This window comes from Chlorocebus sabaeus, chromosome 12 (assembly GCF_047675955.1).
Source record: "Chlorocebus sabaeus isolate Y175 chromosome 12, mChlSab1.0.hap1, whole genome shotgun sequence".
NCBI classification, from domain to species: domain Eukaryota; kingdom Metazoa; phylum Chordata; class Mammalia; order Primates; family Cercopithecidae; genus Chlorocebus; species Chlorocebus sabaeus.
In genome coordinates this window covers 101,704,797-101,993,154 of record NC_132915.1, presented here as the reverse complement: position 1 = coordinate 101,993,154, position 288,358 = coordinate 101,704,797, and the positions used below count along the sequence as shown (strand labels likewise).

Below are 288,358 nucleotides of genomic sequence, written 5' to 3'. Positions count from 1 at the left end.
GTTTGGAAGTTCCTGCCTCACTCTTCTCTCTCCTGCCGCCTTGTGGTGAAGGTGCCTACCTCCCCTTCGCCTTCCACCATGATTGTGTTTCCTGAGGCCTCCTCAAGTCATAAGAAACTGTGAGTCAGTTAAACTTCTTTTGTTTATAAATGATCAAGTCTCAGGTATTTCTTTATAGCAGTGTGAAAACAGACTAATACACTCTATTGTTCCCAACCTACAAATGGGGAAATTGAGGCTCAGGCAGGTAAAAGGCACCACCAGCCACACAAGTACTGATGGGTAGATCTGGAATTTGAACCCATGTTTCTCAGAGACCAGGCTCTTGTTTGTTTGTTTGTTTGTTATTTTTGAGACGGAGTCTTGCTCTGTCACCTAGGCTGGAGTACAGTAGTGTGATCTTGGCTCACTACAACCTTTGCCTCCCAGGTTCAAGCGATTCTCCTGCCTCATCCTCCCGTGTAGCTGGGATTACAGGTGCCCACCACCATGCCTGGATAATTTTGTATTTTTAGTAGAGACGGGGTTTTACCATGTTGGCCAGGCTGATCATGAACTCCTGACGTCAGGTGATCCGTCCGCCTCAGCCTCCCAAAGTGCTAGGATTACAGGCATGAACCACTGTGCCCAGCCTATTTATTTATTTATGTTTATAGACATGGAGTCTTGCTATGTTGCCCAGGCTGGCCTTGAATTCCTGGGCTCAAGTGATCCTCTCGCCTAAGCCTCCCAAGTAGCAAGCTCTTAATCATCACATGACTCTGCCTTTATCTATATGATTTATGCCTGCCGTGAGTGCCCTAGCACCACACGTGCCCCAGAGAGAAGCCTGCCCAGGTAGCTGGGTTTGCAGTGCTCCTACCTTGAACCTGCCAAGTCAGCTGCAGTGCTGGGGCCCAGACCCAGCCTTGTTCCCTCTGCCCCATGGTTGCTGGTCCTTCCTGGGATGCAGGCTGATCCAATGAAGGCACATCGCATGTGACTCCTCCTCACCCCTTCTCAGGCAGCTTGGAACTAACTCACCAACACACTTGGAAGGAAGGAAAGAATACTGGGAAGAAAGCTGCCACTCACTCTGGCCACATGTTACACACAGTGGTGACAACATAAAAACATCCGAGACACAAGAGATCCTGGTTGCCTCTGGCTTTGTTTTGGAAAAGGAGCTTTCCAAAATGTTTACTTCTGGTAAGCTTTTTTTTTTTTCTTTTTTTAAATCATGGAATATTTCAAACATATCTAACACTAGAATAATGCACTGGTTACTCAGCCTCAGAGTGACAACTCATGCCCAGTCTTGTTTCCTCTACTTCCCACCCCGATACCCTTATCTCATTGGGTTATTTTAAAGCAAATCCTAGGCACCATAACGTTTCAACCATGACTATTTTGGTATATATTTCTAAAAGATAAGGGAGTCTTTAAGAGGTAATAATAGCCATAATGCCATTATCACTCCTAGAGAAATTATCATCGAATTGATCTAGTCAGCATCTACAATTTCCCTGATTGTCTCATACATGTTGCATGTTTTAAGTCTCTAATCTATAGTTTCTAGATACCCAGAAACTAATTCTAGATTAGTTTAAGTCTCTAATCTGTAGTTTCTCCCTCCCCACGTCTCTGTCTCTCTCTCCACCTCTCCACCCTTGCCATTTATTAATATTTGTGGAAGAAACCCATTGTTTGTCCAGCAGCATTTCTCCCAATCTGGATTCTGCTGCTTGTATTCCTGTGGGGTCCTTTAACATGTTTCTCTGTCTTCGGAATTTCCTGTAATTAGATCTAGAGGCTTGATCAGATTCAGGTTTGATTTTTGGCAGCAATTCTTCATAGGAGGTATTGTGCTGTGTCCTTTTGTCCAGGAGACCCTTAATGTCTCGTGATCTCTGTTTTTGGGTGAAGTTTGTAGTTGTGGATGTTCACTGCCTAGATTCATTATTTCATTAAGGATTGCAAAATGATGATGCTTTTTTTTTTTTTTTTTTTTTTTTGGAGACAGGATTTTGTTCTGTCACCTTGGCTGGAATGCAGTGGTGCGATCTTGGCTTACTGCAACCTTAATCTCCTGGGCTCAAGTGATCCTCTCACCTCAGCCTCCCAAGTAGCTGGGACTACAGGCATGTGCCACCACACCCAGCTAATTTGATGTTCTAATCCTGTCTTCCTTCTTCATTTATTAGCTGGAATACTTGAAAAAGGGCGTCTCCTCGTTAACTCTTTAGTTACCCCAAGGCACAGTATGCTCTCTTCCAGTATATACACTGTAGACAATGAAAGACTTAGTTCTTTAATGGTTGTCAAATAATGAGTTTGTTTCCTAGCATCCTAAGAGGTTTTTTTAAAAATTGATTTTTAAAAAAATATCATTATGGGGCCGAGCTTGGTGACTTATACCTGTAATCCCAGCACTTTGGGAGGTTGAGTCGGGAGGACCACTTAAGCCCAGGAGTTCGGGACCAGCCTGGACAACATGGCAAGACCCTGTCTCTACAGAAAATACAAAAATTAGCCATGGAGTGCATGCCTGTAGTCCCAGCTACTTTGGGAGCTGAGGTAGGAGGATTACTTGAGCACAGAGGTCGAGCCTGGGCAACAGAATAAGACCCACGCCTAACTCTCTCAAAAAAAGAGTGTCATTATGAATATAGGGACTTAATGTTATTTGATGTGTTTCAGCCCCCTGTGATTCTTATTCTTATTGGTGTTCAAATGATCCTATTCAGCCAGAGAGAACCTCTTTGGATTGGTTCTTGATGTCTTTGACCCCAGCTGGCTTTGATGGCTTCCTTGTTTTCTGGAACAGCAAGTTCCGCCAGACTCATCTTGTACATTTTCTACCCCAAACCTGGAATGAGCCATCTCTCTAAGGAGTCCTGGTTCCTTTCAGTGAGGAACATTATTTAGAAAGCACAATCTTGTTTTATGCAATGCTTATTGCTATTGGGTTGGTCATTGTTTCTGGGCATTTTGAGTGAATAGAGCTCAGAAATACATTTTTTAAAAGGTAAAATGCATCATAAATTATGCTTACCCAAACTTGGAAGCAGCCAAGATGTCCTTCAACAGGTGACTGGGTAAACAAACTGTGGTACAGCCAGACCATGGAATATTATGCAGCACTAAAAAGGAAGAGTTACCAAGCCATGAAAAGACACAGGAGAACCTTAAATGTTAGGTGGAAGAAGCCAGTCTGTAAAGGCTACAAAGATGATTCCAACTATACGAAAAGCCAACACTATCAAGACAGTGAAATATCCATGGGGCCAGGCACGGTGGCTCACGCCTGTAATCCCAGCACTGTGGGAGGCTGAGGCGGGCAGATCACGAGGTCAGTAGATCAAGACCATCCTGGCTAACATGGTGAAACCCCATCTCTCCTAAAAAAAATACAAAAAATTTAGCCGGGTGTGGTGGCTGGTGCCTGTAGTCCCAGCTACTCAGGAGGCTGAGGCAGGAGAATGGCGTGAACCTGGGAGGCGGGGCTTGCAGTGAGCTGAGATCACACCACTGCACTCCAGCCTGGGCAACAAAGCGAGACTCCGTCTCAAAAAAAAAAAAAAATCCATGAATTCCCCATGTTTGGGGGAGGGAGGGCTGGAGAGGGGGAACACAGGGGATTTCTTTAGAGTAGTGAAACTACTCTGTATGATATTATAATAGTAGATATATGTCATTATACATTTGTTCAAACCCACAGAATGTAAATCAAGAGTGAACTTCAATGTAAACTATGGACTTTAGTCAACGTCTCATTATTGATGTATCAGTTGTAACAAATGTATGCCATTATGCAATGTCACTGGTCTGATTTTTAAAAAAGAGCACACCATTACTGACAGATGTTCACAATAGGGGAAACTGGGAGAGGGTGGGGGAGATGAAGGGATATACGGGAACTCTCTATTTTCTGCTGAATTTTTCTGTAAACCTAAAACTGCTAAAAAATAAAGTCTACTAATGTACTTAAAAAATCACGAGTTCATATTGACACTTCTAATTTAAATTCAGGTTTACCATGTTTTTACTTAGCCTCGTCTGTTCTTTCTCCCATGAGAAATGCCCTTTCTTTTCAGTTCCCAGTGAAAGATAAACTCATCTGTTGAGTCTCATTTGAACTTCACCCTCTCAGATAAGAATGCCAGTACTATCATGTCTTAGTCCATCTGGGTTGCTGTAACAAAATACCTTAGACTGGATAATTTATAAACAACAAAAACTTATTGCTCACAGTTCTGGATGCTGGAAGTTCAAGATCAAGGCCCAGCAGGTTTGGTATCTGGTGAGGGTTTGCTCTCTGCTTCAAAGATGGCACCTTCAGCTGGGCACCTTGGCTCATTCCTGTAATCCCAGCGCTTTGGGAGGCTGAAGCAGGTGGATCACTTGAGGTCAGGAATTTGAGACCAGCCTGGGCAACATGGTGAAACCCCATCTCTAGTTAAAAAAAAAAAAAAAAAAAAAATTAGCCCAGCATGGTGGTGCACACCTGCAATCCCAGCTACTCAGGAGTCTGAGGCACGAGAATTGCTTGAGCCCGGGAGGTGGAGGTTCTAGTGAACTGACATTGCACCACTGCACTCCAGCCTGGGCAAAAGAGTGAGGTCTTGTCTCAAAAAAACAAAAACAAAAGCGAAAAACAAAGATAGCGCCTTCTAGCTGTGTCCTCACATGGTGTAAAGGCAAAGGCACGAACAAGCTCCCCCCAGAAGGGCACTAATCTGATTCATGAGGGCAGAGAACTTATGACCTCATCACCTCCTAAAGGCCCCACCTCTTAATAGGTTTCAACATAGAAATTTTAGGGTGACACATTCAGACCACAGCACCCCAACAGTATGATTATTATTTTTTTTCTTTTGTAGTTTATGTCTTTATTTTTGCTTTTTCTTTAGGGAATGTCTTATTAGGGAGGGACAGTCAAAATGACTTCGTTTTAGTGACCTGGGGTAATTCTCTGTGTGGTGATGTCACCAACTTGCCATAAGTTAGCTTTTTGGGTTTGTTTTGCTTTTGATATTTGAAGTTTCTTTTCCAAGTATTTCACATTATTTAATGATTATATTAAATATTTGCCTGGTTTCCAGGTCAAGTCTACAAAGCAAGAAATATTATGAAGGGTCTGTCTCCCCTTCCACCCTGTTTCCTTCCTCTCCCTTTAGAGAAATGTTGCTGCTTCAAGTTTTTGTTTTGTCCTTCCATTTTCAAATTTAATGCCTCTACTTTTCTTAAATAAATGGCAGTATAAGCTACATACTCTTCTCCCAAATTATAAACCACATTTTTTCAAGTCAAGCTCCCGATGCTTGCAGAGGAAGACCTGACCTCAGACGTTGCACATCATCATCAGCTACCCAATTTGAAACAAGTTATTTCTACTTTTTGTCAAGGGTCTATTCCTATTTCTAGGCATTGCTTTTGTTTTGTTTTGTTCTGTTCTGTTCTGTTTGGAGACAAGAGTTTCTCTCTGTTGCCCAGGCTGCAGCGCAGTGGCACAGTCTCAGCTCACTGCCACCTCCCCCTCCTGGGCTCAAGCGATTCTTGTGCCTCAGCCTCCCAAGTAGCTGGGATTACAGGAGTGTGCCACCACATCCAGCTAATTTTTGTATTTTTTTGTAGAGACAGGATTCTACCCTGTTGGTCAGGCTGGTATCACACTGCTGACCTCAAGTGATCTGCCTGCCTTGGCCTCCTAAAGTGCTAGGATTTCAGGCGTGAGCCACCGTGCCTGGCCAAGGCATTGTTAATTGAGCTTTCAAACAACCCCAATGGGATAGGTATTATCTCTGGTTTTTGTAGAAGAGGAAACTGGGGCTCAATGAGCTGGGATTTGAACAAGTGTCTCCCTGATTTCACTTACTTGTTCATAAATATTTCTGCAGCACCTGTTTCAGACCCCATCCTAGGTACTGGGATACAGAAATGACCCACAGAGGGTCCTGTCCTCCTGGAGCTCACATCTAGTGGGGTCATCATGTCTGAGCAGACAACTGTGGTATGGGACTACCTATCTGCCCACCTCCTGCAAGGCAGCTCCTCAAAGGAATCTGCATCTGATCCACTCTGGGTGAGAGCCCAGCACAGCTAAAATCCGCAGATGTTTGTTGAATGAATAAGTAAATAAATAAAGTTAAAAAAAAAAAACCCACAAAGCTTGAAGTTGTTAATGGAAGTGTAGTGCCTCTGAAACTAGCAAACCTTTGTAAAAAATTTTAATAGCATTTAAATTATGAATATAATATACTTTATTATAGAAAAATTAGAAAGCATAGAAAAGCACAAATGAGAAAATAAAAATAATCCATAATACCAGCCCTCAGAATTAGTTTTTTTTTTTTTTTTTTGAGTTGGAGTCTCACTCTGTCACCCAGGTTGGAGTGCAATGGCGCCATCTGTGGCTCAATACAACCTCCGCCTCCCGGGTTCAAGCAGTTCTCCTCCCTCAACCTCTCAAGTACCTGGGATTACAGGCGCCCACCACCATGTCCAGCTATTTTTGTGTTTTTAGTAGAGACAGGGTTTCACCATATTGGCCAGGCTGGTCTCAAACTCCTGACCTCGTGATCCGCCTGCCTTGGCCTCCCAAAGTGCTAGGATTACAGTCTTGAGCCACCGTGCCGGGCTTTTATTTTTTAATATTTATTTGAGACAGAGTCTTGCTCTGTCACCCAGGTTGGAGTGCAATGGTGCAATCTCAGCTCACTGCAACCTCTGTCTCCCGGGTTCAAGCGATTCTCCTGCCTCAGCCTCCTGAGTAGCTGGGATTACAGGGAAACACCACCATGCCTGGCAAATTTTTTGTATTTTTAATAGAGATGGGGCTTCACCATGTTGGCCAGGCTGTTCTCAAACTCCTGACCTTAAGTGATCAACCCGCTTCTGCCTCCCAAAGTGCTGGGATTACAGGTGTGAGCCACTGTGCCTGGACTTATTTTGGTCTTTTTTCTGTAGAAACATCCTTTAAGAAAAAAAATTTGGATCATACCATCTACATAGCTCTGTTGTTTGCAATGAGAAAAATCTCTAACAATGCATCATGACCATTTTCCTAAGCGAATATCCCATTAAAGCTAAGCGTCTACTTAGAGATTGGATTTATTTTTTGCCAGTGATGACATCCTTCCCCACATAAAATACCTATGAACTCAAGATTAAGGCTGAAATCACAATGGAAGAATAGCAGGCTTTGAGGCTGCACACTGTGCTTCAGTCTCAATTACACAGTCCTTCCCCAGCAAATGCCAGGGAAATTCGACGAAGACATCAGCCGGGGGGATCAGTCTTCCTTGGCCCCTTTAATATTACGAGTTGTATTATCAGCACCACCGCTTTCTGCAGTTCCAAACTTTGCAGGTACCACTAAAATTTCCTCTTGGCTACAGAGAGGAACTATCATACAGTCATTAGAGCATGTGATTAAGGGCTGGCTCTGGAGTCGGACCTCCACCTAAGTCCTGCTACACCTGAGATGGTCGTGTGACCTTGGCAAGGGACTTCACTGTGCGGACTCCAGATTCCTCATCTGTAACTCAGGGCAGCTACTGTACCCACCTCTTCAGGGAGTCATGAGGAATCAATAGCACGGTGCCTAACACATAAGCCACCCATAAATATCAGCTATTGTTATGACAACTTGTGTGTTTGGAGCTTCTACTCTTATTTTCTGAGCTGCGCTTGCCATTCGCTGGTGTCAGGGCTGCTCTTGGCAGCTTGTCTTGATGGGAAGATAATCCAGGCCTTATGAAGTACCTGGATGACTGCCATCATCTTGCCTGGAGGCACTGGGCATGGGCGTCTCAAGCATGCTCTGACCCCACCTGCACCTTAAGCAGCCACCCACCACAGTTCCACAGACAGAGGCTTATGATTTTATTTTATTTGTTAACAAGTTCATTTATGACATGATTACATTCATTATGATGTGATTACTATATATATAATCAGGGGAGGCAAGATCATGTCATAAACAAGTTTATGGTCTTTGGAGTTAGATAATATGGGTTCAAATCCCAGCCCTCTTACTTAATTTTTTTTTTTTTTGCAACACAGAGTCTCACTGTGTTGCCCAGTTTGGAGTGTAGTGGATCATGGCTCACTGCAGCCTTGACTTCCCAGGCTCAAGCCATCCTCCCATCTCAGCCTCCCGAGTAGCTGGGACCACAGATGGCATGTGCCACCACGCTTGGCTAGTTTTTTTGCATTTTTGGTAGAGACAGGGGCTCGTCATAATGCCCAGGCTGGTCTCGAACTCCAGAGCTGAAGTGATCCACCAACCTCAGCCTCCCAAAGTGCTGGGATTACAGACGTGAGCCACTGCACCAAGCTATTTATTTGACTTTGAACAATTTCCCATCTCTGAGCTTATCAGTTTCCTCATCAGTAAACTGATATTGGAGATCATAATTGTGAATGACTTTATTTTCCCCCATCTAGCATCCATTACCATGATTTTGCTTTTCCTTTGAGAGAACCAGTTCTCTCCCACTGTCACCCATGATTCAATCCTGGGCTCTGAGTGGGGCATGTGACCCAGGCTTAAGCCAATCAGAACACTCCAGCATCTGACCACAGAGATTCGTCTGTGGGTGGTCATGTGACTCAAGCCAGTCCAATAGGAGGAATCTCCAGGCTTTTGCTTGAAACACTTCTTTTCTATGGCCTTGCCGGTCTGATGTTAGAGCAGCTTGTGAAAGCCATCTTGCTCCCAAGTGGGACTGGTTGTCTGAAAATGGAGCTGCAATAGAGGAGCTAGAACCAAGAGAGCCCACAGTATGTGCATAACTTTTGAGCTCCTGCATGAAACTGATCATGATTTTCTATAGATACAAGCTAATTAATTTTCTTTCTTTGCTTAAGCCAATTTGAATTGGGTATTCTGTCACTTTCAGCTGAAACAGTCCTGGCTGATAAAACAATAGTGTGTATTTCCTAGAGTTAAAAGGAGTAGACAAGGAAACATATAAATCTAAAGCCCTCAATACACAACGCCCTTGGCACAAAGTAAGTGCTTAATAAATGGGAGTTGTTTATATCGTTGTTATAAATTTAACTGTAGAAAAACAAGAAAGTACAGGTAAAACAAAAAGACAATCAGGAAAAACATTGCTTTTTTTTTTTTTTTTTTTTTTTTGAGACAGGGTCTTGCTCTGTCATCCAGGCTAGAGTGCGGTGGCTTGAGGCTCACTGCAGCCTTGAACTCCCAGGCTCAAGTAATCTTCCCATCTCAGACTCCCAAGTGGCTGAGACCACAGGCACGCACCATCATGTCTGACTTTTTTTAATTATTATTTTTTGTAGAGACAAGGCCTGACTGTATTGCCCAGGCTGGTCTCAAACAATCTTCATGTCTTGGTCTCCCAAAGTTGTGGGATTACAGGTGTGAGCTACCATGCCTGGCCCAGGCTATTCTTAATCTCACCTTTTAGAGGTAGATAAATATTTTGAAATAATTTTATTCCGGACATTTTCCTATATATGTGTATTTATATAAGTGCCAAAATAGGATTGCTCTGTAATACTGTTCTGTAGCCTGTTTCACTTGGATATAAATCAAGCACATTATAAAGATATATCTGCACAGCACAGCCATTCATAATGGTTGCATAGCATTCCATGTTTTTGTTGGCTCTTCAGATGATCTCTAAATTATTTTTGTACAAATAACTTTGTGATGGCATTCTCATCATCAATCTGTATCTTTGTGGAATATATATATATATATATATATATATATATATATATACTTTTTTTTTTTTTGGAGACACAGTCTCGCTCTGTTGCCCAGGCTGGAGTACAGTGGTGCGATCGTGGCCGACTGCAACTTGAACTCCTGGTCTCAAGCAATCCTCCTGCCTCAGCCTCCTGAGTAGCTAGGACTACTGGTGCATGCCACTACGCTCAGGTAATTTTTAAATTTTTTTCTGTAATTTAAAAATTTTTAATTTTTTAAATTTTTTTGTGGAGATGAGGTCTCACTGTGTTGTCCAGGCTGGTCTCGAACTCCTGAGCTCAAGTGATCCTCCAATCTCAGTCTCCCAGAGTGCTGGGATTACAGATGTGAACCACTGCTTGCCAGATTTTATAATTGTCTAATGATAAGTTTCTAAGGGTAGGAGGGCCGAATCTGGAAGTTTTAAAGATGGAAAAACCTACATTGTAATTTTTATTGAAATGTTTAATATTTGAATAAAGTACATTATTAAGGATTTAAATGTCTTTCCCAGAAAGTGGGGAGCCCCGCCCTGTGGGCTTTAAATCTTGTTCCACTTCAGACACTTTCACAGTTCTGACGTCATGAATACTGTGACCACCCAGCACAGGAGGGACTGTGATTGCCAGAACCCTGACATCAACAGCCTGTGAGGACACCAAGCTGGATGTGGCTTGCTCTGAACATCTGCCTCTCCACTCAGGAGACCTAGCTCCTTGCAGAGCCTCATTCTTCTAGGTGTTTCAGGGCGATCCCAGTGGTAAGACAACATGCACCCATAGATGAGTCCTGGTTGCCACTTGATTTTGAAAGGAAAAAGTAAAATTGCATTTATTTCCAAATGACATGCTTATCTAGGGAGAAAATCCATCGTAACCTACAGAAAAGCAACTAGAACTAATAGGCAGGTTTAGTGAGGTTGCCAGATACAGGATCAATATACAAAAATCAACCATATTTCTATCTTCTGGTGATGAACCATCATTAATTCAGTTTTTTTAAACAGTGTGATTGAGGTTTTCATATAAGTTCTGGTTACATTTTACACCCCCTCTTTCCTCCCTCACCCATGCTGCCGTTGCACTGCCAGACAAAGTTCACCACCACGACCACTGGTCATGCCAGAACTCGCAGCTTCTGGCTGCCTCTGAGCCTCCTTGGCCTCTTAGGGACAAGCGATGCTGCTTCTGTCATGATGGCTGCCACTAATCCACATGGCTCCCCTTGGCCTGCTGTCCACGTGGAGCTGCTCCTCCCTGTGGACTTCCTGTGCTCTGATGACCTTGGAGGAAATGGCAAGGCCACTGGCTCACACTTGGTTAGGGGCCCCACAGCAAGATGGCTTGGGCACACGAAGGGCTAGAGTTTAGAGAAACGGGGCTTCCTTCTGCACAGCCCCTCTTCTCTCCACACTGTCAGGAGACCTGTGTCCACACTGCTGTCAAGACTGCCATCTGCCCCCCAGAGCACCACCTTGTGTCCACACTGCCCTCAGCTCCCCAGCCTGGGCTGAGCCCAACTTGCTGTTGCTGGCTCTGTTCTGGGGTAGATCCTTTCTCAGGGGCTCTCTGCTCCTCCTCAGAACCCTGCCTTGTCACCCAGCTCTCTTGTCCTCCTAGGCTGGCACGTATCTGAGCCCCCTGTTGTGCCTCACGTTTGACCCCAGTAGGCTGCCCAGTCCTTGACCAGATCGTCCATTCCCTGACAGATGCAGAAATGGAGACTCAGGGGGCCCCGACCTGCCCAAGGCCCCAGCAAATAATGACGGAGCTGGAGTTTGAACCCATTGCTCCCTGATATACCAAGTTTCGTGCTGGTTCTGCCATGTCCTCCAGGGCCAGCTCACTTCCTGCCAGCTCCCAAAATCTGGGATCTGTCAGACTTTGCACGGGGAGGCTGGTGGGCAAAGGGGTGTGAGATGGATGAATGCACCCTGTGGTACTTTGTGCAAGGATAACCCCTCTCCACATCCCTGGCCTTTAATCCATGCATCCTCCATCCCTAGTGCCACCCGAGAGCCTGCCAATGCTGCCCCCAGGCCCAGCTTCCTGCCCCCCAGGCTCATGAGCCTGGAACCCTCTACCTGCCTCAGCAGGGCGGTGTTGGTCTGGGGCTGGGTTTTGACAGGCAGCTGAGCTCACCACGCTCCAGGCCCGGCCCCCTCCGTCCCCCACCCCCATCCCAGCTGGTTCCAGAAGGGAAGCGGGGGTGGGGGCAACTTCACAGGGAAACTTTTGTTCTTGCCTAGAACAGACATGGGCTGGGGACTGAGCTTCCCCTTGGCTGCCACGGAGACCGGGGCCACTTGAGTTCATGTTTATTTTCACAGTGTGGATTCCATGGAGATAATCGGCCCGGACAGGGAAGCCCTGGGAAGCGGGCTTGGGCCTCCGTGGAGTGCCTACTACGTGCTAGGCCGAAGACAGACAGAAGCCAGTGGAATCTACAAGACAGTCCTGGGGACTAGATGCTGTGCCGTACTTGCCTGAAAAAGAGGCAGCCAAGGTTCAGAGAAGGGAAGCCACTTGCCCAGGGTCACACAGCAGGTTAGCAGAGAGCTGGAAGGGGAGGCTACCTGCTCTGGGGCTCTTCCTACTTTGTGCCTGAGTTACAAGCAGAGTAATGCACTCTCCCTGAGGCTTCACGGAGAAAGTGCTGCCCAGAGCTCCAAATGGGCCAGGGTCCCTGGAGCAGGATGGACCAAAGCATAGGCGGCTCTTCCAAGACAGGATCTAACCTAAGCTGAGGCCTTGGGCAAACAGTGTAATTCTCTGAGCCACAGACTCCTGCTCTGTGAAACAGGGCTATTAATAGTATTTGTTTCATCACAGGGCTGGCATACAGTAAGAACTGAACGATAACCAGTGCTAATGTTATTATTATTACTGTTGCTAATATTATTATTACTGTTGCTGATGTTATTGTTATTACTGCCACTCTTTTATTTCACCCAGTCCCAAGCCGTTGGGCTCATCGTGGGCCCCAGGAGTCTCCAATAAGATCCATCAGTGCCTTTCCGAGTGGAAGCTTTTTCTGCTGAATCCGTGAGGGATGGGAGAGGAGGGCCGGTCGTGTCTGAATCACTGCTGCTGGCTGCCCCTGAGGAACAGCCCCGGATTTCTCAAAGAATCACCCCCAGCCCTCCTTGGAGGCCTACTGCCCCTCACTCCGAGCCCTGCCCTCCCTGGTCCCAGTCCTCCCCCAAAATCCACCCTCCATGTTATTTGTTGATTTTTCTGGATTTGCTTTTCCCATCAGTTTATTTCATGTCTGAAATACACCTCGAAGCCCCACTGCATGCAACTCACTAAGTTGGACTTGCCAGGTCAGTGATGAACACGCCAGTTAGACCAGTGTCTATGCAGGAGGAGCCAAGGAAACGGCCGAATCAAAACCCAAACATGGAACCAATAAAATCCTTAACCTGACACTACAAACTTCCCACAGACTTCAGAGAAATACCTCAAGAAGGGCACGACCTTTTAGTTTCTCCCCAAGGCTACCTCCTCGTCCAGCGGGGTGTTTTCTAAAATACAGATTTGACCTTGTCACTTCCTGGCTTCAAAAACCCTTCAATAGCCCCTCAGTATTTATTATTCTTATTCACTAACATTTATCGAGGTCCTCTGCTCGCTGGATCCTTCGCTGAATGCCTTTCGTGTGTTTGTTCCCGTGGGGCAGGGACCACTGCCCTCCCAGTGTCAGGGATGAGGGAATGGCGAGGTGGGGACACCGTTCAGGGTCACACAGCTGGCGAGTGGGATGCAAACCCAGGTTGGTCTGGATCTGAAGCTCATCCGCCTTCCACCTATCTGCTGCCTGGCCAAATGCCTCAGCCTGCCCTTGGGGATCCCCCACGACCTGGGACTGATGTCCCCCAGCCTCACTTCACATCGTGCCTCCCTCTGCCTTGTCTAGGTTGACCCTCCCGCTCATCACTTCTGCCCTTCAGTCTCAATGTGGAAGCTCCAGCATCCCCAGTGGCCTTTAGACCTCAACCCGATGTCTTCCACAGGGACCTCCCTGCCTCCAGTAATCTGACTCAGACTTGAACTTCTGAATCACAGCAGCTCTTCACGTCTCCCATTTTGAAATGAAAACCCTCCATGGACCTCAAGCCTCCTGCTAGTTACCGTCTTCCATCTCTCTTTCCATTTCCTGGCAAGCCTTTAAAAGACAGGTGTATGGCCCCCGCACTTGTCCACTTCCTCACCGCCCCCACCTCTCAGCAGCTTGCTACCATCTCTCACCTGAAACGACGGCTGGCTCAGCTGCCCCCACCCTGTGGGTTGTCTGGTCCCTTTGCCAGGCTTTTTGGCTTCATCCTACACCCTTAACGTTCCTCTTCCCTGGCTCACCACCTACCCCCTGGCTCCTCCTTCTCCAGCTACATTTTGGCATTTCTTCTTTTCTGTGTCCCCATACTGGTGTACCCCAGCATTCCAACCCAACCTCCATGGTCAGCTGCCTCCTGGTGTCCTCACTGGGACACTCCCCAGGCCCCGGCGGCCTTCTCTCCATCAGGCCTCCTCATGGGCCCCCATCTCCCTGGGAGGCATCACCGTCAGCCACCAACCAGGTGTGACGCCCAGTCGTGCTGCAGACTTCCTCTTCTTCTCATTCTCCACTCCTCCTTCTGCAAGTCCGGTGCCAAGTCCTGTCCTTTCTACCTGTGTATCTTGGGACACCCCTCGTCGGCACCCCCATTCTGGCTGCCATATTCTCTTACTCCTCTCTGGTCTCCCGTCTCTAACCACCCCCCTTCCAAGTTCTGCTCCCTGCTGGGCACAGAGTGACCTTTCTCAAAAGCGAGTGTGATCTTGGCACGTCCCTTCTGTGGCTCCTTGTCGCTCTCACGAAAAAACCCACCTCAATAAAGCCCATTGTAATCTGGCCCCTGCCACTTCTCAGTCCTATTGTCTTACTGTGGCATCTTAGATTGGTTCATCAACCTCTCTTGCCAGTCTCCGATGCTCCAGAGCAGAATTAGCTACTGGCACTCCAGGCTTTCATGCCTTCTGCTTTTTTTTTTTTTTTTTTTTTTTTTTTTTTTTTTTTTTTTGACAGAGTCTTGCTCTGTTGCTCTGGCTGGAGTACAGTGGTGCAATCTCGGCTCAGTGCAACCTCCACCTCTTGGGTTCAAGTGATTCTCCTGCCTCAGCCTCCTGAGTAGCCAGGTTTACAGGCATGCACCACCATGCCCGCTGATTTTTGCATTTTTAGTAGAGATGGGTTTTAACCATATTGGCCAGGCTGATCTCGAACTCCTGACCTTAAGTGATCCACACCTCGGCTTCCCAAAGTGCTGGGATTACAGGCGTAAGCCACCGCACCTGGCCTTCATGCCTAATGCTTTTATGTGAGCCTCTCCTTCTGTCTCCAGTACCCTTCCTCTCTGGCCCTCCAGGCTGACTGCTGTCCCTCCTCAAGTCTTCATGCAAATGCCACCTGCCCTTGATTCCCCCTGGAAGACTTAGGGCCCCTTCTCCTGCGGTCCTTTCAGAGCTTATACAGGCACCCATTAAAGTGAGTATTTATGATATTGTAACAGTCTTGTCATATCTGTCTGCTGCCCCTTCCCCCCACTGAACTGGAAGTTTCTTGAAGGTAGGACTCAGGGAGGATTTCATTCTGGGTCTTTTTGTGCTCAAATCAGGGGTTGGCATGGAGGAAAGGCTCAAAAAATATTTGTAGAATTGCCTTCAATTCAGAAAAAAAAGTGGGGGGGGCCAGGTGCGGTGGTTCACACCTGTAGTTCCAACACTTTGGGAGCTGGAGGCAGGTGGATCACCTGAGGTCAGAAGTTTGAGACCAGTCTTGCCAACATGGCAAAATCCCGTCTCTACTAAAAATAAAAAAATTCGCCAGGCATGGTGGCACACGCCTGTAGTCCCAGCTACTTGGGAGGCTGAGGCAAAAGAATTGCTTGAACCCGGGAGCAGAGGTTGAGGTGACTGAGAACTGAACTGAAAGTTTGAAGGGCTTCCTGAGTGGGCTGGAAGGACGAATAGCCAAGGGCTGGTCAGTTGAGGCTTCAAACCAGAGACAAACTTGGGATCTCCTGGGCAGTATCACTCAACATCCTCCTCTCCAACACATATCCTGGGGTGCAGAGTTCTGTGAACTCTGGAACTAGAACCCACCTTCCAGTGTCCTGGATGAATTGAGGTCAACCTTGCCTGAGGCTTTTGGAGCCAGACAGGACTGGCTTTAAATCTCTACTCAGGAGGCTGAGGCAGGAGGATCACTTGAGCCCAGGAGTTCAAGGCTGCAGTGAGCTATGATTGCACCACTGCACTCCAGCCTTGGCCATACTGTGAGATCCTGCCTCAGAAAAAATAAAAATAAAAATAAAAAATAAAAAAATCAACTCTTCTTCCCAGCTGTGTGGCGTTGAATAAGTTTCTTCACTTCTCTGAACCTGTTTTTCCTCTTGCAACTTAAGAATGATAATGTACGCCTGCAGAGCTGTGTGGATTCAATGAGGTAGGTTCAGTGGAGTAGCTGACCCACAGGGGGCACCTCGTGGGTGCTCAGGAATTGCTCATTCATACAGTCCCACAGCCTCAGTGCCTCCCTGCACGGCCCACCCCCTGGCCTTTCACCACCCCCAGGGAGATCTGGCTGGCCAGAGGTAATTGCTGATGAGGACACTCGGGTTCAGAGAGATCAGGCTTTTTGCCCAAGGTCACACAGCCGGTGAGTGACACTGGGATTTGAATTGAGCCAATCTCTTAACCATAGGTCTACTCTGTGTGTCCTTCCCAGGCCAGGCTCACCTACGCATTCCCAGTTTAGGTGAACTCGGAGCGTCCTGAACTCGGAGCGGCCTCTCTCACAGCTCTGGGAGCCAGGCAGGCTTCCCCGCTTCCCCGCCTCCCCTCTGCCCACCGCTGGATCTGTTTAAACTAGCCGAGCAGGGTGAGGTGGGGAGGTGGCGGAGAAGGTACGGAGATGTTTGTTTTCCTTGGGGGTTTATATCAACATTGGTCTTGACATTTCGCCTGTTATTATGTGTGGCTCTTTAGAGGGTGAAATAATATTTTCTTTTGCTTGAGAAAAGGACAAAGTTCAGACAGAGCTCTTGGCCCCAAATGGATTTTCCTCCTTCTCTGCTTTCCATGTGCCATAGCTACTTGGAGTTCCGGAGAGCCATTTCTGTGGGGCGGACATCCTCCCCGGGCCACGGGTGCAATCTGGGGCTGCAGACAGCCACCGTGTGCTGTAGACACGACCTGCACTCCACAGGTTCACCCCGTGCTCTAAACACCATCTGCTTCCCAAGGATGAGGTTTGTGGGACACTGGTAGCTTCCATGGGGTCACTCCCAGTGTTCTCTTGATATCTACAGGGTGTGCAGGCTTGCTGTGTGCTGTGTGAGTCCTTCTTTCCTTAGACATACTTGGGGAGCTGTTGTCAGTACACTGGCAGTGTGTGGGTATGCTCTCTGTGCTGCTGGCACCCTGGACATGTCAAGGGGTGGCAGATACAGGTAGTACGGATGGCTTATCATAGGCAAATCCCATAGGCACTAGGGGTACCCGGTGAGCTCCAGAGAATGTCAGTAAACATCAACCAGGTGCCTGGAGATGTAGCCATTCTCCAACATCCGTGGAGAAAGTCTTGAAGTCCAGGTACACCATGGGTGTTAGGGTTCTGTGCAGCATGTGGGAGGGCAAACACCTGCCAGTACTCTCAGGGTACAGAGACCTCTGTGTGCCCTAGAGATGCCCACTGGGTATGCCACAGACCACTGTAATGACAGTCACCTTATGGCTACAGCCCTCGTCATAGTTTGTTAGGACAGCCATGAAAAGTACCACAAACTGGGTGGCTGAAGACAACAGAAATTACTCTCCGTTCCTGGTGGCCAGAAGTCCAAAATAAAAGGGACAGCAGGGTTGGTTGCTTCTAAGGCTCCAAGACAGAATCAGTTCCATGCCTTTCTCTCAGTTGCTGGGAGTTGCTGGCAGCCTTTGGTGTTTCTCGGCTTGTGGCCTTATCACTCCAATCTCCGCCTCTGTGGTCACGTGCTGCGCTCCCTGTGTGTGTGCCTCTGTGTCTGAATCTCCTCCTTTCTCTTATAAAGACATGAGTTTTTGAATTTGGGGCCCACCCTAATCCAGTATGACCTCATTTTAGCTTAACTAATTGCATCTGCCAAAGACCTGTTTCCAAATCAAGTCACATTCTGAGATTCCAGGTGGATGTGAGTTTTGGGGAGATGATGTTCAACCCAGTACATTTCCCATTGCTTGAGCTGTGACTGCAAAGAACCAAGTTAAATCCCTTATACATATGACTTCATTTAATCCTCTAGCACCCTGAAGAGGCAGGCGTCATCGGCCCCATTTTATAGTCAAGCAGTTGAGGCTCAGAGGTGAAATTTCGCTTGTCTGGGATATACAGCCACAGTAAGGGGGTCTAGGATTCATGCTTAGGCCTACTGGGGTCCCTCACCACACTGCCCTGACCACACCCTTGGGGACTGAGGGCACATTTCTTACATACTCTGCACCCTCTAAACCAGGGTTTCTGTTGACATTTGGGACTGATTAATTCTTTCTTGTGAAGGGCTATCCTGTGCATTTATGATTAAGTGTCCCTGGCCCCTACCCATTACATGCCAGTGGCACCCTCCCTCCAGTTGTGACAACCCAAAGTGCCTCCAGACATTGCCAGATGTACCTTGGGAGCTAACGCTGCCCTGGGTTGGTAGCTGCTATTCTAGGCGCACTCTTTCTGGAGCAGATGTGGTCTGTGTAGGAGGACCAGGGCTTGCCTCTTCGGTCTGACAATGAAGGTTCACGGTCACAGATGGCAACAATAATGAAGATGATGGTGATGATAATGTACGTGCTGGGCACTCTACTTGCACTATCTTATTTAATCCCTGCCCTAACCCCAGAGGGACCCACAGTGTGGGGCTGGTGAATGAAATCATGGAAGCTCAGCACCTGCTTGTTGCCTGAGAAGCACTTTGCAAAGGAAAGCATTTTCCATTTTGCAAAGGAAAGCCCACGTCCTCAACACCCCCAGCCTATTCCTGGGGCCTGGGAATCCTTCCTGGGATTGCCCTGTTGATTAAAAAGTTCAAGGCAATCCAAGTTCCTGGGGAGGAAGATCTGCTTCTGGATTGCTCATACTGCTCGGTGACTGGTGGACTTCAATACGTGCTTCTCTGTTCACCTTCACCACCTTTAAGGGCAAGCTTCCACCTGGGTGGATCCCAAACGGTAACATCCTAGTTTTATTATTTATTATTTTTCTTTTTAGATGGAGTCTTGCCCTGTAGCCCAGGCTGTAGTGCAGTGGCACGATCTCGGCTCACTGCAACCTCCATCTCCCGGGTTCAAGTGATTCTCCTGCCTCAGCCTTCTGAGTTGCTGGGATTATAGGCACATGCCACCATGCCTGGATAAGTTTTTTTTTTGTATTTTTAGTAGAGATGTGGCTTCACCATGTTGGCCAGGCTGTCTTGAACTCCTGATCTCAGGTGATCTACCCACTTCGGCCTCCCAAAGTGCTGGGATTACAAGTGTGAGCCACTGCACTTGGCCAATTTAAAAATATTTATTTATTTATTTATTTATTTATTTATTTATTTATTTATTTTGAGATGGGGTCTTGCTCTGTCGCCCAGGCTGGAGTGCAGTGGCACTCTCTTGGTTCACTGCAGCCTCAACTGCCTGGGCTCAAGTGATCCTCCTACTTCAGCCTCCCAAGTAGCTGAGACTACAGGTACGTACCACCATGCCTGGCTAATTTTTTTTTGTATTTTTATTTTTATTTATCTTTTATTTTTTATGTTTTTGAGATGGAGTCTTGCTCTGTCACCCAGACTGCAGTGCAGTGGTGTGATCTCGGCTCACTGCAACCTCCACCTCCTGGGTTCAAGTGATTCTTCTGCCTCAGCCTCCTGAGTAGCTGGGACTACAGACACATGCCACCACACCGGGCTAATTTTTGTATTTTTCGTAGAGACAGGGTTTCACCACGTTGGCTAGGCTGGTCTCGAACTCCTGACCTCAGGCAATCTGCCTGCCTCGGCCTCCCAAAATGCTGGGATTACAGGTGTGAGCCACTGCACCTGGCCAGTTTTTGTATTTTTAGTAGATACATGGTTTCACCATGTTGGCTAGGCTGAGCTTGAACTTCTGACCTCAGGTGATCCACCTGCCTTGACCTCCCAAAGTGCTGGCATTACAAGTGTGAGCCACTGCACTTGGCCAATTGATACATGTATGTATATACATTTTTTTTTTTTTTTTTTTGAGATGAGGTCTTGCTCTGTCACCCAGGCTGTAGTGCAGTGGCACTATCTTGGCTCACTGTAGCCTCAACTACCTGGGCTCAAGTGATCTTCCCACCTCAGTCTCCCAAGAAGCTGAGACTACAGGTATTTTCCACCACCCGTAGGTAATTTTTTAATTTTTTATTTTATGTTGCCCAGGCTGGTCTCGAACTTCTGGGCTCAAGCAATCCTCCTGCCTTGGCTTCCCAAAATGCCGGGATTGTAGGCATGAACCACTGTGCCAGACCATATCCTAGTTTTAGAAAGAGCAGCTTCTCTACCCAGAATACAGACCTGTCACCTTATTAGGTCATTTCTTCTAAATATGTCTGATCCCAGCTGACAAATAGAGAAGCTAGGTTGCTCAGTCTAATGTTCTGAGCGGACCGGGCAGTTTGGTCAGGGCTTTAACAATACTTACTGCACACCAAGTTCACACCAGGCCGGGTTTTAGGCATTGGGGATGGAGCTCTCAAGGAGCCTGCAGTCTAGCTGGGCAGAGAGGAAAACAGAAGCCGATGAACAAATGAACAAGATCCTTAGGCGCATAAAAGACAGCCAAAAAAGTGAGCCAGGCACTGAGATGGGGAAATGAGGGCTAGGGCTGGGAGCAGGCGGCCCAGTAGGGCCTCTGCTTAGCCTGTGCTCCCTGGAAAGCAGGGCCTGAGGCAAAGGTGTGAGTGCAGGCACTTCATGGGGTTTGTGATTCCAGGGAGAGTGTATTGAGAAAGGAGGCGGGCAGATCGCCTGAGGTCAGGAGTTTGAGACCAGCCTAGCCAACATGGTGAAACCCCATCTCTATGTGAAGGTGATGTGGCATCAAGCTGGCCACTGCATCTAGGGACAACTGGCTGCTCAGTCCCACAGGACAAGCTGCGGTGTCATGTGAAGGACATCTCAGGACCATCCAATCTGGGGGAAACACTGGCACCAGCCCCTCATGATCAAAAGTTAACTCTTCTTGGCCGGGCACGGTGGCTCATGCCTGTAATCTTCACACGTTGGGAGGCCAAGGTGGGCGGATTGCCTGAGCTCAAGAGTTTGAGACCAGCCTGGGCAACATGGCAAAAATCTATCTCTACTAAAAATACAAAAAATTAGCTGGGTGTGGTGGCATGCGCCTGGAGTCCCAGCTACTTGGGATCCTGAGGCAGGAGAATTGCCTGGGAGGGGGAAGCTGCAGTGAGCTGAGATCGCACCACGGCACTGCAGCCTCGGCGACAGAGTGAGACTGTCTCAAACAAAACAAAACAAAACAAACAAAACATAAGAAAAAGTTAACTCTTCTAGAATGTCGAGGTTGCATACTTGTGACCTCGGAGTGGGTTCCACTGTGCAGTGTCCCATGGTTAGCTCCAAGGCAGGAGGTGAGAGAAGCATGGGCCCCACTCAACGGAGGCACTGTCTGTGGCCTCTGCATGGAGCTAGCTGGATCCTATGCAGAACCACATGCCACAACAGAGACAAAGACTGGAACAGGTGGAAGATGTTGTTGGCATCCAGAGTGCTCAAGAGTGTCCAAAACAGCTCACTGACAAGGCGCCATTTGGGCTGGGACCCAAGATGAGAGTGAAGGAGCCTTGTGCCTGACCCTCTGAGCCACCTATGAGGAAATCTTCCAGAAAGAACATTGTGGTTATGGCTTTTATCCATCATTTCTTTTAAAACATTTATTTAGTTTTTTGTTTGTTTGTTTGTTTGTTTGTTTGTTTAGAGATGGGGTCTTGCTATATTGCCTAGGGTAGTCTCAAATTCCTGGTCTCAAGCAGTTCTCCTTCCTCAGCCTTCTGAGTAGCTGGGATTACAGGCACGAGCTACCACACCCAGCTATTGGTCTTTTCTTTTTTCTTTTCTTTCTTTCTTTTTCTTTTTTTGAGATGGAGTCTTGCTCTGTTGCCCAGGCTGGAATACAGTGGCATGATCATGGCTCACTGCAGCCTCGACCCTCTGGGCTCAAGCAATCCTCCTGCCTCAGCCTCCTGAGTAGCTGGGACTACAGGTGCATGCTACCACACCCAGCTAATTTTCAATTTTTAGTGAATATGGGGTTTTACCATGTTGCTCAGGCTAGTCTCAAACTCCTGGGCTCAAGCAATTCTCTTCCCTCAGCCTCCCAAAGTGCTAGGATTACAGGCCACCATGTCTGATCAACTGGTCATTTCTCAACCTTTGGGGTGACCTGGGACCAAGCCATGTAACCCTAGCAGGTTTCAGATGCCCACAGAGAACCAACTCTGGATTCTGCAGAGTCAGAGCCAACAGGAGGTAGCTCTTAGGAAATCATACAAAGACCAGGGGTGCATTCTGGTTGGGATCGTAATGATTTGATGATGATTATAGATGCTCGTGGTTACTCTAGAGCAGTGCTGTTCAACAGAAATATAGAAAGTACATGTAATTTTAAATTTCTTGGAGCCGCATTCAGAAATAAACAGGTGAGATTCATTTTAATAAAATATATTATTGGCTGGGTGTGGTAGATCACGCCTGTAATCCCAGCACTTCGGGAGGCTGAGGTAGGTGGATCACCTGAGGTCAGGAGTTTGAGACCAGCTTCGCCAACATGATGAAACCCCATCTCTACTAAAAACACAAAAAAGTAGTTGGACATGGTGGTAGGTGCCTATAATCCCAGCTATTCAGGAGACTGAGGCAGAAGAATCGCTTGAACCCGGGAGGTGGAGGTTGCAGTGAGCCAAGATCGTGTCACTGCATTCCAGCCTGGGCAACAAGAGAGAAACGCCATCTCAAAAAAAAAAAAAAAAAAAAAAAATCCTTGTATATATATATGTATAAATTGGCCAAGTGCAGTGGCTCACACTTGTAATGCCAGCACTTTGGGAGGTCAGAACAACTGGCCCATCCTCCTGGTGAAGTTGCTGAAAATCAAATGCAGAACCTTATCCTGTAATTGGCTGAATTACAGCACAATTGAACTCCCAGCCTTGAAGGGAGTTTACTGTTAAAGCGAGGGCATTGGTTGGGAAAGAATGGGATCTTGTGTTGGGATGGGGACATGTGGGAAGACTCTGGTGAACCTGGGGACATTGAGCCTCTAAAATTCTCAAATCTTCTTTGCCAGTGGAAGAATTCTCCCTATCTCCAGCCAAATTGACCTCCCTACCCCCAGTGAAGCTGGCTTCCCACTCCTAGCAATAGTGACCTCCCCACCTCTAGGGACAGTGGCATCCTCATCCCCAGTAGTATCAACTTCTCTAGCCACATTGGTGTTGGCTGCTCCACCTCTGTCTGAGGGGATTCACCCTGCATTGCTGGAGGAAATGATAATGGCCTCCTCAGGCAGTTGCTCTGCAAGACAGTGCCATCCCCACTGCCCCTCTTTGCTTCTAGACCTGTAACCAGATTCAAGTATGAAGTATGCTACCTTCCAAAAGAACTACTTGAGTTTTCTAATTTAGACAAGTCGAAATCTGGAGAACACGTATGAGGATGGATATCAAGGGTATGGGATAATGATGAAAGGAACATAAAGTTGGATCAGGCAGCATTTGTTGACATGGGCTCACTAAAGCAGAGATTCTGCATTTAATGTGGCAGCTTAGGGAGTCAGAAAGGGCTCTTACAGTTTGTTTGGTTAGTTAACTGAAACGTGGACCAAAAGATGACCCACTGTGAGTGAACTGGAAATGCCTGACCTTCTTTGGCTTAATGTAGAGGATGAAATTCAGAGTCTAGGCCAGGTACGGTGACTCACGCCTGTAATCCCAGCACTTTGGAAGCCCAAGGCAGGAAGATCACCTGAGGCCAGGAGTTTGAGACCAGCCTGGCCAACATGGTGAAACCCCATCTCTACTAAAAAAAAAACAAAAATTAGCTGGGCGTGGTGGCATGTGCTTGTAATCCCAGCTACTCGGGAGGCTGAGGCAGGAGAATCACTTGAACCCGAGAGGCAGAGGTTTCAGTGAGCTGAGACTGTGCCACTGCACTCCAGCCTGGGCAATGGAGCAAGTCTATGTCTCAAAAATGAAACAAAACAACAAAAAAAGAAATTCAGAGTTGTAGGGAGATGAGAATGCTGGAGTGTATTTGTCATTTAAGACCTGCTTATCTATACTGTAAGAATCTAGGATATACCTGTTATGGTTTGAATGTTTATGTCCTCTCCAAAATTTGTATTGAAACTTAATATCCATTATGGTGGTATTAAGAATTGGGGCCTCTTGGGAAGTGATTAAGCCATGAAGGCTCTGTCGTCATGAATGGATTAGTGCCTTATCAAAGGGCTGGGGGAACTAGCTTAGGTTTGTCTTGCCCTTCTCACTTCCACCACGTCAGGACCAGCATTCCTCCCCTCCAACAAGGGGCACCATCTTGAAAGCAGAAAGCAGCCCTCACCAGACACCAATCCTTCCAGCGCCTTGCTCTTGGACTTCCCAGCCTCTAGAGCTATGTGAATTAAGTTTCTATTCTTTACAAACTACTCTACTCTCTAGTATTTGTTATAGTAGCAGAAACAGACAAAGACAATAACTTTCACCAGCCACTGGAGAAATAAATTTGTGAGGGGAGCCCCAGTGTCTTTGAAGGATTCTGCAATCACTCTTCTTTGCAGGCCACACCTTACAGTGGGAACTACAGCCACTCAACTGGAAAACCTAATGCAGTGGGAGCAACTGGATCCTGGGGTGGCAGGGGTTGAGTGGCAGCACTCAACTGCCAAAGGCGAGGTGGGCGTGGCTACTGTGATGGGCAGCAGAGTCAAAGCAACTATCAGAATAGTCTGACTGCACAGTCCTATGACATTGGCTTGTTCATCATGGTGTCCTATAAATGAAATGGATAGGAAACCCACTAAATTCTTACTAGATTCGTATAAGAAGAAAAGTTCTGGGTCAAGTGAACAAAAGTCTTACATCATAAATACAGTGGGTCACGATTCCTTGATCAATTCCCAGATTTATACACTCAGCCAGTTTATATACTCAGCACAACCTGAATAAGGGAGGCTGAGTCCCTTTGGGGAAGGACCCTGGTACACTACCCCGAATTTATACTGTTAACATCTCTCCTAGCCTTTCCCAAAGGGACCTACAGCCTTTTTACCAGAGTAACTGTGCATTGGAACAAAGGAAATAATCAGATTTTCAGGGACTGCTGGATTCTGGCTCTGAACTGACACTGGCACCAGGAGACTTCACATGTCACTGTGGCCCTCCAGTTAGAGCAGAGGCTTATGGAGGTCAGGCAAGCAATAGAGCTTTAGTTCAGTTCTGTCTTACAAGTGGGTCCCCAAATCCACCCTGTGACTATTTTCCCAGTTCCAGATGCATAATTGAAATAGACATACTAGCAGCTGGTAGAATGCCTACAGTGGTTTCCTGACCTGTGAAGTTGAGGGCCATTGTGGTGGGAAAGGTCAAGTGGAAGCCATTGGAACTGCTGTACCTACAAAAATGGTAAATCAAAAGCAATACTGTATTTCTGAAGGGATTGCAGATGTTAGTGCCACCATCAAGGACTTAAAAGATGCAAGGGTGGTAATTCCCACTCATCCCCTTTCAACTCTTTTATTTGGCATGTGCAGAAGACAGATGGATCCTGGAGAATGACAGTGGATTATTGTAAGCTTAACTAAGTGGCAACTCCGATTGCAGCTGCTGTACCAGATGTCGTTTCATTTCTTGAGCAAATTAACACATCCCTTGGCACCTGGTATGTAGCTATTGATCTGGAAAATGTTTTTTTCTCCATCCCTGTCCACAAGGCCCACCAGAAGCAGTTTGTCTTCAGCTGGTGAGGCCAGCAATACACCTTCACTATCCTGTCTCAGGGGTCTACCAACTGTACGGCTCTAGGTTATGATGAGCTCACAGGGATCTCCATCACTTTTCCTTTCCACAAGATACACTGGTCCATACGTTGATGACATTAGGCTGATTGGACCTAGTGAGCAAGAAGTAGTAACTACTCTAGACTTATTGTTAGAGTGTCAAGGCTGGGAAATAAATATTACTAAAATTTGGGGGCCTTCTACCTCAGTGCAATTTCTAGGGGTCCAGTGGTGTGGGACCTGTTGAGATATTTCTTCTTAGGCAAAAAGTTGTTGGAACTGGCCCCTCCTACAACCAAGAAAGAGGCACAATTGCCTAGTGGGCCTTTTGAGATTTTGAAGGCAACATATTCCTCATTTGGATGTTTTGCTCCAGCCCGTTTACTGAGTGTCCCAAAAGCTCTAGTTTGAGTGGGGACCAGAACAGGAGAAGGCTCTGCAACAGGTCCAGGCTGCTGTGCAAGCTGCTCTGCCACTTGGCCCATACAACTCAGCAGATCCAGTGGTGCTCCAGGTGTCAATGAATGGCAGGGATGCTGTTTGGAGCCTTCGGTAGGGCCCCGTGGGTGATTTGCTCCACAGGCCTTTAGGATTTTAGAGTAAGGCCTTGCCATTATCTGCAGACAATGGCTCTTTTTTTGAGAGATAGCTCTTGGCCTGGTACTGGGCCTTAGTAGAAACTAAGTTTTGGGTGGTCCCTAGACATTTGACCAGGGTCCACCAAGTTATGTGACCCCTGAGCTGCCCTTCATGAACTAGGGCACCAAGTCATAAAGTTGGGTATGCACAGCAGTGCCTCATCATCAAATGAAAGTGGTATATACACAGTCAGACCCAGGCAGGCCCTCAAGGCACAAATAAGTTACATGAAGAAGTGGCCCAAATGCCCTTGGTTCCCGCTCCTGCCATTCTGCCTTCTCTCTACCAACCTGCACCTGTGGCTTATGGGGACTTCTTGTGATCAGTTGATAGAGAAGGAGAAGACCCTGGCCTAGTTCATAGCTGGTTCTGCACAACATGCAGGTATCACAGGAAAGTAGGCAGCTGCAACACTACAGCCCCTCTCTGGGACATCCCTAAAGGACAGTGGTCAAGGAAAATCTTCTCAGTGGGCAGAACTTCAGGCAGTGCACCAGTCGTGCACTTTGCTTGGACAGAGAAATGGACAGATGTGCGATCATAAACCAATTCATGGGCTGTAGCCAGTGGTTTGATTGGATCATCAGGGACTCGGAAGAAACACAATTGGGACATTGGTGACAAATTTGGGGAAGAGATATGTGGATAGACCTCTAAATGGGAAAAAAGTGTGACGATATTTGTGTCCCATGTGAACGCTTACCACAGGGTGACCTCAGCAGAGGAGGTCAGGTGGATAGGATGACCTGTTCTGTGGATACCAGTCAGCATCTGTCCCCAGCCATCCCTGTCATCATCCAATGGGCTCATGAACAAAGTGGCCATGGTGGCAGTGATGGAAATTATGCATGGGCTCAGAAACATGGATTTCCACTCACCAAGACCGATCTGGTATGGCCACCTCTTAGTGCCCAATCTGTCAGCAGCAGAGACTAACACTGAGCCCCTGAGATGACACCATTCCCCAGGGTGAACAGCCAGCTACTTGGTGGCAGGTTGATTACGTTGGACAGTTTCTATTGTGGAAGGGACAGTGTTTTGTCTTTACTGAGGCAGACATTTACTCTGGATATAGATTTGCCTTTCCTGCAGGCAATGCTTCTGCCAAAACCACCATCCATGGACTTAACAGAGTGCCTTATCCACTGTCATGGTCTTCCACACAGCATTGCCTCTACCAAGGAACTGGTAGAAGTGCAATGGGCCCCTGCTCATGGAATTCACTGGTCTTACCATGATCCCCAGTGTCCTGAAGCAGTTGGTTTGATGGACAGTGGAATGCCCTTTTGAAGACTCAGTTACAGCACCAGCTAGATGGCAATAGCTTGCAGGGCTGGGGCAAGATTCTCCAGAAGGCTGGATATGTTCTGAACCAGTGCCCAATATATGGTCCTATTCTCCCATAGCTAGCATTTCCAGCTCCAAGAATCAAGGAGTGGAAGTGGGAGTGGCACCATTCCTAGGGACTCATCAGCAAAACTTTGTTTCCTTTTCCCAGGGCTTTATGCTCTGTTGGCCTAAAGGTCTTAATTCCAGAGGGAGGAGCGCTTCCACTGGGAAACACAACTATTCCATTGAACTGGAAGTTAAGACGCCACCCAACTGCTTTGGGTTCCTTATGCTTCTGGGTCAACAGGGAAAGAAGGGAGCTAGCTATGGTGTTGGCTAGGGTGATTGATCCAGATCACCAAGGGGACACTGGGCTGATGCTCCACAATGGAGGTAGAAAAGAGTATGTCTGGAATGCAGGAGACCCCTTAGGACATCTCTTAGTACGACCATGTCCTGTGATTAAGGTCAATGGAAAATGACAATAGCCCAATCTATTGGACTATGAATGGCCCAGACCCTTCAGAAATTAAGGTTTGGGTCACCCCACCAGCTAAAAAACCATGACCAGCTGAGATGCTTTCTGAAGGCAAAGGTTGTACGGAACAGGTAGTAGAAGATGGTAGTTTTCTGAGACGGAATTTCACTCTTGTTGCCCAGGCTGGAGTGCAATGGCACGATCTCGGCTCACCGCAACCTGCACCTCCTGGGTTCAAGCAATTCTCCTGCCTCAGCCTCCCGAGTAACTGGGATTACAGGCATGTGCCACCATGCTTGGGTAATTTTTGTATTTTTAGTAGAGATGGGGTTTTACCACGTTGGTCAGGCTAGTCTTGAACTCCTGACCTCAGGTGATCCGCCCGCCTCGGCCTCCTACAGTGCTGGGATTACAGACATGAGCCACCGTGCCCAGTAGAAGATGGTAGTTATTAATGCCAGTTTAACCACGTGACCAGTTAGAGAATTGAGAACTGTAATTGTCATGAGGATTTCCTCCTTCTTTGGTTATGAATACATTTGTGTTTTTATGCATATATTAAGCAAAAATCCTTGTTTTCTTTCCTCTCTTATTCCCTTATCATGTAACATAAGATTTATTGGCTTTGTATCACTATTTAAGTGTTGTTAATTTCACATCATACTATGGAAGTTACAGGATATCAGGAGAGGAGCAAACACCACTCAAGGACTTTATCTCCTTTTCTGGGGAAGGGATTAGAGCATTTTCGTTGTGCACAGGACAGTTGTATCATGTTCAGTGGAACCATGACCTTATTATTGTCTTTATTTGGAGATTAAGTATGGCTTCAGAAGATGCCTATGGATGCCTTGTTGACAAGGAGTGGACTTAAGATAGTTAATTTTGTGCGTCAGCTTGACTGGGCTAAGGGATGCCCAGGTAGCTGGCAAAACATTATTTCTGGGTGTTTCTGTGAGGGAGTTTCTGAGAAGGAACAGCATTTGAAAGGACGTCACTCTCACCCGTGTGGGAGGGGACCACGCAGTCTGCTGAGGGATTGAATAGAACGAAACAGCAGAGGAAGACAGGATTTGCTCTCTCTTCTGGAGCAGGGACATTCATCTCCTCTTGCCTTTGGACAAGGGTGCTCCTCATGCCTGAGCCTTTGGACTTGGATTGGGGCTTACACCATTAGTCCCTTGGTTCTCGAGTCTTCCAGCTTGGACTGGAACCACACCACCAGCTTTCCTCGTCCTCCAGCTTGCAGATGACAGACGTGGGACTTCTCAGCCTCCAAACTGTGTGAGCCAATCCTTCTTAATGAATCTTTCTGTAAATTTATATATGGAGATCCTATTGGTTTTCTTTCTCTGGAAACACTGACTAATGCAGTCCTTTACCCAGCTTCACTCCAATGGTAACATCTTGCAAACTATGGTACAGTATCACCACCAGAAACTGACTTGATACAAGCCACAGGGTTTATTCAGATTCCCCTATTTTACTTGTACTCATTCGTGCGCATGTGTGTGTGTGCGTGTGTGTGAGAGAGAGAGAGACAGAGAGAAAGAGACAGAGACTGAGAGTTCCGTGTGTCTCATGTGTAGGTTCATGTATCCACCACAGTTAAGATTCAGAACAGTTCCATCACCACAAGGATCCCTCATGTCTTTTTTGTAGCTACACCCACCTCCCTCCTGTATGCCCACCCTGCCACTTCTGACGTCTGGAAACCACCAACCTATTATTTTCTAAATTGTTGTCATTTCTGGCCAGGTGCAGTGGCTCACGCCTGTAATCCCAGCACTTTGGGAGGCTGAGGCAGGTGGATCACTTGAGGTCAGGAGTTTAAGACCAGCCTGGCCAACATGGTGAAACCCCGTCCCCGTCTCTACCAAAAAATAAAAATAAATTAGCTGGGTGTGGTGATGTGTGGCTGTAGTCCCAACCTCAGGAGGCTGAGGTGGGAGAATTGCCTGAAACTGGGAGGCAGAAGTTGCAGTGAGCCAAGATCGCGCCACTGCACTCCAACCTGAGTGACAGAGGGAGACCCTCTCTCAAAATAGATAAAATAAAATAAAATAAAATAAAATAAAATAAAATAAAATAAAATAAAATAAAATGCTGTCATTTCAAAAGTGTGTCATATAAGTGCAATCATATAGCATGTGATATTTTGGGATTGGCTTTCCTGTTGAGTGATATTCCACACCCCATGACTTTCAGTGGGTCCTGGTACCCTCATGGAGGGAGGGGCCACACACATATCCTCAGTGTGCACCTCACGGCCAGGGGTCTGTTTTATGCAGATTAATATTTAAATGACCAAGGGTAAGGTTAAAGTTAGGGTAAGAATGACATAAGATAATGTATGTAAAGTGTTTGGCAGAACGACTGGCAAATAATATGTATCCAATAGACATTAACCAAAATAAAGTGCTCTAATGCACAGAAAGGAGGATTAAGCCCTCCCAGTCCCATATCACGGAACATAGATTTTTATCCTAGAGATGTTTCAGACTGGGTTGTCCCGGTTGCCCGCTGGGAAGTAGAGGGACTAGATTCACGTCCTGGCCCAGCTGCCTCCAGATTCTGGATGCTGATCCATTGGCCCTGATGTCGGAGGCTGCAGGCAGACCACCCATACTGGCCTGATGGGCCCCAAGACTCTTAAAGGACCTCCAGCTGCAGAGCGTGCCCTGCACCCTGACCACTTCCCTTCTACCCTGGTCCGAATTGCTATCACCTTCTGTCTGAAGAGACAGCAATGGCTCATGACTGGCGTCACTGCTTCTGTCTCTTAGAGTTCAAGTCAACACACATCCTACTTCTGCTCAACCAGTGCACTGAGAGTAGAAGTTCCAGCCTCATGACCATTTGCAAAGCCCCGTGTGACCTGACCTGCCCTGGTCTCTGCGCTTGCTCTGCTCTGGTGTCTCCTTCCCTGGATATGCTGGGCAGATGCCATCCTCAGGGCCTTTGAACTTGCTGCGCCCGCTACCTGGAAACCTCCTCCCCCAGATGTCTGTGTGGCGGCACTTCCCTTTGGCCACCCTATTTGTAACCTCTTAGTGATTCCCAGCCCAGCATTCCCTACCCTCCTTTCCTGCTCTGTTTTTCTCTGGAGTACCTAGCACCATCTAACCTACTGCTTATTAATGTTGTGCACTGCCTGTCTCCATCCCCCACTTTACTGGAACATGAGTTCCACGAGGGCAGGGACATTGGTCTGTGTTGCTCACTGCTGTGTTGCTGGAACAGTGCCGGGTGCATGGCAAGGCATGGAAGTGCTCAGTGAACGCCTGCATGCGGCTGCACGTGCAGCTTGGCATCCCTTCTCTTGGGCACGAGTTGTACTTGTTGCAGAAACAAAACTCATGGCTACATTGGATTCCCTGGCGAAGATTTAAGTCTCAACCCATTCCATGCACTGAGCACACTTCCTGCATCATGATCGCCACGGTTACCCAAAGTCCAGAGTGGCCCTGGCTCTGGACCTCGCGCTGGTTGGTGCCCATTTCCCTAAGGACTCAGCCCTGGTCAGCTGCAAATTGGCTCGTGGGGAGAAAGAGAGCTGCTTGGACCCTTGTTTTTCAACTCAGGCCATAGGGCAGAGACCTCCCAGGGTTCCTGATGCCACTGGTCTTACCCCCTAGTTGGGTCCTTCAGACTCCATTATTCCCAGTAGAGCTGTGGAGATGGCGGGGTTGGGGGGTGGGCATATGCCAATCGAATGAGGTCCAACTGTGGGCCATGCCATCTTCCTTCTTAACATCAACCCGTGGGATGCAGGCACCACCATTGACTTGACACTTGAGCCCCTGAGACCCGAACATCTTGTCAAGGCCTCTGCAGTAGGTGGTGGAGCTGGGGGTCTACCCAGCCGCCTGGGGCCAGCATCTGCAGTGCAGGTGGGGGTGGGGGGGCTTGGGCTGATGTCTGCAGGTCAGGGGCCATGGCAGGCTCTGAATGTCCCTGTGTCCCCAGAGCCACCCGCAGGCCATCTATGATGAGGCATGCACAGGAGGCTGGGTGGGCTGGGAGTGATGTCCAGACCTCCAGCTAGAGGGGGCCTCTAAATACTCCTGGGACTCCACTGGGCATGGATTTCTCCGGGGCCACTCCCTTCGAGTTTTATTTGCTGCTGAAATGTGGGGGCTGGAGCGAGCCCCCACACCACAGCCTGCCCAACTAGGTGCGCCTGGACTTCCCCTCCCACTGCACAGGGATGCTGTGCACGGGAACCAGGAGCACTGTCCCTGGGCAAGGGCAGGCTGACCAGTACTGTGGGACACAGACGGGGAGAGGTTGGGATCAGCCAAACAGTGGCCCGGGACCCAGGGGACGGTACTAGGCATTCCCCTAAACAGCGGGCATGAGGTTCAACCAGACAGGGTCAGGGCACAGGGGGTTGTGGCTGGGGACATGGCTGGACAGTGGCTGGTGACAAGATAGCACTACAGATACAGCAGGACAGTGCCTGGGGATACAGCAAGTTGGGCTCTGGGGAGGCCTGACCTGGAGCTGTCCCTGGTCCCTCTCAAAGTCCCTCAGTCCTGCCCTTCCCCCGGCCTGGCTGCTGCTCCCTGCTCTGCAGCTGCCATGCCACTGTCTGACGCCTTTGAAATCTTATCTCTCATCTTGTTCTCTGTTTCCTCCCTGTCCAGGCCTCATCTGTCTCCAGCCTCCCACACCCCCACCTGCTTCCCATCTGTGGCCCTTCCCTACTCTCCCCGCCCTGCTGGCCATCGCCTCCGTCCTGCCCTGTTATCCAGCTCCAGTTCTTCCCTACCCATCCAAGGTAAAAGTTCAGAGCCATGGGTTAGGACCCTGCCTGCTGCCTGTTGCGTGCCCCACACCCTGTACCCTAGACCCATTGGTCCTTCCTTCCCTGCACTGGAGACGTAGGCTATCATCCTAGGAGGGCCCTGTCCCAGCCCTCAGGCTTCCCAGGGTCCCCAGCCAACCCTGGCTGCTCCCTGAGGCTGGGTTCCCAGGTCTCCTCCTCCAGGCAGCCTTCCTGACCCTCCCAGACCTTCCCAGAAAAGGCAATGCCACCTCCTCTGAGCTTGCCCAGCCAAGTGTGTCGCTGGCTTTTGCCTGAGTCACAGCTGCCTGGATTCTGCCTCACTTTAGTCTGTGACCTCCCTGAGGGCAGGGACAATTCCACTTTCATTGCCTTTGTACAGAGAGGGAAACAGGCTTGGGGGCAAGGTACACTATCTGCCTGGAACACCCAGCCAACTCCTCACAAGCCTAGCTCCCTTGCACGCTGCAGGGCTTGGTTTCAGTGTCAGCCTTCAACAAGGCTGTCCTGACCACTCGGCTAACGTGGCTGTCTCTCACCCTGGCCCCCACTCGTCCTCCACCTCTGCACCCTGCTTTCCTTGGGTGCTTCACGTCCTACTTTACAGAGAAAATAGATCGAAATGCCAAGGGGAGCTAAGAGTGGGGCAATTGGGGTGTCCATGGCGCCTCAGGGCACCAAGAGCTCCCCAGCTCCCTGCCTCCCACCAAAGCCAGGAGTCCCAGGGGTCCCAGCTGTCCCCGGGGGCCTCCATTCCATGGAATCGGTCTCCCCATACAGCCCCAGACTGTGTGGTTTCAAGTCCCAACCTTACCATTTAGTAGCTAAGTGATCATGGCGAGCTCCTTCTCTGGGTCTCGGTGTCCACACCTGCATACTGAGGCTGGTAATGGTGGCTGTCTCAGGCTGCGGTGAGAACTAATGAGTTAATGCTCATAAAGAACCTGGCACATTGTAAGTACTCAATAACTCCTCTTGCTCCCAGACATTGCGGGCATAGCAGCAGCAAAAACACAGCGACGATTATGAACTTGAATATGAAGATCACCTTCACAGGGTATTAATGAGAATGACTTAACAATCGTTTTCATTGCCATGAGCCTGGTCGCTCCTGAATGCTTTATAAACAGTATCTCTGGACTCCTTTCAACCCATTGGGAGGTATAGACCTTTTTTTTTTTGACACAGAGTCTCACTCTGTCGCCCAGGCTGGAGTGCAGTGGAGCGATGTCCGCTCACTGCAAGCTCCGCCGCCTCCTGGGTTAACGCCATTCTCCGGCCTCAGCCTCCCTACAAGCTGGGACTACAGGTGCCTGCCACCACGCCCGGCTAATTTTTTTGTATTTTCAGTAGAGACGGGGTTTCACCATGTTCGCTAGGATGGTCTCAATCTCCTGACCTCGTGATCTGCCCGCCTTGGCCTCCCAAAGTGCTGGGATTACAGGCGTGAGCCACCGCGCCCGGCCAGGAGGTATAGACTCTTATTCCCATCTTCCAGATAAGCTGCCAAGATGCATAGGGCAGACAAGCCCAGGTCACACCACAAGTCTGCGGGCAGCAGGGTATAGAGGCCAACAGTGGGGCTCCAAGGCTGTAGGGTCCCTGGTCTGATCTAGCTCAGGTACTTCCCACTGGGTGACCTGGGGCAAGTCATACTCCTTCTCAGCCTTAGCTTACCTATCTGTGAAATGGGTATGAGAAGGCCTTTCCTAACCGAGCCACAGTGATCATTCAGAGCATTCTACAGGGTGCTTACTGAGCATTCAATGGACTGTGGCTGGCAACAGAAGCTTCAGACTGGGCTTTGCCCCAACCTGTCTGGCCCCGAGTGTGAATATTCCTACCCCATGGCCCAGCCTCCCAAGAATGCATGTGGTCCCTTCCTGCTCTGCCAGGGACCCTCAGGCCTCTAAAACTGTGAGCACACCCCCCAGGGGTTCTGGGGACGAGGTCTACAGGCCACTTGGAAGCAAAGGGGGCCTGAGCTCTTGGGCCCAGAGCCCACATTGAACTTATTTGAAGCATTTGCATCTGCAAAGTTGAAACGTAAGCAAAGAAGGGAAGGTCCCTGGCAGATTCTTCTGTTCATTCAGATTGTCTTTCTCTACAGTGCATTGCTGGCTGATACCTCAATGACTAGATAATACAGGGCTGCCCGGGGTGGGGAGTAACCTCCTGGACATGAGCCTGCCACTGCCCTGAACCTTCTGTGGCTCTCACTGTCCACGGGAACCAGCCAGGTGCCTTAGCTAGATGGCAGCTCTGGAGCCCACACACCTGGGCCCATTCTCTGCTGTGGGACCCTGGACAAGGGAAACTCTGAGCCTCAGTTCCTCAAATGAAAAATGGAGAAAATATTATCACTTTACAGGTTTGCCCGGAACTAAGGGATTTCCCAGGATATGGGATTTTCGGTGCTAACACTTGGAAAGTTCCAGGCAAATTGGGACGAGCTGGTCACTTTCAAGGTTGCGAGGGTGAGAAGGAGAAAATGCACGAAAAATGCTTAGCACAGTGCTGGGGACTCGGAGGTGCTCAATCAATGGTAGTGACAACTGGGGCTGTGTGTGCACCACACTTTGCAGTTTACACAACCCTTTCCCGTCTGTTATTTCACAAGCCTCTGGCCATCCTGCCTGTTCTCCCCGCATTAAAGATGGAGTAGGCAGCATGTCTGGGTCACACAGGGGAGGAGACAGGACGCAGGAACTCACCTCACGTCCCGAGGGTGGTTTGGCCTCGGAGAGTCGTGCTCAACAGATGATGCTTCTCTGGTATGGGAGCCCACAGTCTGCTGGACGTGAGGGCAACCCTTCTCTCTATACGAATACAATTTTTTAAACTGTTAGAACTAATAAACAAAGTTGCAGGGTACAAAATCAATGCACAAGAATCAGTAGCATTTCTAGATACTAACCACAAACTATCTGAAAAGAAATCAAGAGTCAATTCCATTTACAATAGAGAGCAAAAAAAGAAACTGCTTAGGAATAAGTTTAACCAAGGAGGTGAAAGACCTGCACACTGAAAACTCTAAGACATCGATGAAAGAAATCAAAGGCTGTTGTTTTAATAAGCCTTTTAATACTACAGTCGGTTGTGAGATAATGCTTGCTTTGAAAACCAGATTTGCTCTGGCACAATTAATTAATTTATTCATTTGGGAAAATTTGAGCATTACTCGAATTTCCCATTTTCTTATGCATGATTTTGTCTGCAAGAAACACTAGGTTGTTTCTAAGTTGTAGGAATATACACAACACATACTCCCCTTCAATTGCTACTATAGCTAACTCCATTCACCATACATGTGAGCCACACCCATTCAGATCCCTTATTAGGAACATCATATTACTCTAAAAGATGAGCAGCAATGAATATGTACACCTGGTGCTCGTTGTCACACTAACATTGGTCATTTCAGGTTTTTTTACATTTGTTGTTAAGTGTTTACAATATTTATTTTCTAGTCATTATGAGTCAAACCAATGTGTGTCACTGATGAAGTATTTGAGTGTCAAGCCCCTAATCTCATTTTTGCCCTGTAATTTTTTTTTTTTTTTTTTTTTTTTTTTTTTTTTTGAGGTAGAGTTTCGCTTTTGTCCAGGCTAAAGTGCAATGGCATGATCTCGGCTCATGGCAACCTCCGCCTCCCAGATTCAAGCGATTCTCCTGCCTCAGCCTCCCGAGTGGCTGGGATTGTAGGCGTGCGCCACCATGCCCGGCTAATTTTGTATTTTCAGTAGAGACGGGGTTTCTCCATGTTGGTCAGGCTTGTCTCGAACTCCCGACCTCAGGTGATCTGCCTGCCTCGGCCTCCCAAAGTGCTGGGATTGCAGGTGTGAGCCACTGCATCCGGCCTTGTGATGTGTGTTTGTTGCTAGTTTTTGTTGTTGTTGCTAGTGTGTATTTTAAAAAATTAATTGACTTAATTTTTTAGAGCAATTTTAGGTTTACAGAAAAATTGAATGGAAAACACAGAGAGTTCCCATATGCTTTGCTTCCCTTTTATTAATTAACATATTGCATTAGTGCTGTATATTTGTTACACTTGATAAGCCCATGTTGATACACTATTAACTAAAGTCCATAGTTTACATTAGAATTCACTCTGTGTTGCAATTCTATGGGTTTTGACAAGTATATAATGACATGTGTCCATCACGATAGTATCATAAAGAATTGTTTCACTACCCTAAAAGCCATGGTGCTCCACCTATTAATCCTTTCCTTTCCTACCCCCATCCCCAATCCTTGGCAACCATTGAGCTTTTACCTATCTCCACAGTTTAATCATTTCTAGAATGACATATAGTTGAAATCCTACAGTATGTAGCCTTTTCATATTGGCTTCTCGCACTTAGCAATATGCATCGAAGATTTCTCCCTGTGTTTTCATGATTTGATAGCTCACTTCTTTTTATTGCAGAATAATATTCCATTGTCTGGGTATACCATATTTTATTTATCTGATCACCTACTGAAGGACATCTTGGTTTCTTCCAACTTTTTTTTTTTTTTTTTTTTTTGAGACAGAGTCTCGCTCTGTCGCCCAGGCTGGAGTGCAGTGGCTGGATCTCAGCTCACTGTAAGCTCCGCCTCCCGGGTTCACGCCATTCTCCTGCCTCAGCCTCCCAAGTAGCTGGGACTACAGGTGCCCGCCACCTCGCCCGGCTAGTTTTTTGTATTTTTTAGTAGAGACGGGGTTTCACCATGTTAACCAGGATGGTCTTGATCTCCTGACCTCATGATCCACCTGTCTCGACCTCCCAAAGTGCTGGGATTACAGGCTTGAGCCACCGCACCTGGCCGGTTGCTTCCAACTTTTAGCAATTACAAATAAAACTGCTATAAATACCCAAGTGCAGGTTTTTGTGTGAACAGGTTTTCAACTCATCTGGGTAGACAACAAGGAGTGTGATTGCTGGATCACGTGGTAAGAGTCTGCTTCGTTTTATAAGAAACTGCCAAACTGTCTTCCAAAGTGACTATAATTTTGTATTCCCACCAGCAATGAATGAGTTTCCAATGCTCTGCATCCTCACCAACATTTGTGTTGCCAGTGTTGTCTATTTTGGCCATTCTGATAGATGTGTAGTGGTGTCTCATTTTAGTTGCTGTTTCCTAATGAGGTAGGTTTGGCCTCTTTTCATATGCTTGTTTGCCATCTCTATATCTTATTTGGTCAGGTGTCTGTTCAGGTCTTTTGCCCATTTTTAAATTGGGCTATTTGTTTTCTCATGTGTTGAGTTTTAAGAGATTTTTGTGTATTTTGTATGCCAGTACTTTTTCAGATATATGTTTTGCAAATATTTTCTCAAAGTCTGGCTTGTCTTTCCATTCACTAAACAATGTCTTTTGCAAAGCAGAAGTTTTAAAATTTAATAAAGTACAATTTATCATTAAACAATACTTTTTTTGTATTTTTTTAGTAGAGATGGGGTTTCATCTTGTTGGCTAGTCTGGTCTCGAACTCCTGACCTCAACTGATTCGACCTTGGCCTCCCAAAGTCCTGGGATTACAAGTGTGAGCCACCGTACTCGGCCATATATTTTTAGTAGAGACAGGTTTCTTTTTTTTTTTTTGCTCTTCACTCATTCGCCCATTTATTTGTCCATTCATCCATGCGTTGTCCTGTCCATGGGTCCATCTCACTCCAGGGTGAAGACTGGAGGGTGGATGGAGGTGACTAGGAGTGGAAAGGTAGGCTGCGATCCTGGAGGAGGGTAAGGCCCTCGGTCCTCATTGCTGCCAGGCTTCTGTCTCCAAGGACAGTGCCCCAAAGGACTCAGTGAGGTAACCCACAGAAGGGCTTAGCAGAGTTTCTGCCCTGGTAAGTGCATAGCAAGCATCAGATAACAACACGAAGTGTATAATTCACGAGCACAATACACTTCACAAAACGTTTCCCACTCCAGGATCCTGTTAAATCCGAACAATAGTACTAATTCGGTAAGTGGTTGTGATTCTCCCTGTGTTCCAGATAAGGAAACTGAGGTCCCGGTCAGCAGAGGGAATTGCCCACAGTTGTCACAGAGATCGTGGCCGTGGTGGTAGCGGGGGTTGGGGGGCAGGCAGCCGGGCTGGTGGGACGGGCTGGATAGCAGAACTCTCCTGTCCCACCTGACCACCATCCAGCCTGTTCTCTCCTGACCCTGCCCCAGAACAAACTTTATCCTACCGTCCACCAGTGCCATTCCCCACTGTCTGAATTTTTTCTTCTTTTCATTTTACTTGTTACTAGCAGAAATCACATGATTGGATTTCTTGCTTATTATCCATGTCTCCCACAGAAATATCAGCTCCAAGAGGACAGGAACTTTGTCTTTTGTGTTTACTGACAAATCCTCAATGCCCAGGCAGGTCGTCAGAAAACACTTGCAGAATTATTTGATCCTCTTCTAACGGGACAAATGAAGCCTGGTGCCAGCTGTGATGTAGTGCCCCATTCCAGCCAGCAGATGGCAGCAGAGAACAAGGCACCTGCCGCGTGGAGCCCAGGTGAAGTGCACAGGTTTGACCTTCAGGGTTGGCAAGAGATGGGGAGCTTCCGGCCGCGTGTGTTGCGGGGGTGGAGGGGTGGTTATGCATCTTCTTCCACCTTCTCCCCCTAACCACTGGCCAGGCCTGAGGATCCCAATCTGATAGAAGGCAGCCTTTTCTAGTAAAATACAAAAACAGTTATCATTGATTAAGCACAAAATCAAGCCAAATACATTGTTTCATTCTCACAACAGCCCCATTATAAGTGTCATTCTGCAGACCGGAAACTGAGGTGCCATAACATGCCCCAGGTTACACAGCCAGTGGAGCACCAGGACTGGAAGGTGACCTGGGACTCATTCCCGTCACCACCACGAGATAGGGCCTCCAAGCTTCTGTTGCTCTGTGGTGGACTTGGGGGCTGCCCAGAAGGAGGTGAGCTCCTCATTGCTGAAGATGTGCAAACTGCCGGATAGGTGCCTGCTGGAGAGGATGTACGGGCACCCAGATGCCCAAAGCCCCTCCTGGCCAGGCAGGACCCAGAGCAAAATGAAGTGTGGGAACGTCTGCTTCAAAGTTACTAAGAATTTCAACACAATGACGGCAGAGTATTAAGCCAGGGGCAGGACCTTTCTGAGTTCCACGGTCTGTGTGACCACACAGGTCCCGGGCCCTCCAAGCCAGATCTTTTGGGACGGAGGAAGAAGTGTGAGGAACGGGTCTCAGGGTCATCTCAAGGTCAGTACCATGCTAGGGGCCTGAAGGGACGGGCCTTGTAAAGTCAGTGGGATGGAGAAGACAAGGAGTGGACCCGAGTCCCCTCCAGTCCGAGTCAGGGAGCCCGCGGAGACGTCAGCAGTCCAGCTCTGCAGGAGTTCAGGGAAACATCGCCTGCGCACATTTCTTCTCGTAAGACAGGGCCTGCATCCCCGCACCTTTTATCTTCCCCTGCTGCCTGTGATTTATCTCTACGTGAAGGGCTGGGGCGGCCTTGGAGGCAAAGGGCCCTTCTGATGGTCCATGAATCTTTCGTTTGCCGAACTTCTGGCCACTCTCTGCGTGGCCGGGCGGGCCCACCACTTCCTCTCCGCCAAGTGAGGATTAGGGAGTCATAAAACAAGGGAGCTAAATCCCCGGCCAACAGAGCGCACACATGGGCCTCAGATGCCGGCGGAGAGATGGAGAGATGGCGGCTGCAGGGGCCTGAGCCTCAGTGGAGGAATCTTTCTTTGGGGGCCGCTATTTCCAGGTCCCTGCTCCATGAGGGGACTTCCCGGCCAAGCCTGGGGTCAGAGCTGGTCAGGACCACTCCTAAGGGGACAGAAGATCCCAGCTGAAGCCAGAAGTGGCCCCGGCCCACGCCAGAGGGGAGAGGAGCTCCAGGCTGAACGGAGTGTGCGGGCGGCCCTCAGAAGAGGGGAGCACCCGCCATGTGCTGGGCACCGAACGCGTGTCATTCTCATTCCCCCCCGGGGCTGCCATCCTGGGGCTCCCGGGGCAAAACTCCTTGCCAAGGCCCAGAGCCAGGGAGTGGTGGGGCTGGGATCTGGACACAGGTGAGGAGACAACAAAGCTTTATACCAAAGAAAAATATTAAAACCATTATATTGAAAAACAGGTTATTTCCTAAATGTCATCTATTTTTAAAATCCTATTATAAAAGGCATCCGGTAAACAATTCAAAAGTGGTATAAAATAAGATAATAAGGCTTTGAAGGGTCTGTCTTCCTCTCTCCCTCCCGTGTTGTCGACATGTCCCTGGCCCCAAGAAACAACCACTGATACCAGAGACTTATAGATTTCCAGAGAGAGTCTACAGATTGAATACCTGCTATTTCTCTTTTTCTCTTCCATATAAATGATACCATTCTGTGCACAATACCTGCACCTTACTTTTTTTTTTTTTTTTGAGACGGAGTCTCTCTCTTGTCACCCAGGCTGGAGTGCAGTGGTGCCATCTTGGCTCACTGCAGCCTCTGTCTCCCGGGTTCAAGTGATTCTCCTGCCTTAGCCTCCCAAGTAGCTGGGATTACAAGAGAGAGCCACCACACCCAGCTAATTTTTGTGTGTTTTTTTTTAGTAGAGACAGGGTTTCACCAAGTTGGCCAGGCTGGTCTCGAACTACTGACCTCAAGTGATCTGCCAGCCTCGGCCTTCCAAAGTGCTGGGATAACAGATGTGAGCCACCATTCCCAGCCTGCACCTTTTTTCTAGTTTCTTCTTTCTTCTTCCTCCTCCTCCTCCTCCTCCTCCTCCTCCTCCTCCTCCTCCTCCTCCTTCTTCTTCTTCTTCTTCCTTTTGAGACAGAGTCTCCCTCTTGTCACCCAGGCTGGAGTGCAATGGTGCGATCTCGGCTCACTGCAACCGCCGCTTCCCGGGTTCAAGTGATTCTCCTGCCTCCGCCTACGGAGTAGCTGGGATTACAGGTGCGCACCAATGTGCCCGGCTAATTTTTTTTGTATTTTTAGTAGAGTTGGGGTTTCACCATGTTGATCAACCTGGTCTTGAACTCCTGACTTTGTGATCTGCCCACCTCAGCCTCCCAAAGTGCTGGGATTACAGGCATGAGCCTCCGTGCCTGGCCAACTTTTTTATCTTAATATATCCTGGGAACTTTTCCATGTCAGAACATAAAAGGCTGCCTCATTCTTTTAAATGTTTTTATTTTTTTTATTTTTGTTTTTTTTAAGAGACAGAGTCTTGCTCTTTTGCCCAGGCTGGAGAGCAGTGGTGCCATCATAGCTCACTGCAGCCTTGACCTCCTGGGCTCAAGCGGTCCTCTCGCCTCAGCCTCCTGATGCCTCATTCTTTTCAATGGCTGTATTGTGTACCACCATAGAGATGGAGTGTATCAGTTAGCTATTGCTGGGTAACAATTCTAAAACTTAGTGGTTTCAAACTAACTATGCATCATATCTTATGTGTCTATGGGTTTGGCTGATCTTGGCTGGGCTCACATAGGCATGTGTGATCAGCTGGCAGGTTGGCTGGGGCCTGGCTGGTTGTGGGCAGCCACAGCCGGGCACCTTGGCTCTCCTCCTTGTGTCCCCCACATCCTCCAGCAGGTTGCCCGGACACAGGCCCATGGTGAGATAGGCACAGCAAGCGACACTAGTGCAGCAGGGGCAAGTGGAGTTGGCTGGCAGTACCCAAACCTCTGTTTGTGTCACATCTGCAAACATCCTGTTGGTCAAAGAAAGCCACATGGTAGGGGAAGGTTCAGGGTGGGAGGGGACCACATGGTTACTGGTCAAGTGTGTGAAGCTATTAAATTCAGGCCAGTAGAGTCACCTGTCTCCCATATAGAGCTTAATTCACCTAGACCCTCGCCACTGAGGATGGGGGCACCAAAGTGCCCAGGCTGCATACTCCCTCCCACCTGGGGGAGTAGCAGGCCTGGCATGGGTGAAGCCAGGCATAAGGGGCTGGTCCAGGGAAGGGCCTCTGCTGTGTAGCCACTCCACCCCTACCTGGAGCAAGTTAGGGTTCAGGACCATGCACGGTGCACCCTGCCACCTCCCAGCTTCAGAGAGTGGCTGTCATACCCCTGGGGGCAGATGCGGGCCAGAGCTAACGACAAGGCCTCACTGCCCATGCCAAGCCAAATGAACCCAGCTGGTTTTATAGCCCTAGAGTATCCCAGGGCACCCCAGGGGAAAAGCTCTTTTTCCCTCATTGCCCACTCTAAGGGGCAGTGCCCTGAGCTGAGCCCTGGAGACCCAGACTAGTGGGAGAGACGCAACCCAGGTATAGTCAAAAGTTTTGGGAGATTGAACGGCTAGGTGCGGTGGTTCATGCCCGTAATACCAGCACTTTGGGAGGCTGAGGCGGGTGGATCACTTGAGGTCAGGAGTTCGAGACCAGCCTGGTCAACATGGGGAAACTCCGCCTCTACTAAAAATACAAAAAAATTAGCTGGATATGGTGGCACATGCCTATCATCTCAGCTACACAGGAGGCTGAGGCAGGATCCCAGGACGTGGCGGTCGTAGTGAGCTAAGATCACGCCACTGCATTCCAGCCTGGGTGACAGGAGTGAAATTCTGTCTCAAAAAAAAAAAAAAAATGTTTTGAGCAATTGAAAAAGAAGAGTGACTAACCCTACCATTCTAGGATGGGCATTTGGGAAGACTTTCTGTGAGGAGGGCGGAGGGGACAAGTGCTCTGGGTTTTAAAGGATGAGTAGGAGTTCATCAGCAGACCCAGGAAGAGAGGGGAGGGTATCCTAGACGGTGGACACAGCCAGTGCTAGGAGTGGAGGTACAGGAAGGGTTCAAGAGGCAGCAAAGTGCAGGTGCCCTGAGGCTGGAACGAGCACTGAGGAGAGACATGGCCAGAAGTTCTAGAAAAATATCTCCAACCTCAGAGGTATAAAGATGTGCAGGCAAAATCAGTGCCTCTCCAGGCTCAGATGCAGTGGCACTTCCCCCAGGAGCCTTCCCTGATCTCAGCTAGCTGGGTCAGTGCTCCGTTGAAGGCCGTTGAGTGAACAGTGTTGCAGCTATACGTGGGGTTCAATATCGCCCATGTGCTCTCCTGTTTAGTATCCATCTCTCCCATCAGCGTCAGGCTCCCGAGGGTCGGGACCACGTCAGTCTTGTCCACCATGGCTTCCCCAGCACCACGTACAGGGCCTGGCACAAGTAGGGGCTTGCTCAGTCTATACTCAGTGAATGAATGAATGAATGAATGAATGGGTGAACAGGGAAAGAACAGAAAGAGATGAGCCTCAATAGATAATAATATTGCATTATGGGTCATTTCCATGTTCTTTTTTTTTTTTTTTTTTTTGAGACAGACTCTTGCTCTGTCGCCCAGGCTGGAGCGCAATGGCGTGATCTCAGCTCACTGCAACCTCCGCCTCCCGGATTCAAGTGATTCTCCTGCCTCAACCTCCCGAGTAGGTGGGATTACAGGTGCCTGCCACCATGCCTGGCTAATTTTTGTATTTTTAGTAGAGACAGGGTTTCACCATGTTGGCCAGGCTGGTCTTGAACTCGTGAGTTCGAACGCTCCTCCTGCCTCGGCCTCCCAAAGTACTGGGATTACAGGTGTGAGTCACCGCGCTGGGGCTTCATGTGCTTTTTATAATCTGTCCATTAATGTGTTTACCCTGATTTTATTTTGTAATTAAGTAAAAACCAAATCCACATTATTATTATTATTATTGTTATTATTGAGACAGAGTTTCGCTCTTGTTGCCCAGGCTGGAGTGCAATGGCATGATCTCTGCTCACCACCTCCGCCTCCTGGGTTCAAGCGATTCTCCTGCCTCAGCCTCCCGAGTTGCTGGGAGTATATGCATGTGCCACCACACCTGGTTAATTTTGTAGTTTTAGTAGAGACAGGGTTTCTTCATATTGGTCAGGCTGGTCTCGAAATCCTGACCTCAGGTGATACGCCTGCCTCGACCCCCCAAAGTGCTGGGATTAAAGGCGTGAGCCACCAAGCCCGGCCTTATTATTATTCTTTTTGAGACAGGGTCTCGCTCTGTCATCCAGGCTGGGGATCACCGCCTACTGCAGCCTCAACCTCCCAGGCTCAAGAAATCCTTCCACCTCAGCCTCCTGAGTAGCTGGGACTACAAGTACACACCACCATGCCCAACTAATTTTTAAATTTTTTGTAGAGATGGAGTTTTGCCATGTTGCCCAGGCTGGTCTCGAACTCCTGGCCTCAAGCAGTCCTCCCACCTTGGCCTCCAAAAGTGCTAGGATTACAGGCATGGCAATTGTGCTAGGCCCAAATCCACATTATTTTGACAAGAGAATGAGAAGTTGTTCTGGTGCCCAGTGGAAAAGAGACAAGCAAAAGATTAGAAAAGGTGGTGGGGAGGCTGTTGGCATGGCCAGGTGTGGGGTGATGTAGGAGGGGGGATTACAGGGGACTATGAGGGCCAGAGCCTCAGTTTCCTTATCTGGAAAATGGGGCTAAGGGCCAATCATGTGCTTAAATTACAACGTTCATATAAAAATTGCAGTCATTTATGGATGCTCACTCCATGCCCTTCACTGCTTTATTTGTTAATAACTCTCTCACCCCCACCCACATTTCCAGGTGAAGATCATTATCTCCATTTCCTAGCTAGGGAAACTGAACCGGTGGTCCATTGAAATCCTAGTTCAGCCATATTCAAGCAGTGTTCCCCGGGCAGTTGTTCCTGAGCCTCAGATAGTTTCCCTGTCTGCAAAATGAAGACGATAACAGTCCCTACTTGGCGGGGCTTTGTGGAGGTCGTCGGATTGCGTACGTGAAGCAGGGTGGGTTGGTGTATGTGAGCTGTGTCTCATCATCAAAGCAGGGAATGCCTGCTTTGAACCAGGAAAACCTGGGAGGGGGGACCAAAGAGCTGAGGTACTGTCCTGGGACCGCAGTGCCAATAAGTGACTGAGCCAGGATCCCACCCAGGTTTCTCTGTCCCCAGAGCTGGGTTCCTGGGGTGGAGGCTCCCCTGCTTAGTGGGAGCTCTGGGTGGCAGGTGTCTCCTGGTGCATAGTGGGGCTGGGCGTGAGGGGCCCTGCCTAGAGCTCCTCGCTGGTGTTGCAGCAGGGGCAGGGGCAGGGGCAGGGGAAGGGTCAGGGATGCTGGCCCCATCGAGGGTTTCAGGGCCCGTGTGTCCAGTGTGGCAAGCGGTTTCCCAGCAGCTGCCACGCCGCTAGTGGACCTCCCTTTGTAGCAATCTGCCGTGATAACAGACAGGTTTAATTAAAAAGAACACACGTCCTCCTCTGCAGGAAGGCTGCAGCCACGATGTGGGGCCTGCGATGAAAACTTAGCTCCCTAAAGCCCGCACACAGGCATGGGTGCCCAGAGCTGCCTAGTTCTTTAAAAGGAGCGCACCCCGCCCCCTGCCATATCCATATTATTTATCGAGTTAATTTTGTCCTCTGGCCGCAGCATGAACCAACTCCGAGCCCCTGAGCCCTGACCCTGACTTGTCTCCAACTCCCAGGCTGTGCCAGGCACAGTCTTGCCTCCTGTGGGGACAAGAGAGGCCGGGAATGCCTGCTTTGAACCAGGAAAACCTGGGAGGGGGGACCTGTCCCTGACTTTGTGATGTTGGACAACTGACTCAGCCCTCTCAGAGCTTCTGTTTCTGCATCCAGGAATGAGGCAGAGGCTGATGCCGCCTCCGGAGGCTAAGTGAGGTCTGAACGAGGCAAGGGGAAAGATCCCTGGCGCCTGATGGGCACTTCGAACGTGTTGGCTGTTGTTATCGTTGGAGTGATGACCACTAGTGGTGGGACTGCTGGATGGAGCCCAGGGGGCCTTGGCGAGAGGGTGGCTGGAATGGTTAGGGAGGCCCAGGCTGGCCCTCAAACTAGTAGACATGGATACTTTAAGAGTGGAATTAAAGCTAGGCATGGTGGCTCATGCCTGTAATCCCAGTACTTTGGGAGGCCAAGAAGGGTGGATCACCTGAGGTCAGTAGTTCAAGACCAGCCTGGCCAACATGGCAAAACCCTGTTTCTACTAAAAATAGAAAAATTAGTCAGGCCTGATGGCGGGCGCCTGTAATCCCAGCTACTCGGGAGGCTGAGGCAGGAGAATCACTAGAACCCGGGAGGTGGAGGTTGCAGTGAGCCGAGATTGCACCACCACGTTCCAGCCTGGGTGACAAGGTGGAGACTCTGTCTCAGAAAAAAAAAAAAAAAAAAAAAAAAAAAAAAAGAGTGGAATTGAGAGTGGAGACTTTGGAATCAGAAAGACTTCCGTTTAAATCCTGGTTCTGCCACTTACTACCTGTGTGGACCTGGCTGAGTGAATTTGTCCCTCTAGGGCTCTGTTTCCTCGTCTGTATAGTGGGGATGGTAGTAGAAGCTTCCCTGTAGGGTTGCAGCCTGAGAAATCCATGAGCCAGGGCACACCTGGCACCACATGAAAGCTCAAAGGGCATGTGCTTGGGTGCTGTGGCTGGTAAGGCTGACTCTTAAAGCTGAGTGAAGAGTTGTGACTTTCTGGCCTGGCCCAGGGCACAGTTTCCCTGGAGTTCTGACGCCAGCACCCAGCAAGGCAGAAGGGACCTCCTACGTGTTGGCTCCCCGGGTACCCACCGCTGTCAGGCTGGGGATGGGGGCAGTCGCCTCGTGGCCAGATTGGTGGCCTGATAGCAGGGACTCTGAGACAAAGCTATCGGAGGCAGTGACAGGATCCTGAATGGGCTTCTCCGTGCAGGCACAGAATTGCGTTCGCTTGGATTTAATTAAAAAGACTCAAATCTTTCTGATAATCCTCCCAGCAACGGCTAGAGCAGGGCCTGAAGCCAGCTCCCTGGCAACGGCGCATCCTGCCGATAAAGAACTCTTGTGGGGCGGGGGCAGTGAGCCCCCTCGGCTGGCCCAACATCCGCTGCTATCAGCCCTGCCCATCGCTCAGCAAGAGAGGGACGGGGAGGCCGGAGAGACAGCTGCTGCCCCCACCCCACCCCGCACTCCCAACCCTTGCTGTGCGCACTGGTGTGCCTCTTTGTTCATGGGTGTGCACCCTCTGCCCGGCACCCACACCTCCCCCAGAGCAGATGCCCACCTCCTGCCGGCCGCTGCCCCCACACCATGCACCTACATGGAGGCTGGGCTGCCAACTCTGGTGCCTGTGGAATGGGCAGGTCTCTGGCTCTGCTCAGAGTCTGAATCCGATGAAAAGGGTGGCAGAGGACATTCCCTCAGCTGTGTCCCTTGTTCATGGATTTTGACTTGTCCTAAGGCCCCGCCCTAAGTGTTCCTGCCACCCACTCCTATTTATATATGAGTTCCCAGCCCGGAGCTACACAGACTGCGGGGATCAAGGGATGTCTGATGACTAACTGACTGAATGAATGGATGGAGACAAGCCAGCCTGACTCGGGACAGGCTGAACCACTCTCATGTCATAGCAATCCAGGAGTCTGGTCCTGGCCCTTTATCTTCGCCCTTCCCTTGATCCCCTGCATGAAGGATCTCAAAGCCTCCCACCCGCTCAGCCTCCTCCTTGCCGCATCTCACTCACAGCAGGTGAGGGCTGAGCCCTGGATGTCCTGGTGACAGGAAGCCCAGAGGAAAGGGTGACATTGACTGGGGAGGGGTGGCTGAAGGGCCCTGGGGTCTGCGTGGCTTGCCCTGGACACTGCTTTGCAAACCCACAGACAGCATGGCTGTCTGTCCCTGGTTTTCCCATCTCTACCAGACACCCCCTACCCCCAGGCTCAGCCACCCTTGTGGGAGGTGGGAGGGTGCCCTGCAGTGGGCATGGCCAGAGAACACTCCAGGGGGACATGGTTGGTCCCCTCGGATGTGACCCTATATCGGCACAGGCGCCCCTGGGGTGGGTTTGGCATCCGATTCCTCCTGAGACTCCAGTGCCCACCCCTGCTGAATGTGGGTGATGGTGAAGGGAAGATTGAGCAAGAGGACTCAGCACATCTGTTCTCCTGGCCTCTGGAGTGTCAATTACCTGAGCCCATCACAGCCTAATAGAGGGAAACAGAAGTTCGGGCTTCAGCTCCCCCGGACCAGACAGTGAGGCCTGGGCTGAGTCTTTCGCCTCCGCCTTCTTCTCCAGCACCCACCTCACCCTAGAATATGTTGCAATAGATTTCAAATTTAATTACTTAAAATATGTAACAGTTCACATGGCTAGAAATTATTTCTAGACAGACCCACACGGCCCCTACCTCTAGACAGGACCCAGGTGCACCTTGGAACTGGGAGGCTGTGAAAGCTTTGGTAGGAGAGGAGAGGGGACAGAGCCCGGGTGGGACAGCAAGCGCCAGGGACGAGGGGAGGGTGGCCAGTGGCAGGCTGCAGGTGGGCCTTGTGATGAGGTGAAGGAGTGGACTTCTGTTTGGGGCCTTAAGATGCCATGGAGATTCTCACCTGAAGAACTTGGCCACCTTGAGGGTAGCAGGCTGGCTCTGGATGGGGAGGGATGAGGGCAGAGGAGGGGCCAAGGGGAGGACAGGAGGGCCCTGGTGAGGTCCCCTCTCTGCATGGCTCAGCTGCAGGGGGCATGGCACAGAGGCAGGCAGCAAGATTCTGCCATGGGGACCAGGGACAGGGAAACCAAGGTACACGGGGCTTAGCAGCTGCTCCACCTGGGCCTAGAACATCCTCCTTTCCATTCGATTCTCTGTCTCCCACCAAACTCCGAGGATCCTTCTTCCATCATCTCCAGGGCTTAGTGCCAGCGGCTGCTCTATTCCAGACGATTCCCACCCTCCCAGCCCAACAGGCTCCCAGGGAAGGCCTCCAGGGCGGGAGCCAAGAGAGAGGACCCCGAGTGGGCTTCAGAGACCGCAAACTACTCCTATAGCTACTGGGTATTACTGCTATAATTATAAAAGATGACCAAGGGAAGGCAGGAGGGGAGGGAGGAGGAAGGGATGGGTGGGAAGGGGCACTCCTGTGCACTGAGCACTCGCCCAGGGCCAGCACGGGTTGGGCGTTTCCATGGACATTCCTGCTTAACTCACACAGCAACCCAGAGACACAGACACCACCTGATATGGTTTGGCTGTGCCCCACCCAAATCTCAAATTCCCGAGTGTCATGGGAGGGACCCAGTGGGAGGTAATTGAATAATGGGAGCAGGTCTTTCCTGTGCTGTTCTTGTGATAGTGAATAAGTCTCACGAGACCTGATGGTTTTGTATGGGGGAGTTTCCCTGCACACGCTTTCTCTTTCTCTGCCTGCTGCCATCCATATAAGACGTGACTTACTCTTCCTTGCCTTCCACCATGATTGTGAGGCCTCCCTAGCCTTGTGGAACTGTAAGTCCATTAAATCTCTTTCTTTTGTAAATTGCCCGGTTTCAGATACGTCTTTATCAGCAGCATGAGAAGAGGCTAATACACCATCCCTTTACCCCCTTCACAGAGGAAGAAACAGGTGCAGAGAGGTTGGGGGTTTGCCTGAGGGCACACGGCTGAGGAGCCAGACTTCAGCAGAGGCCAGACCTTGGATGGGGCCACCTCACTCAGGGCACAGGCTCACCTTGGCACTACTGCATCCCTTTGCCCTCTTCCTCAATATTCCCTTCACTCTCACCCCATGTTCAACAGGGGCAGGAGCTGGAGTCTCAGGAGGAATCGGATGCCAAACTCACCCCAGGGGCGCCTGTGCTGATGGAGGGTCACATCCGAGGGGGACCAACCATGCCCCCCTGGAGTGTTCTCTGGCCGTGCCCACTGCAGGGCACCCTCCCACCTCCCACATGGGTGGCTGAGCCTGGGGGTAGGGGGTGTCTGGTAGAGATGGGAAAACCAGGGACAGACAGCCATGCTCCAGGGAGCTGTGGGTTTAGAGAGGCACGTCCAGGATGAGCCACACAGACCCCAGGGCCCTTCAATCATCCCTCCTCTGGGGAGGGCAATTGTCAAAGGAAATGTCACTCATTCATCTGGCCTTCCTGTCACCAGGACATCCAGGCCTCAGCCCTCACCTGCGGGGAGTGAGGCGTGGTGAGGAGGATGCTAAGAGGTTGTGAGGTTTTGAGACCCTTTGTGCAGGGGATCAGGGGAAGGGCAAGGGAGGAAAGCTCGAGTTTAAGGGCCAGGACCAAGCCAGGATCCCTTCTCCCCAGATTCTAAGATAAGGCTTCTGGCTGAGCTGAGGCTCTGGGCAGATTTGAAAGCCTCCAGCCATGCACTTCTTAGGGGAGCAGGGAGGACTGGCATTATTCTAATGGGTGTGTGATGATTTCTTATTAATGTGTAAAAATCCTTTGAGAGCCAGCAGTTGCAGGGTGTGAGGGTGTGGTCAGGGTAGCACCAGGCTCCCTGGGCATCAGGAACCACATCTGTAAGAGGGGGTGGTTCTAGAGTGTTCCCCTCCAGCATCCTGTCCCCAGAATGGACTTGGAGCACCAGCTGCAGCTTTAGGGCCACAGGAGATGGGCCGAGAATAGAGCTGGGAGGGTGATGGGAGTCCAGGCAGGGTGAGGAGTTGATCCGGAGACCCCAGGATTTGGGGTGCAGGACAGTGGCAGGCTATTTCCAGACCCCCTTGTTTATGGGGTCTCTGAAGACACACCCGGGATAGGTGTCCACGGGTAGGAATGTGTCGGGAGGCAAAGTGGGGAGGGTGTCCCAGACTGGGGAGCTGCCGTGCCAAAGTGTGAGGGGCCAGGCCTGTTCCAGGAAGAGTGAGATGTTTAGTCAGGGGGCACAGGGTTCAAGGGAGACAGGTGAAATATGACTTTGGATCTTTAGACCACAGTGCCCACGGCCACCTCCAGGGAGTCAACCAGCCTGGGCTAGGGCCTGGAAATGAGTGTTTTTCATAAGCTTTCAGGTGAGTCTGCTATTGTTCAGAATGGACAAGAGAGCAGTAGGGAAGGACGTGAGAGGGGGTCTTCAGTGGGGGCATGTTCTGGGAAGATGGTGGCCCCCACCCTCCACAATGTCACCAGATCCTCAATCTCGTAGCCTGTTAACCAGTTCATTAGTCATCCATTTCATAGAGAAATAATGTTTTGTTTTGTTTTGCTTTTTTTTTTTTTATAATGGAAACAGGTAAGTAAGACACATGATATATATTTATTAGGGAAACTTTAGAGAAAAAACAACAAATAGAAGAACATAAAAACCATCCATAATCGTCTCACCTAGGGACCAGCGCCATTTAAGATATGAATGTGTATACTCCAGAAATATGCACTTAAATGTATTCAACAATTATTTATTATGCCCTGACTTTGTGTGCAAGAGTGGAATGGGGCAATGGATAAGCCAGGTACAGGTGAGAAATATACACATACACATAGATATTCATGTTTATATTTATTTCTATTTTATGTATGTATGTATGTATGTATGTATGTATTTTTTGAGACAGAGCCTCGCTCTGTCGCCCAGGCTGGAGTGCAGTGGCGCGATCTCCACTCACTGCAAGCTCTGCCTCCTGGGTTCACGCCATTCTCCTGCCTCAGCCTCCCGAGTAGCTGGGACTACAGACGCCCGCCACCTCGCCCGGCTAGTTTTTCGTATTTTTTAGTAGAGATGGGGTTTCACCATGTGAGTCAGGATGGTCTCGATCTCCTGACCTCGTGATCTGCCCATCTGGGCCTCCCAAAGTGCTGGGATTACAGGCGTGAGCCACCGTGCCCGGCCTATTTTATTTATTTATTTTGAGACGGAGTCTCGCTCTGTCACTGGGCTGGAGTGTGGTGGCATGATCTCTGCTCACTACAACCTCCACCTCCCGGGTTCAAGTGATTCTCCTTCCTCAGATCCCGAGTAGCTGGGATCACAGGTGCCCGCCACCACGCTCGGCTAATTTTTGTATTTTTAGTAGAGATGGGGTTTTACTATGTTGGCCAGGCTGATCTGAAACTCTTGACCTCAGGTGATCTGCCTGCTTGGGCCTCCCAAAGTGCTGGGATTGTAGGCATGAGCCACAGCCACTGGCCTATTTCTTTCTTTCTTTTTTTTTTTTAAAGATGGTATCATATTATTTGCACTATTTAGTTAACTGATTATTTTTGACAAGTCTCCAATGTGAAAATAAATGCATATATATAGCATAACATTTTTGTTTTAATATTTTTAAATAAATAATAATACAAGCACCATATAAAACCTTAAAAAACACAAAAAGCTATATTCTCCACAATCTACTGTTAACGTTTTGGGCATGTTTTCAGAATTTTTATGAACATAAATGTTTTTATGTATATTTCACAGCTTCAAACATACTATACATAGTGTTGGCATTTTCTTTTCTTGCCCGACTATAGTCTGGAGATCGCTCAGGTCAGCACCCAGAGATTCTTTTTAATACTGTTTAGAATGGGTGTGCAACAGTTTAACCATTTCCTTAAATGTTTAGCTTATGTCCAGTTCTTTACCTATTTATAAACAGTGCTTCATTGAATTCTTTTGTGCATGTATCTTATTTATTTCTCCACAATACATTCCAAGAGGTGGAAATGCTAGGTCAGAGGGTCTGAGTATTTTAAGGGCTGTTCATGTATGACGCCTCTCCCAGGAGGCCGCACCAATTTATTCTACTGCTGGCAGTGCGTGAGAGTGCCTCTTTCCCCACAAACTCACTGGCACTGGGTGTTAGCATTGTTTTGAATCTTGATCAGTTTGATAAGCAAAACATACTATCTTTGTGTATTAATTTGCCTTTCTTTGATTCTTTGCGAGGTTGGGCATCTTTTCTTACACATACGGAATTTTTTTTTTTTTTTTTTTTGAAACGGAGTCTTGCTCTGTCACACAGGCTGGAGTGCAGTGGTGCGATCTCAGCTCGCTGCAACATTTGCCTCCTAGGTTCAAGCCATTCTCCTGGCTCAGTCTCCTGAGTAGCTGGGACTACAGGCATACACCACCACACCCAGCTAATTTTTGTATTTTTAGTGGAGATGGGGTTTCACCATGTTGGCCAGGCTGGTCTAGAACTCCTGACCTCAAGTGATCTGCCTGCCTCCACCTCCCAAAGTGCTGAGATTATAGGTATGAGTCACCTCGCCTGGCCAAGTATGGATTATTTTTATTTCCTCTTTTGTGAACTGCTTCTGTCAAATTAGTACTAAATTTTAGATTGGTAAGAGATATCTGTATGTAAATATAGTCACTTTTTTCTGCCATCTATCTAGCAAATACCTTTCCTCTCTCCTCAATTTAGAATTTATCTCTTCTAGTTTGCTCATTGAAATACTTTGATATACCAAATATGTAATATTTGTATGTAAAAATAATAAAAATATTATTTAATATTTATAATGCAATAATGTAAACATAGCAATTAAAACTTTTTTCTTGTTTTTGTTTTTAGAGTCATATTTAGAAACATCCTTCCCACACTCAATATTATATAACTATTCACCAATATTTTCTTCTGGCAATTAAACAAATATCCCCCTAAAAACTTACATCTTTAATCTATCTGGAATTTGTTTTCACATAAGGTAGGGATTTAACTTTATTTTTTCCCAGTGTTTCCCCTGATGTTTCCACATTATTTATTAAGCATTCTATTATTTCCCTATTGAGTTGAAATCTATCCTTTACTATACTCAATTTCCATTGTCTTTTGGTCTTTTTTAAATTTTTTTTAATTTTGAGATGGAGTCTCACTCTGTCGCCCAGGCTAAAGTGTAATGGTGCAATCTCAGCTCACTGCAACCTCCACTTCCCGGGTTCAAGCGATTCTCCTGCCTCAGTCTCCCAAGTAGCTGGGATCACAGGCACCCACCACTGCGCCTGGCTAATTTTTGTATATTTAATAGAGACAGGGTTTCCCCATGTTGGCCAGGCTGGTTTCGAACTCCTGACCTCAGGTGATCCTCCAGCCTTGGTCTCCCAAAATGCTGGAATTACAGGTGTGAGCCACCGTGCCTGAACAGGTCTATCTTATTGACACGTGTGTCTCTTTCTCTATCAGTATCTTCCTGATTTAATTTATATGGTTTTATAATATGTTTTCTTATCTTATAGGCAAATTTATTAATCCCTCTTTTCAAAAAATTCTTGGTAATTCTAATACATTTGTATTTCCAAATGAACTTTAGAATTATTTAAGTTGAAAAATAAAATTCCACTGATATTTTGTTTGTACTGGTGTTAAATTTGTTCATTACTTTGGAGAGGATGGACATTTTTATACTAATCAATCTTCTCATACCAGAAAAATGCTCAGTTTTAGAAAACTTCTCCCCAGTGATTTAAAAGTTTTTCTAGGCTGGGCGCAGTGGCTCATGCCTGCACTTTGGGAGGCTGAGGCAGGCGGATCACTAGGTCAGGAGTTCGAGACCGGCCTGGCCAACATGGTGAAACCCCATCCCTACTAAAAATACAAAAATTAACTGGGCGTGGTGGCGCTTGCCTGTAATCCCAGCAACTCAGGAGGCTGAGGCAGGAGAATCACTTGAACCCAGGAGGCAGAGGCTTCAGTGAGCTGAATCGTACCACTGCACTCCAGCCTGGGTAATAGGGTGAGACTCTGTCTCAAAAAAAAAAAAAAAAAAAAAAAAAAAAAAAAAGTTTTTGTATATCCTCAGTAAAGTTTTTTAGTGTTATTCTTATAGGTCCTGCACATGTCTGGTTATGCATTTAGATCCCTTTTTTTTTCTTTTTTTTGAGACAGGGTTTCGCTCTGTTGCCTAGGCTGGAGTGCAGTGGTATGATCATGGCTCACTGCAGCCTCAATCTCCTGGGCTCAAGAGATCCTCCTACCTCAGCCTCCCAAGTAGCTGAGCCCATAGGTGTGCACCACCTTGTGTGGCTAATTTTTTAGAATTTTTCATAGAGATAGGGTCTCCCTATGTTGCCCAGGCTGGTCTTGAACTCCTGGGCTCAAGCCATCTGCCCACCTCAGCCTCCCAAAGTGCTGGGATTACAGGCATGAGCCACTGTGCCTAGCCCATTTAATACTTTTTAATGGCCTTTTAAAGTGGGATTTCCCCATTATATTTTCAAACTGCTTGTTATTAAAATACAGAAAACTTACTTATTTCTGCTTTTCTAACTACTAGCCGTTTTGCCAAACCCCTTTTTAGTCTTAATAATTTCTGCATGATTATTTTGGATTTTACAGGCAAATGACATCTTCATCTGAAAATAGCGATACTTATTTTTCCAATATTGTACTTCCTTCTAGGTCACTGTCTGTCGTGATTATCTGAGCTGTGGGTTACAGTCTTTGGTCCTGAAACCAGCAAAACCTCCTGTGTGGCTGAGGATCACCCTCTATACCCAGGGGTGGCCATAACCAGAAGAGGACAGCGGCTTCCCCTTAGCCACAGTTTTGCTTTCTGTGGTTTCAGTTACCCATGGTCAACTGTGGTCCAAAAATATTAAATGGAAAATTCCAGAAATAAACCATTCCTAAGTTTTATTTATTTATTTATTTAGTTTGTTTGGTTGTTTGTTTTTTGAGAAGGAGTCTCGCTCTGTCACCCAGGCTGCAGTGCAGTGGTATGATCTTGGCTCACTGCAACCTCTGTCTCCCAGGTTCAAGCGATTCTCCCACCTCAGCCTCCCGAGTAGCTGAATTACAGGTGTGTGCCACCATGCCAGGCTAATTTTTGTATTTTTGGTTGAGACGGGGTTTCACCATGTTGGCCAGGCTGGTCTTGAACTCCTGGCCTCAGGTGATCTGTCTGCCTTGGCCTCCCAAAGTGCTGGGATTATAGATGTGAGCCACCGTGCCCGGACAAATTCCTAAGTTTTAAATTGTGCAATGTTCTCAGTTGCATAATGAAACCTGTGCTCTGTCCCACCTGGGATGGGAATTATCTCTTGGTCCAGCAGATCCACAGAGCCTCCGCTACCTGCCTTCACGACCTGCCCGCTAGTCACTTAGTAGCTATCTCAGTTAAGTCACCCTTATTTTACTTCATAATGGCCCCCAAGTGCAAGTGTACTGTGCTTGATTTGTAATTTAAACGTTATCCTAAGTATGTATGTAAAGGAAAAAAAATAGTTCAACTAGGGGTTGGAACTATCTGAGGTTTCAGGCATCCACTGGGGGGCTTGGACTTTATCCTCCAAGGATAAAGGGGGACTGCCTATGTAAATGTGTTTGTGTCATGAAGACAAAAGGAGGAGGACAGTGGGCCAGCATCCAGCATCCCTGAAGCAATGCTGTGTCACACAGGCGTCCTCGTCAGCAGCCAGGTCTGGTTCATATACCTGCCACGATGTTCACTCTTTTTCTTTTCTTTTTTTTTGAGACAGAGTCTCCCTCTTGTTGCCCAGACTGGAGTGCCGTGGCACCATCTCAGCTCACTGCAGCCTCGACCACCCAGGTTCAAGTGATTCTTCTGCCGAGTACCTGGGATAACAGGTGTGCACCACCATGCCCAGCTAATTTTTGTATTTTTAGTAGAGATGGGGTTTCACCATGTTAACCAGGCTGGTCTCAAACTCCTGATGTCAAGTCATCTGCCTGCCTCGGCCTCCCAAAGTGCTGGGATTACAGGCGTGGCCACCATGCCCAGCCGGTGTTCGCTCTTAAGTACAAAGTCTGCATAATATTTAGATTGAGAATGGGCATTATGCAAGATGGATAATACAGACTTTCCTCATCTGAACCTGTATTCCTAGAATGATGTATTAGATTTTTAATGTTTTTTTTTTTTTTTCTTTTTCTTTTGAGATGGGGTCAGTGGCATGATCACAGCTCACTACATCCTTGACCTCCTGGGCTCAAACGATCCTCCCACCTCAGCCTCCTGAGTAGCTGGGATTACAGGTGCACGCCACCACGCCTGGCTAATTTTTGTATTTTTTGTAGAGACAGGGTTTTGCCATGTAGCCCAGGCTGGTCCCGACCTCCTGGGCTCAAGCGATCCACTCACCTCAGCCTCTCAAAGTGCTGAGATTATAGGCATGAGCCACTGTGCCCAGCCAATATTTTTAATGTTTTGCTACTTTCTCTATGATAGCATTTGATTTTGTGTTTCCTCATCACTCTTTATAGATGAGATTAATCATCTGTGGGGTTTATAAAGCTGTCTTTGTTGGGTTATGGATTAGATTTGTACTAAACTCACAAAATTATAAGTGAAACTTCTCATCTTTTGAAAAGTATAAATTACGTGTACACTATTCTTTGAGAGAACCGATAGAATCATCTGGGCCTGGTGCCATTTTAGGCTTATCTTTTAAAAACATTTGACTATGCCACGTGCTTTCAACAGTTTCTCAGTGATCACAGGATAAATTGCAACTTCTCTCGAATGACATTAAAGGTACAGCATGATTTACTCTGCCTCAGCTCTTACTATTCTTCACCTCTCTTTTGCTACCCTGGCCACCCCTAGCTTCTAGAAGTTCCCCAACCCTAGAGTGGGAGAGTCACAAGAGCAGGGACCATGTTTGTTTTATTTGGGATGGATTTTCTGGCACCCTGTAGAAGCTTACCTTTGACAAGTATTTGTGGAAGGACATTCACTTTGATAATATCACTGTATCTTTTAGCTCATGTCAACACATGTTCACTGAGCATCTTTCTTTTCTTTCTTTCTTTTTTTTTGTTTTTTGTTTTGTTTTTTTTTTTTTGAGATGGAGTCTCACTCTGTCGCCCAGGCTGGAGTGCAGTGCTGTGATCTCAGCTCACTGCAATTTCCACATCCCAGATTCAAGCAATTCTCGTGTCTCAGCCTCCCGAGTAGCTGGGATTACAGGTGCATGCCACCATGCCTGGCTATTTTTTTTTTCTACTTTTAGCAGAGATAGGGTTTCACCAAGTTGGCCAGACTAGTCTTGAACTCCTGACTTCAAGTGATTCACCTGTCTTGGCCTCCCAAAGTGCTGGGATTATAGGCATGAGCCACCGCACCTGGCCTCTCTGAGCATCTCTTCTGTGCCTGATCATGTGCTGGTCCTGGGGACAAAGATTCCCAGCCTCTGTCCTCAAGTTGCTCTCTGGCTATTGGGGAAACAGGTGGGTAAACAGGCCTTTCAGTGCAGCGAGAGGCGTGTGCACGGGCCTATGGGAGCACATAAGAGGCTACCTGATCCAACCTGGGAAGGAGAGATTAGAGGTGGCTTCCTGGAGGAGGTGAGCCTGGATTTAGTCTTACATAATGAGGAGAAGTAGGGGGTCATTCTAGGATGAGGGATACCATGAGCCAAAGACCAGAAAGAAGAATCGTCATCTCTCATTGGAAGATAATTGTAGCCACCTCCTAGCCTGTGTCCCAGGATCTGCCCAGGACTTCCAAATCAGCATGACAGCCAGAGTGAAGCCTTTGAAATGTGTCTGTCACACCACTCCCCTGCTGAAAATCCACTAATGGCTTCTTAGCTCCCTCCAGATAAATTCCAAAGTCCTAAGCATGAACAATCAGACCCTACACAATCGGCCTCTGTGTTTCTCTGAATTTACCTGGTCACTCCATCCCAGCCACTGTTCTTTCTTAGAAAAACAGTCTCAGCTCCGGGCCTTTGCACTGGCTGTTCCTTCTGCCCGGAGATCCACACCTTCCCTTTCTTAAGGTCTCTGCCCAAAGGTCTCCAGTGAATAAGGTTGTCCTTGACTTCCACATAACACAGCAGTTCCCACGGTGACTGTCTTGGTCTTTATCCTGCTTATTTTTCTCCTTGCTATTAGGTTGGTGCAAAAGTAATTGAGCTTTTTGACATTATTTTTAATAGCAAAAAACACATTACTTATTTACCAACCTAATAACAATGCCACCTGATATTAGACACACACAACGCACACACACACACACACACACACACACGCACACTCTGCTTTTTAAATTAAAATTTGTTTTAACCTACTAAAATGAAAACTTCAAGAGAACAAGGATTTTGTCTTGTCCACCCTGTAGCCCCAGTACCCGGAATAGCATCTGGAAGAATGCCGGTCATCAATGTGAGCAGTTTGGCATGGCTGGGGCAGAGTGCACCCAAGGGATGGGCAGGCGATGGCACTGTGTACTTCTAGGCAGTAGCAGGAGGCCAGGCACAGCCTCAGATAATGGCCGATGAGCCCGGACCTTCTGGAGGTGACCAGGACCCAGGGAAGGGTAACAGGGTCAGTTTCACGCTTGGGGATGGTGGCAATGCCCGTCTGGAGGAGGGCGGGCTGGAGGGAGGGAGTGAGATGGGCAACAGTGAGAGGGAACGACCCCAGTGCAGACAAGAAATGGTGAAGGAGGCACAACGGCTGCCTGGGCTGCTGGCCTGGCCGTGGGGGATGAAGATGCCATTCTCTGACCCAGGAGCCCTCATGGAGGAGATTCTGTTTTGGGTGTCTAGGAAGCTGGGCCATGGGGCTCTGGAGCTCAGGATAGAGGTCTGGACTAGTAGGAGTGGTTTAGGGGTGGGGACATGGGGAGCATGACGTCACTGTTATTGTTGTCATCATCACTCAAATAACCTTCAGCAAAACAAACTTTTATTGAGTGCTTAGTGTATACCTGGCACTACGCTCAGAGCTGTGGGCGGAGTTCTTTCTTGGCTTATCTCTATAACCTAGTAACATGCTGCTACACATCTCACAACCTGCTTTCTGGAGGGAAAAAGCCCTGATTTGTGGAGTTTGCCCATGTCTATGGTGTAAATACTCCTACTATGGCTGATTTCAAGCTATGAACGTGATGGAGCACGTGGAGTTAGGCACAGATGTGCCACAGCCGCCATCACGTGGCATTTCCAACACAGATACGGTAGGTGTGAGCTTAAGGGCATAGATGATGGGAAAATGAAGTAAACGTATAGGAATGGATGAGTTTGGAGTGTTTATTACCTTTGATTTGAATATCATTTATTTGAGTGTACACAATTTAAATGTTTAACAAAGGCTGTGTTTAACAACCAGCTTGTAACATTAATTCTTGAAAATGTAACTAGCAGCTCTTGCAAACTGACATGGACCGATGCCCGCACATCACTGCTACAATCTCAATACAGACGCAGTCATCAGGGAGGGGAAGGGAGGTCACTCGGCTGGTAAGTGGTAGAGCCGGTGTCCTTGAGCAAGCAATGTTCTGTCCCTGAGCATCAGTTTCCTCACCTGTGAAATGGGGACAATAAAATATCCCTTCCGGGTGCTGTGGAGGTTTAATAAACCAATGCTTATAAAGCAACTGACATATAGTAAATGCTTCAAAAGTGGGGACCTGACCACTAGCGTATTATTGTTATTTTTATTTTTTCATTTTTGAGACAGAGTCTCACTTTGTCGCCCAGGCTGGAGTACAGTGGCGCAATCTTGGCTCACTGCAACCTCTGCCTCCCGGGTTCAAGCGATTCTCCTGCCTCAGCCTCCTGAGTGGCTGGGATTACAGGAGGCTGCCACCACGCCTGGCTAATTTTTGTATTTTTAGTAGAGATGGGGTTTCACTATGTTGGCTAGGCTGGTCTCGAACTCCTGACCTCAAGTGATCTGCCCGCCTCAGCCTCCCAAAGTGCTGGGATTACAGTGTGAGCCACCGTGCCCGGCTGTGTTATATTTATTTTAATACTAATAACAAACTCATGTCCTGCCCTTAAGGTATTCATGGTCTAGTGGAAGGAGAGGCCAATGATAAGACATACACATATTCATAGGATTCCAATTCAGGCAGAAAAGGAGGGCTTCCTGGAGGAGGATGCATTTGAACTGGGCCTTGCAGGTTTGGGAGAGGGTGGGTCCACGTGATTAGGGGTGAGGCAGTACTGGCTGTTGGCCCACAAGAAAGAGAGGAGGGAGGTGGGGATGCATCTGGAACCAGGACCAGGTGAGAGTGAGAGGAGGCTGGAGCCCACAAGAAGAATGCTGGATGGAGAGATGGAGTCTGCATTTTCGTCTGAGGGCAGCGGGGAGCCATGGCGGGCTGTTCAGCAGGGTATGACAGGGTCGGATTGGTCTCTTGAAACATCACTGTGACTGCAAAGGGGAGGAGAACCAGGAGGGGGCCACAGTGGTGGTGGCAGAGGCTGTCCCCGGGGCGTGGGGATGGCAGCCCACCCATCTGGGCTCCTTCACCGGCCTGAGTGGTGCTGGGGTAGCCCTTGACCCCTCCCTCCTGTACCTACTGGAGGGGGCAAGCAGGACTCCTCCCCCACTGCTCCAGCCCCAGCCCCATAGCTAATCCTGGTGACACCGGGTCCTGAGGCTGGGGCGGGGCAGCCGGGCAGCTGGCCTCAATTAGCTGGGAGCCGGGTCTGGACAGTGTCATTAGGAGAAAACCAGAGCCTGCCCATAAACTCTAATGAATGCATTAATGGAAGGCTTGTGCGCCTCAAAGGGAAAAAAAAAGCAAGTCTAAATAAAGTTATTAACACAGCCCACCTGTGTTCGGCTCTCGGCCTATATTGTTCAAATAGCCCATTAACTCCTGAAGCATCCAATCTTGAAAGTGAGCCCTGCCTCTCTGAAGCAGACGTTTAACTGCATTCATATAATTCAATTAGATTCCGCAGTCGTGGTCCAAAGGCATTCTCCCGGCTTTCATCTCAGTAATGGCCTGCAGGCTGGAGCGGGACACAGGGGGTTAAAAAGTGGGGCTCGGAACCTGCCATTTGGCCTGACTCACTCCATCACCCCGAGGGCCCTCCAAATGAGTTTCCTGGGGCGGTGCCTTCATCACTGGAGCACACTCATGGATGCGTTTCCGGGCCTGGGATTCTCACTCGGAGCCCTCTCGTGCGCTCTGGATCCAGCATCTGGGCCCCCGCGCCCCTTCTCCAGCTCCATCCCCCCTCGTCCAACGAGGCAGCACACCGCGGACCCCGACTCCACACAGCCAGCCCCATTAATAAAGAGTTAAGAAAATTCATTAGGAAGTAGGTCTTTTATAGATTCCGTTAAAGCCTTCTTCCTACTTCTGTCACTGAGAAAGGATAAAAATCCTTTTATCACTCTACAACTTGTTAATGTCCCACCCCGGGAGCACTTCATCTGTAATAAACATCTTCACAAAATATGCATCCCCAGGGAGGAGCCGTTAATTTCCTCAAGGCCTCACACATGTAAGGGATTTTATTGCCTGCAGGTGCTTCATGATATTGTGTGAGCTTCTAATAAACGTCCAGTAAACCGCAGGTAGCGCCTCGGAGAGAGATGGACCCATGCACCTGTCCACAAAGGGCCTCCACGCACCGCGCCTTCACCTTCTGTGGCCCAGCCCTGGCACGGTCAGCTCCTGAGCCCAGCCTGCCCCTGGGGACACCCGCAGGTAAGGTCCGACTCTGAACTCCTTGACCTTCTTATGGAGCCTGGGGGACCCTGAAGGATCCTGGGGGAACCTGGGCCTCACTGCTGTTTGATGCCAGGAAAATCTTATCCTCAAACCTACACACCTTAGCAGGAATCGCAAACACGCCACGACGTTCTCCTTTTTATTTCTTGGTTTTCTCTCCTTGTTCGTTTTGGAGGTGTGACCCCTGTTGCGATCTGCTGGGAAAATGTGATTGTGAACAAATTTAACTCCCTATTTTCTTAATAACTGAGATAGAGGGAAAAGGGAACTTACCTCTCTTACATGAGTGTGTTTTGCGTATCTTAAGGGCAGTTTTTGGGATATTAAAAATAATTGCTAGGAAAATACGTTGTAGCTCAGTCACTAGAAAAAAGATGACTAAAGGAGTAATTAGAAGTTCGCGTTTAATAAAAATCTCTCTGGGTTTCATTTCAATTTTTATCACCAAGTGAATCGTGAGGTGTGTGATAGGTGTCTGTGCAGATGTGCTTTGTGGCAAGGGGGAGTCGTGGATGCCACCAAGGGCCCATTCCTAGCCCTGTGAGTTACAGAGCAAGACTTGGGGTCTGGGGGTTCAGAGAGGCCTGTGGGGAGGAGGATGGGGGATGGCCAAGGTCAGTAGCAGGAGACCAACCAGATGGCCTCTCCAGTTCTTTCCAGAATGAGCCTCTGAGAACCGGGTGTTGGGATGGGGTGATCCCTTCTAAATCAAAAAACAGCTTATGCTATCTTTGGACAAAAGACAACTGGCATTTCTGGGACACCTTCACAGTGGTGGGTCTCTGAGGGACGTGACCTGAGGCCAGGATGGTGGCTGGAGCTTCTGTGAGCTTGGTTTTCATTCAGGTCTGTAAATGCTGAGTGTGGACGGTTCAGCCCACCAGGCCTTACCTGTAGGTGCCCATATCAGCTTGGTGCACACACCCCGCTCACGGGGTGGTGCAAAGGAACCCAAGCTAGGGAGAGAAGGGAGAGGGCCACTGGATTCAGCCCTCCTGTGGCCCTGTGACTGGCAGACACCTCTTTCTGGGGCCTTGGAAGCTTCTGGAAAGAGGAGATCCCCAAATGGATTTTGGAAGTGTTGAGGAGGAAGAGCTAACTTGGCCGTGTTTACAGGCCCCTTCTTCCCTAGGTAGGAGCAGGCTGCAGCGGAATCCAACAGGCTCAGAATCCAGGACTCTAGGGTCGAACAAAGCCGGACAGCTGAGCCCCTGGGCGTGCACATTCCTGGCCTGGGATGACTAATAATAAAACAGCAATAGTGTCACTGAAAATACGAGCGCTGCACAGCTCTCGCTGTGGGTCAGGGCCAGGCTCATTAGGACCTTATCTCTGGAATCTTCCTAACTACCTCTTTACAGGTGAAAAAGCTGAAGTTTGAGAAGTGAGGTCATTTATCCAAGGTTATCCAATGGGGGAAGAGAAGTTCAGGGTGACCTGGAACAGAGGCAGGCGGCTCTACCTGTGCCACCGCATGGCATCCTCTTACCAAACCTTAGAGAAAGGGCATCAGTCCCCATTTTCCAGAAGACAAGCTCAGGCTCACCCTGCAGTAGGAGGAACCTGGCACAGCTGTGACATCTGCCTCCTTCCCCAGACATGGCTGCCCGCATCCCCCACTTCTCTGGACTGGGAGGGGAGAGGGTCATTTGCCCTCTGCCCCTGCCCCGGCTCGCCCGCCTGGCCTGGCCCAACTGAAGCCACAGGAGGGCCAGGGAGCCTGGAGTGGCTTCAGAGGTATGAAGGACATGATGAAAGCCCCGGAGCACGGGACCCAGCCAAAAGGTTAGAGGAAGCAGGATTATTCTGCCCGGGGAGCGGAAGGCCCAGGGGGCAGGGGCCTTGGCTAACGGAGAGCAGCAGATGCTGACCAGCTGTTCCCTGTCTCCCTGGAGGCCTAGCAGGACCAAAAACATTTCTCCGACAGCAGGAGGGAGTTGAGGAGGATAGGAAAAAGAACTGGCTGAAGGAGGGGCTGGGGCTGAGAGAGTAGGAGAATCATCCTCTAAGGAACTGTAAGAAATAGGATGGCAGCCCCTAAATGGGTTTTGGCCAGGAGGGCGATACCAGCACCCGGGGCAGGAATGTGGTTTGTGTGTAGCGGGAATGGGGGCACTCCCTTGAGAAGTGGTATTCTCCTCTGAGAACACGATCTGAATTAATAGACCCCTGTGCCCGCCCAGCCCTGCCGTGTGGAGCAGGGGCTAGGCTACCCCAGTAGGGTCAGCAGTTCGAGGTCTCATAGGAGCCTCTGAGGCCGTTTCCCTAAGCTCAGTGCAGGAGGTGAGAGGTCTGGGAAACCCCACATCTCAGGGGTCTGGACGGAAGCTGGCTGGGGAGAGCCAGGCCCACAAGTCCCGACTTTGAACGGCCAAAGTTCCTAAAAATGTATCCTCTACCCCAGGTCATCAAAACACACAGTAGTAAACTGTAAAGCAAGCATCAAGGAAACCTACAAAGTCCCGATTCTCCCTGCAGTGAACAGTTTGGTGCTTAACAAAAAAATCCAACTGAAATTTCTCAGTGTTTTTGTCTGCGCGCTTGTTGGGTGACCCAGCCAGGCACGTCCTCCCTTGGAGCCTCAGCTTCCTTATCCTAAAGCAGGGACGGGGGCAGTAATCTGAGAGGCTTGCAAAGAGAGGAGTTGGTGAGACACAGAAAGACTCGCTCAGGGCCTGGCAGCTTCCTTCCCTCCTGCAGGTCTCAGATCCTACCCAACCCCCAATTCACAGATGGGAAAACTGGGGTTCAGAGAGGAGATGGGACAAGTCTGTCACACAGCAAGCTGCTGGCCAGGCAAGCATTGTTCCCGGCCCAGCATGAAGCACTTTTTTCTTCATGGACTCAATTTTGCTTTGAGGTGGGAAAACTGGGATGTCCCTGTGCAGCGGGCTGGACCCTGTTTGGAACCCAAGGCTAGGGTTGCCAGATGGCACACACCAGGGCAGGTGAATTTCATAAGAACCAGGAATAAGTGTTTAGTATAAGTATGTCCCAGGCAACCTTTGGGACATACTTATGCTTAAAAAAAAATTATTCCTGGCTGGGCATGGTGGTTCACACCTGTGATCCCAGCATTTTGGGAGGCCGAGGCAGGGGAATTACCTGAGGTCAGGAGTTTGAGATCAGCCCGGTCAAAGTGGTGAAACCCTGTCTCTGCTAAAAATACAAAAATTAGTCAGGAGTGGTAGTGGACGCCTGTAATCCCAGCTATTCGGGAGCCTGAGGCAGGAGAATCGCTTGACCCCAGCAGGTTGCAGTGAGACAAGATTGTGCCACTGCCCTCCAGCCTGGACAACAGAGCGAGATTCCATCTCATTCCATCTCTCTCACTCTCTGTCTATATATATATATATACACACACACACACACACACACACATATATGTATATTCCTGGTTCATAAGAAATTCAAATTTAATAGGATGTCCTGTATTTTTATTTGCTAAATCTGGCAATCCTACCCAGGGTCCCAGTAGGGCTGCCCCATCTCCTCACAGGGAGAACCTTCCAGGCCCCTTCTCTGGCAGCAGAAACCCAGGTTACAGTCACTTGCTCTCAGCTTATGCAGACACCAGAAAGCCGTCACCAGCCCTTTTCTGCTGCAAAGAGTAGAAAATGAGTTTCCTTGTGATTTTTTTTCTTTCAATATATATTTTTGGAGGGAACTTGGAATGGGGAGTGGAATCCCTTAGAATGGAAATTACTTATCGGGGAAATGCGGCATTTCGCGTTTGCTGTTTGTAGAGAGCGTAGCAGTGCCGGGAGGCAACCTCTGTGATCCCCGGTTTCTCTGGAAGGATACGGAAAATAGGAGGTATTATAAGGGAAACTTTTCCTTCTGATATCTCTGGGGCCTCATTGCCTCAATTTAAAACTTGTAAGACACAGGTGAATTTTTAAGGGTTAAAATGGACAGAATAAGACAAAATATCAGAGAAATTTCCTGGAGTAGCCGTGGGAATATGGTTCCCTGGATCAATGGTATTTCATTTTTCGAATTGTTGAGAGCTTTTTCAAAAAATTATTTCCAAGAAAGTCATTGTATTTGCATATAAAGAGATTCAGAAGGCTTTTCTTTCTCTTTCTTCTTTCTTTCTTTCTTTCTTTCTTTCTTTCTTTCTTTCTTTCTTTCTTTCCATCTCTCTTTCTTAAGCTAAGACAAAGATGTTGAAGACAAATTGTTTGAACAAAGCAATCAGGAAAAAATATTTGCAGAGTCAAGAAAGATCAACAGAACATGAAAAAAGGAAACATGAAAAGTAAATAAAATACATACTAGAAAAAGTCTTTATATGAGATTGTCTTTAAAATATTGTAACATTTGACCTTCTACCTCGGTGTGCTATTCTAATCCCATTTAGTTTCAAAATGCCATAACTATCTGTGCAGATGGATGGGCTTTTAAAAAAATGCCATAACTAGAACTTCAAATCTTGACCACTTTTTCTCACTTTTCCCAAATATTTGATCGCTTTTTTTTTTTTTTTTTTTTTAAACATCTTCCCGGACCAGGAGAAGCATTCTTCTGTGGGAAATTCATGTATTCAATATATTTGCTTTCCAGAATAGTCTTCAAAGGCATTCAGGCTTTGCCTTTAAAATGGTAAAATTTTGCAAAGGCCAAATCTGAGGCCCGGTTGACACCAGAATCAGAGCGGGAGGAGTTTCCCAGGGCCCACCAGGTCTGAACCCGTGAGGGGAGTCTCAGTCACTGAGTGCAGAGTGGGGCTGGAACCAAAGGGACGAAAAACCTAAAGCTGCACCCCATTTCTATCTCGCATTCATCCTCTTCCCTCTCTGAACACGGACCCAAGATCGAAATCTCAGCCTGCAGCCTGGAGCCGGGAGGTGCGGCTTGATGTCAATTACTGCCCAATTCCAGAGGTGCCATCAAAGAGTTAACTAGGATGTCCCAGCGCGCAAATGTGGGATAATTGGGAAACAAATTCTACAAACATCTTGAAAGGGGCAAAAGACCTTTGATCTTTCTATAGAAAGGGAGACATTACAATGCCGTCTGCCTTCTGGGGCCTGCACACATCTCATACCAGGTTAGAGGATGGCATCTTTCTGAGAAATCAGCCGACACCTAATTCCATCGTACCTTAATTATCCTAACTGGTTTCGCATGGTCAAAGGCATTTTCTCCAAAGATTAGAGGAGAAAGAGGGACTGACAAAATAATTAAATATGCAATTTGCCAAGCGTGGGCAATATGGCTTTGAAATCACCTTTTCAGGAAGTTTTACCGCTTGTTCATTGACATGTATATTGCAGGCTTCAGACTTTTATTTAAGCTCTTTTGATTGCCTTAATGGATTAATACCCGAGTACCATCAGCGAGGGGCAGAGACCCAAGGCTGTTTCTAATTTCGAAAATATTGCGCCCGCTTCCTCTGGTGTTATGACAAAAACAAGTATGTAGAATTTGCCTTCTCACTTAAAGGAACAGGCCGATCCCCTCCAATAATTGCCTGATGTAAGAATCTGCATCTCACACATGGTGTTGTCCGTTCTAGGAACCTTTCATGGTGCCAGGGGCCAGGGTGCTGGCAGCATGGGCAGGCCCAGGCGGGCCTGCGTTGCGTGCATTTGGGGCGTGGATCGGTTTGGGGTGGCATCCCTGAAATGGGTCCGTGTCTCTGGACAGTAGAACGCCTCTCAACCTAAGGCCCTGGCAGCGTCCGGGGTGTGGAGGAATATGTTACTGCCTTGCTTGTAACTCCTGCCGTGGGTAAGAAACATTCCATAGGGCTGGGGGTCGGGGGAGGCTGCTAGTCGGGATTTGGAGAAGAATCTCCGCTCAGATCCTGCTGCATCCAACAGAGGCATCCGGAAACCGGAGTTTGCTGTGGGGGAATAGTTTGCATTCTGTCCTCATGATGGGGAGAATTAGAGTTCAGAGGAAGGAATCCGTAGAAGTGATTGCACCATTCTCATCTTTTGGCTAAGCTGGGTGTCTGGTGGTGGGGGCAGTGTCTAGGGCCTCCTCTGAGGACAGGAGGACAAAACCTCCTGGGGCAGATTTTGTCTGGTCTGGGACATCCAGACATCTAGGTACCCAGTGGGCAGAAGAGGGATCATCTCAAGCATGCAGAGCGGCTGGGTACTAAGAGGGGTTAAAGGGTAGATGGAAAGGAGAGAGAACAGAAAAAGACAGGGAGAGCCAAAAAGAAATACTGAGAGGAAGAAGAGACACCCACGGAGATACTGTCATACCCTCTCACGTGTGCACACACGCGCAGAGACAGCGAGATTGCCTTTGAAGGCAGAGGGACAAGGCCTAATTGTCCCAGGGATGTGCACGGCGGCCTGGCTTTTCATCATTCCCAGAACTCTCTAATGAGGCTGTGGCCTCTCCTGGTGGGAACTTTGCTCCCTGAAATCAGCTTTGATAAAGCGGACAGACCGTCTGGGATGAGTTACTGGGTTTTCCTCTTTTCCTTTGAACCCTGTGGTGGTTTTGCTCTTTCATGGCAAACAGAGCAGGGACAAACTCGCTGGCCTCTGTCCTCAGGCAATACAGACCAGCCCACCTCCTGCGGGCACCCAGGCGTGTGGGGCAGGGAGATGGCAGGCCCTGGTGGGGGTGTCCCTGGCCCAGGCCTCTTTGCGGGGCTTGATATCCAGACCCACTTGCCCATCACGCAGGTTCTGCTGGTCCCCCAGTAGAAGCAACACCTTAAACGCATCTCAGCAAATCGCAGCAGCCAGGAGGTCCCCCGCATCAGGAGAGCACACAGGCGAACAGCACTGATGACAAGAACGCTGGCTGCTCACGGAGCACTCACTCTGCATCAGGCTCTGAGCCAAGTATTTGACAAATTCTATTCATGGCAGCAGCACCCGTGTACCCCTTTTCCAGAAAAGCCAACAGAGGCTCCGAGAACTGGGGGCGGCTCACTGATCAGAGGCAAAATGGGACCGAATTTGTCATCCCTGGGCCTGCTCTCAACCACTGGTCTTCCTGAAGGTGGGGGAGCCTTAGCTGGCCCCCTGGACTCGGCAGTTTTCTAGGTGCATCATCCCTCTCTCGTTTCTCTTACCCATGACTGGGCTTTCTGTGAGGTCACAGCCGTGAAGTCAGCAAGGCCTCAGTTCTGAGGTCTCTGGACACCGATCCCTACTTCCTTCTCTATGCCCTGGAAGGATGCAGTGTCCAGGGGTCTCCCTGAGCCCCGGCTGTCCTGGGCAGCAGCTCTGGAAGGAATGGGGGGTGTGGAGTTATCCACTCTGGGGCAGGAGGAGAGGGAAGGGCCTGGCTACCCCAGGAGGACCACCAGCCCGGTGGGACTTGTCTTTGATCTCCGATGATTAAAACAAACACTCTCTCAGGTGCTTCCTCCTTGTCCGGGGAGGCCCTCCTTCCTGGCTGGCAGACATTGAACGGCCAGGGAGAGACCACCTGGTCCCTAGTCTCAGGGACTTGGAAGATGTCGTAGGCTCCAGAACGTCCTGGCTCTGGCCTGCTCTCCATCTTCTGACCCCAGTTGCCTTCCTCCTGCCCTGATTCCAGCCTCTGGCTCCTGAGGCTTTTCCGCCAGGCTCCTCAGCCTCCTCCCGGCTACAGCTCACTCATCCCCAGCTGCAGCTGCCCAAGTCAGGCAGCGGGGGTGGCTGGGGTCCCGCTCACTGCAGGCCGTTCACCTCTTGTCTCTGCAGTTGGCAGGCCATGAGGAATGACCTGAAATTTGTTCTAACTTGTGAAAGAGGGAATATTGGCTGTAAGCTTTAATTTACTCTGAGTGCCCACTGTGTGCCAGGCCCTGGGTTGGTGCTGGGGAGACAGCAGGAGTCACAGAGGTATGGTCCTGCTTTCATGAAAAGGTTTCTCGTTTTTATTTTTTATTTTTTAATTTTTTTTTTATTTTTATTTTTTAGAGAGTCTCACTCTGTCACCCAGGCTGGAGTGTAGTGTCGTGGTTTTGGCTCACTGCAACCTTTGCCTCCCGGGTTCAAGTGATTCTCCTGCCTCAGCCTCCTGAGTAGCTGGGACTACAGGCATGTGCCACCACACCTGGCTAATTTTTGCGTGTTTAGTAGAGACGGGGTTTTACCTGACCTCCAGTGATCCACCCACCTCGGCCTCCTAAAGTGCTGGGATTACTGGCAAAGCCACCTCACCCAGCCGCTTTCTGGTTCTGATGAGCAGTGGATTCTCTGCCACACACATCACAGCTGTTTGGAATACCACAGAGCACAGCTAGGCCGTGAGGAGAGAGGGCTGGGGACAGATCTTCTTGTTCAGTGTCTGGGGACAGCCTTCCTGTTTCTAGGTCCCTGGGGATGGCATGTGGTGGGGAAGCCGCTCTGGGGTAGCTTCATGCTCCCGTCCTAAAGAAACTCCTTCAGCAGCTCGGGGCTGAGCCACACGACACCTCTACTGGGAGGTGGGAAGTTGCATATTCCTGCCTGTGTACCCGGCAGAACGTTCTTTCCACGTCCTACCATTGACAAATCCTCTTGGACTTCCTGGTCACTTCATGATGACAACATGCAGAGGGAGGGGGGTAATCAAAGGAGCGGCATGATGAGGGTGAGGGGCTGTTCTGCCCAAATTTGTTTGATGAAAATATCCAAACATACAGAAGAATTGAAGGAAGAACACAAGGAACATTCTCAGAGCCCCTCCTAGAGCCGACACACACAACCATGTCACACGCTTGCTTTATCTGTCTGTGTAGATACATCTCTAGAGCTATGTACTTTTCTGCTGTAAGTTTGAAAGTAAGTTCCAGGCATCATCCCTAAATACTTCCGTGTGCATGTCTAAGAATGAGAACATTCTCTTAACCACAACACCATTATCATCTGAAGAAAATTAGCAGTGATTTGAGAGGGAGGGATTTTGAGAATTAGTCAAGGCGTAAGCGTTGGGACCTGTGTTAGATGAGGAGGTACTGTGTTGTATTACTGTTCGCAAAGCTTCCTTTGAGCTTGGTCCCCCTGCGGGGCAGCTGGAGGAAGACGGAATGACACTCCCATTCCAAAGTTTGAGATCTCTGGGGCAGCACAGCACCGCACTAGTACACAGTAGGTTCTCGAGATGTGCACAGGGAACATGTCCCAGGCCAGAGGCCACCCCTGGGTCCCCTTTCATGCTCCTGGGCATAGAGGGTCCTGTTTTTCTAGCTCTGCCCTGTCCGGAGAAGAGTGGGGTGGGGCTTGGCACGCAGATTGGATCTGGGCTCGAATCTCTGTGAGACCTGGGCTGAATGGAGTTTCTCCCTGACCAAGTCCTCAGCTCCCCTCGGGGTCACGGAAGCTAAGCTTAGGTGGGGAGATGTGGGGCCATCCCAGGTGCTGAGCAACCCTTTTCTTTACCCCGTGGAGGGGACCTGGAGACAGGGACAGCAGAGGGGTTCAAGTGCCAAAATCCCCCCACCTCGACCCAGGGCTGAGATGGGTCCCTGGATCTTCCAGCTATGATGTCCCCAAGAATCTGCAAAATCTCCCACGAGCCTTTCTGATGGGGGGTGTGCGTGGGGGCGCGTGCCCAGGTGAGAGTTGCAGATGGAGGCTATGGGTGACGGCGTTTATCTGTGGGTGTAACTGAGGATCTCACAGGTCCAGGAGGGTGGTCCTCATAGGTGTACCAGAGCCTGGGGGGGACGCGGGTGCATTTTGGTGCGTGTATGGATGTCTGAAGATGCAGATGTGGGGTCTTCTCATGTCAGAATGTGGATCTGTGCTCTGTGTAGTGTTAGGGCTCTGGGAACAGAATATTATTCAGCCTTAAAAAGGGGTGAAATTCCAACACATGGTACAACATGGTGAACCTGGAGGATGTTATACTAAGCGAAATAAGCCAGTTACAAAAAGACAATGCAGAATGAATCCAGTTATGTGAGGTATCTGGAGAAGTCAAGTTTACAGAGGCAGAAAATAGAATGGGGATTGCCAAGGGCTGGGGGACAGAGGAGTGGGGCATTCTTGTTTAGTGGGGACAGAGTTTCAGTTTTGCAAGATGAAATGAGTTCTAGAAATGAATGGGGTGATGATTGTACAACAACGTGAAGGTACTTAATGCCACCAAACTGTACTTTTAAATATGGTTAAGTGAGTGAATGTTGCATGATCTGTATTTTGCCACAGTTAGAAAAAAAAGCAGGGTTCTGGTGCCTGTGACTGACTGCCTTGTAAAGTTTCCTGTTTCTGAATGATGGTGACACCCACCCCTGTCCCTGTGTGACCCGATTGCTCACTACTGTTTACTAGGAAAGCCAGAATATTGTCACTAGGAGAGAATATTGTCAATCAGAGGAAATCTAACAGAGCCAGAGAGATGCTTTGGGGATCATACAAGTCTCAAACCCAAGACCCGTTTCTGGAAGTGCTACCGTGTTTGAAGCAGATCTCACCAGCTAGGCATGGAAACAGAGGCATTCTGTCAAAGGAAAGAACTTGATGAGAAATTGTTTTATGAAAGCCAAATTTTGGCATGTTTTCACATTTTAGTTTGTCAGAACAGAGAGTAATAAATGTTCAACATGTTGTTTGTGATTATGCATGGTTGATTTCCTTATGATGACAATTTTATTTTTCGAGTATGTCCCAGAGTCACTGCAGGATTCCAGAAGAGAATAGGAGAGACGTTTCACAGTTTATCCCAGCAGGACCATTGGGAGAGCAGTTTTTATTTAAAAAAAAAAAGAGAGAGAGAGAGAAAAGGGGGTAGCCCAGCCCCTGCCCCCCTCCCACGGTTGGGTCAGGGGTTGGGGTGGCAGCCAGGGCTGTCGTCAGGTCCCTGGTTATGAAGCTCCGGCTGCTGGCTGCGGTGGGATCTGTTACGGCTGCAGGGCCTGGCTGGTGGGAGGAAACTTGGCTCTGCTCGCTGCAGGCTTTGTTTCTGGGGCTGATGCCCGGTGGCTGGTTTGTGGTTGTGAACGTGGGGAGCTCAGACGAGGAGTGGGAGCGGTCACCTATTTGGTGTGGAAGGCTCGGGAGGCCTGCCACAAAAGCCGCCCCATGGGAGAGGGGGACCGGTTGCGTGAGTTTCCTCTTCTAAATTTTTGTCTCCACCATCAGTGGATGGAGCAGGGGTTGGGTTCTAAACCCTGGGGGGCTGACGGTGGCGGGATCCAGGACAGCACCAGGAGCCTTCACACATCTGGCCCTGTCACCTCCAGGCTGGGCAGGGCACCTTGCCTCTGAAAATCTGTTTCCTCAGCTGTAAAATGGGTCTTTGTTCCCACTCCTCGGGCCATCTCCTGGGCACTCAGACTGGGCTGGGTGCTTTGGAGACAATGCTCCACCCAACTCTGTGTGCAATTCTGAATCCCATTTTCAGATGAGGAACTGGACCAGAGACAGGGAGCCACCTTAGCCAAAGTGCCCACAGCAGTGGGGGCGGCGAGGCTGGGTTAGGGTCCTGACTCTGTCTGCTTAGGATCTGCATAGGCTGGCCCAGGCTGGCTCAGGTGGGAGCTCTGTCCTGATGAGGTGACCTGGCTCCTGGGCTGCGGTGGAAGAGTATGTTTCCGGGGGTACAGAGAGCCTAGTGCTGAGCAGAGCTCAAGGGTCCTGGTCCAATGTGGACAACCGTGTTTGAGTCCCAGAGGGTCTCCATGGATGGGATGAGGGGCCTCGGGCTCCTGGATCTGTGCTCTTGGCTGAAGTTCAGGCAGCTGGTGAAGGGGCTATCTGCGCCCCACATTGTAGATGTGCCAAGTGGTGAACGCTGACATCTGTCTGCATGGGAGGGTCCTCTTTGGTGGGTTCTGAGCTGGATGCAGGGGGGTTCAGGTTCAAGGAGCCCTCCTGGGGAGAAAGACGTGGGCCTGCTGGTGTCCAGAGGAACTTCCATGCAGATTTGGAGAAGCCACAGAGAGGCTGTGGCACTGGTCTAGTGTCATACAGCATGTTGGCAGAGGGACCACCTGCCCGGCCTCCCTGAGGCTTTTAGGGGGTCATGAGGGGTCTGAGGCTGGGACTAGGGGAAGCATCTTGTAGCCCGGTTAATACTCCCACCTCTTTGGTGTTCTGTGGCACACAGAGGGGCTTGGAGGAAGGACATGTGCCCCCAGTGCCTCTCGGCCAAGGCCTTGTTCACATTACTGTTTTCACACCCAGGCCTGGGCCAGTGGGCTCGAACACGGATACTGGCCAGGGCAAGCTGACGGGGAGGCTGGTCAGGGGTTAGTTCAGGGTCCTTCCCCCAAGATTCGGTCCAGAAACACATCCAACCAATCGTCCAGGCTCCCTCGGCCCCCGATCACCACCCCTGCTGTAGGAAATGCTTTTAAGAAAGTTGAGGTAGGGGAATCCAAGATCCCTGGCACTGGCTGAGGGTGAGGTGGCCCCGCCACTGGCTGCTCGCAGAGGGCGGACTCAGCTCCTGCCCCTCTGACCTGAAGCCGCAGAGGCTTCCAGCACGGCAGCCGGAGCCTCCATAAAAGAATAAGGATCACATTCCTCACTTTTTAAGTTGCACAAAAGCTGTATGCATAATTAATGTGCAATAAACGTGAGCGGCTGGAAATTAACTACACGGAAAAAAAAAAGAATATACTTAATTGTGAAAATTAATTTTGCCTCTATTCTTCTTCTTTCTTTCTCTCTCCCCCTTCCCCTGCCCTTTTACAACTTGTTATATTCTCAGAACCCTTCAGATCTGGCTGGGGATCATCTTCTGGACGACTCGCCTGCTGACCTCTTGCCAGGGAGCCGAGGACAAGATTAGTTTTAAGCCGCAGCCTAGTCAGTTGTTTTCAACAGAGGGTCCGAGAGCGCCCACGAGCCGGGTCGGGTGTTACCGTGTTGCACAGAGGAATGTTGTAATCATCCCCCGCAAGACCTTCCTTGGGGGACCTCTGTACCTGATTTTAAAAGCTTTGGTAGATGCAATTTTGAGAGCTGCCTTTGGAAACTCGGAGAGAAAGCTCACCATGGTGCTTAAAATTCCTAAACATGAATTTGGTGGTTAAAAAGTCAAAGGCCTAAATACATTTACATATATTCAGACGAAGTATTTTAAGCAATAACGTCTAAGGCTCTCTTTCTTGTTTTTCTTCTACTTTTTACGAGGACAAGACCTTTTCTAAGGAGCGAAATTTCCTAATGGAAACATTTCTTGTCGTGTTCTCATTGTCACATCTCTTGATAAAACCTGAGGATTCAACTTCAAGAAACAACCCATCTACTTGAAATAATTGTTTAAAAAAGAATTATTTCTTGAGAATAAAACACTCTATTAACAGATACTTTAGAATATGATTTATTGCACACACATAACAACAACAATAACCTAAAATATCACATCGCTGGAAATAAATCACTGCCGATCCCATCTCCTTTCCATGCCAGCCGTTTTCCTGTTTCTGCCGCCTTTCCCAGCCCTGGTCTGTCTCAGCAGATAATTTTAAAAGAGGCAGAGGAATCAAGAGATGGAACCTAGAGTTGTCTCGGCTGTTTGGGCAAGAATTGTGTTTTCAGAACATCCTAGTTTGTCTCGGGCAGTTTGTAACTAACCCTTCTTAAGACTTTGCAAACCGCAAGTAACGCGGGGTGTCTCTGAGTCCCTCCATTACCAGATAAATTTACAGCCAGAAAAGAGACTATCAGGATGGTCGTTTGTGCTCCCTGCCACCTCTGCCCAAGTACCTGGTCTTGTTTAAGATGAACTGCTGTCATCCGAGAGCTGCCTGGTCACTGGGGACCACGGGCGAGCCGTAAATAACCAGATCTGTGGCTACGGATCATCTCTGGCTAGCTGTCTGGCCCAGCCGGTTCCACTGTAGCCCAGCTGGCAAATGTGGCTGCCTTCGTGAACAGGTGGCCCACAGCGGGCTGTGGATGGGCAGTGGGCTCGGGCGGCAGGCAGGCTTCTACAACAGCCTTTCAGGACCAACTTGGTTCCAGCCCGAACCCCCCACTCACTGCCTGGCCAGGCCCCGGCCACAGACCTTTGCATTAAACAGCTTCTGACACTAAAAATCAAGGTCTGTCGGCTGTTGTCATAGGAATGCAATATCCTCTGGAGGTTCCCTTATTGAAAACCAAGTCTTGCCGCTGCCGCCCAGGATAGATTTCTATTCCATTTGTATTGATCACCGGGAAATGTCTCATTCTCTGGTTGACAAATACGGCCAGCAGGGAGTTAGTTAGCGTTTGGTGGAAAACATTTGTTTCCACAGTGATTTGGGGGACCCTGAGCTTGAGCTGTGGTTATATTCACAAGGTCGTGGTGAGTAATCTCTAGCTATGATATAGAATTACAAATGTGGGAAGTACAGTTTTGCAGAACAATAGGGCCTGCCAGGGGCTTCAGAAATCATCTAATGCAGCCGCTTCATTTCACACTCGGGGTTAAGGTAAGGAACTTGACTTACCCTGGGTCACAGAGGCAGTGGCACTTCTAGAAATATCCTACAGATAATACTCACTGGTGTATGCAAATGATACTCATCAAAGCACTGTGTATAAGGGCAGAAGATGTGAAACCACCTAACCAAACGCCCATCATAGGAAATTCAGTAAACAATTATGGTATATAGGCAGAATCACGTGAAATTGCCTTTTTTTTTTTTTTTTTTTTTTTTTTGCTGGTCAAAAATGGTTGAATATGGACAATCCCATAGGGGCCAATCTGCTCCTTCTATTGGATGGAATGACGTGTAGTCTTCAGAGGACCGAGATGGAGAACTCTCCCAAGATATATTATTAAATGAAAAAAAGCAAGCCGCAGACCAGCGTACCTGTTATGCTCCATATCTGTTTTTACAAAAAGAGACATACCCACATTGGCTGGTATAAGCCTCCACTAGAGAAAGAGAGACAAATTGTCTGCGGTGGCTGCCAGGGGGAGGGAACAGGCAGCTGAGGTGGGGATGATGTGAGGCTGACTTTTCACTTTACAGCTTCTGTACTTTCCAAAGGTTATACTAGGTGTGTGCATGGCAGACACGACATCAATTCAAATGTGAAACAAAGATCCGAATTTCAGTAGAGCCCTCATTACTAGGGGTTAAATGCTCAGCCGACTCTGGTCTGAGAATTCTGGGCTTCAAGTCATTTCATCTCACAGAGCCTCAGTTTTCTCATCTGTCAAGTGGGGGTAATGATAGTGTTGACTTTTTGGAGCGGAAGTGATAGCTTCCTTGAGACACGAATGAGAAAGGCTTGGCATTGTGGCACAAAGTAAATGTTACCTGTTATTATAAACGACACATAAATCATAACATACACATGCGCACACATCAATCCTTATATTGACCCATTTGGCATTTTGGTTTTCTTGGAAGAGTCTTAAAAATAGCTGTGTGTGTTCGGAGACAGGAGTCGAGATTCCTGAATGTTACGTTTGCTGGGGGGACCGTGTTGCTGTTGCAGTGACGGCTGCCCATGCTGAATTTACAGGGTGGGTCTGATTATTTTTTTCTGAATCAGTAGATGGTCTTCCGCATCTCTATGTACACAGGCAGGTGAACTAATAGAATTAAGCTTATTGGTTTAATTCCTCTGGGCCCCCTTGGCGAGTGGAGAGCAGCTGGATGAATATTTTAATTAAGCTCTGACACCCAGAAGTCAAAGTCCCGGCGTGGTCCCATTGGGCAAGGTCTCTCGGTTTGAGGTTTAATCAAGTTCGGCTTCGGAGTTCAAATTTCTTCCTGGACAGAAATATGTCATTAGGCGTCCAAGATTTCCACTGGAAAAAAAAAAAATACAACTTGACTATATTTTCTCTAGAGAATGACACCATGATTCGATTAGCCTTTTTTCCTTGACATTTTGCCCACTTTATTAACTTCTGCTTTGCTTTTAAGCAGGTAACTACTGTTTTACTTCCCCGAAGAAGCTCATAATATTATAATTCAAGTGTCAGGACAGATTAGGTTAAATGAACTGTGTAATTCCCAAAGGAAAACAAACTTCAAAACGGACGAGGTTTGCCTTGTCACATGTCATGGATTGCATTAGCGGGGAATGGCGATTCTATCACCTAATGTGCTAACGTTGGCTCAAGTGTTCCCCACTCTGCAAGGTGAGAAATTACTGAGCTAACAAAACATTTAGTTTTTCCCTCTTTGCATTCTTTCTTTATGAGATCCTGAATGTGACATTTTCACCAAAAAATCTCTGTGCTTATTTGTGAAAAATGTATATTAAAACCAAAACCCATCAAATGGAAAGAAATCACAGATGGTTTTATTCACAAGCAGTAGAATTAATGGCCTCTCTTCTCTTTATAAATATTAGAAGCAGATGAGTTCATTACGATTTCACCCTAATAAAGAAAACCTGCTTGATTTTGACAAGACATCGACTTATCTAATACATCTACTAAATAACAAAGCTACTTCCCGCCCGTAAAACACGGCTCGAAAACACCAGCTTTACCTGGACTGCTTCTAAATTAATGAAAAACACTCCAAAGACAGCAAAAGAAGTGGGGTGCGGGGGATGGAATTCAAGAGATTTTTTTTGAAAATGTGACTGATTTGGAAAAGAGAGGGTTTTGAAATGTTTACTTTGTGGTGGTTTGAAATTTTTACATCTTTCAACAAAGCGGGCAGAGAAGTGAAACCATCTGAAAGGGCTTTTGAAAAGAGCGATTCAGCACAAGTTGGATGAAGCTGCGGTTCCTTTATCTCAGGGAATCTGTGGACATCGTGCAGGGGAGGCCCGGCCCCCGGTCCCACTCCTCCCCAGCGCGGCACCCTCAGCCACGGCTTCAAAGCGCAGTTGGCCGAGCATCCTGGGAGGGAATCGGACACCTCGCCCTGGGGCCGCACGGCCGGCTAGTTCCTATTCCTGAGCCCTGCAGCCTGATATGGTCATCTCCCTGGTCATGGGAGCCCGGGGTATTTCTGTTTGTGCCGCTTTCAGCACTTGTTAAGAAAGAAGTGGTAGGCTCATGTGAAACTGCGAAAGATGGTTTTTCTCCCCAGAGCCACGGCAGTTGGGGCCTCAGCTTATCCATCATTGCGAAGATTGTTCTGAGAAATGGAATGAGTCAGCCCTGCCCAGAGCAGGAGGAAAATGAACCATGCATGGAGCCTCTGTCCCGGGCCCTTCTTGGCTGGGCTCCCGTGGAAGGGCGTGGGCTCCTTAGCCTGAAAGCTGCCCAGGGAATGCCTTTGGGGAGGGAAGCCACACGGATTAAGAAAAATGGCACATCAGCGTGGCTTTGGTCCCTGATTCTACCACCGTTCAGGACTCTCAACCTGGATTCCATCCCACGCTTTCCCACCCCAAGACCAATGGGGGTTTACACCGCAGAGATCAGACACCTGTACTCAAGGGTCATGGTTGGGGCAGGAGTGGTGGTCAAAGCTCAAACACTATTTCTAAGCAGCTACTTAAAAGTGAACCAAGCCCGGTACCTCCACATCGTCCCAGGAACCTGCATCTTTCTTGCTGTTCTGTGCTCTCTTCCTTCAAGTGAGGAGCTATGAATTCTCTGACAGGCCCAGGTGGAGTTCCGAACCCTGAGATCATCCGAGTCCTTCCTTCATGCCTCAGTTTCACATGTAGCCAACTTCTGGGGAGATTTTCGAGGAAGCAACAAGTTTGAGCCAAGACCCCATGATTGAAATTCTCTAATAAATCCCTCCCAGCTGAGCCCTAAGGGGCTGTAGTTGCTTCAGCAAGCAGGGACGGCAGGAAAGGGGGGAGGGGGGGTGTTGCAGACTTCAAACAGGACCTGGAGTGGTGGGGGTGGCGGGGAATTGTGCCAGGAGAGGAGGCCACCGAGCCAGGGCTCAGAGTTAATTAAAGAGCCAGCATGGTGGCACCTCTATGCACAGCTCTCTCCCCAGGCAAGCAGCAGCAACTCGGGTTCTTTGCAGAGATGGGCTCTCATTTAGGGGCAAGTCTGGAAAAGTAGGAGACTCGAACCATATTTAGGATGAACGTTTGCGGCCCTTGGAAGGTCCCAGCCTGGCGGTACTCTGCCCTCCCACCAGGAGTTCCGAGGGAGCTGAGGTTGTGTTCAAAAGCCTCATCAAACATCAAGCGTGGCTTGTCTTCAGGCACTAGGCTGTGTCCATCACCTGGGTGACAGGGGCTATCATCTCCCCCACTTTACAGATGAGGAAAGTGAGGCTCAGAGAGGTAAAGCTACTGGCTCAAGGGCATATTGTGCTGGTAGGGGGAATCCAGGTTGGAATTCATATCCTCTAGTTTACGCCACTGGCTGGAGATGAGGACTCAGGCAGAGACCAGCAGAGGACAGTTGGCCCTGAGTACACGGCCCTCACCTCAGCCCTGACCCCTCGCACTGTCCGTGACATTCAATCAGGTGCCGGTGATGTCTGGCCCAGCAGTTGGGGCAGGGCCTCCACAGCTTCCCCGGGACAAATGGTTCTCATTTGAAAGGGAGGTTATAAAAACACATGCCCAAAGACACTGTCAGGGAACTGAGGATTAATCTCATTTCAGTCAAAGACCATTTCAAATATTTTTCTGGGGGGGAGTGGGGGCAGCATAGCCCTGGCTGGGAAGGAAGTCAGAGTTCCTGGCGTGCCCCTCAGGTCGGGGGGTTTGAAGGCGGCTGAGATGGCGGCTGAGATGCCGGCTGGTGGGGGCCAGGGTCACTCCATACCTAGCAAGGCAGAGTCTGACAGAGGAACGTGGCTTTGCTCCACGAGTCCCCAAGGCTGGCTTTGCGGGAGGCCTACACTGGTGTGGACGCTCACACTGCGTTCAATATGTTGGCTGTGTTTCAGGGCAGTTTAAGTTGCCAAAAGGAAGGGAAAGATTAGGCGCCTGGGACATTTTCATTTTCTGGATGGTGTCAAAAAGCGGAGTGTTTTCGCCCTGTGACTCAACCAGAGCGGGCCCTGAAGGGCAGCCAGGGCAGGGGCACTGCCGCCAAGCCTCCTGCCCAGACACCCGTGGCTGCACAGCGAGTCCGCCACTCCAGCCAGGCACCAGAGGGAGCACCCACTCTAAGCCACCAGCTCCCAAACTGGGGGGCCTGGGTCCCTAAATGACAACCCGTGGGATTTGGGGCACAGGCTTGGGACTGCAGGTGGGGCCTCTGCTGAGCGGGCACAACCCCAATAGCTCCATTTACTGAGAGCTCAGAGGGTGCCCAGCAGCGTGGGCCAAGCTCATCTTATTATACAATGGCTCTCCGACGGGAGGACTTTTCTTATCCCCATTTTACAGCGGGGGAAATTGAGGCTCAGGGAGGGGCGCAGGTGGCTTGCCTAAGGCCTGGAAGCTGGGCAATACATCTTTAACTTTCTCTACAACCTTTTAAAAGAGGGACTGTTGACCTCCCCATTTTCCGGATGCGAATGTTGAGGCTCCTGATGTCACTGCCCAAGTCCACCCTTTAAGGGCAGGTGGAGCTGGGGGGCTTGCTCGGGCCTCCCCAGCCGACCCGCATTCCCAAGCAAGGCGAGCGCAGCTGGGCCCGGCCTCGCAGTCCGTGGGAGCCGCCCCGGGACCACGCTGTCCGGACGCCGCAGGGAGTTGGAGCCCGGTGGCGCGCGGCGGGGACTCGCGCGGCGGGCGAGCCTCCTTCCAAACACACGTCCGCGGCGCGGTGCCGTGGGACTGATTTGCCGCCAGTCCGCGGACCTCCGTCTGGTGTTTGCCGGGGTCCGAGCATCCCCAGCGCGCGGCCAGGGCGTTCCCGCAGGGCCCAGCGAGGGCCGGGGAACCGAGCGCCCCCGCGCGGCCGGACCGCGTGAGAATCCGTGTCTGGGGGCGGGGCCCGGGGCGGGGTCACGGTGGGAGGGGCCTTGTGAGGGGCGGCTCTGGAGGTCCACCCTGCCCGGCAACCTAGAAAGGCAGGTGTCAGGACCCTCATGTTCCAGGGTAGAAAGCAGGCCAGAGACCTCCTGGGGCCCTTGCGCTGGGTAATGGGACTCCAAGGGGCTTTGCCTCGCTGCAAAGTGCCTCTTCCTGGGCCTGCGAGAGGTGGTCTTGGCACCTGCCAGGACCCATCCTAGGGAGCTCCCCCCAGTCAGTGAGGTGGGGTGCTGGAGGCCTGGCCCCACATCATTCCTCTTCCCCAGCAGGAAGCTCTCTTGAGCGAACTGGCGCGGGTGCTCAGCCTGGAAGCAGATTCCAAGCGTGCTCCTGAATCTGCACAATGCCAGGGAACAGGTGGGAGAAGGCAGCTCACACGACCTCAGACCCTCAGTCCCCCTTCCTGCCCGTGGAGGGTCTGGTGGGGCTTCCCCATGGCCAAACGCCCTCTGCTGCACTCCCACAAGGCCATGTGCCTTGCCCCAGGCCAAGCATGTAACGGGTTTGCTTAATTCCTCCTCCAGAAAGCCCTGATGCTGGCTGCTGGCTGTTGGCTGCTGTTATCCCAGAGCCCCAGGGGCACATCAAGGGAAGTGACTAAGCTGGGCCCTGATCTGGACCTGTCTGACCTCATGAGCCGTCCTCACCTTAACCCCACAGGACAGGACACTTCCTTCTAGGTGCGCATAATCCAGGCCGTGCACGGGAGCGGCACTGAAGTTGGACATGCCTGGGCTGGAGGCCCTGAGGTGCCCCGTCTGACTGTGTGCTTCCGAGCACTCACTCTCTGGAACCTCAGTTTCCTTATCTGCTAAATGGGACATCCCTAACTGCAGGACTGTGGTGATGACACACATAAGGCTACCCCTGCTGTCCTCCATAAACGTTTGCCGATGCCCAGTGAACAATGAAATACCTCCCCCCTTGACATTTGCTGACCTTCCCTGGGCAATGCATCCCAGTCCGGCCCCCTCTAGAGCTCAGGGCGTACCTTGCCTCCTCCTGAAACCCTTCCTCACTCATCTTCCAGGGAAGGTACTGGCAGGATAAAAAGCCAAACATTTTTTTTAAGGGGTTTGGGAGAATAGGCAAATATTCTTAAACAAGACACAGAAAGCATGATCATAAAGGAAAAGATTGAAAATTGGACTATGTTTTTTATTTTTTTATTTTTTTGAGATGGAGTTTCTTTCTTGTTCCCCAGGCTGGAGTGCAATGGCGCGATCTTGGCTCACCTCAACCTCCAAATCCCCGGTTCAAGCAAGTCTTCTGCCTCAGCCTCCCGAGTAGCTGAGATCACAGGCATGTGCCGCGACGCCCGGCTAATTTTGTATTTTTAGTAGAGATGGGGTTTTTCCGTGTTGGTCAGGCTGGTCTCAAACTCCTGACTTCAGGTGATCCGTCCGCCTTGGCCTCCCAAAGTGCTGGGATTATAGGCATGAGCCATTGTGCCCAGCCTTTGGTCAATGTTTATTAATAACTTCAGTTCACTGAAAGATACAATTAAGAGCTGGGCATGGCGGCTCACACCTGTAGTCCCAGCACTTGGGGAGGCCAAGGAGGGTGGATCACTGGAGGTCAAGAGTTCGAGACCAGCCTGGCCAACATAGTGAAACCCCGTCTCCACTAAAAATACAAAAATTAGCCATGTGTGGTGGCACACATCTGTAATCTCAGCTACTCAGGAGGCTGAGGCAGGAGAATCGCTTGAACCCAGGAGGCAGAAGTTGCAGTGAGCTGAGATGGTGCCACTGCACTCTAGCCTGGGTGACAGAGTGAGACTCTGTCTCAAAAAAAACAAACCAAACCAAACCAAACCAAATCACCATTAAGAGGGTGAAAAGGCAAGCCACAGCCTAGATAATTGCGTGTTTATATGATAAAGGGCTCACTTTCAGGATACATAAAGAATATAAGGAGTAAAGCAAGGAAAAGACAAACACTCAATAGAAAAATGGGTGAAAGACTTACCAGAAGGTTCACAGGTGACCAATAAACATAGGAACATGTGCCCGACCTCATTAGTCAACAAGAGAATGCAAATTTCAAATGCAATGAAATACAGCTTCACATCTGCTAACACTGCTAATCATAAAGTTGGACCATATCAAATTTTGTTAAGGATGTGGAACAACTGGAACTGTCATTGCTGGGGTGAGTGTAAATAGCTACAACCACCTTAGAAGACTATTTGGAAATATTTACGAATTCTGCAAATATGCCTCTTTTGTGATCCAACTAACTCTACTTGTAGGTATATTTCCCCCAGCAGTGTGTACACACGTCGGTACATGAGCCACCTTCCCCAACCCATGTATCATCATATTTCAGGATCAGTGCCACACTGCTTAATTTTTTTTTTTTGGAGAGAGAGTTTCGCTCTTATTGCCCAGGCTGGAGTGCAATGGTGCGATCTTGGCTCAGCACAACCTCCGCCTCCCGGGTTCAAGTGATTCTCCTGCCTCAGCCTCCCGAGTAGCTGGGATTACAGGCATGCACCACCGCTCCTGGCTAATTTTGTATTTTCAGTAGAGACGGGGTTTCTCCATGTTGGTCAGGTTGGTCTCGAACTCCCGACCTAAGGTGATCTGCCTGCTTTGGCTTCCCAAAGCGCTGGGATTACAGGCATGAGCCACCACGCCTGGCCTTTTTTAAAAATTTTAGAACCATTTTAGATTTACAGAAAAACCTCGCCTCCATAAATTCCACATCCAGTTTCCCCAGTGGTGAACACCTTACATTAGAAAGGCACCACACTGTTTTCATTAGATTTGCAGTGTCTGTATCCCGAAGAGTGAATCCCCATTCTACTATATTCTTTTTTTTTTTTCCAAAATTATTTAACTAGTGTGGACTTTTATTCTTCCACATGCATTTTAGAATAACTTTGTCAAGTCTCTCCGCAACTCTTGCTTAAATTATTTTTAGAAAAGAATTTGTGATTTTTATTATGATTCATTTAAATTGTGATTTGAGCTGAATATAGCAATTTGAGAAAAACTGGCATCGTCACATTAATTCAATGAATAAATATTTAACAAGGGCCGCTTTTGTGCCAAACACTCCCCTATTCGTAGAGGACTACATGAAGAACAAAGATTCCTGATCTTAAGGCACTTAGAATGTTCTAGTGGAAAGGGGTCTTGGAATGTTAAGCTGCTCCATCCATAAACATAGGGTATCTTGCTGTTTCTTTAGATACACTTTGTCTCTTACAAGAGTTCAAAAATCTTCTTCATACAGGTCTTGGCCGTTTTTGTTAAGCTAATTCCTAAATACTTTATGTATATATGAAAGGTTCTCTTATCTTCTGTTTTATTTCCTAGTTGCTGTTGGACACATAGAGAAATGTTACTTATTTCTGGGGCTTGCTTTTATTTTATTTTATTTATTTTTTTGAGACAGAGTCTCACTCTTTTTGCCCAGGCTGGAGTGCAATGGCGCCATCTTAGCTCACTGAAACCTCCACCTCCTAGTTCAAGCAATTCTCCCACCTCAGCCTCCTGAGTAGCTGGGATTACAGGTGCCTGTCACCACACCTGGCTAATTTTTGTAATTTTTAGTAGAGACAGGGTTTCACCATGTTGGCCAGGCTGGTCTCGAACTCCTGACCTCAAGTGATCCACCCGCTTTGGCCTCCCAAAGTGCTAGGATTACAGGTGTGAGCCACTGCGTCCAGTCATGGGAGTTGCTTTTATATCTGGCAACTTTGCCTAATTCTTCCATTTGTTCTCATAGTTTGTTGATTCTGTTAGGTTTCCTATGTAAATAATTACATGGCTTGCTGAGAATGACAACTCTGTCTCTTCTTTTCAATGCTTATATTTAATTTATTTTTCATGTCTTATGGCATTGGCTTGGACCACCAATGTACATTGAGGAAATGACGGTAGTGGGCACACTTGACTTGTCTCTATCTTGAAGAGAATTCCTGGTAAGACAGTTACCAAATACATTTTCTGCATCAATTGATTGTGACATTTTTCTCCTTTAGTCCATTAATGAGATGAATTACACTAATGAACTTTCCACTGTGAGCCATTGTTGCATTCCTGGGATAATCCCTACTCAGTCTTAATGAATGAATATTGAATATACTGCTGAATTCAGTTAGATAATATTTTGTTGAGGATTTTTATATCCATGTTCATAAAGCAAAGCCAATCTCTAATTTTTGTGTGTGTTTGTATATTGTCGTTATCTGGTTTGGAATCCATTCATCTTTTAAGGTGCGCTGGGCTGCCTCTTACTCCTTTTCCTATTTTCTAGGATGAGTTGTGTCAGAAAAGGGATGTCATTTCTTGGGAGTCGAGTAAACTCACCCATATGATGATTTGGTCCCAGGGATATTTTGAGGAAAGGGTTTTAAATTTTATTTACATTTTTTTCACTTCAATCTCTGTCCTTTTTTTTTATTATTATACTTTAAGTTCTAGGGTACATGTGCACAATATGCAGGTTTGTTACATATGTATACATGTGCCATGCTAGTGTGCTGCACCCAATTTTATTTACATTGTTTAATAGTTTAGTTTTTTCTTTCTTTCTTTCTTTCTTTCTTTCTTTCTTTCTTTCTTTCTTTCTTTCTTTCTTTCTTTCTTTCTTTCTTTCTTTCTCTTTCTTTCTTTTTCTTTCTTTCTTTTCTTTCCTTTTTCTTTCTTTCCTTCCTTCCTTCTTTTTCTTTCTCTCTTTTTTTCTTTCTTCTTTCCTTCCTTCCTCCCTCCCTCCCTCCCTTCCTTCCTTTCTTCCTCCCTCTTCTCTTCTCTTCTTTTCTCTTCTTTCTTTCTTTTTTGTTTTGACAGAGTTTTGCTCTTGTGGCCCAGGCTGGAGTGCAATGGTGCAATCTCACCTCACCACAACCTCTGCCTCCTGGGTTCAAGCGATTCTCCTGCCTCAGCCTCCCAAGTAGCTGGGATTACAGGCATGTGCCACCACGCCCAGCTAATTTTGTATTTTCAGTAGAGACGGGGTTTTTCCATGTTGGTCAAGCTGGTCTCAAACTCCCGACCTCAAGTGATCCACCTGCCTCAGCCTCCCAAAGTGCTGGGATTACAGGCGTGAGCCACCATGCCCGGGTGTTTAGTTTTCTTATACCAATTTTGACATTTTATATTTTTCCAGATATTTGGTAATTAATACATGGTTACTAATATTATTCTTGTTAGTTAACTGTTATATCTGCAGTTATCTTTTGTTTTAATTCTTATTTCCCTCTTCTTTCTCCTTATCTGAAGTTTGTCTCTTTCAGTCTTTTCAAAGAGCCAAATTTTGACTTTGTTCATAATTTCTGTTTGCTTGACTTCATCGTTTCTTTGTATTGTCATTATTTCCTCTTTCTTTGCATTTATTTTTTGCTCTTTTCCTATCTTCCTCAGTAAAAAGCGTGGCTTGTTTATGTTCAATCTTTCTTGCTTTTGGATAAATTTAAACTGTAAATTTCATTGTCTCTACTGCTTCAATCATGTCCCACAATTTTTTAATTTTAATTTTAATTTTTTAGAGATGGGGTTTCTGTCATCCAGGAGAGTGGAGTGCAGTGGTGCAATCATAGCTCACTGTAACCTAAAACTCCTGGGCTTGTCCTCCTGCCTCAGCCTTCCAAGTAGCTGGGACTATAGGAGCACACCACCATGCTTGGCTATTTAAAAAAAATTTTTTTTTTTGTAGAGACAGGGTCTCACTATGTTGCCCAGGCTGGTCTCAAACTCCTGGCCTCAAGTGATCCTCCTGCTTTGGCCTCCCAGAGTACTGGGATTACAGGTGTGAACCACCATGCTTGGCCTCCCACAAATTTTGATATGTAGTGATTTCATTATTATTTTCCTCTAAGATGTTAATAATTTCCCTTATATCTTCCTCTTATTTAATTGTAGTGCATTTTCCAATCATGTGTCATTTTAAAAAGCTATCATTTTGCTTTACATTTCTTATTTTTTCATTGTATGATCATAGATGGTTTTAGATACGATGTTGGCTCTTTGGAATTTATTGAGGTTTCTTTAGTGGCTTAGTACATAGTTGATTCTGAAAGGATATGGGATCTACACTGGGTTGAAAATTCTCTGCTTATTAATCAGGTTATTCAAACATTTTATATCTTTGCTCATATTTTGGCAGTTTGACTATAGTTTCTGAGAGAGGTGGGTTAAAATCTTCAAGTGCAGTTACTAGCTTATCTGTTTTTGTCTCTCTAAGTCTGTCAGTATTTCAAAACTGACAGGCTCTTATTCTAAACAACTCCCTGCTCAATGTTGCCAGGGTCCTCCCACATCTCTTGGAGGATGCCTTTTGTTTATATTTACCTCATGCTCTGGCTGATCTATGACTTCTGCTTCTGCTGGTGTGGGTTGCTCAGCTTCTTGTCTTCCCTTGGTGGATGAGCTCTTCTGGTGTCTGTTCTCCCACCTGCCCCTGGGAATTCATAGTTCCCTGGGACTCAGCTCCACTGACTGGTAACATGTAACTGGGGAAGTGGTGAAAGGTCAGAATTGAGTTTTTTTTTTTTTTTTTTTTTTTTTTTTTTTTTGAGATGGAGTCTTGCTGTGTTGCCCAGGCAAGAGTACAGTGGCACAATCTCAGTTCACTGTAAACTCCGCCTCCTGGGTTCAAGTGTTCTCCTGCCTCAGCCTTCCGAGTAGCTGGGATTACAGGCGCCTGCCACTGCGCCCAGCTAATTTTTGTATTTTTAGTAGAGATGGAGTTTCACCATCTTGGCCAGGCTGGTCTCGAACTCCTGACCTGGTGATCCACCTGCCTCAGCTTTCCAAAGTGCTGGGATTACAGGCGTGAGCCACCGAGCCCGGGCAGAATTGAGTTCTTACTCTCAGCTGCACATTGAAATCACCTCGGAAGCTTGAACACTACTGAATCCTTGGTACCTCCTGCAGAGAGAGATTCTTGTTTGATTGGTCTGGGTGTGGGTCTGGGCACAGGAACTCTAACCCACTCTCGGAAGGTTCTAACGTGCAGCTGAAGTTGAGAACCCTGTGCCCGCTCCAGAGAAGGATGAGGAGGCTGGGGATGGATGTGTCTTGGGTGTTCCAACCTGTGCCAACCTCTGCCCATGTGCCCTCCCCATCAGGAGTCCAGCCTTCAGGGCCTTCACAGACCTCTGCCCCCACACCACCATTCCCAAGACCTGCATCTCTGCAGCAACATGACCCAAGGTGTGGGGTGAGGGGAGGAGGGGGCTCAGGGCCAGGCAGCTGCCCGCCTGTGCTCCCTCTGCTGACACCCCTCCCCAGCCTGCAAATAGATGAAAATGGCCCACCTAGGGCAACGTGGGAGGGATGAATGGGCACAGCCAGAAAACTGACCTCTGTCATCTGTCATCTAGGCACCCGACCATCTTTCACTCTGCTCAAGACTTTACTGAGGCTTCCTGGCCAGGCACAGTGGCTCACACTTGAAATCCCAGCACTTCGGGAGGCCAAGACGGGTGGATCACCTGAGGTCAGGAGTTCGAGAACAGCCTGGCCAACATGGTAAATCTCTACTAAAAATAGAAAATTATCCGGATGAGGTGGCAGGCACCCGAAATCCCAGCTACTCAGGAGGCTGAGGCAGGAGAATTGCTCGAACCCAGGGGGCGGTGGTTGCTTGCAGTGAGCCGAGATCGTGCCAATGCACTCCAGGCTAGGTGACTGGAGATAAACTCTGTCTCAAAAAAAAAAAAAAAAAAAAAAAAAGACTTTATTGAGGCTTCTGATGCCCATGTTCATGAAGCAAGCCATGCTTCTAATTTTTTTTTAATGCGCATTATCCATATCTAGTTTGGAATCAACTTATCTCTGAAATTCTCCAGTCCCTGAGACCTGAGCCCCTGGCCATTTTAGTGTTGGATCTTGTGACCCATCCACCTCCTCCCTTTCTCTGGCATCCCCCAGAGCTGGGTTCTAGAGACACAGCAGCCCATGCAGTTCACCTTCCTGTCCCACCATCACCACCATGGACTGATGCCAGCTTGCAGTCAGGCCCTGTGTTGGGTCCTGCAGCTTCAGAGATGAACCAGACAAGGCTCAGCTTTCACATCCTCGTCTGATCTCTCTGGGGCCAGCATCAGGGCAGGAGGCCTGCTGCTGGTCATCACGGGCCCTGTATCGCTGGTGTCTGTCCTTAGGGGTTCCTCAGCAATTGAGTCTAGTTCATCTGTCTACTTCATCCACTCTAAGGAATTCATCCAGAGAGCATTTGCTGATGTCCACCATTTTTCTAGGCCTGTGCTGGGTGCTCTGGGTATACAGTGGTGGGGGAGGGCATAATAAATGAGACATGGGGCTGGACGCGGTGGCTCACGCCTATAATCCCAGCACTTTGGGAGCCCAAGGCAGGTGGATCACCAGGTCAGGAGTTCGAGGCCAGCCTGGCCAATATGGTGAAACCCCGTCTCTACTAAAAATACAAAAATTAGCCGGGTGTGGTGGCAGGCGCCTATAGTCCCAGCTACTCGGGAGGCTGAGGCAGGAGAATCGCTTGAACCTGGGAGGCGGAGGTTGCAGTAAGCCAAGATTGCGCCACTGCACTTCAGCCTGGGCAACAGAATGAGACTCCATCTAAAAAAAAAAAAAAGAAAAAAAAGAAAAGAAAAAAATAGAAATGAGACAGAGACATGGACCCTTTCTTCCAGGAGCACATAATCTAATGAGAGGTACAGGTGGCTGCAATGCAGCGACATGTGGTCCCGTGTGCAAGGCACAGGCAGCTTGAATGGGAAAATACCTTTGCCTCCGAGACATCAGGATGGACATCATAGAGGAGGTGCAGGAACAGGGTCTTGAAGGATGAATAGGAGTTTTCCAGGTAGAAAAATGAGGGAAAAGCATTCTAGGCAGAGGGAATAGTATGTGTAAACACAGGGAAGCATATGAGAGGTAAGGGTTTGGGGAACTGCAAATAATTCAGCAGGGGCATCAGTGGGAAGTGAGCCAGGCCCAGGAGGGAGGGGCATGGACTCGTGGGGACTCAGCCTTCATTCCTAGGGTAATGAGGGCAGGGTAAGTGGAGGAGTCCTGCTGGGTGGATCTGGGCTGTGTGGGGGATGAATGACAGGGCAATGTGGGAGGCAGGTGTGGCTAGGGGGCTGATGCTGCGATCCAAATGAGAGGACTTGAGGCCAGAACTAACACCACAGCAGCAACAAGAGAATATAGTGGCTGCGTTTGAAAACAGTTAGATGACAGAACTGTCCAGCTGCAAATGGAGTGATCCCAAAGGGCTCCAGGTAGGGGCACGGGTAACTCTATGGGGAGATGGTGGAGCTATCCCAAAGATGGGAGGGTTGGAGGAGGAGGGGCCGTTTAGGACTTGAGATAGGATGGTTCGTTCAGCTCGGCATGTGCTGAGCTCGAGGTGAGTATGGGACCTCCACAATAGATACCTCCAGGTGGCTGCTGGAACTATGTGGCTGGAGCTTGGAGTGACTGACCAGCGACAGAGCTAAGCACAGAGAAAGGCTGCAGGGAACTGCCGGCGGGGACGCAGATGGGAAAAGCAAGCCCGGGAGCATTAGGGTTGAGATGGTGGTCAGGCTGGGAACCAGCAGCTGGAGGCGCAGGGAGAGACGTCGGCTCAGGTGCATGAGGCCCGTGGGAAGCACAGAGGAGGAACAGGGGCTGCCGGGCTGGCCCTCCGAGGCTGGGCTGCACCTGCCTTGGGCGCCACGGGCCTCCTCCTGGGCTGGTCGCTACCGCCTTGGCTTAGGCCAGTGTAGTAGATTTCAGCTCCTTGCAGCCCCGGGGCCCTGGGCATTGTTCTGTCTGCCTTTCCAAGCAGTGCTTGAAGCCTTGTCCTCGATACCAAAGACCACCACTTGTACTTCCTTGGTGTCTCCAGACCCAGCATAGAGGAGGGACTCTGTACATTCTGTGGACAATAACATAGAATCAAGGACCCCCCAGAAAGACCTGGCACGTGTGTGCTAAATGCCCTGCCTGCATCCTCATTCCATCTTCCCAGGGCAAGCCATTGAGGTGGGGAACTGTGTCCCTTTGGACAGATACAGGGCGCAGGTGACCCGTTGAAGGCCACATGGTCAGGAAGTGGTGAGGCCTGAGCTGGAACCCAGCATCGGCTGTTCTGTCTGCACCGCGGGTTTCCTATTTGATCTTCTGGGCTGCTTTTCCTCTCCTACTGTGGGACAGAGACCTGAGACATCCCAGAGCGGGGGTCTGGGATGCGGCGGAGGCAGGGCTGGTGCCCCTGAGATGAGCGCTGAGCTAAGGTGGCCGTGCTCCAGCTCCTTCCTGCCCGAGTCTGGTGTGAACGGGCTGCAGGCAGACCGGTGTCTGGCCCAGATGCACAGAGCATGCTAAGAGGAGGCAAAGAGCTTTGATCGTGGAACCTGAGCTGTTGGCTCCTCACAAGGAGCATGGCGCCTGTCCCTGGGCACCCCCGCCTCCTTAGCTGGTGTCTGGAGTGGCCTCTCACAAGCAGGCGAGCAGGTGGGACAGGATTGAAACCACCCACACTCCGACGTGCTGTGCGCCCCCAGACAAGGGCCCTGGGCGAGTAGGAGGTGAAAGGCACCAAGCACTCCTGCCCTCCCCGCCGGGGCCACCTTGCAGGAGCCGCTCCTGCCTTCACAGAAACTGGGGTTTTCTCCTTCCAGGAGCACCCCGAGGGCTGCCACCAGAGAACAGAGGGACTTTCTGCATCCCCCAGAATCCCACTGATTGTAACCAGGTCGTCTCATAAACGAGGGGCAAAGAAGCCCACCAGTCCTTTCTAGAAGGCTGACAGGCCAGGTGGTGACAAGAGCCCTGCTGGGGGAGAGAGAGCTGGGGGATTGCCCTGAAGGACACTGACCTCTGCTGGCTTCAGACACCACGACAGCAAACTGGGGAAAGAGGTTAAAACAAACGTTTATTTAACAAATTATATTAAGAATACAGACAATCACACAGTGGACTTCCCTTGCCAAGTACAAGAGTCACCTTGAATAAATATGCAGTGGGGACGCCATCCCTAAGGGGCCTTGTCCAGGCCTGACACAGTCACACAGCAGCTCCATGGCCTTGGCTGGGAAAGCAAAGCCGTCTCTGGTGGCAACCCCCCGACATGTGCTCAGAGTGGCAGGAGGAGAGGGGGCCGCCCTGAGGGTGCCAGGCAGCCCAAGCAGGGGCTGTGGGCTCAGGGGTGAGTGCCTGGCGTGGCCTCTGGGGACAAGGCAGGCCGCGAACCGAGTTCATGAGCTCAGCCGCTGCGTGGCTGCCAGGCCCAGGGGCTGCATCCTCAAGGCCCTCCTTTGCCTTCATCCTCAGGCCCACCCAGTTCTCCGAGAAGCTGCAGGCTGGGATTCCCCACAGACACCTGTAGGCTCTGGAGGGCCCTCATCTTGGTGGAGGAGTGCGGGTAGGCCACTCCTGGCTGTGCTCAGCACCCACTGCGCAGTGGCCTGGTGACCGGCAGGGCTCAGTGGCGGCTGGGAAGTCCGTGACAGGACTGGAAACAGAAAGAGCATCCCCAGCACAGGCTTGTGACCAGATGGCTGGCCTGGGGGCTGGGGGCTGACCCCCGCCTCTGCCGCTTAGCAGCCGGTCAAGCCTCAGCCTCTTCAACTCTAACAAGGAGCAAAGAACATCTACTTCCAAGTCACTCTGGTTTTAGGGGGAATGAAAGGAGAAATGTGCTTAGAGAGCCTGGCCTAGAGCCTGGCCAGGAGCAGGTGCTTAGAACACGGGAGTCCCTCTTGTCCTCCCACCGACCTCCAATTCCTTTACACGACCCCACTGGGTTCTCATCTCTCTGAGTGGCGGAGGACATGGCTGGCATTTGTTCTTGGACTTGGGGTGGGAAGAAAGGCCTTAATTATACATTTGCAAGGGAGCCCGCAGCAAAGCACCTGCTCCTTATCACCTTTGTGCCATTTCCAAGGCTTCTGGAAAGACACTTCAACTTTCCAGAGAGAAAGGGGAGGTGGTGGGGACGGTGTGCTCTGGTTAGCCATTCTGGAGGGACAGAGGCTGCCGGCAGGGATAGCAGCAGTGGTGGGAAGTGCTGTGGGGGGGACCTGAGGGATGAGGACAAGACCCTTCACATTTCCAAAGGAAACCTTGTCCTTCCCTCCCACAGTGGCCAGAGGGCTCATGGAGAAAAGTACTCTCCCAAAAGACAGAAAAGCTCTCAATTCCTAGGTATGAGCCAGAGTTCCACGCCTCAGTTTTCCCGCACCAGCCCCACTCAGGTGGGCTTACACGCACACGTGCTCACACGCACACACAGGCACACGCTTGTCCTCACCCACCTCTCAGAAGGCAATAAATGGTGGGTTAGGAGCAGCCTAAAACCTACCACAGACACCAACTTGTCCTTAACACTGTCACTGCTTATCTGAAGCTGCCGTTTACTACAATGTTCACAGTCATTTACTCTTATGCTAAGTCCGTAATGCTATGGAGAAGATGGCTCCAGCTCGCCTGAGTCCACGCAGTTTGTCCTCTTCCTGGTGGCCTGGAGGTCCTGTCCATCCAGCAACTGCAGGAGGGCATGCGGGGACACCTGGCTGGGACCCCAGCTCGAGAGGGGCCTGCAGGGGTGTCAGTGGGGGCTGTGGGAGCCCCTTCCTCTCCTGCAGCCGCCCTCACGCTTGTTCTGCGTCCTTGCAGACAGGGCTCCCACACCACTGCCTCTGAGCCTCCTAGGGTCCAGCAGAGCTGCCACAGGCCTTTTCCCAGTCACGGGAGTGGAGTGAGGGGCCCCTGGCATTATCTGTCAGAGGCGATCTCACAACCAGGGCACGAAAAGAGGTCGAAGGACCAAGTTCACAAACCCTAATGAAGTGGGCAGAAGTGGCCAGAGCTCTGCCCTCTGCCCTCCTGCCGCCCCTGCCTGCCGGAAGTCACCCTTGTTGTTGGCCTTGGTCACACGGGCCACCACCTGAGGAGCCACGGCAGACGTAAGTGCCCCCCGTGGGTGCCACGGGGCTCCTCAGGTCCCCAGAACCACACTGGCTTATGTGAACGGAGCATCGGCGGCCAGCCTGGCAGCCCCTCCCCGCTCAGCATCAGTCCTATGACAAGGTCCTGCTGCTGTGTTACCCAGGAGGCCTGAGAAGGCCACCCCCACCAGGGGCGTCCTCGGGTCTCAGGGAGGGAGAAGTGGCTGCTTCCCTAATCCACAGAAATCAAGAGGTATCCGAGTGAAGATCGGGGTGGCAGAGGAGGAAGATGGGTCCACACAGGGGCCTGGGGCCTGGAGACGGAGGGGCTGGTGCAGGTGCATGAGGTATTTCTGGCCCCGCCCGCCTCTTGGCCAGCTGCGCTGTCCAGCGCTACCTCCCGTTCCTCCTGTTCCTCTGGGCCTCAGCTAGCACTACTGTGGGCTGCCCAGGGCCTGCAGCGGGAGAGGCTGTCCCTGCTGAGGCAGTGGCTTCCCTGGACCCAGATATTGCAGCCGCCAACCACGGCATCAAGCCCCCACATCCAAGAGCCAACTCTTGGGGACCCAAAGATATCAGGTCCCCATATTCTGAGGAATCAGGACACAGTCCAATGCCTGACACCACAGAGTGAGGCAGCCCTTCACGTGAGGGCCCGGGCCCTGAGAGATGGCAGCCACCACTGCTTAGGCAAACGCGCCTGGGGCTGAACTTGGCGCTCAGCACTGTGAGGACGCCAGCACCAGTGGGTACTCAGGAGAAATGCCAGTTCTGGCCCAAATTTGGTGACCTGGGTCAGAGGGACCTTTCAGAATGACTTGTTCCTGTTAGCAGACACCGTCAAGACACGCCTGGCTCCGAGAGGGGCTAGGTACCCGTGTGCCTGTATCCTCCCAGGGCCAGCACGTCTCAGAGGGTGTCCCTGTGGTCCCTGGGTCAGGGCACGGGCTGAGGCACCTGGAGCTATCGTTGGCATGTGGTTGTTGCGCAGATGAGCCCTTGGGGGAGGCACGCCATGGCCGAGCACAGCGTCCTGGTGGTGGATCCAAGCAGGGCCGTCAACCGTCCTCCTCCCCAGAAAACAACAACCCCTCCGCCGGGGGCAGGGGTGCTGCTCCCCGACTTCCAGGCGACTGGGTGAGAAGTCCATGGGATGTCCAAAGGGCAGGGTCCACGCCGGGGCCACTGGCTTCTTCCTTCCACGTCTTCTCAGGGCTGCTGTGAGATCCTGCAGGGAGGAACTTGGTCTTGGCAGCCCTAGGCCAGGGAGGATCAGCGACCCTGGAGAGTCCTAGGTAAAGCTATCGGCCCCCAGGGTCTTCCAGGAAGGGACTCAGCGGCTTAGTGGGGTCTGCCCTGGTAGGTGACAGGAGGGAACGGAGGGAGCCGGTGGGCGTCACTGGGCGGCCGGGGCAACTGCCCGGTGCCCTCAGGGGGACTCCGTGGTGAGTGAGGTTTTTGGAGGACAACTGGTCATCACACAGACACGTTAGGAGCCGCTGGTCACTACAGCACACACAGATTAGTCATGGTTATGAACAACATCCCCAGGGAGGCCGGGGTGTCAGGCCAGCTGAAGACAGGACACGCCCACTTAGCTGCCCAGTCTCCGGGCCAGCCCAGCTGGGGCAGTGTGGGAGGGAGGGCTGGTGGAGGCGGCAGGAGGAGGCGGGGGCAGCAGCCCCTGCCGTCAGTAGTCTGGGCGGTGGTCTCCCCGCAGGTGGCCGCTGGCTCCTCAGGACTGCGGGATCTGCTGACACCTGGTGGGGCTGGGCGGGAGCCTGGCGGCTGCGCTCTGCTCTGTGCGGAAGCTGTACTCGTACTGCAGGGGCGGGTGGGGACAGAGACACAGTCAGTCCATGGGACACCAGGGAAACCCCTCCATAACCTCAGATCAAGAGCAGGCAGAGGCCTGGGCTGCCTCATGGGGCATCCTGACGTAGGGCTGCTGGCCAGGCTGGTGCCAGCTGGAGCCTGCCCTCTGCTGGCCCTCTTGGGCCCACGAGCTGTGCCCGTGAACTGTGCATGTGGCGTGTGTGTGTGGACAGGCCTGTGGGGGTGACAGGCTCCTGTGGTGATGACTGGTACCCTCCACAGTCCCTGCCTGCTCCCTGTGAGGCCAGGCCTGGCGCCAGCAGTGTGCAAAGTCATGGTGCCACCCACCTGCCAGGCCTGCGCTGACTGTCATGGCCTCCCGCCCAGCAGGACAGTTCTCGTGCCCCTGCTGGTGAGGGCAGATTCTCAACCCCAAACCTCGCCAAGGCTGGTCTCAGCTGCCAGGCTCTGGGGACCCGTGATATGCTGGCTCCGCTGAAGCAAGAACCAATACCAGGTGGTGCCCAGGGACATGGGAAGGGCCTCCACTGCTGTCCCTGGCATCGTCCACACCCTCCCCATGCCTTCCTTACGGAGTCCTCAGAGGCACCCCTGCTGAGGACTCCTGACAGGCCACAGCGGGGCCAGGGTGGCTGCCTGGGGAGGGGACCTTCCTCCACCGCTCAGCCCTGCTGCTCCCTGTCTTGAGGACAAGAGTTAAGCCAGAGACCCAGAGACCAGAGACCCCAGCTTACCTAAGCGACCCTGGCTCACCAAAATGAGTTCCAAGTCTGATGGAAATTTAGAGAAGGGATAAGTACCTCTGAGGGGGCTGGGAGCACCTGTAGTTCACTTAGGTGCCAGGTGAGGTCTTGGTGTCCAAACATAAAGCAGGGAATGTGGGCAGAGCGGGCACAGGGCACTCCAGCCACAGAAATGGGCTGGCAGCTGCCTGGCCGGACACAGGTGCAAGGTGCTAGGGCTGGGTGGGGTGTGGGGAACAGCCTGGAACCCTACGTCAAGGCAGCCTCGTGGTCACATGGATTTTAGGAAGCAGGAACTTAGATTAGATCAGTGGTTTTCAAGCATTTTTTTTTTTTTTTTTTTTTTTTTTTTGAGACGGAGTCTCGCTCTGTCGCCCAGGCTGGAGTGCAGTGGCCCGATCTCAGCTCACTGCAAGCTCCGCCTCCCGGGTTCATGCCATTCTCCTGCCTCAGCCTCCCGAGTAGCTGGGACTACAGGCGCCCGCCACCGCGCCCGGCTAGTTTTTTGTATTTTTTAGTAGAGACGGGGTTTCACCATGTTAGCCAGGATGGTCTCGATCTCCTGACCTCGTGATCCGCCCGTCTCGGCCTCCCAAAGTGCTAGGATTACAGGCTTGAGCCACCGCGCCCGGCCAAGCATTTTAAATATTAAAAAAAGTTTTAGCAGTAGAATTGCCGTAAGAAGAGCTCCCCTGCAGAGAGCAGATGGAAGTGGAGCTGTCTTGTAACTGAGCTGACTGTGAGCTGCAGCCCCTTGGGGGACACCTGTAGACAGGCAGTCCAGGAAGGGAGGCCGTCAGGAACACGGTAGGGGTCACACCGCCCCAGGAGGAGGCCAAGCACTGCAACCAGCCCCAGGGAGGGCCCTGGGGTGCCCACGCCCTGCCCACCAGCAGGTGGCCTTCCGGGCCTGCCCAGTCCTCCCTGCTGCCCAGAGCGAGCCGCCTGTAGCAAGGAGCCCTCCCGAGGGCCCTGATGAGTGAGGAGGGCTGCAGGGCTGAGCCTTCAGGGGCAGAGTGGGGCCCAAATGCCATCCAACCATGAAGGGGCATGGGAGCCCTTTTTCCCTTAAAGTGGAAAACTGGTGGGGAGGCTGTGGCAGCCAGCAAGTCGTAGCCCAGCACTGCAGCCATGCCCACAGACTAGCGCCACGTCCACGGCCAAAGCCCAGCACTATGTCCACGGCTGCCCCTGCTCCACAGTTCCCCAGGCCGACCCGGGACAGATGGACAGACCCAGGTCTCAGCTGGGGCTGAGGCTGGCCCTGCCCCGTGTGCAAGGTGGGCTGAGCAGACATGTGGCCCCCGAGCCAAAGGGAGCCCTGTTCACAGCATCTGCTGTCTGGCAGGGTGCAGAGGGAAGGACCCGAGGCTGCAGGACAACTCAGGCAGGCTCCTCTCCTCTCCTGCCCTCAGTAAACTCATCTCTCAGGTGGGGTGATGCGCCCACATCCAGGCCTGCCCGGAGGATGGAATGAGCAACGGCAGCGCAGGGCCCGCCACGCCCTGGCACTGGGCAAGCTATCACTGAACATCTGGCTGCTCCACAGAACCCGCCATGCAGCTCCAGCCCTCTCGCTTTCCTGCTCGCCAACCACCAGGCACAGGCCGCGGTCAGGAGACTCCGGCTCCGGGAGGCTGAGGAGCGGGGCGGCGCCAAAGGCTGGGAGGACACTGCCACCTGGTGGCCGCCTAGGCACATGCACGGCAGGGAACAGCGGCAAATTTATTCCCTGGTTGGCTTCAAGCCCCCACAGACACCCGCCCTGCGCTGGGCTCCCAGGGTAGCAGAGGACGGGGCGGGCATGCCCAGCACAGCCCAGCATGAAGGCCACCTTCGAGGGCACATGCACGGGTCGTGGGGACCACTGGAGAGGGCAAGGAGGGCTTCGCGGGGCAGGGGGCATTCACATCTTGAAAGCAGATTTGGGGCCTGACTGGCGAAGGGAATTAACAGCACCTAGGGCAGCAGGTGCCAAGGTGCAGAGGAGACCGCCACGGGCACACCTGCCTGTGGGGACAATGGGGCTGAGGGCCTACGGCGTGGATAGTTAGGCCATCAGCCCTGGCTCGGCAGAGAACATGCAGCAGGCTTTTCAACCCTGAACGGCACACCAGTCCCCGGGGGTCCCGGTCAAATGCAGATTCTGACTGGATAGGTCTGGGGCCAGGCCTGAGAATCTGCATTTCAAATAGCTGCTAGGTAACCCCATGCTGCTGCTCTGGGGACCAGTTTAGACAATTCTACGACCCAATCACTGGGACCTGGGAATGGGTGTGGATGTGGGTGTGCAGAGAGGGAAGGGCCAGAGACCACATGCTGTGCAGAGAGGAGCTGGGAAGGACTGGCGGGGGTGGGACATGGCTTGGAGGCACTCCACTTTGGATGCTCCAAGGCCATGCCAGGGAGATGCCTGCAGAGGTGAAGCATCTCAGATGACAGAGTTTCGGGAGAAAGCCCAGAGCCAGGTTCCTGCAGGGCAGTGGAGGGGCTGGGGGAGGCTTCCTGGGCCACCCGCTCCTGCTCCTTCAGTAGGCCTTGCTGTATCTGCTGGTCCGGGTTCCTGGGAGTGGCAGGGAGTGCTGAGGGCTGGCCGGCCAGAGACAGCAGGTGAAGGGCGGCTGCAGCCCCAGACCGAGTGTCCACGGCCAGAGGGCCTAGGCCCGGGCCTGGTGGGGGCTTTCTGGATGGTGAGCGGGGGAGCAGGACGCTTCCACGCCTCTGTGAGCAACTGGTTGACTGGGCAGAGGAGCTGTCCTGGGGACCCTGTGCCGCTGTCCCCATCTGTGGCCAGGAGTGGGGACAGGGTCGCGGGGAGGGCATGGCTGGGCCCTCCGGGCCGGGGGAGGGCGGAGAAGTCGCCCCTTCCTGCCTGCACCGCGCCGGTCCCCACGAGGGCGCACAGATTGCGCCCCCGCCCTCTCTCCCTCGGGATTTTTTCCCTTTTTAGGTTATCTTGGCTGGAGAAAACGCCACCCACCCCCCCTTCTTGTTTTCCCTAACTCCCCAAATGAAATTTCAACATATGTCCCGCGACATAATCCCCTCTGGCTGCGGCCGCCTTCCCGCAGACGCGGTCCCTGCCCGCTCCTCCCGCCGTGTTTACCCAGGAGACGGGGCCGCTTCTGGAAGCCCTTTCACTCCCTTGGGCAAACAGCGAGTACCTTTGAAGGTGGATTTGGGCCCGGATCTGTTTACTCAAGACATTAGTCTCCTGCATAAGAAAAACCTGCACTCGCGAACAAACAGCAAATCCTTTTTGAATTAAAAAAATTTTCAATTAAAAAGCATTTGGTCCGCACAGCTCCGTCCAGCTGCGCAGCGCCGGGCCTGCGCCCTCTGGTGGGCACAGGCCGCCACTGCAGCAGCGGGGCAGCCCGGGCCTGGGGCCTCTCTCCGGAAAGAGATGTCACTGTCAGGGGTTCTGCCAGGGGTCCCGGAGGCTCTGCCAGTGGTCCTGGGGACCCTGCCACTGATGGCAGCAGGCGTCTCCGGCCACGGTGCGAGAGTCGCAGCTTCTAAAAGCCTTTTCTCATAGTGAGGCCAGTGTCCTGCGATAGGAGGTGCCAACTGTAGCTTCCAGCAGCACCTAGGAGGCAAAGTCACTTCAGCCCCAGCTTCGAGGCAAAGAGGGGGCAGTAGAACCTAGTGGTCTACTCACAACTAGGACGATTCGTGTGCAAGTGCCTTGAGAGTGAAAAGAGCCCTGGTTACGCATCAGAACCAAAGGCTTTAACCACAGTGATGCATGCGCCCCACCTGGGGTTGGCAGGAGTGGTCCTGGTTTAACCGGCACCGGGACCCCAGCATTTTTTGAAAACACTCAGGTGATTTCAGTACTAACTGCACTAATCACCAGAGGGGAAGGCAAGTGCACTGCCCCTCCAGGCTCCTCCCTCCTTCCCACACCAGGTCTCATACTGAGCGCTCTAGAAGGCTCCAGACGAGAAAGGGCAGTAAGGGGCTGATCCCAGCACCCGAGCTTTGCAGAGGAGGAAAGTGAAGCCCAAGAAAGGATCTGACTTCCTGAGGTCCCAGAGTGAGCTGGGCAGTGCTGGATCAGGCCTGGGCCCAGAGAGGCGTGGGGGGAGGGGGGCAGGTGCTGTGCTGGCTGGGAAACCTGCATTAGACATTGGCACCCACCTCTCCTGGGATGCAACTCCAGCATGGAGGCCAGACCGACAGACATGAACTAGTGAGCTTGTGGGTGAATCATGGTAGGGTCTGGAATGGTGTAGTCCAGAGGGCAGGGGGCTGGGCCAGGCCAGGTGAGGACAGGTGGGAGGGAACTAAAGGGGCCAAGGCTGGGGCCAATGAGAAGAGTCTGGTGCAGGGGTGGACAGACACTGATGGGTGGGCTTGGGCAGGTGGATGGGCCTGGCCCTAGCACAGGCAGGGAGAGGTGGGGGAGATGCTGCACTGCAGCCCCACCTGTCTGTTTCTCCAACCCCCGGCTCAGCACTCCAGTCATCCCCTTCCATCTCAGGCGCTCCCACGGCCTCGGCCACGATACAGGCTCTTCCTGTTTCTAAAATCCTAAAGCTTCAGCTTGCTTACACAAGGGGCTCCATGTCCTCATCTGTTTCCTGAAGATGAGGAATGCAGCCCTGGCTTCTGAAACACTGCAGGAGGAGAGAGGCAGGGCCCAGCACACTGCCCACGTCATACGGCAAGGCCTGAAGCGCTGTATTCCCAAGAGGGGCCTTCAGGGTCCCACGGCCCCATCCTGCAGGCCTCTTCCGCAAGACGAGGGTGGGCTGCCCGCTGCTTTCTAAGGCATATTCTGGGGCCCCTCCCCAGGCAGTAGTTCAGTGGGTGTGGGCGCCGGTATTTCGACAAGGACCCAGGTGATTCTGAGCAACTGTCCGGTTTAGAAACCCTGCACGTCTTCTTCCAGCAGCTGCGGGACTGGCTGAGGTCACAGAGGGGAAGGCACCGGCCTGGGGCCGCCTGACACTCTGTGGTCTGAGCCTTCCCATGTTCTCCATGGGAGTCCTTGCTTCCTACTTGGGCCATGGTTCTAGAGACATTGGAGAGGCTGCCCACCCAGCGGGAAGCCCCAGGTCCAGAGAGCGCGAGAAAGTGCTTGGACCAGAGGAAGGTTATTCACGAGCAGGTGGGCCTTGGGGGTAGGGGGAAGCCAGGATGCCCACCTCATGCCCCGGAGATGAGGCAGATTCCTTGTTCAGTGCTGTCTTTGAGAGGGAGGCCCCGCAGCTGGGCCTGGAGCTCAGGGCTGTGACCCCTGTGGTCAAGAGTAGGGAGCTGGATAATCTGGCAGGACAGAACCCCCCTTGCCACTACTGGGGAGTGAGCCGAGGTCCCATGAAGCCACGCCACTGGACCAAGGCCTCCGGGTTGGGGAACAGCTAGGAGACGCCTTCAATGACCACACTGCGGGGTGTGGACAGAGGGGTGGGTGAGGGCTCCTGCAGACCCTTTGGGAAGCCGCTTCTCTTTTCCTAACAGCCTGCCCAGATGGTTCATGAGCTCTAACCTGAGAACCGCAACCCAGAAGCACGGAGCCAAAGATCCAGCTGGGAGGTGGGGAATAAGGGCCCCACCAGCTCCATGTGGTTCTAGGGCACCTCCGCCCCTGCTTCCAGCTAGTTCAGCCCCTGCTCCCTGGAGCCAAGAGCTCCAGGAGCAGAAGCCCGTGTGTCTGGGCACTGCTGTGTCCTCACTGCCCAGCATAGCACCCAGCCCGGGTCACTGAATAAATGCATGGCCATCTGCCAGTCCAGTCCCTTCCTCTCTACTAGTTCACATCCCAGTCATTCTGTCAATCCTCATTGGTACCCAGCCGCTCCTGTCTCCTCCAAGCCTGGGTCTCCCACAGGGCGATAACAATGCTGAGGGTCTCTCTGTGAGGGACACCCTGCCTTAGGCTGCCTGTCCCCTGGGCTCAGGGCCCGGAGAGCACCCTCACCTTCAGGGCACCCTAGCTCACAAAGCACCTTCCACCCAGGACCTGGCCTGCGTCCAGGAGCAGGGCAAGTGACTCCCAGCTCCCCACCCTGATGCAGAGCCCTGAGCCCCACATCCTGGGGAGAGGTCTTTCCCCTGCGTGGCTCCCCCTCCTCTCCCAGCCAGTTGTGTCAGGAACACTCTTCCTTGTCCTTAAGGACCACTAAAGGGACACTTGCTCTGGGAAGCGTGTTCCTTCCCCGGGGAAAACGGACCACAACACTTTCCATACCCTCCTCATGCTCAGGGCAGCTGTGGAGCCTCAGTTGTAGCTCCAGAGCCCAGTAGAGATCATGGCCTAGAATGAATGCAGGAATGAGTGAACAGTGGGTGGGTAGCGGTGGGTGGATGGGGAGTGGGTGAGTGGAAGGGTGGGTAGGTGAGTAGATGAATGGGTGGGTGAGTGGGTGGGTGGGTATGGATGGATAGGTGGATGGGTAGGTGGCTGGGTGGATGGGCAGGTGGATGAGTGGATGGTTAAAATGTGGATGGGTGGGTGGGGGGATGGGCAGATGGATGGATGAATGGGTAGGTGGATGGATGGGGGGTAAGTGGGTAGATGGATGGGTAGGTGGATGGATGGGTGGATGGGTAGGTAGATGGATGGGTAGGTGGATGGATGGATGGATGGGTAGGTAGATGGATGGGTAGGTGGATGGATGGATGGATGGGTAGGTGGATGGATGGGGGGGTAAGTGGGTGGATGGATGGGTAGGTGGATGGATGGGTGGATGGGTAGGTAGATGGATGGGTAGGTGGATGGATGGATGGATGGGTAGGTGGATGGATGGGGGGGTAAGTGGGTGGATGGATGGGTAGGTGGATGGATGGGTGGATGGGTAGGTGGATGGATGGATGGATTGGTAGGTGGATGGATGGGTGGGTAAGTGGGTGGGTGGATGGACAAGTCTATGGTGAGTGCAGAGACACATCAGGCTCTGGGTATAGCTCAATGCAAAGGAGAGAAACCAGCTAGTTTAGGGGCTCAGTTCTTGGGCAGGTAGAAGGTCATCCTGGTTTTTAGTCCTTGTGTCAGCAGCACTGTGCTGGCACAGCCCTGGGGCTTCTGGGCATGACTGAATGTCAGCCCATCCCATGGTACAGTAACTCATGCACATCAAGTACCAAGCCCAGGGCCCGTCCACGCAGCACGTCATGCCTATGGATGATGAAACTGAGTCTAAGTCTAGTGATTTGGTCTGTTTCTCTCTGCAGGCAGTGTACGAGCTGCAGCTTCACACAGCACTGGCCTGTGTGGTGTTTCACAATAGTCATAAACATTGAAAAGTAGAAAGGCTTTGCATAGGATGCCAATATTTATCTAGATGTTATTGAAAAAAACATAGGGAGATATGACAATTCCAGACCCTCATTCTCACCCAGTAAACCCTCAGTCTCACAGGTGGGTGGTGGGTGGTGGGTGGAGGTGGCCTCCTTTCCAGAGGCCTGTGCTCTCCAGTTTGCCACAGTCCCCAGCACTCCCTACAAAGCGCCCAGCTGGGAAGACCGTCCACTGCCATCTCACCACTGTGACTGTGTCTTGCGTGTGCATGTATAGGATGATGCGGGCACAGCCAGCAAGAAAGCAAAATGTTTCTTGTACCTGGGACTATTAAAAGTAGGAAAATGAAAGATAGATTGAGATGTATTTCAAACTATGTATTTCAAACAAAAAATGGGAGAAAGCACATTTTGTGGTGGAAATGAAGACGGCTGCATGATGAACAAAGACAAAAACATGCCTTGCTCTCCCCAACCCCTCGCTCCCTGTGGCACCTGCATGTCCAGCTGTGCTGCTCTGGGTGGGGGCTCTGGGCAGGGCTGTGCACTGTCAGATGCCCTGGCCACTGAATAAATGCCATTTCCCTTCTCTTCTTTTTCTTTTCTTTTCTTTTCTTCTCTCTCTCTCTCTCTCTTTCTTTTTTTTTGAGACAGGATCTCACTCGTTACCCAGGCTGGAGTGCAGTGGCTCCATCTCAGCTCACTGCAGCCTTGACCTCCTGGGCTCAAGTGATCCTCATACCTTGGCCTCCCCAGTAGCTGGGACCACAGGCATGCACCATCACACCTGGCTAATTTGTGTACTTTTTGTAGAGATGGGGTTTTACCATGTTGTCCAGGCTGATCTCAAACTCAAACTCTCAAGATCGGTGGGCTCCAGTGATCCACCCATCTTGGTCTGGCAAAGGGCTGGGATTACAGGTGTGAGCCACCAGGCCCAGCCTAAATGCTATTTTGGTGTCTGCAAACAACCCTGGGGGGCTCCCTGGTCCTTGAGTCAGCATTTTAGAATTCACCTGAATACCACTTAAAAAGCGAGTCGTTGTATTTCTCCTCTTCTAGATTGTTTGTAGAAGAGATTGAAAACCACACTGATTGCCAGTACTGGTTACTGGGTGGAAAATGAGAGCTGTGAGGTGCTCTGGGAAGGGGCCCTCCCCACCCTTTGTCTTGATGCTTATTTTTACACACATGCTAAGTAGCCTTCCACTCGTTCATCTTAGTAGGCATTACTTTACCTAAAACTAGAGGTGCAAAAGTTCCCAGAAACCATAAGAAAAGGGTAGGAAAATCTTCCTCTGAAGGACTTGCAAAAGGTGAGATGTTCACCTTGACTTCAATTCTGCATGAGCGGGTGTGACTCACAGCGGTAACCAGGGCAGGTGATTTTGCCTGGCAAACGTCACCTCTGCTTCACTTTATTTCTGCAGGCTTAGCCTGGTTCTCTTACTCATATGATGAATGCCCTGGGCCACCACGGGAACAAGCTGTGTGGTGGTGGCGGCTGCTAGGATGACATTGGCTGCCGACAAGACCCAAAAGGGCAGTGGGGGAGGGGGCTTCCAAGACTCTCAGAATTAGGAACTCTATTAATACAATCCACCGTATTAATACGCCTGGGGAGAAAAAAAAAATCATCTCAATGGATGATTAAAAGACAATTGTCAAAAGCCACCATCCATTTCTGATAAAAACATTTAGGAAAATAGAAATAGATGGCTAACGCTTTAACAACAACAAAAAAAAGACAACGTCTATAAATAGCAAGTCAAAACACAGCACTATGCTTTAATATTGAAACTACAAACTTCCATTAAAAATATGGATGACATAAGGAGGCCTGGGGACCTACAAGTTCCTGCCGAGGTGTTGGACAATGGCACACAGGAAGACAACCACCTTGCCAGGATGGAGGCCTTGGCATTCGCTGGCGATGTAACTGCTTGCCTGGGGAACCGATGAAATGCAGGTGGAAAGCCATCAGAAACAGTAAAAGAAGCCAGAGGGATATCTAGCTCCAGAAATAATACACAAAAGTCAATGGTTTCTTGACATAGAAGTGACAGAAAATAGAATGAGAAAAAATACCTCGTTCACAAGAACCACAAAAGACATAAAGCAGCTAGGAACGACCTAAAGAGAAAGGACCAAGACCTGGGCTAACAAGAGGCATCCCTTGTTTCCAGATGGAGAGATGCTTGATCTGAGATTCCAATTACTATTCTATTCAACCATGTGCTCAATGCAGTTCCAATAAAAATCTAGAGTGGGCTTTCTGGAACTTCCTTCCCCCGCAGGATTCTAAAGTTCAACTGGAAGAAGAGTCCTGTGAATAAAATTAGTAAAATTCTGGGGGAAAAAGAGAGAACCAACCCTACCCTATATTAAAACTTAGTGTAAAGCTGTAAGATTCAAAATAGTGTGATAATAATGTAAAAATAGAATAATGGAGCAGAACGGAATCAAGAAGAATGTACACTGGTCCACTTATATATGATAAAAGTAGCATTTAAGAGTCAAAGAAAGATCGCCAATATTGACAAAACCAGCCAAAACCAGTTTTCGGGTAAAATAAAGTTGTCTGTAGTTCTTATCTTCTAATAAATTTCAGATGGATTAAGTAGTTGAAAAGTATTTCATATTTTAAAATGTAAAATAATAAGGAAAAACAGGGGTGAATGTTTTTATAATCTTCTACGACACAAAGCCCAAATAAAGAGAAAATTGCCCATGAACATTTTGAAACTTTTGTACAGCAGAACACACACATCGTTTACAAGGTGAAAAGACAGTGATTAAAGCATGTGTATTTGAACTTATAGAGAAAACTTTGCTGCCTTTAAAACATAAAGAGCTCTTAAAAATCAATGCAAAAGCTACGGAAGCTGATAGAAAACAACTGAGCAGGCAGCAAGCAGAAGAGGCTCACGTGAGAACATGGTGGCTCATAAGCATCTCAAAAGTTGTTTAACTTGAAGAATGGTCAAAGATTTTTTGTTGTTGTTGTTTGTTTTAAGAGACATGGTCTCTCTCTGTCACCCAGGCTGGAGTGCAGTGGCACAATGATAGCTCACTGCAGCCTTAACTTCCTGGGCTCAAGTGATTCTCCCACATCAGCCTGCTCCTGAGTAGCTGGGAATAAAGGCATGAGCCACTGTGTCTGGATAACTTTTTTATTTTTGTAGCGATGGGGTCATTCAGGTTGGTTTCAAACTCCTGGGCCTAAGTGATCCTCCCACCTTGGCCTCCCAAAGTGTGAGGATTACATGCGTGAGCCACTGCACCTGGCCAAAATAAGCAAAGATTATTAATTAAATGGAGGGGCACATGAAGGTCCCAGTGAGTCTTAGCTAGAATAAGGATGTGAGGAAAGGTTCCCTCGGGCACCACTGTGGGACTTCCAATAGCCCCATGCTGTTTGAAAGGCAAATGGTAACATGCATCCTCTTCCAGGGAAAGACCCAGGGGAGCCAGGGCACGTGTACAAGGAAATCTATTGCAGCGGCGTAATAGTGAATAATTGGAAACACCTCAAAAGTCAGTCGATAGTGGATTGGTTAGATAAATTATGGCATAATCATAAAAGGGAACAACATGTAGTCATTAAAAAGAGTAAGGCTGATCTGCAAAGGAACATGCGAAGACGTGTAAGACATACTATATGGTGCAAAGCCAGGTCGCGGCCGGCGGTACTGCACGAGCTAGCTGAACGTGTGTGCGTGTGTGCGCGTGCGTGTGTGCATGCGTGCGTGTGTGTGCATGCGTGCGTGGGTGCGTGCGTGCGTGCATGTGTCCCAGGAATGGACGGAGCGGGAGGTTCACCTTTTACATGTTCCTGTAATGTTTGCATTTTTATAAACATGGACAACTTTGGTACTCAGGAAAACACTAAATATTTAAAAAATCAATTCTGATCGGCAGGGGAGCTGCTTAGAATGATAAACTGCCCAAAAGAACTTCCACAATTTATGGGAAGAGAATTAATCTTGTCTGTGGCATAAAACTGGTTCCTACACTGTGGTCAGCCGCTGGTAGAGTCTATGAAGCAGTGGTCCCAAGCTGTATCCTGTATTGAAAAGAAGCCTCAGACTTCTCTCATGATTTCCGCAAGGCCATCTACTTAACTCATTCGTTACGTTTCTTTGTTTTGGGCTGGAATTAGCTCAGCTCAGTGGGACAGCTCTGTAGGAATTTGGGTGACAGTTTTGCGCCTTTTAGCAATATATTAAAAAAAAGGAGAACTGGTTGGCTTCTGTTTATTTACATAACTTTGAATATCTGAGGTAGGCAGATTTATTTCCCCAAACATTTCAGCCTCCTAACTGAAAAACAAATAAATAACAAAGATTCTGGGTGGTGAAATGTCGAATCTCACAGGCACCTTATTTCCTGCTGCAGTTTAAGATTCTACCACTAGATGGTGCAAAGGGACCACACATTTTTCAGGCTGCACCAGTTCGCGCCACAAAATTCTTCAACATTTAATAAGCACCAGGAAAGCTTTCCAAAAGTAGAAAGAATGAACAATTGTGCGGGAATAGGAACATTTTGCTTTTATAAAATTGGGACGCTGCCATTTCATTACTGATACAAAAATCTGCCTCACTTTATTCCTGTGGGACATAGGTCCCAAATCTACACTAACCTCGTATATTTGAAGAGACCCGCAGAAGCCTGCGCAATGAGGACATCTAAAAGTTGAATTCAAAAATCCTTTTTACCTCATGCTGCCAAATGCATTTTCGTTAATTCCACCTCAATGTCGTGACGTAAATACTAGTGGAATCGGCCCCAAGCTAAATAAGCAATAAGCCCCATTTTTCAACGCACAAACACATAAAGATGTCAGCTCAAACTGTTTACTAATTAACACTTAAAAAGACACAAATTAGATATGCGTGGCTAAGAGCAATTATAATCAAGACGAATTTCTCTAGTCATTTGGGAACTGAAAAAAATGCCTAATTGCTGGAACCAATGTTTTAAAAACTGAAATCACGCCAGTTAGCAAATATGTTCATTTAAAGAACATTCCACGTGACTACACTCTTGAGGATTGACTACAAACATGAGAACAAGGAAAATATTTAGGTATAAAATTAAAATTGTAAGCTCCCTTAGATTTATAACTTCTTCATTAAATATGTCTGCAAACAGCAGCCCATAAAAACCTGCAGCAATTAAGTGGTTAAATGAACTGCCTCCCTTGTCAATTTTAAGGGGGTGATTAATATTAGAGTGTCCCTTTACTAATGAGACCCTCCCTCATCTTTCGGCTTTAAAGTCGAATGAAAATGGAGGCTGTTGCTCCACCAGGAGCGCAGCAGGCTAATGAGTGCTTCCTCTGCCGCAGTTTTGATGGTGGCACCCCCGGAAGGGAATGGGGATCACTGTGGTTTCTGCTGAGGTTGGCAGCTGGTACAAACGGCTCCACCTGGGGCTGGAGGTCGCTCTGGACTTCTCCACTGCCCGGTGCCCTGTCACTGCAGGAAAGGTTCACTCCTGTTCTCACAAGGCTTGCGGGTGCACGCAGCCTGAAACCCACACCCAACGCTGCTGCCTCCTGGCCGGGATGGTGAGGTCTTCCAGGGATGCCAGGGCGGGACTGCAGGCGGGGAGGGAGGATACACAGGTAACCAAGACATGAGGATTATTTTAGAAGCTGCTGCCTGGACTGCAGAGTCAGGCAGCTCCCACCCTGGCTGCGATGGGGAATCCATCAGCTGGAGAAATGGGGCAACTGCTTACCAGGGAAATAAAGAGCGGCAGAGACAGAGAATATTTATACGCCCATCTCCTCACGCCCAGAGAAGATGCTTCATCATGGGCGCTGGCTGCGAAATTACACTTTCCAGGCTCCGGGACACAGACAGCCTTTTGTCTGGAGAACAGTAAGGGCTTCACAGGGACAACAGCCCCACCGGGTCACCCACTGCCCTCCTGCAGAGCTAAACTGGAGGGGAGGGGACAAGGCATGGACAGGTGGGGCCAGGACCAGAAAACTGCCCACAGTGGCCACGAGGCTGGTACTGACCAGCCCCTGGTCACCTCCCTGGCTGAGAGAAGATGAGGTAAAAATTCACTTCCTCATGCTTGGGACTCATGTATGCAGGCCCTGGGAGGACGGCAAAGCCCCTGCTCTGGGTGCGAGGTGACAGAGGTGGCAGGAGCACAGGGCCGCTGGAAGACGGCCAGGCAGGAGGCCGCTGCTCTGTCATGGGGAGCCAGCAGGGTGACGGCGTTTGAGTTGGAATTTCTCTATGAATTATGGCTTCCTTCACTTTTAGCCACCCACGCCATCACGGAATCATGGAAGGTTTTTTGTCTGTCAAAAAATCCTGTTCTTCAAAATTTGCTCAATGGCCCATATATTGATTCTAACTTTAAAACATGACCATCCTTGGGCGTTTTTGGTGAAATTTCACCCAAGGGCATCAGGTACCACGACTCCTGGGGAGACCCTGGTGAAGAGCAGAGCAGCCACCTCTAACCATGCTCCACCAGCTGCCAGGTGCCCTGACCACTGCACCATGCCGTGCGCTGGGCTGGGATGAGCAGGCCTGTGCTCCACTTTGGGGGTGAGGGTGCCTGGGAACTTGCCCCAGAGCTAAACCTATATGGCAGATTTGTCCCCTACCCCAGGCATCCACATTGGGAGACTGTGTCCTGTCCACTGTCTACACAGCCCACGAGGGTCCCTACAGACACCGGCGTCTGAATGGGCTCTCCCCTTCCAGTTCTCTAGGGCAGCCTGGCTGTGCGGGCCCAGCAGCGCATGCTCCCTGGGGCCCCTCAGGATGCTGGGGGCTGAGGGACACTGCCCACCCCTAACCAGGTGATACCCCATTTGTCAATCAGTGCTGGGCAGCTCCTGGGCCAGGCCATCTGTGTCCTTGTGGGGGTGGGGGCAGCTGTGCTTGGCTGGCTCTGGGGAGCTCCCTTTGGCTGCCCATGTTCCTCACCTCCATGCTCAGAGTACACAGGGTCACACGGTTTGTGGGAGGGTGACCGTCCCTGAAGCTGAACGGTGGCAACTGTGTTTGGGCTTCAATTCAGAAACATCTCCCAGGCAGGGCATGGTGAGGACAGTTAACACTGGCAGGAGGGACACTGGCTGCAGTTCTGGGAGGACAGGACAGTGCTGCCTCAGAGCTCACACTTCTATTTCCCTTCAAGTTGGGACCACTCTGTAGTAGATAAAGACGGTCATGTATTCAGCCAGGTCACACTCAGCTCCACTGCTCAGCTCTGGGTTGCTGCTGTGGGAGGCTGGCCAGTCACTTAACTTCTTGGGTCCAGCCTTCTGTAAATGGGTGGACCCCACGTCCTCCCACGGGGTTCAGAGGGATCGTGAAGGGCAGCACCTGCCTGGTACAGAGCAGCCTCTCCCCGGAGGCCGGGCTCGCCACCCTGTTTGGGAATCCCGGGTGAGCCTGGGGAGCTGTTCTGAACGAGTGGGAGCGTGGTCAAAGGTCTGTGCCCCTGAACCTAAAAGCAGTCTCCCACTTGTATTTACTCTATTTTTTTTTTTTTTTAATTTAATGGTATAAAATACCAAGGTTTACAGTGAGCAAAGCAAATTTCTGAGCAGAGACTTCTCCACCCCCAGGCTCCTCACCAAGGGCAGACAGACCTGTTATAAAGGAAAGGCACAAAATCAAACTCATCTCGACCCAGGGGACACTCAGCCCACGCCAGGGCCAAACTCGCAGAGCCCAAGAGTGACAGCCAGTCGCTTGGTTCCGGGCACTTCTCCTTGAGCCCCCAACTCCCACGAGCAATGCCGAGTTCAGTGGCTAAAAGAGGCAACTTCAGGTTTATTTATGGAGAAAAGCCTTTGCCACGGCTGCGGAAGGAGCCAGCTGGCCAGAGTGTGTGGACATCAACGTTACACGAATGGCTGTGCACGTGAACGGGTGGTATAAGGAACTTTTAAATCCTCAAGTTAAATGAAAAACTCTGTGGTGCTCTCGACTGCGGCGATACTTGATATGGCTTTCTACCCTGTTTTAAGGTTCAAACCTCTCCCCACTCCCCACGTTTCTTTACATCGACTTTAATTTACTTTAATAGCAAATACAGACCTGTCTTGTTATTTTTTTTGAGATGGAGTCTCACTTTGTCGCTCAGGTTGGAGTGCAATGGTGCAATCCCGGCTCACTGCAACCTCCGTATCCTGGGCTCAAGTGATTCTCCTGCTTCAGCCTCCTGAGTAGCTGGGACTACAGATGTGCTCCACCACGCACGCCCGGCTTTTTTTTTTTTTTTGTATTTTTAGTAGAGATGAGGTTTTACCATGTTGGCCAGGCTGGTCTCAAACTCCTGACCTCAGGTGATCCGCCTGCCTCAGCCTTCCAAAGTGCTGGGATTACAGGCGTGAGCCACCACACCTGGCCCAGACCTGTTTTTTTTTAAACCCGTCGCTAAAACCAAGAAATACAGCTGGCTTTGGTCCGTAGGGATGGCGCTTTCGGCCCCAGCAACAGAGCAGTGGGACAGCGGAATGGATGGGCCTGTGCCGACTCACGCCCTTCTCTGTGGACAAGGAGAATGGTAACGATGGTGATGGCGGTGGCTGTGATAATGGTGGCAGCCAGCGGCCACTGAGGCAGGCAATGGTCCAGGCCATTCACTGGACCTTTGCAGTTAAACCCACATAGACTCTGGACTAAGCACTATTACTATCCTGATTGTGCAGAAAAAGAAATGTTGGCTCAGAAAAGTCAGTGGAAGATCTGAAATTCTAGCCAGGCACTGACTCCGGGGTGTGCCCCCACCCCTGGCTCTGCACCTCCTAGGGGTGGCCACACTGTGACTCGGAGAGCCTGACATTGAGACACTACATTGTAATGAATCACAGATTTCAGTCCTTAGAGTGGGGAAGAGAATAAGGTTTACAGGTTCCCACCACACGCCCTGGGCCCCACATTGGGACCCTCACCCACTTCACCCCACCCCAGTACCTCAAAGGCCCACGAGGGTCAGGAACTAGGCTGACTGGCCTCCTAGGCCCCATTTTCCCACCAGCCTAGAGCGCCCCCTTGGAGGGACACAGAGCCACCACTTTCCGTCACAGTGGAGAGGATTTGGAGAACGACGCACTAGGTCTCCATCTTGCCTTGGGCCAGTTACTCCAGCTCTCGGAGTCTCCATTTCTCCCCATGACGCAGGGAGGAATGAGGCCTGGGGTAGGAACCAGTGATCATGTATGGAAAGCCTCAGGCCCTAGGCTGAGCGCACAGCAGGTGCTTAAACGGTGCCACTGTTAGGCCCACAGGCAGGCCGGTGCAGAATGGGAGGGGAGATGGCCCAACGCTGGGGCCCTTGCTACCGGCACGTCCCACCTATACCCATTTGGCATCACAAAGCACCGCATGAGACAGGCTCTGCCGTGATCCCAGGGTCAACAGTGGGGATGGGACTTGCCCCCGTCCACGGTGGAGTGGGGCTGGTCTGGAGGTATGTCAGTGTAACCTCTGCCCTGGTGACCACCTGTGGCAGCCGCAGCCCCTCTGAGGCCTTGCCCACATCCCCTGGGCTGCACCCCACGCAGGGTCCTGTGCAAATGGGGCGTCCATAAGCAGGTGGACCTCACGGCCACCCACAGCTCCCTTGCTTTGAGAGGGGCAGGCGTGAAATTTTATGCACGCCTATGTTTCTAATGTCCTAGCCAGCCATTTTTTCCCTGAGTTATCAAAAAAAAGAAAAATCTATATATGACAATCAGGTTGGTTTTTATGATTGACTGAAAATCAAAGACAAAGGGGGACTTTTTTGTCTTGTTTTTGCTATGACAGGTTTCGAAATTTGTTGTACTACATTGATTCAATTTTGCTTGATTCAGCCATCTTTCAATAATGCAACCGGCTTCTGCTAGCTGGGTACACGAGAGAAAACCCCAAGGAATGGAGAATATTGAAATGGTTCTACCATTTCCATCTTTGAGATGAATGTTCCTCTCGGAGGAGAGCTGGCTGTGGCGTGTGACTGCTTAACAACCCGCTCTACAGAAAAGACGCCACACACCCTGTGCTGTCTTAAGGAAACAGGAGGGCCCTGGTGGTCTGACTCAACCCCCTTTCCTCAGAGTTATCATCCGCACACCAGTCCCGGGTTTCTTTCTTATTAGGAAAACGTGCAAACTGTTTGAAGCCAGGCTGCCAGATGCGTTCCAGCTTATGAAGCACAGTGGAAGGTTCCCTGACCTGCCCCTAAATCGTGGAGAGGCTCGGTCATTTCCCGAAACTCCTCCTGGTGGCAAATAATAAAACAAAACAAATGGAGGAAGAAAAGTCAACCTGGTGCCTGTCTTCCAACCTCCACCTTCCCAAAGCTGAGACTTCCTTTAAAAAAGGAGAACTGAGGCTCCGTTTGTCATGTAAAACCTTCTGACTTAGAGAAGACAAGATGTGGGTCATATTTGACTGGAAGTAGGAAATACATTAGAATCAAGTTACTTTATCTAAGGAACACATTTGGGTGAAACGAAAGTGTTTTTCTCAGAAGAAAGGGACACCTCCACCTGTCCCTCTCCTGGAGTGGGTCCCTAGGGGAACACGAGAGATGCCAGTGTGCGGGTGATGGCCCAGGCCTGCCCTCCCCTCCCCTGATGGCTTGCTTACCTCTTTTTCGATTTCTGCTAGAGATTTGATGGTGATTCCCAGGAGATCAAAGGGCTGCATCTGAAAATACAGATGAAGTCACCCTTTTAAATGGCTGGAAAATGCTCTTCCCACACTTACTTTTATGCATGACAATGGTAACGTCTCAAGCCATGGTGTGATCTAGTGTTTCTCCACCCACTTTCCACAGGAAGACAGTCAGTGGGATTCTCGGTCATGCGTGGGGGTGGCAGAAGTGACAATATAGCCTGCTGCAGGAATGTGGCCCTCAAGGTGCCAGCCCCTGTGCTGCGGGACCTCTGCTTAGTTGTGGTCGGTGGCACTCACAGGGGTCCAGGTCTCCTGGAGGACTGACCATGGCTGCCCTGCTTCACCTCTCTTCTCCCCCTGCCAGCGGAACACGAAGGCAAGATTTGCTCTTTCTCACTGCAGCTGTAAACTGGAGGTGCCCAGGCTCTCCCCCGAGGCCGCCCAGCCACTGTGTCTGGGTAAGGCAGGAGGTTGAAGGAACTCCAGGGAGGAAGAGTTCCTTAGGGGGAATCCAGGGCAGGAGCTGGGGGGATTCCAGGTCTTTGGAAATGCCAGGTAAATGAAACAACTGCCCATCAATTATCATTTGAGAAATCAATGTGGTAAAAAATGATAACATTGCATTTTAAGGAGAGTTTTTATAATTTCATGAAGATTGCAGACTTAAAAAAAATGCTGGCTTTTCAACAGACAGCATGAAAAATCAAATACACAGGGCAGTGAGTGAGCTGGAGGCCCACAGAAGCCTGGACTGAGAGGCTCGGAGGGCGGAGTGTGTCCAGTCTATGTGGTTCCTGGTCTGAGTCCCTGCTGGGCACGTAAGTGTTCTGTGTTCCCCAGAGGGGTCCCTGGCCCAGCCTCCTGGGGCCCAGGCTAAACCTGAGGGCCTTCGACAGAACCCCAGGGCTCTCATGGTTCTGAAGGGCGATAGCCCAGGGGTGGGAGTGGAGCTGGAGCCTCTGCGAAGCCAGCAGGGGTTTCCTGCGGGGCCGGCTCTGGGGTCCGAGGACCCAGACTCAAAACCGGTCTCAGCGCCTCCTGGCGATGCAGCTGCGGGTTAAATCCCTTCCTCATTCCCTCGTCCATTCAAAGCGACAGCCCCCTGGCGGGGCTGCGGGGCACTGCATTGAGAAGTGCAGGGAGCGCAGGGCACCGGGCCTGGCTGTGTGGCCTTGGAGCCCTGGCCGAGGCGGCAGCAGCACATTCGCGAGGGCGATCTTGGGACGGGGCCACCGAGCCACACATTTCGCTGGCGGCTGCTCTGCCGGTAGCCACGGAACAGTGTGGTGCTCTCTGTGCTGCCAGCCCGAGGGGCGCGAGAGCGGGGCCGCCTGCCCATGCTGCCCGGGACCCAGCAGAGGTGCAGCTGCTCTGTCATTAGGCTCTAACCACCCCACTAAATTCTCCCAACTGGAGCTGGTGAGCAGGACAGAGCAGCCTCTCTCAGGGAACGGCGGGAGAGGCGCCAGCGTCGCCATGGCAACGCGGCCCTGTGGAGTCGGCTGAAGTTACTCGAGCTCCGCATGTCACGTCACGAGCATTTTTCAAGATTAAGCTGCTTACCAGAAGGGTTCAGAGGAGGCCTATTCTATTTCACGAAAATGGAAACTACAGAGCAGGTCAAATCGCAAGCCGGGTGGTTTTAAGCTGGATCCAAGAAAAACACTGAAGGATTTTTTAGCTGTGCCCAAGCTGGGGCCTTCATGTTTATTAGCTACTCAAGGCCAACTTCTGCAGAAAGGATCAAAACCAGAAACGGGTTTGTTGAGCCAGCGTGGGCCAAGCCTGTGCAGCTGGGAGGGGGCCACTGCCAGCTTGGGGGCTGGCATCATCAGAGGGCCGACCCTAGCAGTGAGAGGCAGAGACCCCACTGCCATGCAGGGTGGCCGCCCTCAGGGGGTTTGAAGTCGGCCCTTGGTTCCAGCCAGCTCACTCGGTCCCTCTGATAAAGATGGTGTGGGCCTGGCCTGTGTGAGAGTGCTGATGTGGATGGTGAGGTCCATGGTGGCCTGGTGTGGGCAGGAGACCACAGCTAGAGGCACCACATTTGCCTGGCGGCCCCCATGCCAGAGCGCAGAATGCAGCAATGACAATGGGAAAATGAGGCAGCCTCCTTTCCACAGGAAACTGTCATCCTTAAATAACAAACAACAAAACTTACTAAGTTGGACTTGGGAGACAAAGAACATTCACAACCAGGGAAGCTCAGGTCGGGTTAATCACGTGCAGCATGGCAAAGGCTCGGTGCACCTGAGCTTGTCTGACAGCCTCTTGCTACTTTCCCATCCCCCAGCTGTTGTTGTCTTCATTTCTCAAACATCTACTACCTGGGGCACTGGCTGATAGGGCCAGAGATGCACATGACCCAACCTCAGGAGTTCCTGTCACTGGGTTGTGGGGTTCAGCTCCCAGTGAAGAGAGGACATGCAGACAGACAAGATTCCAGTGGGGGAAGGAGCATGAGTGCCACCAGAATAGCCCTGCGTGTTGTGTAAATCAGGATGGAGGGACCTCAGGCTGGGGGTGGCAGAGGGGAAGGGCGATCATGCATAACACTTACACTTTCTGGAACACAAGAAAACTTCTCTGAAATCATAAAAGGCACACCATCCATTGCTGCAAAAGAAGAAAAAAAAAAAAGATGGCATTAAAGGTACTGAAGATGGCTTTTAGTTGTCCAGCAACCGAAGATGTCGAAACAGAGAATATGAATCCGTCACTGGATGGAGCCAGGTGACATCTAGCACAGGTGTGCAGGAGCTATGAAAAAGGACAGATCCCACCCTTGTTGCCAGGACACACAACATGCTGAGAGAGGCAGGCGCCTCGTCATCCCTGGAGCACCAAGCAGTTGTGTAGACAAGAGCTCTAGGAGCAGAGAGGGGCTGGTTTAGAACCCCCACTCTCCACCCCTGGAATCTGGTCTCTGATCTGTAACGGGAGAGTCACCAAGGGCTGACAGCCGGGTGAAGGTGACACAGCTGGTGGGGACAGGCTGCACTGAGACGAAGGCAGTAGGCACGTGCATTAGACATGCTCTAAGGTGCTGTTGGGCTCAGGGGAAAAGTCTAAGTGGGAGGAAAGAGGAGCTCAGGAGTCAGATTGGCTGGGTTCAGATCTCAGCTGGTGACTGCAGATGAGCAACTGAAGTTAAAAGATGAAAAACTGAAGTTACATTTAAAAAGACAGCACTGCCTACATGACAGGGTGCCTATGCATCAGAAGTGGAGTGGGTGGGGCGCCTGGCCAGCGCTGGCACAGAGCGGGTGCTTGGCAAGTGGGGGCGACAGTGGCTGTCACTGACTCTCAGTCGCTCAGACCCAGGGCATCAAGCGCTGACTTGAGGCTCGCCAGTGTGCTCAATTTTAACAGGACACGAGAGAAAGGGCATGGAACGGGGATGCAACAAACGGAAAAACCAGGGGCCCAGGGGTGTGGTTCCTTTTCTGTGGCCGCCCCTCCCTCCACCCTGTCCCAGGGGATCACTATCAAAAGCACACGGACAAAAGTGACCCAGGGTGTGCCTCCATAAGTGAGCACTTCTCTACGAATTACGACCTCAGAGAGGAGGACTCTGGTGCCACACCAGGACTGGAAATCCTGCCACGTTGAGGAACAGGTCACACTGGATGAGATGTGACGCCAGCATTCGCAGAGCCAACACGGCAGCATGTGGCTGCTGGGACAGTGGTAGGGGCCTCTCCAGTGTCAGCTTCTCCATTAGGTCTGGGAAGAATTGGGAACATGCAGCCGTAGTCGTGCGGGGCCTGGTCATGAGTGCAGGGATGCGGAGCCCCAAAGTCAGGGGTGGCCGCACCCTGAGGTGGTGGCTTTGCGGTAAATTGTGGTTTCAGGGAGAAATGGAGTGAGCAGAATGGAAGCCAGGTAGAGTGTGGGGGCAGCACCGGGCCGTGCGCTCCCGGGAGCGACAATCTTTGCTTCCCCCAATGTCTCCTGGAATGATGACTTCTCTGGAACCTTCAGTGGTCATATATATATATTTTTTCTCAGTCCTAACAAAGAAGAGTAGCAGAAGCAGAAAGCAACAAAGCAAGAGGAAAGGACATAAGAGAAGGAGAAGAAACTTGGGACAGATCCTCCCAATCGGCAAGAAAAGCTGAATGGCTCATGCTATGTTCATACAGAAATATAACATCATAGAACTCATTCATGCTTTATTTTAGGGAAGGAAAGAAATGAAACCTTCTTGGGTCAGCATGAAGAAAAAGACACAGCACAGGTGGCAGCAGCCGCTGCTTTCCCTGCACCCTCCTTTCTTAGCAGGGGTGCTGTCTAGTGTGGTTGCTGGACTCAGACACTCCTGGTCAGAGGCCTTTTCAGGTGGTGCTGGCAACCTGCTGTGAGCTGCCGGAAGAGACGGGACAAAGGGCCCAAACAGGCAGCACTTCCCCAGAAAGTGGGGTGAGGGGAAGGCCCCAAACAATCTCATTCAGTATGTCCCGCATTCGGGCCTCAATCTCGTTCAGTACATCCCGCATGCAGACCTGTGCGTGAACTCTGAGCACCTATGCGTGTGCACTGCTTCACAGATGAAAAAGTTTGGCAATGAATAAAGGAGCCTCGAAGAGCCACAAAGCCTTCTAGAGGGGGGCAGAGTCCCACTGGATATCCAGGAAGAGGTGTGCCAGCTCCCGCCACCGTGGGCCCGACCTGACTTCCAGGCCCTTCCCAGTGCTGCTGAGATGGGCTGGGCACTCGTAACACTTCTGATCATTTTAGAGATTGGGAAGCAGAGGCTCTGAGAAGTCGGTGCTTGCTGGGGTCACAAAGGTAGGCAGCAGTGGCCCCAAAGCTCTAGATAGTACAGGCTACTTGACCTCCCCAGTAAAGTCCCAAAGCCAACTGTTTTCACCCGTCACAGTCCTCACTTCCCGCTCTCTGCACACACCCACCTCTTCCACGGCTTCTCTTGCCTGCTAGACAGACAGCAGGGTCCGCAGCAGAGTCCTCCCTGCATGCCCAAGTACTGCGCACAGGCTCCCGAAATAGTGAGTGCTCACAGGCATGGGACCCAATGCCGGGGAGTTTCTCAGCGAGCTCAGCCTCTGCACACACCCGCAAGCTGGAGACCACGCCTTCCTTGCTCCCCTGTAGAACCCACTCTCCATTCATGCCCCAGGCTTTCTGCCTCTGATGTTTTAAAGACCTTATTAGTATTTGGGGGTGAAGAACTGCCTCTCACTGGTGACAGTTGTTTCTATCTACATGTCACTGTATGTTTAGGGAACCTGTGTGTTAAAAAGGTGGTAAGGTGATGTGCAAAGACCTGATTACACCAGGACCTGAGGGGGCTGGGAAGTACTGGGGATGGCAGAGAGGAATGGGGGCTCCTCCCATGGGAGGCCTCCCTAGTCAGAGGCTGTCAGTACTGTCTGTGCCTCCAATGGACAGAGAAGGGCAGGATTTCCAAGATGGGGGTCTCGACTGGCATTGAAGGCCCTGGCCCCTTGCATCTGACCCTCTTCCTGGCTTGCCCATCCCTTCCTCCCTCTCTGCTTGCACCTCAACTGTCCTTCCCAGTTTTCTGAGTGCCTCTCCTGCAGCATGCCTTCCCCGAGGCTCTCCCTGGGGTCTGGCCAGGCCTGTGTCTCCTCTCCTCTTCCGGCAGGTGCATGTGCGAGTCACCTCTGAGTTCCAGGTCTCCAGTCCAGGGGCAGGGCCTGGGGGCTCAGGGGCTGTGCTGGACAGGGAGGGCTGCTGTTCCCATGCACGGGGGTCTGGGGAACTGGGTAGGGGGCTCCAGCCTGGGGCAAGTGCCTAACCTCTCTCAGGACCTGGGGACCCTGCTCGCTGCCACCCCCGCCTGCTGCTGCTGGAGATGAAAGCCATGGATGGAAAAAGCCTAGGAATCACTTCCAGGGACTGGGAAGATCTAAGCAGGGAGGGAAATGTTTTTAAAAATTCATATAAAATTAACCATTTTAAAGTGAACAATTCAGTGGCGTTTAGAACATCACAACGGTGTGCGGTCCCCACCTCCATCTAGTTCCAAAACATTTCCATCGCTCCAAAGTCAACCCCCTCACCCGTGAAGCAGTTTCTCCCTGCTCCCACAAGTAGGGTGTGTTTCTTTTTCCTTCCAACTGATGGTCATGTCTTTGAAAGAGAAGGATCTAGAAACACAGGTGGTCCTATAAGCCTGGCTTTCTGAACACAGTAGCCAGGCCTCCTGCCACACTGCGCTCTTGCCTCACTAGTCAGCTAGGAGATAAGGAAGAAAGGGTTTGCCCAGACTGGCTGCTTTGAGTTGAGGGCTTTAAATACAAATCAAGGAGAAAAAAGTAACTTGTGGATATGGTTTGGCTGTGTCCCCAACCAAATATCATCCTGAATTATGACTCCTATAATCCTGACGAGTCGTGGGAGGGACCCAGGGGGAGGTAATTGAATCATGGGGGTGGGTTTTTGCCATGCTATTCTCATGAGAGTGAATACGTCTCATGAGATCTGATGGTTTTATAAAGGGGAGTTTCCCCTGCACATGCTCTCTTGCCTGCTGCCATGTAAGTCGTCCCTTTGCTCCTCCTTTGCCTTCTGCCATGATTGTGAGCTCTCCCCAGCCATGTGGATCTGTGAGTCCATTAAACCTCTCTTTCTTTACAAATTATGCAGTCTTAGGTATTTCTTCATAGCAGTATGAAAATGGACTATACACTTGTAAAACTTAGATTATCAACAATAGTATTTTTTTGTATATATATCGACATAGTTTAGATATATGTCCCTGACAAGTCTCATGTTAAAATGTAATCCCCAGTGTTGGAGATGAGCCCTGGTGGGAGGTGTTTGGCTCATGGAGGCAGATCCCTCATGGCTTGGTGCTGTTCTCACGGTAGTGACTGATTCTCACGAGATCTGGTTAAGTGCATGGCACCTCCCCTGGCCCTCTCTCCCACTCCTGCTCTGGCCATGTGATATGCCTGTTCCCCCTTCACCTTCCACCGTGATTGGAAGCTTCCTGGGGCTTCCCAAGAAGCAGATGCCAGTGCCCTGATTCCTGCACAGCCTGCAGAACTGTGGGCCAAGAGCCAATTCAGTCTCTTTTCTTTATCAATGCCCCAGTCTCAGGTATTCCTTCACAGCAACGTAAGAACAGCCTAACACACAAATATACATATCACATATATTATGTAAAAATATGCCTTTACATAGATTATAGATTTGTATTTTGTATATAGAATATGTAAGTTATAAATTATATGTTTCCATTATAAGTGTATACACATGTATATGCATACACACACCCATATATGATTAGGACAAGGCCCTCCCTTAGCCACTGAGAGACTGCAGGGAGTGGGCAAGGTGCTCACCCCGTCTCCCAGTGGGCCCTGAAGTCCCTCAGAGGCACTTCCTGTTTGTCTGCAGGCCCTCCCCACACCTGCCTCCAGCAGTGAAGCCCTCCCTCCCAGACCTTCTGGGGCACCCTGGGGAGCTGGTGGGGCCCATGGCCAACCTGCTCCACATGAAGGCGTCGAGGTGTCTGGGTAAGGGCACCTTCTGGCCCTGAGGCAGGCTCAGCGGTAACACCTTAGTGAGGAGGCAAAGATGAGATGTGAGATCATTGTGGGATGCCCCACAGCAGCCACTGGGAGGGAAGGAAGACCCATTCCTGAAATGTCTGAGGAGCAACAGGCAGCAGCAAGGCAGGCCCTCAGGACTTTCACAGCCTCACTCCACCCCTCGGCCCACACGCTCCTGACTGGACCAGTGGCAGAGGAGATGAGGAGACCTGCTTGGACCTAATCCTGACTGCAAGGAGGAGCTGTCTGGTAAAGCGACAGAGACGGGAGCCTCAGGACAGACCACCACCGTCTGAGAGTTTGCGATAGAAGGAGGGGCACAGTCAGATGCTCCCTATGTTCTTCTAGAAGACAGACTTTTATTTTTTGTAGAGATAGGGGTCTCACCATGCTGTCCAGGCTGGTCTCGAACTTCTGGCCTCCCAAACTGTTGGGATTACAGGTGTGAGCCACCACACATGGCCTAGAAAATAGATTTTAATAAACTCAGAGGAAACAAAGAGGAGGTGATGGGATCCAATGGGCTGAAGCTCACAGTGGCAGCTGAATTGAGAGGAGTGGGGCTCTCACAGTGCCCTTCTCACCAGCACAGGAAGGCTCCAAAGAGAAGCAAGTGCCACCAGGACCAGCGAGACTCTGCTAAGCAGATAATCTGCCCACCAAATCCCACTTATTTTAGAAAATCTAGTGTATCAAAGATTAAGGCAGGCTGAAATAATATGGATTTCAGCAAAGCATCTGACAAAATTTCTCATGTTATCTATGTATACAAGATGGATAAATACAAGTGGCTACTGTGGAGGTTAGCAGAATCCATAACTGGTTGAATCACACATTCAAGAAGCTGATTAAGAGACCAATGCTAACCTTGAATGACCCCTGGGCAAGGTGCCCAGGGCATGATCAATGACTCAAATGAAGACACAAAGGGTATGCTTATCTAATGCATGCCTGATGGGAAGCCGAGGTGGGCAGTCTATAAACCAGATAACAGAGTGAAAACCAAGAAAGTCAAAAAAAGTTGCGATCCTGGGCCAAATGTAATGGAAGGAGTTCACTAGAGACCCACGAAGAGTCCTGTAGCGTAGGTCCAGAAACCCAGCTGTGTTGGATGGAATGGAAGAGGTGCGGAGTAACAGCAGGAGACAGGAAAGAAGGCGGCTGTAGGTGAGTAAGTCAATGATGTAATCTGACTATTTAAACGGAGCATCACAAGGTCACAGTGCCGCAGTCCTGGTGCCTGGATGAGGAGTCACTCGCCCTGGTCTACTTGGAGCTTGAGTGGGGCGCTCAGAGCCAGGACCACCTTCACAGAGGGTCATCCCAGGGGCCTTTAAGGAGGCCAGGGTGGGGAGGGAACCTGAAGCCAGACCACAGGAGGGAAAGGAGAAGCAGCCATCAGGTTCAATGGCCCAGGAAGGCACAATCCTGTCCATTTCTGTTCATCCTAGCAACCTGCCCAGCACCCCCAGAGCCCAGTATGGTGTCCAGCACATGAGAACTGCAGCAAAAGTGGGGACTGAGGTAAGAGAAGACCTGAGGTGAACATAATCAAATGTCTGCACATGTTTTCATGGTGGTCACAGCATACAGGGCTAGACGCAGACAGCGACTTGCTGGGAAGTTAGGGAGGGAATTTGTGTGTTGGGCAGAAAGCTGATCTGTGGGACTGCTAAATCCCCTCTTAATTCCATAACATCCACGTCTCCTCTCATCTGGGCAGCCTTTTCGTATTTTAAAATATCTAGAGGTTTGCAAAACATAATTCTTAAAATCAACGGCATGCATTCTTCATGCGTTCCAAAAGAATGTTCATGAATCATCTCTGTCCTGGCTTCTCCTGGGGAGCCATGTTTACTTCCTTCCTTTCTTTTTCCCTAGCTGAAACCAGCATTTTGTCTTTGTTATTCTTTTAGAGCAGAGAGACTGTGATGTTCTAGCATTTAGTCTATTTCTGAGTCCCATGCAGGGTGACATGCTGTTCGAGGAACTGGAGACACAGCTGTGAATGAGACGCACATTTTCACCCCTGACCTGTCCCTTCCACGCAGCCTAAGGACTTGGATGAGGCTTCCCCTGCCGACACTACCTGACCAGTCTGCAGTCACAACCCAGATGCAGGGACAGCACCTGCCCTTTCCTTGGCAGAGCCAAAGATGACACCCAGGTACACAGCGGCCCTCTCTCCAGGCCTTAGAGCTCTCAGTGTGCCATGACAAAGCCCCCCACCCCCAACAAACCTGGGAGGTAGAGGAATTCTCCCCAACCCCAGTTCTACAAAATAGAAAAGGAAAGGAAATTCATGCTTACTGCCCACACACAAGGTGATGAACATGCATCAAATAACTCAAGCCTCAACATTACCACTTAATGTGGTTTGAATCTGTGTCCCCACCCAAATCTCACGTTCAATTGTAATCCCCGATATTGGAGTGGGGCCTGGCGGGAGATGACTGAATTATGCGAGGAGAGGATTTCTTGTGGATGGTTTAACAGCATTCCCCCCCTTGGTGCTGTCCTCATGATAGTGAGTGAGTCCTTGCGAGATCTGGTTGTTTAAAGATGTGTGGCGCCTTCCCCTCTGGCTTTCTTGTTCCTGCTCTGGCCCTCTTGTTCCTGCTCTGGCCATGTAATGAGCCTGTTCTGGATCTGCCTCCACCATGATTGAAAGCTTCCTGAGGGCTCCCCAGAAGCAGATGCTGCCATGCTTCCTGTACAGCCTGCAGAACCATGAGTCAATTAAACCTCTTTTCTTATAAATTACCAAGTCTCAGGTATTTCTTTATAGTAATACAAGAATGAACTAATACACCACTTGCAAGGCTTAGAGGAGTTATGAGGCTTGGCTGGAGCCAGGATTCAAACCCAGAGTGTAACCTGTACTGGGTCTATGGGGGGCTGTGGCAGGGAAGGAGGGGCTTGGAGCTTGGCAGACCTGAGTTTTTGCTGCAGCTCAGGAGGTGCAGATGTGCAGCTGTGCACAGGCCACCCCACCTCTCTGAGCCTTACTTGCCCTGTCTGTAAGGTGGGCATAATACTACAGCTGTCTCCGCGGGTGAGGGTGAAGAAAAATGAAATAAGACAACAGAGATAAAGTACCCACCATGTAGGGAGGGCTGGTCAGCTAACCGTGGCTTCTGCTCTTACCAAAAGCCATGCGCTGGGGCAGGTTTCCTTTCAGTACCCGACCAGTGCTTTCTTCTTCTTCTTGTTTTAAAAAAATTTTTTTATTTTTGGTGGCAGTTTTAACAAAATGCTGATCCACAGCATCGAGCTACCACCAGCAGATGAAAGCAAGGATGTGCCTCTGGCTCTGTGGCGCAATTAGCATTCTCCTAAACAAACGAGCTTCAACAGAGCTGTAATTAAGCAGGCCTGTAATTAAGTATATGCCCTTTATCATAACGATCATGCTTAAAAATGGCATGATGCATGGAACTCTGTTATTAATGCTGTAATCCCAAACTGAAGTGCGAGTACATAGAAATCAGCGTGTCAGGCCTGTCACCAGAGTGTTTGTAAAATACATTAAAGAAAAAACCCAGAAAACAATGAGCTCATTCAACTGTTCTTTTTACAATCAGGCACTACAAGTCAAGGGGATTGTGAATGCTTACAGATTCTGCAAGGTTTAAACAAATAAAGCTCTAATCTGCTACTGTATTAATCCCACCCCCTATTTTAAAGAAGGAAAAAGGGGGTGCTGGGTTTTTTTTTTTTTTTGCCAGCTGACCTGAACGCCTGTCTTTGCTATTCTTGGGGAAGCAGTCAGTCCAATCTGCATGCTGCATTTGTTTGGACATAAAATTGGATTCCTGCTTGCACAGACAGCTCTGCCATGAATCTGTAGGAACTTTGCCTGGCAACGAGATGGGATTATAGCTCCTGCATCCTCCCTTCGTATAGGAACTATAATTTTACCCGCCAAGGCAGTCCTCCAGAGCCATCCCTTGTTTCTCCCCTCCAAACACACACCTCAGACTTCTGCAGGCTCAACACAAACCCACCACCGACCAATTCCCAAGGGCTCCGGACTAAGGACCACCCATCGCCCCGGAATACCTAGTTGCTCAGAGCTGCCAACCCTTATCCCTCCCCAGTGTGTCAGTACACAGACGGGATGAGGAAATACTCCAGTCAGCACATGGATTAATTTCAACACGCTTGATAAAGAGAGTCATAAAGTCTTGTGGTAAAAATGTAAAAATTAAAAAAAAAAAAGACTCCATTACCAGCATCTCAATTGTTATCTGCTTAAAGTTGTCAAGCGGTGTTAAGTGAACTCGGGTAATAGTACCTCAAAGTACTTGCAGAGATGCTGGTGAACAATGAGGCTTATTGGCAGGTAGTCATTTTCGGAATAAAATTAAATGCAACGGGAGTGGTGGGAGGCCTTTAATTCTGTGTGCCTGCTCGGGGCTTGAAGCTGTAAATAGTCAGCAACCCCAAGCCTTTCTTCTCCCCTTTCCTGTGGCGTTTCAAAAGTCCTTTACAATTTGTGATGGGAAAAATGCCAGCAACTCAAGATCTCAAGGCCATTTCTCAAAACTCATTTGCAAACCAAAACACAGAGCCTGTTTTGCTTTCTTGGTGATTTCACTTTGGGGATATTCCTTGGAAGATATTTGTAGATGCCTCCAGAGCTGTCTGCTCAGTGACATTCCAATTGAGTTTACACAGGGCCAACAACTTCCTTCTAGATCCCCAAAGTAATTTGTTTTGCCATGTTATTCATAAGCCAAAAGGAGTGATTTATCAGCCACTGCCGGAGCCTCCCGCGTCCCCTGCGTGAGAGGCAGCATGGGAGGACGGAGTACAGGCGCCGGAGTCGGACCCGTGTGAGCGTTCAGCCGGACCCAGTGCTTGTTAGCTGTGTGGCTTTGGGCAAGTCACTTAACCTCCGAGTCAGATTTTCATCCGTCAAACGAGGATCATCGTGCCCACTCCGCAGCACCGCTGAGGGACCAGACAGCAACGGGAAAGAACAGCCCAACCACAGCAGCCACTCAGAAAATGGGGGCAAGGCTGCAGTTTTATGTCAAAAGCAGCTGACTGTTTCTGCAGGAAATGAGTTCAGACCAGGCCCCACCTCTAACTAGTTCTGTAATTTGGGACAAGTGTTTAACGTCTCTGAGCCTCTGTTTCCTCAGCTGTAGAAGAGAGAAAATAATAATACCTGGACTGCAATGACATTCAAACAAGATAAAAACATTAAGCCCTAGGTACAAACTAACTGCTCAGTAACTGTTCGCCGTTCGTATTAGTGTTAGTGTTATTACTGCTGTACAGAGGAAAATACCCTTTCACGGTTGACCTTTTTCTACCTGCTTTCACACAAGAACATAAGTGCAGCCATATTACATTACACAATCCATAGGCTGTGAGACCCAATCCAAAGACGTTTGGTGGGACGGAAGCAATGTGTGCCAAGGAGTGACTCACTGGGTCCCCCAGACCGGGGTACCCTCACACCATAAACGAACGTTCTCTGAGGTTCCATTTGGCATGAGCAATCTGAATATTACACATACACACACACACATACATACACACACACACACACACACACACACGGCACCGACTCCTCCTAGGCTCCCCGTCTCTACACAGGAGACTCTAATTGACGGGCCTGCTTCATCCCTCTGCATTCCTAGCATCCTGGGAGGAATCTAGGGCCACCAGCCCACCCACCTCCTCCTTCAGGGCAGTCCCTCCCTCCAGGGCCCAGGGTGCAGTGCCGGGCTGCAGAAACTCATGCAGGTCCAGGTCAGTTCTCTGAAAGCTGTGGGAGCACAGAGGGAGGGCAGCTGCCCCACAGACCACACCCACGAGAAACTTGACACACAACAATAAGAACATTCTCACTGAGACTCAGAAGCTTGGATCTTGCTTTCAAGTCGAGCTTGACTTGCAACACCAGAGAGAGCAGACATCAGGGAGAGCCATGGTCTGGGGCACCCAATGAGTTACTTCTCAGTAAACATTGCTTTTGTCCCTCCAAATGTCTTTGGGTTGGGACTCACGGCCCCTGGGTTATGTAATTTAATATGGTTGCACTCCTGTTTTTATGTGAAAGCAGGCAGAAAGGGGTCTACCGCGAAAGGGTGTTTTCCTCTGTACAGCAGTAATAACACTAATACTGACTAATACTAACACTAGTGGCTAACAGTTACTGAGCAGTTAGTTTGCACCTAGGGCCTTATGTTTTTATCTCATTTAAACATCATAGCAATCCAGGTATTATTTTCTTTCTTCCACAGTTTAGAAAAGAGAGGCTCAGAGACATTCAAGAAAATTTTTTAACATTATAAATATTTAATGGCTTGGGGTAGGGATCAACTGCATTTTGCTCAAGGTAAAGATAAAACACAACTCAGTGATACTTCTCCACGTGAGTACAAAGGTGCCCTGGTGGCTGAGAGGCCACTGGGTCAGTGCACACACCTGCTGCCCACAGTGACGAACACAGAAACTCCTCAGTGAGCTCGAGACCAAAGGAGCTTTGTAGATGCAGAACAAAAAGAACCAAGGTCCAATGCAGATATGTTACCTCTAGTAGCGACCACATCCTCTGGAAGAAGGCAAGCTCTAAAACAGGCAGTGTGATCTGCAGCCAAGGGGGATAACTGAAAGCAAGGGCCTGGCAGGCATGGCCTGTGACTGCTGAACACGCTGTCCCTGGGGCTGAGCATCACATATACCCCCGGGTTGTGGAGCAGGGAACCTCAGGCTTGGAAGACGCACTTTCTTTGCCAGGGCTCTTTTTACCTTCTCAAAACCAATCCATAAATATTTTTAAGTTGCACTCTTTCATACTTCAGCACAGGAATATATTTTCAAAGGAAACCATTCCAATAGGATAGCTAAGTTAAAGCACCCCTTGCATCCAGAGCCGCTGATCCCTGGGCCCTTCTCAGAGCAAGCCTTGGTAGTGGTCTGTACACAGCGCCTGGGGTCCCGCCGGCCTGTTTCCTATGCGTTCACCTGCGTGTTTGCATGTATAGAAAAAAGACAGAATTTTATTTTTTTATTTTTCAGACATGGGCTCTTGTTCTATCACCCAGGCCAGTGTGCAGTGGTGCCATCATAGCTCTCCATAGCCCTGAACTCCTGGGCTCAAGGGGTCTTCCTGCCTCAGCCTCCCAAGTAGCTGGGATTACAGGCATGAGCCACTACAGCTGGCCAGAATTTTGTTTTGTATGTATTTGTGTTTTTAATAAAAATAGCATCACAGCATAAGTAACTGTTTTGCAATTTACTTTTTTTCACTTGACTGTCAGAGAGGTTTCCACATCAATTCCTAGAGCTCTGTCTCAGTCTTTTTCACTGTTGCATAGAAGTAGGGTCCAAAGACAACCAAAAACCAGCCCACCAGGAGCCCTGATGGCCATTCTCAGTGGCCTGAAGGGCATCATGAGGTCCCTGGGGAGCCACTAAAGGGTCTTTGAGCTGGAGAGAGAGATGGCGAGATTCAGGTTTTAACAACGTCTCCCTGGCTGTGGAGAGGAGAACGAATTGCAGGGAGTGAGGCTGGAGCAGGAACACCAGGGAGGAAGTTCTGATGCTGAAGCAGGCAAGGGACACTGGTGGCCTGGATGAGGGCAGTGGCAGTAAGAATGGAGGGGCTGGGGAAGACCAAGGGACATTTAGATGGAAGAATTAAGAGACCTGGTCACTGGCTGCAGAGGGGCAAGGCGGAATCAAGGGTGACTCCAGGATCCTGGCCTAAAGAGTTGGGAGAACGAAAAGCCAGGTACTGACAGGGGCCTGGGGGCCAGTGGAAAAGCAGCACAGATGAACTCGTGGGCCCCGCTGAGCACGTGTCAGGTTTGAGGGGCTTGGGAGACAGTCAAGGGGAGGCAACTGGTCAACACTTGTTAGAACATCATGACCGAGAATGCGAGACGGATGGGTGAGGGCTGCGGGGTGGAGATCCAGAAATGAGGCCTGGTGGGCGGGGATGTGAGGGTGAGTTTGGAAGTAACCAACATGGTGATAATTGAGGCCATGAGAGAAGATGAAATATCTGGAACATGGTGAGAGAGGGAGGCCTGGGACAGAGCTGAGGAATGTTAATGTTCCAAGCTGGCAAAAACAATGGGAAGATCAGAATGTACTCTGTGATACTGGATTAAAATCAGAGGTATCATTATAAAGTCAGTTTTAATATGTGGTTGCAGATAGATACATAAGCGCACATCTATGTGTGTGTGTACACTTATAGGTATATGTGTACATATATTTCTCTCTACACACACATGTGTGTACATTTCTCTCTGCTGAGGCAATGGCAGTTTGGAGGCGATGGGCACTCCTCATATCCAGACTCTGCTTTCTAGCGTCTCCTCTAAAAGAGACTGGAGCTCTTTGGAGAAGTGGCTGATTCAGTGCTGGGCAGGAAGGGAAAAGGCCAGGAACATCTTGTTGTGCCAGAAAGTAAAGAGGTTCTCAAAGAATCACAGGAACGCAGCAGAAAGGCACAAGAGCCAGCCCGAAGGGGTTCCCATTGGCTAAATATGAATCCATTTGAGCATCAAACTAAAAAATGACAACAATGCGTAAGAATACCATAGTCCATACCAATATAAAGAAAGAAATTGGCTGAGGATAAGGGAAACCTCGTCTTTATATACTGGAGAAATGGCAGAGTTATGAAAGTCAATGGATGCGAAAAGTGACAGGTGAAAATCTGATGAGGAACAAGTTATTCACATAGGCCTACGGTATTCCCCACAAATTACCTACTAATTACAAAGGTAAAAGCAGTAACTTTACAGTGAAGAAACCTGCCACGCAGCACCTTCGCCAGGTGATTGAAGCTAACTTCACCGGTACTGGGTCACACCAGCACCGTGGGCCTCCCAAAAGGATGCACTGAGAGTGAGATTCTATCGATGGCTTCAGGAGGATTCCTGCCAAAATCCCTAACAAATCTCATTATGAGAAAACGTCAAACAAGGGATATTACACAAGGTACGGGATACTGAAGTAAAGGATGGGATCTACAACACCCGGGGGAGTCCTCACGTTACAGCACCAGAAAAGGTGATGTTCAGTTTAAATTACTTCAATCAAATCTGATTTCCAGCTGGGCACGGTGGCTCACACCTGTAATTCCAGCACTTTGGGAGGCCGAGGTGGGCAGATCACCTGAGTTCAGGAGTTCGAGACCAGCCTGGGCAACATAGTGAAACCCTGTCTCTACTAAAAAAAAAAAAATCCAAAAATTAGTCGGGCATGGTGGCACACGCCTGTGGTCCCAGCTACTCAGGAGGCTGAAGCAGGAGGATCGCTTGAACCCAGGAGGTGGAAGTTGCAGTGATCGCACTACTGCACTCCAGCCTGAGCGACAGAGCCAGACCCTGTCTCAAAAAAAAAAAAAAAAAAAAAAAAAAAAATTCTGATTTCCCACAAAAGTGAGTGGCATACACAAGGTTATTATAGGTCTATCCCAGGGCTGATATCCAATTTGTAATAGAAATGATCACAAACACCAGAGTTAGTTAATTATAAAGTATGCATCTCTAGGGCACCATAGAAAGTGCTCTAAAGTATATGTAAATAAATTCAACAACACGATACTTTTTTCCTCCTTAACAACTCCTGGCACCTGTCAGGACCAGAAGGCTTCTTTGGTGCGGCCTGCAGTGGTAGGTGGCAAAAATGGCAGCAAATCCCATTATCTGCGTATGTGTGCCCCCTAGCAATATGATTTGTCAGTTCTCCCATCAAGAGGTATAATCTATTTCTTCACCCCTTGAATCTGGGCTTGGCCACGTGACTTGCTTTGGTGAACAGGACATCAGCAGTTATGACACCAGCAGAGACGTAAACATGCTTGTGAACCCGGGTTAGACTTCCCTTGCTTTGGAGTGCTGGGTTGGCCAAATGCACAGGCTCAGAGAAGCCTCCTGCAGCATGAGAAATCACGTGGAGCAAACACGAGCATCTCCAGCTAAGGCATCCCTGGAGCAGCCAACCTGCCAATTACAGACAAGGGAGTGAGGCCATCTCAGGCCATCCGGCTCCAGCCAGGCTGACCTGGACCAGCATAGCCACCCAGTGACCCACAGAGCCATGAGAAATTACAAATGTTGGTTGGTTTAAGCCCTACGTTTTAGGGTGGTTTGTTATGCAACAAAAACTAACTGATGGAGGGGCTACATCTTTGAGAAGAAATTCAGATAGATTTCTCCAGAAACTACTCTCTTTGTATCTTTATACTGGCTGCCTTAGAATAAAGTCAGTTAACAGAAAGGGCTTTGGTGTCAGACAGCCCTAGGTTCAAATGCCCGGCCCACCAGGCACTAGCTCTGCACCCATGAAACACGTTTATTGAGCCTCTAGAAATGGGGCTGATTATTCTAGGGGAGATGCAAGGATTCAGAAAGATAACACAAATAAAATAAATGTTCAGCATGTGTTAGCTATTATTATCATTACCACCCCAATGATGTGCAGAGGCTGAGACTTTCTTGACCCACTGCTGGAAGGACCTATTTTCAATGTGCTCCCCCCACCCCCTGCCCCACCAATCTGAGGGCCACTTGTGCATTTAGAGAGTAAGCTCCATGACAGCTGCACCTCCAGCTCCTAGAACAGCATCTAGCATATAATGGCATCCAAAGAAACCTACTGAATAAGTAATGATGGGAAGAGAACTGGCCTTGGCATCAGGGGGCCCAGCTTTCGGGCAATCAAGTCTGTGTCCCCATCTGAGAGTAAAAGGGTTGGGCTAGATCAGTGACTCATCCTGGTGCTCATCTGGTGAGTTTGAAAAGATTATCACTGCCTGCCACCCCCAACCCCAGGGGTTCTGATTCAATTGGTCTGAGGGGTGGGCTCTGGGGATCGGCATTTTTTCAAAGCTCCCCAGTGATTCTAATGTGCAACCAGGTTTGAGAAGCCCTGGCCTAGAAGATGTTTAAGATCCAGCTCTGATAGTCTTCATTCTCACAAATGCTGAGTCACCCCAAGTATTAAATATGTATTGGTGATTTGAGAACCTGGCTTTAAACCTGAGGATGCAATATATAAAACTCACTAAGTTGGTCCATCCTACATGACAGCTGATTTCTGTAGCCCTCACCCAGATTCTACTCCTCAAGTCTTCTCAACAATGTTCTGCAAAGGTAAAAGCAGGTCCTGGGCTTTCCCTTCCTCCCCTGAAACCAAAGGGCAAGAAGAGAGAGGGTGTCTTGGATGCTTTGGGTGTCTGAAGCCAACACCGGCACAAGAGAGCATCTGTCTAAGGGAAGCAAAGCATGTCAGGAGTTACAGGTGTTCTTATTTAAAACTCACAATGGCCCTGGCACTGGCATTCCCATGCCCCCCAGAAGGAGTCTGAAGCCCAGAAGGGAAGGAACTAGTCAGGGCCACAAAGCTGGTCAACGGCAGAGCTGGGTGGACTCGGTGATCTCCTAAATCCACTGCCTTCCGCCATGTGAAGGAAGAGAGGGTAATACCTTTCCATGTGACCTGAAGAAGTCATAGAGAGATGGAAGTGGAGAAAATATAATCAAGAAGGGTGTGAAAGTGAAGGCAAGCTCCATGGAGTTAAGGGATGTTAGGGAGTGTCCTCTGGGCCCTCTCCCAGCAGATGCCATTTATGGCCAAGACACATATTCCCACGTCAATATCACTGGAGTTCTCTTTCAAGTGCAGACTTCATGTACCATTCCTTTACTTAAAAACTTCAATGGTTTCCTAAAGCTTATAGGGTCATGTCACATGCTACGGTCCAGGCCCTTCCAGGCTGATCTCAACCTAGCTTTGTTCTCTAGCTGCTCTTTCCTTCCTGCCACTCTGCTCCCTACACTTAGGATTTAGCTATCCTGGCCTGCTAACTACTTCCATCTGTGATAGGCCTTTCTCCTTGCTGTGGGCTCAGCCTGGAGAGCCCTTTCCTATTTACCTGCTTGTGAACTCCTCAAAGGGCAGAAACATTACCCCCTGGGCTGCCTCCTGAGCTACTACCCATCAGAGTGGATGACTGTGCTCCGATCATCTGCCCATATGTCCTCCCCTGATTATGAGCTCCGTGAGGGAACCATGGTCCCTGTAGGCCCAGGGCCTGTAGGTGGGGGAACTCTCAGTAGCCAAGGCCTGGATGAGGTGATGGACAAATGAGTGAATAAAGCCATGTGCCCAGAAGAAAGCTGCTTCACAATGGGGATTCTTTAGGACTCTATGAAACAGGGACATCCCAACTCCTTACTCGGATTCCATGATTTAATCACTCATTTATCTGCCCAAGTACTGGAGTGACGAAGATAGTAGGCTTGAGCATTGTGCAAACTGGAAAGCTATAACCTTGTTATAAATTCTGCTTAAGATTTCAAAGACTCCCTACAGGTTAAGAAAATGGTATAAAGTATGACATTTGGTACCACAGCACAGGGATCTTCTGACCTTCATTAGTGGGACCAAGTCCCCCAGGACCTGAGCACCTTCAGGAAAACTCAGAGAATTAGGGATGGAAGCTCTGGAGCTCAGGCTGGGGGGTGACCCCTTGGGGGACAGCCACCTGGGAGAGGCTATTCAGAAGGCCCCAGGCTTCTTCCTCCCTAGAGCCACCAGGTGATTCCAAAAGATTAGTTACCATGGTGGCCAGGGATAGACCAAATAAAGAGGGACCTGCCATAGAGCATTGGCAGCAATCTAAACCCCACTTTTATTTTGTGTGAGTTGGTACCACTTGAGTGCATTCGAACCAGGTCATCTCTTCATAATAAAACTTAATTTACAGAGAAAAAAGGCATTTCTATGCCTTGTATTTTTCTCATTTTATAGCAAGCAGAAATACTGGACTTCTCAGTCCAAAACCGAATACCTGGCTTTCCTACCCCTCACATAGCTACTCGTATCATCTAGCTGAGCTTGATGTGGCTGACGGTCCTCATGGTGCGTGTGAGAGGATGGGAGCCCTTAGAACCCAAGCCTCTTGGGGACGGGGGGCAGGAGGACACACACCGACCTACACAGAGGTATGTTTCCAAACAGCAGGACTGTCAAGAACCATTTCCCTTGGAAAGGGCTTCTCTTGAGAGCAGCACACACCACACCCACTGGCCTAGGACTCAACTCTAGTGGACCAGCCCGCAGGACAGCCGGGACATGAGACGGAAGGTGCAGCGTGAGACGGAGCTGATGCCGAACTGACACGCGCTTTGATCTGGAAATAGCAGGGATGTGCTGTGCTGCCTTCTATCTGGTCGCTGTGTCTGTGAGGCAGAATGCCATCAATTACTCAGATTTCAGATTTAATATTAATCTTTAAAGGGCATGTCATGAAAATGTATCCTCTAAATACTGGTTGTGAGTTCACTCCGTAAGCCTATCAGGGGACATGGGGGTGAGGCGGCCACCCATCTCTGCCTGTACCTGTCAGGGGCATCTCCTGCCACCTGACAGCAATTCCACGTGAGTTCAGCAGTCCCACAAACGAACAATTCCGCCAGCCACTCTAACCACGGTCTCAGCTCAACCTTAAGATTTAATAACAGGGCCTGCTGGTATTATTCTAATTTCTGCCGCTGATGAACTTTCAGAGGCAACGCGAGTTGAAATAATGAACGCAGAGATGACAAAGAATTCTCATCCAAGGTTCTCTGAACTATCCAGTATAATAAGCACTTGTTCCTTTCTACAATGGGCATATAAAAGAGAAATCTAAATAATAATTGCTGTAATTATCTTGAAAAATATGCAGAGATTAATGGTGATTATGAAAATCTGTATAATTGTTCTCTGAAATCATCTCTGATCAAGTGGTGTCTTGGAATGGCCGCTGCCCGGGAACTTTTAACACCGAACCTCATGTGGGCACGGCAAAAACCTCATGTGACACTTCGGCTTTCTCCCTGTAAAATATTACCCTGTGTTTACGAAATTGGTTTTCATCACTTCCAATACCCTGGCCTGCATTTTAACTCTTCGTACCGGTGCCCTGCGGAGGCTCCAGGATGCCCCTAATGGGATGCGTATGTCATTGTGGTTCAAGGCTCCAAGTTCAACTTGTTATTTATTCAAATAATTAATTACTCTTGTATCTATCGAGCAGTTTGTCATGACACATTAATGACTTGATAGACTTCTATGAACTGGTGAACACAGAACAGCAGAGCGTTTTTATCGTCATTTAATTTTAAAACGATCCTGTGTGAAATTATCTAGTCGTGAGTGATGGGAGCATAAAGCACAGACTCAGCGAAGCCTCTTTTGGATCATTGCTTTATTAATGGTAACGTCAGGGAAATGAAAAATGCTAACATTGTCATATTCTGCTGCTGGGTGGAGATGAATGGCTGGCGGGTGGGCGAGGGCCCCATGCTCTCACCCCCATGGGCACTGATCCCCTCCCAGTGCTGGCCGGCCAGTTGGGGCTCAGGGCCTTGGACACCCACGCACAAGCCCACCCCAGAACCCACCTCCACGCCCAGGCTCCCACCTCCACGCCGGGGTTCCCTTTCTGGGTTTACAGCTCTCCACGTCTATTACTTTGTGTGTGTGGTCTTTTTTTTAAACTTGGATTTTCCACTAGTGATATAAAGCACCCTCACGAAAACATTTCGCTTTATTGCTTCGAACATTAAATGTTATTAATCCAATAGAAAAACGTTAAAGATATTGCTGTCACCTTTAAATGTGAAATGATATTAGGAGCTAAAAAACGCTGGGTTAGTAGAAAAGACGTTCCCTTAGTTTCTTTCAAGCCTTGAGATAGGCGGGCTGGGTTGATGATAAAATAATTTTCCTACATGGCTCACAGCACAACATCTGCTTAAAATAGACTTTCTGTTTAGCTCTTCTTGTTTTTTTTTATATATATATATGAAAACTGTTTCTCGATTGTTTTAATTACAAACTTGGGAATCTGTGCAAGCTACTCTCCAGCAGCGTGATTCAAAGACGACAGACAGCAATCCCCGTAGAAGCCACCAGGGCCAGCCTTCGGGGATTGTGGGGGTGCTGCGACGGCCATGCACAGGCCCAGCTGGGGACAAGGGAACTGGATCGAGGCATCACTCCTGACCTCCATGGAAAAGGAAGAATAGGTGGACTTCTCTTCCTTATGAGGTTCCAGTTTCTGTTTTCCTGATCCCAGTGAATAGCTCTGCCACCCACCTGGATGTCTGGTCCCAGGGTCTGGGAGGAACACAGACCTATCCCCAGAGCTCATAACAGTCACCAGATCTATAAATCCCAAAAAGAACGGTGGTGGTGACTCACGGTTTTCAAATGCTTGCTCTGTGCCAGGTTGTAGTCTCGAGGCTTTCTGTGTATTGACTGATTTAATCCTCAAGGCAACCTCATGAGGCATGTGTGTATATTATTATTATTATTATTATTCCTATTTTACAGAGGCCACTCAGGCAAAGAGCAGTTAAGGAACCTCCCCAAGAGCATCTGGCCAGCAGAGGTGGAGCCAGGGTTGAACTCAGGGAGCCTTCTCATTCCATCTGGAGATCACTCTGGAACTTGCCCTCCCCCCGACCTCCACTGCCCGCCACCACCCCAGCATCATCTCCCCAACGTGCTGAGGCCTAAATCCATCCTTTGGCCCTCCCTTCTCCAGACCCCGGTCAGGGAGAGGGGATGCCCATCCCTCTGGCCTGCCATTAGCTGCTTGGCTACTCCTGGCTCCACTTCTCTACACAGGGGATAGAGAAAGAAATGGAGTCCAAGCAGATGCTTCTGCAATAGATAGGAAGTGCAGCAGAAGCAGAGCATCTGGGGGCATCTCCTGGCACGACCGGGAGCACAGCTGGATGCGAGCTGAAGCAGAAATGTTAGAATTCTGAGGATAAACAAATCAAAGAATGTGGGAAGACCTGAGCCAGAAGTTTAGTTTGGTGACTTATGTTGTGGAATGCTTTCCTTCTTCAGATGCAGACACTGAGGCCCGAGTGCCTGTGACCTTCCCAGGGATGTGTCCAGCAAGGCGGCAACAAAGTCGCCTCATTGTGCAGTGAGTGTGGTGACGGAGCCTGTCCACCCTGCCAGGGAGGTCTGAGCAGAGCTACAGCCCGCAAGAGCAGCTGGGCGGAGTGTTACAGGCCCAGCGGCCATGGGGCACACAGCCAACTGATTTGGGGATCCCTAGGGGATCCCTCAAGAAGACAGGCAGACATCCTCTAGAGCCACTAAGACTGAGTTATAGGACACTGCAGAGGCCACGGCTGGGGAAAAGTGGTTTCAAATGGGAGCCCCAAATTCAAAGTCCAAAGCACATGCCCCAAATCGCAGGGGCAGCTGCTTCCCAACGAGGGCGGCTCCACTCATGAAACCCGCCGTGAAAACCATCACTGATCCCCGGAACCCTTTCTCTCCCTCCAGATGGGTGGGCTGGAGCTGGCAATTCTGGCTCTGAGACAAGTGGCTCCTGTGGGAGAGTGGGAGGCCCCGGCGAGCAGAGCAGGCAAGGATGGTTGCTCACAAGGATGTGAGCGCTATAAAAACTGTGTTGTCCAAGCTGCCCCACATCCAGAAGAGGCATCCTTCCGCTCCAAAACTCTCAAACCCGCAGGCATGCCACAGTCACCTGGGCTGCGTGCTAAAATACACATCCTTAGCCCCAAGCCTCCGGAGTCTTTGGCTCTGGGACCGCAGGCACAATGGCACCATGAGAAATGCTGCTGTGGACGGGGTGCCTGCGTGCCGCTGGGGTGAGGGTCTTGTGGTCTCACGGGCACAGTTCTGTGAAGCTTTTCTGCACCAGCAGGGCTCTCCATTACCTGGAAGGACCAATGGTGCTGGGGGCAGGCAGTGATGCAGCACTGGTCATCAGACAGTGATGCAACTGTGTCTTGGAGATGGCCTTGGACTTTGTGCTGAGCAACATGCTAGACTGTCCCCGTGGGTCACAGTCCCCTGAGGAAAACACAATTGGCCCGTTTTATGGCTGGGAGAGGCAAGGGAGCCACGTGTCAGTCAAGGGGAGGCCTGCACTGGGACCACGCAGCAAGCTAGGCTCGTGACACCCCAACCGAGTTTACAACAAGGCATCAAGAATCACCGGTGCCAAAGCACAGCCAGATACCCCACCTGCCAACTGATTACTTTTTTCTTAGTATGTAACCCAACCTGGGGGTTCTCTTAGGTCCAGACCTGCTGTGATCTGAGCCCTTCAAACTTGCAGGATGAAAGGAACCCTGAGAGATCCTTGGTCATCCATCTTTATATCCTCAGTGAGTTTTCTCAGCACTTAGGGTTTCTAAGGTATTGACTTTCAGTAGTAGAAAGATAATAAATTCAGATGCCTTGTGAATGCCTTTTCTGGATTCTAGACAGAGGGTGTTTTTTCGGTCTCTCTCTCTCTACCTAACTCAAATTGAGCTCTTCCTATTTTGAAGCTAAGGAACACAGTATTTCTAACTTGTGCTGGATTCTTGATTCCCTTTCTTGAACCTTTCTGTGCTTCCCTGAGTAATGACTTCCAGCCATTTGAAAATCTGCCCTGAATTTTTTCAAGGGACTCTGGTCACAGTAAAGTATAGAAGGACCCATTTCAATGGAATCTAACAGCCTAGAATGATACCAATATGCCAGGGCTGCTGTCGGGGACAAACTGCAGGCTGGAATGAGGGGGAACCACTGTGAAACGCAAGGCCCAACAGGAGACCCAGAGCCTATTCTTAAAAATACTTTCCCTAAAGCCCCAGGGGAGGAAGAATATCATGTGAATCCCAAAGACCAGACCCTCAGGGAAAAGAGAAACCCAGCAGGCAGGCAAAATGAAGAGCCAGTGTCGAGTGAGGATGCTGGCTCCGGCCAGGGGTCAGAAAGCCCCCCAAAAGAAGCAGCCCAGAGGCCCCCAAACGGCTTAGAAATAATAGGTTTCTCAGACACACACAAACATGTGTGTGGTGCCTGATAAGGCTCCTAGGGGCTTCACACCCATTATCTCATTTGTCCTGGTCTCTACCCCGGGCCTGGTGAGGCTGAGCCTGGGCGCAGAGAGGCTTACCTGCTTGTTCAGTGTGACCTGGTGGGCGAATAGCAGAACGGGGTGTTGTCTGAATAGGGGTCTCCTGACTGTTACGCAATCATTTATCGGGTCAGTGGAAAAACCATTTGAGCGGAGACCTGGCAGGGACCGCACAATCAAAGGTCAAGGTTGCCCCATGCTGAGGGAGAGCACAGGGCTACTGACTGTGCGGTCCGGGAGCTCAAGGAGATGGTGAGAATGGCTACGTGCTTTCTGCTCAGTCTTTATGGTGAAAAAGTCCCCAAATTGTCTTTTGCCAGACATACTTTCAGAGCACAAGCTTTTTGCTCGCTTTTATTGTCTGGTTTTGGTGGAGAGGGGCTCTCAGCTTAACTCCAGCAAGGCTATTGGACAAGCACCAAGCCGTGATTTCATTTGTGCCTAAGGTTCAGAAAACACAAGGTGGGCTTTCAATGCTCTGCCTGTAAAATCCCAAACACACATCACCTGTTCTCCCTCAGTAGAACGACAGGCGACACTTCCTTATTTCCATTCAGTCTCAACCTAAGTGTTGTCTGAGGTGTGACAAAATGCAGAGAAAACGGAAGTACTGGCAGCTGTGTCCCTCGCCCCTGAAATCTGACTCTCTGGGACCTGAGACTCCAACATCCGATGGGTACACTAGAAGCCCAGTCTCTACCAGTACACAACATACAGGTACCCCCGAATCTAAAATACAAAAATTAAAAAAAAATAATACAACATTTGTGGTGGCTAGGATTGGTGGAAGTCCTGAAGGTCATGACATAAACATGTGTCACTGAACTTGGCACACACTGGGGCTCCTGGGGCAGCATGCCTGAGTGGGGAGGTGGGCCAGTGAGTGAGCCGGTCAGATGCAGCTCCCAGATTTCAGCCTGGCTGAGAGGTGCCCCACTTTTCTCCTGCAAAAGCGGTACCTCCCTTGAAGTGACACTTCGTCTCTTTATTTAAAAAAGCTGATCCCACCCAAAAGCCAACTGCTAATGTTGGTGATGGAGGGAAGAAGGGATCCCAAGGGTGTAAGAAAGGGGAGGGACTCAGCTGGGGTGCGGATGAGGGAAGGAACTGACATCGATTAAAAAGGGCAGGGTGGGTCGAGGGTGTAGTTCAGCTCTACTCTGGAAGGAATGAGCCTGCCACACATGCAATGTGGAAGTAAGAGAGGGTTTGCGAGCCTGATGTAAGGGCTTCTGACAGTGGAGGAAACTCTGGTGAGAGCTGAAGAGCTGGTTAAACTCGTGGGGTGAGGGCATGAGCAGATGGCATAGGATTCTTGATGGTGCTTCCGGATGAAGCTGGGGGCCACATGTAGGCTCCCAAGAGGAAAGGAGGTTCCGGAATTGTAAGACGCTTACTTTTTCTTTTCTTTTATAAACTGAAGTTAAAGAGGCGTGCTATCAGCAGCCTGTTGCTGGTGAAGCAATTACTAGCTCAGGTGAAGAAACTTGAGGGGGAGCACGGCTCTTGCGCAGAACACCCTGCAATGCAGATGGACGTGGCCTCTAGGAAGGTGATGCCTCAGACCCCATATCCCAGGAGGAAAAGGAAGCTGCACGTTCAAAGTGGCCAAAGAGTAACTGATCCTTTCCTCTCTCACTTTCAGGCAGTCTTTATGATTCAGCCAGGATTCTACCATATTCCAAGTATCTGAGCTGGAAGCAGAAGGGGGCAGGATGAAAACCCCAGTCAAGTATCCTGTCAGCTTGTTAAAAAAAACCCTGGGTCTTGGCTCAATCCCTTTTTTACAAAAAAGAAAACTCACAGTTAAAATCATTATTAGCAATGACGTAATATATAAATTTATTTTAGTGACAAAATTTGTTTAAATAACTTTATGAATGACGTCAGTTTTTATTTATAGAACCATTAGCTCTAAGAAGTTCACCTGAATGTTTCATGTCTCCATTACTACATTCTGTGGCAGAAATCGTGTGCTAAAGAGCTATATTTAAATTTGGAGACTTGGGAATATCTTGGGGGTAAGTATTCAACAAAAACATTTAAGGTCTAATTACTGTATTGGGAAGAGATGTTCAAGATGACCTATGAGGCCAGGTGTGGTGGCTCACGCCTGCAATCCCAGCACTTTGGGAGGCCGAGGTGGGTGGATCACCTGAGGTCAGGAGTTTGAGACCAGCCAGGTCCAACGTGGTGAAACCCCATCTCTACTAAAAATACAAAATGAGCTGGGTGTGGAGGCGGGCGCCTGTGATCCCAGCTACTTGGGAGGCTATGGCAGGAAAACTGCTTGAACCTGGGAGGTGGCGGTTGCAGTGAGCCGGTGTCACACCACTGCACTCCAGCCTGGGTGACAGAGCAAGACTCCATTAAAAAAGAAAAAGAAAAAGAAAAAGAAAAAGAAAAAGAAAAAGAAAAAGAAAAAGGAAGGAAGGAAGGAAGGAAGGAAAATGACCTATCCAAGTTTATTGTCTTAGAACCACCACAACAGCAAAACTGTAACAGGGAGCATTACAGGCTCAGATACTCACTTCAGTCAGGCTTGGTGGCGCACGCCTGCAATTCCAGCACTTTGGGAGGCTGAGGCAGATGGATCACTTGAGCCCAAGAGTTCAAGACCAGCCTGGGCAACATGGCAAGAACCCATCTCTACAAAATACCAAAAAAATCAGCTGGGCATGGTAGCACGTGCCTGTGGTCCCAGTTTCTCAGGAGGCTTAGGTGGGAGGATCACCTGAGCCTGGGAGGTCGAGGCTGCAGTGAGTGATGATCCTGCCACTGCACTCCAACTTGGGCGACAGAGAAAGACCCTGTTTCAAAATAAATAAAATAAGGGCCGGGCATGGTGGCTCACACCTGCAATCCCAGCACTTTGGGAGGCTGAGGTGGGCAGATCACGAGGTCAAGAGATCGAGACCATCCTGGCCAACATGGTGAAACCCTGTCTCTACTAAAAATACAAAAATTAGCCGGGCGCGGTGGCGGGTGCCTGTTGTCCTATCTACTTGGGAGGCTGAGGCAGGAGAATCGCTTGAACCCGGGACGCAGAGGTTGCAGTGAGCTGAGATCACGCCACTGCACTCCAGCCTGGGTGACAAAGCGAGACTCCATCTAAAATAAAATAAAATAAATTTACCTCTAGCCAGCTCAAACAGTGTTGCAGGTCTTACTGGGGAGGGAGTTGAAGCCTCGAAACTTTTAAGGGGCCTAGAAATAAGGTTTTGGCCCAGGTAGCCCTGCCAGGACACGGTTCAAGATCCTTCCTGGAATCGCCATCACGGCGCATGCTCGCTCGTCCCCGGAGTGGCTGCCCTGCGCACCCATAGGCTCACCGGAGGGAAGGGAAGAAAGGGCTGCCCAGTATTCCTATCAGTGGAGTCTGGTGGAGAGAGGCATGTGCATCTCTGGGGTGCATATTACCGTGTGTCAAAGCATTTAAAGAACATTGATTAAGGAAGCATTTTCCTGGCTGATTAAAAAAAAATAACTCTATTATGGTCATTGACCCCTGCCAGAAGGCTATTCACTGTATTACGGGGCATGCGCATTATGTAGTGCTTAACAAAAGTAAAATGAAAAAGAAGAGGAAAACATTCACCTCCACCTCATTTATTTAACTGGGTCTTTATGGGGCAGGGGTTAAAAAATGCAAGGCCCATACCCCTGGCCACTGCAAATGTATCCTGACTCTTCAATAGGGCATTCCTTTGGCTAAGACCAGGGGCCACCTTTCTACTGCCCAGCCCCAGGCCACTTGGGTGTCCCCGCTTACTGAGCCCGAGGCTCGATGGGATTAGCTACAGAGTGGTAAACAGTGCCTAAACCGGAAAGATTTCTTCCAATTAACAAAAAAATCAATTCTGCCCCACCAGGCTCTAGCTGAACAAAAATAAATTAGGGGGATGAAGGAAAGAGGCTGGAACAACACACTATTGGTGGTTGTGAGCTGGTGTAGCATTTAGGAGAACAAAGTGGAGGCACGGTGGGACCTTGGTGGGTCAGGGCAGTGAGGGGCAGGGTGAACACATTTTAACAGCCAAACGTCTCCTTTCACACATGTGTAAAACCTTTGGAATTTCATCAGAAAAAACTTTATTTCAAAACTGATCTTTGAAGTTTGAAAATAAAAGAAGAAAGGCTATTTCTCAGTACAGAAAGCAGGTTTTAAAATGCTGAAGGGACCAAAGGGAGGTGCTAGTGGGTGGTGGCGATGCTGACTCTGAGGTCCCTGCCTCTCCTGTCTCCCAGTGCTCTCTGCTTCACTGCGTCTATTTCTCACTTAGACTTTCCCCGATGGGACACCAGACTTCCACCTTGTCTCTCTCATTGTCTTTTGCCCTGTGAGCCCTTGTCCCAGCCCTGGAAGGTAAGCTGGATGGTATCCTTGATAATCCAGAGAGGAGGGGAGGCCACCTGTGTATATGTCATGTGTGCACGAATGCATGTGAGGCTGTGTGTCATGTGCAAGACCATGCACAGGGTATGTATGCACACATGTGAGAGTGTACACACGTGTCACATAACGCATGCGAGATCGTGTGCATGTACGAGCTATGCACATGTCAGATGGGGCATGGTAAGAAGAAAGAAACCACAAGAGCCTCATGGGCAAGCAGAGGCCAAGCCTGTGTGACGAACACCTCTTCCATGAAGCAGCCGGCGATACACAGGCCACTGCTGTCGGCAACAGATTTCTCTTACAGTCCACACGGGCAGAAAGAAGTCACTAGGACCTCCAACCTCAGGCATGAAAATAAAACTCCAGACTTGAGAAGGGAGAAGGGGCAAACAGCAGCACTCCCGAGCTCCGGGAGTCCCTTCTAACCAGCCAGGCCGAGGTCGGCTCCCCGCCCTCAGCTACTTCCCTGCTTGCAGCTGGACCTTTCACCCCTCCCCTGCTTGCTCACCCAGTTGACAAGTTCATGGGTCCTTGACAATGCACTGGAGTGGGCGGGGATGCTCACGGGGAGGTGGCACCACTGTGGGGTTTTCCAGCAAAAAATAGATGCTCACTAAAAACCTGCTGAACTTGAAGAAATAGGGATTTTATCTTCCTCACGTATTTCACAGCTGACAAAGCACTTTCAGCCAGTCTTCTCTTAATTAGTCTTTACCACAATCCCAGGAGGCAGGCATTTTCGGGCCCTCTTGACAGAAGACTGACTTGAAGCTCAAAGAAGGTGAGTGACTTGTCTCAGGGGCAGAGCTAGGACTTGAGTCCAGAGCTTTTAAAAATTAAACCCCATTGTCCTACAGCCACTATCCCCCACCCTGTATTAGCAGGTCACTTATTTCCGAGAAACAACTAGACTGCAATTTGCAGAAATGGCTGGAAAATAAAGGGCCATGAAGTGCCTAAGCATTTCATTTTTTTTTTTCTTTCTGGCATCAGTTAGCAATTACCCTTGAACTTCCCTTCCTTCCCCGCTTCCTAAGACATCCCAATTACTTCAGCCAAAAAACTCACCCAAACTCCCAAATCACCCCCACCCCAACACCCACGCCCCCCCCCCCCCCCCACACACACACGTCAGCAAGATCAAAGGCATGGGGGAAATGGGCTCTGACAACTCCTTCTTTCCTCTGCTGGGCTCACACAATTTTCTCACTTATTAACTGAGAACAGAGAGGCTGAACAGCTGCCTTGTTATTTCCAGCAACATTTGGGATAGAACCAATTTCCAGTCTGGCCAAACGACCTGAGGCCCTGCCGAATGTGTTGCACCGGCTGTCCCCCAATCACCAAATGGACGGCGCTCTAACAGGGAACACGTTTCCCCGGTTCCCAGGCAACCCTGTGGGCCCGCGGAGTCTGCGCACGCCTGGAGCTGAGTCCCCAGTGCCGGCCCGAGCTGAGGAGGGAAAGCCTCCCAGGCTCCAAGGCAGGGCCGCGTCTTTACCTTTTGTGTCCCAGATTCAAGCAGAATGACCAGCAAGTAGTTGGGGCTCGGGGCTGGCTGAACGGCCTCCACCTGAACACCAGGAGTTAGGCCGGGTCTATTGTTTAAAACCCGCATTCTCCCTGGGAGCCTGCACGTGAGCACACGCTACAGCTGAAGGCACGGAGTCACAGTCTTCCTTTTTGCATATGCTAGGGAAAAAGTAGGTGCATCTACTGGTGCAGGACACAAGGACCCCCTGCCTCCCACACGCACAGGGGCTGCTGGGAATGGGGTTGATGGTACGGTTCAACTTGCACATAACTGGTGAGCGGGACTAAGGAATGAAACAGTGGGACTTTCATAACCACCAAGCCCGCGGCATTCCAGGTGTCCTCAATCAGACAACCTGCATGAAATTTACACAGAGACTCGGCAAACAGCCTGGGATCAGTCACACGGCTAACCTAATCTGCTCTTCATATTCCACCTGGCTTTTCATTGCTTACCTGTGACCAGAGGCTGTGGGTTCAGGGGCATCTTTAAAGCTAAATCAGAAAGACAAATAACCCCCCTCCAGATGACATGAGTCCCAGGCACCCACTCAGGGCCTTTGTGCCTCCTCGCTTCCTGCCTCTGGAAGGTAGTGGGAGGGTCATGTCCCACCACGGAGCTCCCACAGTGCCTCATCCCTCTGTCCAGCTTTTCGGCTCCCCTGTCCCGGTGGGTTTGAACTCCTACTGCTTTGGGAGCTGGAGATAGGGAGATGCAGCCTTGACCATTCCACTGGGCTTGAATCCAGTTCTCACAGAGCCTTGCTGTCTCTGGTCTCCAGGGTCCCTGCTCAGAGCCTGGATGGGCTGCAGCTCTTGGGATCATTTGCTTGAGACCCTCTACTAAGTACCCCTGACCCCTGACCACCTGGAGGTGCAGCAAAGGGCCTAGGCCTTTGCACTGCTTCCCAGTCATTCTTTACAGTGGTGAGCACCTACTGTGGGCTGGGCCAGTTTGCAAACTTTATCTCATTTCATCTTCACTGCAGTTCTCTGATGGGGCTTTTCATGCCTCCATTTTTGTTTCTACAGCTAAAGACACTGAAGCCCAGATGGTGAAGGGCCTGACTCCCTACGGCAGTGGTAGTGTGAAAAGCAAGGCTGGGCACACTCAGCTTGCCAAGCCTCTTCCTCCTCCTCTGACCCCTGCTCTTCCGGTGATGCAGAGATGCCACCTAGGGTGGAGTACGTGACCCTGCTGTCCAGCACAGCCCCAGTCCCAGTCACTCACCGCAGGGCCCAGTCACCATGGGAGAAAGGCCAAACAGTGCCCCTTCCCTGCCTCAATGTGTCCCATTTGGGGCTGGGCGGCACAGCTGGTCTGCACCTGCAGGGCTGCAGGACATCCCTGGGATACAGGGTGTCATTCCTCCTGCTTGATCTGCCTCCCAGAACCCAGCCCTGAGCAAGGAGCAAGTGCCCTTTCAGCCTCCACTGAACCAGCCTGAGCCGGAATCCCAGCTCTCATTAGCTGTGTGACTGGGCGAGTTGACTGAGCTCTCTGTGCCTTGGTTTCTGCATCTGTACACCTGGATTAATTATGTCGACACCTCTTTGGGTTGCTACGAGACTTGAAGAGAGTTTGGGTGAAGCACTCTATAAATGCTAGGTAAGTGTTATTAATTTCCCAAACATGAGAAAATGACCAACGTCTGTTCTGGCACCCCTCCATCTCCATGCCCTCCCCACCAGCCCTATCAAATGCACTTTCCTGTAAATAATCCTCACACGGGGAGGGAGCAGGGCTGGGGAGGGAGTGCATCCCTGGTCCACAAGGCTGCCATGACATGACAAATAAGCTGCAGGCTGACAATGTCTCCAAGACATATTGGAGTTTACTTTGTCATTTGGGCTTGCCATCTGTGCCACCCCAATGGGGGCTGGCTTCCCAGGCTGCTCTGGGAGCAGGCGGTAAGAGTCCACTAGTCCCCGGACAGATCTGCAAGCTCAGCCGGCCATCCATTAGGCTGCCTAATGAGAGGAAGTGGAGCTTGCCCATTGCCCGCCTGGAAGCCAGACCTTCCTTCCCAGGGAGGGCCAGGGGCTCTGCTCTGCACAGTGCAGGGAGCAGCAGGACTCATCACCTGATGGGCCCTCCCAGGCTTTGGGCACAGGGGAGATCAGACTGTGACATGAACTTGACTGCAGAGCTCTCACAGTTAACTCTGATGCTAGATGTGAGGAGGCCAAGGGCACCTCTCATGGAGTGCTCAGCCTAGGAAATGAGACAGCAACTTAAAACTAAGAGTGGAGGAATGAGAAAGCCTACTACAGAATTCTGTAGGAGGCACAATGAAGGCACCCATGGGCCACTGCCTTGATTTGCTGTGTGGCGTTGGGAAAGTCACTTAACCTCTCTGAATCTTGGTTCCTTATTTGTAAAATGGGAAGCAGAGTGGTTTCAAGGATTTAATGAGTTTATATATGAAGGTGACTTAGCTCAGTAAACATTGACTATTATTCCTGAAACCAGACAGACACAAAAGTCACTTGCGATTCCATGGTAAGGCCAGTCACGAGAGGACAAAAGCCAGTCTCTTGCTGCAGGTAATGATGTAACAGTCACCCCAGCCTAAGCACACCTGCCCATGGGACTCAGAACATACTGGGCCCAGGCCAGCTCTGTCCAGGTTCAGAAATATTCCTATGCCTCTGGGCAGAAAGGAAGTGGCTAAATACGCTGAAATTAAAGGCTGTCCTTACTCTTAACCATGAAGAATGACTCTCTACCTTCCTCTGGAAATGAGCCTTAGCAAGGAGGTGCTGTGGGGGGTCACTCTCATCCGAAACCACATTAATGACAGGAAACCAGGGAGGCCAGGCCTGTCAGTCAGACAGCAAACCTGCGAGGAAAAGGGCCTGCGGGTCTCTCCGGCCGTCACCATCTGCCAGGACGGTTTTGTGAACTGCAATATGTGCCTGCGGCCACCGAGCCTTCTCAACAGAGGGACCAGCACATCCGACTTCTGCAGGTTGTATTTGTATGGTGGCAGGTCGCATCCAGTTGGTGTGTGGGGGCCCCGTGTGCTCTGAGCTCCCACTCATTGCCCAGGGCTCTCTAGGACTGTGTGTTACTGACCAGTCCTGGCCCCGGGGCTGGGCACATGGGAGTTTCCTTGGTAACTGCCCAGTGAACGAATGCCCCTTGAGAGACAGGTGCAAGCAGCTGGGCAGCTGACAGAAGCATTGGCAAGTTACGGGATCATGTCCAGCCAGGGAGGCAGCCACTCTCTAAAACCCCTGGCCCTTACTTCTATGCCACGCTGCCTAGCACTCTGGTGTGGGCCCCTGGCGTATCACCAGGGAAGATGGGAAGGTTTCAAACAAGCACTTCCAATGATCAAAGTTCTGGGATGAGGCTTGATATGGTTTGGCAGTTTGTTCCCTCCAAATTTCACGCTGACATGTGATTCCCAATGTTGGAGGCAGGGAGCCTGGTGGGAGGTGACTGGATCGGGGGGCAGATCCCTCATGAATGGTTCAGCACCATTCCCTTGGTAATAAGTGAGTTCTTGCCCCATTAATTCACCAAGATCTGGTTGTTGGAAAAGGCTGGCGACCTCCCCCTTCTCTTTCTCTTATTCCCGCTCTTGCCATGTGATACACCAGCTTCCCCTTTCCCTTCCGCCATGATTGGAAGCTTCCTGAGGCCCTCACCAGGAGCAGATGCTGGAGCTTCCTGTATAGTCTGCAGAACTGTGAGCCGATTAAACCTCTTTTCTTTATAAATTAGTCTCAGGTATTTCTTTATAGCACACAAAATGGCCAAACACAAGGCTCTTGAAGTAATTTTTAAAAAGTGAATTAACTGGTGTTCCATGGTGAACCATAAGAATAGAAGAGTCTAGAAGGACAATCAGCTCCTTTAATAACAAGCTGATTATTTGGCAAAGAAAGGCTCTGAGCAGGGCTGGACTCGCAGCATATGTGTGGTCTCTCAAGGGGCATTCATTCACTGGGCAGGGAAACTCTGAAAGCAGGGCTGGTGCCCACAGCAGGGGATGAGCTGGTGGAAGGCACTTGAGAGGCATGTGCTCAGGGTGCACAGGGGGCTGTGGTGCTCACAGGACCCAGCAGAGGAGGACAGGAGCTGCCAGGGAGGGCTCTGGGAAGAGCTGGAGACACAGACAGGTCGGAGGCTGGCAGGGGTGTGGTGGGGAACAGGAGGGCTCTCTGTGGTGGAAGAGACGACCACAGCAAAGGTGGAAAACTCCCAGAGGAGAAGCCTCACCTGGCCAAAGCAGAGGGAGGAGGAGGGGCAGCACTCAGAGCCAGGGCCACAAGGGACAGGAGCACCATGGAACTTAGGGCCAAAAATGCGAGATGTGACAAAAGGGGAATTCTATTTTGATGAAGAGTGAAATACACAATAGACCTTTAACTGTCACAAACCTTCACGCCCTCAGTAACACTGCACAGAAACATACAAAATAAAACCAATGACCAAAATGATACTGACATGAGAAGAACTGTGCAAAACCAAAGCTACCATTCTTTGGTCAAATTGAATGAATGAATGTATATATCTATATGGGGGTGTATATATCTATATGGGGGTATACATACCCATCCATCCTACTTGACCAAAAAACTTTAGTGGTGGGGGTGTGTGTATCTCAAACACTGTGACAGAAAGAAGATGTGTTTTCAAGTATCAATGAAGCATTTAGTAAAACTGATATATATATACTAGACTGCAAGGACTAAATATACTTGAAAAAACAAAATATTATAGAGGTCATATTCTCTGATAATTATGTAATAAAAGTAGAAATTAAGGTTTCAAAAATTACTTAGAAATGCCTTTTCCAACACTTGAGTCAAAGGGATAATCAAAACTAAAATTATGTATTTATAAATAAATATTACATATGAAAGCTACAGAATGCCACCAAAGCAATATACAAGAATATTTATATACTTAAATACTTTTATTAAAAATCAAAAAATGACAGAAAACAAATGAGGGAACCATTCAAAGGGAGCTATAAAAAAACTAAAATAAATAGAAAGAAAGTTTAAAAAAAAAAAAAAAAGGGTGGCTGGGGGTGGTGGCTCATGCCTGTAACCCCAGCCCTTTGGGAGGCCGAGGCAGGTGGGTCACCTGAGGTCAGGAGTTGGAGACCAGCCTGGCCAACATGGTGAAACCCCATCTCTACTAAAAATAGAAAAAGTAGTCAGGCGTGGTGGCAGGCGCCTGTAGTCCTAGCTACTCAGGAGGCTGAGGCAGGAGAATCACTTGAACCTGGGAGGCGGCGGTTGCAGTGAGCCAAGATGGCGGCATTGTACTCCAGCCTGGGCAACAGAGCGAGATATGGTCTCAAAGAAAAAAAAAAACAAAACAAAGAACTAATACAGATAAAAATTTATTAAATAGTATAAAGCAAAAGTCTAATGGCTTTATAAATTTAAAAAGCAGTTATTTGAAAAGATAAATAAAGCAAATAAATCTCTAGCAAAGTTAACCAAGAAAAAGAGAGAGAAAAATAACATTAGGATATATATGACTATAGGTATATTAATTTTAAGATAAATATAAACTCTCAGGTAAAATTTTGTAACAATAAACTTTAAAATTTAAATGAAATTTAGGTGAAATGCCTATATTTTCTTTCAAAAAATACAAATGATAAAACTCAAGAAAAAGTAGAAAGCTTGAAAAAAATCACTAATTGTGAAAGAAACTGAAATAGTTGTCCATATCCTCGAAATGCCCCTAGCTTCCAGGTCCACTTAGTTCAGACAGGCTATATATATATTTTTTTGGTGTTCTTTTTTCCCCAAAATGAACAGCCATTTTAATATTTTAGAAATATTTTTATATTTGAAAAAAAACTTAGATCACACAAAAATAACATTTTGATAAGCAAAAAGCCTAATCTTACTTATATAAATGCCCAAATCCTAACTTAAATAGCAGCGGCTCAAATCTAGTACTATATTTAAAGAAGAATGTACCGTAATAAAAATTGATTTCAGAAATGTAACAATAACTTTCTAAATGCTAAATCATGCAAACAAAATAATCTGTATCTGTCAATAAGTGAGAAAAAATATTACACTACATTAAAATATTCCAATTTTTTATATGAAATTCAAATTAGTGCCTGAATTTATTTAAAAAAAAAAAACTCTTTGGAAAATAGGAATAGAGAGTGTGTCCTTTACCACAATCAAGCCCTCTCTTCCAAATTCCCAAAAAATCTGTCTCAGACTTAACTGTGGGGCACTAGAAGCATCCCCATCAAAGTCAGGAACCAGGTAAGAATGAAAACCACTGCCACTGCTTTTAATGTTTTAGCCAAAAATACAAAGCAAGAAAAACCAATGGGGTATAAATGTTATCAAAGAGACAAAATGATCTGTATTTGCAGATGATGTTATCTTCCAAGAAAATCCAAGTAAATAAACTAGAAGCTATTGGAAATAACAAGCATACAGAGAGGTGGCCAGCTACCAAAAGAAGATTAAAAAAAAAAAACAGGGCCAGGTGGAGTGGCCTGTAATCCCAGCAGTTTGAGAGGCTAAGGCGGGAGGATTGTTTGAGGCCAGGAGTTCGAGACTACCCTGGCCAACATAGTGATAATACCCATCTCTAAAAAAGAAAAAAAAAAGGCCCAACAATATTAAATTAAATATTTAATCACCCATGAAAATATGATGGGCAATGCAGGCTGGGTGCAGTGGCTCACGCCTGTAATCCCAGCACATTGGGAGGCTGAGGGGGAGGATCACTTGAGGCCAGGAGTTTAAGACCAGCCTGGCCAACATGGTGAAAACCTGTCTCTACTAAAAATACAAAAATTAGCCAGGCATGGCAGTGGGCACCTGTAGTCCCAGCTACTTGGGAGGCTGAGGCAGGAGAATTGCTTGAACCCGGGAGGCGGGGGTTGCAGTGAGCCAAGATCATACTCCAGCCTGGGTGACAGAATGAGACCCTGTCTCAAAAAGAAACAAAACCAAAACTAACATAATGGGCAATGCAACACAATTTAAAACCTAGGAATTATATGAACAGAAAGCAAAGAAAGCTATAATATGTTACTGAATAATATACAAAGACATTTGAATAAATAGTTATATCTCTGGAAGGAAAGATGAGGCATTTTTCTAAATGACCACTCTCCCCAAATTAATTTATAACTTCAATGTTTTTTTCAATCAAAATCCTGAGAGTATTTTCCTTGGAACTTAAAGTGATTCTAAATTTCTACGGGTAAAAAAGTTATTATTACTTGGAACATTCTGAAAAATAACTACAAAGAATAAGAAGATAAGAAATTAAAATATATACATTTATAATAATTAAAAGTATGACCCTCCCGTTAGAATATGCATTCAACTCAATGGAACACAACACAAGCCACAAAATACATCACAGTAAGAGGTTATTGTAAGATTGTTTTCCAAATGCGTTGGTTAAAAAGAGATTATTTAACAAGTGATGCTGGGACAATAATAAATAATTTGGAAAAACATAGACCCTTATCTTGTCACACGTCAAAACAAATCACAGCAGAACTTCAGATTTAAACGTTAAAAAAATAAAGGTACTAGAATATACCAGAAAACTGAGAAGGCTTTTCTAAAATGTGATGGCAAAGACACAAAACATAAAGGAAATATGACATGAAAGTACAAAGCAGAAACTGGAAACAAGCAGTAGTAATGTAAGAGCAAAAGAAGGCCTTGTTGCGTGAGGAGCTCCTGCAACTCCACGAACAAAAGTAAGACTGCAATGGAAGAGACGCTGCGGACAGAGAGGCGAAGGTCTCAAGGAACACAAGTGGCTCAACACAGGTACCCTTAGCAGTAATCAAAGGAATGTAAATTAACAAGAAAATACCCTCTCACCTTCCAAACTGACAAAATTTTTTTTAGAAAAATTGCCAGTTAGCAAGTCTTGTGTGGAAAACCAAACAAGACAAACCTCTTTCATATATGCAGAAGTGTAAACAAATTCAACCGTTACGGGGGACAATTTGTCATCATATGTCAAAATATTTAAAAATGTGTTTATCTATATATTTATCTAAAGGAATGTTCACCGAAGTAGAACTTTTAGAAATGAAGATAATGTAAAAACCCAGCCACTGAGGACTGGCTAGGTAAAGTACATTGTATCCATAAGAGGGAGGATGATACAACCATTAATCCCAGCCTGAGGACCACCTGACCTAATGACAAGAGACGAGGTGCATGACCAGGTCTCAAAGCAGAACGGACACTCAGAGTGTTAGAAAGGAACAAATTTCTGATACATGCAACAACATGGAAGACTCTCAAAAATTTTATGCTGAGAGACACACAAAGCTGCATATTGTATGATCCATGTATATGACAGCATTGGGCAGGCAAGTGACTGCCAGGGACTAGTGAGGGGGAGGGAACCGCCGGAAACGGAGGCGAGTGAACTTGCGGGACTCATAGCTATATTCTGTATCTTGTTTCTGGAGGTGGCTGTCATGTAATTTGACATTTGTCGAAAGTCACTGAAATGTGCACATAAAAAGCTTGGATTTTATTACATGTAAATATATCTCGATAAATCTGACTTAAAAAGAACCCAGAATAGACAATTAGGTAGACATATACTTTTACATGTAAATATATGGCATAGAAAAAGTGTTAAAAGGACATACACTGAAATGGGGTTGTAAGTGATATTTTCTTTCCAATGTTTTCATACATTTTGTAACTTTTCTACAATGAATGTGTAACTTTTATCATTCAGGTAAGAAAAGATTTGTCTGTTTTTTTAGTTTTTAAAAGAGGAAGAAATATCAGTGAACTGTTTGGTCTAGGAACAAACTTTTTACTAGGTTCTTACAGGAAATGACGGGCAGGTCATGCTCAGTTGGAACCTCAGTCCCTCCTGCCCTGAGGCAAAACCTCTCAAGACACCTCTTCCAGCCCCTGCAGGGTGCCTGGCCCTCAACGAGTGTTCAAAGGATTGGTGGAAGGGTAGAGGGACAGGAGGTCCACCCTGTCCAACAGCTTCATTTTGCAGCTAGGCATACTGAGTTCCAGAGGAAGGAATCATGGTCCCATGTTTGGAAACGGTCAAAATGGGGCTTAAAGCCCAGAGAGTAGTGCTACTTCCACTGTGCTGGAATACCCATCAAAATCCCTGAGCTCTCCTCAACACCCCAGGAGGACACAAGCTCTCGATGGGTTGAAGATAAAAGTCTGCACAGGGAAAAGCTACAGGCACTATCGGCCAGGGTTTTCTAGACTCTAGGAAGGTGTCTGATGTCTCAGATTCACTGATTTTTTTTTTCCAGTATAATTACTGACTTTATATTTTTACAGCAAACACTCACTTGTTAAACTCAAAATAGCTTCCTCCAGTGGGTAGTGTCACCATTCCCAAGTATGTGTTCCCACTTCCCTGTAAGAGTATGACCATCTGCCCACTGCCGTGTGAAAGGCATGCTGGGAGAAGAGGATACATTTCTGCCCCACTCATGTTGGCCAGCTGTAGGCCTTGCCACTATGGCCAGAAGCTTTGAGAGCCACTGGGTGTTTCTTCCAGGTCTCACTCTTCCCTCTACTATAAAAATAGTAAGTTACAGACGGGAGCTGCTCTTTCAGCCTGGGTCCCAGAGTGCAAAGACACAGGGAGCAGGGTTCCAGCCAATCCATGGTCACCAAATTGGAACTTGAGTGACATGGTGATAGGTGATACATGTCACTCAAGTTCCAAGTTCCATGTTACAAAATGGTGATACTGTAAGCCATTGTGATCTGGAGGGGTGTTTGTTACTGGCGTGATAACCGAGCAAAGACTGATCAATACACTGACTTTTGTCCCATCGTGAACAATGATATCCACTGACAAGCTATTATGAATGACATTTTTTAAAAGGCCATCCATGTCTACTCTAAAATCCACCCCACCATGAGTACATGGCTTTGGGAAGCATGCGTCAGTCTGAGGGAGGAAGTAGATAGAACCCCAGAAGATACAAAGAACCAGTTCTGATGGGAGGAGCCTCTAGGGCCCTGTGGATAAAATTCAGAAAGGTCTAATTTTCCCCTGAAGAACTGTAAGCTGCATCATCAATTTCATTATTCACTATGCTCATGTGTGTTACTGCTTTAAAAGTACACATCAATTGTAAGACAGATCCAAAATTCAGAATTGGGAAAGTACATAGGGACAGTACATCTCGGATTCAAGGGATACAGGGAAGCATGAAAAAATCAACGTCAAGGAGATGATTATGGGCTAGCTATTTCTCTAAGCAGTTAGCTTCATTGTTAAACCCAGCAGCTACTAATTCTTAAAGCAAAACCCACCCTGACCACCTAAATATAAAAAGTCCTTGCTGACTCTACTATCTAACTTAGATATTCTGTGTAACAGGTACCATTCAACTATCTAGAACTTTCAGTCAGCTACATCATGCTCTAATCATTAATGGTCCACTTGTTTGGCTCAGGTATATCACATTTGCATATGCAAATCACACCTAAATATTCTGTACTATTAATGTTATCACTAATTACATAATAATAGTTACCAATTTCCACATGGATCAAACTTACAGTTTTGTAGCTATTAGGGAAATTGTGCTTTGTAATTAAGATAATCCTCATTTCCAGATGCTAATTAACTATATAATAATTAGTCCCATTCACTAATGCAAATTACGGATTTTCATCTTTATTGATAAAGGAGTGGCTTCTTATCGGTTAAGAAACGATAGCCCCAGAAATCTTGCAGAGAAATACCTTTCCTCCTCTAAAGGTTAAAAGGTAAATCCATTTTTATCAGTCTCATTTGCGAATGCAAATTAGGTCTGATTAATCAAGTCAAAGATAAATGTGCTAGTCTTATTTTAGGACAGAATGTATCGCTTACTGAGTTCATCTCTTTTCCCCTTATAAAGTACACAGATAAACAGGGTTCACCCAACAGAAGTCTTCCTAGTGAGAGTAAATTCATCGACGGTCAGATGAAAGCTCTGAGATACGAGCCTCTCTCTATTACGCTCCCTTTTGTTTTGCCTTCAAGCCTCACAGAGGAATCTGGAAAGAGCTGTGTCTTAATGGTTCAGCCACAATGGGAATGAGTGAGAGGGTTTTGTGAGTATATACAGAGGAAAAAGGGATAGCCACATTTGCTTGGATTATTAAGTTTTCTGTGCTCCAAACAGAATACAAACTGGCACCTCCCATCGTGACTAATGAGGGCTGCATCGGGAGAACAGAAGGGCTGACAGCCAGCGAGGCCTAGTTGGCAGGCCCCAGCCCAGGCCTCGCCGCATTCATCATCCGCTAAACCAATCCACCAATTCCGCACCACCATTTGTCATTAATTATGCTAATCAGCACACCATTACTCTCTGATGACACTGTAGCTGTTATTAGCTAGTTATGGCTTTTCAAAAGCACAACTTATTGTGCATGCACGGGCTGTGCCTGCATTAGCCTACAGGGAAGAAATGTCCAATTATGAAAAGAAGAAATTTGCTATTATCTTTTTATAACAAACCAATTTAGTAATTAGAAAAGTCTCTGAACTCACGGGTTCTTTTTTTTCCTCCCTTAAAATAATTGAAACCAAAAAAAGTGTACTTTTCAATATTTCTCTGAAAGAGGGAAATACCAAAACAGAGATTTTTTTGCTACGCATTTAAAAGTGGGGCCTGGGGAACAACTGTGCGTGCGTGTGAGGGGCTCACGGAGGTTCCTGTTGGGCTTTTTTTTCTTTCTGATTTGGAATTAGCAGGACTACTTTATTACGTATATTTCAGATACGATGAATGCCTGAAAGATGAAAGCACACCCATGTGACCTTTTACAGTTCACTCATGGCAGAGGGAAGCTGTTCCACATAACGATGCCAGACTGTGCACACCTTACCTGGCAGATGCTTCCACAGGAAGTTCAGCAACAGCCTCCTTTAACCCCTCACAGGCCCCAGTGCCACCGCCAAGGCTGTCAATGCCTCTCAAATGACCTTGGAGAGGTACTTCGGCCTAGTTAGCACATGTCCTGTGCACAGTTTAGGGGAGGAAAAAGGACTGTACTCAGGCTGGCTGAAGAATAGATGCTCTGGAGTCAGCAGCCAGATCCCATTACAGGAGGCCCCTTTCTGAAACACAAGGCTCCATCCAGCAAGGGGCTGGTGCTGACCCTGGAGTGTCTGCAGGACTAACCCTCAGGCATCTGTCCAAACCAGGCATTAATTCCAAGTTGTTGTGTTCAGGCTGGGAGTCTTTACCACTAGTTTTAGAAGCTTAGTCTGTATTAAGAGCTCATTAATATCATCAGAGTAAATGGGCCTATTAAAACATCTTTAAGCAATATCTGAACATAAATCTCCCTAAACTATATTTAATGACTGTACTTAAGATACATTATATGCAAGTCTTAATGAGACATTAGATAGCATTTTGAAGATTAAAATTAGAGAATCCATATAAAGTCTGTCCACTTAATGTAGCCTTAAGCTATACTGATGAAAGCATTACTACCAAATTATTACTGCATTAGAACAAATATTTTTAATCATCTCTGATGTATGCATTCTCTTTTTCATATAATTTTCATTTTCACAAAAATACATTCTGAGTTTACAGAAGAGGGTATGTGAAAGGTTTCAAGTTTCTGAAGTTCTGGAGGTAAAGTGAATACAGAATTGAGTTGGTATTGTACATGTGAACATGCTCTACGCTCTGAGTCACATTTCTTCATGTTCGGTTTAATTAGTCGTTCTAGTACTATTAGGAGCCAAATATATTACCTTACTGTGAAATGTCCTTCAAGATCAGAGTAGATACAAAATAGAGTTAGCCAAAAATATTCTGAAGACCAGAATATAGTACAATGTACACGGTACTGTGTGGCACTGGCAGTGCTAACATCTGGGTTTCTAACAGAATCTGTTTCAGGTCCCTGTGGAGACCCCAGACTCCCAGAGGGCAACTCTCACCCTGTGCCCAGTGCCCCCACCCGCAGCGGACCCTGCGAGCTCCCTGCCCAGCGCTCTCAGAGCTCCCAGGTCTGCTACTTTCTGTAGCTTGTCTTTGTTTCCCCAGAGCCTGCTCAGAGGCATCAATGCAGGCCTGCTTCCACTCCAGGGCCCCCTGTATGAAAAGCAATCAGTGTTGCTGGTAGAAGTATATTTAAAAAAAAAAAAAAAAAAAAAGTCTGATTCCTCCAGGGCCAAGGGAATCGAACCCTTTAAACAGATCCAAATCCTCCTCAAGTCTGTTCAAACAAAGATGTGTTCTCAAGCCTGTGGAATGGCTGATGAGGGGGACCAGAACTATCGGGAGCAAGTAGATGGACCCTGTAGCAATCGAGTGAGTATCACACATGGGATTCGACTCTACTTAAAATAGAAACATATGTCCCAAGTCTACACAAGTCCTGATAAGACTTAATACATGATGGGCGCTTTTGTAAACAGGTAAACCTTCAGACTATATACATAGAAATATTTTTGTATAGATTTATTGCTATATTTAAAGTATCGCACATCCAAATAGGATTTCTGATGCAACAGAGAGCTTTCTCCCCCGACCCCTACCCCGCTGTGCTCTGGGAAGAGGTCCTCCCAAAGGAAGGAAACTGCATCCACTCCTGCATCAAGGTGACAGCCCCTCAGTCCCATTTCGGAGTGAGTCGGCTGAGTGCTTCATATCCCACTAGTAGCTGAGTCATAGAGAGAGTGTTATCTGAGAACCTGGACGAGGATCAGCCTACACAAATGTTACCTAGGGGCACAAACCACCTGGACTTGGATCCGACACCAACACAAGGGCCTTGGTGATAAACAGACACTTTGGAAAATGTTAGAGATGAATTATCATTGATGCCTTTTGGACTTTTTTTTTGGATACTTTACACTAAAGTGTAACCACTTTTTATAAATGCTATTCAATTATGAAAGACTTTTGGGATTATGTAAATCAAGACAAGTCAACCAGTGACACCTCTCTTAATAGAATGAGATTATCTGGGTTTTTCCTTCTTCAAAGGAGAAAGTAGCACAACTTAAACACGCCGGTCATTAAAAGAAGGCTCCTCCCTTAGCATGTAAAATCTGTAGCTACAAGCCTATTTCCATTTGCTTTTCCCAGATATTCTCTCCTGAAAAGGAACTACTTCATAATACAATTTTGCATTTTTAACTGTATGAATTAGGCATTCTTCATAAATAACAGCTATGTTCTATACACAGGAGTTCCTTTTTATTAGGGACACAGTAATGAACAATGAGCAATGTGTTCTATTATTCTTTGTCAAATCACAAAATGCTACATTAGAATAACTGTGCTGGTCAATGTAATATAGTAGATTAAATTCAACTTCTGTGGAAAAACCACTGTAAAACAGCATGATAAGAAGGCTATAAAAAATTTAATTTTACTCCAAACTCCATCACAAAAAAAATGGTGTGAAAAGTAATTTTGCATAATCAGTACACGCCATCTGGAACAATTAACTGATTTCTATAGAACTATGAGGATCAGTCATATCTGCTTATTAAAGATCAGAAATTATACAAGTAATAAATCCTTGAAAAAACTAAGCGTACTCCCGCCTGTCAACGCTATTTTAACTTCAAATACTGAAGAACGCCTGATAAGGCTGAAAAGAAGAGATTAATATATGCAAATTACATCCAGCATTTAAAATCCCCACAACTGTCTCCGGTTTTCTGTCCCTTATTGCTGCCTTTATGTTTTATTCATACACCAACTCACCTGTCACTTCATAAGCTATAATATTATGGGGGTATTATTAAACAGCATAAAGCCGTGCTTTAATTGGAAAGCTTCATTGCATTTTCCAATTATTTGGAGTAAATTAAAAGCAGATGCACATAGTTTAATAAGGAGTCTAATATCAGTTCCGGGAAATCAAAATTCATTGTCATTACTATGCCGTGATAGTTTTGCAAACTGTACTCAATTTCAGAGGTTTTCAAAAGAAAATCTGTCTATGCAATCTGTTAATTGTCATTCGGTTAATAACTGTTTAAATATCCGAACTACATAGCAGCTTCCTATTAAAAAAAAATTAAACTATGGAGTTTATGCAAGCAAACAAATACAGCATGCCACTCCTGGGCTGGGCTGGACTTTTCAGACTTGCTTGTTCACCCTAAAACAATGGGAAGGCTCGAGAAACCCACTCACACGGCAGCTCAGCCCCAGAGCTGGAGGACAAAGAACAGCAATTTTGTACTTCTCCAAGCACCAGAGGTTACAGTACCATAAGACAGCTCTCGGTGGAAAGGCAGAAGCCATGTTATAAATTGTATTTTCAGAGGTCTGCTCTGCTCAGCAAAAATATTAGCTTCCAAAGTTTTAATTGGTCCATCTAAAATAAATCCATTTAATGAGTAAATTAACTGATGCGGGACACAAACATGGAAAAAAATAAAGAAAGCAAATGTTGTGAGCAGTTTGTTTTTAAAAAATTGACCCCTGAAGGGCTATTCCCTTACTAGTTCATGACCCATGAGTGGAGTGCCCCTTAGGCTCTGCAGGGGCCAGCTACTGTGCCCACAAGCGGATTGGACTGCCAGACAAAGGACTATACGCTGAGCCACTATGGATTTAAAGAACCAGACCTTAAAGGTTCCTCTTCATAAGGAATCTTGCCCACCGATGTAGTTACGGTTCCACAGCTACGAGTTGCATATCCATACACATACACGTAGCTGAAGCATTTACACATGAAGAGGCATTTACAAATGAAGAGGCATAGGTATACGCAAACTAGTACACGTAACCTTTTCACTTTTATACTAAGTGGCAGACTTTTTCAAATCCTATGTGTGTAAATTATAATAGGACAAGCAGTAATTGACTCTGAAACTCCACCCACTGTGAGGGCTACAATTAATCTGTTTTTAGCATAAGAACTGCTGCTCTGCAAAGTTCATAACTTGTAGGTTCTTTTTCCCAATCCAATTAAAACCGAAGAGTGTTCCTAAAAGGTGGCTGCACAGAATTTACTCTTCAGTTCCCATTTTTCCCATTTCAAAGGGCGTATCTGCTAACATCCCAATCATCAAAGGGCAAGCCCCTCCAGACCAGAAAGGACACCAAATGTCTGAACACAAGACAGCCTCCTGGCAAAATAACCAGAAACTATGCTCAAAGATGAAGATAAAAGCAATTCTTGTGCAGTGATCCAAAAAACAGCATCTCTTTTTTTCCCCAAAATTACCTGTTTTAATAAAGTAGACATACTGTGCCAACTGAACCATTTAATTATCTGCAAAAATGATGAATCAAAACAATAGTTTGGAAAAATAAATGACTAACCTCTGATTAAAATGTCTGTCCTCATTAAATCCAAAGAAAAGGTATGGTATCTTTTTAGAAAATGTAGCCTAAAGAAAGCAGCAGTCCCCCAGCATCTACAGCCATACCCTTTACGGTGGCAGTGACCTGCCATGAGACGGGACATCTGAGGATGTTGTCTAATCTACTCTCTCCAACCCTGAGAAAAGACGGTGTGCCCCTGTGGCCTTCGAGCCTCTGGGGGCCGCCGGCCTGGCAGCAAGTGAGCTTGGGGACAGGGGACTTCCAGATGATGTGCTCAGTGGGTGGTGTGATTCTGGAGCAAGGAAAGAAACTTTTTTTTATTTTTTTGGCTAAAATAAGAGGTTCTGGGAGGGGAGTGGTCGGAAAGGAAGGAGCCAAGGCCAAAGAGAAAGAAAAAGAAAGGGAAAGAAGGAAAAGAATTTAAAGGGTTGAGTGCCGATATTATCCCTCTCAAACCAGAGCTGACTTGATGAAAAGGAACACGGAAAATTGAGGCTGATTTAAATGTTGAGAAGTTCTCTCTTTAAAATCATTTTACCCAGTAGCAAGATAACATCTCCAGCAATTACATATTTCTGAACCAGAAGGGAGGGTTTGCCTTCTATTATGCCAAAAGGTTCCCTGAGCCATGCCGGGTCCCACCATGCATGAGCTCCCTTTATCAGATGCACCCTCTCCATCCCCGGCTGGACTTTCAGGTGGGGTCACACGGCAGGGTGAATGAGACCAGTGCTTTCTGGTATAACAGGCAGCAATTCCCTGGAATAACAGTATGGCAGTTATAGCAGCTTCTGTTTCTGGAGTGCCCACTTGGTACTAGGCACTAGGTATTTCATGTACATTATCTCTAATCCTCAAATTCAGAAGAGAAAATATAATTCAGAATTTCAAAAAACAAGAAAACAGACTGAAATGTTCTATAAACTGTCTAAAGTAATGTAGCTGGAAAGGGTGGAAACAAAAGGGTGAACTGGTTCTAAGACCCAGGTCCTCTCAGAATTAATGAAACATCGAGTGTCATGCAACGTCTCCTGTACGCCAGGCCCTGGGCTGGGCATCAGGCACACACCAGTGAAGGAGACGTCATCATCCCACCCTCCAGAACAAACCCTGAACTCCACATGATGACCAGAGGTGGATCTCCTTTCTTAGAACTTGGAAACCAAGCAGATGGCCAGAGTTTTACAAGAAGCATAAATAGCCAAGGGGTTTCCCGGCCAAAGAAGTTACGTCTTGGGCCTACAAAAGGCACAACCACCTTTGGCAAAATAGGGGTGAGTGAGGGCCGTGTAATTCATAAGCCAAGGACCTTCTCACAGGAGTGAAACTGGCGTTTTGCTACGCAGGGCATATTTCAGGTAAACACACAGTCAATGAAACATAAAGACGGGTGCGTTTATTGCCTCTAGGTAGCAAGCGATTAAGGACTTCTAAGTGTGTCACCAGAAGCAATGCTTAGGGCCACCGAGGCAAGCTTTACTCTCTCATTCAAAATTATGGATGTTGCCTCGCCAGTGGATCATGAGATCGTTCATGCTATAAAACAAGTCAGGCGTAAGGAACTGCTCTCTAACAAAGGATCTCAACCTTGGAGGAGAGTGCTGTATCATTCATTGTCTTAGAGACAATTGTAAGACAAATCTGGGGAATCAGGAGCCTCATTCTCTGGGGTAGGTGATAAATATATTCCATCCAAACTCCAGGCTGCAGGACTGAAGATTTTTTTTTTTTTTAAACATAAATGCATTTAGGACCATCACTGGCCATTAATAAAGAGGGAAAAAGCAATTCAGTATTCGGGGCACAAACACCAACTGTGTGACAGGGGATGGATGCAGGTACTCCGTCCAAACAAGACAGGTGGCTTCGTTGTTCTAAGAAAGATCAGAATTTCTTTTGTCCTAATGTCAACAGTTACATGCAATCGTTCTGACACAAAAGGGGGACCCTCATACTGTGTAAGAGTTGAAAGATAAATCTCATCACCAAAGCTTGTGCGACTGTCCAGCTGCTCCCCAAGTTCTGGCACCGCCTGTGTCCGTCCTTAGCAGGCCATCGAGAGTTTAAATACCCCAACCCGGAATCCAGTGTCCTGCCACTATTGTCCTAACTCAGAGATGCTTGAGCAAGGGAGCTCGGCCACGCTGGAAGCTGGAGGACACAGAGGGCTGGAAGCAGGCAGGAGTGGAAGCTGGGGCTGGGACTGACTGGCTCACAGGTGAGGGTTATTCTGGAGCACTCACAGGGAATGCTCACAGGCTGTACTGGCTCAGTAACCTTGGGCTCGGGTTTAGGAGAGGATGGCTCTTAGGAGGCCCAGTCTAGAGAACGAAGCTTGCAAGCAGGAAAAGCAGGGCATCACACAGGTGCCTGTGAGTTCAAACCAGAGCTCTGCCCATGAGCAGGGTGTGGAGACTCACGGAACAGGAGAGCTAGAGTAGGGGAGAAAAAAACTCGGGGTTCAGGCCCAATAAGTGAAACGATGGGCTTGGGCTGCCCACCATCACTATAGGCTAAGAGAAGACCACCACGAAGAGACATCCCAGTGTCCAGGGTTCCCCCAGACACAGGTTTACAGCAGCAAGGCCAGGGCAGCTGCCACTCTGAAGGCAGAGGTTTTGAGGTACCTGGTATATCCCCTTTCCTGCTGGGAAAGGATCTGAGAAGGGGTTGGGAGGGCAGGGCTGTGGATACTGACAATCACAGCAACACATCAATAGCACTTTCTGTGTCCCAGGCATGGTTCTAAGCCTCACCATAAGTCACCGTCACCCCCATTTTATAGGTAAGGAGACAAAGACACAGAAGGGTTCAGTTCCTTGCCCAAGGTCACTTAACTTTAAGTAAGGAGGCCCTGGGCTCCCCACCTTCACCGTTTTGCCCAACAAGAGTGATGGGAGCCACACCCCCTATTCCTTTTGTCCTTTGGATCCAGCATTGCCATCAGCCAAGTGTCAAAGGCCTCACTCTGATGAGGTCCCAGAGATGATCATCCAGGGGCCCACGTGAGAGTGTAAACAGTGCTGAGGCCCAGTACACTAAGTGAGTCCTAGCACGATTCACTCCAGGTCTGTGTGCCATTTCCAACCTTCAGTTTGATGAGGGGAGAGAAATGGTCACACGCAACCTGCACCAAAGAAGCGTCCTCAGTACCGTGGTTTCGAGCTCAGTGTCTGCAGTCAAAGAGACCTGGGTCTGAATCTCAGCCCTGCCACGTACCACGGTTGTAACTCTGAGCTGATCACAAGCTCTCAAGACCTCAGTTTCCCCATCTGTAAAATGTTTTCTTGGTAAGGATTTGTTGGGATTAAATAACATAATGCATGGCAAGTGCATATGACACACCTTACGCAGGGTAAGTAAGAGGAACCTGGGTATTACTCAGGAAATCCATTTAATTAATTCAATCCATTTTAATAAAGCAAAAACTACTTTAGCTCCCTAAATGTGTTTCAATGAAAGAAGCTGCCTTCATCATTCTCCCCTCTCAGCTGAGAGTTTACTATTTTGAGAGAGACAGACGTAGAGAAAGAAACGAAAGGCTAATTTGGCATAAGCTCCTCTAGGCAGGAGTGTCTGGTCACCACCCTACTTCCTTCACTCCAGAGTAAACCTCTGAAGCAGTGCTAAGAGCAGGTGCAGGGCTGGGCTCAAGGGGGTTCCCTTTGTCTTCAGCATTTCTCTGGCCAGGTCTACAATTATGCTGTCTCTAAGGAAGGGAATTATCAGGGGCACATGTGGGCATATTTCTGCTGAAAAACCAGACAAAGAAGATAAACATACAGGGAGAAAGGTGTCAGAAAGTTGGTTTTTCTGTGTTCGTGTGTTTAAGAACGTTACAGTCAAGGCAGCGTTTGGACAGAATGCCTGTGAAGTCCAGGGCCAGTAAATGCACATTTGCTGGCCACTGTGAGGCCTGGGGCATCTCGAGCTGCGGAACATACAAGGCTCCTTCCCACATAGCTTTAAGTCCCGGGAGGTGGGCATTACCACCTCCACCTTAGACACCAGACAATGCCTGGTGCACAGGAAGCGTCCTATAAGAATGAGCCGACTATTGCGATGTTCAAATGATCGATGTTGTTACTGCAATTGCTGATATGGAGAGACGTGGAATTTAGATCCAGAAAGGCTGGGTGCTCTGCTGGCATCACTTGGCCAGTAGGTGGGAGAGACAGGCCTGCATCCAGCTGTTTGGGCTCCCGCCCTGCTTCATCCAGCTGCCCTCGGCTGCCTCGACCACAGATTTAAGCCTTTTCCAAGTTAAGAAGGGGATGTGGCCCATTAAACCAGTGCCGCCTAAGCTCTGCCATGCTTAAAAACCGAAAAGAGAAGGAAAGCACAGTGGGAAGGTGGCTGCCTATTTAAGAGCACTGAAGTATCTGTCACCTAGTAATATTTTTATTTTTCACGATGACTTAACTGGAAAAAGTCTTAACTTCTTCCTACCCATGAGGCACAGGAAAAGCAGAAATGAAAGCCTAGAGCAGAAATCAGCCCCCCAGGCACTTTTCCTCCAAAAAACCAAAGGTACTTTGGAAGATTTTATAGAAGTCGCAGCCTCACGCTGCCTAGCACTTCTCTCCTTCCTGCCCCCAAGCCATCATTCTGTCACCTTCTTGAGAAAGGGATCGTGGGCTGCTTGCCACGGAAAACAGCCCACTTCTAAGTGGTGATGCGTGACAGAATGTCTCGGCTTCCAGGGGGTACTGAGCTGAGCCATGCCAGAGAGCCTTTTATTGCAAGTTTCTCTGGACTGAGGAAGAAATTTCCTCTGAGCACTCTGAGAAGTAATCTTTATATCAAAATTATACAAGGGAGCACACAGCTAAGAAGATGAAGTCCTTGCTGGACCCAAGCCAGCGTGTCCCATGTGATAATTCTCAACAAATCTTTGGGCTCTTTCTTGGATCACATCCCCACAGGGGAGGTCAATATGGAGAGAAGTGACATTCCTACACTGCTTCCTGGTTTATAAAATGTTCTTACATACCCTAGATCTTCACAACAATCCAGAAAGGAAACGGGCATTACTGCATTGTTTTAAAGGTATGAATACTAGCATTGCCCAAAGTAGCATTGTGCAGGGTCCTTGTACAGCTCTAGGGGATGCTATTCACATATTCTGTGCAGTGTACAACCTTGGCAACTGCTCACAGCAGCACTGTATGATGGCCAGTACGTGTCAGAGTCAAGATTCTGACCCTGCGCTTCCAACCCCAAATGCCCTGTCAGTTCAGCTGGCTTGCCCTCAGGAGCACAGGACAGGGCAGCTCTCGGTGACTGATGAGTGAATGGAGTGAACAATCTTGCTCTTGTCTTTGCCTTTGTTTACTATAACCTCAATTAAAAAAAAAAAAAAAAGAGAGGAGCCTCCACCCTCTCTAAATATGGTCTCTGCCCTCTCAAGGTGCTCACAGGTGAAAACTCTCCAACACAGAGTAGTGTGGGGTAAACCAGGAGACAGCGTCAGCAGTGGGAGGGGAATCAGAAAAGCCTGGTGGAGAAGCAGCTTGGGAACCGCCTTCAGAGCCAGAGCCAGGGACAGAGAGAAGAGAAGGTGGTGAAATCTGAGCTGCTGGAGTGGCAGGCAGGGCAAGCATAGCGCAAGACAAAGGCAAGGAGGACGCAGGGGCTGGTGGGACACGAGTGGGGCTGGTTGTCCACAGCCCCAACACCAGGCAGGTGAGGTCTGAGGTCTGAATGAATGCAGTCAGGCTGTGGCGGGGCACAAAGGTGTGATCTGAGGAGCAAGGGGCCCAAGGAGGTCTTTGGAGAGATGAGTCGGCTACCTGAACAACCGGGCTGAGGCTATAAAAAAGCCTGGTCAAGGAAGACAGTCAAGTAAGGGCTGGGCACCAAAGCCTGATACCTGCCAGGCTGCAGCCCAGAAGGCCCAGGCCCAGTCCCATAAGTGAGAATGCAAGTGCGCGAAGAGAGGACCACGCTTAACACTCAGCTCCAGAGGACCTGCTGGGGAGCTGATCCTGACCACGGACTTCATCTGGAGTAAGATGACCCAGAGCCCAGCTCAGCGTTCTCAGGGTCTATCTCTCTGTGAAGTCCTAGAGGAGGCACTCGCACTACAGAAAACCTCCAGGAGGCAGGAGTTCCCCAAGTGCCCTGTGTGTCTGCCTGCACACGCTGTTCATTAACTTCAGTGACACAGCCACCATGGTGGATGTAGAAAAGCACATCCAATTAGCCAGGCCTACATGAATATTTGCACTCTTAAATCTTTTGCATTTCGAAAGGGTTAAAGCTTATTATTAGCATATAATTTACAGTCCTTTCTCCCAGGAAAGGAATAATGCACAGTAAATGCCACATTCATTTTAATAATACATGTTACAGTCTGTGCCCAACATCTGCACAAAGGTAAAGGAGACAGATTTTTTTGACATGTCCCACTCTGCCATCTAAACACAGGCTTTTTGTTTCTTAAGTGACGGAAGGTTTAATCAAGAAAGCAGGCAATTCATCAATCGAAACAAGGCAGCGTGCGTGCGCCTGACAGCACACACATGGTTGTGTACAGAGCAAACCTGGCCACCTGTCAGCCGCACCTTTTACATCAGGATATACAAATACACCATGTGATCAATTCCCCATCCGTTCCCATTCATTTCTTCTTTTTCTTATTCTATTTTTCTTTATACTTGATTTTGTTGTCAGTCAGGGCAAGAGGAGATGGATAGATAAGGGTTCTTATAGGGGATGATAAAAATGGTTCTTATAGGTGATGATTAAAATGTATCTGCCTTTAAAATGACTTCTTTCCTCCTTGGTTCAAGCACAATTATTATAAATACCTTTTCACTTCATTCGGGAATTTTCCCATATGCTATTATCAGTGGCTGTGCCAAACTGATGTTCCCGTCTCAGATCCTGGCCCACCTTCCCATACGCTCACCCACCACCAATTGAGCCAGTTGTCGGGGTTTATGAAAATCCTCTGTGGAGTGAAGAACCTCAGGGAAGCCGGGGTCGGAAATGCAATGCCACCCCGAGCCACGAGAACATATCCACTGAAGACAAAGGCCACAGGGACACCTGTGAAAGCAGAGGCTAACACTACTCAGGGGCTTGCACCAGAAGACAGCGGCCCTTTCCCTCCTTGCTGGTTATCAGGAGCACACTCACTCAGCCCACACCCTCACCCGAGCACAGGGAAAAGGAGAACCATAGGCATACCCAGAATGTGGATGCAAATTCTGCAGCATCAAACCATGAACATTACAACATGCCAAACAGTTGTGTCAGCACACCTGACACAGGAGAGAACAGTGCTTCTCAAGTACCCTATTGTTTGAGTCTTTTACCCTTCATTTTCCCAACCCTGTAGTGCTTTCTGATCATTAAAGTATTAAATTTATTCTCAATTTTCTGGGTGAGTTTTTTTTTTTCCTAATTGAGAGACAGAAATCATGTAATCACTGCAAATGAAAGGAAAATATGTTTGGAATTGTTTGGTATGCTGTAGATGAGTTTTTAAATGATCACATTGTAAGATACACATTTTTTTCATCATAAGATGAAAAGCTGGTGGCAGAAATTTTATCCAATTGGATGAAATATATAAATCATGAATTTCATAATACTGATAATTAAATGTCCATCTTCCAATTTAAATGAGGACTAGATTAAAACTGCATGGAGAAGGCTGATATTCAGAAATCATTAATTATTTTTAATTGCTTTGTGCTTTCCTACTCCAATGTCAGAGCTACATGGCTCACCCACGGTTCTGAGTTACAGATAAAAATCCTCCTTCTCTCTGTACAAGGGGCCATGATCCAAACTGACGAGATGATGGACACTGACTTGACCACAACGACATCTTTCCTGGTGTCAAACATCCTGAAAGGGGGGCTGCTATTTTAAAAAGCGAACAGCTGTGGAGGGCAATAAGCTGGCTTTTCCAGTAATCAAAAAGAAAACTGAAAAAAAAAAAAAAAAAAAAAAAGCTGAAGGCAGAGTGGCCAATACACCCCAGTCTGCCCGGACAGATCCAGGTTAAGGCTTCTGTCCTGGGACAATTGTGCACCCCCTTTCACTTTTATAGTCAGCCTAATGCTGATGGATAAATGAAGATGTCAGTGAGCCAATCTGTCTAGGTCCTAAAGAGGAAAGCAATCGTAGCCCCACAGCTCACCGCACTGTGTGGCTTTGCGGCGTTTCTGCATGGTGGCTCACCCTGCATTCATGGGGTGTTTGAGATTTTTTGGTTTTATTATATGCCAGTTTTAATAGGTATTTGCTTAATTTTATTACGTCGTTTTTTTCAAGAGAGAAAAATAAGCTTTCTTTGGTTAAAAACTGTGCACTCGGAGATAGAAATCAGATTATAACAACAAATACAACAAGAGAATAGTATGGTATGGTTTCCCTTCCTATGGTCCCCTGTATGTTAAGCAAAACCAGCCATAAGACAAAAAACCTTCCTAGGTTAGAAAAGCCGCACTGCGCTCTCCTTGGCGGCGCCTCTCCTTACAGGAAGCCTCTGGTGCAGCTGTGTGCAGCAGGTTTGGGCAGCGGGCTGGGGAAGATCTGTCTTTCCTGACATTCCCCGAGGTCTCCAGCCCCATAAGGTGCCTGACGCCCACCACAAGAACGTTTCTTAAGAAACATCTCACTCAACTTTCAGACATTTTAGGTTCATTTCAAGCAAGTAGATGTCTCCCCAATACATGGAGAGAGAGATATATATGCTATTCTTATCAAACTTACAGTTACAATTAGTGAAAAGCAATTGCTATGTTGTTTACAGCATTTTATGGAGCCCTCCTTCCCTGCCTCCAGGTTATAAATATTTACATTTCTCTCATTCATGTCCAGTGTCCTCTGAGATGTCTACTAGTTTTAATATGTATCCGCAGGACTAACACTCATATGGCAATAATGTGGGAAAGTGCAGAAATAAAGAACTAAAGAAATAAAGAAAACAAAAGCACTCATTTCGGCGGCAGAGGTTTTTTTGCTCATTTTATTCAGCTTTCCAAGGAATGCATATGTGGGAGTCAGCGCTGACCCATGGGACGCTGTTTATGAGGAAGGACAGCTCTTCGGGCTCAAGAGAATAGTTCAATTCTTCCCAAGCAACTAGCTTGTTTCTCTCTTATCCCTAAGGGACAGCCCTCTGCCTCAGCACCTAATCTAGATACCCCCTGCGAACAGCCGCACCTACTTTCTATCCTGTTTCCATTCATTTGTGTTTCCTCACTTCCGTTTTCATTTGGCCATATGTATTTTTGGAGCTACCTTAAATCCTTCTAGAATAGATGAAGGAGAAATGAATGAATGGGCAGACATCTAAACATATAAAAAATTCAAAGAAAAAAAAAGGTAGGGTGGCACCATTTGGGACTAAAATAGAAGACTTTTCAGGAAAGCTAAGATGTTCTTAAGAAAACTAACAGCCACTAAGAGTCCTGACCAGGAAACCCCAGGGGTGGGATTGGAGTAGAACTTAGAGAAATCCACATGACCCGGAAGAGGTCTCTCCAAAGACGTAAGATCTTAAAGGCGTGCTCAAAAAACCAAAAGCACAAAGCTACAGGGGTCACACCAGTGAGACCAGCACCAGGAAAGCTACAGTCAGCAAGGTAAGAAACATCAAAAAAGATTGTTTTTAAATATTTTGTTTAGAGCAAGAAAGAGGATGCATAGCACCCATGGCTTAGGAGTGATGACCCTAACTGGGGGTTGGCAAATGTTTTCTGTAAAGGGCCAGAGAGTAAATATTTAGGATATGTGGACCATCCGGTGTTGGCCGCACACACCTAACTCTGCCATTGGAATGTGAAGCAGCCAAGGACCATTTATAAAGGACTGGGCATGGCTGTGTTGCAATAAAACTTTATTTACAAACATTAAAGTTTTTCATATAATTTTCACATGTCCCTAAATATTACTCTTTTTATTTTTGTCCAACTATTTAAAAATATCAAAACCATCCTTGGCTTGCAGGTCATACAAAACAGGCCGTGGATGGGATTGGGCCATGGGCTTTAGTGTGCCGACCCTAATCCAGATGGATAACAGAGTGAGCCAAGCCAAGCGACCATCATTTTATCTTTTTAGGGAAAACCATCTTCAAACCCTACAGAGTGACACAGTGATGGGGAATGTGAAGAGTAAGGAAGGCAGGGAGGTGGCTGCAGCAGCCCACTGCTTGCCTGCCCAGTCCACATCCAGAGGGACAGCAGGATGTAAAGGATGATGCTGGAATTACAGACAGGGATCTCTGAGGAACTCGAGTGAACAGGTGATTTCAGGGGACTGGATGACAGGGGAAAAAAAAATCATATTTTCTAAAAGGGACAATAAGAAAATTATTGATCTGTGGTCTGGAAATGATCTGCAGTAAACTTTGAAAGCATATTACGAGTCAGAGGCGGCTCGTGAGCGCTCAGGAGAAAATGGTGATCCTGCAGGCCAGCAGGGTTTACCAAGAACATGACACGCTCACATCAGGTCTATATTTTTTCTTACTGTAAAAGCAACACATGCCATTATGGAAAATGAGTAACTGCAAAGAGGCCAAAAAAAAAGGAAAGTCCCAAGAAAACCACTATAAACACTTAGGCGTGGACCTTTCCAGACCTTTAGATGTATTTTTTGTTAATTTTAAAAAATTAATTAATTTTTTTAAGAGACAAGATCCATGTTCCCCAGGCAGGAGTGCACAGCTATTTCCAAAGGCCATCATAATAGCGCATTACAGCCTCGAACTCCTGGCCTCAAGGGATCTTCCCTCCTAAGTCTCCCGAGTAGCTGGGACTACAGGCATGTACCACCACTCCCAGCTTAGATGTAATTTTTAAAATGAGATCACACTGCACATTCTGACTTGTTACCTGTTTTTCTTTCCACTTAACAATATTCATATATATCTTTTAATCTAAGTCATCACTTCTGGATGGCTGAAAAGTTAAGGCTACTGTATGGTTGTTTTGTAATTTAAGCATTCGTCTTTGTTTGGGGCATTTAAGATCTATCCACCTCTCGCCCCCGTCTTGAAGTAATATTTTTGAGAAGTGGCAGTGCTTATCCTTGTGGATAAATCTTTTTGCACATCTGTATTTTCTAGGAGATACTGCTAGGACAAGCGTGAGGATGGATGCTGGCTTCGTGGCCATTTGGATTAGGGTACAAGAGAGCAGAGCGCAGGCCACAAGTATCTCAGGATTTCAGCACTGAGTTAGAAAGAGCTCCTCATCCCACTTCTGTGGTCAAGAAAGAGATATGACTGGACTGTGTAGAACACCTGGCAGATTTTGGCCGGCAGAATGCGCAGTATCTCAAATCGCTGGGTGGATGTGAAAGAACAGGAAGACAGAGCCCATCTTAACGAGGAAGCATCTCACAGGGATGGGTGGGCTGGTAGGAGGTGGTGGTCCCAGACACCGCAGGCATTCAAGCAGCAAATCAGGATGACTGCCTGGCCCAGGGGTCTGGGAGGGTACTCCTGTGTAAGGCAGACAGGGGACTAAATGCTTTCCTTCATCTCTTCCTTCCTTCCATGACCACATCATGAGCACTGCTGTGTGCCAGGGATGGGACTACGTATCGTCTCCACTGGTGTCTCTTGCAACTATGCGCCATGTCTCACCCTTAGCAGGCATGGTGAGAGCAACTGTCTTAGTGAAAGATACAGGAAAAGGGATCTACTAGCAGGTATACCACTGAGCGAACATTTAAAAGTTAATATACTTTAACAACCATACATACACATTAAGTGTGGGCTGTTTTTCAAATTTCTAATTACACTGTTTTGAAATCTACTTCTCTTAGGAAGGGACAGAACACTAAGGGAGCAGTAATCGAATGTCTTCAGGAGGGACACAGGGCACGCCAGGAGTCTGCACCAAAGGCTCAGCTCCTGAAGTCTGCAGTGAACCTGTGCCAGGGCCAGTTCAGAGGCAGAATGGTTTGATGATTCATTTCATTATCAGCAGAACTCCAGCTATCAAGGCATCGGTACTGGGCAAGGGCTAGGGTCTGGGGCACACTTTGCCTTAACTGTTTTTGGAAGAAACCAGTGGAAACCCTAACTTCACAATACCAAACTGAGATAGGCCACTCAGTGCCAAATACCGTTCATATGGGGGTGAGGGGGGTGGTCTCTGCTCCCTCCTAGCCAGAACGACTCGCAGGCAGGCTGCCAGTGGGTGGGCGGGCAGGCTTCCCAGTTGCACCATAGTTGCCCAGTGCTGAGCTTGCAGGCCTTATGGAGCCAGCAGGTCCTGCAGGGTATTTCTGGCAGCAACACAACGAAGCGGTCCTAGACCCTGGCAGAGCAATTTGGTGCTTGCAGCCGCTGAGGAGGCCTGAAACTGCCTGCTGCCGGGGGCTGCAGCCTCAACTACCTCTGTTTGGAAGATAAAATCCAATTGACTGCCACTTACATAAATGTAACAGGAAGTTTCTGAATGGCTTCCCCTGTGTCTTGAGGCTGTTACCTTGGTATTGCTAAACTAACAGCTGAAATGAACCCAGACAACACCTCATCAAAGCTGCGGGGCGAGGAAGCAGCGGTCCAGAGGCAGACAGCAGTGTTCCTGCCAAACCATAGGAGATTTCACTCTGTGGCTCTTTCCTGCAGAAACGCCAACAGCTGGGAAAGCCATCAGAGAACACAGGTAAAGTGGGTGTAGCCGAACGCTGTGGCTGGAAAAAGATTTGCGAGCTGCAGAAAAAAAGTCATCCGTTTTGATGGAGCTTCCCTTGTGTGCATTCTGAATGGGGGCGCCCTGCTGGATTCCACAGGCCTGTTCTGCACCTCTATGCCACTAAGCATCTGGGGAAATATTCAGCTTTTCTACAAAATAGGTCATCTTTCCACACTTGTTATGCTCCTTGTCGACTCTGCTGAAATAGCCACAGCACAAAAGAAATTCTCCCTGGAGATGCTGTTCTTAGACAAACACGTTCGCTCTCCCCTTGGAGAGCCTGGCTCCTGGAGTGGAGCCAGGGACAGGGGCTTAAGAACATCCCTGTTCCTCCCCTTCCCAGCAGGAATGTCACCCAGAAATGGAACAACTGGCTTTTGCTTATACTTCCAAACCTATTAGGGAGTGATCATAACGAGAAAAACTAATACTGACAAGAATTATGCCATTGTTCTATTTCATCTATTTAGCAACCTGTAGTTGCAATTTTTAGAAAAAAGATTACCTTTTAAATAACCGATTCATTATGGTACATGAATGAATGCCATGTTCCTGTGTTCAAAATGTCACTCACCATTAAGAGTGTGTGCTGGTAAGTGGCACCGATTTGCCACTTTCCTCTTACATACAAACACCCCTGACTGGCGGCCCAGGATAATCGGAGGCGAGTTTGTGGGTTTCCTTGGCTCTTAGCAAGTCACCTGTGCTGCCAAGTACCTAATGAATCTCAATTCTGTAATAAGGCTTGTAAGTTTTCCCCTCCCTGGGTGAAGGTGAAAAGGAAAACTAGGACTGATGAAGTTCCCGCCAAGGTAACACTATCAATTTCAAGGCCGAGTTCAGAAACCACAGACTCATGCTCCAGGGGTGTGAGGGGAGACCGCCAGTGTACCTGCTGGCCACAAACCTGGCTGTGAGAAATGAGAGGTGAGGACAGACTTGGATATGGGAGGGTGAGCCGACCAGGGCTCAGCTCGGCACTGCTCTCGAGGCCCCGTGGGAAGCCTGCCGGGGTCTGGCAGGTGAACAATGTGGCGAGTATTCTCTGGAAACCTCCCTTCAAGTCTGTGAAATCCACACATTGTTTTTCATCATTAGTTTCAAACCATGCTGAGTATTTGGCCCTTCTCTAAGTTCCGTGGCGACACAAAGGAAAGGGAACGCCTGGTCCCTGCAGGGAACAGGCCTCTTGCAGGGAAGAAAAGAGAGGTAAGGCAGACAGATCCCATGAGAAGGCAGAGAACGTGTAGAAGGAGGTGGTGCCCGGGACATAGACTCCGTAGCTGGCCTGCACAGTGGCTCCACATACCTGATATGGCATACAAATTGGGGTGCAGCGGTGGCCCCACGTACCTGATATAGCATACAAATTGGAGTGCTGGTACTCGTAGTCCGTCCGGGTGCTGTTCCTGCCTCGGAAGGTGGCAGGAAGTGTTAGAGAGATGTGCCTGAGGAACAGAAGGAGGAGAGAAAGGAGGTTACAGGAGCATTCCGCAAGACTCAGGAAGCACGGACACCATCAACAGCTGAAATGCAGCACAGAGCAGCGGGCAGAGATGGTGGCTCTGGCCAGCGCCTCCTTCTCAATCAAGCGTGACTCCTCCACTGGGCTCAAGTCCTCTCAAGGAATTTGAAAGTTTCTAGACATCACAGCCACCTTTTTTTCCCCATACTAGAAAGGACATCCAAGAGGAAGAAAGTGTGTCCCAAGCCTTACAGCAGGCCCAAGACACTCTGTGGGGTGGCGGTTTGATCCAGATCTCTGCCCACTGGGCAAAATGCACCAGTGGGACCGTAACACCCAGGCGCTGAACACCAGCCTTGGTTTATTCCAGGAGCCATGCAAATGCTTCCATTCCTACACCGCAGGGCTGCTGAGGATCACTGCACATGAAGCCCTTTGTAAATAAAGGTGTTGGGAATTACTACTGCCATATGAGTTCAGGAGACTAATGACCTCTGAAAATCAGAATGGCACATTGCTCTCAACTGCTGTGTCTGTGTGTTCCCCCTCAGGCAGCGCACACAGTAGGTGCTCAGGAAAGCACCTTCCAGACAGACACAGCACGGTCTTTGATGGCTCAGGCGTGAGCCATTAAAGCTTACAAAGAACACACAGCCTAAGTGAGCATTTAGTCAAAAGTAAACAATCCATTTGGCATGGTCACCAGCTGCCTGTAGTGAATGCTGAAAAGAAAAATTAAACGAATAGGAAAATATTTAAAACCCAACAGGTCTGGGGGAAAAAAACAAGAACAAAACCTCTTGGTGGGATGACTGGAGGCTCAGAGCCTAACCTGTGGCCACAACCGACATTTCCGAAAAGGAAGAGACTGGTGGAGGGAACGCTTATCACATAAAGTAAGCTGTCAATCACTGGGTGCCCTTTTTCACACAGCACATGTGTGACTTTCTAGAATGACTGCTGTGCATAGACACTCCTGGGAGGGCCGGGCGTGGTGGCTCACGCCTGTAATCCCAGCACTCTGGGAGGTCGAGGTGGGTAGATGACCTGAGGTTGGGGGGGTTTGACACCAGCCTGGCCAACATGGTGAAACTTTGTCTCTACTAATCCCAGCTACTCTGGAAGATGAGGCAGGAGAATCGCTTGAACCTGTGAGGCAGAGGTTGCAGTGAGCTGAGATGATGCCATTGCACTCGAGCCTGGGCAACAGAGCAAAACTCTGTCTCAAAAAAAAAAGACTCCTGGGAGAAAAGGCTCTCCAGGGAGGGGATCTTCCCACAGGTCCAGGATTGAGCTGGAAGCAGAACGACCCTTCCAGGGGCAAGGTGAGCACCAAGGGCTGTGAAGGCATTGGGTCTGCCAGTCGCATAGTGAGAGCTCATGGCGGACACTCAGCCACGGCCCAGCCAGGCTGAACCAAGCACCAACTGTATGCTCAGGGCTTCGGGGAACCAGCAGACACATGCACAGTAAACGTGTCCACTGGGTGCACTGGCTTGCACAGAGGGAACCTGAATATTCGTTGTTACTGCTGCTAACTAAGGGTACAGAGGTGAGCTCCCTCAGCTCAGGCTGCAGGGAATAAAGGTGCAGAAACAAATCACAGTGCAATGTGACATGTGCTCAGGGAACAAGAAAAACTGAGTGCTGGTAAACATGAAAAGAAGGAACAATATATTTTGTTAAAGGGAATGGGGCTTCAGGACCCCTCAGGGTGTTACGGGAGTGAAAGGCACCCACCAGGGAGTCCGAGAGAGCCAGCCCTTCCCCATAGGGTTAGGGCACACACTGGAAGCAGAGCTAGAAATGCAGCCAGGGCCAGATGGAAAGGGCGCCAAACACCATTGCAAGGGGCTTGGGTTCAAACTCCTAGAATGGAGGTTCCTAAACTCCCGTCATGGCATTAATGAAGGCGTCAGTCACCTGGCAACTTGCTACGACACAGACTCACAGGCTCTGACCCTGGGGAGTCCGATCCCGTGGGCCTGGCTGGGGGCGGCCCAGAAATCTACTTTGAACAAGCTCCAGCGGTGAATCTGAAGGCTGGCCAGGCCCGGGCGAGGAGCAGCTGTAGAAGGGCTTTCAGCAGTTCATCAACGTCTCTGACCACAGCACTTAGTCAATGAAGCTGAGCAAACAGAAGAGTGAATTATCGACTGTGGTTGTGGTTGAGCAGAACTGAAATGATGACAGGTGACCCTGCTGAGAGCATCACCAGGTGCCAGCCCTGGGACTGCAGGTGTCACACATCCTCCTGTGGCTCCTCACAACGCCCCTCGAGGCAGGTATGGGAGCAGCTACACATTACGCGCGGCCCAGGGCGTGTTGAAAACATGGGGCCCTTATTCAAATGCTATCAAGAATTTCAAGACGGCAACAGCAGAGCATTACACCCATGGTGGGGCCCTTCTGAGCACAGGGCCTTGTGTGTGTGACCAAAAGGATCTAGGGTTAGGAGCTGTAACTGCACTCACTGTACCAGTGAGGGAATTTCCAGGAGCCGGGAAAGTATTTTGCTTCATTTTGCCAGACTAAGATTTCTAAGCCTCCAAAGCCCTAAAAAGATGCACGCAACCTAACAAGGATGCAGAGTGATCTGTGCAGTCCAGTAAATACTCCAGGGGCTAGAAGCATTCAGGGAGGCTCACAGAGGAGGCAGGAGCATTAGCAGAACTTTGGGAGCCAGGTGGACATGGATGATGGCAAAGAGGCCAGCCAGGAGGCAGAGGAGAAAATGGGGCTGGCTGAGATGTTGGGTGGTCAAATATGCATCAATACAGATCTGTGGGGGACTCAGTGGTGGCAGGACAGGCAGGGGGACACGAAAATATCCATAAAGTTACCTGAACACTTGCTTATGAGTGTGATAATTTCCTATGGAAAGTGGGAAGACTCAAGTGCTATGAAGGGCAGGGTAGGAGGAGGCTCCCTGGAAGGCTTCCCGGAGGAAGGGGCATTGAGGTGGGAACTGAAGATAGGCAGAAATCAGAGAGATGTGGCAGGGAGGAGGGGTGTGCACCTGAGGCTCTGTGGGGAGTCTGACTTCCTCCAGACTTAGGAGGAAGCCAGGGTTGCCAGGCCTAGAAGGCCAGGAAGAAGGTGGGGCCAGGCCACGTGGAGTCCAGCATCGGTTCTGCCTTTCTCGGGAAGGATTTTTAAGCAGAAATGTGCCAAGATCCAATTTACAATGTCAAAACCCTGCCCGTCTGTGGGAGAGTGAGGAAATAAAACTAAGATGCCGGTGGGGATGGGAATGGTAGCAGCAAATGATCACGAGCCTACAATTATTCACCACCTACTTTGTTCAGAGACTTCATTCCTGTCAACATGACTTGCCACAGACCCGCTAAATGGACAGTTTTGGGGAAATTTAGGACTTAAAAGATATCTATGAGCAATAACAACAACAAAAAAGTATATGAACAACAGAGAAATCAAGGGGCCCGGCTCTCAAGCTGCCCCATGCAATACTGATGTCTGGGACCAAACTTGATTGTTCCTCCAGGGCCTCAGATTTTGCGTAGCTCGCCCTGCAACTCACCTGCTGCCCCAAGTTCTCTTCCTTCGCTGGAAATGATTCTTTCTGCCCACCACTCCCGCCCCAACTCCCAGTTCACCTCCAACCTTTGCGAAGTTGCTGTTTGCAAGGTTCCTGGCTTAGCTGTCTTCTCCCTCCACACACTTCCACATCCCCGGCACACCAGCCCCGCTTCCAGATTCTCCCCCTTGCCACTACTTACTTCCCCTCTCCTCCAGGAAGAGTGGAAGCCTTGTTAATCTCTGAACAGGCCTTGTTTTTCTCATGCCTAGGACTGATTCTTTATCCATGCCACTCCCTCTTCCTAGGAATCTCCATTCTTCCTTAGCTACTCTCCAAACTCCTATTCATACTTCAAGATCCCACCCAACCATCCCCTCTTTGGTAAAACCTTTCCTGGGCTTGCCCCAGACTGACTTGGATGCCTGAGTGTCTTCTCTCACCCCACTCCAGGTATCACAATACACTTCGGTCATCTGATACAAAATTGTCCCCAATGTGATTGTGACCTCCTCAGGAGCAGGGCCAAATATCATCAATTTTGTACTTCATTTTCTGGGACACTTTTTTGTCACAGGGTAGACAATTACTGACCATTTGTTGACCAAATCAAGTGTTGTAGTTGGCCCACGAAAACCCTTGGGTTTCTCTTTTGCCGTGAACTGCTGTTAGTCTCTATCATTTCATTTCTCCCTGTGTGTATTTTCCCAATTAGACTCCAGGGGTCTCTGTTTTATACCCTGAATCTCACCTCTCCATTATGGAGGAAACCCATGGGTAAGAAGAAATCAGCAGCAGCAGCACCCAGGAATTTACAAGAGGTAAAAAAAAAAAAAAAAGAAGGTTTCTGTTCATATACGATAGACAATGTGTGCCTGATGCAGCAAATGTGAAATTAAAAGAGGATTCGAGTCACAGGCTGACTGTATTTTTTGCAGAATAACTGCTCAGCAGGGATCTGCTGAATTGAAATCAGGTTACTGAATACTCCAGCTAAAGTAGCTGATGCAAGAGTGGGTAAGGGACGGCAGTCAGAGAGTAGCAGGTGGGAAGGCCCCCTGGGCAGAAAAAGCTTTAGGGAGAAGGGCTCCTCCCTACACAGCAAATAGCTTCCCCTGCATTTCTGCTTCCACTGTTCCTGGACACAGGAAGCAGGGGACATGGGGACAGGACAGAAAGGCACGTCAAGGCTTCCCATTAATGAGAATGAACAGTTTGGGCCTCAGGGACAGGTTACCTGTGGTTAAACAGGACAAGTCACCTGCTGAAGGAGAAGTGGCCAAGGGGTGCTTTGGTGTCAGATTAGCCTGAAAGTGAGAGACAAGGAGGAAGGCTGTGCCATCAGCTGGGTCTCAGGCGAGATGAGATTCCAGTTCCCCAGTGTGGGGTGGAGCCCCACCTGCCAGGACCTGGGCTGGGGGTCCTCCATATATCACCCGGCCTCATCCCCTCAGCAACCTTTTTAGATAGGAGTAATTATTCTCATTTAACAGAATAGGAAAGTGAGGCCCTGGGAGGTAAAGTTGATGAAGGGAAAGCCAGGAATGAATGAAGAGGTCAGTCCATGTGTTCTCCGGAGGTGGTTATTGCTATGTCAGAGTTACCCCAATTCAGCTTCACTATCGGGTATATAAAATGAGACGACTAAATCCGGGCCACAGGGTCCCTCCTGAAGGCCCTTTTGAAATCAGTGATGCCAGGGACATGACACCTCTGCCGCTCACTAGCTCAGTGATCCCGACAGGTTACAGGGAAATATGCAGAGCTGGACGACCAATGGCCCGAATGCACACCCAGGGAGGCAAACCAGTTGTAGTGGTTAAGGGCAGTGCCCCAAATCTGCTGGATGTGGGTCCAAATCCCAGTGCTAGCACCAGGGAGCCACATGGCCTTTGGCAAGGGTGTGTTCCCTCCCAGGGCACAGAGGGCCACCATGCAGGCACGGTTGACAGCACGGAACCAGGCATGTGTGAGCACACACAAGCACGCGAGCTTCAATCCTATTCCGACTCTCCCCATTCTTGCCACCCTGGCATTATTTTAGAGTCCGGCTCATGAGGGCCTCCATGTAGCACCGCAACAGAACCCATGGTGCCTTTGCTCTGCATTAGGATGAAATCCAAACCCGCCCACGGTTGAGAGGTGCTGCCAGCTCCAGCCCATCCCTCCTCTCTGACCGCGTCTTGTCCACCCTCCCTGCATTCATGTCCGCCAACCTCAGTAGCTGCTTTGGTCCCTCCAGCCCCTGCTCTTGTTTCTGCCTCAGGGCCTTTGCACTTGCCACTGTCCCCAGACCTCAGCAGCTGGCTTCCCTCCCCAGTCAGGCCACCCTTCTGAGGAGGCACCCCCACACCCACTCTTACAACACCTGCCTCCTCCCTGCGGTGCCCTTCCACTCCACCCGGCTGTCTGACTTGTGTTCGTATCACCAGAACATGATCTCCATCACGCCTTTTCTTCCCACCACATCCCCAGGGGCGAGAACAACGCCCAGGACATAATGAGTGCTTAACAAATATTAGGGAAAATCCTCTAAGATTATCTACTTGTTGATCTGATTCTGACTTACAATAGGGATAGTTCTGGGAAACTTTCAGGAAGCCTTGTCACTTCTCTCCTTCTCATCCTCACAACTGGGTTGGTTAATGGCTTGGAAAATGCAACTATTTCTGATTCATGATATTTTTATGTAAACAATAAATTCATCACGGCACTGCTTATAAAGCCAAAAGCTAGAATCAGATGAACCATCAAACAATGGAGGACAGGTTAAAAAAATTGTGGTACCACTGTTTCATGAAATATTTCACTGTCTTTTAAAACATTTTCGAAGACTCTTTATTGGTCTGTGCCTGTGCCTATGACCATAGCATCCAGTGTCTGTGGACTAGCATCCATAGACAGAAAATCCTTATTTTAATGCTTGCAATTGTGGTCAGTTAACCCAACACTCTTTGACTTCTTTCCCATACAAAGGCCTCTGGTTAATGAAAATGGACAGGTTGAAGTGTCTAAGGAGACTGAAGGAAGGCCCCAATCACGACCCTGTACCTGGAGGAGGGAGGAAGGAAGAGACCAGGAGCTGCACTAGGCCACGGGCATCAGACGCTCACCTCTTCTGCAGCTCCCAGCCAGGGAGTTATAAGAATGAGCAGGTGCTCAACAGCATCAAACAAAACCGAGAGGTCAGCCGGGAGTGGGGGCTCATGCCTGTAATCCCAGAACTTTGGGAGGCTGAGGCGAGTGGGTCGCTTGAACCCAGGAGTTCGAGACCAGCCTGGGCATCATGGCAAAACCCCGACTCTACCAAAAAAAAAAAAAAAAAAATCCCCAAAATTAGTCAGTTTCATAATCCAGTCTCAAAATAAATAAATAGATAAAAATAATAGCTAAAAAAAAAACCCAAGAGGTCCATGAGAATGATGGTGGCTGGTGCACCGATGGACAGCAGTTTCAGTGGAGTCATTTTAGTGGCCCTGAAGTTGACCACTCTATAGGCAGATTCGTGAGTTTAGATTTTAGGAGAGTTCATAAAGCTCCCCCACAGACTAAGGAGAAGGAGACTCAAAGTCTTGAGAAACTGTCTCTACTTAGGATAGTGCCTGGAGGTGAAGGCCTTCTGGCACCTTCCCCGGTAGGTCTTAGACCCCTGGAGCAAGGGCTGTTCATCAGAGGACAACCATTTCTGCCACTTGACTCAAATGATGGATTCTTATTTCAAAATCTGTTTGGTCACTGGAGAATTATAACTAGAACAGTCCCTAAATCCTCGGGGAGCATTACCAAGCTTTCCCCCCCATCCCCCTGTCCACAGAACTGCCTGGAGGAGACAGGGCTCACCCTGCTGCTTCCGGTGGCCATCACGTCTCTCTGCAGGAGGGACTGGCTGTTCTGAAACAAATAGGTCAGCAAGCACATGCTGCCAACGATGACGGCTCCAGCTAAATAGATGCTGAGGGGAATTTCATTTTTCCCCCCAAGTCAGTCTTAGGCACCTTATTCAATTAACATGGCCACTAAGCTGCAGACAGCTCCATATAAAAGCCCTTCAGTTATAGAATACATTTTATTATGTGACAATAGTTGCCAGCACGATTTATTTCCTTTGATGGGATTCTGCTTTTTCCTTGTTAATTTAAATCTGTATTTTCTAGTGCTGATTCCAGGTCTGTGTGAATTTTTAAAATGTTACCATTAATCTTGTGGACCCAGTGGCCACATATAATGAAGACGGCTCTGCCCAGGCAGCTGCAGTGCCTGCTGTCCTCCCAGACTGTCAAAGGGCAGCGTCGAGGGAGTGGTGACTAGCAAGGCAGAGGTGCACTCACAGTCAGAGGCAGCTGCCACTTTTATCTCCCACCCCTTATACACACACACACAACACCAATGGGGTTCACAGTATTCCAGAAAATGCAATGAAAAGAGGATTCATCCTGGCAAATACTGATGGTGACTTCAGACTTTTCCTCCGCCACACTAAATGCTGGAAGACGATGTAGCCGCAGAGTTTTGAAGGTGAAAATAGTTGTGACTCAGCAATTTTGTACTACTTCATGTTGTCTTTTGTGCAGGAAAGACAACAACAGAAGATTATTCATGTCACCTTCTCTAGGAGAAACACAATAATACATTCCAGATGATTCGAATTTAATACTTAAGAATGGGGAAGTAATGGGACAAAAGGACCAGCATTTATTCTTCCCTTTTTGAAATTTGAGGAAAGAACCTGAAATGTGGGAAATGACCTATTTAAGAAAATTTAAAAACAGCATCGGTTGATTTGTTTACAAGCGGGTACCTGTCATATGCATCTTATGATCCCCAACCCAATCCTACAGTGAGGTGCTGAGAGCACCCCCACTCCACAGGTGTCTCAGAGGGGCTCCACAGCTTGCCTGTCTGCTGGATCCAGCTTGGACTTGAACACAAGAGTGTGCAGGAGCTTGGATCTCAATGCCCATGGGGCAAATGACACAATTCATGCTCTTAATTATGACGGTCTCCTCAAAAACTGGAAATAATGTTACAATGTCTGACTCAGAATATTATGCAGACATAAAACCATGTTTACAGGCTTTGTGGGGAGGGCTGGAGGGAGAAGCTCGGGATCTGGGTATGGAATATGATCTCAGCTGTGGAAGGAAAGGACAGGAACCAGGGCCTTGGGGCGGCATTTGTCATGGCAACGGACTGGGAGCAGCCCAGTGACCATCAACAAGAGGAGGCTAATAAAATGGGGAATTTTCATATAATACTAAAGTATTGCACGAAACGAACAGACGAAGAGAGCCAGAGGTTTTTCTGTAAAAATGGCCAACTCCCAAAGACATGGCTGTTAAGTAAAACCAAACCAAAAAAACAAGCCAAGCAAACACAAAGTTGCAGAGTGATGTATGATAAACAACCCCATAAGACAATTTTTTTCCCCATGGGCACACACAGCTAAGCTACGGTACAGCAAAGGGCCCGGAGGGAGTAACTCAGAGGTGACCGAGGGGCAGGAGAGGCTCATGGCATTGATGACAGAAGCCTCTAAGGTGGGAGTGTGGATTTGCCCCACTGCTTTTCCATGTTTTTTAAGTGTTCATTTTTTTCGATGAGAAATTATTTCTTTTAGTCGGAAAAAAAGATGGCAAGAACTAGGAGAATGCTTCTCAATGTGGTTGGGAGAGTAGAAGAGACACACATATATGAAAGCATCCAGCGTGGTGGTGCTTGGTGCTGAAGGGACATCTTGTTTTCTATATAATGTGTCTGCTGGTGGACAAAGATCAGAGGTCATGTACAAAGGAAAGGAATGGATTGTGGGGGTAGCAGAAGAAGTACGAAAAGCAACAAAAGTCACGTTAAGATAGGAAGGGGAAGAACACAGCAAATGGCTAAATGAAATTCCGTTTTATTTCTGCAAACACCACTGGGAAGAAGTCATCTGTGACGCACAGCTTCTGTGCCAGGTGTAAGGACGTGCTTAATGAATGCCATTTAATGAAGAAAAAGGCTCTTATAAAACACCTGGCACAAGCAGGGTGCGGGAGTCACAGGGAAGGGGACCTTTGCTGCACCTGCTGGCATTTTAATAAGCACCTTCTAGAGTGCCCGCTCTCCAAGGCTGGTCAACGGTGTCAGAAAGAGGTCCCTGACCATTGCCCATACTTGCTGACAGTTTGGGGAACCTTATTTCTTAAAGACCATATGCTCAGGTATCGGATCGCCCTGGAAGGTAATTAAAATGAATCATTTTCAGCTGGAAGGGCCCGACTAACACTCGAATCCTCCTCAATGACTTCACAGCCAGGATTCCTGCTCCAAGTCCCCTGTGTTTCCCAAGTGAGGCTCTGAATTACGATTGAGATCTGTGAAGACCCAGAGATGTGAGGAGATACTGTAATTCTTTCTCCTAACTTGGTTCCACTAAAACGGAAAGTCAGTTATTTTAATCACGCTAGGCTCTAAAATATTTTCAGTGGTGGTGATTTTTCTTTTCATATTGATTTTGGAGCCAACCTCAGAGAGAAACCACCATGCCCCAAGTTTACTATCATTTCTCACAGTCTGATGAGTCGCTTTTTTGTTTTGTTTTGTAATTGACACCAGCCAAGACAAGTAAGGTTTTGTAAAACTTAAAACAGACCTATTTCCTCTACAGTTATATTCACTATCTTATAAACCTTCTATGCCTAGACCTAAAACTTAATTCCAAATATTACCCAAGGAACACAACCCCTTACCAGGGGAGCTGGACCGGTATCAACAAGCACACAAGGCCGCTATAATTAGGATGTGGTGACTGACTCAGCTCACTTTTTTTATTGTGCTCCTACTGTGTGCTAGGCACTGCCTGGCACCGAGACAGTTTAAGAAACCAAATGAAACTTGTATCTTCCCCTTTAGGAATTTATCTGTAAGTCAACTGAAACACAAACATAAATCTCCTATATCACAAAGTAAAAAGCTCTGAATATCAAAAGGTAGGCCGTAAAGGACAATACGGTTATAGGCTTGAATTTTAAAACAGTGGCATGAAAAAGAAATAACCAAAACAACAAACATCTGTTGAGAGTCTACTATAGGCTAGGCACCCCGTTAGGCCCTGGGAGGTATCTAGGGACATGGGAGCCATGGTCCCACCTGCGAAAAGGAAAGACTGTGGTCGGAGAGAGAAGGCCTGAGCAATGAAATAGTAATTCCAGAGTCTAGACAGTGGCCCAAGAGATGTCACAAAGCCAAGGATGGGCAACGGAGGCTCCGGGAGTCAGAGAGGCAGGAAATGGGATTTGACGTGCATGGCTGGGAGTGGCTTTCCAGCGAGGCCGGCGTGAAGGCTTCGCTCCTGGAATTTTCACTCCTGTAATTATTTAGTACTATGGCAGTTACCACTCACAGGGCACTTGCACTGTTCCTCATGCTTCATACGCATCTCTAATCTAAACAACCCAGCAAGGGAAGCAGTACCCTAGACATGGGGGAAAGCGTTTCAGAGAGGTTAAGTAACTCACCCAAAGTCACACAGCTGAAGAAAATGGCTGCGCTAGGATGTGCATTAATGCTCTTTCCACCATGCTATGTTGTTGCTTTACCGAGATGACACGGGGCCTGAAGTGCGTACAAACACAGACCTGTTCATTTTTCATTCAGGAAGCCCATTTGCCATGATCAATATAACTCCAGCCTACCAGCCTGACTGTAGAATGGGTTTTCCTCATGGGCAACATACACACACGTGCGCGCACACACACACACACACACAACCAAATCACTCGGCATTGGACAAGGGAAAAAAAAGCTGCCACTGAAGACGAAGGAAATCACAATTCCAAACTCCCCAAGTTCCTAAATGCATAAAGTACGTGCAGCTTGATGGCATATGGCAAATCAATTACTAGTTTAAATCTTAAAACGAAAACATGGCAAGTGTGGTGCAGAAATAATCAAGCACAACGGTTAGGTTTAGATTACAGTGGGCCACTAGAGTTTTGAATACAATTAATCATCATTCCAGGCAATGGGAAGCCATATTGACACTTATTCCTAATTTGAATATTTAATTAGGGTGAAGTTCTTCATCAAATTATCGCAGAACTGGGAGAAAGCCTGGAAGACTTACACAATTACTATCTTAACCCCTTCCCAGCTGCTCACCTGTGAGCACAGCCGTTCTAGTCCCAGCTCCGCAGGGGAGGATGCCTCCGCCCGGTCTCTGATGCTGTGAGGCGCTGGAGGGGGTGCTGGTGACTGGAGTTGCAACTGTAGCAGGCAGGAGCCACGTGGTGGCAAAGGAAAGGTCTAAGGGGATGCCCTGCTCATGCTAGGCTAAGTTCTGCACTGAACCCCGGACACAGACAGAAAGCCAGCATGCACGGGTGCTCACTGGGCACCAGGGTGGTGCTTTCTGTGTCCCCCCATTTAATTCTCATGACAAATCCTGCAAAGGAGGCATTTTTATCCCCATTTCACAGAGGAAGAAATAGGCTCAGAGAGTGATAAAACTCACTCAAAGTAGCACTGCCTGTGAGTGGTGTAAAGAAGGCCCAAGGGACTCATCAAACACACACACACACACACACACACACACACACAGTTACTCACCAAAAGTGATGACAAAGAGAACACGCAAGGCCCACAAAATTGTTTTCAAGGCTGTATTTTGGATCATCTGCACTGTGTGGCTAAATCAGAGGAAAACCAAAACCCAGGCTTCCTCAACCAGCATTCTAAAATCTAACTCTTGGGTTCAAAATGCATCACTGAGCATCCCCCAGTGGAAGTCATGATGCCTCTGTGGCCGGGGCCTCAGCAGAATGACGGAGGTGGGGGCAGCAAAGCTCAAGGAACAGTCCCACGAGGCTGACTTGAGGCAAGGTGACAAGGTGGCCGTCCAAACCCTGCAGAGTGGGACTCGAGAAGGTGGGCGCTGCAGGACGGGTGTCCTCGGGGAGGGGAAAGTCCGCAACAGGACAAGAAAATGTGAACCCTCTTTCTTCTTTCAAGATGGCCAAGGCTCAATGACAGCATTTAGAACTGTAAGTCAGCTTGGATATTTCGTTAATGTACACCTTTGCTATCTGAAAAGACTTTTACTAACATTTCATAGACACCACGTGATTCTGCGTGACCAAAACCAACATATTTTCCCACACAATCTCCCCGAAGGACCCAGGACAGGGCCAAGGGCTGAGTGCACACATGGGACTGGAGCACGGAAGGTCCAGAGACCTTTCTGCTTCCAGCCTCCACCTAGAAGCCGAGAAGGAGGGACACCCTGAGAGTTTCAGGTTAGCCATTTCTCCTTAAAAGCCTGTGATGGGTTCACTGATCCTCCTGTGGAAAAGGCTCCATTTGCAGTGGCCACTTTCAGTAGGAAGTGGATGGCCAGGCAGAAGGAGGGAGCTGCCCTAGCCCCCTGCCTGGGCCCAATGCAGGCACAGACCCCGGATTCGGATCCATCAGGCCTGCCCTGGCTCATTTGTGGGGGGAGTGAATGGCGTCGGGAACTTTGAAACTTTCCTTTGTATATTATATTAATCCATATAAGAAAATCTCTTTTAATGAGGAGTGATGTAGTTACCAATTCTCCAGAGCCATAATTAGAGCAAACTAATTGAAGTTGTGTTTTGACACACTTTCCAAATTCACGGGTGCCGGATGACATATTCACAACACTGCTGCCGCACAACCATGGCGACGGCAAAATCATTAGGCTAATAACGCTTATTTGCATTCTTATCATGCCGGCAGCTCGCCTTTAAATACTGTTTCCACTACTGCTCCTTTACTGTAAGTTTCCACCGAAAGATATTAACAGTAATTATTAGTACTTTAGTGGAATTTTAATGTTAAAGAATAACAATGCGCATTAACATACATTGAATGGCAATTCTTTTTCTTCACCACCCCTCGGAAGGTTTGGGGGTTCTTCCTTGGCCCTCACCCCAGAGCTCAAGGGTAACCAGATGCGATTTCAGCTTCATTTACAACTCAGGGTCCACACCCAGTGGGATCTGAAGTCGGGGTTTCCGAACTATTCTGCTCCAAAAGTTTGACGAGAAAAATCTTTCTTTCTTTTTTTGAAGTACAATAAAGTGAAATAGTTAAGGAGAAATTTTTTCCAAGCAGTTAAAAAAAAAAAAATCTCAATTTACAACACGGTCTTTGGTAATAACACTAATGAATTCCAGGAGGACATGCCGTAGCCATTCCCTGTCGCCCCCCTCGCGGTGATTAAAGGCAGACGGGGAAGAACTGGGTTGTGAGGGCGTCGGTGGGGGTGGGGTAGTCTCGATCTGTCAGTGTGGGGCACTGCTTGCCACCAACGAGGCCAATTTTGGGGATGCTTAACTCAGACACACACAGAGAGGAAGACTCGACAGTTCTAAATAATGGTTATTAATGACGCCCTCCTCTACGGTGACAAATTACTTCTGAAATTTAGAATTGAAGAAGTATGAAGAGTGAACGTGTCCTATTGAACGTGACGGGAAATGCCGGCCAGAACACAGAGCTCCCACTCATTGTGCACTGGGTCCCTCCCGCTTTGGGCTTTTGGCTGTCGTACGAGGCAGTGACCACAGCTACCTCTTCCTGACGTGTCTCCCAACAGTTACTGTTGGTGACTAAGGGCACATCCTGGCTGTAAAAATGCTTTTTGGGTGACAGGCATAAAACATTAGGTGTGTTGCACCAATAATCGAGACCTAGTCCCAACTTGGGGTTGGGCTAGATATTTGCTCAGATCCTAGGCTTCTGTAAATATCTTGGGGTCCAAACCCCAAGCAAACCACCACTACCATCACTGACCACTGATAACCCAAGAGAAAATGTCCTAACTAAACAGATACACTTGTGTTGAATTTCAAACTATTCAAGTGTACATGTCAGGATGAATGCTTCATCTCAGCCTAGGAAGATTTAAATGAGTGAAGAAAATGCTTCCGCAGAAAAATGTCAAAGACTATACTCTTTTAAAGCATGGGAGTTTTCAGTTTCTTAAGTTACAATCCTTGTACCAATCTGCTATTTTTCAAGTCACTGATTACTTAATAATAAAAAAAAAAAAAGACGAAGAAAGGAAACTAACTTTCATAGCCGCAGCAACACTCCAAATCATGGTATTTATTCACTACATTTAAGTTTTATTACACTTGAACCTTGCAATGCCAAAACACCTACCTCCCATATAAAAGAAATGAAGAAAAAAGCCAAGTCTGGGACCAGGGGCACCACACTTCCATTCCAGATGATCTAGTCTAATCTTATAAACTGAAATATTTAAAGAGTCTCTAAACCTCGCTGACCTTACTTTTAAAAACAAGGAACATATGGGCACTGCTAGCTTTTCATCTTCTTCCAGCCTACTAAAATATCCGCTTTTTGAAAATTCAAGAGTCAGGGGACTGCCAAAGTCAGATTCATAAAGGGCTGTGTGCGTGAGAGCACAGGACAAGCTGCAGTCTGGACCAAATGCAGTACATCCTCTATCAAAGAGCCAAAGGCAACATTTGTCTCCTCCCTGCCCAATCCATCTCAAAAGCTGTGGAAAACAATTTGTTTAGCAAAATACAGCCATGACCGAGGAGGAGGTGGAATGTGGGCTACAGGCCGGATGGTGATTTTTGGTCCCACGCAAGGTTGAGCTCACAGCAGAGGGTCAGCGTTCAATCAGGAAGCCCCGAGGCTCCTTGAAGGCAGGCAGGGCGTTACGGTGAGACCTCTCCTCTGCTCACAACCCCTCTAAATCCTAACTCCCTGCCCTCGGATGAGTCATGATCTCTCCAAGCTTCAGTCTTCTCGACACTCCAGCCTGGGTGACAGAGCAAGATTTCGTCTCAAAAAAAAAAAAACAAAAAAAACCCCACAAAACCAGAACAAAATAAAATGAGGACACAATTATTCACCTCATAATATGGTTATAAAGATTAAAACTATGTATCTATCCATCTGTGTGTGTGCGCATATACATATGTATATATATAATGTTTACACAATGTCTGACACAAGATGCCCAGAAAATTATAGCTGAAATAATAATGATGATAATAATAATTGCATTTATTCTAATAATAATAATTATTAATATTATTATTCAACTGGAAACAAAACATCTGCTGCTCATGAAGGATATTCAGATTGAATTCTACCCTACCCACTGGCAAAAACCGAACCCAAATAAACTCAAAAGGCCTTTTAAAAGTAACTGCAAGCAAAGGATTTTATTAAATATCCCAATTAATAATTGAAACTCTGCATCAAAATAGAACCGCATAGTTGGGGCGGGGGTTGGGGAGTGGTAGCAAAATCCTGGGAAATATCACTGGTTTAACGCCCATTTTTACTTTATTTGGCAGCTAGATTTACACTGAGAGACCCAAGTGAAACATTCCACAGAGCTACCTGCAAATAGACTGTCAGCTTCCACTCTGATAAAAGGTAAAATATCCTCCTCTAAATGGTCTGGTTCACAAAACCGACCCTAAAGTGAACTGATAAATCTGTTCTGACACACAGAAAACTATTTTCATAATCCTGAAAAAAGCCTTTCTCCAAACCCTGGCGCTGAAACCAACTGCACAAAGCGCCCTCGCGCACTCGTGAGCCGGACTCAGAAGGGAATAATTTCCCATTTCTAACTCTGCTTCTCGGGACGATAACAACAAAAAATCACACATAACCACCATGACCACTGAGAAAAATAAGACACTCAGAAAGGCACCAAAATTACAAAGATAACACGTTTACAAGCAGCAAATACCTTCTCAAAAATCTGACATGAGAGCGCGAACCCCAAGGCCAGCTCCGAGGTGGGAGCTGAATTGACGAATCGTCAATTCTTCATTAAATAGAAGCTCTGACTTCCCAAGAAGCTGTATTAAAAATTAATATCAAAAAGTGTATTGCTCAGCCTAAACTCATCATTCATATCTAACAATACCGAACTGCATTCTAATGAAATTTCCCCTTCAAAATTACTCTGACACCAAAACTAAGTTTGATACTGGTCCAAGAGCGGCCACCGCTCTGTTCACGAGCATTTTGAAGATATTCAAATAACCTCATTCTGTAGGTCTCTTTCATGCCGCTCTCATGATCACCAGAATAAACCACACTGCTTGTAACCCTGCTTAAACGCCCGCTTCAAAGCGAGGGAGGGATGGTGGTGCTGGGACCTCCCGGGGCGGCCTCCACATGTTCCCTCAGTCGGCGACCACAGTGCAAGTGTGCTGGACACCGGCCAAAGTTCACACGTCTCCCTAAGACTGCTTGGGCGGTTTCCGACCAGAGAGGCCTCTGCGGGACGCGTTCCCCACCCACACTCCCGGGGAAGTCCTCATTCACCAGCTGCTGGTCAGAAGCCTGGAGAAGCTGCACAGGAAGGTGGCAGAGCCACCTGGATGGGCAACCCCCCTACCCGCCAGCCCCTCCAGGCACATGCTTGGTTCCCTGATGAAAGGCTTCACGGCCGGGGGCCTCGTGACAGTCTGTCTGCACACTAACAGTAGCTTGTCTGCTTGGGTGAAGATCCTAGCCGTGACACTTACTAACTGTATGACCTTGGGCAAGGGATTTAACCTCCGCGCTCTCAGTTTCCTCAACTTAAACCTGGGCTGATAATAGTAACTGACTCACAGAGCTATTATTAGAATTAAACGAGTTGGCTGGGTGCGGTGGCTCACGCCTACAATCCTAGCACTTTGGGAGGTTGAGGCAGGCAGATCACTTGAGGTCAGGAGTTCAGGACCAGCCTGGCCAATATGATGAAACCCCCGTCTCTACTAAAAACGTGGCGCACATTTGTAATCCCAGCTACTCGGGAGGATGAGGTGGGAGAATTGCTAGAACCCAGGAGGCAGAGGTTGCAGTGAGCTGAGATAGCACCACTGCACTCCAGCCTGGGTGACAGTGAGACTCCGTCTCAAAAATAAAAAATAAATAAAAATAAAGAATTAAAGGAGTTATTTGTAAAGCCTTTGAACAGTACCTTATACCTAATAAATGCATGATAAGTCTCTGCTGGATGGATGGACGGATGGAAGGAGCAATGCATAAAATATGATGTCCAGTCCTATGCATTAAACTAACTCACCTTATGCATCCAATAAATACTTTCTGGGTGCCTAACACATGCTAGCCACCTGGAATTCAGAGGTTTTTTTACCATCTTGGGGCCGCACATTTTCCAGTGAACACTTACTGTGAACATGGAATGAGATGACATGGTTGAAAATACTTGCTCAATTTTGAGGAATGGTGATGCAATGTGATCATCATTGCTATTTCTGTGTGACTAGCCTCTTTTGAGGCTTTAAAGGAGAAAAAGGAAAACATGAGGATCTCTGTCATCAGCAAGCAGCAAATCTAGTCAGTAAGATCAAACAGAAATACACGCAGCGATGATAGGGGACTGTGAGATACCAAGCCGTACGACGCAGGCAACTGGAGGAGAAGAAGGGAACCGACGTGGGCTAGGCTTTCTAGAAGTGATGTGGGCTACTACAGGCCTGGGGCGGGGCTGGCCAGGGCCAATCCTAAGCATTCTGGGGTCCAGTGTAACTCTTCCAGGAGGGAAGGGGCTGGTACAAACTGAGGTGCATGGTGAGGGCCAGAGCAGAGACGCTTTTGGAATGAGAATGGTGTGCCCCGGAGACAAGAGGAGACTTGTCTAATTAATGTGAGAGGATAGGGCAGGTGGGGGGCGGTCAGAAAACAGGAAGCCTTCCCCAGTGTAGTTATCAGGCCACCACGGACTTTAAAGTTATAGGCAAAGAATGTAAATGCGGGCTATTTACAGAAATAATACTTGAACCCCAGAAGCCCACCCCTGATCCATCTTGGATTTAGTGTCCAGGTTTGACCCCTCCAGAGGGCTCGTCTCTGAGACAGGGCTGGCTGCCAGTCCTTTCGGCTGGAAGGTGCCGCTTGCGCGGCAGGATCATTCACACCCCAGTGCTGATGTCTGGGCTCCCTGTGTAAAGAACCCTGCGCTACAGTCTTCATCTTAAAAGACAACGAAAATGTGTGTTCTGTCTTTAGAGTTAAACAAACAAAAAGCGTGTGTGGCTTTAGTGTGAAGGAGGAGGAAATCCAATTTTTCCAAGTGAAGCCAGACCCACAGTTATGCCTGGACATGACCTACAGAAGTGTCTGAAGGCCCCCATGCCAGAAAAGCAGGGCCCAAGCCCTTGTCGTTGTCGTCTTTTTTTTTTTGTAAGACAGGGTCTTGTGCTGTCGGCCAAGCTGGAGTGCAATGGAGGGATCATGATCACAGCTCACTGCAGCCTTGACCTCCGGGCTCAAGTGATCCTCTCACTCAGCCTCCTGAGTAGCTAGGACCACAGGCATGCGCCACCACCCCCAGCTAATTTTTGTATTTGATTTTTTTGTAGCGATGGGGTTTTGCCATGTTGCGCAGACTTGTTTTGAGCTCCTGAGCTCAAGTGATCCCCCCGTCTCAGCCTCCCAAAGTGCTAGGATTACAGGCATGAGCCACCACACCCAGTGTGCCAAGCCCTCTTTTGATGGGACCAGGACAGAGTGCTCCATTGCTCAGCTCACCTGCCCCCAAACCATTTCTTGCAACTATGGAAGCGGAGCTCAAAATCCATGTCACAATTTATTACTAGGGGAAAAAAAGAGTCATTGGAATCACCCGGGATACACAGAACCCCTCTCATAAATGATGCACCTTACATGAAACCACAGATTTCAATTCCAGTCCTCTGCACTGAGCCTTCCCCTACTGAATCCTAGGGAGAAACTTCTCACAGGCAAATGCCTCCAGCGCCAAGCCTTTTGCCACTCCGAACAGGCGGTAAACACCTCAACAGGAAAAGGAAAACTCAGTCTCTCTGATCTGTGTGATTCTGGGCCTCACATTCAAGTCCTGCAACAACAGGACAGGTGACAGAGGTCATCTGGGGTCCAAGGACCATCTTACAATTGAAAACGGACAGAAGGCAGCCGAAGGATTTGAGGCTGTCAGTGTGGACAACAGGGCTCCAGTCGGTCACCTAAGGCACCACCCCCACTGCTGACTTGCTCTGCGAGTTAATCAGAAAGTAGTGGAGTTGATCCCCATGTCCAGAGGGAAGGCGGGGTTGGAGAGGCCAGGACAGAGTGTGGCACACTCATGGGCTTCTGACAACGATGTGATGGGGGACAAGCCTGGGCGGCACGGCCTGAATTCGAGATCACCACAGCATGATTTTTCCTCTCCTGTAGGAAGGGCCATTAACCTTTCCGATGACAGCCCTGGGATCGGAGTGATGGAACGATTTTTGAGGTCAGCAAGGATCTATGTTCTCAAAACCTGACATCGACATGCAAAAGTTGTGACTGAATTCTGGTGTCCCTGAGAGGAAGACTAAATGCATGTGACAGATATTCTGCAATCAAAATGCCCCATTTCCCAGAGTATCTGTCACAGATTGATAACATCCATGCAAAAAGTTAAGTACAATTATGTCTGTCACTAAGAAACATACTTCCGAACCTGTGACTGACAACTTGCTGGGAGCTGACAAATTACAGGAAGATGACTGCAACAGCGAGCACCACGTCACCTCCTACGGGCAACCCAGGCGTGGCTGACACTCCGAGAGGCTCCCGGGAGCTGCACCTTGCATGGGAGGCTGCCGGTCAGAACTCAATGGCTGGGAAATGTTCTGTGGCTTTGGGTGGGAAAATAACCCTTTCCTCCAAGAGAGGCAGTGTCAGGGAAAGGTCACAGGATGTGCCCGTGGCCTGGCGTCTGTGGGGAGGAGAGTTTGGGCAGCAGCTTCTCCCTCAGGACCATGGTGAGGACAGCCCAGGTGAGTGGGAAGGGCGGGGTGGGGCTACTGGAATGACAAGTTGCAGATTTTCTAGGAGAGCCCCCGCAGGATGGATGTTCACATAAACACAAGATGTCCTGAAAATCCCAGCCACCTGGAGGCCAGACTACATGTTTCTGACAGACTCTGAAAGGGACAGAATACCCCTCGTCATCAGCTCACACCTGCCTACCCTGGACCAAGACATGGTGTCCGCATCGCCAAGGGCCCCGGATGTGCTGGGAGGCCCATCTGAGCCTTCCCTCTCAGGGAGGCTGCACAGCAGCACCTCTTCACCAGCCATGCCTCCTCCTCTGACCTCAGCACTGGTGAGTGGAGGAACGCAGTGGCTGCAAGTCAGATACAGAAGCAGCATCGATGATGGCTTGGGGACCTCTGAAACCAAGGCCTGCTGCTCTGTGCCCTCCCTGCTCACTGGAGGGTCCTGAAATTCAAGGTGTCTGTGGCCCTAACATGGAGGTCTGCTGAACCTGAATTTCTATAAGTGGGGAGAGGGAATATGACACGTTTCTTAAATAAGGCTTAAGAAACACTGATTGCTCTAATTCTCCTGCAGTCTGAAGGATCCAAATGTCATCTGACCACCCCCAGCATCTGGGAGTGCATCACACCTCAGGTCAGCTTCTTGATGCCACAGAATTTTCACCTTGGGGAAGGTGTCTTTATTGATTTTTTTTTTTGAAGTGTTAAGCCTAAATGTACCTCCTTGTGACTTCAGTCCACCTGACCTAATTCTGTCTTCTGGAGCCCCCAGCCATCTCTCCACCCCCCACCCACACCTGGAAACACTTCTACTTTCTCTGCTGCTATTGACCCTTAAGATGTCTGCAGCAGGTTGGCCTGTCTCCACTCAGGTCCAAACTGGATTCCTCAAACTCGACACTGGATTCGGGTAACCTCTGCCTGGCGGTGTGGGGCAGTGGACACGCCCCAGGAGCAGGACTCCACTCAGGGCCTCCCGCTGTGCACACCAGGCTGCACTCCACACACCTATGCTCTGACCCCCGCCATTGCACACACGGCTGCTAAGCAAGGCCTCAGTTTGGTTCCTGTGTGAGGGAATTTTTTGAACCTTGGAGGCCCTCTTCGCCTGCGCCCATCGCCTCCCATGGTTCCGGCAGGTTGTTCTGGCTGTAGAGGAGATGCAGAGTATTGATTCTGTCATTCAGCACGTCAGCTCACCCTAATGACTCTGTATCATCTGCAAATTTGATAAGCATGCCGCTGATGTCTTTATGAAGCCATGGTTCTGCGGCTTGCTGAGCTACAGGGCAGCAGCTCACCAGGGGCCTCCTCTTGGGTCGACACAGAGCCATTCGCTTATCACACTGGGGGCTTCTGCTGCTCCAGCGGTTGTGAGCCCGCCTGCCTCCTGGGGCTTTTCCCAACCTCTGTCCCAGCAGCAGCAGCGGAACCTTTTCTTCTCAGCAGAAACAGGTGATGCCCTGCACGTGAGAGACGGTGGAGGGGCTGCTCTGATAGAGCCCGGGAAGGTGTTTCCTCTCTTGGCTCCCCTGCCCCAGACAGCTGCACAGAGCCAAAATCAGAAACCCCACCATCGGATCGCACGCCCGAGGCTGACTCACAAAGCTAGGCCCAGCCCCAAAGAGGGCCACAGAGATGGCACCGTGCCTCCGTCCCGAGGCCAGCCCTCTCCTGTTGATCGACATGCATGACATGGGCAAGCAGGGGATGGAGTGCCTGCGGCCAGGGAAATGAAGAGGCTCTGGGTCCCAGAAGAAGCGGCTGCCCTTCTTCACGAGGAGACAGTCAAGAGATGTGTGTGGCGATGTCTGTGTGTGAGATGAAACGTCACTGTGAGGGAGAGGAGCTCTGCCAAGCTACCTTCTACTGCCTTAGCCACCAACTCACTGGTACAGCCCAGGAGCATCCCTCTCCCTGGGGACCTGCCCGCTCCGAAAGGACAACTCCAAAGCTAGTGACACCACAGCATTTTCTGCAATAACAGAGCTTCTGCGGGAAGCTCCTGCTTCTAGAGGCAGTTCCTGCTTATGGACAGAGAAGGCAGTGCTGCTAGAACCACGAGGTCCTCAGGTGATGGCCTACAGACCATGTGAAGATCCACCTTTTGTCTGAAATAAAGCCAGGAATGAATGGCATTCCAAAAAATGGCAGGGAATTCTTTGAAATCTGAGTGATGACACAAGAAATGGAGGCACATGGTTTTGGCTTTGGAGAAGAACACAGACTCAAGAAAGCAGCAAGATCTGTGACCCACCCCTTCCTAAGTCCTCCCGGCCAGCCTGGGCCAGCGCTCTGCAGGGAAAGGGCCTGCCACCAGCTCCAGCTCAGAACCGCATTCCCCGCCACCGCCACGGCTGGGCAGTAGAGGGCGCTGCGTCACCGCGCTCCCGGCGGCTCGATCCACGCCACACAAAGACCGCACTGGACATGGTTCTCAGGTTTATGGTTGAGGCTACTTGAGAAAACAGTAGCAAGACGCAGACTTGCTATTACACGATATGATATCACCTATGTAAAAAGTACACAAGAAAAAGACGAAGGAAATATAACAAAAGGTTATAAGCATTTGCTCGTGGGAAATGGAATTCCTGTTTTTTCATGCTTTCTACGTTCTGCCAATTTTCTACAAGCCTGGATTACTCTCACCATCGGAAAAGACCCACGCAGTGCTCAGGGAACAGGGAGTCGTCCGGAGCGGTTGCAAGGGACACATTGATTGTGAAACTGAATGCTTGCCTGGATTCAGGTGGGCGCTGGGGAGCTCCTCGGAGGTTCACCACGTGCCCACACCACCCCACGGACTCGAGATGTCCCCGAAGCGCTCACAGAAGAAGACCCAGCACAGGCCCAGTCCAGGAGCCTCAGGGAGGGCTTCCTGGGAGAGGAGTCCTCTGCGCTGAGACCTGCCAAACACACCTCATGTGCAGGGAGCACCGGGAGCAAAGGTGCAGAAGCCAGGGGCAGGAAGGGAGGAGGAGGCTGTCAGCGCAGCTTAATGTCTGGGGCTAGAGCTGGGAGAGGGAAGACAAGAAATCCCCGAGCTGGTGTGAGGCCCTGCAGGCCCCAGTGAGGGGCCTGCCCTACCTTATAGGCTCCTGGCAGACCCCCAGCACCTGGAGCACAAGCCCCAGCCACTGCTGCTCACCAGAGTGGAAGCGATCAGGTTCCTTCTCTGGAGAGTGCAGAGACCTGAAGCCTCAAGGAATAAAACAGCATACTCATCCTCACTGGTCTTCAATGAAAAAATTTGAATGAATAATCAACATTTCATTAAAAAAAAACACAAAGATACTGGATAGGAAAACAATACAAAAAAAAATCTTACAAAAACCAAAAAACCCTCATGGACGAGGCTCACATAGGTGTGCATCCTACCTGTAAATTACCGCACAGGACAACTTGGGACAGACAAGTGGTTTTTACTTGGAAGCATTAATGTACATTCAATTATCCTGCTGCATACTGACTGACTTAACTCAGCCAAATTAGAATACATTTTATATTGACTATTTTGACATTTGTTTTATTTGGCAAGTAAAACAAAACTGATCCAATTTCCTTGCAGCCATTGTAAACCATAAACTGTATGGCAGAGGTGATAAAGTACGTAAGCCTTATAAACACTTGGGTCTGATGTGCTGCCCTGCAATCCTGCCAGGCTGCTGGTGGCTCAGTGTTCTCGGCCGTCTTGCTTCAGGTGCAAGTGGCCTTGCTCTCACAGTGACCGGCAGGCTTCCGAGAGCACTCTCTCTGCTTTATCTGAGAAAACTGGCGCTCGCTCTTTATCCACAGAAAGTCAAAACCTGCCTGAGGTGGTGCCCATTTCTGGGCCCTTCTAAACCACATGATGTGAGCAGGGAGCAGCTGTAACGACTTCAGGGCAACTGCTCCTGTGGGGGCTTTCCAGCCTCTGCAAGGAGCCCAAACTTGAGCTGACCCGAGTACAGGCAGGCGATGGGCCTCAGCACAGGTGATGGAGGACCCCAACACACAGGTGATGGCCTTAGCTGACCCCCCAGCACAGGTGATACACCTGAGATAGCCTTGAGCACAGGTGACAGTGACCCTCGGCAGTGCCCTCCAGGGTGGAGCTGACAGTGCTCTCGCTCAGAAACGGAGGAACAAGTGCTGATGCGCGGCGCTAGCCTCACACTCCTGAACCTAACAAAGAGACTCAACTGTTCACCCTGCAACTCTGGGAGGCTCATTAGCGATTTCTAACTTTTTATGCCAAATGAAACTGAAAACTCCTTTTAAAGTTCCAGGCAATTCCAGGGGTAGTTAAGTTTAAATACTACTCTTGGTTTATGAAACTGTCACAAGAAAGACCAGATTGTCTTTATAGGGGGATGTCCCAGAGGACAGAGTCCTCAGGGCTTCGGGGCCTCATTACAGCGCATTCTTCCGAGTGAGGCGGAGGCTTGGCACAGAGGAACAGGGTATAGAGAGCTGGTGGCATGTCCCGGAGGGCAGGCTGTAGTGTGGAGGGCCCAGGAAGACCCATCGGTGACTCTTCTGTCCGGTTCCTGACAGATTTTGTTCATCTCTATTCACCCACGTGGAAGCTTTGAGATCCATTCTCATTTACGTTACGTCAATCCCTAAGTGTTGCTGCCTCACCGTTCTTGTTTTATTTTACTGTTGCAGTCCCTTTCTCAAGCTTAATCCATCAGTGCTGTTTGTTCCTTGCCCTCAGTTTACTCCTAGTGATGCACAGGATTTTTATTTGACAGGATTGTTTTTGCAGCAAGTGTAGAGACTGTTACTACCTCTATTATAATTGAAATCAGTTGCAGAGCAAACAGTTGGCTCACCCAAGTTTCTTTGTGGAGACAATTATTAAAACTAGCATTTCCTGAAAAACTCCTCACTATTCTCTCACACCCAAACTACCCATTTCTTAGTTTATAGATCATTAGAAAAAGAAATTATATGAAAATGAAGAATATAAGAACTCACCTACCCTCCTGGGTTGCAAATGAGTTGCTGGCCAAGATAGAGAAGGAATTTGACCTTAAGGCCAGTGATCCCAACTCCATGGCTACACAGCACATGTCTGTGTGTAGCTAGCAGCTCTTTTGAATAGCAAGCCAATTTTAAGTTGCATAATGTGCAGTTTTAGGAGCCTGCAGAACACGTACAAAATGGACTACAGAATGGCCTTTGCATTCACGTAATGCAAAGATTTCCAAGTGGATTTTTAAAAATCTCCTCTAAGGATATATTGCTTCTACAATTGTTCAGCTGTCCTTTGCACTATTTCAGCAGACACTTGGTGGTGTTCTAAAATGTTGTGCAGGGACCCAAGACCACAGGACAACACAAGACACCCCAACAAGGCCTCACCTGGGAAGGTTGGGGGCTGGGGTGGAAGCAGCTGATGACTGGGAAGGCGTTGTGGGTTGAGATGAGTCATGATTTCTTGGTACTCTGCCCATTCGATACCAGATCCCCATGCTGTTCAGTTCCCTTTAGGAAAAAAGAGAAATCTTCATGGCTCTGGTTAGCACAAAGCATTTACCTGAGTGACAAAGCAAACCAACTAACTTAAAAGAGTCATGGCCTCAAACACCAGGGAATCAATTCTTGCCCCCCACATGAAATGGGTTCCACCACCTCCTTTGTGCTCTGGGCATCACAGTATACATGAGGGTGACCTGTTCCATCTAGGCAGGCCTTCAGGACAAGGCCGCCTGTGTCACCCTCCCCGAGCTTGCCTTCCTACTCCAACTAGTACTTTCCTTGCTTCTCCAAACTTCTTTCTGTTTTGCCAGTTCCTTGTAGAGTATGGCGTGATAATCCACATCAAGTCCTTTGTGTAGTTAGGAGAGACAGATAGGGAGATGCTGGTTTTTAACCATGAGATGAATTAGCCCCCTACTCTATAACACACCCTAATCTCAGGATACAGCCTCTTCCAGCTGTGTGTCACCTGCCGTTGGCCTCATTCTCAGGGTCAGTTTGGGAATCATCTTCAAACTGCAAAACTCGCCCCACAAACCACACAACTAGGAGTGGACACCAAGGGGCCTCCCAGACACCACACAAGCTCTCCTGTGACTTCCCTCGCACAGTTACCACAGCCCTGACCCCTACTATACCACACACTTGTGAGTGCTGAGGAGACAGCCACGCTCCTAGGAATAGTGACGGGATCATGTTCACCATATTCAGTTTCCAATTTCCCAGTTGCCCCACAGAACTGCATCTTTGGGACCTGATGTAGAGGAATATAATCTCTTCAAAAAATGGAAAAAGATTTATTCTGTGGGAAGCGCTAATAAGCTTCTCAGGACACCACAGGAACCATGTAAAACCACAATCCTGTCCTCTTAGATGAGTGATTCCAGTGAACTGCACTGATTTCTCCACATCTGGGCCATGGCCTCTAGCTGCCAGGCTTTGGAGGTGCTGTTTGGAATGTGAGCTTTCTATCTTCCCCAACTGACAATCCCAAACCCTTGCAAAGTAACACGTAGAACTGTGCCCGCTTTTAAGAATAAGTGACTTAGAGTTCTGAATACTGAATTCTCTTTCTTTGCTTAAAAATAACACTGGAATTGTCTTCCTCTGGAAGAGAACTGTTGCCCCAAGATGAAATAAAACTATAGCCATATTTCCAAAGTGATATAAAGGAAAAAAGGCTTTGGTTTTATCAAGGTACAGACTGGTAAATATCTTTTCCTTAAAATTGGTTAAATTGGTTAAAAATGGAATCTTTTTACAATAGGATAGTTTATAATTAAAGATACACATAGCGACTGAAATTAGATTTAAAAGTTCATTACGAAATTGCTGGTTTCTGCCATTTGTACGTAAACGGGTGCTTCTGAGGTGCCTGAAGTATGTTTATTCTAACTATTTCCTACTCCTGTAGTCCTGTTTACATAATTAGTGTAAGCCATGTTGCAAAACAGGATTTTTGAGTGTGTAGGAAGGGAATGATCACAGAGTCCTTCTTAACCACATGATCTTGACACAGAGCATTCCGATGCCAGAGCCGAAGCCCCCAGAGGTGAAACTCTGCATTTCTGTGGTACCTGCTCCCTGCATGCTTCCAGCAAATGCCACAAGGGCTCATCTGCTGCTCTCACCGGGTCTAGGCTATCAGGAAAGGCCCTGGCTGATAAAAAGGCAGCCCTGGGCTCAAATGAACAGGAGTAAAGCAGAGTACAGGCCTGAGCCAGGAGGCTGGCCTCAGAAGCTAAGGAGGAGAGAGTGTCTCTGGGAGCCCAGGCCTGGCCAGGGAAGAGGCACATGGCTGAGGGGGCTGTAAACCATGTGCCACACCAAGTAACCGGCACACCTGGATTTCAGTTGACCGAGGACAGTGAACATCTATTTCCTTCCAGACAGCTGGCATCCACTAACCCCCTTTCTGACTTTTGCCTTCCCCTCTGTATTTTAGGGGCAGCACCAGTCATGGTTAGTCCTTGAGTTCCCATGGAGCTAATCCTACTTCCTGCTCAGGCCTGGTCAATGGAAGAATTTTCCAGAAAACAGTGACCAGCCCAGGGTGCACATGACCCTACCTAGATCAATCAAGACCAATGAGACTAAATTCTAGAACTTCTTTTGAACTAGCAGGAACACAGACTTGCTCTCGGCCTCTGGACTTGAACCTGGATGAAAAGCAGGTGGAGCTACTGCAGCACCAGGCCTCCTTGAGGGGGAAACATGTCAGAACAGAGCCCAGCACTACAGCCAGAGGGAGATAGGGAAACCAGAACCCAGTGCCGGCTTTCAAGTTTCCGCTTCCAGGCGTGCCGGTCCTGCTTCCCCAACTCTTCTGTGATGCCAGCCAACAAATTCTTTCTTTTGCTCAAGCCAAAGTGGGTTGGGTTTCCTGTCACGTACAATCAACAGAGCCCTAAGTGAAACCCTGGGATTTCACCATACTAAGTATTTATGGAGCCGCAACAGAGCCAGGCCCATGCTCAGGGCTGAGGCTACCGGAGAAACAAGACAAAAACGGGCCCAGGCCTCAGCAGTTCTCTGCTTACTGGGGAATTATCATGCAGTTGTGTAATATTTATGTTTCTTCCTGACTTGGAGCCCTGCACTGGCTTTCCAGTGTGCTTGGAATAAACTCCAGGTTATGTCCTAGGAGGTCCTGCCAACCCTCGCCCTTGTCGCAACACTCTCCCTGGCTCTTCCAGTTGCACGGGGCTGCGTTCTGCTCCCAGAACACGCCATGCTCATTCCCACTTCTCTCCTTCTGCTTCTGCTCTGCCTTGAAGGCCCTGCCTTCACATCTGTGCATGGCTGGTTTTCTGACATTCAGGCCTCTGCTCAAGTGTCACCTTCCTGACCCCCTCACGGAAGAGGCCCCTACTCTATCATTGTGTTTCACTTTCTTCACTCTCTGGAATTATCTCATTTATTTTCTCGTTTATTGCTCGTCTGTCCCTTTTCGAACATCAGCTCGGTGACAGCAGGGCCTTTGCCTCACTCATGACCACATTCAGCGACCTTGGCCCCATGGTACAAAATAGGTCCCTGTGATCTTTCCTACAGGATGAATAACGAGTGTGGAGAGCTGAGGCTGGTGGCATCACAGGGTGTCGGGGAACGACCCAGAGGAGCTTCAAGGCTGAATGCGCAGAAGGGCAGGGGAGGAAAGGCCCTAAGGTAGAGTCAGCAGTGAGAGCCCAGGCGCAGAGAGGCCGCAGCTGAGCAGGAAGGGCAGCGAGGAGCACTGGGCTGACAGAGGCCCATGGCTGAGAGCCTGGGGGCCACATGGAAATCTCTGGATCCTCATTGCCTGGAGCGGCCTGAGTGCTCTCATGGAAGAGTAGCAGCTGAGAGTCCTGTCATTAAGACTCACCCGATAAACGTGTACTGAGGTGGGGCCTGCTTGGTCCGGCCCATGATCCGAATGTCACAAATTGCAGCTTCCGTTGAATCCCGTGGAATAAATTTAATGCACAGCCTCTTCTTCCTAAAAGCCACTTCCTCTGAAGGAAAGGACAACAGAAAAGGTATGAGTTTTCCAGAGATATCACCATCTCTATTCTGAAAACCACATCCCTTGTCACACCCTGTTCCTGGCAGCAGAAGTGGCAGGTCACCTAAGCTGCTAGACAGAAGGGCTGGGCTCTGCCGCCTGCCTTCCCTGGGGCTGCAGTCACCCTGCTCTGCACCCCAGACACCCCCTGCTGAGAAGGGGACCGCACACCCTGCAGTAAATCCGGGTGGCTTCTAAGAGCCGCAACCACAATCTGCTCACTGCTCAGCCATCAGAAACCTGCATGCTGATGCCCTGAGCATTAACACATTTCACCACATGGACTTCTTTTCTTTTCTGCTTTTTATCATAGAAATCTTCAAATATACCCCAAAGCAGAGAGAACAGCGGCATGAATCCACGTGTTCCCGTCACCCAGTGTCAATGCTGTGCACAACGGACAAGCTGGTTTCCTCTCCTCCCACCCCTGCAACTTTGCTGGATATTTAAAATGAATCCCTGACGACACCACGTCATGTCGCCATCAATACCTCAGTAGGCATCTAGGTCACTGTTCTTTAAAGACCACCATGCCATCACCATTCCTAACAAAACGAACAGAATTCCTGAGTATCATCCAATAGAGAGTCTACATTCATGTTTTCTCCAGTCTGTCTGCATCCGGATCCCCAGGATGCTGAGGCACTGCCTCTGGGTGTCAGGCCTCCCAGACCATTTGACTTTGGAACAACCACTCCTGCTCCCTTTTCTTCAGGGCACTGACAGGTTGGAGAAATCGGGTCATTCCCCTGTGCCTCCTGTAGACTGACAGAGCTAAAGCCTTGATTAGACTCAGGTTAGGTTTTTTACATGCACACGCTGTCCGGGGGCACGTGTAAGTCTAGGCTGTCATATGGTGAGGCCCGGAGTCTGGCTGGGCCATTCTTGCTGAGCTCTGCTGGTGTCGGCCTGGGCCCTTGGTCATACAGTTCCCCAACTGCCATCCTCTGAGTACTTTGTCACCCTCTGATGACTGTTGCTAAGATCCATGCTTTATTAAAGGTTTACAATGGTGATTTTTGAACTCTGTCATTCCTTCTGCTTTTTTTCTTTTATTTTTTTTTTGAGATGGAGTCTTATTCTGTCACCCAAGCTGGAGAGCAGTGGCATGATCTTGGCTCACTGCAAATTCCACCTGCCGGGTTTGAGTGATTCTCCTGCCTTGGCCTCCTGAGTAGCTGGGATTACAGATGCGTGCCACCATGCCTGGCTCATTTTTGTATTTTTAGTAGAGATGGGGTTTCACCATGTTGGTCAGGCTGGTCTCAAACTCCTGACCTCATGATCCACCCACCTTGGCCTCCCAAAGTGCTGGGATTACAGGCGTGAGTCACCACGCCCAGCCTCCTTCTGCATTTTTTAGCTAGAATCCTTCTATATATAAAAAATAACTTTCCGGTCGGGTGCGGTGGCTCAAGCCTGTAATCCCAGGACTTTGGGAGGCCGAGATGGGCGGATCACGAGGTCAGGAGATCGAGACCATCCTGGCTAACACGGTGAAACCCCGTCTCTACTTTAAAAATATACAAAAAACTAGCCGGGCGAAGTGGCAGGCGCCTGTAGTCCCAGCTACTCAGGAGGCTGAGGCAGGAGAATGGCGTGAACCTGGGAGGCGGAGCTTGCAGTGAGCTGAGATCCGGCCACTGCACTCCAGCCTGGGCGACAGAGCGAGACTCTGTCTCAAAAAAAAAAAAAAAAAAAAAAAAAACTTTCCTTCATCAACTATTTGGTCTCCCTGAAATAAATTTTGTATAGAAAAAAAAGGATAAGCACATGATTCTTTTCTCTTACTTATCAAGCCTTAGAGTAAGGGGTTGGTGCTTGAGCAACCTCCAGTGCTGACCAACGGGAGGTGTGTGTGTGTTTGTGCTTTTAAGCCTGAGTTTCAACTAACTGCAGCCATTTAATACACGAATCAGACAGACCTGGGTTTAAATCCCAACACCAACATTTTCTGGCACTGTGACCTTAGGCAAGTTACTTAATTTCTCTGCGTCTTGGTAAATTGTAAAAGGGAGTTAATGAAACCCACTCCACAGGGAGGTGGGTTGGATGCACTGTGCCAACACGTATGATCCACCTAGCCCAGTGCCTGGCACACAGTAAGTGCTCAGTAAAGAACAGCTGTGCGGGATCTTATTGTCATTATTGGCAAGTAAGCCTCTAGCGTGTAATTTATGCCCGTACTTGGTCTTGGGTTTCAACACCTTGCAATTCTGTGGCAGGAAGTAAGACATTCAACAGCACATTCAAATCGAGGAACAGAATGAGGGGAAGTACAGCCCTGCCCGGTGGTCCTTATAGGGGTCAGGAGTGGGGAGGGGGACAAGAAAATCAGTGGAATTGTTTTTGTTATTATATTTTTAGGGGGGTAGGGTCGTTTTTTGAAGAGTCAGATAACTTTGTGCGTTCCTCAGGCACAGAAACTGAGGGCTAGAGCAGATCTACCAGCGGAGAGAAACAACATTTTGAATCCAGACCCTAAACATTGCTAAACATCTAGGAAATGAACCTAGAACTGGAAATGAAGAGGCCCCTGCTGCCCACCCTCCTGTGTGACAAGACCCAACCTCAGAGTCCACACTTGGGACGGCAACCTGGGGAATGGGGGGTGCTGTTCACAGCAACTCTGCACCTTCAAAGATTATCAGCTGATCAGATTGGCCTTAGAAGGCGTGAAGAAGATGAGACCTTTACGCAAAGAAAACTAACGCCGGGTGTTTCAGTTGCTGTTGCCACGCTGCTCTTGGCTCCATTCCTCCGTCTGCAGCAAACCCGGGGTAAGAGATGGAGCCACTAATTACACATGCTTAAGCAGGCCTAATTTTAAGTAAACATATTATACATAGTCAATAGAAATGTGTTCAGTCATGCTAATGAACACAGAGAAAGTACACAGTACTTTACTAAAACAAACAGTCTTCCAGTTTTTCAGTGCTATATGGATTACAGCAAACTATATTTTAAATGAATTACAGGAGTCTCCTGTTTTTGGCTGACTTTATAAAATCAGGGCCTTGAATACTCTCCAATGATACAGAGCTGACCGTAAGGCTTATATGGTCATCTTGGGCTCCTCTGTCCCCCAGGTAAAGCCTCCAGGAAATGTTGCTAGAACCAGACATGAAGAGGCTCCCTGCTGCTCACCCTCCTGTGTGACAATGCCCCTGGCATTGGGCCCAGGACCGATCTCAGAGTCCACACCTGGGGCAGCAACCTGTGCACTCCCAGTCACAGGGGAGAAACTTCCCAACCAAGACCCCTGGGCCCCACAGCCGCTGGTCCCCAAGTCCAGACAGGACAGAGCCTCAGTGAACTGGGCCAACTAACCGAGAGGAAAATGCAGAATGGAAAACCCGTTGAGGCTCCACGGCACATCAATATAAAGACATTTGAAGTCAACTCACTGTCAAAAAACGAACGCCAATGCAAAATTTAAAACTGTGAAAAACACAGGGGAAAAGGAGGAAAGTGAGCTAAGTCTTTGAGAAGACTGTACATCCTAAGCAGAGGAGATAACACAAATGGCCAACAAGCACATAAAAAGATGCTCAATGTCATTTGCCATCAGACAAGGGCAAACAGAAAGCACAAGCAGATTCCATTTCATACCCACTAAGATGCCTAGAATCAAAAAGACAGACAATAACAAAGTGCTGGTGAAGATGTGGAGGAACTGGAATCTACGGACACTGCTGGTGGGAAGAAAAAACGGTGCAGCTCCTTTGAAATACCATTTGGTAGTTCCTCAAAAATATCAAGTTACCACGTGACCCAGCAATTCCATGACTAGGTAGATACCCAACAGAAATGAAAACATAAGCCCACACGAAAACTTGTACACGAATGTTCATAGCAGCCTCATTCCTAACAGCCAAAAAGTACGAACAACCCAGATATCCATCAGTTGAATGGATAACCAAAATGTGGTATATCCATATGTTATATTATTTGGCGATAAGAAGGAATGAAGTAATGATCTATCCTGCAACATGGGCCAACCTTGAAAACATTATGCTAAGAGAGAGAAGCTGGTCACAAAAGACCACACACTGTATGATTCCATTCATATGAAATGTCCAGAAGAGGCAAATCTATATAGAAAGTAGATCATGGTTGCCTAGGGCTGGTGGGGAGTGGGGAGGTGAGGGTTGGAGAGAAATAAGGGAGTGATTGCTGAGGGGTACAGGGGTGATATCCTGACAATGGGTTTTGGGGGTGATATAATGTGCAATAATGGTTGCACAACTCTGCCTTTACTAAAGGTCACTGAACTGTGCATGTTCAATGGGTGAATTGCATGGTATGTGAGTTATATCTTAATTTTTTTAAACCCTATACATTAATATAAAACATATCTGTAAAATGTGCTTATATACGTGCTCTTCCAGTGTAGTGCTGCGGTTAAAACTGTAGCTGGAGTAAGACGTATGTGAGCATTCTAGTTATTCCTCCAGTTCCAGATGCGTGACCTTGGCTAAGTTCTTTAATCCCGAAGGAGTGAGTGTGCTCCCATTTTTCTCATATCTGAAATGGGTATAATAATGCCTGTCTCATAAGAGGGGTCTTCTGAAGATTAAATGAAATCAGGGAGGTAAAGCATTTATCACAGGGGTGAGCATGCAGTAAATGCACACTAAGTATCAGCTCTTTTGATTATCAGGTAATACATAAAATCATAAATGACAAAAAGCAATCCAATGTCTAAACGTGAAGAGACCATCACGAAAATAAAAATATGCTATACAATGGGGTCTGCTGGTTTCATGGAAATAACAGTTAGGGCCGGGCGCGGTGGCTCAAGCCTGTAATCCCAGCACTTTGGGAAGCCGAGACGGGCGGATCACGAGGTCAGGAGATTGAGACCATCCTGGCTAACATGGTGAAACACCATCTCTACTAAAAAATACAAAAAATTAGCTGGGCGAGGTGGTGGGCGCCTGTAGTCCCAGCTACTCGGGAGGCTGAGGCAGGAGAATGGCGTAAACCCGGGAGGCGGAGCTTGCAGTGAGCTGAGATCCGGCCACTGCACTCCAGCCTGGGCGACAGAGCGAGACTCCGTCTCAAAAAGAAAAAAAAAAAAGAAAAAGAAAATAACAGTTAGGTAGGATCTGCGTAGAGACAGAAACTCTGGTTCACATCATATGAAGTGCTAGCAAGAAAACAGCAAAAAATAGTGGGACCAACGTGGGCTAATTATGAGAGAATAAAGTATGAGACAGAAAATGAGACAGAGAATTTAATAAACAAACCCTGAGTCATAATGAAAGGATTCTCTGTATTTGTTTTGTATTCACTACTTCACTGTTGTAGATATCATAAAGTTGACTGGCCAGTGATTAAAAATGAAACAAGTAAGTTAAATTACACCAGAACAAGGAAGCCAAATCGCCAGAGGTTTTCCAGCACCATTTAATAACTCATGTGTGGGTCAAGAGGCTCCAAGGGCTCCAGCACCCTGAAGATGCTGCCGATTCCTCAGTGATTCATTTTTGCTTGGACCTGCTCAGTGGTCAGAATATTCAGTCCAATTTGAACCTATGAATTTTAATTTGCAGTCTTTTTGATTCTCACTTTTCTTGTTTGCTCTATGGGGCCCAAATGGGCACATTATTGACTTTGTGTTCTCTGGGCGTCTTTTGATTGTTTTCTTTCTGCTTCCTTCTGGGTCTTGTGCCAAGCTTGGCTCCAGCAACACCAGAGGAAGGACTAAAGACAAACTATATCCAGTTTCACCATTCCGTTCCCCAGTGAGTCCATTCAGCAGGGAGCACCATTCTAAAAGAAAGGGAAGTTCTGCTCATTTACATGCCGCTACCCAGAATCCTCTGCAAACTCCTTGGAGAACCCAGCCAGACACACATCAAAACCAGCAGGGTTTGTTCATGGGCATGCAGTAAGACCTCCGAAAATGTTTCTGAAGAAAAATGCACATAAAAAAACACCAAGAAATATATCTGGAGGAAGAAAACCCTCATTGTGATGAGTGCTACTAAAGGATGACTCACGTGTGTCCACTGTCTCCTGAATTGGGATGAAGCCCACAGGCAGTGTGTCCTTGATGTCAATGAGCTTCATATCTACTAACACGTTCCCCAGGTGACTCTTGGGAAGAAAGAAAAGAGATACAGACTATTAATCTGAACATGCCTGTGGTGGCTTTGCCATTTTGGCTTCAAGATGCATATTTAACACAATGACTCGTGCAGCTTTATGACAGCAGGTTAATTAGAGTAGGTGACACTTAATGTTCCCCAGTGGTTACACAGGGACTCGTGTGGCCCCTGGGAAGGAGTTTTATCTGCAGAACCTCAAAGCCACTCACTCAGACACAGCCTTGGTGAGGCAGGAGCAACCCAGGAGATGCTTTAGACATAACCCAGCAGAGGGCAGCTGTGCACACACGTCCCGGGACCAGGCTGCCACTCAGCCCTGAGCATCAGATCTCAAGGCCAGGAGGTTTTAGGAAGAGCAAATTCCTGAGGCACTCGTAGGACAGAGCTGCATCGAAACCTAATAGGGAACCAATCACACTCCTAAGTGATCACCGGTCTGCATACTGACACACATTTCAGTTGCTAGACACATTTTACAAAATCCCAAGAATCATAAACTAACACCGAGCGAAAGTCCTGCTGCCTCAATATTACACGTCTTCTAAAATGACATGCACAAGGGCCTCCTAAAGTTTCTATTTAGTGGTAGTATATGGGGTCCACAGTGCGCAGTTTCTGTAACTGGTGTACAAATACCTTTCGAAGACAGTACACATTCTGTAATTGCGAGAGAGAATTCTTTGCAAACACGCTGGCACTTGCAGCGCACATTTCAAGCTGGAAATGAGCTCTAAAGATATCTACCCTACAACTTAAATATGTGGGGGCACTTTGGAGATTTCATTAAAATCTTCAGAGTAATTTGCAGCTTGGTTCCCCCTCTCTAGTCAGAGCCAGTTAAGGAAAGAATGATGGGCTCAAATCCCAAATCTCTCCTGTTAGGATACTAGCAATGCACTCCACGTGCCCATTTTGCAGAAGTGCCTCATCCCCAAAGCCCAGTGTGAGCATGCTCTCCGTTTACTTGTTCAGCATCCTTGGACAAGCATCTAGTTGGTCAGCCATCACTCTGCCCTGGACAGCAACTTCTGAGGCTGTTGTTCCATCTTGCTTAGAGAAGAAGGGCTGCTACCTCCATCTCTGCACATGGGAGCCAAGATCCCACCTCCACCTGCACTGTGCCATGTCTCTGAAAGCCAAGCAGGGAGTTCTTATCATCTAAACTGTGTATGTTCCCTCTTGGCACTCTCTTTTTCCCTCCCTATCAATTTGTGGGGTTATTTTCTTAATATCTGTCTTGCTTCTAGAGTTTAAGAACCATGAAGACCAAAACTGTCTCTGTTCCTACTATAAATACAAGCCTAGCATGGATTTTGCCACACAACAGGTGCTCAGTAATTACTTGCTGAATAAATTAATTTCGGGTGCACATTTTTCAACCGGGCCACTCAGAGTCAGAAATCAAACTGGAGTCCAGGTGCTGTTGCTCCAGCCTGTAATCCCAACACTCTGGGAGGCCAAAGTGGGCGGGTAGCTTGAGTTCAGGAGTTTGAGACAAGCCTGGGAAATGTGGCAAAACCCCATCTCTACAAATTAAAAAAACTGACTGGGTGTGGTGGCACTCATGCATGTTGTCCCAGCTACTCAGGAAACTGAAGTAGGAGGATTGTTGGAGCCTGGGTGGTTGAGGTTGCAGTGAGCCAAGATCATGTCACTGTACTTCAGCCTGGGCAATAGTGTGAGACACTGTCTCAAAAAAAAAAAAAAAAAAAAAAAAAAAAATCGGCCAGGCATAGTGGCTCATGCCTGTAATCCCAGCACTTTGGGAGGCCGAGGCAGGTGGATCATTTGAAGTCAGAAGTTTGATACCAGCCTGAGCAACATGGTGAAATCCTGTTTCTACTTTAAAAAATACAAAAATTAGCTGGGTGTGGTGGTAGGTGCCTATAATCCCAGTTACTTGGGAGGCTGAGGTAGGAGAATTACTTGAACCCAGGAGGTGGAGGCTGTAGTGAACTTAGATTGTGCCATTGCACTCCAGTCTGGGCGACAGGCAGACTTCGTTTCGTGTGTGTGTGTGTGTGTATATATATATGTATACACACACACACACACACACACATATCAAGTTGGGTTTGTTGAGATGTCAAATCTAAACTATATGATTAAAAGTAGCAAGTGTAACCTACGACTAGTGTTTTTATGGCACAGTCATCAGGAAATCGTTTCTTCCTCTCAGAACTATCACATTTGCCAACAATTTGATATTCTGATATTCCAGGTAGCTGGGCCTCAGGAAGGCAATGTACAGTGCAGGCTAGGGAGTGGTAAGTGGGACCCTCAGAACACGGAATAAATCTCTGACCGTGTAGGAAGGGTTTGAACTGTTAACCTAACTTGCAAACATCAGCTGCTTTCAGAATCGCCTGGTCTAATCTATCATAATTTTTTTTCATGGCAGTTGCTTTTCCATGTCATCACTGCTTTCTGCATTGAGAAATTAACAACTAGGCATGTTTTCCTGCCCCGCAGATGGATGGGCATTCATCAATATCCTTCTCAAATGTCTTCTACTTGACAAGTTGGGTTTTACAGAAGTTAACTGCAAACCACTTAGTGACCTCACCCTCCACACACTCTACAAATGTCCCTGATCATAAAACCTGAACATCAGTGGTGTGGCCATTAAAAACAAAGCATAAAAAAACCTTGCATGCATGCAAAATGGGAGGCTGCACTGTCAGAGCTCCCCACAGCCCAAGTGTGGTCCCTCCTTACACGGGGCTGCCACTGTACTGGGTTTAATACAGTGGGTCTGCGACACCATTAATTTTGCCTGTTCCTCTCCCCTCCCCCATCTGTGCTCTCTTTCATTTCCTCCTCATAAATATGAAGAACGTATTCCCAATCCTTGTTGAGCAAATGATTCATGCCAAAAGCCCAATATGCACTGACTCAGGGTATTTATATTGTCTCTGGTAGCCAGTATTTGCTAGTATACTGTAATTATTTTTGACAACCTTGCATTTAAGGTAGCCACAGATAACCAACTTAATATTCAAATGTTCATAAATCCTTCTGTTTAATATCCTCCCTACCTAATCTATGTACATTATTATTACAGGTAATGCAGAAAGTACAGGGCATGAAAAGTGCAATTAATCTCGATCCTTCCCCAGGAAGCAATGTCACTCCAAAGCCAGGTTTCTGTATTAATAGCATTATTGGGGGAAAGGAATTTAGGTTCCAAAGGAGTCTCCCAAAACTCCTACATTGGGAGTCTCAAGTCACCTAATTAAGAATCTGTCCAGTCTTGAGATCCCACATCCCTCCTTTACAGCTGTAAAAAATGATGCTCTGCAAAGTCTTGGTTTGGACTACAGGGCCAGCATAGACTGGCTGTAACAGATTAAAATATTCCGATTCCTCCTCCACTCCTGAGCTGGCAGGTGGGCCCCTGCCAACTGCTGGAACTCGATCGTTTGGATCCCACTATTGGATCCATTCATTCTTTTTCCAAAAACAGTATGCACCACGCACTTATCTCCTACACTGCTTCAAAAGCGAGATAGAGGCTTTTCACACTGCCCTTGTCCTCTTCTTACATCTCTTCATCACACCCAAGAAAAATCTTTTTAATGTTCAACACATGTTGACAAAATCAATGGGTTTTCCTTAATACACTTACCCATGACACTCAATGCTAACAGGCCCCAGTGACTTCTCTTTGTCACATTCAGACCTGTCACTGTCCCCACTCCAAGGGATGCAGGGACTTTGCTAGCCCAGGTACCAATACCCCATAGTGTTTTTGATTTCATGCAATGAAAACAAAAACAAAAAATGATCACAGAGATCATGGCTGTCCTCAGGCCAGTTTTAACTGAAGCCCCTTCGGCCTCTACTCATTTTTAACTGAAGCCTCTACTCAGCCTTCAGCCCTCTCCTGGGTGCCTCAGGCTGCTCAGTGAGCTGGGGGACCTGCAGGGACTCATTATAAGCTCATAGTGCCCTTGTCCGCTCTTTAGCCCTGCCACCTTCCTGGTATTTAAAAATACACTCAAAAGCCTGAATTGAAAAGACTTCCAGACTTTTGTGTCAAGATTTTCCCTGACTCCATTATAAACTCTGTACTTTACGACGAGCATATATTGCTCTTGTGATTAGGGGAAAAAAATAAAGCAACGACTTTTCTCCCAGTCCTGTTCAGAATAATTCTCCTACCAAAGAATTAACCACAAACAACAGGAATAGGTGGCAGAAAAGAGTACAAGCCAGAGAGCCACATGATGGTTGATATTCAGAAAACACCAAGGGGACATGCAAGGACCCTGTGATGGGACCCTGGGCCTGCAGGGCCAGGTGGCAGAGAGGAGGAGTAACGCTTTCCCCCTTTCATGCTGTTGAATGAGTATGTTTGTTGTCTGGGTTCCGTTTTTTTTTTTTAACTGCAAATAAATATTACTTTTATAATATAATTTATGTAAATAAATCAATAAAAATATTCCCCAAAATAAAATTTACATGACAAAGAGACAATAACATGTGGCCAAAAATAAAATGTTAGCCCTGAAAATGAAAATCCCAACTCCTCCCTATTTGGGGCTGGGGAAGAGAAGTAACCTCGAACAAGCATGTCACCTCTTGGATCTCGGTTTCTTCAATGGAAAGGAACTTCCACTTGTAGAGATTATCTGGGGACGGAATGAGGTGCCCAGGGCAGGCCTTGTACAGAGTAGATACTCACCAAAACTATTTCCTTTTTTTTCTAAGCCATCTATTAAAATACCTTATTAGGTGTTAAAAAAAAAAAAACAAAAAAAAAACCTTAGTAGGTGTCTTTAAAGTTTCCTAATTTACAGGTGCGAGTACTTTAAAAAAAAAAAAAAAACCCCTTGTAAGAGAAATCTGCATGAATGGATACTTACCTACAAAAATAATGAAATGCAATACGTCACACAGAGACTCAGAGAGGAAACGTCACTGTGGAAGCAAAGGCATGATGTCTGTGGACGGGGTGGGGTCACAGGGACCCTCCCTGAGCCAGGCTGCCTTTGCTGGCCAGCATTAAATCCCGCTCCACTGGAGAATTCTCACTGCCGCACTATCCTGTGATTTGTTGCTTGGAGGAAAGGTAGGCAAATGAGAGCTGGGAGAGAAATTTCCTGGTTTCCTTTTGAGAACACAATTTAATGGAATTCACGGTACACTTGGGTACGTGGTTAATAATACTGTTAATAAATGAAACACAGTGCTGCCTGCCGATTCTACCCAGTTCACTAAAACCACAGATAAATTAATATGGCAATGAAAATAAACCACAACAACAACAAAATGAGGAAATTCCAAACAGGAATGTAAATTACTCGTGCTCACTCAGCAAACGGAAACTACAACTGGACTTACATTTTCTTTCGAAAATGATCTTGTGAAACACAGGTATCTGGTAACCTTGGATTTAAATAAGCCGTCTTTCCAGAGGTCAGCATCCACACCATCTGCTGTCTGTGCAACCTACACCGGAGAGACAGAGAAAAGGATCGCAGGTAAGGCAGGAAGAAACCGAAGGTGTGCGTGGGCCGCTGCTTCCGTGCCTGTTCCAATTAACACCAGCCTGGGATCTCCCGGCATCTCATTAGTTCATTTCACTAGGCACTGGGATGAGATTTTCCAAAAGGGGAAAAGGGAGAGTGTGAAAAATACAACTTCTAAAAATACTGTCCCTGGGGAAGCCATTGATTAAAGACACCCTGACGGAAATGGCTCTAATGAGAAAAGAGCAACTTTCGTCGTAATGGACCAAAAAGGGATTGGCTAAGTCAGCACATTAAGTGGCTATTACCACTTACTCGGGGGCGGTGGGGGGATGGTGCAGGGTGAAGAAAGGAGCCCAGTGGGTGTGATGAGCCACCTGTGGGGGCGCTGCCCGTGGAGAGGGTGACACAGCCTCCTGCTCTAGGGCCCTGGGGCCAGCTAGGTGCTTTAGTCAATGGGATTCTCCTCGGGGCTGGGCGGGAGGGAGGCCGGAGACATTTCACTCCACCCTGCGTCCTCTCGGTACAAGCCTGAGAGTGGTGTTCAAGGTCAGAAACTGGATCGGGATATAGAAAAACAAAACAAGACTCACTGGGTTCCCTGTTTCTAGTCTCCATAAGAAGTCATTTTCTCATCTGCAGCTGTAGAAATTCTCTACTAGGAAGTGTCTGAGAATGACGCCAGCCAGACTTGATCTGAGTATCGAAGCCCCTGTGACCTAGACTGGGGCTGGGCTGGGGGATATTGACATGAAATGGGAGAGAGTGCAAAGGAGATGGAGAGGAGGAGGAGAAGACTAGAAGAAGGTGGTGCTTTCTTCCTGTTTCTTTCCAGACTGCTCTGTGAATCGCTGGTCAGGGCTTGGTCTGCTTTCTGACTCAGCCTCCGTGTGAGGGTATGAATCAACCTTGCACACCTTCCTTTAAGCACCGCAAAGCGGGGCATCCAGGAAGACTGAGGAGCAGCGACCGTTTTGGGATAAACTCTGCAGGAGGTCTCTGAGCAGTTCACTTTCTGACTCCTTCTGGGTTGTCCTTTTGAGCTTTAGGATCCAGTCCTTGACCTGACAAGCTCCTGCCCATCCTGACAAACTGCGGAAGTGCCTCCATTCTTCACACAAAACTGCCCTGATTCAGCCCCATCCTGCACACTGACTGCAGGCTCTACGCGGGCCCCACGGCACATGGATGGCCTCTGCCTGTCACACGCTCAAGGCAGAGGCGGGAGCCAGGACCCCAGTCCAGTGGGCTCAGGCTCCCCAGGACATTCCTGGAGCCCACCACAGCCACGCTCTCTGAGGCTGCCTCAGAAAAACCAAAAGGCTAGGAGGCAAAAGAAAAAAAAAAAAATCCTTGTTTTTCAAACCAAACAATAGTAAATTAGCAAATATAACAACAGGAAAAGAAAGGCCCTTATGATAAAGATGCAAATATATTTGACCTGAAAGCTGAAGGAGGAATGGTATGGGGATAATTTTAGGAACTATTTGCTCCAAGTATGTCACCCCCACAGATAGAAACAGGATGGAATGGGGGTCAGGCCTTGTGAGCATTTTTTCCCATAATGGTCACACATACAGTTTCTCGGGAAACATGAGATTTAAGGCAGTGGTCCCAGCTCCTACATACCAAGGATCCTCTATGCTCATTTTCTCGCATGGATTCCATGTTTTGAAAGATTTTTGTCTCCCAATGCACTTTTTACTGGATTTCCTCAATTCTAGGATGCAGTCATTTGGGGAATACCCCTTCACACAAAAAAGGCATAGTACCATATCCAAACACATGCATCTGTTTCACGATGCATCCCAATTTCAGAACCACTAAAATGTAAAAATCAAAGATGCTCTAAACAAAGGGAATAAGGGGACCTACACGATCTCTCTATAATAAATGCATACTTCCTAAAAAACCTTCAAAAACAGAAACTGTCTGCAGGACACTCCAAGGCTGTGGAGCCACAAGCTGCCTTGGAAGAGAGGGAACTGTGTCTTTAACCTTCCAAGAGACAAGGGAGTCTAGAAGGGCTTGTCTGGATATCTGGAAATGCCACGGACGGGTGGTGTGCATTCTAACCTAAGGCTAGAAAGGTCTCCAGGACTTGCCAGTGATGGTTCTCCCCACCCACCACACTGCTAGAGCTGTCCTTTTTCAGAGTGAGAAATGAAAATGTAATGGGGGAAGCTGGCAGTGTGGGCCCCTCTGTTTGAGCCCACGCTTCACCGTTTGGGCAGTTAGAGCCCCCAGTCCTTGTCTGCGAAGCATTAAAAAAGGATGACCAAAGGCCCAGCTTTGACCTGGGCCACAACTCATTTGCGATGAGGTGGAAGTGTGTAAAGGTATAATGAGGGCCCCAGGGAGGTAAGGTGGGAAGAATGAGAGAGAGAGGGAGAGAGAGAACCTCCCCTAACCTCCAAGGAAGGTGGTGCTAGGCAGAGAAGGGCTCTGGAACAGTCCCGGAGGTCTGGATGGTTCAGGGACCCACAGGACCAGGTACTGGATGAGGAGTGAGATGTGAGTTCCTGGCTCCTTGAGAGCACTGGGAAGGCGGCCCTGGTGGAACAAGGAAGGTATTTCTGGCCTGTCTTCCCTACGTCAACAAGATGTACCCAGAGGCTTCTCCCCAACCCAGTCACATAAAGGTGCCTAATAACCTAAATTCTTCCCATCCCAAGTCAGGAGAGCTAATGATCTGCAAGATAAATGATCTATCTATGGGCTGAAGTCACAGTGCCAAGAGGAGCCCTCACACCTGACTCAAGGCAGGGTCTACCTGGCGGTGCCCACGCCCTACTGGTGGCGCTGCAGAAGCTTACAAACTCAGCAGTCAGCCTCAGGTCCCAGCATCAGGAAGCTGCAGGGAGGTGGGGTGTGGGGTAGAGGACCAAATGCTTTGCGTGCAGCATGAGCAGCATGGAATTCAGAGGCGGACCTGAACTTGAGACCCAATAGCTTGAACCAGTCCTGTCCTCCTCTGCAAAGTGGACATGCTGCCTTTCCCTGCGGGCATCCCTGCCAGGGACACAGGAGACCACGAACATGCAAAGTGCCCGCCTTAGTGCATGAGCACTCCAAAGACAGTGCTAATGTTTCTAAACCAAAAAAGAGGGCATCTGCTCCGGCGAACCAAGCCTTGAAAGTGATGTCAGGCCACACCAGGGTTCAAAAAGTCCTCGGTTGTCCCGGGGCTCAGCGCCAATCTCTGGGACCAAATCTGGTCTTTCCAAACACAAATGATATACTTGTACGAGGAACATCTGCCCTCCCCCTGCTATCCCACCCTGGACTATAAGCTTCACAAGGACAACGGCAGTGCCTGTTCTGCTTGCCATTTTACCCCCTGTGCCAAGCACAATGCCTGACACGGATGGGTTCCATCAAACCTTGTTGAAAGGATAAATGAACGAGTCAACTCTGCAATCAGGGCAGTGTGAAAGCCACATACCCTGCCAGCTACCCGAGTAAGGTCATGGGAAGTTTTTCAAATGAAATTTCCAGGATTTAATCCATTGAGCTGAGTGAACCCCCTTCAAAACCACCACTCTGAGGCACACAGCCATTTGAGCACGGAGGCCACCTACTCTTTTGGTTATCTTGTGTGTTTGCTGCCTTGTTCCCAAGACAATTTGATGTCTGCTGACTGCAGAACCTTCAGAGTCTGTTACAGGGCCTCATATACACATGTGCACATGTGCACGCACGCACATGCTCTCGCACACTCACACTCACACATTCTCACAACCTCTCTCCTAGCATTTCTTCCCTGGGAGTAGGAGCCGTCTCTGAGCGGGAGCAGGAGGGTCCTAGGGCTAGGCAGTGGCGCACTGTACACATGGTTTATCTCTCTTCCTGCCAGGATTCTTCTAAACCAACAACCAAATGGAGAGTGCAGAAGCCTCCACAATGAAGAGCGAAATGCGAGAGGCAGCACAAAGGCCTGGCGCTGCGGAAGGCGGAAGGCAAGGGATTTAGCCAGTGGAGGGGTTGTGACCTAAGGGGCCCATGGGAGCTGATACTGAGCAGAGGCCGAGGATCCAGAATCACCAGACACCACAGGGGTAGGGACGGGGGAGCAAGTGCAAGTTTAGGGCTGAACTGGGTGGACTGAAACAAGTTCATAAACAAAGCGGTTAGACTTCCGGGTGCCCACCCCCGTTTCAGGTGTATTTTCTGCAGAAAGGAACCCAGCACGGGCTCAGGACTCTAGAACACCGGTAGGCGGGGAAGGAGGTTGGAGGTCGGGAGGAGGTGGGGGAGGAGGTGCAATTCAGAGTGGAAATGAGGGTAACTGAGTAACCATGCGTGCACACTGAATGGCAATGGCAGGCCCCTCCCCGCCACCCGTGGTTACCCTCCTTCTTGCTTCCAGCCGCCTCCCCTGAACACTGGACACTGAGGACTTTGTCTCTGGAGAGCGCCAGGGTGGACCAGCCCATGATCCCTAAGCCAGCTCCCTGCTCGTCGCCCCACTGTGTAGCACACCAGCCAGCAGGCCCCCCACCCACAGGGTTCCGGCCCATGAGCTGGTGCCTCCATCTTAAATCCCAACCCACAACAAAGGGTCACCAGGCACTGGGGACAGGCTCAGACATGACAGAAGGGCCCAAAATAGAAAAAAGGGAGCTTGAAGGAAGCACAGAGAATAGGGGGAAGCAGTGCCGGCTCAGGACAGAGAACCCAGTTTGTAATTAAATCCTCAGAGGGACGAGTGAATAGACTGCAAATACCAAACAAGAATAGACAGTATTATGAAAACCTTTTTAAAAAGGAACAATTTGAGGACAATATAAAGAGATTAGAAATTATAAACACTGGAAGAGAAAGCTGAGAAAATCTTCCAGAAGGTAAAGTACAAAGATGAAGAGATCAATTATAGGAATGAAAACTGAAGGGTCAAGACAACATCCAGCTAACAAAAAGTTTCAGAAAGAACTTTTAAAATAAAAAACAGAGGGGAGGGGGAGCCTCTGTGTTAAAGAGGTCCTGAGTGTCTCTGCAAAGTGGATGAAAAAGACCCACTCCAAAACGAAAGAACAGAGAATCCCACCACACTGGGGATAAAGGAACCACCTTAAATACTTGCAGAGAAAAACAACGGGTCACATACAAAGGAACGGGAATCATTTTGCATCAGGCTTCCCAACTACAACACTGGAAACTAAAAGACAAGATAACAATGTCTTCAAAATTCTGAGGAACTCTGGAATTCCACACCTAAGCCCACTATCGATTAAGTGTGAAGGTAGAATAAAGACCTTTGCCGATGTGCAAGGACTTAAAAAGTTTATCTCCCAGGGGCCCTTTCTAAGGAAGCTACTGGAGGATGCATCAGCAGAACCGAGGATTAAATCAATAAAGAGGAAACCATAAACTCCAGGAAACAGAAGCCACACAGCACAGCAGCCAGGCGACAACAGCACGCCCAGGCCCAGACGGGGAAAGGAAGAGACGTCAGGGCAGCAGCCTCTGGGGAGGAGGGGATGTGGAGGGAAGAGCATTTAGAACTGTACTTTCGTGTTTGAAAGAAGTAGGGATGGGCATGTGACAACGACCTTAGAGCATTTAGAACAATGAAAACAATCCACCTAAGGCTATTTGACAAAAAAAAAAAAAAAAAAAAAAAAATCAGTTTAAAACTTAAAAAGACATTTTAAGAACGTACTGTGAAAATCAATAGGCACCTGGACAACTCCTCAAATGAATGAAACAAGTTTGATTAATTCCAAGAAAAAATAAAAGGTTGTATGAGAAAGAACACACACTCCCAATGTTACTTGATTCAGTGGTACCCAATGTCTGCATTGTAATCTATGGGAACACTGAGCATTAATCCACCAAACATTGTGATCATGCCTAATGGGAGGAGATTATAAGAGAAGAAAATAATCAAGAAATAAGGAATATAATAAAATTATTTAGAAATATGAAGACAAAGTACTAGAGGGAAAAAAATCTTAAATAGTGGAAAGTAAACGCCTCTGGGAAATAAAAAAGTGAAGGTGGGGAGACAGGGCGGTGGCTGCTATATTTTCTTATGAGCACTCTGATTTTTTAAACTGTGCACGCAGGCAGCACTTGGTTAAAGCAAAAGCAAAAAAGAAATACCTCACGGAAGATAGTATGATAATTTGTTATTTCTTTTAGGCAAGCTGCCGCTATTGCTGCCATCAGGGACGTGACTAGCAATGCAACATAATCTCACTCCTAGTTAGCTTGTTAGTGTGTTCCCAAGTGGGTGACAATGTCCAAAGTTGCAAGTCCAGCTGATTCCAACCTTCCCCACTGCTAGAGTTCATCAAAACTCAACATGCAGATGCCTGGAGGCGGAGCTGCAGCACCCAAGGAGTCCCTGGGATGGTGGCTGCCAGTGCCGCAGAACCGACACGGGGCTCTACAAACCCTTTTCTCACACAGCCCAGGTCTTGGATTGCTTTCTGTGGCTTGAGTTCAGAGGTCACATTCTGGACCACTGTGCCGCAGTCACAGAGGATGATGTGCGTTCAGGAAGCCCCGAACAGCTCACTGGACAGTGGGACTGGCTACCTGCGGCTGGCCTGTAAGACATGCTCACTGTAAAACAACCTCTGAGGTTAAATGTAAGCAGTCTCCCTGGTTTAAGGGATTCCCTTAATCCCTGAAAGATCTGGGGGCCGGGGGCCTGGGGGACAGCTACTGTGAAGACCCTAGGGTAGAAATAAAGTTGTTGTATTAAAGGGACAGAAAGTGGGGCTCTGTAACTGGAGCCTGGTAAGACGGGGTAAGTGTTATTGATATGTTTATTGAGGCTCAGTTTATAAAGGCAAGAGTGGGTGATGATAAATTTCTAATGATTAGAGGACATCCTCACAATAGAAGACTCAACAGCCATTTGAAACAACTTCGTACACATACACATACTAACGTGGAAAGTTCAGGAGAAAGAGTAAGTTACAACATGGTTTGTAAAGTACAATCCTATATTTTGTTTTCAAAACAATTATCTGTATAGAAAAGGATCTAGGCAAATATAAAGCAAAGCAGTAACCACTGTTTGGCTCTGCACAGTTGAGATTATGAGTATTTTGAATGTTCTTTTTTTCCTCCTGCATTTCTGCTTTTTTGGCAATGAGCATATATAGCTTTTATAAGAAAAATAATTGTAAATACTTCATTTGATGGGGTGAAAAATAAAAATCCGCTGGATTTAAACTTGAGAAGCACTCTGTAAATCAGCTATCCAACTAAGCCACCTAACGAGGAGTTGTGCAGTCAATCATTTCAACCGTCAGAGGTTTTCCAACGTTGGAATTGAGTGCTCCTTGCCAAAGAGAAACTCTCAAAAGACAAGCTAACCACCAATTTCATCCATCTGTTTACACCCCGCTGTTTCAAGAGAGCCCACCCACAACTCAAAGGTGTACTCAGCAGACAGAAAGCGATGAAAGCGGCCAGGAAATCCTGCAGACATTCCAAAGGAAATATCTGGCTGACACGATGAACGAGAATGAAGTTCAAAGGCCTCTGGGTATGTCAGATCATTAACAGTGGAAACACACGCACTTGGCCCAGGCCAGACAGCGGCCAACTGTGAGCCACTTAAACTCAGTAAGAGCAGGGTGGGCACACAGCAGAGGCAAGGAGCCTATCCAACCATCCGTGGACTCCCTAACAGGTGGTGTGCCCAAGATGCTTTCTACAAATATAAAGTGAAAGGAAGAGGCATTTAACTAATACAGTGAAGAGTGCAGGAACTCTCAATTGTTTTTCGGTTCTGATTTTATTTGCAACATCTTCTTATACTTTCAGTTGAAATGTCTCTTTTTTTTTTTTTTTTTTTTTTTTTTTTGAGGCAGAGTCTCGCTCTGTCACCCAGGCTGTAATGCAGTGGCCGGATCTCAGCTCACTGCAAGCTCCGCCTCCCAGGTTTACGCCATTCTCCTGCTTCAGCCTCCCAAGTAGCTGGGACTACAGGCGCCTGTCACCTCGCCCGGCTAGTTTTTTGTATTTTTTTTTTTTTTTGGTAGAGACGGGGTTTCACCGTGTTAGCCAGGATGGTCTCGATCTCCTGACCTCGTGATCCGCCCTTCTCGGCCTCCCAAAGTGCTGGGATTACAGGCTTGAGCCACTGCGCCTGGCCAATGTCTCATTTTTTTAGCAAAAGAAATGAAAAGCATAAACCTGTTCCCTGAGACCAATGCATCTCCCTCAGTCTCCAGGTGGTCCTCTCCACTCCCGGGGCACAGGGACACAGCGGACCACCCAGCCCTGTTGGCCTTGCACCCCTCTGGGCCTCCTCATACTGTACCCCTTCTCCACTCTAGTTCTCCTTCCTCAGATAGGTCTTTCCTAACTGTGCCCCACCATTTCCGGTCTCCCTGCCTTTGCTCGTGTTGCTACTTCTCCCATCTGTCTTGTTGAAATGTTCTCATTATTTAGGGCCTGGCTGAAAGAACCTGCCACTCTACAACCTCCCTGATGATCCCAGCAGGCAAGAACTTGGATTTCTGGAGTTGGGTAGATTCGAGTTCAAATCCCAGCTCTGCCACTTACATACTAGGGTTTTCCAAAGTCACTCTTTTACTCTCTGAGCCTCACCTAAAAATGACAATAGAAATAATATCTACCTCATAGGATTATCTGTAAGCATTAAATGAGAGAAAGCACAAAAAGCAGTTAACCACAATGAGATACCACTTCAGAACCACTATGGTAGCTACAATTAAAAGGACAGGCAATCCAAATGTTGGCAAGGACATGGACGAATGCGAGCTCTCTGCACTGCTGGTGGGATTGTAACATGGTGCAGCCACTTTGGAAAACAGTCTGGAAGTTCCTCAAAATGTTAGACATGGAGTTAGCATATGACCCAGCAATTCTAATCCTAGGTATATACCTAAGAGAAATGAAAACAAGCCTCTACATAGAAACTTGCACTCAAACGTTCATGACAGCATGTTGTTTTCTTAATTACCAAAACGAGGAAATAATCCAAACGTTCATCAACTGATAAAAATGTGGCATAGCCATACAATGAAATAGTATTCTGTCATAAAAGGAATGATGTACTGATACATAATGCAACTTAGATGAACCCTGAAAACAGTTTGCTAAGTAAAATAAGATAGACACAAAAGACCACATATTACATTATTTTGTTTATATGAAGTCTAGAAATGGAAAATCCTTAGAGACAGAAAGTGGATTGGTGCTGCCAGGGGCTGGGGGCAGGAAGAGCTGATGGAGAGAATGGCTAATGAGTGGAGGGTTCTTTAGGGGGTGACAACAATGTTCAAAATTAGGCAGCAGTGACAATTGTGCAACTCTGTGGCTATACTAAAAACCAATGGACCGTACTCTCTTAAAAAGTGAATTTTGTGGTGTATGAATTATATCTTAATAAAGCTATTAATATTTCTAGAAGTACTTAGCATAAGGCCTGGCACATGGCAGACACTCAAAAAATGTTACCTACTTACTATTCTCTCTGGTCCTTAAAGTAAAGATCTTACCTTATTCATGGAACATTTTTGTGAGTTCCTAGCCCCATGCCTTGTTTATAGTACACAATCAGATATTTGCTAAATGACTGATTGAACCATTGAACCATGAAAAGAATGTACGGTATGAAAAATACACGAAGACTGAAGCCTGGTGCATCTAAGACTACACAAGATAGCCCTTTCCTCATTCTACCTGTGGCACAGGTGCCTTGGCCACACCAGGCATAGAGGAGATGGCTTCCTGAGGCTGGGCAGGGAGGCAGAAAGCAGATCCCGATTCCCAGCAAAAGCCCCTGAAGAGGTGAAGGGAATAGGAGCCCTGGCTCTGCACCTCCTGATGGATGAAGGGAGCCAGGCAGGGAAGACAGTTCCGTGGGAGGCCTACGAGACAGGAAATGGGAGATACACGCAGGCAGGGCACCTGGCCGCATTGGAGCAGGTATGTCCTCCTTGTTCCAGGTCATCAGGAGGGAGGCTCTGGGCCAGAAGAGCTCCCATTTCTGTCACACCCAGACGGCCAAGCTATGACATGGCCCTGGACCTCCACAGGCCTGCAGAGAGCAGCATCAGCAGCCGAGAGGTTGCCTCATGGCTGGTCCTCACCCAGGGGAAGGCCGGCTCCTCTCAGCCACAGGACACCTGGTCTACCATGGCACTACCAGTGACACATCAGTGGCTGAAGTAGGGACTAGTCAATCAATAGTACCCAGACACCTGATTGTCACTACAGAGGAAAAACTAAGTTGAGCCCTACCTCAATTTGTCAAAAACAAATTCTTGATGGATTAAAGATGAAATGTGAAAAGCAAAACTTCCAAACTTTTAGAAAAAAATGTGGAGTGTATTTATGTTTTAATAGAGAGAATTATTAAAGAAATAGATGGACATGTACAAAACCATCTATAAAAGAATAGGCTGATGAATCTTGCTACCCTAAAATTGAAAACTTGGATTTCAATTTTACAAAGGACACAAGACACAAAGTAAAAAGAGAAGCCTTAGACTGGGAGCAGTGCACAGTGACAACGGATTAACATCCAAAATAAGGAAATATAAAACCCCTCTAGGCTGGGCGCAGGGGCTCATGCCTGTAATCCCAGTACTTTGGGAGGTCAGGGCGGGTGGATCACTTGAGGTCAGGAGTTCGAGACCAGCCTTGCCAACACGGTGAAACCCAGTCTCTATTAAAAATAGAAAAATTAGCCGGGCGTGGTGGTGGGTGCCTGTAATCCCAGCTACTCGGGAGGCTGAGGCAGGAGAATCACTTGAACCTGGAGGCGGAGGTTGCAGTGAGCCGAAATGGCGCCACTGCACTCCAGCCTGGGGGACAGAGTGAGACTCTGAGGAAAAAAAAAAAAAAAAAAGCCCCTCTCAAGCAATAAGAAAAAGACATTACCCACAAGCAAAATGGCAGTGCTCGAACATTCATGGCAAATCACTGACCAAACCGCAAATGTCTAACAAAATGAGTGCAGTATAAACCTGAACCTCCTGCACGCCACTTCAGAGGGCACATGACTATATCCAGAAAGGAGAAAATGACTGGCAATTCTATTCCTAACTTGTTCCCTAGAGAAATCCTTAGCATAGAGACAAAAGGATATTATTTACAATATTGTTTACAGTATTGCATTATTGAAAATGACCCAAATCCTCGCCAACATAAGAATGAATAACTAAGTTATAGTATATTCATGGAATATAATTCTATACCATTTGAAAATATATGAACTAGAGCTGTATCAGCAAGGAAAAATATCTCAAGAACACTGCTAAGAAAAAAAACCACGTTGGCCGGGCATGGTGGCTCATGCCTGTAATCCTAGCACTTTGGGAGGCCCAAGCAGGCGGATCACCTGAGGTCAGGAGTTTGAGACCAGCCTGACCAACATGAAGAAAGCCCATCTCTACTAAAAATACAACATTAGCCGGGTGTGGTGGCGCGTGCCTATAATCCCAGCTACTCGGGAGGCTGAGGCAGGAGAATCGCTTGAACCTGGAAGGCGGAGGTTGCAGTGACCTGAGATTGCACCACTGCACTCCAGCCTGGGCAACGAGAGCGAAAATCTGTCAAAAACAAATGAACAACAACAACAACAAAATCCCACGTTGAAAAATACACATAAGTGTGACATATATCCCACATAGGATATGACCTATATAAAGTGTGAAAACATGGAAAGATATCTAGGAATGAGAAACACCAAACTCAGAGCAGTAGAGACTGTGGAAAGGAAGGAGGCGTGGGCCTGGTGGGGGGGGGGGGGGGGCGGTGCGTGGGCATCAATAATGTTTTCTTTTATTAAAGAAGAAATCTGACAGAAATTTGGTGAAACATCAAGACTTGGAAGAGCTGCATGGTGGATACATGGGCATTTGCTACATTGTTCTCTATACTTTTCTATCTATTTGGAATATTTTGTCGTATAACTTTTTAATTTTAAAAATCAGATAATAGACCTTAAGAAGAAACTTTTTTTTTTCAAATCTCACAAATGTGCATGAGGAATGGAGTTGCTCCAGGCAATACAGGACACCCAGTGAAATTTAAATTTCAGACAAACAACAATACTTTTTTTAATTAAAAAAATTTTCAAAATGTTCATCCTGTATTTTTATTTGCTAAATCCAACATCCTTAACAAGGAGGCATGCACTAAAAGCTTTGTTCAGTGAAAAACTGAAGGTGAAAGAACTACTGGCTAAGCAGCAGAAGGCTCCTGTGGCCCTCACCCAACCACAGAGCATCACACACCCGTTAACAAGAGTGTGGAGGGTCTACACACACAAGTCTAGAAAGATCTACATGACACGTGTACATCTTTCATAAAAATAAAGCATGAGCTGATGGCATGATCTAATTTATATTAAAAACACAAATTACAACGATATATTTCTGTAAGTCATTTACATATAAATGCAGAGAAAAAAGTCAGGAAGAAAAATGAGCAAACTGGTGTGGTTGAAAGGTACTTAAGCTTTGGCTGTTACTATTTAATTTTTTTTTAGATAAAAGATATTCTTCTGTTCCTTATTTAATTAAAAATAAATACTTTTTTGGTGAAAAGAAAAACATAGGTCTAGAAAGATACTTGCAAACTGTCAACGAGATGTATTGGCATGAGAGGAAAAAAGAAAGGTAATATTTTCACTCTTTGGTTGATAGAATTCTATATGATTTAGATTTTCTGAGATGAGCTTTGATAATTTTTTAAATGTCATGCAATATTAAAAAAAAAAAAATTTAAAGACAAGGTTTTCCAACCCTCTCTCTACCACAGTATCCAGGGAGTTCAAGATAATCTCATTATGGAGGGTGCATCTGCTGAGCAGGGAAGGAAGAAAAAGCAAAGCAGGGCAGGCTCCAAAGCCTCTTCCTGGCTGGACTCTGGGATAACAACGTTTGCTGCAAATTAGCCAATACCAGCCTCCCACACCAGCAGCATACAGAGTTTAGAACATGGGCCTTGATACTAGACAGATGTGATTCAAATCCTGGGTTCACCAACCAGTAGTGGCTGTGTGGCCTTGGCTAACCTCTCTGAGCCTTGGCTTTTGTCTCTGTAAATGGAAACAATAGGTCCTAGCTCATACAGTTGTAGTTACAGCACCAAAGAAAGTGCTTTGGTCAGTACACAGTAATCACTTAATCAATGCTAAGTATTGGTGTTGCATCGGAAACCACTGCTTCCCTTCCACACCTAGATATGCAGGCGGGCCTGGCATCAAATAGAGCCCTCCCCAGCATGGGCCATCATCACTAGGCTGCAATTCATCTCTTCAGGCCACAAGTCTTTCCTTTTCTTTCAGCAGACATTCACTAGGCATTTATGACATGTAAGGCACTCCCTCCTCTCCCTTCGAGGATGGCTCCCAGGTGAGCTGAATCAGGAGTGAGGGAGCAGGGAAAAGAGCCACGCAGAGGCAGGAGACCTGGGTTTGACCTCCGCTCAGCCACACCCTTGAGCTCTTGGAGGCTTTGCTTTCTTACTTGTAAAACAAGATTGCAATAGTAACTTGGCAGGGTTATTGTGTGAAATAAATACTGTGTGTGGAAGCAACTAGCGCAGGGGCAGACACAGTATGGATATTTGGTGTCACCAGAAGTGTCAGACAGAATCACCTCAGTGCTGTAAGGGAGCGCCAAGTGCTGAGAGCTCTCAGAAGCAAGCATAAGGCAGAAGAAGGAGAAGAAGGGGCAGGCTGCCGGGAGGATAAACAGAACCAAAGGTGTCTTCAGATGGGATGTATCATAAAGTGCTAGCAGGCAGAAACGAAGCGGGGGCAGACGGGCAGGCACACCCCTAGAACACAGGACAGAAAAGGCCAGGGTGTGGGTCCTCCCTGGCATGCGTGGGAAGCGTGGGGTTGGCTGGACCACTGGCCACACAGGTGAGACAGAGACAGCAGACCATACGACCGCAGAGATCTGGTGGGAGGAGCTGGAACCTGGGAGGCTGCAGGGCAGGTGCTGTCTTAGGACCTGCCCCATCCTAGGCAGCAAGAGGGGGAGCATGGCTGGAGAGCCCTGGGCAGGGGGGAGAAATTCTCAGAGTGGCACTTACAGGAGAAACCTGGAGCCGAGATGGGAGGCACCAGAGACTGCTTAGAAGAAACGACCCGCGTCAAGAATTGTTGAGGACCTCATCCAGGTGGTAGCAGAGACAGAAGAGGAGGATGAAAAGATAAAGAAGTGCCTGATGGGGTGCTGGCAGGCAGGGCTGGCAGAGAACCCTTGGGAGGATTCTGGCTTCTGTCTCATGGGAACATTTGGAAGAAGGGTAGTTGTGGGTTGGGTCTTCTATTGGGAGTGGTAAGGAAACAGAAGAGGAGTTCGGTTTGGGAATATTCAGGTTGAGGTGTCAGCCAGTCATGATTTGTGGGCTTGTCCAGCAGGCTGGTGGAAATGGAGGCCCGGTGTTATGGAGAGCACAGGCTGGCTGCGTGCCGTCGGAAGCTCAGCACCTGGCAGGGCTGGGCGCCAAGTGAGCGAAGAGTGCTCAGTGCAGGAGGCTGGGTGGGAGCTGGGCAGGGCGCACGGTGAGGGAGACGCTACCACAAGAAAGGGGGTCAGAGAGGAACAAAGCTGAATGCAGCTGAAATCAAATGGAAGCAATGCAGTATTTTAGGAAAGAAGGACTGCAGAAGAATATCCGATGATCGAAGAAAATACTGCAAAAATACACTAAGAAAATATGATGCAATAATAAGCAGGTTATAAAATTTATATAAATAGAATCCCATTACTGCTAAAACACACACACACACAGAAACTAAAAGAGAATTAAAGTGTGGACAATAGTTTTCCTGAGTTGTAGGATTACAGGTTGCTTTTATGTTCTTCCTTGTGCTTTTTAACATCTTCTACGTAGTCTAGAGTGAACATGTACTAGTTCTGCATTCAGAAAACGAATATATTAAGGAAGGAGGAAATTGGTCAACAATAACCAAAGTCGAGATGAGGTCGAGAAGAATAAGGATTAGGAAAGAGCCACTGAGTTAGACAATTTAGGAATTGAGGGGTGAGCGGGGATAATGAAGAGGAGATGGCAGGCAGGGACGATTTTGGGGAGTAGGGCATCCAAAGATGGTAGCTGGTGGGGCTAGTGAGATGAAGGGAGGGTGGCGGAGGCAGCATCTGCTAAGAACACAGGGGACAGGGGCATGTCTTCGTGGAAAGGAAGACATAGAGAAGGGGGAGAGATTGACAGCACAGTGGGGGAGGGAATTCCAAGCAAAAGCCAGGCAGGAAGATGTGGAAATGAGAACTCACCTACTGGGATTAACCTTGGGAAGGAAGAGGATCACTGGAGGGTGCTCCAATCTCTGCTACCCCTGTTTTCATTTTAATCCTTCAGTCTGGGTCTGTAAATTCCACGTAGGTAAGTGCTACATCCGACCATTTACCACTCAGTTCGCAGTACCCAGTACAGGCCCATGGTGGGGGCTTAATAAATAAAAGCTTCCCTCTTTCTCTGCTCCATCTCTAAAGTTTGATGAAATCTCCCTTTGGACCCAGGAAAGTGGGTTTATAAAATAAGCACACCAGCTGATTTAGAGAAACAATAGAAAGGTATATTAATAAGTAACTGCACAGTCTGGAGGCTGGGTGCAGTGGTTCATGCCTATAATCCCAGCATTTTGGGAGGCCAAGGCAGGCGGATCATCTGAGGTCAGGAGTTTGAGACCAGCCTGGCCAACGTGGTGAAATCCCGTCTCCATAAAAATTCAAAAACTACAAAAATTATCTGGGCATGACGGCGGATGCCTGTAATCCCAGCTATTCGGGAGGCTGAGACAGGAGAATCACTTGAACCTGGGAGACAGAGGTTGCAGTGAGCTGAGATTTTGCCATTGCACTCCAGCCTGGGCAACAGAGTGAGACTCTGCCTCTTAAAAAAAAAAGACACTTTGGGAGGCCGAGGCTGGCGGATCATGAGGTCGGGAGATCGAGGCCATCCTAGCTAACACAGTGAAACCCCGTCTCTAAAAAAAAAAAAAAAAAAAAAATTAGCTGGGCGTGGTGGTGGGCGCCTGTAGTCCCAGCTACTTGGGAGGCTGAGGCAGGAGAACAGCATGAACCCGGGAGGCGGAGCTTGCAGTGAGCAGAGATTGTGTCACTGCACTCCAGCCTGGGCAACAGAGCAAGACTCCGTCTCAAAACAAAACAAAACAAAACAAACAAACGAACAAACAAAAGAACAAGAAGGGAGGAGTTTTCCTATCAAGCCAAATCAATTAACCTCAGGGTGGGTCCAAACCTAAGACACAATTCCTGAATGCAATTCAAGAAGGTTATGAAAGCAACGGGTCTAAGGTAAAGTGGCAACATCTTTGATAAAATACACTGTGTTTGCCTTAGCTAGGGCCCTAGCAGGACGTGATTAGTAGTGAAAACTAGTGATCCAGCCAAAACTTCAGCAGCCCCGTGCACACTCCCACCCATGGTGCTGGCTCCACCTCTGCCCTGGAGTGGGGAGTGCAGCCTCCTCTGGCGCCAGCCAACTCAGACTGCAAGGCCTGGCTCTGGGCTTCTTGCTGGTTTTAACAAAGGGGCCCTGAAAGAGACCCATCAAGACAACGAGGGCAGGAAGAGTTAAAGTGATGGGATTTAAGAGAAGACAAGTTGAACTCGCGCCGTTCATGAGTCATGCCCAATGACAGGAGGCAAGAAAGGAAAGGAGATAAACTGGTCCTCATGCCTAAGTCACTCTTCTTATTTACTCTATTACTCAGCTCTCAAACCACATTGCCAGCTGTAATTGCATTTCAATTCATGTTTAACACAAACATAACTTAGCTGGATGTTGGCATCCAATATCCCAGACACAGAAAGGCAAACAGAAAGGAGCCAGCTAATTCAATTCAATAAATGTCCTGTGCATGCTGGTGGAGAATGTGTGCACCAGACCCTGTGCTGGGTACTGGGGGTACAGCTATGCGAAAGGCACAGCCCCGTGGCCTCCTCCTCATGGGGCTCAGTACACAGGGAAGTAATTAAAGAGTGGTAACTGTAATTAAACTGTAACTAAAGAGTGGTAAGCACTGCAATGGAGGAAAAAGGTGCTATCGAAACACACAGAACTGAAACATAATTCCACAGGGATAGGAACGGCGGGCACGCACGAAAGCACAGAGGCAAGGATGGGCACAGCACCTCTGAGGAACTGTGTACAGTTCAGCGGGGGCAGAATGAGAACACGAAAAGTAGAGAAGGAGCAAATCTAAACAAGTCTCAGATGCTAGTGAAGTCCATCCATTGGATAGACAGTTACTGAGTGCTAGGTGCTCAGCACTTGGTGGTAAGTAAAACAACGAATTTGCCTTTATGTCTAAAAACAGAGAGCCAGAGGACAATTCTAAGCAGGTGAGTAACCTCATTTTTTGGAAAGTTTCCATTGGCAACAGTTCAGGGAAAACTGGAGAAGATTAGAATGGAGTTAGGGAGATGCACTAGAAGACAATCCAATAGGCCTTAAGAAAGGAGCGTGGAGAACAGAGTGAATGTGTATTTGCTTAGTCCGCAGGTCAATCACTTCTTACATTCTTCCCCAATCACCTGCCACTCCCCACACACACGGTAGAATTTGTAATCCCATAATTTCCCATCACATACACCTCCTAAGTTTGTCATCCTAAACCATAATCTAAAGGGTCATGGAACAGCCAGGAAACAAGGGAGGGAATTAGAAACAATAATTCAATGAGGTTGTTGAAAGTGAGAGAAATATATTTTTAAAACATTAATTTTCTTTTTCTTTTTTTTTTTTTTTGACACTGAGTCTTACTCTGTCACCCAGGTTAGAGTTCAATGGTGTAATCTCGGCTCACTGCAATCTCCATCTCCCGGATTAAAGCAACTCTCCTGCCTCAGCCTCCTGAGTAGCTGGGATTACAGGCACCCGCCACTACACTCAGCTAATTTTTTGTATTTTTAGTAGATACGGGGTTTCACCATGTTGACCAGGCTGGGTTTGAACTCCTGACCTCAGGGGATACGCCCACCTTGGCCTCCCAAAGTCCTGGGATTACAAGTGTGAGCCACCACGCCTGGCCAAAAATTAATTTTCTTTTATGCAAAACATGTAAACTATACCACTAACCATTTTAAAAACTAAAATGAGGTGGGGGAACCAGTACCAGTTACATTAGCAAGGTCAATTGTCAAGGTTAAATTAGCTCTGTAAAACAAATGATGAAGCTTCCAATCTTTTTTCAAAGCTTTAGGATAGTTTGTATCATGTAAACATTAACTGTTCCTTGATATTTTGAGAAAATGTTACTTTAAAACAGTTTGGGCCTAGTGGTTTTGTTGCAAATAATTCTCTAACAATATTTCCAATTTCTTCGTTGGATACAGGCTTTTTAGGATTTCTTCTTAGATAACAGTAGAAATTACCTAACTCTTCAGGATTTTCAATTTTAGTCAAACATGGCTGTACATAAGAGCCACACATCCTCTTCTTTTGTAATTTTGAAGTTTCCTATATTCTTACTTTCCTTTTCCCAACTAAATTTTCCTTATCTTTATATTATTTCATTTTACTATTAGATTTGCCAGAAGTTTATCTATTATGCTTTTTACAAAGATTCAATTCTTATTTAACATCTCTCCCTCCTTTTCTCTTACTTTTAATTTCTGATTTTATCTTTGTTATTTCCTTCCATGTGTTATTCTAGCTATTTAAGCTGTGGGACAATATCAAGTGGTTCAATATACATGTTACTGGAGTCTCAGAAAGGGAGAAGTGAACAAGAAATACTCTAATATTTTAAAGTATTTAAATAATATAAATATATTTAAATAATATAAATTATATTATATAAAATATACTATAAATATAATATATAAAAATATGTTATATATATTATATATAAAATATATATAAATATATTATAAATATAATATATTTAAATAATATACTTATAATATATATATTTTATATATAAAATATATTATAAATATAATATATTTAAATAATATAAATACTTTAATAATAAACAGAATGTTACAAATTTGATGAAAACTATAAACCCACAAATTGAAGAAGATCAATGACCCTTGAGCAGAACAAACATTAAGAAAACTACACCAAGGTATATCATAATCAAAATGCTTAAAACCAGTGATAAAAAGAAAATCTTAAAGACAGCCTGAGACCCCCTATGTACAGAGAAACAAAGGTAAGAATGACAGCAGACTTCTCATAAGAAACAATGCAAGCCATAAGATAATGAAGCAACATCTTTTTTTTTTTTTTTTTTTCATAGTTTCACTCTCTGCTCAGGCTGGAGTGCAGCGATGCAATGACAGCTCACTGCAGCCTTGACTTCCTGGGCTCAGGTGATTCTCCCACCTGAACCTCCTGAGCCGCTGGGATTACAGGTGTGCACCATCACGCTCGGCTAATATTTTGTATTTGTAGCAACAATTTTAAAGTACTGAAAGAAAATGCCAACTTAGATTTCTATACCCAAGGCAAACATCCTTCAAAAACAAAGACAAAATAAAGACTTTGTTCATACAAACAAAAGCTGAGAGAATACATCACCAACAAACCAACACTATGAGAAATGTTCAAAAAAGTTCCTCAGGCTGAAGGAAAATTATATTAGATGAAAATGCAGATCTACACAAAGCAATGAAGAGCACTAGAAATAGTACCATAGGGATAACTATAAAATACTATGTTATTATTTTTAAGTCTAAGATAATAAAATATTAAAGCAAAAATGATAACAATGTATTGTGGAGTTTATGACATATATAGAAAAAAATGTATGCCAACAATAGCACAAGGGCCAGAAGAGGAGCAATAAACATCCTGTTCTTATACTACACATGAAGTTGTGTATTACTTAAAAGTAGACTGTGATAAGTTAAAGATACGTGGTATAAACTCAAAAGCAACTACTGAGAAACAACAACAACAACAACAAGAAATAGAACTGGTAAGCCAACAGAGGAAATAAAACGAGATAAAAATAATTAATAAAAAATATGTTGGAAAAATAGGAAAATGGGAAAAAACAACAGATGAGAAAAAATAAACAAAGAGCAAGATTAGTACATTTAAACCCAACCACATCAATAATCATGTAAAATGTAAACGGCCTAAACATTCCAATTAAAAGGAAGAAATTGTCAGACTAGATAATATGATGTCTACAAGAAACCCACTTCAAATATAAAGACACAGATAGGTTCAAAGCAAAAGGGTGGAAAAGAATGTTTCATGCCAACACAAATCAAAAGAAAGCTGAAGTGGCTATACTAACATATGACAAAGCAGATTTCAGAGAAAGGAATATTAACAGAGATAAAGAGGGTCACTTGATAATAACGAAGGGGTCAATTAATCACGAGGACATATCATTCCTTAATATTTATGCAACTAATGACTGAACACCAAAATACAGGAAACAAAAACTTACAGCACTGAGAAAAATTAGACTAGACTAATCCACAATTATAGTCAGAGATTTTAATACCCTTCTTTTAATAATTGATAGAACAAATTGACAGAAAATCAGTAATAATACAGAAAACTTGAACAATACTATCAACCAACTTGACCTAATTGACATTTGTAGGACACTCAACTGCAACAAAAGAAGAATATACATTCTTTTCAAGTGTATGTGGAACATTCACTAAGATGGATCACAGTCTTGGCTAAAGTCAATGAATCACAGCTTGCAGGCCAAATCCAGCCTGTAGCCTGTTTGCATATAGACTATAAATTACAGATAGTTTTATATTTTTTTCAGGAGTTGAAAACATAATAATATACAATGGAGATCATATAGCTCACATATAGCTCATATATTATCTGGCCCTCTACAGAAAAGTTTGCTGACTCATATTGTAAGCCATAAAACTATGTTTTCTGGCCACATGGAATGTATTCTTAGTAACAGAAACATATCCAGAAGTCCCCAAATACATGGAAACAAAAAACCATACATCTTAATAATTTATGGGTCAAAAAAGATATCAGAAGAGAAATTAGATAGCATTGTGAATGGAATAAAATTATACACAACACAACGAAATTTGAGGAATGCAGCCAATTCAGAGTTTAGAGGGAAATTCATAGCATTAAATGCTTATGTTAGAAAAGAAGAAAGGTCTCAAATCAATGACCAAAACTTCCACCTTAAAAAACTAGAACATTTAACCCAAAGTAAGCAGAAGAAAATTTTAAAAAGTAAAAACAATAAAGTTAAAAACAAAGAGAAAAAGTCAATAAAACCAAAAGCTGGTTCTTTGAGAAGATTGATTAAATTGGTAAAATAAGACTAGAACCAAAAATAAAATGGAAAGAACTAAAAACAGAACTACTTTTTGATCCAGGATGGCAGCTTGAGCAAGAAAAAAAGAGAGATGACACCAATTACCATTATTGGGAATAAAAAAGAGTATGTTTTCCAGATCTTAGAAGCATTAAAAGGATAACAGGGAAATATTTTGAACAGTTTTATGCCCAGGAATTGGAAAAATTAAATTAAATGAAAAATTCCTTAGCAGACACAGACTACCAAGGCTCATTTAAGAATAGATAACCTGAATGACACTATATCTATTTTAAAAATTGAACTGTTATTTAAAAACCTTCCCACATCCAGGCCCAGAGAGCCTCACTGGTAAAATCTACAAATATTTACAGAGTAAATAATACCAAATAGACATTAAATATTTCAGAAAACAGGCAAGAAAGGAACACTTCTCAACTCATTCTACGAGACCAGTATTACCCTAATACTAAAAGCAGATATTACAAGAAAACCACAGAACAATCCATATTCCTTACGAACATACACATAAAATTTCTTAACAAAATTTTAGAAAATTGAATCTAACAATATATTAAAAGGACAATTTATTATGTCCATGGGGGATTTAATCCAGAAATGGAAGTTTGGTTTAACACTCAAAAATTAATCAGTATATTTCATTATATTAAATGATTAAAAGAGAAAACCCAGGCTAGGCACAGTGGCTCACATCTGTAATCCTAGCACTCTGGGAGGCTGAGACTGGATACTAGCTTGGGCAACAGAGTAAGATCCTGTCTCCATAAAAATAAATAAATTAAATTAAATTAAAAAGAGAAAACCCATATGATAATTTCAATAAAAGCAGATAAAGCATGGGATAAAATTTGATATCAGTGTATGATTTAAAAACACTCTGGAAGGGTACTTTCTGTTAAATAGTATCTATTTTAAAATCCACAGCGAATGCCATATGTAAATGGTGAAACACTGAACACTTTCCCCCTAAGATTTGGAAAAAGGCAAGAATGCTTGATTTCACTACTTCTACTCAATAGTATACTGGATGCTCTAGCCAGTGCAGGGGGGCAACAAAAAGAAGTAAGAGGCATACAGACCGGAAAGGAAGAAGTCAAATTGTTTTTATTCACACACAACATCATTATCTACATAGAAAGTTGTAAGAAATATTCAAAAAGGTATAAGAATTAATAAGTGAGTTTAACAAGGTTGCAGAATACCAAGACAATCTACAAAAATCAATTGTATTTCTATAAACAAGAATGAAGTTAAAGTAAAGATAAATACCATTTACAATAGCATCAAAAATATGAAATGCCTAAAAGATTAGACAAAAGATCTGCAAATTTTACACTAAAAACTAAAAGACTGCTGAGATAAATTAAAGAGGACTTACATAAATGAAGAGATGTACAACATTCATGGATCTGAAGACTTAATATTGTTAAGATGTCAACTATCTGCAAATTGACCCATACATTTAATACAACTCCAATCAAAATCCCAGCAGGCTTTTTTTTTTTTTTTTTTTTGTAGAAACTGACATGCTTATTCTTAAATAAATTTGTATTAAAATTTGAAGGACCTAGAACAACCAAAATAACTTTGAAAAAGAATAAAGTTAAAAGACTACTTGGTGTTAAGAATTATTATAAAGCTACAGTAATCAAAGAGTATGGATTTGGCATACAGGCAGACTTATAGATCAATGGAATAAAACAGAGTCTAGCAATGTGCCTATATATCTACAATCAGTTGATTTTTGACATAAGTGCCAAAATAATTCAATGAAGAACAGATATTTTTAAAGAAAGGGTACTAGAACAAATGGACGGCTATATATAAAAATGATATTTGATCCATATATCATACCACATATAACCATTAACTTGAAATACATCATTGATCTAAATATAACAACTAAAACCATAAAACTTCCAGAAGGGATTAGAAGAAAAAGTCTTGACCTTAGGGCTAGCAAAGATTTAGTAAATGTAATGCAAAAAGCACTATCTATAAAAGAAAAAAAATTAATAAACTAGACTTCATCAAATTTTAAAACTTTTGCTTTTCAGAAATACTGTTAAGAAAATGAAAATGAAAAGGCAAGCTACAGACTGGGAGAAAATAGTTCATACATATCCAACAAAGGAATTGTACTTAAAATATACAAAGAACCCTTTCAAATAAATAAGACAACCCAATGAAAAGCAGGTAAAAAATTTGAACAGATGCTTCATCAAAGAAGTCATAGTAATAGCAAAAAAAGCTCAAAATCACTACTTGTTAGAGAAATGCAAACTAAAATCATAAACAAATACACACCCACTAGAATGGCTAAAATTGAAAGAATGACTATTTCAAGTGTTGACAAGGATGTGGAAGAACTGAGACTCTAATGCTGGGCTGCTGGGATATAAAATGATACAACCACTTGGAAAATAATCTGGCAGTTTCTTTAAAAGTTAAACATACATCTACTGTGTAATCCAACCCTTCCACTCCTAGGTATTTATCCATAGGAAATGAATGCATATGTCCACACACAGACTTGCATATGCATGTTCACAGCAGCTTTACTTTAATAGCCCAAACTGGAAACAAGCCAAATAACCCTCAACAGGTAAACTGTCATACAGGTGTACAACAGAGCACTACTCATTAAACAAACAAACAAGGACTATGGACATACTCAACAATATGAATGAATCTCAAGATAATTATTCTGAGAGAAAAAAGCCAGACAAAATAAAGAACTTACATAAAATTCTAGAAAATGCAACCTAGACTAGTGACAGAAAATAAGTAGACCAATGATTTCCCAGAAATGGGGTTGGGGGAGTGAGGGCTTGTATTAGGCCATTCTTGCATTGCTAGTCTCAGGGAATACCTGAAAGTAGGCAATTTATAAAGACAAGAGGTTTAACTGGCTCATGGTTCTGCAGGCCATACAGGCATGGCAGTGGTATCTGCCTGGCTTCTGGGGGGCCTTAAGGAGCTTTTACTTATGGAGGAAGGTGAAGCGGAAGCAGGCATGTGACATAGCCAGAGCAGGAGCAAGAGTGAGAGAATGAATGCAGGTGCCACACACTTTTCAATGACCAGGTCTCTTGAGAACTCTCTCTCGAAAGGACAGCACCCCAGGGGAATGCTAAGCCATTCATGAGAAATCTGCCCTAGTGATCCAATCACCTCCCACCCGGCCCTACTTTTACCCATGGGGGGATTACATTTCAACATGAGATTCGGGGTGACAAATACCCAAGCTAAATCAGGGATGCACTGTAAAAGGGTAGGAGGAATATTTTAGGGGTGATGGACATGTTCATTATCTTAACTGTAATGATGGTTTCCCAGGCGTTTACATACATAGGCCAAAACTCATCAAATCATACGCTCTAAATATATGCAGTCTATTGTATGTCAATTATAAAGCTATAAAAAAAGGATCTATGCGCAACAGAAACCAAACACATACATAACAGAAATGACAAAACATCTATGGGATACTTTAAAAGTTCACTAAAAAGGACTAAAACAAGACCTAGGTATTCAAATCATGTTCCCAGATAGGAAAACTCAGTATTGCAAATATGTTGATTCCCTTCAACTTATTAACTCATTGCAATTACAATGAGGATCAAAACATAGTATTTTGTGCAATTTGACAAGTTGAATCTAAAGTTATTGTAGAAAAAATAATATGTGGTAGTAACCAAAACATTTTTGAAAAAGAGTAGGAGGAAGGAAATAGTTCTAGCAGACATTAAAACATACTATAAAAACCTTGAAAACATGATCCAAAGTGAAAGAAGCCAAACAAAAAAGGTCTCATATTATATGATTCCATTTATATGGAATATCCAGAACAGGCAAACCCATAGAGACAGAACACAGATTGGTGGTTGCCAGAGGATGGCAGAAAAGGGAGAATGAGGAACAACTTTTAACGGGTACAGGATTTCCTTTTGGGGCGATAAAAATGTTTTCGAACTAGATAGAGGTGGTGGTTGTTCCACATTATGAATGTACTAAATGCCACTAAATTGTTCACTTTAAAATGGTTAATTTTACGTTACGGGCAACTTTACCTCAGTTTTTAGAAAATCAACAATGTGCTAACTTCAAAATGATGCTATAAACCTGTGATCACTGAAACAGTGAGCTATTGTGGAAGAATAGGTTAAATTGATTAATTAAAGAGAATACGGCCTAAAAACAGTCTGGAAAATCCCTCTCTTTGGGGCCCAAGCAAACGCCACCCTACAACAAAATTTCTTCCTGTGGTCAGCAGGCTGCTTCCTAGATCATTTGAAGCCTGCAGGCCTTAAGTTATAAGCAAGATGTTACAATGTCCTCATAACGCAGTACTTTAAATTTAAGCAGAAAAGTAGTGTTGAATGCTAAAGGCATGATTTACTGTTAGTGGTATGATTCGACCTAACCTGAGTATTGTTAATGCCCCTGGCCCTGGCCTGCTGCAGTGTAGCTGCTGTTATATCTACTACAACCTCTATGCACATGGGCCTCACATCCCAGCCTGAAGGGCAAAGCCCTCCCAGCATTTCTGCAGACCCCTAGGATCGGGCTTCCAGGATCAGCCCCTCACCTGCTAGCTGGGGTCTGGCTTGGGGTCATCGGGGTCAGAAGGAGGTGGTAATAAAGTTTATTTCTGTTTCCTCCATGTCTTGTATTCCCTGCATAAAAGCCCTATATTAAGGAAAAAGAAGCTGCTGTGGGTTTCATCTGTGGGATAGGAAACGAGCGTTCTCATCAGTGTAACGCAGAAATCTATGTATATGCAAAGACCTAGCGTACGACAACTGCAGCTCATCAAAACTACAGGGAGAAGACAGTGTTCAGAAAATGGCTACACAATTGGAAAAAAATAAGTTAGACTCCATTTTACACTCCACTCCAAAATAAAACTCTGACGTTTAAAAAGCCAAATCAATAAAATAGATGGTATATTAGCTGAAAATAGATGATATTTCTATTATCCTGGGGTAGGCAGGTTTTTTGTTTCTAATTTTTTTAAGTTTCTATGTAAAAATAATTTCAGATTTCAAGATCAGCTACAAAAATAATTCAAAGAATGCCTATATACCCTGTCCCCAGATTCCCTAAAATGTTAACATTACTATATTTGCTTCCCCTCTTTCTCTGTGTTTATACATGTATACACTGCATTTCTATGCATGTGTGTATATATGTGTTTTCATATCCATATGGTCATTTACATGCTGTGTCCTTCTCAGTGTAGCGTATCAGTAGGCACATGACATCTACTTGTCTCATTACTGGTGATGTTAACTTGGATCACTCGCTTACAGTGGTATCTGCTTGGTTTCCCCACTTTTATTCCTTTGTAATTCATAAGTATTTTGTGGAAGATACTCTGAGACTCTGTAAATATACTGTTTCTCATAAAAATATCACCTCCTAGTTTTAGCATCTAGACAGGTCTTTTTAAAGAATTAAGACCAAACAAATAATAACAATCATAAAGAAAGAAAGAAAAAGATTGACAGATATGATGACATAAAAACAAAACAAAACTTTGATAAGAGGAACAAACATATCGACAAAATGTGATACTATGAACAAAGTTGAAAGATTGACAGTCTAAGAGAAAAATATCTGTAACACATACAACAGGCAAAGAATCCATACACAGAATATATGAGGGAAGAGAAAACCAGCCACATGAGTCAACTACAAAAACTGGAAACTGATAGTCAAATGCAAATGGCCAAGAAACATGAAAAGATGCTCAGCCTTATTGCTAATCACAGAACTGCACATTCACAGAATGAACTCCCAGTTTTGAAAAGTAATGAAAACACTGACCATAAAGGGTAATGGTATGGACAAGGGTAAATAGTTATTTGGGTATACTGTTTACTGGGAGTATATATAAACTGGTAAAGCATTTTTGAAAAGCTACCTGGCATAGTAACTACTAAAATTTAAAATGCACACATCCTTTGATCCACCGGCACACACCCCGAGATGTATGAATAGGAATACTCATCATCAGTATTGCTTTTCACAGACCAAAATGAAAAATCTAAATTTTTATCAGCAGCGCAGTGGTTACTAAGTTACTCTACAGAAGGGAAACATACAAGTAGAAGAATAGAGGCTGAGTGGCACGTCATGACATGGAAAGACTTCTTACATATAATGTTAAGGGAAAAAGAAAAGGCACATTATGTACTGCATAAGAATACATAATAATAACACTAAGTAACAGCCACAACACTCACGCTACTGCCAGTCACTGTTAAATACAACACAAACATTAGCTAATTTAATCCTCAACACGATTCTGTGAGGAAAGTCCTGGTATTCATCCTCACTTTTGAGACAAGACAACTGAGGCACTAAGAGGTAAAGTAACTTAACCAAGGTCACCACCAAACTATAGGGCCTCTCTCTATAAATAGGTATTTGCAGGTTTGTGGGGAAAGGATTGGAGGGATACAGACCAAACTGTTAACGATAACTACCTCTGGGAAAGGGAAGGGGACAGGGCTTTATTGCTTGAATCTTTTACAATGAGAGTATATTTATACAGTATAATACTTGTGCTATTAAAACAAAACAATACTTTACAAAGACATGAATGAATGAATGACAGAAGCAAGTTGACAGATCCCCTGGATGTCTGCCTACTTCAAGAACCAGAACAGATCTTTCCTTCCAGTCTTGTCTCCCCTTCTTGGAGACAACTCATGGACTCTTTCTTTTCTTCAGTGGTCTCTACCTTTTAGTACAGCTCATCAGCCACAATCCTCATCTCCAGCCATGTTTCCTCTTCTCCTCCTCTTTGCATCATCCCTCATGCAAACAGCCTTTTAATACTATAAATCTGGACCATGAAAATTGAGAAAGATGGCCCTGAAGCATTTTGAGTCTTACCTTTAAGGAGTAACTAGCAAGTATTTTACAAGCACACAATAGCATACTTCCTGCCTATATATATAATATTAAGGTTGAAACCTAAATGTTTTGGAAAGATTTATGAAAGGCTTAGAAATAAAGAGGTTCTTTGGCTAACTCCGGACTAACATAAAATTAAAGCAAGCCAGTACTTTCGCTTCCAGGAATATGGAGTAAGTAAACTTTTCCCTAATCTTCCCAGTAAGTACAACTAAAAAAACTGGAAAGTATACCAAACAAACACAAGAAGACTCTGAAAGGTGAAAGAATATGTCTGACCAGCTAGGGATCTCATGACCCAGGGAACAACATGGTGGTGAGTTCCGTGGTTTTCTTTCTGCCTCATATACCCCACACTTGAAGCTAAAGAAATCAGCAACCCAGAAACAGCAATAAACACAAACCAAAAAACAAAAACAACAAAAGCCTGCTTTCTCTAGTCAGGGGGCAGCCTAGCAAGAGAGAAAACGTTTAGACAATAATTGCTCTACTCCAGCCAAATGCCACATAAAATACTGTGGCCCCACACCTACCCATGCCAACAAGGCCAGAGAAAGGATCCCAGACTTCCACATCTAAACATCTAAAAAATAATTAATACTAATTCTACACAGTCTCTTCCAGAAAACAGAAGAGGAGGGAACACTTTCCAATTCATTTTATGAATCTGGTATTACCAAGCCAGACAAAGACAGTATACAAAAAGAAAACTACAGATCAATATCCCTCATAAACACAAACATAACATTTTTTTCTTTCTTTTTCAGACATCTGTAACAGCCAGAAAACAATTCTTAACAATCTATTATCAAAGAGAATTCAGCAATAAATAAAAAGAATTATATACCATCACCAAGTGAAATTTATTCCAGGGATGCAAGGCTGGTTTAATATTCAAAAACCAATCAATTTAATCCACCATGTTAACAAGCTAAAGGAAAAAAAAAATCACACGATCATATCAATTGATGCAGGAAAGACATCTGACTAAATTCAACACCTATTCATGATAAAAACCCTCAGAAAAACAGGAATGGAAAGGAACTCCCTCAACTTGATAAAGAGCACCTACCAAAAAACCTTCAGCTAATACTATACTTAAGAGTGAAAGACTGGGGCCAGGCGCAGTGGCTCAAGCCTGTAATCCCAGTACCTTGGGAGGCCGAGGCAGGTGGATCACAAGGTCAGGACTTTCAGAACAGCCTGGCCAACATGGTGAAACCCCATCTCTACTAAAAATACAAAAATTAGTGGGCATGGTGGCGCATGCCTGTAATCCCAGCTACTTTGGGGGCTGAGGCAGAACTGCTTGAACCCAGAAAGTGAAGGTTGCAGTGAGCTGAGATCACACCACTGCACTCCAGTTTAGGCAGCAGAGCAAGACTCAGTCTCAAAAAAAAAAAAAAAAGTGAAAGACTGAATGTTTTCCACCTATGATCAGCAATAAGGCAAGAAGGTCTACTCTCTCACAGGTAACATAGTGCTAGATGTTCTACCCTTTGCAATAAGGCAAGAAAAAAAAATAAAAGGCATACAGATGTGAAAGAAAAAAGGATGAGATTGTTGCCCAGGTGGAAAATCACAAGGAATCTTAAAAAAAACAAAACCAAAAACCTAGAACTAATAATGAGTGCAGCAAGGTCACGGCATGTAAGATAAACCTATAAAAATTAACTGAATTTCTATGTAACAGCAATGAACTTGTGAACATCAAAATTAAAAGTACAATTTCATTTATAATTGCTTGAAATCTAAAAATAAGTATTTAGGCTTAAATCTACCAAAACATTACAGGGCTTGTTTGCTGAAAACTACAAAATGCTGGTGAAAGAAATGAAAGAAGAACTAATAAATGAAGAGACATACTATGTTCATGAATTGGAATACTCAACATAGTGGGGATGTGAATCCTCCTCAAATTGATATGCAGATTTAACATTAATTCCCATTAAAACTCCAATAAGTTTTTTGTAGATATAGGCAAGATTATTTTAAGATTTATATGGACAAATAACTGGAATAGCTAAAATCATTTTGGAAAAGGAGAATAAAGTAGAAGGAATCATTCTACCTGCTATGGTTTGAATGTCCCCTCAAAAAATCCTGCTGATACTTAATCCCCATTGTAGCAGTATTGAAAAGGGGGGCCTTTAAGAGGTGATTGGATCATGAGGGCTCATTCATCAGATTAATAGATTGATTGGTTATCATGGGAGTGGAACTGGTGGCTTTATAAAAAGAGGATGGGATCTGAGCTAGCATGTTAGTACCCTCAGTCTCCTCACTACGAGATGACCTGCACTATCTTGGGACTCTGCTGAATCTCCACCAAGCAAGAAGGCCCTCACCAGATGTGCCTCTTGAACTTGGACTTCCCAGCCTCCAGAACTGTAAGATATAAATTTCATTTATTTATAAATTATCCAGTTTCACATATTCTGTTATAAACAAAAGAAAATGGACTAATATAGTATCCAATTTCAAGACTTACCATACAGCCGCAGTAATCACTATTGAGTGGTATTGGCAGAGGATGGACACATAGAATGAAAGTAGAAAACCACACAATAAGCTCAGCTGATTTTGAGAAAGGTTCAAAAGCAATTCAAAAAGAATAGTTGCCTTTTCAACAAATAATGCTAGAGCAATTACTCTTTTAAAGAGGGGAGAAGGAACTTAGAACTCAGCTCACGTCTTATACAAAAATTAAGGAAAAAAATGTATCACAGACTTAAGTGGTAATGTAAAACTAAAAAAGTTGTAGGAGAAAACAGGAGATATCTTCAGGATCTAGAGCTAGGCAGAGAGTTCTTAGACTTGACACCAAAACATGATTCATAGACAGAAAAAGCAATAAATTGGACTTCATCAAAATTAAAAACATTTGCTCTGTGAAAGGCCCTGTTAAGATGAAAAAGCAAGTAAAGACTAGGAGAAAATATTTGGAAACCACATATCCAACAAAGGACTCATAGCTAGAATACACAAAGAACTCTTAAAACTCAACAGCAAAAAACCAAACAATCCAATTAGAAGATGAGTAAAAGGCATGAAGAAATTTTCATCGAAGATATACAGATGGCAAATAAGCACATGAAAAGATGTTCAACATCATTCATTAACCACTAGGGAAATTCAATGTGAAACCAAATGAATTATCACTATACTTCCTGTCAGAATGACTAAGACAAAAAAATATTGACAATAACAAATGCTGGAAAAGATAGAGAGAAACTGGATCCTCATATATTCATTACAGCTATCCCAAAAAGTAGTTTAACATTTTCTTTAAAAACTAAATGTGCAACTACCACATGACCTAGCAAAGGCATTCCTGGATATTTATCCCAGAGGAATAAAAACACAGCCACACAAAAACCTTCATGTGAGTACAGCAACTTTATTCATAATAGCTCCAGAATGAAAACAACCAAGATGTCCTTCAATGGGTAAATGACCAAACAAATTGTGGGATATCCATACCATGGAATACTATTTATCAGTAAAAAGAAATAAACTATTAACCCACACAATAGACTCTCTGCATGAATCTCAGGAGAATTATGCTGAGTTTTTTTTTTAAGCCAATTCCAAAAGGTGACATACTATATAATTCCATTTATATAAGATTCTTGAAATGTCAGAATTATAGAAATGGAGAACAGATTAGTGGCTATCAAGGGTGAAGAAGAAGGTGGTAGTAGAAGGGAAGTGAGTGTAGCTATAAAAGGACAACATGGAAGAGCCTTATGGTGATAGAAATTGTATTATAGCAGGTTTTTTCTATATTTTATGATGCTTTGATATCCTGAGGCCTTACAGAAGCAGGGAGGGACTGCCCCTCCCAGGTGAATAACTTGCTCGTGTGCACACCTTGGATATGTAGAGCAACCAATGCTGAGTTCTTATCTCCATCTGCCTGCTTTCATGGGCTCTTGCAGTCCAGGACACGATTCCCCAGGGTCAGGTACCTGACATAGAGGGACTCACCCATGTACCCTAGAACCTGCCAAAATTATTCAAACTTAATCAGTTCTAAGTGTTCTCACCCTGCTTGAAACTGTCCTTCCTGGCTTATTTCTCCCTGGCTCCCTGTGCTTCCTGACCCACCCTGCACTTCCCCACCCACACTTCCCCACCTGCACTTTCCCAGGTGGCCCTACAGGGTGTGGCCTGTTTGTTCCTCTTGGGAACTGTGAGTAATAATCTTTCCAGTGGCAATCCTCTCCTAATTTATTGGCCACATCATATCTGAATAAAAACAAAAACCTGGGTACATTTTAAAACAAATGTTCTGTATCTTGACTGTGTTAATGTTAGTATCGTGGTTGTGGCATTGTACTAGTCTGCAAGATGTTACCACTCGGGGTAAACAGGATCTCTCTGTAGTACTTCTTATACCCGCATGTGAGTCTACCATTCTCTCAAAATAAAAAGTTTAGCTGAAAAATTAAAAAGTGAAAGAAAAATTAAAGCAAGCATCTCATCTTTTTTCATCAATCCAATTAATTGGCGTTTCATTGTTAGAAGGCTTTTTAAATAGGGAATTAGGAAGTTTTAGCGAACAGAAGGAAGTACCGGAACACTGCCTGTTCCCTACCACTTTCCAAATGAATCAACTACGGAATAAGTCATTAGTGGGAACTTTGGGTCAAAACAAAAAATTCATGGTTGGCAGGGAAGGGAAGCCTATTAGAAGAAAAGACCAGCTCCGCAACCAGGTGCTTTAGGCCACTATTTCTAATGGGATCACCTAACGACAGCTGATGTTTGCCTCCTGCACACCTCCTGGATGCCAGCACTGTGCTAAGTGTGCCACATGCATCCTCTCAGACCGCAGCTCTGCTCCCTTGGGGCCAGGGTGTGGCAGGACAAACAGGAATGTGGAGGGAAGGACCTTAAAAGAGGTTTGCTAATCCAGGCCACAGGGAACAAAGGCCCAGGGCTAGTTACAAAGCCACTTTCCGCATTTTCAGTAAATCTCAGCTTAATGTATTTTCTAACAAAACAAAAAGGAGGAACACCTGGTGCCTTTTATCAAAACAAGCTCTGGTTCTGAAAATAAGCCAATCTGTGTGGCAGGACTCAAAGTCTGTGGTTATTTCTGCAGTTAGTAGCCCCACGATAGCAAAGCTCTGTCCTCAGGAAGCCAGGACAGTCGGAACAAGCTGCTGCCCTTGCTTCCTCATTCGCTTCATGGAGGCAGAGTTCCAGGAGGGGCAACTGCCTGAGGCTTTGGGCTGCCGCTGTCCTCCAGCCCATGGGGAAAGAGGGCAATTTTCCTGCCCCCCGAAAAGCCCCCCACCACAGCTTCGGCTTTCTGAAAATCCATGTGACAGCTGTGCTCAGACGGGATATGCCAACGTCCCACATTTTCACTTGATATCTGCCATATGTTTTTAACAAGATATAGTTGCCATCTTCACATGCTTTTCATAACGTGATTTTTAAAAATTCCTTGAGCACTATATAAAAATGCAAGCTTGTTTGAATTTGTATCACCATTGAGATTCTTTTTCCTTCTCTTACTTTAGTAAGTAAAAGAATAGGACCTCGTTTGGAGGTTTGGGATTTTAAACTTATCCCTCCCTATGTTCCCTATACCCAGCCCAATGGCCCAGAGAGAAGCTGACCTCTCCTAGGATCCCCATAGTCCCTCATATTTGCGTTCGAGCATTTGAAACTCCAATTATTCAGAAAATTCCTATTACATTTTGGGCATATATAAATTATAAAGGTCCAGTTGTTTTTTAAAAAAGGTTCTTTTGTCTAATTAGTTTCAGAAATAGTGTTAAGAGAAAGAGACATAGGGGGAGGGGGGAGCGGTAAAAAAGGGGAAGTGAAGACTTTCAGGGCAGCTGGCCCATGTGCTGCCCGCATAGGCCAAGCCCAAGGCTGGCTTCCCAGCGTGCAGGGGCAGGACGGGGCAAAGGCTAAAGAAACATGACCCGGTGCCCCTTTCTGACTGGGCTCTGGATCCCAACTCCTTTGCCCCCTCATGGGCCCTGCTTCATCAGCCAGTCCCTCTCTCCTGTATCTACACCCCTCCCTTTCTGTTGGTTCCTTCTCATCAGCAACTAGACACACTGAACACTTTCCTACCTTTAACAAAGGGAGAAAAGGCTCCTGGGGTCATGGCATCCTCTAGCTCCCGCTATGCCCTGGCCTCTCCTCTTCAAAGGTCATCTGCACTCTCAACCTCTCGTTGTCACCTCCCACTTACCTTGCAGGTCCACTCTATCCTTGCCTCTGAGCTTGCCACCAACTTCACAACCATCTCCTTGCATTAAACCCAATGGACACCCTTCAGGCTCCTTTCACTTTGGCAACGTTGAACATTACTCATCACACCTTCTTACAGAAATACACTTTTCCCCTTAGTTTTCTTTAATTTTCCACCTACCTCTCTGGATGCTCAGGCTTAGTCCCCTTTTGAGTGCCTCCTCCTCTGCCCATCCTTAACCAGTGACCCTCCACGGCAGTGGAGTCTGAAATGGCACAACCTCTCTTCTAGTCCCATAACCCTCCTTAGACAATCCCAGTTATGCCCACGGTCCTCGCTATATGAGGATGGTGCCCAGACCCCTCTCCAGACCTTCGGTCCTAGGGCTCCGCTACAGTCATACAAGCAGCTCAAACTCAAGGTGTTCAAAACTGACCCAAGAGTCTCCCTCCTGCCTCCACCCGACCTGGCTGTCTCCGTTCCTATTCCAGCAGAGAACACCAGCATCTACCCCTGGCCAAAAAGATACCCTGTGGCACTCTCATCCTTCCCTTTCCTCCCCACTCCCCTGACTCCCAACATTCAACCCATTTTTGCCATCAAAGAATATACGTATTTGGGTTCCCATGTCCCAAGTTCCCACAGCCCCAGGATCCATGTACTGCTTCACATGTCCACTGTCAATAGCCTGGCACAGGCTCTAGCTCTCACTCTGCACAAATTCACAGCCTCCACACACGCACACCTGCCTCACTGCTTATCCTCCCCCACTGCTTATCCTCCCCCGAACTGTTTTCTGTACCAACCAAGTGAACTTGGGAAAACACAAATCTGGCTAAGAGCTTCTTTTTTCTTAAAATCTCCCAATCACTCCCACCACCCTCAGAATAATAGCAAACTCCTTAGCGGCTATGATCTCGTCTCACCCCCCTGCCCATCCTCATCTCTCACCTCTCACTTGATGGAGCCTGGCCTTTTCAGGATACTGGATTTCCAGTGCCTTGGACAATAGCTAAGTGGCCAATAAACATTTGTGAAACCAATGAGCAAATAAATGAATAACGGTCAGAAAAAGTTTCACTAAGGGGCTATGTAACCTGGGTTTTAAGGATGAGAAAAATTTTAATTAAAAGTTAGGGCGCTGGGTATAGGCATTTCAGAAATATGAAAAAAGAGGGTTTAAAGGTACAATGGTACAAAGTTCCTGCTTATTCTGGATGTGAGAAAGTGAGCCGTTCAATGGGGCTGGAGAAAGGATGAGTAGAAGGAAGTGAAACTGTAAGATACACTGAAATCATGAAAGCCAAATCAAAGAATTTGGATTTTTATCCTATATGTGGTGATCAGAGAGACCTCCTGGGGAGTGGCTGCTTGCCTGCCACTGAAACCTATGCTTATTATCATCAGGGCCTTTGCTCTTCTAGATATGCCCGAGGGTGGAAAGCACCTTCAGGCAGGAACTCTGATATGGGGCCCTCCAGGGGACTGAGGCCCACTAAAGCTTGGGAATCCCTTACCTGGACTTTCAGAAAGAGTCATGGAGCCTGAGGTTGATCTGTCACTTCAGGGTTACTTTGCAGGAAAGACTCCCGTGTGTTGGGTGGGATTTCTCAAGAAGAGAATGGAGGAGGTCTTAAATTGGAGTAAGGAAAAAGAATAAAATATCTCCTAGTCTCTCTGAGACCAGGACGCAGTTTAGCCTGGCAACTCGCAACGCTTTTCTGAGGTAGGCAAGATGAAGTCAGCCAACAGCAAGACAGAGGGCTGGCTAGGAAGAGGTCTGAGCATGGACCTGGACTCCCACCACAGCTGTCAAGATCCTCTGAGTTTTAATATCTCACTCCCATTATCCCCCAAAGTCCCAGAAAGTTCTCATTAAAAGTAAGTTTGGTCTCAGCTGTTTTATGGGAAGTCATGTGCTGCGCTTTCAATGTGCCCCCAGTGTTCAGGTGCTAGAGACTTTATCCCCCATGCAACAGTGTTGAGAGACAGGACCTGTAAGAAGTGATTAGGTCCTGAGGGTTCTGTCCTCATGAGTAGATTAACAGCCTTATCCCGGGAGTGGGTTCCTGATTAAAGGATGTGTGTGGTCCCCTCCTGCTCACTCTCCCTTTCTTGCCCCTCCGCCTTCCACCATGGGATGATGCAGCAATAAGGCCCTTGCCAGATGCAGGCCCTTCACCTTAGATTTCCCAGCCTCCAGACCTGCAAGAAATAAATCGTGCTCTTTATAAACTACTCAGTCTTAGGGATTGTGTTATAGCAGCACAAATGGACTAAGACACCATGGAGGGTCACAGAGGAGGGGGAGATGCAGGGAGAGCAGCGTCCAACCCCTGCACAGGCCAGAAAGGCCAGAGCAGCAGCTGCCATGTGGCCAGGGAGCTGAACCCAGCCATGGGACAACCTCGCAGATGTCACCAACAAAAAAGGAGCCATGTGGTGGCAGGTGAGAAACCTGGCACTGAAGAATGGTGAGCACCTTCGAGGTGGTCTCCTGGGAAAGGCTCCAACACCTAGCAGGCTTCCAGGTATGGAAGGAAAGGAATGATCCGTGATCTTTAGAAGTAGGATGCAAGGGGTTCATGCTGTCAGAATTATCTGGAAAGCTAGATCTGAAAGATGAATCATCTATAAGGATTTTCCTTCAAAGCACTTACCCCCAGTTTCATCTTTTATTTATTTGCAACCATCATTGCCTGTCTTCCTCTCCAGACTGTGTGCTTCATGAAGGCAGAGCTGTGTGTGTTTTGCTCATCGCTGTTTCCCCAGCTCCTAGCTGGCACATAGTAGGTACTCAAAAAATGGGGTGGACAGATAAACAATGTAAAATTAAAATGTTCTGGAGTGTTTGATTCGTCTCACTTTCTCTGTGTTGCTAACTTTTTTTTTTTTTCTAACCAAGAAAAGTATATTTTCAAGGAAAGGAAGACATGTTTTTTATGGAAAAAGAGTCATCTCATAAATATAGTGTTGCAGCTTCAGTCTCTGAGTTGTAGGCATTTATTTATTCATTTATTTATTTATTCAGAGACAGAGTCTCACTCTGTTGCCCAGGCTGGAGCGCAGTGGCGCAATCTTGGCTCACTGCAACCTCCGCCTTCTGGGTTCAATCGACTGTCCTGCCTCAGTCTCATGAGTAGCTGGGATTACAGGCTCGTACCACCACGCCCAGCTAATTTTTTTGTATTTTTAGTAGAGATGGGGTTTCACCATGTTCGCCAGGCTGGTCTTCAACTCCTGACCTCAAGTGATCTGCCCACCTCGGCCTCCCAAAGTGCAGGGATTACAGGCATGAGCCACCATGCCTGGTCATAAGCATTTATTTAGAAAGGCAAAGGAATGTGGGTGAAAGGTAAAATGTATATCGCTGGAAACACACCCAACAACGATTCTCAGTAAGGTCCAGCTTGATGCCCTGCAGACACTGCAACATCCCAGAGTGGCTTGTAAATCAAAGGTTACATTCCGCACACAGGAATTGTAGCAGGAAGTGCTTCTTAGAGCATTACAATTCTGTGAAAACTGACCATCCACACAGGACAAAACCGCATGCACTATCTTTGGCAAACACTAGTCATCTATGACATATAGTCACTACTCCGGGCACGTGGCATCACAAAGACGCACGAGACTCACCCCAACTCTGACTGCAAGGGGAGAGAAGCACCAGTCACTCCCAGATAGTGTGGGTGCAGAACAGAAAAGGGATGCTCTTTCAGAGAGGACTGCAGACATCGGAACAACAAATTGAGAAGTTTAGCATACAATCCCCAGCCCCCTAGCCTAAGAAGGCTCCCCTGACCCAGAGAGAAGGGAAGTTATTGAATTAAATTTTTATAAATGAACATTTGGCACCTTTTACCTCGAGCAGCAATGGGACCTAAGCTCATTTTAAAGCAGTTGTGCTACTCAGGGTCACCAGTCCATCTGGTGCCTAACTCGCAGGGCTGCGTGGTGGCAGTACTTAACGGGCTCTGTGTGCAGGGAGGAATTAATCCTACAGCAGCTACACCAGACAGAGAGAGGTCTCGGCCCAATCCGCAGCAGGGCTTCCTCATCTGCTGGAGTTCTGTCTAAGCATCTCTGCAGCCTAGCCACCACAGAGCGCCGTGCACTTTGGTTTGGATGTTGACTTAATATGAAACTCCAGATAAAAGGAATGAGAAGTCTCTCTTCTCACCATGCCCTCCCCGCCTTCCTTGAACTTGGGGCCAGACCTCTGGGGAACGAGACGCTTGTCTGCACACAGTCCAGAGGCCAGCACCAGGAGGGGACTCCCACCTCTCTCCCTGTTAGGGCTTTCAGAGGGAGCCCGAGCAGTCTCTACCTCGGCCGTGCAGAGCTGGGTAATTACCGGGCGGATGAGCTCAAGCCCCTTGCCCTGCTCACCTCCCACTAAAATGCACGGCACAGCACAATCATGAAATGTGCTTATTAATTTTACTCATTTGACACTGCGCTCTTCTGCCCTGAGCTAGATGTTAGGAGAAAATGATAGGGATAGATTCTACTCCTGTCAGACTTACCAAGACTTCCAGAAAACCAAACTATCAAAGGCCATCTGCCACCCACTAGCCAAGCAAGCAGGATGACCCTAAAGGTACAAACGGAATGCTAAAGATACAGATCAACAAAAGAGGGCATGGGAAGATGGGGAGACCCCTGCCCTGGGCTCAAGCTCCCTGCAAGCACTCCTAGGAGAGTGACCCCTGAGCCCATCCTCTCCCACAGTGGGAACTCCCAGTCCCTGCCTTGATTCATGACTTGCTGCTTCATCCCTAATTCATCAAAAGACACTTTGGCTTCTCAAATCAGGAACATTTTTATTAGCTTCCCCCAGAGTTTCATGGCACAAAGCCATACCTAATGATTCTATTTTATGGAAAGTTATACATTCAAATCGTGCTTTGAAGTCAAGCAGCAGGAAAGACTCAAATGTTTGTCAGAAAAGATTCCTTCACTTTTTCACTTTTAAAATGTTTATGAGCTTTCAAACAGTTGGAAAAGGGATGTGTAGTATTTGGACAGGCTCCTCCTTCCTTACCCAGGACCCAGCACTGGTTGACCCAGTACAGATCTGCCTTGACCACTGCAGTTCTCAATGGGGACTGATTCTGCCCAGCCACCCCCTGCTCCTGGAGACATCTGGCTATGTCTGGGGACATTTTGGGTTGTCACCACTGGGGGAGGAGGGACAGGTGCTACTGGTATTCACTAAGGAGAGGCCAGAAATGCTGCTTAACATCCTATGAAGCACAGGATAGCACAAAGAATTATCTGATTGTCTTGCCCGAAATGTCAACAGTGCCGAAGTTGGGAAACGCTGCCTTGGGGCATCTTCTGCTGGACCAGGCATCGCATCCTCGTCACTTCAGGACGTCAGACACTATTCTAATTGCTGTGGGAGGTTTTCAGTGTTGGCTAACGAGATTCGTGTTCTTTCACTCTTATGTATTCTTGGTGCACATTTTCAGTGAATAAGCACAAAACGTCACAAAGTGAGGAAAGTAAACCTGAGACCACCTTAGAATCTCAGAACACACGATAATATCCACTGTTAATTAAACCCTCATAATGTTCCTCTGTACTTAGTAATCAGAATTTTACAACTGAAGCAGAATTTACCTACTGAAACAACAAAATAACCAATTCCAATCATGAGGACTACTGAACACCTGCACAGATGTCTGCTGAAAAGCAACGAAAGTTCTCCACTAAATTGTGGTGGTGTGGTCAGCCACAGCGCTGGACTTGGAGGGAGTCTGGTCCTGATGATTCACCATATCCAAAGACTGGGACTCTGTTACTTCACTTTTCAGAGCTTGGGTTCTCCAAATCAGCAAAGAGGCGATACAGCTACTTGCCCTCCCAGCCTTCCAAAAGCCCATAAGAGCTAAATGAGTTCACAGGTAGGAAACATTTTAACTGTAAAGAGCTACACAGATATAGGACAATGCCTTTACAATATTTACACATGCATGACAATACATGACAACCACCAGGAGTCGTTCATAGACTCTGGATCCTTTTCATGAAATGTCACAACCAGAAGTTGAAAATCAATGAATCTAACTCCTTAATTTTACAGAAGGTGAAAATGACCATCATAGAGGTGGTCAAGGCCAGGAAATGGCCCAGATGGGCTCAGGTCTTCTAACTCCCAGACCAGGATGCTCTCCAGACCCTCCCTTGATTAAGTTCCTAGAGGGAAGAAGCACATCTTACACACAAGGGTCAGAGGGTCTTGGACACAGGAGATAAATACTTGTAGAATCAGTGAGCAAAATGTACAAACTAGTATCTTGACTTACTACGTCATAGCCTGTCGGGGCTCGGTTCCGAGAAGCCACCACCCCGACTCCTGTGATGGGATCCATTGACGTTTCTGGCAAGGCTTCTGAGAGGTCTTTGACTTCAGGCATGGTGGACTGGTCCTGGTTCAGCAAAGGAAAAAGAAAGCACAAAATTCAAACATAGCATTTATGTGAATAATATAAAGTCTCAAACAGACAGAACCAGAATCTTGGGACAAATACCCTGAGGTTCACATACCTGAACTAGTTGAATGAGTCCTGACCCTATGTGACCCTTTACCTAGGTCAAGAATTCAAATCACCTCTGGTCCCCACTCTTCTCAAGTTAGCTTTGAACACTGAGCTAACATGAGAGCTTGTCTCTACTCTCAGGAGGTAAGTTTGACTCAAACCCAAGAGCACGTCATTCTTAACTCCGCCATCCAGCTGCTTGATTTCTGAACAGATACCAGCAGCTGCTCTGAAGACACGTCAGACATGGCTAAGCCTAACAACACCTTTCCTCTCTCTCCCTTGCAATCTCTCCTACGGAGGCCTAGACTTCCAAACCCACAGCCAAGGTTAGGCCTTCAGCAGGCAGAGCTTTGCAAAGAAGCAAAGAATGTTGTAAACATAGAAATAAGTGTTCTGGGCTTGGGTGAAGGAATGGTGTTGGACTCCCGGCTCCATGACTGACTAGTTGGTGACTTTGAGTAAGCAATTTAACCTCATGGACCCTTCATTTTCTCAGCTATAAAACGAGGTCATGATACTGACCCTTGCGGAGCTGCTGTGAGCACCAAGAGAGTCAAAGAGAGTAGATGTAAACAAAAGGTCTGGAGAGGTCCCTGGTACACAGTAGGCGCTCAAAAAAGCACATAAGACTGGTGGGGTGTGGGACATACAATCCAGGTAACTGGTCAGAAATCTGATAGGCGTCACTCCCTAGGGGACTGGCAGATCCCTTTGTTGTGTTTTACCCTCGGGTCATGTGGGCACTTACTCAAAGCCAAACAGTAACAATGATCATAATTCTTGCTGGGCACTTTGAGAGAAAGGGAGGGAAAATGGAATTATTATTCTGCTGCTGACTGCCTCTTGATGTGACCAGAGGAGACAGGTAGAATATAGAGAGCACTGGGTCTGGGCAGCTGGAGTGGCAGTGCACCAGAAAGCAAATAAGAGAGACAACACCATATGTAAATGAACCTAAGTACTTTTAAAAGGACAAGCAGTGAAAAAGAGCAAGTCAAATTCCACCTCCTTCTGCAGCAATTAAACTCAACTGGCTGTAGGTCTGCCAGATCTCTCAAGGCTGGTTACTGCTTCTAACGCAAACCAAACACCCTACCTCACTAAGCAGGCAAGAGGAATATTCTTGCTTCTAGCCTAGAATTAGAAAAGGCAGAGGCCATTAAAAATGACTGCAGCCTCCTAAATAGGAACAATCAAAATGCCGTATGCAAGTCTCCCACGAAGTCAGTGGAACCCACAAAAAGCTCCGGAAACAGACTTGTCTGTGCAATGGAGCTGAGTCCTCGATCAAGGCTAGGAAGTGCCTGGCACAGCTGCAGTCTCCTCTTCTGTTTACAACAAAAGCTTAACAAAGTTATGCTTTACCTAATTCTTCTGAAAATAAGCTTCTAAACGGCCAGGGCAGGGGGTATCACACTGCATCACTGCATCATTTTCTATTTTCAAGTTTCATTTACCAGGCAGGTTTATCTGCATAAAACACAGGGCTTAGTGCTTCCCGCACACAGTAGGCATTAAGTAAATATTTATTGAGTGAATACACATGCATGTCCCCAATAAAGGTTTAGAATTAAATATGTGCACCTGCAGATCCAGAGCAGGCACTGATCAAAAGGGCTCAGCACTTGAAAAATCCCGTAGTATTGGTAACATGAAAATAACATTGCTGCAGTTTGCAAAATATTGGTACCTGCTGTTGGTTACCAAGAATGCTTTGCAATTAACAACTCATTAACAGAATGTACGAATTCTGCCAGTGCTAAAATATCACGCTGTGAATTTAATAAAGAACATGTGAGGTAAGTTTTTTTTTTTTTTTTAAAGATAGTATGGACTCTACTATCAGAGAGAGAGAAAAGAAAGGGACAAAGAAAAAGGAGAAGAGAGAGGGAAGTGGGGGTAAGCATGAATAAGCAATATCTTATTTGCTGGTGGATTCATTGCCACACCCCCTGGTCACATCGTACCTCCCGGTACAATGACGACAATGGCCCTCTGCCTGGCGCCCGCTCTCAACAGCAGGAGGCAGGGTCACCAGGCCCTGGAAGAAGCCATGCTGCTCCCACAATGCCCTGCGGCGGCCCAGGAGAAGGTTCAAAGATGGCTGCGGACGGCCCCCGGCTGAGGCAGACAAAGGAGCTGGGCCTGGCCTGCCAAAGGGCCCCGCAGAGCTGCTCGCAGAGCATCTTCAACGCCCGCCGTTCTCTCTCCTTCCCCCTAGCTGCTGTGCCCCGGACAGACGAAGGCGGCCTTTGTGAAATATGGACAAATGGCTCCGGGCCGCGCGTGCTGCGGCCGACTCATGGAGGAAGCGCCATCACCAACCAAGGCAGCTTTTAATGAGAAACGCCCAAGATATCCATGGCAGGGGCCATCACTCAAAGCCGCTTGCCCTGAATTACATATTTTCTGACTGCAAATTACTCTTAACGGCGTCTCTACCGGCACTTCAATTGACCTTCCTAACAAAAGGCCATTTATTAACTAGTGCTCCACGTTTCCCAGGCCGCGCGGAGCCTCAAGCCAGGAAGGATGGCCCCGCGGCTGAGGACTCGAGGAGGCCATTCATGCGGGCCCTCTCACATCAAATCCTGAGGCCTAGTTGCAACAACCCCAGGTTGTATCAACAGCTCCTCATCCAGCATCCATCTGTATCTCAAAGTCCAAACTGCCCACAAAACACACTAACAGGTCTGTAGCATTTGGACAGTGCTTTGCAGCTCTCAAGAAGCTTTCTCCGGCTCTTTCCCAGTTGAAGCTCACATCAAACCTGGTAGGTGGCTGGGTCACCTCCCAGGAGTGGGACGGCTGGTCTTCCTCCCTGGGTCTGGTCTGTTTTCCATTGTACTAGGCAGAAAGGCATCCAATTGAGAAAGCAGTTTCAACACTAATTATATTTTAAAATGCCAAAGCTTTTCTTTCTCTAGCCACAGCTCAATAAGTCAAGCAAGTGGGAAAAAAGTACAGAAGGATAAAAGTAGCATGGGATTAATTTTCCTCACACCTCAGTTTCAAGATTCAACATTCCCCTCATAAATAATTTACAACAATAAAAATGAGCTAAGGCCATGTTTGTGTAGGATGGAGGTAAATTTAGGCCTAATGAGGGAGATCCGAGCACCGCACAGGAGGGAATAGGTTGATCTATGGCACGGTACGAGCAGGATCGACAACTCACAGGGGCTCCATATCCAACTGGAAGTTGCAGGGCCAATCGGGAGGAGGGGGAAGCAAGATGGGGAAACTTGTGCCATCCAAGTTGTGGCTGCAAGGAAGGTCTCTATAGGGAACCTCCAAAGTTGACCCAGTGTTTTGGATGACAAGACAAATGTTGAGATTTTGCAGAACTATAGGATTGGGCCAATCTAAGTCTATTCTCAATACATGCTGGGTAAGGAATAAAGGTGGTGGGATGCCAGGGACTCAAACTGGACCTTGAGCAGGTCCTCCTACTTTCACCTCGCAGGTCATCAGGTCCCAGACGGTTCCATTCTGACCTCTCCCCTGAGTGGGCATACAGCCTCTGCAAGATCATTTCCAAGGCTAGGGACCGCAGAGCCTCGGTTCAGGCGTTGTCTGCTCCTGAGAGGCTTCCTCTGCAAGGCAGGAGAGTAGCGTGTGTGTGTGTGTGTGTGCACATACACATACACGTATGCACATGTGCCCACATGTGTACGGAATGGGAAAGCTGGGGAAGGTTAAGGTGAAGTGTTTTCTAAGCCAAGAGGATTTTTTCCACCATGCCATATTCAAAGAGCACTCTACAAACCACACAACAAAGCCAGGAGCAAGCTTGCTTCCAGCTTCCACCTGCAGTGCTGCAGATAGCGCTTGGGGAGGCCCCAGCTCCCGGCACTGCAGCACCTAGCACAAGACTGTCATCCCAGGTTCACAGAGAAATGAACTTTAACTATAAAGACCCTTCATACAGACGGCACACTGCTCCCTTGTAGCTGATCAAAGAATTACTACAACAGTGTGCTTAATCCCTGAAAGTCAGCAGTGCTGGGCTTAACTGATGCTGAACATTGTTTCGGAATCAAAGGCGTGCCTCCCGGCCCCAGTCTGGGAGAAAACTGAGCTACTGTATCACAGTTGAAAACTCAGGGGAACTTTGATATCATCTCTGTTTAATTTCCACGGCCCTCCTGAGCCTGGGGTTTATCTCGTTTTATCAACTCCTGTACTGAAATCAAAACGCAACTAACAAAGCTCAGACCTCTCTCCACCGAGGCCCTTCCAGCGGCGGGGTGTGGGCCGAGGAGTTTAAAGTGCTTTCAGGGAGCAACAACTGCAGGGGGCAGGGGGCGCTGCCTTCAAAGGAGGTGCTGTGGGCAGTGGGCCCACGTTCCAGCCTCCCGCCATCTCGGCCTCCTGCCTTGGTGAGGCCGGCTCAGAAGCGGCGCCAGCGAGCGCTGCTGGTCAGGGCTGAAGGCATGACTGGCATACAACTTTTGAGGAGAGTAATTTCAAAGTATTAAAGGGGGGCAGGCTAAATTGGGCTACTGGAATTGAAATGACAAAAACCGTGGCTTAATTACATCCCTACAGAAGGGCAAACTTGCGATCAGCTTGCTTGAAATCCAAAGTCAAGGGCACCAAAGACAAAAACTGCCTGCTCAGATCTACCAGCTTCCAGGGCTGAGGAAGGGAAAAGAATAAACATTTCATTCGCCGCGGGAAGCGCCACAAGAGCAGGTGGCTGCTGGAAATGGGTTGTCCCCCAGTAAAAGCTGCTGCTCTGGCCTTCATAGAGAGGGTCTTTGCCTGTTTCCCAGCAGCAGCAATGGTCTATAAGAATCCATGCCCACCTCTGGTGCCCCAGGATTACTGACACTCTTCTGCTGGCAAATTGCAAGCAAGGGTCAGAAGGACAGGCAAGGGACTGCCTGTCCCCAAGGAGGGAACCTGTGGCCAGGCCTCACCAATGCACACCACACACACAAACCCAACCACCTCCTTACAGAAAGGTGCAGAGACCTACCTCCTCAGAAGGCTGAGAGCTGGGGCCAGTGTCCATGCCGTGCCCAGTTAAATGGGCAGCTGGCTTTGGGGTCACCTGTGGGGGACAGTGCACAGACTTGAGAGGCTGTCACTGTGGAGCTTCAGGATGGCATCCTGACGCCTCTGAACTTTAGACAGATGACCTGGTGACCAGTCAGAGTCAAATCACTCTGACAAATGCTGCTGGACATAGTCAGGGGGCAACAAGTCACTGGCTGCTAGAAGGACTGCTAAGTTGTTGGGCAACTAAGGTAAATATTTTTCTAAGCTCTCCTAGATCGCAAATAATTTTCCAGCTAGGGAACAAACAATTGTGAGCACTTCCTCTTCCTGCAACAGAAGAATCCAGTGTATGCACATGTCTGTTCAATCTGCCCTATGCTTAGATTTCTATTAACCATTTGATTACCAAACATAGATTTTGCATAAACCACAGGAGGCGGGACTAGGGTTCAGATTCCTGCAACCCTTAAGGTGCAATGGTAGGTTCCAGGATTCACTTTCCAAAAATAAATCCAGGATCAAGTTCTATAGCACTGTCCTGGCCAAAGCCCTGCCCCTTACAGGCCTGACTCTGCGCAAACCAGGGAACATTACTCGAGGGTAGGGCATTCTCTAGTATACTGTGGGTACCACCTGCTTGCCCATGATCACTGCAAATGAGGGTAGTCCGTGTCCACTCCCATCAGGTCTTGCTGGATCGTGTCATATTGTCCCCTGTAGAGAAGGAAAAAAAAGGACCCTAACAGAAGGCAGATGCCTACAAATGAAACCATCCCCAGGGCCCCAAAAGCAATGGTTCCTGAGTGTTTGATGATAGGAGTCACAGCTTGCCCTGAGGGGCACAGTACTCACAGAGTAAAAACACTAATATCATCTCAGTGCCAGGCAAATGGGGGACCCTGCCAGAATCATCAGAATACCTGTCTTCAGGCCAGCCAGGCCACCACACCCCTCTTGGGCTTTCACATGGGTCTTGAGAATTATTTTTTCATACATTTGGTCATCTAATCATTCTACCCATATGCTAATGACTTCCAAAATACTTCCAAGCCAGGCTTTTCTCCTTAGACTCAGAGGTATCTGTCTGGTGTCTTTGCCCACATGGCTCAGGAATACTTCAAATTCGGCTGACCTTGCCATCTTCCCCCTGAAGCATCCTCCCACATTCCCAGTCCCTACGGGGGCCTGGCGTGTGAACAGCGAGTCCACAAATGAGTACGGAGCAATTTTGGCTAAGCACTGAGGCTACAATAATGAGATGGAAAGTCCACATTCTGGAGTGGGAGTTATCCAACTTTAGCATGTGCAAAAATCACCAGGAGAGGTTGTGAAAAGCAGACATTTCTGAACCCCACCCCCTGAGATACTGATTCAGTAGGCCTGAGCTGGTCTAAGAACATGCATTTCTAACAAGCTCCCAGCTGACACTAAAACAGCTGGTCTACAGTCCAAAATTTAAGTACAAGAGAGCAGGTACTCCTCAGGTATTTGATGAATGAATGAATGAATGAATGAATGGATGAAATGAACCTAAAGGTAATCTTCCATGGAGAAAAGAATGAATGAATGGATGAAATGAACCTAAAGGTAATCTTCCATGGAGAAAAGAATGAATGAATGGATGAAATGAATCTAAAGGTAATCTTCCATGGAGAAAAGCCTCAGAATCCGCCCTCCAGTCTCCCCCTCCTTCCTCTTGACAGTTCAGCAAAGAGCACCAGGTTCCTCCCCTGCAGACACCCACCCTACCATTTAAAACCAGGGTCATGCATGGGCGCGGTGGCTCACGCCTGTAATCCCAGCACTTTGAGAGGCCAAGGTGGGCAGATCACGAGGTCAGGAGTTTGAGACCAGCCTGGCCAACATGGCGAAACCCTGTCTCTACTAAAAATACAAAAATTAGCTGGGTGTGGTTGTGAGTGCCTATAATCCCAGCTACTCGAGAAGGTGAGGCACAAGCATCACTTGAACCCAGGAGGAGGAGGTTGCAGTGAGCTGAGATGGTGCCACTGCACTCCAGCCTGGGTAAGAGAGCCAGACCCCATCTCAAAAAAATAAATAAATAAGTAAATAAATAAAATCAGGGCCACAGCCAGATGCAGTGGCTCACGCCTGTATTCCCAGCACCTTGGGAGTCCAAGGTGGATGGATCACAAGGTCAGGAGTTTGAGACCAGCCTGGCCAATATGGTGAAATCCTGTCTTTACTAAAAATACAAAACTTAGCCAGGCATGGTGGCACATACCTATAGTTCCAGCTACTTGGGAGGCTGAGGCAGAAAAATCGCTTGAACCTGGGAGGCAGAGGTTGCAGTGAGCCAAGATCGAACCACTGCACTCCAGCCTGGGTGATAGAGTGGGAGTCTGTCTCAAAAAAAAACAAACAGGGTCACATCCTCCATTCCCCTCAAACCTTCTCCAATTGCCCAGCCAGACAGGTGCCACCACTCAGAATCCTGAAATCATCCAAGCACGTAGTCTTAGCACACGTATGTGCATACATGCACTCATGCACATGTACACATACACACAGCCTTCCCTTTCAGAAGGCAAGAACATGCTTTCCCTAGCAGACCATAAGTTACTCAAAGGTGTGTTATGTCCACCATAATGGCCACCTCACAGTGGGTGCTCAACAAATGGATTATGAATGAATGGGGAAGGATAAACAAACAAAATTCCTATCCTCTCAAAATTGCCAAGTTTCACTGGATTAAGGAGGGCACATAAAGGGGTGGGGGAATAGCAGAACTGTCAGACCCCTTCCAATGAAAGCCCAGGGTCTGGGGTCACTGATGCCTCCATGCAGGACACACACCATGACCCCAGAGGTTAGCCACTTGCAGAGGAGGGGGGAAGGGACTGCAGCACTTCCAGGGGATTCCAGATTTAGATCTAACTCAGTGCAGCCAGGCTGGATGTGGGCCTGTCAGGGGCCAATGGGCATCTAGGCTGGCTGCAAGAAGAATGCCCTGGAGAGCTTGTGAAAGCACAGCTTTCCCATTCCCTATCCTTGGGTTCTCATTTAATTGGTTCAGGCTGGGACTGAGACTGGAGAGCACATGGCCAAGGAGAAGCTCCACAGTGCTGGGTGATAGAGCAATGAATAAGACATGGAGCTCACGGGCTGTGGGAAATATCCCAAGAGAAAGGGACTGCAAAGGAGGGGACTCTTCCTTTTGCCTGGTCAGGCAGGGAGAGGTGAACAAAGAACCCAGAAGACACAGCCTCAACAAAGGCACCGTGGTGTGAACACACAGGGACTGCTCGGGGAACTGCGAGGAGCAGATGGGCTCTGAAACAAGCTTATAAAATGCTTAAGAAAACAAATAAACAAAACACAATCAAACTGAACTAAAAAACCTGTCTGCACTTCTCTGCTGTTTCTAAGATCTAAGCAATGATGTTGAGCTACAGGAAGGGGCACCCCAGTGGTCTAACGGAAGAGATTTCCAGGCCTTCCGTTCATGCTTCCCCGCCTGCAACTGAACATTTCTCCAACCAATGCCCCTTCCTTCACACCTCCATGGGGCCTCCTTATGCTATTAGCTCCAAGCGGGGAATGGCAGGCAGAGCAGAGGAATGGAAGAGTCCAAGGGACCTGAGCTTGAATCCCAGCTCTGAGACTTACTGCATAACCCTAGGCAAGTTAAACTAAACTGGGCCTGAGTTTCCATCCCTACAAAACCGGAATAGCAAATAATATTGTTTCTACAGAGTTATAATGTGTAGAAAGCATCAAGAATTTGCAGCAAAAGGCAATCAACAGAGTGAAAAGGCAACCTATGGAATGGGAGGAAATATTTGCAAATCATATATCTGATGAGGAGTTAATATGTGAATCTATAAAGAACTCCTACAACTCAACAACAAAAACAAATTCCTTAATTTAAAAATGGGCAAAGGACTTGAATAACAAGTCTTTCCAAAGACAATATACGAATAGCCAACCACCACCCAGAAAGATGTCCAGTATCACTTGCCACTAGGGAAATGCAAATCCAAACCACATCTCACCTTATACTCATTACGATGGCTACAACCAAAAACAAACATACCAACAAAATAACTGTTCACAAGCATGTGAAGAGATTGCAAACTTTGGCACTCTGCTGGTGGGAATGTAAAATGGTACAGCCACTATTTTATGAAAACAGTGTAGTGGTTCCTCAGAAAATTATAAATAGAATTACCATATGATTCAGCAATTCCACTTCTGGGTATCTACACAAAAGAATTTAAATCAGGGTCTCAAAAGAGAATTGTAGACCCATGTTCAGAGCAACATTATTCACAATGGCCCAAAGATAGAAGCAACTCAAGCATCCATCTATGGATGAATAAACAAAATATGGTACACATATTCAATGGAGTATTATTCAGCCTTAAAAAGGAAGGACGTTCTGAAATATGCTACAACATGATGAACCTTGAGGACAGTATGCTAAACTAAATAAGCCAGTCACAAAAAGACAAATACCGTATGATCCACCTCTATGAATACCTAGGGTAGTCAAACTCGCAGAAACACAAAGCAGAATGGTGGTTGCCGGGGGTGAGGAAAGGGGGAATGGAAAGTTGTTTTATGAGCACAGAGTTTCAGTTTTGCCAGATGAAAAGTTCTGCAGCTTAGCTGCACCACAGTGTGAATGTGCGTAATGCCACCAATCTGTGCACTTAAAAATGAGCAGGATGGTCAATTTCATGTTATGTGTATTTAACACTTTTTAAGAAAGCATCAAGAACTGTAGGTCTCTAATTCTGGTAAGCAGAAGTATAACCCAAGGTGTCTGTTAAGCATGCAGATTCCAGGTCCCATTCCCCAGAGATTCTGATTCAATGAAGTCTGAGTATGAGGTCCTAGAATCTGCATTTTCATCAACACCACAGGCATATTTAGCACATTATGAACTCATTTATTTCTCTCTTCTAAAAGATCAGGGGATATTCTTTTGAATATTCTGCTCTGCTGATTAGAATCTGGTGTGTGTCTGTGTGTGTGTGTGTGTGTGTAAAGAAAGAACAAACTCGTGTTGACTCCTGCCACAGGTTCAACAAGATGGCCCTCTAGTCCTAAGGGAAGTAGGAGCTACAAAGCTACTATGTGCAACCCCTGGGCTCCAGGCCCACAGGGATCTCACATTTCTGCCTGGACAAGCTCCACATCTCGCCAGACGCGTGTCAAGTAAACCAAATGCATGCCCACAGGATGTCCCCAACAAGGGAGGTAATATCAGGCACACTCTGCAGTGGCTTTGCCTCCCAGGCAGCTGGAGACAGACCTGACTCTGGCAAACCCACTGCAACTAGTTTAGTGCAGACAGCACAGGGAAGCCACGATTCCCAAGGGCAGCCCAGCAAGTAGAAGGCCAAGGAGAGCCGGGGTTGAGGGGTGGGTGGTTGGGGAAATGCTGGCCAGGGTGGGCCTCGGTGAGAGACAAAGCAGCCTGGGAAGAAGGAGCTCATTCAAGAAACCCAGGCCTCCTCTCCACAACCCAACCTGCAAAGGAGGCTCTGCAACACAGTGTGCTTATCCTAACCACATCCAGCCATGTAGTCATTTGTTATCTTCATCATCATCATAGCACCTTCAACTTTTCCCAGGCTTGACTCCAGCACCATCGTTATTTTGCAGTGTGGAAAGGGTGTCTCCCTTTGAGTATGGAGCACTTCCAGCAAACTCAGACAGAGGGGCCTATGCCATTTGGATTCTGATCCCCCCAGGAGCAGATCCTCCAAGAAATGGATAGAGACTACACTTCTCCCTTACCCCTTCCAAGGCCCTGAGCAGTGTGCTCACATGGTGGCGTGGTTCTGTAACATGTACAAACACAGGATATTCTTGTATTCTTTTTCTTAAAGCTCTCCCCTCAACAAACTGTATAAACATTGGACCTGAAAAAAACACCACGATCTGCAGCTGGATGCTGAATCGCACTTAAATTTCATGAGGAGCCCCACCTCGTACAGTACCCAGTGCAGTCACATACATTAGCTCCTTCAGCCTTCTTGACTGATTAGCTTTATGGGGTAGGCTTTATTCTTAAGACACTTTTACATTACGGAAATGGGGATTCAGAAAGTTTCTGTGACTCACTTAGGGTCACCTGGGGTCCAGGAGGTAGCCTGAGAGTCAAACACGAGCTCCTAAATCCAAGCCCAGTGTTCTTTCTACTATACCATCATTTCCTGGTTGTCCTGTTAAAGACTAAATAAATAATAGGCCAGGCGTGGTGGCTCATGCCTGTAATCCCAGGAATTTGGGAGGCCAAGGCGGGAGGATTACTTAAGCTGTGGTGTTCAAGACCAGCTTGGGCAACATAGCAAGACCCCATCTCTACTAAAAATAATAACAATTTAAAAAATAGCTGAGCGTGGTGGCAGGTACCTATACTACTTGGGAGGCTGAGGTGGGAGAATCTCTTGAGCCCAGGAGTTCAAGGCTGCAGTGAGCCATGATGGTACCACTGCACTCCAGCTTGGGTGACAGTGAGACCCTGTCTCAAAAACAAACAAACAAACAAACAAACAAAAACTAAAAAAAAAAAAAAAGATAGAAAGAAACTCTAAAAATAAATAAGCTACTCCTCTCATTCATCCGCCAACAAACCTCTCATAATAACCCCTACCGTTGACTGACTTCTTGCCATGTAGCAGGCACTGAGGTAGACTTTTCTTGCAATATTTCATTTACATCACGCCATAATCCCATGAGATGAATACTATCATTAGTTTCACTATGCAGATGAGGAAACTGAAACTCAGAAAAGTTCAATAATTTGTCCAAGGGCACAAAGTAAGTAGGAAAGGCCAAGACTTAAGCTGAGGTCTAATTCTAAACTCCCTGCACATAACCAGGGCACAATATTCCAGTTGGAAGTGGTAAAAGGCCCCTAGCAGGATACAGACAGGGTAAGGAAAATGCCTTGAGCCTGAATTAGGAGTGTGACCTAAAGCCTAGAAGGAGGGAATGAAAAATGTGGATTACCGATGATAAGTTTAGGTTTAAATGAACCAGTAATCGCCACATCAGCTGCTTCCCATGGGGCTTGGAGCCCGGGTCCCAAGCAGAAGCAGCTCTCAGAGGCCCTATTTAAAGATTCTGAGCCTGGTACAGTATCTCCAAGTACCCCACATGATTTCCAACGAGCAAGAAAGGTGTCACCATCTACTGTAACTAAACATCCTGGCACACTGAGTTTTTCAGCTAGTCAAGGCTTCACAGAGCTTATCTTTTAACTTTCTAAGCTTTTCTGGTGCTGCTGATAAGATTTCCTAGCCCTGTTAAAACGAGATGAGATCCAGCCAGCTGTCGAGAAATGTACAATGAGATTATACTGAGAAGGAACCACGAGAGACAAAGGCCCCTAAGAGGAGCTGGTCTGCTGTCTGCTTTTGTGGCAGCAATTGGAGTGGGCTCTGGTTCTTGGGTGGGGGCAGGGAGCAGGGAGCAGGGAAGGGGTGACCGCCATTTGCCTTTTGCCCTGCTGTGGTCTTCCTCAGTGCCTTGCGCAAGAGGCTGTTGAGGGGCAGGGAACAGAAGAGTCTCATCTTTCCTGGTGAGAAGGGCTGCTGATTAGAACAGTTGTGTGTTGGTAACAAAGAGGACAAAAGATGCTCTAGGGTCTACCCCGTTCCCTGGTGCCTGCCTCTGAGGATGTGATGTCCCCTGGTGCCATGCCTCAGCTCTTGTCCCAGCCCCTGCCCCTTGCATCTCACTGGTGCTGGAGTCACTGTAGAGTGCTCGACGTGCCCACCATGTTCCTGGATGGGTGCTGTGGGTCTCGGGTACCCAGGCTGGGCATGTCACTTTGCAGACAGGTGCCAGAGGGTTTAGATGTCCTCTCTGCTGTGCCCAGATCACAGAGGCAGTCATGCCCCAGGGGCAGGTGCACGTTGGTCTGCACCCACGTGACCACAGAGAGCAGGACCCCAGGCCAGGCCGGTCAAACGACTGACTGTCCACAGTCTGTGCCCAGGTGGGCCGCCTCCCTCTCACGCGGGCAGGGGTGGCTCTCCGCACCCCTCACCTGCCCGGGCCTTGGGGGCGCTGCCGGCACTCGGGTCCCCCAGCTTCTCCAGCCTCTTGCCGCCGGGCCGAGCCCGGGCACCGGCAGCCGCGGCGCGCTCGGGGCTCGGCAAAGGCCGCCCGGGCCTGTCCCCGCCGCAGCTCGGGCACGGAGCCCGCAGGCCTCGGCGCAGCCCGGCTCCTCCCGTCCGCCCGCCCCTCGGCCCGGGTCCCGCGCCCCGCGCCCGCCAGCCCGCCCTCCCGGCTGCAGGGGCCGGCTCGGCCGAGCCTCCGCGGCGCCCGGGCCTCACTTAACTGTTCCCCGCTGGGGCGGCGGCGGCGGCGGCGGCGGCTGCGGCGGCGGCGGGTCCCGGCTCCGTCTCACGCAGAAGCAGCTTCTCATCGCCCGGGCGGCGCGGGAGGGGCCGGGCCCGGGGCCCAGGCGGCAAGAGCCGGCGCCGCAGCTCGAGCGCGAGCCTCACCGGGAGCGGCGGCGGCGGCGGAGGGGCGGGGCGCGGCCTGGCGGCGGCGGCGACAACACCAGTGGCGGCGGTGGCGGCTCCCTCCGCGGGCCGCGGCGGCTGGCCGGGCTCCGGGCCTCCCGGCGCTGGCGCTGGCTCTGGATCGAGGGAGGCGCCCGGCGCCCGAGGCTGGCTCGGGCAGGAGGAGGGAGAGGGAGCCCTGGCGTCCCGAGCCCGCGCCGCCGCCCCGGCCGGCACCCCGCCTCCCTAGCCTCCCCCTCGGCCCAGCCCGTCAGCTCCAGGCAGGGCCCCGGTGCGCCCACCCGGGCCTCCCCGAGCCCGCCGACGACCCCAGTCCAGCCTCAGGCCCCCGGCAGCCCCCGGCTTCTGGAGCGTGGGGCATGGATGGTCTCCGCCCCCAGGCTGGTCTTTTCCAGGGACCCTCAGCCCGCTTAGCTCTCGTAGGCCTCGCTGTACCCAAGACCAGTCTTCGGCTCGGCTGCAGATCCCTGGAAGCCCCCAGGCCCTCAGGCTAGAAGTTGGCCCCTTCTAGGGACTCTCTGCCCACCCAGCCATTCTAGGCTTCACTGAACCCTAGAATCCTTCAGCTCATCTTCCCCCACCCACCAGCTCACCTAAGGTGAGCTCAGCCAGTCGTCTCAAACTAACCCCAATTTCCTAGCAGTTCTCAGGCCTCTCCTTAGGCTGGTTAGATAATTTATCCCCCGAAGCCTAGAGTCCGGTCTCTGGGGCCAGCCTCAGGCAAGCATCTAGAAGAGGTTTTTAGCTGGAGTCCTACTCTGCAGTACTTGGGGAAAGGCATAAGCCAAGGATAAAATGGAGCTGGATGGTTGGGGGAGGGTCCAGAGCTTGACCCTCAGCTAGAGTGGCTGGTAGGAAAGGCAGACTCTGCACCTTAACCAACCATGCCCCCACACGGCCCAGCCAAGCACCCCAGGCAGAGGCCAGCATGTGCAAGATTTGAAAGGTTTCTTGCCAGGAGGCTGGAGCATTCATTAGGAACTGAGGACCATGCAGGAGTGATCAGCATCGATTTGCTAACGCATTGAGTCTCATTTTCACACGTTCTAGGCTTTTCCATAATAACTGTTTGATCCTAAAGAAAAGGGCTCCAAGCAGAATGGGCTGTCAGGGGGAAACATCCTGTAGGGAAGCCGTGCACTTGTGCATTCCCAGTGTCTTCACTACTCAGAAATGCCACTGGTTCAGACGGCTTTACAGCAAGCCCTATCATTCCATCAGGGCACAGATCACCCCTATGTTACTTAAACTGTTACACAGGAAAAATACATAAATAAAAGAAACAAACAAAATTATTTCATTTCCCACGTTTAGCATAACCCTGATACCAAAATCCAACAGACAATACCAAAAAGAACTGCAGATTACTAACCTAGAACACGAGTCCCCCAGAGAATTTAATATTTGGTTTTTGAAAATGGGCTTCTGCAGGCAACTTGAGAAAGTGCTGCATGCGGTTTATAGTGTACCTTTTGGAGAATCACGATAAGTGTTCGTATATTAAGGAAGGCCTCTGTGAAGTCCAGGAGTAAAGAAACCTGTTTGATTTGTTTAACCTGGCATTTCCCAAACTCATCTGAGCCAGGACCACCTCCTAAAGCTCACTGATAAATCTTCAATATGTGAACCTCCACTATAGACCAACTCATTTAAGTATATAGTAGTTGTAAAACTATTAAATAAAATTTTAGCCATTTGAATCCAGTTTACTATTGAAACAACTCAAAACCCACCATGATCAAGCAAGATTTATTCCAGAGGCGCAAGAAAAATTCAACATTAGGGAAGTTGCAAATTCATTGCATTGTTAAAGGAAAACAAATTACAGGATATTATCAATGGGATCGATGCTTTAAAAGTATTTTATAAACTTCAAAACTAAGGCCCATAAATTTCTAAAAACTCTTAGTAAACTATTATAGGAAGAAAGTTTAAACTTTTAACATGACAAAGTTTATCAGAAGCCATGAACAAACATATTTAATGGTGAAACACTAAAGATGTTCTCATTTAAGTCGGGGTCAAAAGGATGCCTGATATAATGGCTATAGAATAAAGCCAATGCAATAAGATAAGAAAAATAAATAAGAAATATAAATATTAGAAGGCAAGATATAAAAGTGTCATTATTTGCTTATGATTTAAGTGTTTCCCAAAAAAGAAAAATAAAAAAGAATCAACTAAAAATCACCGAGACTTTGGTAAGGTGATCGGTTATAAGATAAACACCAAAATCAATGATTTTCCTAAATGTTAAGGAAGAAGGCTTCTCCTCCTCCCTCTTCTCCTTCTCCTTCTCCTACTCCTCCTTCTTCTTTCTCCTTACCCTGTCTTATGGTGCTGAAGGGAGAAGCCTTCTTTTCCATATAGAGAGACTCCTGGCCTCTCTCCACTCTAAGGGAAGATGAGTGAGTTTGGAAAATGTAGACAAGAATAGATGCTTCTGAGTTCTCTTTTTGGATTCGGCTGACTGCAGAGAGCAAATATTTCCATGTGCTCTCACTATGGGGTAAGTGAACCTGTTTCAGAGACAGAGTGATACTATTGTCCTGCACTACCCGTCACTATAGAAATAAATCTACTCAAATCAGGGAGAAATATAGCAAGCCCACTTAGCTACAGATCAAAAGCTACTTTTTCCCGTCAGCTTCATCAAAAATTAAGGTAGCATTTTTGTCTTATATCTCTTTCCTGTGTCTATGCCCCAGTTTGTTCCAAACTTAGAATAGGGAGGGAAGTATTACTTATAGAGACCTCCAAATACAACACTAAATATCAGTTATTTCCATTTAGGAAGTGTGATGGAAAAAAAAAAAACCATATTCACTTTAGCAATGAATACTGTAAAGTATATACTAGGCATAAGCTTAACAAGAAATGGCAAGGTCCATGGAAAGAAAACTATGAAACCTGACTGAAGGACATAAAAGAAGATCTTAATAATTGGAAAAATATAACAAATCCCTGGGGAGGAAGTCTCAACAGTGCAAAGATGTCATATCTCCCCAACTCACTTTATAAATTTAGTAAAATTCAGATCAAGGAACCAATATGATCTGAGGGGTGAGGTGAGATGGAACAGGAAGAAATTATTTTAAAATTTACCTTGATTGGCCCGAGTGTGTTGGCTCATGCCTATAATCCCAGTACTTTAGGAGGCCAAGGTGGGAGGATTGTTTGGGGCTAGGAGTTTGAGAATAGACTGGGCAACATAGTGAGACCCCGTCTCTAAAAAAAATTTTTTTTTAATGAGCCAGGTATGGTGGTATGTGCCTGTGGTCCCAGCTACTTGGGAGGCTGTGGTGGGAGGATTACTGGAACCCAGGAATTTGAGGCTGCAGTAGGCTATAATCACGCCACTGCACTCCAGCTTAGGCAAAGGAGCAAGACCTTATCTCAAAAACAAACAAATGAACAAACAAACAAAAAAGAAGAAACTTATCTTGATAAATAAGTATGAGGAAATACCCATGAAATTTTTGAAATGGAAGAATAATGATAAAATGTTGCTCTAACAAATATGAAAATGTAATGTAAACTTCAGAAGAAACTATGGGCCGCTAGTGTAAGAATATATACTTTTATCATATATTAAGTTCTGTTTACAAATGCTTTGTTTTTATCCACTGATCTATTTGTGTGTGTGCGTGTGTGTGTTTGTGTGTGTATATATATATTTTACTTTAAGTTCTGTGATACATGTGCAGAACATGAAGGCTTGCTACACAGGTATACATGTGCCATGGTGGTTCACGGCATGCTAGACTTTAAGCCCCACTTGCGTTAGTCATTTATCCTAATGCTCTCCCTCCCCTTACCTCCCACACCCCAACAGGCCCCAGTGTGTGATGTTCCCCTCCCTGTGTCCATGTGTTCTCATTGTTCAACTCCCACTTATGAATGAGAATATGTGGTGCTTGGTTTTCTGTTCCTGTGTTAGTTTGCTGAGAATGTGTATATTTTAAAATAACTATTCCTATAAAAACAAGTATATCCATTGTGTATTATATATCTATTGTATGTAATAGGAATAGCCATTTTAATCTATTGAGCTATTTGTATATACATATAGAAATAAGATATACAAATTTGTATATTTCCATACACCCTACTCCAAACCATATTATCTGGCCTAGACCACTCTAGTAATTTCCTTACTGGTCTCCTGGCTTTGCCCTACGCAAACAATGGCAAATAGCAACTAGAACAATCATTAACAAATAATAATAGGTCAGGTGTGGCAGCTCATGCCTATAATCCCAGCATTTGGAGAATGCTGAAGCAGGAAGATCACTTGAGACCAGGAGTTCAAGATCAATAAGCATAGTGAGACTCCATCTCCACAAAAAGCAGTAAATTAGCCAGGCATGGTGGCGTGTACCTGTAGTCCCAGTTACTTGGGAAGGTGAGGCAGGAGGATCACTTAAGTCCAGGAATTTGAGGCTAAAGGGAGCTATGATTGTACCACTGCATTCCAGCCTGGATGACAGAGAGACCCTGTCTCTAAAAAAATAAATAAATACTTTTTTAAAATAAAAAAAAAAATAAAGGCTGGGTGCAGTAGCTCACATCTGTAATCCTTGTATTTTGGGAGGCCAAGATAGGAGGATCACTTGAGCCTAGGAGTTGAGACCAGCCTGGGCAACATGATGAAACTCCATCTCTATGAAAAACAACAAAAATTAGCCTTGCATGGTGCAGCACACCTGTAGTTCCAGCTACTCGGGAGGCTGAGGTAGGAGGATTGCTTGGGCCTGGGAGGTTAATGCTGCAGTGATCCGTGATCATGCCACTGTACTCCAGCCTAGGCAATAGAGTGAGACCCTATCTCAATAAATAAATAAATAGTAAATAAAAATAAATAAATAATAAAAATGCAGCAGGCGCTCCCTTGCTTAAAGCCCTCCAGTGACTTTCCATAAAATAAAATGATATTTAAATGCTCCAGCACAGCCTTCAAGGACCCATGCTATATGGACTCAGCTTCTCCTCCATCCTCCTGTCAGCCATTCTAACCACACTGGTTTCCTTGTAGATCCTTAAACATCAAAGCTCTTTCTTCCCCAGGTGACCCTGCCTACAGCACTGTTTTCAGTCTTGTAGGGTCTGGACTCTTCTCATCCTTGAGCTCTCAGCTCAAATGTCACCCTCTTGGAGGCCTTCACGGGTCATCTATCTAAGTAGGTCCCTGTTATTTCCATACCCCACTAGTTCATTTCCTGCTTATCACTCATCACAATTTTTAACTATACACTATTTGTTAACCTATTCAACTGTCAGTCTTCCCAGCATACAAAAAGCTCCACCCAGACAGAAGACATATCTGTTCTGTTCACTAAGCATAAATGTGCTACACATACTAGCCCCTCAATAAACATTTTCTAGATAGATGTGTCAACATTTAATATGTGCGTACCCTTTGTCCATGTCTAATAATTTATCCACAATAAACAATCAGACAAGTGCACACAGATGTATGTTCAAGGATAATTATTTCAGCATTGCTTATGATGAGAAAATATTGGACATAGCCTAAATGTCTAGCAATAGATTGAGTCATTAAAAAAAGCTGTACTGACATAGAAATATATCATGGTATTTTGTTAAGTGAAAAAGCGGTTCTAGAACAGAAGGCATTTATTATATGAGTCCATCAATTTTATATGTATTTGTGATTATTTATATGTATTCACATATGCATAAAATACTTGAAAAAAATATATACCCAATGTTAACTGTTTAACAGTGGCTTTGTCTTGGGAATGGTTTACACAGAGACTATCATTTTTTATTTTAGCATATTTGCATCACTTAGGAATATGGATAAAAATAACAGAAAACCCGACCAACAGTAGCTTGAACAGTAGACGTTTATTTTACTGGCCAGTAATCATCTTCAGTCTTCTTGTTATGAAAGAATGAAGCCATTAAGAATACGTGTCCATCCACACTTCTTTGACATCCTTAGCTTGATGTCTTTTCTGCTCATGCTCGTTGCCTCATGGGTGCAGGATTCCTCCCCCAGCTTCAGATATCATGGCCTGGCAGCAAAAACTTTCTCAGAAACTCCCCACCAGGCCTGCTTAGATACCATTGGCTAGAAATGGGTCACATTGCACCTCCTCACTGCAAGGGAGGATGGGAAATTGGCTTTGTCAATGGCAGTCACTTCCTGAAACTGGCCATATTTCTAGGCCAATAAAAAAAAAAAAAATCACTGTTTCATTATCAAGGAAGAAAGCAATTAAGTTTTTAAAAAAATTAATAATGAACTATATGACCTTTATGATCAGGGGAAAAAATGTCAGTGCATTTCATCCATGATAAGATCCCAGAAAGTGTTCAATGCCACAAACAGTACTTGTTCTGAAAGAGATGGGTTAAATGTGGAGAGCCGTGTGAAGCAGGTCTTCACGCTTACCAGGCCTCACCTGCACAGGTCCAGGGCCAACTCGGGCAACTTCCTGGAGCTCAGATCCCCACCACTCACTTCTTTCCTCTTTGGCCCTCCTTAAGGGCTTTCTCAATTATAACAATAAGTACATCATTACTCCTAGGGCTGTTTTCTGGTATTGATCTGTGGGAACTAGAATGGATTGATTCTGCCTTGAAAGAGTGAGAGTAAAATCTCATCAGTTATGAGTCTTGCTGGCTAAACAGAACTTTTTCCTGATCTGTACAGTTTTTGACCTGATCTGTGCCCTCAAATGGGATGCAGATGCTGGTAGGAGCAGAAAACAGGCAGGTGGCATTAGCATGTTTGTGGGACAGGTGTGTAAATGTGGCAGGCTCTCTTTCACAAGACTTTGACCGGATGGATGTGAGAAATGAACGGAGGATACCCACAAACAGTGTTGTTGGAATGAAGAGGCCATAAACACATGCAGACCTGCTTTTATGGCACTGAGGCCCCACAGAATAACGGATCCAACTTGTGATTGTTTCAACACCTTCCCTAATAGAGAGGGCCTTTGTGCCTCAGAGAGCTGGTACAAAAGCGACTTCCCTTTCTTTAGATTGGAAGCTTCACAGGGGCAGGCACCTGAGGAGCCTTGTCTCTTTTATTTACCACTGTAGGACTTAGCAGGCACTCGACAAATAATTCTTGAATGAATGTCGGTCCTTATCCGCAACTGTTAGAAATCATGATCGTTGCCATTCACAGGGTATTTCTTCTGTGTCAGGCACTGGGCTAGGTCCTTCTGCCTAAACTATTTCACTCAATAACCAACATCAATCCTGCAAAACAGGGAGTATGATTGCCGTATTGTAACTACAAAAACTAGGGCTCAGAGAGATAAAGTGACTTTCTTAAGTTACATCATGGAAAATAGGAGTTGGAGGTGTTAGACTCTAAAGTCGATGCTTGGCACTTCACAAGACTCTTTTTTTGTTTGCTTGTTTTTTTGTGTTTTTGTTGTTGTTGTTGTTGTTGTTGTTGTTTTTTGAGACAGGATCTCACTCTGCTGCCCAGAATGAAGTGCAGCGGTGCAATCCTAGCTCACTGCAGCCTTGAACTCCTGACTAATTTTTAGATTTTTTTTTTTTTTTAAAGGCAGAGATCTTGCTGTGTTACCCAGGCTGGTCTTGAGCTCCTGGCCTCGAGCGATCCTACCCTGTCAGCCTCCCAAAGCACTGGGATTGCAGGCGTGAGCCACTGTACCTGGCCTACAAAACTCTGGAGCAGGATTTCCAGAGTCCTGAAGCACATTGTGTTGGATGGAGCCCTGATTCTCGGGACGATGGCTGTTTCTTCACTCTCTCACTGGGAGTCCAGGCCAAGCTTCTGAATTTAGAGAGACAAACAGAGTCAGTTTTGCCTTCAAGATGTTCACAGGCTGTAGGGAGATTCAGATGTTGTTCAGTGATCATTTGGTTTTCCGTATAAGAAATGCTCTCAAACCCAGTTAGGCATAAAACAGAACTCATGGAACAAACTGGCATTCTCTCATAGAAGCAGTCTCGTATGGCAAGCACATTTGCAAGCCTCTTCCAGGGTTATGCTTCCTCCTGTTTCCCCTTCTCCCTGTGTCTGCCTTTGTTTTTTGCCCTTTCTAACACACCACTTTTCTCTTCTTCTCCTCTCTGTCCACAGTCTAACAATTGCCGCCATGATGGTGTTCTCAGCCCACAGTCTATGTCACATCAGTCCCAGTGACCTGCAGACTCTGACAAGGCATCACTAAGCTCCAATTCCAGACTTATGGAGAGATGATCTGACAGACCCAGTAAAGGTCAGAACTACCCCAGACCCAATAAACTGAGACAGACAGCAGGGTCTCATCACATCTATGTGCCCACTTTCCTGCGCCAGGCAAACCTCAGGAAGGTTAGGGCCGCAGGTGTACTCAGGAATAACTGAAACCAGAAGCCCAGAGCTTCCTTTATCTCAGCTTCATTCTCTGATCACAGACCTTCTCCTTCCACATGGCAGAATCAGACTGCTGATAGTTTTATATCCTCTTATTGCTTCTACCATTGAATAAGAATTGGCTGTCTAAGATTCACTGTAAAAATCCTGGGAAAAGATTCCAATGGGCCTAGCTATGACCAGGTGACCACTCTGGTCCGATCAAGGCCATTTAGAGGGACAGGGTCATTAAAGAACACAGCTGTTCCTGCAGAAAGAACAGGTTGCTAGGAAAATAGGTGGTCCCAGGAAAATCAACCCATGTATTGGCCCAAAGCTGTGTTATGATTCTGTTTGCTTATCTCCTCTACTAGCCCCTAACCCCACCTCAGTTAGTTCTGGAACTCAAGGAGCATGGCTGTGCCATCTCTAGCTCGCCCCATCCCCAGCTCATCCCATCCCAAAATTAGCGTCCAAACCCTCTGGTTTTATCTTCCAAGCCTTCCTCACATTCACACCCATTCCGGGAAGCTTTCTTTTTTAAAAAAAAAAAGTTGAAAGCATATGTTCTTTCAGACTATTTCTCTGCCAAGGCTTTGTTTGTTTGTTTGTTTTGTTTTTGTTTTTGGTCTTAACTAGTTTTCGTTAATAGACTTTATTTTTTAGAGTAGTTTGAGGTTTGCAGCAATGTTGAGCAGGAAATACAGAGGGTTGCCACCCTTGCCACCCTACTGCCCCCTTGTGCCTCCCCCACTATCAACATCCCCCACCAGAGTGGTACATTTGTTACAACGGATGAACTTACATTAAAACAGCATCGTCACCCAAACTCCATAGTTTACATTAGGGCTCACTCTTGTGGTATACATTCTATGGGTCTGAACAAATGTGTAATGACATATGTCCACCACTGGAGTATCACACAGAATACTTTCACTGCCCTAAAATCCTGTATTCTGCCTGTTCATTCCTCTTTCCCTCCTGACCCTTGGCAGCCAGCCACTGACCTTTTAACTGTCTTCACCGTTTTGCCTTTCCCAGAATATCATCTAGTTGGAATCATACTGTTACAGTGGGTAGCTGGTCAGGCATGAGCAGGGCAGGAGAGGGCTCCCCCTACTCGCCCACATACATACAGCAGGAATGTCAGCGACCATCAACTGATGGTCAGGAGGTTGTTGACTGTCTCTCTAAAATGATATTTGGTAACATCTGTTGCTAGGGAAAGGTAGTCTTCTAATAGCCAGAGAACACCTGAAACTGGTGATCAGCACCTTCCCAATAAGATCTCAGGAGATGGGCGAGTGGATTCAAGCATAAGCATTAAGAGGCAAAATGGCAGAGTTTAACTGGTATATGATCTTCCTCTAGGAATGCTAGACTGGTACGGGAGGAATGCCTCCAGTGAGCATAAGTACGACTCCAGTAAACACAGTGCGCATGCTCCCCTCCCTCATCCACACTAGCAGGCCACTGTGCATGAGGACAGCCCACCCCAAGGGAAGAATCAGGGGATAAGGGAAGCAAGACCCTGAAAGTACGTGCACATATAAAACCCCAAGTCAAAAGATCAAACCGCACACTCGATCTCTGAAGTCGCCTGCTTGGCAGTCTTCCACGTGTACTTTACTTCCTTTCATTCCTGTTCTAAAGCTTTCTAATAAACTTTCACTCCTGCTCTAAAACTTGCCTCCGTCTCTCCTTCTGCCTTCTGCCCCTCAGTTGAGTTCTTTCTTCTGATGAGGCAAGAATTGAGGTTGCTGCAGACCTGTACAGATATGGATTCAATGCCGGCAACGATACGTATGTAGCCTTTTCAGATTGCCTTCTTTCACTTAGCGATATGCATTTAAGTTTCCTCCATGTCTTTTCATGGCTTGATAGCTCATTTCTTTTTAGGGCTGAACAATAATCCATTGATTGGATGTGTCACAATTTATTCATTCACTGACTGAAGGGCTTCTTGATTGTTTCTAAGTTTTGGCAACTATGAACAAAGCTGCTATAAACATTAGGTGGAGATTTTTGTGTGGACATGTTTTCAGCTCCTTTGAGTAAATACCAAGGAGCCTGATTGCTAAATTGTATGCCAAGAGTAGGTCTAGTTTTGCAAGAAACTGCTAAACTGTCTTCCAAGGTAGCTGTACCGTTTTGCATTCCCACTAGCAATGAATGAGAATTCCTGTTGCTCTACATCCTCATCAGCATTTGCTATTGTCGGTGTTCTAAATTTTGGTCATTCCAATAGCTGCATAGTGGTATCTCACTGTTGTTTCAATCTGCATTTCTCTACTGAGATATGATGTGAAGCATATTTCCATATGCTTATGTTATCATCTTCTTTCGTGAGGTGTCTGTTAAGGTCTTTGGCCCATTTCTAAATCAGTTTTTTTCTTAATGTTGAGTTTTAAGAGCTCTTTACATATTTTGAATAATAGTCCTTTATCAGTTATATCTTTTGCAAATATTTTCTCCCAGTCTGTGGCTTGTCTTCTCATTCTCTTGATGCCATAGATTTTTAGTAGTGAAATGTAAAAACTCAAAGCTACAAAATTAAGCTTTTGTTTTGCTGTTGATTTTTTGTTTCTGTTTTGTATCACTTCTTCCTTGAGATATGAAGCCTAACTTTTTTTTTTTTTTTGCAATGGAGTTTCACTCTTGTTGCCCAGGCTAGAGTACAAGGCTGCGATCTCGGCTCAGTACAACCTCTGTCTTCCAGGTTCAAGTGATTTTCTTGCCTCAGCCTCCTGAGCAGCTGGGATTACAGGCACCCACCACCACGCCCAGCTAATTTTTTGTATTTTTAGTGGATACAGGGTTCCACCATGTTGGCCAGGCTGGTCTTGAACTCCTGACCTCAGGTGATCCACCTGCCTTGGCCTCCCAAAGTGCTGGGATTACAGGTGTGAGCCACCACACTCAGCTGAAGCCTAACTTTTAAAGAGGGATGAGAACCAGGTTAAGGTGCTAGAAGGAACTGCCAAGGAGAAAATACTCTTTCAAAATACTTATCCACAACACAGGTATTATAGCATAGTGCAAGGTCATTTGCCAAAGGTGTCAATACATACAGTCAAAGTGCTGTGGGAAAAGTAAGAATAGAAATATTCACTTTTCCAGGAACAAGCTACAGAGAAAAAGAAGGTATGAGCCAGTCCTTGAGAAACGAGGGGCAGTCAATAGGCAGACAAGCCAGGAAAGCCGTCCACATGTGCAGAGTGCAGAAGCATAAGAGGTTTGCTGGGGCCAGTATGAAGGGTGCACAGCTGGGAGGGGGAGGCATGAGGCTTGAGTGGAGGACCACGCCCAGTTGGAAGGATCTAGTGTCCCAGGCTGAGGGCCAATGGGAGCCACATCCCGTATAACCTCATCCAAAAATTCTTTTACAACCACTTATGCTAGTGATTCTCAAAGTGATGCCTTTAGCCTGGTCCTCTTCCCTGAACCCCGAACATGTATATCCAGCAGCCTACATGACATGTCCATTTGAATAGCTCATGGGCACCCACATCTAGACCTCAGCTCTGGTCATCTCTTTCAAACCTTCTCCTCCCTCGGTCTTCCCCATCCCATCCATCAGAAGCTCCATGTTTCCAGTTGCTCAGCCAATAACCAGGGTGCCATCTTTGCCTCCTCTTTTTCTCTTGTGCCTCACCTCCAAGCTGTCAGCCTCAAGGCTTAGGACAGTAAAAGAGGTGCCTCTACTGAGTACCAAACTTATTTTTAGCTGTGCAGAAGAAGAGCAGGCATGTTCCCTGTGACGGATACATACACATTGGCCAAGCAGAAGTGGTGGGGCAGGGGCCCAGGAAGGAGATGCTTCAGGCAGGAAGGTCATGTGCAAAGGGCACAAAAATATAAGAAAGAGGTCTTGGTGGGGATGGCAAGGAGGCCAGTCTGACTGCAGGCATGAGGACTCAAGGGGACCTGGTGAAGGAAGGCTCCAGAAGTGAATGAAGTCTGGCCAGCTCCTGCAGGTCCTGACAGATTCCTAGGTCTCCTAGCTTGCCCTTCGAGGTCCTCCATAGCCTCTCACTAAGCACCAAGGCCTGTGTCTACTCTTCCTGTCTTCACCCAGGCTTCTGCCCATTGCCCATGTGGCCACCCTTGACTCTCAGAATCACAGTTCCTAGACCACTGTGTTTGGTTTTGGCTTTTGGCTCCTGTTGCACACCCAGCCCTATAGCCTCCAAGCACGAGTTCACAGACCAGCGCTTGTCAATGAGATGGAAATGCAAGTAGGGAAATGAGAAATAGAGACAATGCGGCATGATGAAAACAGAATTGCACTTCTATCTGTGTGTTGCCACAATGCATGTTGAATGTAAGTGGATGTTTGGAATACTCTGGCTTAAAACTGAAGCTACACGGTATACACAAAATTCACTTTGGGGACATGAAGGGGAAACACACCACAAATAGGTACGCAGTTATTAACATAAGAGGCCTACATGGCTACCAATTGAGAGGGACACGAGGTGACTATTAAGATGCCCCAGTAAAAGAAGCCAAAATGATTTTATTTCATTTATTTTTTACTTTAGAGACAGGGTCTTGCTATGTTGCCCAGGCTGGAGTGCAGTGGCTATTCACAGACACAATAATCATACATTGCATCCTGAAACTCCTGACCTCAAGTGATCTTCCTGTCTCAGACTCCTGAGTAGCTAGAACTATAGGTGCATGCCACCGTGCCTGGCTGACAAACTGATTTTAAGTGTAACTCCCAAATTGAAAGTTTTTAGGGTGATTCTTTGAATGAAAGGTGGTAATTTATCATCAAGCAACTTCTCACACAGGCAACTCCATGTGTTTCTACAGTGGGTCATGGCACAGATTCCCTTATTTAATGATGATAAAAGATTCTCAGGGGCAACCCAGAAGGCCAACTAATGTATAGTACCTGTGAATATCTGGCGAGTGTGTGGTACTTGTGCACATGTGTGTGATATGTGTAAATTTGTCAAATGTCTTTTCAGTGAAAAGAGTGTTATTTTCTTTCCTTTTCTTTTTTCTTTTTTTTTTTTAATGGATGGGATCTTGCTATGTTGCCCAGGTTGGTCATGAACTCCTGGGCTCAAGTAATCCTCCACCTCCACCTCCCAAAGTGCAGGGATGACAGGCATGGGCCATTGTGCCTGGCTGGAATGTTTTTCATTGTGTTATTATTTCCTTCCAACTGATAAATATTAAGATGGACTTTATTTTATGAAATTGTGGTGACAGCATATGTACTTATGAGACAGACTAACTCTTTATTGGCTTCTCTGTAGGCAACTCTTTGTTGGTTTCCAAATTGTTTTTGGAATTTTCCAGTCCATGAAATCCCAAGGTCTGAGAATCAGGGCCTCCCTGATTAAACATCTGGCTTTGAACGCTTTACTACATCTTTGACCTGAATGTCCCTTTAGGACACAACTTTCAGCATTTGTTTTTTTGTTCCAGGAGGTAAAATTTACCTGGCACATAAGACCACAAATGACAAACCCAAAGGGGAAGGAGTTAGGATGTCATTTCAGAGCCTGATGTGGCTGAAACTCCCACTACTGATGATTTAAATTTCTCACACAGAAACCAGAATGCCAATTAAAATATAATCAGAGTACATTGCCATCTGTGGTAGAGGCTTCTGGGGCCCTAGAGCATATTGGTGTGCTCCTTCATGTTTCCCAGCCTCCCTTGCAGTTTGGTTGGCCATGTGACTGGTTCTGGTCAATGGAGACGTGAGCAGAAGTGCTGTGTATTAATCCCAGGCTACAGTAGTTAGGTACCTAGTTGGATTCCCCGTTCTCTCTTCCCTTTCTACTAGCCCTTGGGTAGATAACCTCAGAGTGACCTTGAAGCTACAAGGTGATGGAGCCCCAAGATGGGGGCAGCCTGGGCTCCTGGGTTACCATTCAGAAGAAACCTTCCAGAAACCTGGTAGACTGTGATGTAGTAGAGAAATAAATGTCTATTGGAGCAAGCCATGGAGATTCTAGGGTTTATTTGTTACTGTAGCATGGCCTATCCTATTCTGACTGATATACCACTTGCTAAAAATGCCCACTGATGCCTTCCCATTGCATTTAGAAGAAAATGTAGAATTTTTTCTGTGGTCTATAAAGCACTCCATGTTGTGGCCCTTGCCTACCTCTCAGGCACCCCCTCCTGTCCACGGCTCCCACATCCACCCTGTTCCAGCCACACTGGCCCTTGAAGGAGGCTCAAACACACCAAGCTCACTCCCCCAGTGGCATCTGCATTCTGCCTGGAGTGGTCTGCTTCCAGATCATATTTCCTCTTAACATTCACCTCAACCTAAATGCCATCTCCTCAGAGCAACCTTCCCTGGTCACCTAAAAGTTGAAAAGTCCCGTTTGTCATTCTATACCACCAAGTTTTACTTTAATCTTGACGCCTCACTACCTGGTGCTTTTGTTTGTTTATTTCCCGTCTTTCCAATGTTTCTGTCTTATTTGCCATTGAATCCCCAGGGCTTAGTAAAGAGCCCAGGGCACACAAGAGCTAATAAATGTT

The 288,358-nt window shown here is 47.6% G+C and overlaps 1 protein-coding gene, 1 long non-coding RNA gene and 1 pseudogene across 6 annotated transcripts; 1 reads left to right on the top strand and 2 right to left on the bottom strand.

Annotated features, from left to right (window-relative positions):
- Positions 1–97,236: 97,236 nt before the first annotated feature.
- MVB12B (multivesicular body subunit 12B) lies at positions 97,237–273,506 on the bottom strand. 5 transcript variants are annotated; one of them, XM_008006226.3, is made up of 11 exons: positions 265,613–265,639; positions 264,957–265,031; positions 259,736–259,858; positions 218,849–218,956; positions 213,395–213,491; positions 207,207–207,336; positions 203,726–203,848; positions 177,922–178,016; positions 118,752–118,807; positions 116,162–116,221; positions 97,237–97,534 (listed from the first exon to the last, which is right to left on the bottom strand). In XM_008006226.3, the coding sequence occupies exons 1-11, from the start codon at positions 265,622–265,624 to the stop codon at positions 97,448–97,450; spliced, it is 966 nt and encodes a 321-aa protein (XP_008004417.1). In that variant the 5' UTR covers positions 265,625–265,639; the 3' UTR covers positions 97,237–97,447. The 5 variants fall into 5 exon arrangements, with proteins under 5 accessions (XP_008004417.1, XP_008004416.1, XP_037849993.1 ...); XM_008006225.3 differs by lacking the exons at positions 264,957–265,031; positions 265,613–265,639 and adding an exon at positions 273,303–273,504; XM_037994065.2 differs by lacking the exons at positions 264,957–265,031; positions 265,613–265,639 and adding an exon at positions 261,338–261,421.
- On the top strand, positions 123,773–128,493 carry LOC119622339 (uncharacterized). The gene is made up of 3 exons (XR_005238986.2): positions 123,773–124,902; positions 125,187–125,259; positions 125,787–128,493. It is a non-coding gene; the product is annotated as an uncharacterized lncRNA (long non-coding RNA).
- Positions 172,844–172,922, bottom strand: LOC119622354 (small nucleolar RNA SNORD116; annotated as a pseudogene).
- Positions 273,507–288,358: the final 14,852 nt, after the last annotated feature.

What these genes read in the sequence shown, in the direction of transcription:
- MVB12B (XM_008006225.3), bottom strand. Translation starts at nt 273,389, where the DNA reads ATGAGAAGCTGCTTCTGCGTGAGACGGAGCCGGGACCCGCCGCCGCCG. An exon ending in GATCATTTTCGAAAGAAAAT is followed by an intron (nt 213,492 to 218,848) that starts GTAAGTCCAGTT and finishes TTTCTTCCCAAG; the next exon opens with AGTCACCTGGGGAACGTGTT. An exon ending in CCAGCCCCCAACCTTCCCAG is followed by an intron (nt 178,017 to 203,725) that starts GTGAGGCCTTGT and finishes TCTGTTCCTCAG; the next exon opens with GCACATCTCTCTAACACTTC.